The sequence below is a fragment of the Calypte anna genome, chromosome 11 (assembly GCF_003957555.1).
Source record: "Calypte anna isolate BGI_N300 chromosome 11, bCalAnn1_v1.p, whole genome shotgun sequence".
NCBI classification, from domain to species: Eukaryota; Metazoa; Chordata; class Aves; order Apodiformes; family Trochilidae; genus Calypte; species Calypte anna.
In genome coordinates this window covers 12752772-13041129 of record NC_044257.1, presented here as the reverse complement: position 1 = coordinate 13041129, position 288358 = coordinate 12752772, and the positions used below count along the sequence as shown (strand labels likewise).

Sequence of the window (288358 nt, the reverse complement as noted above, 5' to 3'; positions counted from 1 at the left end):
TCATTGCAGTATTGCATCTTAGATAAATAGAACTTAAAAAAAAAATCAAAACTGTTTCACAAGCTAGAATAGCTTTACTTTTTTTGTTTTGTAGAAGATTAACACTAACCTCATTCTACCCCTGTGCCATGCATGGCAAATGGTCACCCATGTCAAATCCCTTTGGTGCTAAGGTCTAGAATAATGTATAATAATTACTTTTGACATTTGCAGATTAAAATAGCAAACAACTCATGACAAAACCAAATTATACAGAATTAATGTAGTCCATGAACCTAAGTATAGTAATTCTGGCATTGGTTTTTTTTACAAGATTGAGACATTTCAGAATTGCTTCAGTGCTTCCCATCACATGGGCTGGAACCATAAATTGGTCCAGGATACTTAAAAGTATTCATCTCCCAGATGCAGAGAGAAACAAAACCAGTAAGTTCCAGAAAGGAAGGGCAAAGGATGGAAATGAAGTATCCCAGTAAAGGGTAGATCTAAAATATAATATTTTTCATTTTTAAATATTTAGGGATTTATTCCATAATAGATAAAACAATACATGATTAAACACAGAAATATCAGGAAACTCAGATGTTCAAAAAAGAAAAAAAAAAAAGTACACAAATTTTAAGCAGGTTGGACTACTTATGTTCACAAGCTCTCCTGTGAGCCTGGGAAGACTGCAAGATCTACACAGGCAACTGATTAATGCCTTCACAACCAGAGATGGACACAGCCTTTGAAGAAATAAAATTTAAATTCCACAGATTTCTAGGTAGAGTGCCTAAGGTGATGGTTTACTCAGCTCAAAGAAAGAAATCTACTGTTTACCATTCCACAATCACCAAGTAGCTAACCAGCTAGAATTTTCTAAACCTCTGTGTCTGAAAGGGAGATTTGCAACTGCAGTAGCTTCTTTAAGCTCTGTCTTGATTGTAGCAACAGAACAAGAAAAAAATGTTGCAAAGTTCACATGACTAACACAGCCAGCCAAAAATCTTACGTTATATAATAAATATATAAGTAACACTTGAGGTAAATGCCATATGGATATTGCAGGAATTAGATGCAAAAAGGAAAACTAAAAAATACATCAGTGAAGACTTAAGTCAAAGAGCACTTTGCTAAAGCAGGCAAACACTCACAGAACTTTTACTGTATCTGACACTGCATGTCAGATACAGTGAAGATCTGAAACACACATACCATGCACAATGAAAGTTAATCTACAATATCTGATGAGAACAGACTATTTTTAAATGGAGTTGGAAGACTTCCAAATGGCTATTAATGCAGATTTAATTCAAATTCCTGTATTACCCTCTCTTTCAAGATCATCTCTCCCTCAAGTTAAAGTATGCAGCCAAGTCATTAAGCTGAAACTTCCTGGTTGCTGAAATGCTGACTATCTGTATTTTCATCTGTTTTATAACTCCACATTCATCTGGACTCTCACTACTTCAGCTTTGAATCAACCCTAAGTGCAAAGAAATCTTTAACTAAACACTACTGAAACTGAAACCAAACATCCCTAAAACAGAATGAAATGCTTTGGAAACAGTATCCTCGACTCTACAGTAGAGTTGCATCCTGATTGGTTTTGAAGGATGGGACTCATTATAAACAAATTCAGAACAAACAAACTGTTACTTTAAACTCTACTTCTTAAAATTTGCAAATTTCAGATGAAAAATTTGCCTTAAAAGCATTCTCAGAATTGCCACAATTCATTAAAACGTATACTTTTAACTACTCTCACTTCAACATCTAGAACATGGGATTAGCAACATTTTCTTAGTCATCCCTTTTTACATGATGAAAATGCAAACAGGAATCATGTCCAATTGAAGCTGATGCAGGTCTCAGTTAATGTTTAAAAACACCAGCATAAAGTTTTCAAAAAAGAATAGAAATACTTTTAGTCACAGTTTACAGTTTCTGAAATCAACTTTTTCCAGGGCAAAGAAAGTTTTAACAAGTATCCTTAATTAAACAAATATGAAAGAAGAAGTTTGAAAACACTTGAAAATCCGTATTTTAACATTGATAAAATGAAGTTTTTGTTGTTGAGTGATAATTACTTCTGAGTTAAAAATGGGAATAAACATATACTTAAAACTTCATAGAAGGGAAGTCAAGTTTAAAAATATTAATTTAAAAATTAGCTAAATAAAGTACTTATTAAAAATAAATTTTACTTCACATATCCATTGGACCTTATATCGTTTCTGCTGGATTAATCTACTATCAGTAATTTCTTCACTCCCTTTCTTCATAAAAATGAATATTCCAATTTGACAAAATATAATAACAATAAATAATAATAATAAAACTAATAATAATAAAATAATTTTAAACCTTATTAGGTGGCTGTTACCGAAACACAAATCAGCAATCCATGCAGCAATCAAGAATGGTCTTTACAGTTCACCACTTCTGGTTGAACATTTTGTTTTTCTAGATGGGATCTTAAGACAAGTTTCTTGCTACTTTACTATGACAGCTGGGTAAATGTCCCAGATCATGTAGTAAAGTAAATATTGTCATTTATCTGTTTTGGGGTTCCTTTCCACATGTCTGAGGGGGAAAACATACATCACAATACTCTGCATAATAAAAAAAATACACAGCTATCAAAGAAAATAATAGCTGATCATACATTTATATCATACATCAATAGTTGCTAATAAGATGAGGCCAACTTTATCAATCTCTAAAGGATTCTCTCTCTCTAAAGGGTCCCTCAATTGCAAAAACCTAGTACATGATATATTTCTATAGTTTATTTGCTCCTCTGTCTACTACTTCTCCCAATATACAATGTACTAGTCTTTATTGAAAAACTTTTATGTCAAGCCATGTTCTGTGAAGTCCATGAGGTTGTAACTGATCCATTCATTTGCTTTCCTAGCAACAGAAAATTGGAGTTTTCTCTTGTGATTTTCCTTCACAATTTTAAAGATCCTGAGATAAAATGTGGCACAGACACCAATAGTTTTCCAAACTCATACAGTACGTTCTGTATCCCGACTGGTAGACACCTGATTCTAAAGTGCTAAAGTCATTCTATTACCCAATCCTTTCAGTAAGTTATGTGTGTCTCTTTCCGTATGGCAACACCATTCCTAATCCTGGGGTTTCCAGACAGCTATATGAATAATCTGTGTGACATTAGTACACACATTCAGAATTACTGTGCTTGCTTTGCCACATGAAGTTCATTCAGTTCAGTTCTCTGACACCTTGGGTTAATTTCACTGCACCAAGTGTCATTGCAAGGCAACCACATTATCAGCTTCTCTTTTGGATTTTACTGTTTTGTTTGAAGGGAGCTTCATGGAAGCAAGATGACAGGATACATTTTAAAGGTGAGGAGCACACTGTTTTCTCTCATATACACTGAGGTCTCAAGGGTACAAGAGCCACAGAACTGATCGCTGTGGTTGTACACATGAAATACACTGAGCCCCTTTTTTTTAAAATCTCAAAGGTAGCTTAATAGTTTGAGAACAGAGTCTTATTAATGTAAATGAAGCTCTAATAGCATATTGCATGAAATTCTTTTTATTAAGCATTTCTTTGGAAAACAGCCCACAAAACAGATTAATCCACTTGCACTGTATTTTCTGTAACCACCAAACCAAAGTCACTTTTAACAAAGATTGCTGAGTAAACTTTAAAGTAGCCAATAAAGACACTTCTGCTGTAAAAAAAAAAAAGTGTTTCAGATGTAGTTAATTTCACACTTATTTGCACTGGAAAATTAAATTTTTACTTATCAACATACCACAGAAATACTAAGAAAAAATCTGCTCTGATGTTCTACATAGCATATTTTGCTTTAAGCAAACTATAATAAAATTAATTGATAATTAGGAAACTGACATTATAATCCTGGCAATATTGTCTAATTCTCCAATGGCACTGTTCATACTGCCGGTTCATTTCATCAAAAAGAACAAAAACATTTTTTGTAATGCATGAAAATGGACCTAAAATCCTAAATTATTTTTTTTAAATAGAGTCAAGTAACATTAATCATTTATGTGCTTTTGCCAATAATAGTTAAGGCCTTCCATTCCTGAGCACTCATAATGCAAAATGAGAAAAAAGTAGGATTGAGTCTCTGTGACTAACAATAACATCTTAAATGGATTCATAATCCACTTAAAATGAAGAAAAAGTACAAACATTCTGTGGACAAAAACAAAAATTAATTAGCTGCCATTTAGAATAAAGTGCTCTGGACTTTTTCTAGACAGAGCTTAAGAGGCTTCCCTCAACAGAGTGAAAATCTGGTTTATTTTAAAATAGCTTTCAAACCAAGGGGCATTCTTAAATTGTTTTTAAATTTCAAATGTATTCTGAGTTGCAAATATTACTGAAACAGACATTTTTCTGCTTCTTGTTCTCAGGCCTTCCTCATAAAACAAGTGTAATATCTAATTCATTCTAAATTAACTCCCCCAGACAGAACTTGTGCTTTATCTTGTACATCAGTTAATACTTAAGGATAGCTGACAATAATGCAAATTTGATTATTTTTTAAGCCCATCAATAATTTCTTACACATTTTTCTTATTAAATATTGAATCAAACAGCAGCACCAAAGACTGTTATAATTTTGCCTCAGTGACTTCAAGATTGCATCCCTCTGAGCATTAGCAGCATATTTCCTTTAAAATCCCAGGAAATTGTGTATCAGTAACTACAGAAAAATTCTGTCCTAGGAAGTTGCATACAGCTACTAGCTGAATTTATTTAAACTCACAAGATAAGGAATGCAGAGTTAATTTGCCACACAACAGAGAGAAATCCTCAGATTTCCAGCAACCATTTCTTATCCTCACTCCTAAGATTCTTATACCTCTCTGAACACCTTTAAATTCTATTCTTATTCTTCATGCTCTGTAGTGCAAGAAAACAATAAGCAGCTATTTTTGTTGTATTTGTATTTGCTTTTGGCTTGGTATTTTTTTTCTGTAACACAAACTTGGCTAAAACTACCCTTATCTAGAGAGGAAGCTAAGGGTAGGTTCTTTATTGCAATGTTGATAGTAACACCAATTAAATAAATGATTTAGTGATCTACTATGGACACATATAATACATCCCTAAAACAGTAGTTGAAGTTTGAGACCCCTTTAAACCAGAATAAGCCAGTCTCACTAGTAAAGATATCCATTCTAGTCCCTGCTCTCCTGAATCCCTTCACCCCAGGTATTAATGAAAAGAAATCTATTCAGGAAAAGGAAAACAAAACGTGCAGATCAGAGGAGAGGAGGAGGTGAGTGGAATGCCAAAGGAGGGGAAGCAGGTGCCCAAGCACAGATTTCCCTGTAGCCCATGGTGAGATGGCAGCCTGTCCTTCTACAGCCTATGCAGGAGCAATGGGGAGCAGTTTCCTGTCCTCCTGAGGAGGAGGCAGGAGTGAAGGAATTTTAGGCCTGGGAAGAAGGGGGGCAAAGATATTAAGATACTAGGTTGAGTCTGTCTGGTTTTTACCAAAACTGGAGAGTGAAAATCTCCTCAGCCTTGTCTCAATTAACCGACCTCTAGGTGGGTTTTCTTCTCCCTGTCCCACAGACTTACAAGGATTTATTTCCTTGTTTCTCACAATTAACGTGTTTAAGTCCAATGGCTCTTAAAGTTTCAGGAAAGCAAGTTACAGAAAAAATTTTTCCCTATATTATCTACTTTTAATAAGTAAGTATTAAAAAGCAAGAGCTGAAAGATTTATCAAAAGGTTCACAGTATCCTATAAACAGTATGCAGCACTCCATATAAACAGGGAGTGAAAATATCATGAGTCACTGGCTGAGTCATTTTCCCTACTGCTTATCTTCAAGTTAAAAGCTTATTTCATATATAAGTAAACCTTCCCTCACTGGCTTTCACTGATGGCAAATGATAAAATAGAAATCCAGCCTGGAGGAGCCCTAACAATTTTAAAAGGCTTAGAAGATCTGAAAAATCCTGATGCAAGATGCTGAAGGCACATGGTTGCAGCAAACCAGTTTGTTTCCTCATTGAATAACACTTCGAAATTTATCTAATGCATTGCTTGAGGAATATACTTCTATATATTACTAATGGCTTTATTATTCACAAGCAGTAACTGTGGAAGAGGTATGAAAGGTAAGCAATCACAAGTAACTAACATATAATGTAGCGACTAAGTTGCTCAAACTTTCAATGGTAATTGATCAAATAATTAAATTGGGGTGTGGGTTTTTTTTTTTCTAACAGAGGTTATAGTTATTTTAGATCTTTTTACTTTGCTATTTGCTGAATTTTCAATGCTTTACATCAAAGATTTACATTGAAACAAGCTAGGAAATTCTCCTAAAAGAAGAATCATTAATGTCGAAGTTCAAATCTAAGTCAATCAGGAATGGGTTGTAATTTTAAATTATAGCAACTGTGCTACAAGTGAGGCTTAATAATTTATGATTGCAAAGAGTGAGAGATCTGTAGGTGGAAGACAGTCTAAATACAAATAATTACTGATATTAACCATGCAAATCAACACTGTCATGATTGTCATATTTACAATCATTCTTACAGATTTGGCTGTCATGAATGTAAACACCCATGTCTTACAAAAATTAATTTCTCAGTGTCATACACCACTTTTATTTTGATGTTTTTCTTTTCCTTTGAGAGAGCTTCTGCTTCGATTCCTTTCCTTGTAAAAATTATTCTTACTTTTAATACCATTAGAATTCCAGTGGAGTTAGAGATTAATTTATCTGTGTCTCTATCAATCTAACGGTTTTTATTCTCAGTTCAGCATTATTAACCTTTGTTTAATTTGTATAAATTTAATCTTACTTGTTTTTCCTCATTCCCTTCTTCTCTCTGCCTTGGTAGGTATAAATCATCAATGATACATAAATAAAGCCAGCCTTGTTACTGGTGAACACTGCATATATTGTCTTACACTCTCCATGCACAAGTACTCTTACCTCGCTTCTCTGTTGCAAGGTATCATTTATACACTGAGTTTTAAAAGCAAAGTCTTTACTGTCAGAATGCTCTATCCACTTGACAGCACTCCAACTGCCATTCTATCTATCAAGAAATCCTCTGACTCTAAATGCTCCATAGGAGAACTCTGCTTAGACTCTAGTTTTCCAAGTATTTATTATCACCTGTTTTTCAAGAAGCTCTTACAATCAATTCAGTTGGAAATTCATCAGTGTATCAGAAGCAAAAGGCAAACACTAATTGTAAAAGAATTTCACAAAGAATTTCAGCATGCTGAGATTTTTATCCCTTCTCCCCCACTCCTGTCTCCCCACAGTAGATGTGGGTGGTGAAGACAAGAGAGGATAGGAGGGGGAAGAGAACTACAGAAGTTGTGAGTAAGGAATATTTATGGCCTTCTCTTTCTCTTCCCCTGTTCTACTATTCTAAACAGACCTAGAGGAAGAAAACAAAGGACATGAGTAACCATAAATGCAAATTTGTCAGACTGCCACATATTGTTCTAACAGTCATCTGACTCTAGAGCAGAAAATGCTCTCAAGTTTTTAGATAAAGGCAGCTCAAAAATAACAATGATAGTTGTTTAGAAGTTTAACTTTTACTGGAAAACATCTTTGTCCTCTGAAGTGGAATAAGAGATCTGGAGTTCTTCTCAGTGCTGAAATTCCCTGCATAGACAGAGCAGTTGGCATTTATATAGGGTTCTATCATCCCACTAAGCAATATTGGTGGCTGCACTGGTGAACTGCCAATCACCACCTCAGGAATGTTGTTTTAAATTTTTATTTCTATATTTCTGTATCTCCAGAGTCAGATTGGTAGCATCAGTGCATTGTGTTTCACTGCTCTCACAGCGTATCTTTTCCTTTGAATTTTTAGGATTGTTTAACATCTGGTAGCTGATCCAGCTAAAGGATAGTAAGAGCACAATAGAAGTGGTGTGAATACTTACTGTTTGAACATACCCATATGGTCCAAACTCAATAAAACCTCTACTTTATACATCTGTGTGAATGTGTACTCACCCCGACTAGTTGGATGGGAAAACTGAACAAAGTACTATTTCAGGCCTAAAATAAATGACAAAGTCAAATAATGATATGTGAATGCTTTTTCCTTGTGCTAGGGAATTTGAGATTTCATGAAAGAATCCAAAGACCACAAATTCTGCTGCTTTTTCTCTTCAAGACTTTCATCCTTTAAATTTTTTTTCTTCTATCCATGTTTCACATAATTATAAATTACGTGCATTATGACAGTATCTGCAGGTCCCACTTGTGATCAGCCCTTCATGCTGCTAGACCCTGAACTTCAGTCATAGTTCTGAACTTTTAAATCCTCAAGTGCTTTTAAAAGAAATTCATGTTTTCCCATTTAGACTAAAATCAGTTGTTGGAGAATTGATAGCAAGATAAGAAAAATTCTAACAAACTCGAATCCCTGCTGTTTTACTGATTCCTAATCTCAGCTAAAATCTTTTTTTAATTTCAATCATTTGTTTTATGAAAATAGTAGCAAATTCCACAGTAGTTAAATAGATACATGGGAAGATCTCTGCCTCTAATTTAATTAAGAATGCAGAACCACACTAAACTGTGGTGTAGTGTCCATTAAGCACATAGGCTAACCTTGTTAGAATTTTAGTTGAATGATGCTTATGAGTAACACTAAGTACTTAAAGTAGTATAACCATTGTTCACAGAGCAGGCCAGAACAACAGGCACTTGAACATGTGATTTGAGTGTGGTTACATATTGCATCTGAGGTTCAGATACCCATCTAATGACTTTCATTTATTTGCACTAAGAAATATTCACTGTGTCTCAAAAATATCTTTCCTGTAATTGTATAAAAAAATCAAAGAAGCTACACATAATTTTCAGTAATAAACCAAACTACCAGTGTGTACTGCCTAGAAATGATATTAACAGTAACAGACATTTTGGAGAGTAGGACTATCGTGTCATAGAAATAAATGATTGCTTACATTCAGGGAAAAAATGCCTATGAAAACACAGAAATCCTTCAAATAGGTTTCATATTACTCTAACAAATGCAACTCTGATAAGAACATTAAATACCATTATGTATTTTTAAACACTTAGTATCATTAATGGCCTACACTGACTAGCAGACAAATGCCAAAGCTACAATTTTATTTTTTTTAATTTTAAAGCCATTTATTCTTATTACTGAAATTATTCTCATTACAGTAGCAGCTAAAAAACCTTGTTAAGGATCAAGAACAGGGTTGAAAACATTTAATACACATCATTGTACTTACAAAAGTGCCTACTGTGATATGAATATATTCTCTGTGTGTGTGCAAAGAAACATTAATTTTTGCTTCAAATCAGCATTTTTAAAGTATAATTCTCCATTTTCTACTTAAAACTTAAACAAAGGAATTCACAAAATTTTTTCTGCAGCCAGGGCGTGCTGTCTAGAGTGCTTAATATTGTCATCTTTCATCCCTAACAAGAAATATCACAGAATCTAATACTTAACCAGACTGTCACATTTTGAGACAGAATGTTGGTTTTTTTCTATAGGATAAATAAAATAAACCCCAATGAGATTAACAAGAAGTAAATTATATGTCTATTAAATTAATTGTAGTGATATTTTCAGTTAAACAATAATCCCAACAAAGGATATGACAGGAAAAAAAATAAAAATCAAACTCATATTCTATGGAGAGTGAAAGCTGAAATAAACTACAGTCAAAATGAAAGATGAGTTTCTCATGAATTAATAAAAGGAAAAATGCCTCTCAACAAAGAAGTTGTGCCTTCATAAACTCCTAAGTATCAGGACACTTAAATTTTATTTGATTCCTAAATCTACGTACTTCCAGAAATGTTTTCTGCAATTCAGTCATACTGCAAAATAAGATTATATTGCTACTGAGTTCATTTTCTCAGCATATAATACCACACTGAGCTGCAGCATATGACAGATTTATGTCTATATGTTTTGAAAAAACAGGAAACAGCAGGCATTTTAATCTATTCTTCATGGCAAGACCTCAAAAATAAACTCAACATGTTAAAATGGAGAGATGGGCTCACCTTATTTCAAGTCTTGTCTAACCACCATATGCATATTTTCAGAAACATGTTTTAAGATACAGTGTGCAGTCGACTGCATTTTCTTCTGCAAAGCAAATACCTCTGATGCAGGGCCTAACTGTGGCTCACAGACAAATTACAGCAAAACATTCAGAGACAGATTTACTGTGAAGACACTTGTGAAAACAGAAATTGCGAGTTTGTTACAATGAAAAGATGACATTTATAAAGGAATTACTGAATATTTCAATGTTTTACAGCCTATGGCTACCACACAGAGATGAAAAATGATCCAGAAAGAAATTAAAAAGAAAATTCTTCTCAAGAGTTCTCCCAGACATTACATTTTGACTTCAAAAGTAAGAAATATAACTATAGATTTCTGCATATTTATATTTTTTAAAAACCTGAAGCCTTAACACTGGAAGTACTTGATACCTAGTTTCACATCTATAGCAGTAGTTGAAGTATGTTGTGGTTAGTCATTACAGCCCTAGCAAATGAGTACTTATGTTTTCCCTACATTCTTCAAACAAAAAGCTTGTAAATGGTTTACTGTCAGCCTCAAAGGTCAAATAGTTCTGTTTTGTACTTTCAAAGTACAGTTGGACTGAAGTTCTATCTGGTTTAAGGATAAGGCACTGTTTCAAGAAAATATATGTGACAACAACAAGCGTTATTCCTCAAGATGATGTGCTTGACCCATGCATCTTCAGTTCTGAACTTCATCTTCTTAGTCCACTATCAGTATGCTCTACTTCCATACACTGTCATCAAAGTACCAAAAAAGGATATTTATATATATATTGAACAATCCTACTATAAAATACTATTTCTTATCGTGTTCCTGCAGTTCACTTGTTTCTTAGTGCCTTGCTTTTCTTCTCATTTCTCCTGTAGTGTAGTTTGTTTTTTTTTCTCTTCCTTTTAACATTTTGAAATAAATGAAAAGAAAATAACAATTCCACAAAGCTCACGCCAGTTGGCAGGGAAATTAAAAATCACAGATTCAAAAGTACTTTCCTAGTTCATGAAAACATCTCTAATGAGACAGATGAAAATATGAATTGCTCCTAATGAGCTCAAAATTGCACATATTTCCCTTAGTTTAATTTTCTAAGTCTTCACAGATACTTTGTGTTATGCTTTATTATAAAACAAGAAGTGGCCACAAGGCTGTGATAACCAATTTGTGAGATTAAAGTACTCAACTTGAATGGTTTCATTAACTTCTAAGTCATGAGTCAAAGTCTGCATAAAATGCAACTCTTCTGCTATTCATATTGCCTTACAGTCTCCAGTGACTTCCAACCTTTTGGAGTCATTTGCACTTAGGAAGAGTAGCATTGCTGTTCTTGACTTGTCAGCTCTATACTCTCTTACACAGGTATAAAAGGATCATGTACAGAAAAACTGAAGAATAAGGCCCTAACAAACATTGTATCTGTACCATGGGTTTCAGCTATGACACAGCAGAACCAATACAGCTCTCATGCTGTACATTCATGTCAATCTAAGCTGCAGTTACCATTAATAAATTCTAACTACGAGCAGGATGAGACAAAGCCAGCACAACCCCTTTAGCTGGCTTTTAGGACAGGATTTTGGGATGGTCAGGAGCACACCAGGTCACACCAAAAGTACATGCCATTACACTGCAGACAGAAAATGGAATGAAATTGTGACAGGATTGGCAAAAGTTCCAAGACAGTTCCAGCCTATATTCAGCTGTGACTAACTCTCACAATCAGTACATAATGAAGGCAACAGGGAGGAGGACAAGGTGATAAAAAAAGAAGAGCAGGGAGGAAAAGGAAAGAGCCCTTGTGAACAATGGCCAGCCACATGCTCATGAGATCAAGGAATGTGCTCAGATCTATAACTCAGCCAAGGCTAAGGCAGGAGTATAAATGTTAGGATAAGCCTGTGAACTTTATATGAGGATTTGCTGCAGAAGTGGACAAAAGAAGATCCATCATCTGCCCCAAACTATGGACTAGTTTTGTTATGCTCAAGAAAACAGATAAGCTATAAAAGCTGTCTGTTCATTGTAAAGAAGTGCAAACATGGTCAGAGGTGTCCTGAACAAGAACAAGGAGAGCATCATCTACAGCAGTTGTGAAGGTGACACCAGTATTTGAACAGACTAATGACCAATGACGTATTCCCTACACAATTCTATAGACTAAGGACACTTAGGGCAGCAAGAATAATAAAATTATGCAGGGGGCAGAGCAGGTAGAGAAGGGAGAAAACATCACCAGCCCATGACCCTGCACGGTGACTGCATTACATGGACAGAACCACCACTAGGAGCAGGGACCACCTCTTCAGTACCCCAGGTACCTGAACAATTCTGGTGAAGGAACCTCAAGACCCTGCAACAGGATCTGGTAACCACCTCTTCAATCTTTTGGGTACTTGAGAAGCAGAGAACTACCCAGAGGAGACCATCACTGAGCCAGGACTACACACAGAACAGCCAATTTCTCTCCTAGACCATATCATCTCTCTCCCAGAACAGGGAAATTGGATAAGCAACCGCTCTGCTAACATGCCTGACTTCTAGGTCAACTAAGCTATCTCTCCTACAGAAAAAGTGATGTCATTAGCAAAACTGCACATTACAGTGATTAAAGTGTTTTAGTATCCAAATCCATTGAGTTTCCACACACTAACCATAACATTGAAAGGATCACTGCTTTACCACATACCTAAGCCTTACCATTCGTTACAGTGAAGAACTTAATTTTCACAGCAGTTCTACTTTATAGTTAGGCCTTCTAAATGTATTACATCAAAAAGAACCAGCATAGCACACTAATCACAGAAGAGCAGCAATATGTATATAGCAATAGCATAGTGCAGTACAGAATCATATTCAGCTTGAAATATAACAGAAGATGTCACTACTGAATATCAGAATGTACTCATATTCATTTGTAAGCACCTAAGGGAACTGTGTGCGGTTTTGCAAGAGAAGAATGAAAAACTACATTTGCAATAAACTTCCTAAAACTTTGAAGAATTCTGTGTATTTGTTAAACATAATGTAGTAAACTGTCAATTGTAATTTACAATTAATATATGCAAATCTGAAAAATAAACTCAAAGTTAACATCTTTAACAGCAAAAAGACATTACTACTCAAATTACTCCACAGGTCATTCAGTCCACCTGGTTTATTTTGATTTATTTCTCTCCTCTTTCACAATTCTCTTTGGTTGCATTCCACCTGGCAAGCAACATGTTGTTGCCCAGCTCATTTTGTACTTTTCTCCAAAATGTTCCTGGACTTCTGCCTGAGATGCACTCAATCTTTCTCACACACTACATTTGCTGTTCAGCTTGCTGTATTTGTCTTCTGAGCTGGGCACACTGATGCAGAGCAGGGAGCACAGCACAATGCACAGCAGCATGGCAGAGATTTTCATTAGTAAATACACCTTAATGAAAAGGATTCACAATTCAGACTGTGTTGCTAACCAAATACTAACCCATTTCACAGATGCCCTTAGGATGTACACCAGCTGGGCCCAACATTCATATATGTGTGTATATATATATATATATATTAAAGAGAAATGTGTAACAAACTGCAATAGGAGAAAAGAATGTTCACTTCTTCTAATCACTGCTTTTTCCTCCCACTCCCTACTGGGAGGGAGGATTGGGAACTGAATTATGCATCCCTATAACCCTGAAATCTCATAGGATAATGTATGCACTGCATCAGGATCTTCCTTTTCTGTTTTGTAAAATCCACCACTGCTACACCTCACACACAGAATTTTTGTTTCCCTTTCTTCGCTACACCTGCAACATGCATCCACTTTTGACACTGACTTATAGTCTGTGACTTACAGAGAAGGGGAAGCAAAGTACCCCAGAGGCAACAACAGTTAGCAGTTAAAGAACCAGCATCAACTTTGGCATTCAGTTCTGATGAACTGGACTACATCTTCACTTTATAATCTTGGTTCCAGTGTCCAGCCAGTCAACTACTTATCCACTCCTTGCAAATATATGGAAACCTAAGTATAAGACATACTCTCACAAACTGAGGAGAGACTGCCCTCTGTCCTTTAATTTCTGGTTCCCTATTTGTTCTTTGCCTTATCAGTTTTCCTGGGAAAATACCTCCACTCCACGTACAGTTGTGCATTAATAACAAGAGTATGCTGTTGTCATTCAATAAATGAAAATATATTCTTAAATAATTTAGTGGTGATCCAATTGCTTTTTGCTGCAGGAATGGACTCACTAAAGTGGTCCTATTCTACTCTAAGTTTTTCTGTTACTATTTTAATGAGTGTATTCCCCAATATGCTATTTTTGAAGTTCTGTTTATGCCCTTTCTTAACAACAAAAAAGCACATACAGGAAACCTCAGTTGTGGTCCTGACAGCCATTTGTGGATTTCCACTGAGTATCAGGCAAAGAGGTATCACCTTTTTCATCCAAGGACATATAACCATATCCTTCATATTCACAGTCAGAAAAATGTTCATAGATAAACTCTGTTTCTGAAAACATCAAGGTAGTTCAAAATCCACTGTGTAAACTCCATTTTTATATATCTAATAAAAAATAAAGTAAAAATAAGAAAGAAAGATTTTATTACTTTGTACCTTTTCCAGTAAGAGAAAAAGGTAGGGAAGGGAAGAAAAAAGGAAACCACAGTTTCAGTGGTTTCTTCTGGTAAATAGAACTTTTTTAGGCAAAGAAAAAAAAGTATAAGCTTTAACAGATTCCAAGCCATCACAACTTCATTAAAATGGCTTTTAAATAAATCTGCTCACAGTATAAATGAGAACGGTTGGCAGAACAATTAGCATTTAAAACCTAGAATGACCTTAAGTCTGTGCAACATCGTGATCAGCTTAGACTTTAATATCAAGGGCAGAACCAAAAAATGCCTTAGTTGCCAACAAAAAGAGCTCCCAGTACCAACAAAAGGACACTGGTTAACAGGGTGAAGCATGTGCAATGAAACATAAGGATAGACTTGTATGGTTATATTTGATTTGTGTTGACTTAGCAACCAAGCAGAAGGGCCTTCCTGGGCACTAAGTGTAGAAAAGTAAGAGAACAAATATTCTGATACAACTTGGGTGCACTAAATGTAATGCATCCTAAATCTAGTAAATTCTAACCCAGCCTAAATTTTTTATCTCTATGGGAAATTTCCAGTAGCAGAAGATAATGAACTGTGTAAATTTTGTTCCCAAGGAATCACTGGACAGCTATAATTGCCTGACTGCATTGCAAATCAGAAATTATCTCAACAAAATGGATGGAATACTTCACTTATATATAATCACATAAATATAAGGACCACGATTAAATGTAGATGAGGTATCATTTCATTTCAAATTTGATTTGCATATTTTCCATGCAATTTTACTAATTAATGTAACATCATCCCATTCTGAAAACAACATTACTTCTATCTCTAGCAACGACAGCACTGGCTTGGGTTGAGAGTGGATGTGTGCTACAGCTCTGATCTTACTGAAAGGAATGGTTCCTGAGTCAAACATCTATATTGGCTGAGTATGCAAGTAAAACAGAATAATGAACTACAGATCCTCTGAAGGTGATTTTCTTTTTCTTAAACTAAAAGCACTTGGTTTAATTTTTGCTCTAGCTTTTATTTTCATATTCCAAGCTACAAAAAAATAATTATTACTAAAGTATAGATCTGTTTCTATATAGTAATATTGCTGTGATTTTCCTACATTGTACTAACACAGTAGATCTAGATCTTTAAAATGATACTGAATGTAGATGGTATTTTAAATAACACAATATTTACATGAATAATTTGTAAAGATTCCTTTTTCTCAAGAGAGTGTTACATAACCAAGTAGTCAATACATTAATTTCTACATCAGTAGTAGTAACTGGAAAACATACTGATGGTCAAAAATCAGTACCAAAAGGTACTCCATTCAATGCTATTGCTTGAGGTCAGTGAGATTCTGTCCTTCCAAGAAACAGGCCTATATTCAAAGTGTTTTACAAAGATTCCCTGGCATAGTTTTGCTAAACTTATGGCAAGTGCATTTTCTTGTCATTTTTGCAGTTTCTATGTGTATTAAGTTTGTGATGAGCAGATTGCTAGCGAGGAGACTATTTAAATCAGATGTTAAGTCACATTAAGTAATTTATGCACTCATGCCAGGTGCTCCATATAGATATTTCAGATGGTAATTTTCTTCATATAGCTTACGTAAATACTTAAAATATAAAGAACAGTAGGTACACAAGTACCATTCAAGTCTCATTCAAGAAATGACAGTTCTATATAAATAGATTACTGAGGAATGTCTGTGATTGTACACACATTCAGGATATTAAGGTATTCAACAATTCACAGGGACTCAAGGGTCAACCTAGACACCATTTGGACACACACACACACAAAATACTAATGTAAAGGCTTGACAGATGATTGTCACACATCCAGCAAACCCAGGCCTCCTACCAAATTGTTTCTGACCGGGCTTTGACTATGATTACTAGTTTCTGTTTAAAAAATCAATATCCTTTAAACTTCAGAATATGTAATATTTCATCCAGGCACTTTCTACTACAGACATTCTTCATGTTTGGATCTCAGAATGTTTCTGGTCCCATAAGTCTTGCTCAATTTTAGATGCTCATCTTTCAAAGAAAATCCCAAACTGCTGAAATACTCACCAAGCTACATATACTTATCAGTAAAATTGTATTCTATAAGTGTATACTCATACAAAAGTAATTAAACTGGTGTAGCATCTAGAGCGTCACACCTGACCTGCCTCAGTCTCTCCTGTAGTTTGAATTCAGTAAATGACTTAGAATTTCCTACCAATATTGTAGTACTATTGTAGATTTTACAATTAACTTCCTATGTTCACATAGGAAGCACTATTCACACAGAGCACCATTTATATATAAGAAAGGTAAATTCAAGTCACTGAAGTAACAAAAGTAGCATGGTAATTTCAGGTTTAATTCATGTGTAGAATAATTTGTTTTTTAGAATTATGATAATTATTTTCTTCTTCAGCTTTGTTTTACATATAGTTATAACAGCATTTAAAGACTAAAGAATATTACCACCCTGTTTATTATCTTACACTACATTTTCTCTGTCCCTTAGTTTTCCTTTTGAAGTCTTGCCATCTACTTTATTATGAATTCCTCTCACAATATACCATTTTACTACACAAAGTCACATTGAGGTGAAAAAATCTACGCACCATTGAGTTAAATATGACTCTCCATAATAAAAATCACACACAGTTACAGTATACTGTAATGAAATATCTTGTAAGGCTGGACAAACAGGCTTGAAAACATATAGTGTCATGTGGTGGAAAATCTGACATTCAAAGATCAAGGGCCTAGAGTCTATACTTCTGAAAATATAAATCTGTAATAATTTACCAGATTTTGGAAAACAGATTAATTTCTCCACTCTCCCCTAACTCTGGCACTCCTTAATTAAGCACCACTTTTTCCACACAGCTTGCAGCAAGGCCTTGTTCCTGGTTTGACAATCCAAATGCAGGATGCATTTCCCTATTTAAACGTAGCACAGCATAACAGAAACCAAACCCAGCCTGCCTAGATGTCAGCTCAGCCACAGAATGGCAGCTTCATTGTCTTTTAAAAGCAGGGAAAGAAGTTTTTTGGGATGAAGTTTCAGATGGTATTTTACAAATGAGTGATGAGAAAAAAAATGAGCATTTTCAATCATTTTTAACAAATCATTCCTTTATAAAGAAAAGCTAAATTATTTCCCCCTCAACCTTAGGTACGTATTCATGTGCATCATCTCACACTACATAATGTGCATATTTTGTTAAGAAAAGACCTAAGACTTTAACAACACTGTGTGTGATGTTTTTATGAATCTGCCAATTATTTGGACTTTACTGCATTTTCTCAGATGACTAATTATCACTAGAGTACCTCCCAGGGAGTTCAGCTAGCTGTTGTAAATTAAATTGTAAGGTCTTATTATATTAATTGAAGCAGAAGTAATAATAATAAAAAAGACCTTATAGTTCTTGTTCAAATAAACTACATGGCTTGAAAAATTCCTATAATATTAACGAAATTTTCTTAACTGTTTCTCCCTAAATTTTTTCTTTTTCTTCTCCCTCTTCCATAGTATTCTTATCCTTTTTGATATCTACTGAATGTGTGCTGGCACAACATTTTAAAGACTGAAAAGAATTAAATGTTTTGGTTTGGTCACATAAAAATGACCTTGTATAAACAGTCTGGTGCTTTGGAGACTTCCAAGGAAAAGCTTCTTCTGCCTAAAAAATAGTGACTTGAGGACAATTAGACACAAAATTTTTGAATTAAATTACAAACTTCTGTCAGACTGAAATCTAGTTAACAGGATTTCCTCAGAAATCTAATATTAATTTTGTAGCACTCACCCCAGGATTATTGGGTGATTTAGCTTCTTCATTACTACTTCTTCACAGTTGGATTGATCTTTGAAGACTTGATAGACATCAGTGCTTTTACAACTTCCCATTTATCAGCCTGTATTTGTTGTTGAAATGGTAATATGTGATGGGGTGGGGATGAGGAGCAACACATTCACGGGATACATTGGGTTTGGTGCTCTTTCCCTAGACTGATGTAAAAGTCTAAACAAAGCAACTCTCTTCTATCAGAAGTAAAAATTTCAAATCTGCTGTGGAAGAAAAGACTGTTTAATGTTTTATAAACTGCATGACGACAGTACTTTTACAGTAAGACTGATATGATTTTGCATAATTTCTTTATATCAAGAAATAATACATTTCTACAGTGAAATGTGAAACACGGAGCCAGGCTCTCCCCTTTACTAGTAATACAAAATGCACCTGAGTAACTTCCCTGAAATAAATCTTTCCAAAGATTTATATTGAGTGAATTTTTAATCTGTGATTGTATCCACTTTTAAAATTAATATTATTATTTTTAGTGTATTTAAATTAGGTCTGTTTGTATAACTACACAATCAAATCTCTTGGGAAAGAAATACTACCACACCTTATGAGCTTATTATGTGCATAGATTTCCCAAATACAAACACCTTAAGATCCACAGCACCATATGAAGTCAATGACTGTCACAGCTGATAGAATGGTTTGGGTTGGAAGGAACACTAAAGATCATGATAAATGGAATCACAAAGGTCTCCAGAAACTCTTAAAAAATTTCAGTGTTTTAAAGTCTGGAAATCCAGTCCTCAAGACCAAAAATCAGACATTTGTTAAAATGCAGGTTTTCCTTTAGTCCTTAGTTTGAACAATTTTCCTTCTTTCTCCTGTTAATTCCCTAAATTTCTCCAATGCCATTGGCAATGTTCCTCATGAGCAGACAGGCATAAATATATTATCTACATTCTTCATCAGAACTTCTGTAAAATGCTAGAGTCTCTCAAAAAAGATGTGGGGTTTTTTTGAGGTATGAAGAAGGGAAAACTGGCTGGATTTTGTCTGAATAAAATTCCACTGATTTTTTATTTTTTTTTTAACCAAGATCCAAAGCAAGTTTATTATTCATTACAGAACAGAATTCCTAAGAAGATTATAAGCTATAGGTTTTTCCATCTCATATTAGGACTGTTTGAGCCCATTCATCATACTCATAATCCCCATGATGTAGATGCTGCATCGTTTCCTGAAGCTTCAGATAAACTAATTCTTCACTGTTACATCTGATTTATTTAAGTGCTTAAGCATAGATCCTTTTTTACATCTTGTTAAAGTGTATGAAGAAAATAAGCATTATTACATTTTCATTATTACATTTCCCTGTAATTCATTACATTAGCCACTTCAGTTTTGACAAAATTAACTGGACTACAATCAACAAATATAAAATCTGTTATTATGAAATAACAGAAAAATTTCAGAGAGATAATCAGCACTGAGCATATACATTTAAATAGCTTCATACTTATATAATGATCTACATTACAAACTAGAATTATATATTGAAATTTAGGTACTGTCAGTATAAAATTAAGTCAAACTAAACCAAATGTGAAACACTACCACCACACACACACACACACACACACACACAGACATCCTCTACTACCTTTAAGGGATTTTCATAAAAATATCTGAGAGGCACCAACAGTTCCAAGTTCTGAAAATGCAGAATAAAATGTGTATAATAATAATAATATGTGCATCTTTTAACTAGTAGAAGGTTACTGTGGGACATTTAACTAGGAAATTACATTAATAATATGGCTAGAGGGGAAACAGTTTAGCTGTTGGTTGCGATGGTGATGAATAGAGGTGGCTGAAAACTTGAAAATATAATCTGAAATTACAATGCTGTATATCCAAGGTCAATGTTAACATCAGTAAAAAGCTAATTATATTTACATCATAAACCACAAGAGTTACCAAGCAATCAGAAAAATGGTTTTATAAATGAATTAACAAAATGGATTGATCAGCTGTCAATTCTATGGAACTACTTGATTTAGAAACATAATCCACAAAAATGCAAATGAAGGAAAACCGCTTACAAAACCTCTGGCTGCATCGAGGGTGCTGTAACAGTGTTCTCCCAGAAGTGAAATGAAAAGCTACAAGATTGAGGTAACCAAGGAGCCTACTGAAAGTGAGGAAAAGCTACTTGCTGTTGTTACCAAATTTGTATTCACACTTTATCTGCTGGGTCACTTGCTAACATTTACTTGATAACCTGCACTTCAATCAATTGCAGAGAACAGGCAGACAAACACAGCTGTACTAGACAGTGGTTCCCACCAACAGGAAGCTTGCACAAGGCTTGTACATTTAAAAAGCCATTCTGGAAGTTTTCCACAATTCCAGATCTAACATTACAATATGCATTATGTTTAAATAATTAGTTTTGTGTAAATGCCCATGTTGCGTTTTTGGCAAGACAAATTTGTTTTGGGGAAATGAGACAAAGGCAACCTAATAGAGAGCTTTAAAACAAACAGAAAAAGAAACAAAAAATCCCTCCCATACCTCACCAAAATACTCAACAACCACCACACTGCACAGTAAATATTTCCTGGAATACCCGAACCCATGAATAGCACAACAACACTTTGCCTCATGCAGAAAATGAGAACTTACTGTTACCACTATGAGGGCTTCACATATGCTGACAACAATTCCATCCACTATTATCAGAAACAAAAGTCTATATTATACCCTTTCACACTGAGGAAAGGCTGAGAAGACAAATAAAGCTGTCATGAAAGACAGCCCTGTAGTCAGCAATATTTTTTCAATTATTCTCAGTTTCCCCTTCTGTTTCTCTTTCTCATCACCCCTGTCTGAATATGCAATTCTGACACTGATAATATTATAGTGAATAGTATTTTCACCACAGTGACAATAAGAAAAATGCATCATTAGGATGCCCAAAACCAGTGTCAATGAACTGGCTGCAATGTTTGTTGAACTGTACTTATATTGTTTTGGGGGTATAATTTTGTTTGAACAGCTGATTGAGCTTTTCTCTGTTCTTTCTCAAATTGAAGTGTTAACATTTTTTGTGAGAAATTTCAACTAGGAGGAGAAACTTTTAAAAATACAACATCTACATTCACACTGTATATGGTAATAACATAGGAAAATAATATTTTTGTTATTATGACTTGTGACGATTTGAAAGTTACATGCTTCATATATTGCATTATTTTGCACTTAGCCAAAAAGACTTAACGAGGGAAAAAAACAAACCCTGAGTTTTTAGTGCTATTTATGGTGAAAAATTTCAAGTTTTAACCATTCTCTGAAAGAAAAGCATCATCTGGAAGGAGGTTAGCAATGATAAAGTTTCTGTCTTGGAACCAATCTTTTCAGTATTTTCTTTGTATTACCCTGGCACAAAAAATAGACAAACACTGCTAAAATAAAGTTACAACCACTGTCAATAATGAGTAGAAAGGACATATCATGCCAATTGAACTGGATTATTTCAATGACTGGAGTTACAGAAAGGGAATAAAAGTCAGAAGTATAAAAGTCAAGATGATTCAACTAGTAACTAAAAAGAAAAATGCAACAATGCACTAAAGATCTCATCAATCAGAAATGACTGCAGAGAACGGGGATTTGGATGCATTAGAAGCCACCACTGCAATACACCCTTACTGTTGCAGACTGTACAGGACCCCTCACAGCTCCTGTTCTCATCTCTGCTCTAGGCCAGCTGTGACAACTGGTTCAAAGAGACTCTCCCTGACCAGACAACTAGGTAAAGATGTCTGGTCCCCAGGGCTCCATGGATGAATCTGCAGAGGATGCTGCTGATGCTCTGGTGTGGAATTGATGCAAGCAGAAAGCTGATGTGTTATAAAGGAGAGAGAAAGGGAAGGAGAAAACAAACAGATTATAAGAACTGTTCACCTTAAAGACCAATGCAAATGAAGGTTCATAGACACTTCATAGATTTAATTTGGAAATTAGCAGGGTTTTCTCCCCTTATAGCTACCTAAGTCTTGAACAACTTTTGGAACAGTTTCAGATAAGAAATAGGAGGTGCCAAATAATCTAACTTTTGAAAATGAATCTCTGATTAAACTTAAGAAAGGAATATTTTATGTGGTGACTGATGGGACTAGACTCAGTGATTTTTCAGATGATTGCTTGAAATCTAATAATCACAGCACTCAACCAGCAATAACTGTTCGCTTACATACATCAATACAGAACTTCAACACATTATTAATTCTGTTAACTAAAACTACTTATGCTGGAATTATTTGGGAAATTCATAGTGTCAAAGTTTTGCCAACATTTGTATTCTAATGTGAAAGAACTGAGTATCAAACAAAATAATTTTATTGCTGTAGAAGGTGGGTCAAAATTATCTGCAGCCCACAGCTAGTCAATTATAAAAGGTAATTTATATCTAAATGATCTTGAATGCATAGCTAGACATTATAGATTTATTTGCAGTTGATTTGTACTTTACACAATTAAAAAGAGATAAACAGGTACTACCTTTATACTTAAGAAACTATTAGGAATTGTTACAACAGCTGTTGCAAATTAATCCACCATAATCCTTCTACATTCTGCCATTAGTTACACAATCAAATCAGAACTACCAAAAATAAGAGATGCATGAAATTTTTCTAATTACATTCTTAATTTATGAAAAATGAGACTATTCCATTTGTCCCACTTCAAATCTCATAGAAAATTAAAAGATAAATTAAAGCATTTTACCTTGAACCTGTTTATATTTCACTACAAGATTTTCACCCAGTAAGAACATACCTTAAATTAAGATACTCTGACTTAACATTCTTGTGACCAGATAATTTATTTCCTATTTATTTCCTAATATACTTCTTCACCTAATATACTGAGATTTCATCCACAACTGAAAAAAAAAAAGTACAGAAAAGTAACAGATTACATGCTAAAAGTCACAGTAAATTATTCAAGCACTTTATTTCCTTATATACTCAAAGATCCCATCCTTTTAATACACCTTTCCATCACGACAGTCTGTATGAAACTTGGCTGGGAAGACAGAGGTGTGAAACAAACCAGAGAGGATTTAGGAATACTGAAAAATAAAATAAAAAAGGTTACAAAGAACAATAAAAACCAGATTGGAACATCCGAAAATTACCTGTCACCAATTACATTCTGATATGAAATGATGGTATCTTAATATCTTAATCTAAAATCTTGATTTAAAATATTTATAAAACACATGAAAAAACAAGACCTCTGGTGACAAAGAGAACTGTCAAGTACTGAAAATACTGAATGTTGTACTGCAATTTTTTTCTGTCAAGCTTAAATCCTATATTTCAGAACTGGGGAAGAAGTACCACCTAGAATGTAAAGTTGTGGGTTTTTTTCCTTCCGAAGAATGACTTAAAATGCTATTAGTTCTAGCCATACCGTATGCCAAGTCATGTCACTCGCTATGTTCCTCTCTGCCAACTAGTTTAAAAGGGGGGTGGAAGGGCAGAGGGGATAAAAGGCAGGCATACTAAAAAAAATTCTTCATTTCTACACTGCCACAGGGAGGGCATTTCTTCTCTAAGAAAGCTTAGTCTGCATTGTTACTTTGGAGAAAGAGCCAAAGACAACCAAGCAAAATCTGTGCCATCCAGATTCTTCCTCTTCCTCATCAATACACACCATTAAACAACTCATTCCCAGTGTTTCTTCTCACCTATTAGACTGAAAAGAAGTGCCAAGTGATATACGAGTTCAGCCCAAAGCATTTTCTCAAAAAATACCACTGAAAAGACAGAAGACTTCAGCAATAATTTGTATGTTGGCAGAAGACCAATGTTTTGCCTAATTAAAACATGGAATATATTGAAGTGCAAAAGTTTGAAGTAAAATTGAGAATCACCAACAAGCTCAACTCATTCTGAGATGGAAATCAAAGAAGGAAGCAGTCCTGAGTATTCAAACTTTCAGGTGAGCTAGAGTTCCTTTTAGTAGATCTTATCGTGGTTATTAATGACTTCTGTTTTGAACTGGCTTACAAAACACTTCAGCTAGCAATAAAAAATACTGGATAAAAACTTCACTATTTCGGAGACTAATAAAGCTAGGCAAGTATATAGATATCTATATAATAATGTTTCATAAAACCTGTTTAGTTGTTCAATTAATAACTGCACTGTTACTTCTATCCAAGAAGGCTAAAAACATTTAATGATATTGACTATCACTGTTCTATGCCAGGTTAATAAAAACAAATCAGGAGAGGGATGCTTCACTAAACAGCATTAAGTATATATGCACTATATATTTACCATGAAATAGACATAAAGTAACTGTGAGAGGCTTGCCCAGCAGCACCAGCTGTATATAACTCCGGGTAATTCAACTCTAGAATGTTGTTAGGAAGCAACGAAGCCAAATACAGTTCAAACTTATTTAAAGAAGCATAAAAGATTGCAAACCCACTTTAAAAAACATTTATTTACAACAGAAAAGTTGTAAAAGCTTTTATTGTACCTGCTCTGGGAGATAAGGCTTCCTAGGTATGCCCAAGTAAAAATGTTTGAGCTGACATCTGGTGCTATTTGAGAAATGTATGAGACTGCTAACAACTGCAGAGTGAATTATGAAAACAGAAAACAAAATGCACAAAAAACTAAAAATCATATTTAGTATCAAGAGACAGACTTGAGAACAACAATCACACAGATATTTAATTCCATCAAACAGTGCCTAAGAAAGGTCTCATTAAAAAGACCTCAAAACACCCCACAAATTAACCACAAAAATCCATACTTTCAACACACCAAAGCTGATCAAACCAAGAAATAAAGAACCACTCCTTCATACATATATCTGCTGGTCACAGATGTTTAAAATAATGTTGGATCATTTTCAGTAACACAAAAGTTGCAGGAGCCCACACAGGAAAAAGGTTAAAGCTAGTTATATAAAAAATTTAGGATTAATTTTAAGAGGACACCTGACTCCACCACTTTGGTCAGTTTTAAATGTGGACCAGTAAAGAAAAAAATAGCAGAATGTCAAAGTCACTAAATAGAGGTAAAAATCCATCTTGCCCTGTAAGAACCAAACACAAAAGTTTCATATTGTCTCCATAAGCCTTGATTATCTTGTTGCAGTTGGTGTGATCACTTCTGTCAGCACTAGACAGAATATTAATTACTGCAGATAAATCTAATTTAAACAAGTTCACATCTTAAGAATCTTACGACTGCAAGAAAAATGGCAAAATAAGATCTGCTTCCTTTAAAAGGCATTTCATACTGAAATTAATCTTCCTGCACTGTCTTTTTCTTCTCCAATTTGATTTCAAACATTGAGACATGCAATCATTCAGTAACAAACACAACTGGTTGCCTTTATGATATTATATGAATTGTCATAAAGAATGCTTTCTAGTTGAATTAACGTGACAGGTATGTAACAGATTCTGTAAAAATAAAGTCACAATATGCCACAATATTTCACAATGCTCTAAACCTGACAAGCAGTACTCTAATTACTGCTTACACAGAAATTCTAAACACCATTTTCATATATTTACTTTGCTAAGCAATCTATTATTTCAGTGTATCCTATGCTGAAAATACAATTGGGTATAGAAAGCAAAAATGTGATAGAAGTATCTTTCTAACTTGTGAGAAAAATGTCAAGTTCTAACACAATATATTAAACATCTGGCAAATCATGGAAAACTCTGGGTTTACAAAGAGTTTCAAATGAACCAAGTATTTGGCTTTTTTTCTGTATTTTGTTCTTACTGGCTAGAAATATTTACCTGCAGTGGTTCTTCAAATTCTAGAACTTATTTACTCTTGTTACTTACCCAAACCAAATCTCAACACACTGTAAATTGAAAGCAAATCCTTTGCAGGAAGCTCTTGAGGACTAACACTTGTTTAAGTGCTGCAAGGTGCTGATTTTGTGAGGAGAACAAGTTCCCTCTGTAATAAAATCTTCAAGGAGATTCAAGTGATTTACAGGTCGTCTACCTACTTAAGGTACCAGCGGAATTCTGGTGACAAAAACATTCTTCAGAAGATACCAATTTATGAAAATAAGAATGGCTGCTATACAACCTGTGTGCCAACTGTTTGGCACTGCAGTGGTAAGGAAAAAGGAAGTGGACCAGGGATTCTAACCTCTCATACTTTTCTAAATTCCTTGAGATGGCAACCAGTATTACTCTTCTTCAAGACTTGCCTCCCCTATTTTGCCACAGACCCTTGTTTACATACTTCCAAGAACCCTGACCCATGATAGGTACATTGAAGAACACACTGGTAAACTACCTTCTTCCAGGAATAATGTATTACCCTACTCTTGAATGCCCTATCTATAATCATACTCTACCATGGGTTTTTAAGCTGAGGGGCAGCCTCATTAGTGTTTATAAATATATGTCAGGAGGATGGAGCCAGGCTCTTCTCAGTGATGTCCAATGGTTGGACTAGGGATAATGGGTACCAAGTTGGACCATGGGAGGTTCCACATAAATATAAGAAAAAGCTTTTTCACTGTGAGAGTGACAGAACACTGGAACAGGCTGCCCAGTGAGATTGTGGAGACTCCTTCTCTGGAGACATCCAAACCCACCTGGATGCATTCCTGTGTGACCTGCCTTAGGTGACCCTGCTCTGGCAGGGGGGTTGGACTCCATCTCTCAAGGTCCCTTCCAAGCCCTAACTTTCTGTGATTCTGTGAAGCTAAACAAGCGTGCACATACCTAGCAACACTAACAGCTTCAGTGTGTGAATTGCATCTTTTAATGCTGTCTTTAAATATTTCTCAATATACATGTTCCTCTCTGCTCTGCTTCTTCAAGGGACTCTTATTAGTCTTGGAAATTAGTCTTGGTATTATTATTGACATCTTGCTCTTACTTTGCCACCTAACATTTTGTCAATCATTTTATCCAGGTATCCACCTTCCTTTATTGCATTTATCATCATTACATTAATTCTTTCAGCTTTTCACAGCTTTGTTTCAGTCTACAATTCTGGTTCAGGACTGTGTTGACCATAAATTCAAAGTTCAGTTCTTAACAAAAACAGAAAAGTGTCTTATAATTTTGAATATTAAGAAAAGTACAAGAAATAAATAAATTGCACACTAGTAGAGCAGAAATACTTAATTATAATTCAGAGATCTTGTATGATCACAAATTTATGAATAAACAGCTATTTTCAGCTTTTGCATCACGTTTCTTTCTATTCCTTAAACCAAAGAAACATTAGTATGTTTTTTCCTGCTTTAAGAATATAGGCTTCTTTGTTGTTTTCATAAAAAAAATATTCAAACTGCAAGCTGTTCACAGTGCAAAGTATCACCTAGTGTGCATGCAGTTGTGCCTCTAGGCATTGCTATAAAATAGTCTCCAACTATCAGTTTACAGAAGTTGTAAGACAAGAGGGGTTTTTGAAATATTTCTTCTGAAAATTTTAGATATAGATGAAAACAGCATACAGTGTTAGTATAGTAAAAAACTTACTTAGTAAAATTGAACTTCAAGTGGTGAAAAACATGAAAAATGTATGAAAACAGATGAGACTTTTAAAAAAGCAAGAACCAACCAAAAAAAAAAATCACAAAATTTTGCACTTAAAATTTAACAACCTTTATCCTGAAACATTAGAAATGTCCACAGAAGAGGTTTCCTTTATAAAACTTTGCAACTTAGAGCTAAGCATTTACTGTAGGAGTAAACCTCCTTATTAATAAAAATAGTTATTGGTGAAGCTGGTAATAATAGCACTTCAAAACACAAACTGACGTCATTTTTTTTTGTTTAATTAAAGCAGTTACTTTTAGTACCCTCAAGAGCAAACACCAAACTCTCAAATGTTTTATTCTATGAAGCGAATAATAGCTAAATAAGCCTAACCACAGATTTAATTAAGATGGTGAAGTGGCTCCAAAGGAAACCTGTGGTCTACTGTGACAAACCACAGCCCAAGAAATTCCACAGGAGAGTTTAACCCCATGCAAATTAAACATCTAAAAAGAGTTAACCTAAGAATAACTTTTTGGAATGCACAATTAACAGCTAACCAAAGCCTTTTTTTTTTCCCCTCTCTTTTTATTTTTATTTTTTTAATGAAAATGAGCATGTTTAGCTGCTGCATAAAAACCATGAGATCCAGCTTCAGTTTATTGATCATGACAGACTGGAGAATACTCTATTTCCAGAATTCACTCCTGCAAACTACATAAAGATAGCAAGCTCTTGGTTTCCCTGGTTACCTTCAATTTACATGCCACTGAATTAGGAACAAAAAACTGATTTTCTAGTCAGCATCCTTATTGGTTCCATCTAGAAAGAGATTTTATAGACAATGTTAACCTCTGCATTTTTAAGGCTCACAAAAATAAACAAAGAAATGAATTGTTAATATGATAAACAGAAACTGAAAAAAGAATCAACGAAGCACAGGAAAACTCTGGATTTGATCCTAGGATCACATATACGAGGCAGAAATGAATATATTACATTGATGGCATTAGGCTTACCTGATGATCCTGACTCATGCATGCTTTAGAGGCAAAAGACCCACAAGATTGCTAAATTCCTTTTGGAGCTAGCTAGTAATCCTACACAAGCACAGCCCAAGATACAGAACTGATTATAAAGTACAGTACTTAGGCAAAAGCTCACTATTTCGTAGTGCAAGAGTAGGTTGCAGTCTTACAGGAAAGGACTGATAAATTTGTATACAAAGGAATGCTCTGTTTTTTACCATATACAGCATCAAGGTTTTGTCTATAAATAAATAGAACAAATAGACTTCTACCAAGTACCCTCGTCTTCTATTTCCAAAGGAATATTTACAATATAACCACTGAACCCAGGAAAAGCAGCACAACAAAGCTTGTATGCATGTTTCAAGTAGATGAAAGTTCTCTCTGACCGAAAGTAAGGTTTGAAACCAGTACTTATTTTACCATCAGCAATAAGTGACATCACACCGATTAAAACAGGAACTACTCTCAATTTTTGCAGCATTCATTGTTGCAATTTCATAAGCCCTTGTCTGGGATACACTAAATATTACATGTTTTGTTCCATCATGACCTCTATATTGCTTCACACCACTATGTAATGGTGTATTTAGGAGTCCACATGGTATTAAGAATACAGAAGCATTACTGTAGCTTTGGAGGTAGACAATGAGGAATACAGCTAACAAAGATGACGAGTGGAAAGCTAGGTAGAAAATAGGGCAAAAGAAAATTGGGAAAGGCACAACAAAATGAGGATTACAGAAGTCAGAGACCTTTTGGACTTTCAAGGGCAAGTAGAGAATAAAAGAAGCATCAAATTTAGACTGACACTACATTTAATGCAGGTCAAAATGATATGAGTTCTCTCTGTAGCTCAAAGTCAGAGCTAAACACACTGGTCTCTAAACATAAACCATCTTGGATTTCCTGCTGCTGGTTCATACCTTTCACCTCATTAGGAAAATCAGCTACAGACAACAGCAGAGTGCAACGTGTTGGTCAGTACATTGGTCCTTATTGGACTATATGCAAGGCTCAGGAATGTTAACGTACTTTTCATTCAGAATGTAATCTTTTTTCTCCCTTTTGAAACAGAGGCTGTACGTAAAAATCTAAGCCAAGAAGTTTGACAAAAACAGAGCTTCCTAGCAAAGAAAATTTACTGGCTTCTTAGGCCCCATTCATAGGTTAAGATCTTCTCCATCCTGCCCATAAATTGATGATACATGTCACATAACTCTAGCCTAGAAGGATCTTTATTTGTTGAGGCCTTATACAAATGCCTGCAGAAGAAAAAGTCACTGGATCTAGCATGATCATGATGCAGATTATGCTTTTCTTTCAGCCATAACTGTTAGGAGCACCTGTACCACCACCCAATTCAAAAAGTATATTGTTCCAGTGGGGGGCTTTCCCAGAGGTGTAATTTCTCAAAGGTTAACATGCAATTAAAGTAGAAAATTTATTATATTGGGTGGAATTTTTAAAAAGCAAACACAGAGTCTGTTTGAATTACTTTGGAACAGATATTTCTATCAAGTCTCCAGTAAAGTATATTCAATAAATCACAGCATTTGTAATTAGTTATTTCAATGAAGTATGCTCAGCATATCAAATATTCATGAAATGATGACACAAGGCAGAAATTTATGAAATATAGGAAATAATTGAGTTCCTATGTGATGAATCCATCACTGTTTAAGCAACAATAGTATTCTACATAGTCTGTCCAACTAGTAAGTAATGTGTATGTTTTAATAGACACAAAACAAGATTTAACAAGCTAGACATCAATTCAATGTTCGTTTGAGTGCCCAGTGGACAGAGTGTACTTAAATGTGCTCTGAATAACGTGTATTGTAAGAAAGTTTCTCTTGCAAACAACTGCCAATTTTTAAAATAAATTTCTGCAAGCTCATGGTTGGGGAACACCTGTATGTGTTTCTAAATAACCTCTGCTTTTCTGCATCAAAAGCTGCACATTAAAAAGTAAGAATGGGTCCTACACCAAAGCTGGTTAAAGTGCATTTGGATATCAGTAAAATATTTCCAGGGAGCAGAGTGATCTGGAGTGTCAAAATAATCAGACAGAGAAGTGCCTTAATTCTCATTCAGAACTGCCTTGAATCTCCCTGTGCCTCTACAGTCTCATGAAACTCCTAACAAAATAATGAAGACAAACTTTTGACACATTTTTCTGCAAAAGTGAACTAGAAGTATAAAAGCTTCCATAATATCCAAAGTAATTACTTAAATATCAATATGTTCAGACTACTTGTATATAGCTTAATGCCAAACAAACTACATCAGTGCTAAAATTAACACCATGCATTCAGCCTTGAACTCTCTGAATTTGCTAAGTCAATCTATAGCTATAACATTTTAAAGGGAACAGGTGAAAGAAATAACCATAAGAGAACAAAAACTTGAAAAGATCTACAGCTTTCTGAAAATCTTTGTCATGCAGCCACAATAGAAGTAACAGACAGAAGCAGCCTCCTGGCTGTCAGTTTTGGATTTCATCCCTCAGAAAGGCTTTCCAAGAGTTCATAAAAACTCAAAGCTGTATTTTCTGCTATTGTAAGAGTCTGGTTTTAACTGTCTCAAGTGACAAATCTTATACTATTTTCTTTGGAAGGCTATTCTGTAATCTAAAATTAGAACAGGAGAAATGAGCAGTTAACAGATAGCACTTACAGAACCTTTTATATGCTTAAGGAGCTCTGAAAATACAACATAGGTTTGAACTACAACTGTCAGCTGTGGCCATATTTAAACTTAAGACATTTTCTCATCTGCCCTTATCTCATCTATCCAATTAAATATTGAGTGTCTTTGGCATCAGGCACTCTCAGTTTTACCATCCATTTAAAGCTTGCCTCTAGTTTCATCATGGACACTAAGGCAAGTGAGCTGAAGCAAACAAGTAGAGCTATCCATTCAGACAAAAGTAAGATAAGTTGGTTATTATAACATCAAAGCTAAGAAGAGCAGAAATTTCATTCAAAAAAACAAAGTGAAGGCAATAGATGACAGCCCCTGCCTTGTCTAGAAAGTCCGAAGTAATGTTCATACAACAGAACATTCCAGTGACAGCTGGAAAGTTTGTAGGTATTTGGCTAGTTAAGACACACTTCATGGCTCTGAGCTGTGCCTAAAACCATAAGTGTCTTTATAAACTCTGCTTTTTCCCTGCTGCTAGCAACTCCCAGTAAAAGTCTTTGAGTCTTGGTCCCTCTTATCCCTTCCTCTCAAGAGACCTCCCAGGAGATACTCTGCTGGTCTATCAACCTAAGCATATGCTTTATACAATAGGATCTTTGAATTTAACACCTTTTCTTTATCAGATTTCCTAGGTTTTTTAATTAGAGTTTTTTTCTGAACTTTTCACTTGTAGTACTCCCCAAATCACCTCAGCACTTGAAAAAGAGTTGTCTCTCTCCTGTAGCAAGATTATTTAACTCTCCTAATTAGCTTCTACATTGCATCACTCTTCACGGTTGCTTGAAAACCTCTGAACATAAAATCAGCTCTGTAGTTTTGACTCAGAATCTTCAATTTCTGAATCTGTCATTGGTAGTTACTGTCAACATAATTAATAGAGCTTAATGTTTGAGAGCATGTCTTTTTAACAGCTGGCTCTATCCCAGTTTTATCACTTACTGTTGGTCATAAAGCTTTCCTCATTTGGATAGTTTTGCTGTTTGCTTTTCCCTGCCCAGTCTTACAACAATACTGCTTGACAACATAAGAAACATATGCTACTTTGTACAGATTTATAAAGCAAATTTCTGCCTATGGAGACTAACTTGTTTTTTATTATAGGTAGCATAACTGACTGCTCTTCATCACCAGCAGAAGCATTTATGTGGCTTGATACAGGCAGTGCTCTTAATGCCATGCAGGTTTTTTACTGCACAGTTATGCTTTTTAACAGTAACTGCAGCATCTTCCCTCTACATTGTTTCTGGGAAAATTGATTGTGTTGTCCTGTGTCAAACCACACATTCCAAAGTGTAATATCTAAACACATTTTAATGACTGTAACTTTCACCTTCTCACTTGGTTGCTATAAATATTCCCAAAAATGGGCTCTCCAGCATCCTTTTCAATACACTATTAATTTTGTTGACTTTCCTAGTTCTGAATTAGTATTCAGTTTTGAAGCACTTATGAAACTCTTTATACTTTTCAACTGCAAGTTACTTGCACAGGAATGGTCCCTGTTTTGTTTTTCAGATCCATCAAAGGAAGATTACACAACAAAACCACTGTCAGACCAGCTTCTGATTTTTTCTAAGTGTTTTTTAATATGACGTTTTTGATTTGTCCAAGCACCTTAAATCAAGTTTCCTCTCAACCACAAATTATTAATCTGGATAATTTTCTCTGGTCACATCCCTTCATGAAGTGATGTTTCAAAATAGATTTTAACTCCAAACCTATCATAAACAAATATTACAAAGTTCAAAATTCAGATGGTTGCTTAAAAAACTAATGAGAAAGGAATTTAAGATTACTATTTCAGAAATTAAGCAATCATTTATAAAGACAATAGAACATGATCTGCCTCTAGGTTTTCCATCTTTAGTAAACACTTAAGATAGACTTCCCTACCAAGAAAGGCTCATTTAAATTTCCTATTCCTTAAACACGATTCAAAAGTCCTTATAGACCCATTGCTGCATATGTAAATGCAAAGACCTTAATTCTAATATGTACAAATATATTCCAACTATCAGTACTGACAGGTCACTGAGCAAAGGAAGAAAAGAAAAGGTCAAATCTTGTAGTCTGACTGCTTCCTTCTAATAACTGGCCTCTGTCTGAGAGGCCAGACTCTTGACCATACTCCTTAACTGCTACCAAATGAGCCCGTTGGCTAAAGATGATGCACAGTTTCAAGTACAGTTTTGCCTGAAATTAAGTCTGGCCTCGTACACATCTAGGGAAAGCTTTATTTTGATGTTTGAAGCTTCTCAAAAAGTCAGCTCTTTCGCTTTGAAATGCAACTATCAGAGAGTGACTTTGCTGGCAGAAAGGTGAAAAAAAAAAAAGAATCTTGTGCTATGTTTTACATAATAAAATTGAACAATTCAAACCTGATGTGCATAATAGATGATGTTACATATCTCAAATTACACATGCCTGGGTAAATTTTTCAAAAGGGTGACCTTCTATAATTTCTTATGCATTCTAGAGCAGTTTTAAAAACACATTTAACATTTGAAATTCAGATGGTTACAGTTAAAAAGCTGCTGACTCATATCTGAAAATGTAATAACAAGTCAGACCTTAACTTCATTCATGACTTCTTGAACCTTTATAATTTCTATATTTCTATGCCATTCTTGAAATACCTAAATAAATACAGGTGTACCTCATATTCCATAAATAGGTACAATCACTTGCAAAATATATTCTGTGAGCAAGTTTTACACCATGTGATTGAGTATAATGCATGTTTTGATGATGCACTGTAGCCATGCCCTGCAGGCTTCCCAGACATACAGAGGGAACATTAAGGAATGAGCAAAAGCACCTGTAGCTATGATCCCTCTGTTCTTTTCTCCACAAGACAGCTTTCTGCAGTTGCTCTGTCCCTGACTGCAGGACAGTAGGCTTTTCTCTAACAGCTAAAATGAGGCAGGATCCTAAGTTGGTCTTGATTCAAATGTATTTTGCAGCAAAGCATTAACACACTGTAAAGTTTAACTTCTATTCTCCTAGTCCCTGGTACTTGGCTTCATTTGTAAGATGTCTCCTTCACTGAAGAGATGAACAAAATAGAGCCTCTCACATTTCTGCCTGGTGATCCATATTATCATTTACTATTTCTAAATCTGATTTGAGTTCCATAAATAATTCTAAAATTTTAACAAAAAAGGTGCCCTGAAACAAAAATGTAATGAAAGCAAACAACCAAGGAAAGGATAATTAGATTTTTCTCAGGCTATGCTAATCTGCAGACTATAAATGCTGTCTGGTTACACTTGAATACAGTTAATTTGCATGTAGCTGGGAGCACTGGCATGAACCACTAACATATTAGATCACGACACCTGACACTAAATGCTCTTTCAGACATCTAGCATTTCATACTGGAATTAGTTAATGTACCATATTTAGACACATAAAATTACATTTTTTCACAACTATAAATCAGAGGAGATTACTTCTAATACAGCTTAAAAAAAATCAAGTGTGCAAGTATTTGATGAAATATTTCTAGTAAACAGAAGCTAACTACAATCTATATATGCATTAGCTGTTTATGCCTTGCTTGGTGAAAGGAATCATTAAGACATTGGTATTCAGACAGTAAAGCACTTGTCAAGATCAAAATGCTAATCATTGCTTTCTGAGAATTCAGTTGTTCCCAGCTGCAGTGAAAGTAACATGTAGCTAGAAGCAGCTGCAGCACATTATCACTATCTAGTATTAAATGAAGTAGGGTTCCTATAGAAGTGTATCAGCTAATGGTCACCAAGGAGGTCCAGAAAACTTATGGAGCATGGGACTATCATGCTTGTATTGAACATTAAAAAAAAAACCACAAAACCTAAATTGGTATCAGAAGGCTCAAAATTCCTAAGTCATAGTGTCACCTTTTCAAACAGAAGGAAAAAAAAAATCTACACACTCTCTAGGGTTTCCAGTGAAGCTTTTCACTGAAAGGATTTGCCCACTGAATCCAGAGCAAGTCATGTTACTCAATTATATTAGCACACTTTATTCATATACACATAAAATCTCACATCTGTTCTTCCTTATAATACCATTTCTATAAAAAAGTTAAAAACATTTAAAAATTGCTGAGTATTTTCATCTTGCTGAGGTATTTTGAAAAAGAGTGAAGCTTAAGGATTAAATGAAGAAGAGTTATGATAAAACACCCTGTACACAACTGTTGTTTCATATTTAGTTGGCAATCACATATGTGTGTCAGGACTCTAGTGCCAGGTTTCCTGGTTTTAATAGTTTCACACAAGCACCAGAATCTATTCACTGGGATTTCAGGATCAGAGCCTGCATCATCAGTGCATGCAACAAACAAAAACTGTTACACACACCCTCTGAGCTGCCCTACACACTGCAGTGAGACCTGGGGCTGTCTGTTATGCACTCACAGGTTGGCCTCTAACTATCCTGCATTGTTCCATCCTAATCCTGGCAACTCATCAGAAACTAACTGCATGCTATGAAACCATAATAAAGGCATTTTCAGAAAAGCCTTTATAAGATGCATATTTTATTGAGCATTGAAAAATGATAACTAAATACTCCATCTCATAATATAGCTAACTAGACCTAAAAAGGCTACTGCTTTCAGCAGGCTTTCCTTCTTTGAGGAGTCATCAACTAGCTGTGAGAATTGCAAGGGCTATGCATGCTCATTCACTAACTACAGTGAAGAGCTTGCCCTTGTCTGAAAGTATGTAATAAACATTCTCCTCAAAATACATAATCCTGTATTGAGAACCAGTCTTAAGAGACAAAATATAGAGAAAAATCCTTGCCAACAAAATTCTGGCTTACTCTGCCTCAGCAACATAATAATGCTTAGTTTGGCCCTAGCTTCTCATTTACACAAGATGTTGTCTCCACTCTGGACACACTTGATCTTCATGTTTAATCCTCAAAAATCTTGCAGTATTTTGATCTACTTTCATCTTTCTATGTTATCCTCTTCTCTTGTAATACAGTCCATGGCTGTCCATCAAAGTCCCTTAGTCTGATGATTTAGCTCACTGAGCTTTCTATGATCCTGAAGTGAAAAAGTAATAACACTGGATATACTGCAAATGTTTCTAACTTCTCACAATCTGTATTCCTTCATATTTTGGGGGATTTTCACATTGTGCTATAACATACTGCAGTTAGGGCAATAATTGTGCACATGGAAGACAGACCACTGGTATCTAGAGTGGAAACCAAAACCTGAAAACAGAAACATTTCTATTCCTCCAAGATTAAAATACCAGTGACATCAGAATAACCAAACCAGCACCAGCACAGGACTTTAGAGTCCGAGGTTCAATTTCAGGCTCTACAGATCACCTCAATGACTTAGCCAAGTGACTCCTCTTTGTTTATTACAGTTCTTTGTGAAATGAGGGTAATCACAGCACCCAAAAACCTATGGGGTGCTATTGTAATTTAAGAGTCAAGGGATAAAATGCTTATTATTACTGTAATAGCACAGAAACCAGTATCAGCCTCTATCCAACTTCTGCTAAAAAAAAAATAAAATATAAAGAGGATTGTTGATACGCATTTGCCAACATTAATTTCTTTTTTTTTTTTCTAGACAGCTATAACATTTACATAATTAGAATAACCAGGAACACACCTGATGACTGGTAGTACTGCAACAGTATTCTTAAATGCTTCTCCCCACACTTTCTCATCTGAAATATTAAGTGTAATGGCACTGTAGTACATGTAATTCCCTTAATTTCCAGATGCACTCTAAACACCTACTTATTTGCTTAATATCAAGAACTATTGTTTCAAACAGTGGAAAAGATTGCTTTAAGCTGCCTTGTTATTCTAGCTGACAGATTTTATAACATGCTTATCAATTCCAGACAACAAATAGCTTCTTTGGGACTGCTTTTTATCCAGAGATCCTAGAAGGATTGGAAATCCATTTAGATGAACACTGAAACCAGTTCCACCTTTCACCAAGAGAGAAAAGAAAAAACTCCAAATAAATCAGTTTTGTAATTGTAATATAACTTGTAATTGTATCCATACAGAATTTCAGAATTCTCAAATTGTACTGTACTGTGTGAAAAAAATCAAATTCATTTATTGTTATTAAAACCAGAAATTGCCAGACCTTTATATTGTGGTTGTAGTACTGTTTGTTCATTTGCCCATTACCTCTCCCTTTTCAAATGTTAAAAACAGGAGGAAATTTTGGGACTGAGCTGCAGCAACCTGCAGGGTCAGACTATTTATATTTCTTTCATGTGGCTCTTCAAGTATAGATACAAATAAAACCTATACTTCTGTACATCAGGGCCTCAAGAATTCAACCGTGTACCTTGAAGACTACCTGATGTACAAATTTCTGTGAATTCAGTTCACACTCCTCTGTCCCAACACTATACAGGTAATTACCATTTTATAGGTGTTGCAAAGATATTTAAAAGAAATGTGCATATGAAAGCTTCTAAAGATCAAGTTCTCAACTTCATTAAAACTTGAACAGAATTTGATTGCTTTAAATTCTATACACTGAAGTTATCTGCATTCCTGTCTTAGTACCAATCACTATTTTTTGAACTTAAGTTTCAAAACTTATTGCAAAGGAGAATATTTTGCACATCTCAAGCAATTTTACTAAGTTAATTTGAATTTAGCACTAGTTACAGACTAGTTAGATGCTTTGTATCTACCCCGATGGGTTTTACTGACCCTACAATTTCTTGAGGATTATATTTTTCAAATGGATCCTATAATGAAGCACGCCATAAGTTCCTTAGGGAAGTCCAAATAGTTTTCCACCTCCTGTTTACACAGAGGTGCATCTACCTTTTTCTGTAATTTTAGGTTACCACAGTCAAATCACTGGTTTAGAGCAGTGAAACACATGACAAAACTAATAAGCAATTCTAACAGGTTTTTAACTAAACATGAATGCAGCTTTTGACACTGCATAAGGTTTGAGATCATGCAAGCCACCAAAGTTACATGAACTTAGGGCAAAATCTGACTTTTGCACTGGATGTTTCCCAAATGCCACTGTAAACCATATGACAGTTTGTATATAGTCTTGATCCTGCCTGCAAATGAGCAACACTATCCACAAACTTGAGAACAGAGGTATCAGCTTGATGAACTCACCTTAAAAAAATCAAAGGTTGCTCTCTGTCCTGTAAGGCAATTAGTGTGTAACTCTTAATATACATCCAAGAAATAGCATGTGATTTGCAACTTTCATCTTGAAATTAAAGACAAGATCCTTCCCTGCATGCCAGCCTCTTGTGTATAGGACAAGCAAAGACAGCACTCAGGAAGATAAAACCCTCAGACTGCTGACACAGATGCTTCTTTCTCTTACAATTTTTTTTTGCTGATATGCCAGTAAAAAGTATTTGGTTGGTTGTAATAACTCTTTTTCTTTTTTTAATGTCCTTTATATATGATTGATTCATATAATGTAAATTCTCCTCCAAAACTGGTAAAGAAGACAGGACCCTGTTATGCAACATTAGGACTGGCAGAGAGAGGTGAGCTATAAGCAATCTTGCCCTTTGTAGTAAAAGAAAATTTTGGTTACATCTGTTTGCCAGAATGAAGCCTCAGTTTCTGAAAGTTTTAAGTGTACACAAACTATGTTTAAGTGTATGGAAAAAATAAGTGTAAGTCAGCTAGTGACCTTAAAAGACTGAAATACATCCACCAATGGGTAGATATTCTCCCCATATACTTAAAACTTCAAATATATGCCTTCACAGGTCACTCACGGGGAAGCACTTCCAGAAAGCTGTATCTATACAAAAAAAAGGCAATGGTAGCAATTTTCAGAGTTTGGGAATTCACAACTTAAACAGACTTGTCACAAAGGCAAGCACTACTTGCCTTTGTTGTAGGGTTAGAAAATCAATGAAAACTAAATGCGTTTCTGGAAACACATGACAAAGTGCCACCAGATAACTGAAATACTGGTTTATACTATTCACATGTTGACATCAAGATATGTTTGAAGTGTGGATGCTAAAAAAAGGCATCCAATGAAATAGTCAAATATCCGTTAAGAACTGCGGTAGCATTGCAAAGAAAGTCAAAGAAAAATAACCAGCAAATCATCCATATCGTTCAAAAACTTCTATCAGAATGCATTTTTCTCATTCACGAAGTTTTATAGCCAGAAGAAGCAGAGTAGCCACCCAAAATCAGGCAGGTGACAGTTAATAAAAAGAAACAGTGAGAACAAATAAAGAATGGTATTATTAAGAGCTATGATGAAACTGCTATATTGAAAGATACACTTAATCAGTCTAGGGTTCAGAATGTCACATGCATTTCTCCGGGCTACAAGCTTTATCTGTAATTTTTAGAGATAAACTGGCACCATGGTTTTTTAGCTTGCTGTTGCTTTAAGGCTTTTAATGCTTTCACATATGAACACACCGCAGGACACCATATAGCTCCATGCAACAGCCAAGCCAGTGATTACTCCATTCCAAATGGTGGAAACCTATTCTCCACCATTACCTGCATTCTACCGTCACATAGTGTGCCTCAGGACCAATACTCCTCTGACTTCATGGTGCAGCAGTTACAAGACAAGGGAAGCAAAATACCAAATCATATTTCTGCTGAGTTTACTCCCTATCATCTTAACTCTTTCATGTGGATCACCCCAAGGCCAGATGAGCGCAGAGGGTGGAACAAAGAAAACACTACAAACAGGCAGCCAATATCTTTTAGGCAGCAAATAGGGTACTAACCAAGTCAGCTATATTACGAAGTAGAACCTGAAGCATGTAGCTTTCACTGAAATTAATAGGGCTCAGTGGGCTTTCTAACCAGCAAATCATGTATCATGCCTACCTAAACTGGTTAGATACCTGATTGTCATTAAGATTCTAATGTTTGAATGCTACTTGTAAAATAGGGAAAATAGCATGTCTTTATGTATGGCACTCTGATATCAGTGTGCAAAAATACTTTGGTTAAGTATTTTGTACTTTGGTTAAGATTTTCACTAACTAAACATAAAAAAAATACAGGGCTATTATGTGTCTCTGTGTATGCATATATATTAATATTTGCTGTAAATGGAGCCAAACTGAGGAAAACATTTCATGGTTCAGGACTTTTAGCATAACCTCTCTGAAGAACCCTTCAGATTTGCATGAGCTTAAGACAAATGCTGCTTAAAGGACAAACTGGTCCTTAGGTAGCTAGATTCACTGCTCTTACTTATCTTAGTTATGAGGATGCAATCTAAAGCTACATAGAGCACAGTGAATTATCACCTTCAAGGAGCCCTCCACATTTAACACACAAGAAAGAAGCCATCCTGGAAAGCACAAATTGAAGATCTAATTTCAACATTTCTGTGCATTGGAATCCAGGTTTGCTTGTTACAAACACAGACACCACTGTTAAACCTGCTTGGATGCAACTCCAGTGGAACCCAGCTGGATATACTTGTCAATGATTCCCTTTAATACTTTTTAATTCAGAAAATGCACTGTCCCATAGTGTGATCTTCCATTTACATTACAGCATTGTGCATCCTGCATTCACCATTAAATCCTCCTTATCAGAAACTGTATCAAATGCCTCTCAGATGTAAGCCATACACTTCAACAAATTATAATGGCAAGTATATTTGCATAACCAGCAGACAGTGGTACTTTCTTTAAGCTCATCTTTATTTCAGTTCCTCAGCTTTTCTTAAAAGCCAGGCAGTAACCCTGCAAGAAGATGACCAAAAGCTCTTGCATCCAAACAACTGTTTACAGTGTTTTGGTTTCTAACATTCTTGCTGGTTTTGTAACACTAGCAAAAAGCAAAACTAAAAAACACACAAAAAAGCCCAACAGTGAATGAAGGAGAGTGAGTTCCTATTGCAGTACAATTATTAGATAAAGATAAGGAGGGATACTCAATTAAATTCAACATGAATTTCCAGAATGACTCCTCTCTTCTCCCACCTTAATACTCCAGGAATTAACTTACCTACAAATTATCTTACAATCATCATGCTTTGAAGTAGCAAATTATTTAGATACTTTACTTTCTGTACATAGAAAGTACAGTGAAAGTAAAAAGTAATAAACCCATCATATTTTGTATACCATGGCTCAGTTCCCCAAGTCTGTATTTTCTTTTTCTATTGTGCTTTTTGTCAGCTATTTTTACAATAATTTGTTGCTGCCATGTGATACCTGGAAAAGGTATTTTTAATATACATAGAGATGTACACAGGTTTTTATATATCTATACACACACACACGCTTCTGTGGGTGCATGCACATACACAAAGTTGGGAAAAATTACTTCCTTTCCTTTCGAGAAAATGAGTAGAGTTATGTTTTTCAATTGGCACTGAACTGAGAAGCAGAAAAAGAAAAAGAAAAACCCCCAAAAAACCCCAACACACTGGCAGGCAATCTGGTAGATCTATGCCAAACATGGGTTTGAGGAGGATGAATTCCATGTGCTTCTCACCTTATGACAATATTTATACATAGTTTTTTCATAAGCTTTGTTTTTGCCCCATCTATTCCATGTAAATTTAACATTTATTCATGTATTTGAACATACCACTGCAATGTAGAAAGGCTTTGAAAAATTTCTGCAGAGATACCTGTTCATGTTCAACAGTGCCAGTTTTATGGAACACTGAATATATTTACCGTGGCAAGTGATCTAGTCACAAAGCTAAGTCTCAAGGAAATTATGATTTTTCCCATCTGTCCAGGACTTGAGACTAGACTGCACATTTATGCCACAATATTTCATTTTCCATGTGTTAGTCTGAGCATGCTAAAGCTGAGTATCTATCACATGCCACAGAGAAAAAAACCTGCATGCTGTTCAGAGAATTTCCAAGTTGCAGAAAAAGCCAAGCAACATAGCTGCAATCGTGACACACAGCTCACATGCCAAAGTTGTTAAGCATAATGGTTACTGTAAGTGAAATGACTTAACAAGGATTCTGAACAGTAACTTCCAGTGTAAATGTTATTGTTGTACCATTCTGGAAAAAAAAAGATGTTTATGGCAATTAATATATATAGATTTGTAATATATCTCAGGTGGAACTAGGCTCAAACTAGTTTGAAGTCAATTCTGTTTATAAATAATCTGTTTATTTCCAGTTAGAACATTTGAGGTAAACTTTTTAAACTTTTTCTTGTTTAACTAACGAGCATCTAATAAGTCAAAACTTCAGTTTTCACTTTAGCTGACAAGTTACAGACCTTCCCTTAGCTTGATTAGGAAACCTTCAGGAAGGCAAAACTTTCTCCCACACCCTCTCTGAACCCAAATTCCAACAAATGATTCAATTATATGAGATACTACAAGCTAGGTTAAAACTTGACAGGATAATTTGCAGAGCACAAAAGAACATTCTTGAGATAAGAAATAAAAAAAAAAAAAAGGGATTCACCGCGAGTAACTGTTGTATGCTTTGCACTTAACACATGTAACCTTAAAATCACATGCACATGAATATTCAAACAATGAGGCCTGCAAAATATCTGAGGGCTTAAACATCCTTCAGTTTTTCTGAGGCCTCACTAGGGACCTACACCCTTGGTATCAAGGTTATGAACATACTGCTAATAGAACAAAACAGGATTATCTTGCTCATTTCTCTTCCCACAAGACAAATACACACACAGGCATACATTTAATCCTTGCAAAATTGTCTAGCTCCTGTAACAGCTGTTTTAACTTTCTCTAAATCTCAAACATTACCTATTAGCAAGGAAAGCAATAGATTTGTCTAGCATTGTTGTGTTATTCTCCATATTCCTAAGTAGGTTTTCATAATCCTAAACTAGAAAAAAAAATTATTTAACCAAATTCACGTCCATTAGTGTTATTTTTAGAAGATAAATACTGAATCCTCTGACCATCAAAAAAGTGCTTCATGTAATTCAATTTTGAAGATTGTCTTAATAATATATAGAGGAGCATTTTTTTCTGTAGTAGCAGTAATATTGATCTCACACCATTAAGGTCTCCAGCATTTTTAAAACCCATTACCTTCCTGCATATTAGCTCTCACTAGCAGAAAGGACATCACTTTTGCTGTTAACTCCTGGCAGACATCAACACAAAAAGGTAATTCTACCTGCTAGAGTGTCTGCCTGGCTGCTAGATAATGTCAATCAATAAGCAAAATCACTTTCTTACAGTTATCATAAAACAAAACGTCTGTTACAAATTCAAAAGTTGTATTTCTGCATTCAAAATATTAATGAACTGTAAAATACTAATACACTTACAAACACATACTTCATGAATATCAGTAGATACACTAATCCATTTATTTTCATACTTTATAAAGTGACAGTGGTTGGATGACACCAGAATGGATTTACAATGCTGACGGCCAGTGTGTACAGCAGGTCATCACAGACACTACTAAATCATAAAAGAAAGACCTGTCAAGTTTCAGATAAAGCTGGCACTTGATGATGATAAATTATTTACTAAGTGCTCTTGTTGAATCATTAGGGAAATCCTTTCTTCTTCTTTCACCATCCATTCAACTCAAGAGAACACTATGTGCTTATTTTAAAATAATATATAGCAAAAGAAAGCACATTTTCAGAACAACAATAATGGAGGTCAATATAAGTATACCAGCTAGGGATAATCCTGTGTTACAAATATAAAAAGTGTTGGGCATTTCATCAGTATTATCAAAATAGTACAAGATATGTCTTGTGAAAGGTTATCATGAGTTTAGCAAGGGGCTGGTGTGTGTGTAAAAATATTAAGAATGCACATGTTAAAAAATAAGCATCCAAGTTCTTCAAAGACATGAAAAACCACAGGAAGACCAGCTATTTTTAAATGTCAGTAATAACTGAGTTCCCTATTAAGGGAACAGACATACAATAAGTACAAGTTCTTAGTTTTCATCCGTCATCTTCATAGGAAAAAATACATGTTATTTCTGGTGCTTACTCTAAATAGAAGGAAAATCCTCATGGAAAATCTGTTCTTTCATAAGATCAGGAGGTGTAAGTGCTCAGGCCTTACAGAAAGCTAATCTAAAGTCTTGTAACTGTTGATGAATCCTTTTATAAGCTTCAATGGGTTTTTCATCATGTTAGCTCATAATTAATATCACCTTCTATAAGAAATACTTAACTTACTAGACATGTTTAAGTATAAAAAAAAAAAATAAAAAAATCAAAGCTCACTTGCACCAAAGGGATTACTTGTTTCTACTTCTTCAGAGGTCAAAGACATTTTCAGTTTTACTAACAAGTACTCCAGTTCATTAAATGCATAGGGGATTATTTAAAAAAAAAAAAATTAACATACCTCAAGTTTGATACAATTTCTAGCATCTAATTTACGCGGTAAGATGTTTGTGTTTTGAATTTCTGAATTGCTTCTCTGTGAGGCAGACTTTGATAAGCTTTTAATTAAACTGATAATATCTCTTTAAAAGCTAAACCACCTAGAGTATAAAGGACACAAGTAATAACAGATTTTATAAGGCTTAGCAGCTTTATAAAGCTTGCTTGCTTTGTGGAAGAAACTGCTTTTGTGAGAAGGTGTATTTCCATCTGATAGCTTCTGAAGTACATTTAAGGAAGGTTAGACACCTCTGGCTTTAAGAAGTATTGTGTATTACCATCCCAAAAATACAGTTTTGATCCATATTGCAAAATGGGAGGGCTATGAACCTCTCCTGCTGAATTAAATAGCTCTGCATTTCATGCACTCTGCTCCTCTCAGAAAGTAAGCCTTGCCTGTGTGTTAGGTTCTGTGCTATAAAATGACACTTTTACTTAATTACATTGTACTTGCAGTTTAATTGCAGCAATTATTTAGAAAATATTTCTAACTTTAGTAAGAGGGGGCAGCTTTTAAATGGGTGGGTTCCAGGCTGGCTCATGAACACTGAAATTAGATAGTACATGATCTGTGGAATGTTTAACATGCAACTAAGGAAGGAAGCAAGTAAGCAACTTTCAAAGAAACAAAGAGTATGTAACTGGGGAGGAGCTGAGCATTCTGAGCTTTGAAACACTTCTGGCAAAATGATCAAATAACTGAAAAGGTTAAATACTGACAAGACTTTGGCACATCTACTTACATGGAAATTTACTGAATTGAACAGGAGAACTGTTTTCTATACAGGAACAGATATAAGCACAAATTATATATATTAATAATATAAATTAATAAAATCCCAAAATCAAGGTTTCAGCTGCTACACTAATGATTTTTGAAAATTCCACCCAATTCTCTTCACTGAAGAGAATATAGAAAACTTCAATAGCAGATCTATCAAAAGACATGTTCATGAACAGTTTGTCCAGAGTCTCCACATGTTGAACTGACTGACAGAAAAGGTGATTCATATCAGATACGCTGTAAGGTAGGTAACTATTACATCTGACAAGATGTCTTCAAAACAAACATACAACAGCAAAAGTAGGAACCACAGGATGAAGGTCAAACGCTGTTTGAATCGGAGCCAGATACCAGTTCTTTAATACAGTCTCAAATCTGCATGTATTACCTCAGAGTCCACTGACATCACTTCTATGCAGGGACAAAGTGCAAAATTTTTAAGTGAGCCACAGCAAAGAAAATAGGAATATTGCAGTTCTGTCCTTCTTTGAATGAAATATTCAAGGAACTCTTCTCAATGTTCTTTTAAACCATGATTTAAACAATTAAGAAGCACAAGTTTGACCAGTACTGTATATTCAATACAATAAGACTCTGAAATACAGAAGGGCAAGACCATACTTTTTTGGATGCACCTAGAAAGCAAATCCATAATGCTTTTTGTATTTTTTCCTGGATCTCTATTTTCATGGCAGATTTCAATGACCTTTTGGAATTCATAAGTATCCTGTGATTAAACAACAAATTGCTTGATTTTATAAGTAAATAAGAAACACATAGAAACACAGCACATAGAAACACATAGCACATAGAAACTCTGGAGCAAATACTCCTGCTCTGTATCAAAGATACCATACAACTGGAATCCTACTTAAGTTCATCCTACAAATGAGAAATTTTCTGTAAAGCAAAGGTAACCTCACCAATGGCTCTCCATTTGGATTTAGCTTTGAAACCCACTATTTCAATTTCAGACAGTAAGAAGGGCTGATGTGCTTTAAAACTCATCTTGCTTTTCCAACTCTACATCTGATCCAATAAAGGTTATTAGAAGCTTTTCTTTCTTCAGCTTTCTTAGACCATCATGCCGATAGCGATTTCCACCCTACACAGGCCTTCAAAAATTATTTTAAAATGTTCATTCTCTGAAAGATTTGACTTTAAATTCCACTCATCAGATCATGACTTAAAAGTGAAAGGTAAATCACTTCATAATATTCATCAGATGCTTGCCTTTGCCAAACTACAGTAAAAGTGATCTTAACCAAGGAGCAGCATTATTAATGCATGATATTTCAACTTGTTTAATTTTTAAAAAATCAGTTTGATGTACAGTGTATTCTTAGTGTTCAGTAAATTATTACCTGAATAATTTATTTATGGGCAACAAAAATTTGTATCTGCATGTATGTCTAAGAGCTGATTTTAAGGGTGTAGGGCTTTCTTCATCTTCCAGTGTAAATAATACGTAGCTCATTAGAGCAAGAACAACACATATTTAGGGAAACATATTTTAGCCAAATCTAAATAAGAACAATTTAAAAAATCCCAAACACATCCCCTCTTCTTTCAAATACTTTCCTAATCTATGAGCCAATTTGCCAATTTTTTTTCTTCCTTTTTTTTTTTTAATTTCTTTTTCTTGATATGGCAGTCTCAAATGACAGCCACACAAGTTTTGCAGAAAATAGTATAGGCTTGCAGACTATTAAAACCCCATACAACTCTTCCAAAATTAGTGCTTGCAGGATTATTTGCAAGTATTCTTACTTTCAGTACAAGAATCCAATAACACAAGTGCTGAGTATATTAAAAATATGGATAGATGTATTTTGATATGTAGCTTGACTTAGGGTTATAAAAATACAAATTTAGTAGTAAATATGGCGTGGAAAAAGGACTGATGTTTACACTGGTAATACTCCAGGAGTAAATTTTTGAGGCTTAGGATTTAGATTTCAATGTAATTCTCTTTTTATTGTCCTCCTCTGGGAAATTAAAAATGCTTTCATGCTTTAGAAGCATCAGTAGCAATCAGCTAATGCAAATAACTAAAGTTGGATCAACTATCACTGAAGCTCCAGAGCCTACCTACAACCTGTTACGTCTTCACTGACAGCCTTAGGGAGACATTAAATAGGCATGACTTTGTCTGAAGGTCAGGCAGTCTGTCTACACACCACAGGGACTGTGACTACCTAAATTACCTTGCCTCCTGTGCCATTCATCAGCTTACAAAGCTAAAACTAGATGTGGCAATAAAATTGCCCAGCAACGACATTTACCACTTATTTATGAAAATTTCATTTTGCAAACATAAAACTTATACAGATGGTAGATACCCAGTGCATCAATCACTTCTCATATAACAGATCTGAAGGATAGCCCTACTGGAAAGAAACCTCGACTTTCTTCCCCTGAATAAAAATAATAGGGGGAAAAAACTTCAAAGTGAAACAGAAGAGTTGCTCCATTCCAATCCTCCCAAAAATCTAGTGATTCCTTTGCAGAAAGTTCTCTAATAATTGTACTGAAATTTAATCATCTGTAAGACCAGACTTGTCAGAAAACTATTGAAAAGAAGTTGAAAGTAAGAACCTGCTTCCATAATCCAAGCTGCATTAGGTCTGTGCTGAGTCCCAAAGGGGATAATTAGGTTTGTGAGTCTAATCATCCACCATAATAGAACAGCCTTTGTTCTTACCAAGCAGGCCTTGTTTCAATTCACCCTCTGAGAAATGGAGAAATCTGATGTCAATAATCAATTGACCTAAAGAAAACATTTGGCACTTCAAGAACTTCAGTGGTTTTGAAGACAAAGAGTTCTCCTTCCCTTCTTCTCCACCAAATAGATATTTGTGAAGAACATTTAAGATTGGCTTTTTGAATCTTAATTATTCAAATGCATCACAAAACCAATTCCAGATATGAAGTGTCAGTCAAAAAACCTCTCTTTATATAATATGTAAACAGAATTTAATGTAGCTAGATCTGCTCTAAAATTTTACTTAAACTGACTGTAAATTCTACTCTGCAGTTGTCAGGTGTTAGTAATTCAAAAAGCCCAAATGCTAATGCTACCACCCTTGATATCTCTCGTTTTAACCAGGTTTAGCTAGAATGCCTTTGAAAAACAGGAAAATATTTTAATTAAACACAAAATTTCTCTCTTGGCACAGCCTTCCATGCTTCTACAGCAAAACATCTGCCGGACAGAAACAAGTATATATGCACTTTACTGGATGCAAATAACTTGCTACACAAATTATCTGTACATAAGCATTGTCCAACAGATCCCATGCATTTCCTTTTGTAATACATGCACAATAGAGCTCATGAATTCAGAAAGCACAGAATTCTTGTGCTCAGTCTAGAGATGTGAACTGGATTCCTGAACATCTGTCAGTTTAGCTAGAAATAACGCTCACTATAAAAATACCTGAAAACTCTAAATATCCCCTGAACAACAGACACGGAAGGAAAAAATCAGCTGCTTGGGGAATTCACTCACAGAATCGATGAGGACAAGAATTCTTAAGATGTTACATGGTGTGGGCAATTTTTTAGTCTTTATATTACTCTAATGTTAAGTCATAACTGCTGTTCCCTAAATGAAATAAATTCTTTTCTAACGAACCTTCTACACAAAATCTAAAGCAAAAAGCCTGAGCTAGAAATAACTGTTGCTCAAAATTTTTTTCTTTAAAAGGTTTCTCTAAGTTGTTTTCTGCTGTAAAAAACATCCTATGTAATGATTTTACAGGATTTCTTTGAAAACAATGCATTCTTAAAAGTATTATTTCCCCCACACTTCTACAAATACAACGATGTATAGCAACCTAAAAATTTTTCCTCTCATGGAAATTTAAAAACAAATAAAAAGAAATGTTTTAATGAACTACACCACTCCTAGGTTTTTGTACTTTCGCTACAACAATGAATTTTATACTAAATACCCATAACTGAGTATTTAGAACTCACACATAATGTGCAGAAGAGGCCTTCAATAAAGAGCAGGAAGCCAATGGCCTGAAGTTTTAGGTGGGCTTTTTCCCTTCAGAATTCTTAAAATTATCTTCTCTCCCAACACATCAGTTTTAATGCAGCTACTATACATCAATGGCACACATCACGTATCATACCATCAAGAGTCACTAGTAGATATTTTTGGCCAGCTCAGGTTTCACATTATGAAAGAGTGTGAAATGCTGTTGTGGTAATAGGCATTATTTATATAAAAGTCCTGTTTTAAGACACCAGATAATAACTATTTTTTTTTTATTTTTTTTTTTTTTACAGAACAACAGAAGTCCATGCCCTCCCTACTGATAACAAGACATATCACTGAGACAGATCTGGCTTCATGTATGAAGTCTCTGCATTCTACACCTTTTTTCCTTAGAAACACCATGTTTCACAAAATTATTTTCTTTCAACAAGGGGTGTAATTCACAAAACAGAAATCCCAGCCTCAGTCTAAAACCATGACAATACTAAGCTGAATTTGGAAAGAAAATGTGGTTCATGCTGCAAATTCTAGATCTGATGCTGAATTCAGCATCATTCAGGCATCTGGCTCTGATAAGTTTTTTTAATTGTATCATCTTGCTCAGTCTGGGTACAAGGTTCAATTTTCTTAATCAATTCAGGAAAATCTGTCGCAATAAATAGAATACATCTTCTATTAAAATAAAGGTAAACCGAGAAATACATTTTAGTGCTTGTCACTACTGATTATAGACAACATTATCTACTTTTTCACCAAGATGTCACTACACTAAGATATCCCTACACTACATCATTCATCAAGGGGGCTATTGGTAGGGACGGAGGGACTCATACCTGTCAGGAGACCTACCAGAAAAAGCCACTCTTGACTCTGGAGTCTGTCTCAGATAGCTTTCCAAGATAAGCTTAGAAACTAAAAAAAAAGCAATTTGGATGCCTAAACCACTGACTCAACAGAAAGAAGAGTGAAACTGCAATCAGTTTCATAAAACTGTAAAACAACTGTACCCAATTCTATCTAGTAAATAAGTATTATGAATATTTTCTTACCAACTGTATTGCTCCAGGTAGGTCTCCACTGCCTGCATTGGTGATGCTGATTCAACAACTTCCATAACTGCAACAAGCTTTGCTTGTTAACTTCTCCTCTGGGTCCAGAGGCAGTTCCTCTTTAGCTGTCCTTGGCCTGTCTGTCTGGGTCCCTCTGTCTGCACAGCAAGCTCCAGTAGTGCCATTCCTACCATGCCCTGAAGCCTGTTGAAGCTTCCATTCCTTTAGAGTGCCTGCTTAGCAGCTCCCTTGGCAGACAATATCTCCTTTCTTCCAGGAGGTTTCTGTCAGCAGTCTCTGCAGAAGAACAGAGCAAAAGAAAAATTAAGCAAAACCCAAATACTGCTGTCACAATCTTTCACTTTTTAAAGCAATTTTTCTTAAACCTTTGAAAAAGCAAAATTGTTCCCTTGCTTACATCTTATAAAAATTTTGTTGTGAAGAAAACAATAAAAATAGGAGAGCACAAAGAATTAGCTCCAACCCAGTAAAAAGTAAAATCAAACAATCAATCTGTTCCAAAAATATTTCTTCAGAAAAATGTCTTTTTAAAAAAAAATCTTTATCCAGCTCAAACATATATGATTAAGGCTTTGTAGCATATCATCTGGATTCCTACGAAAGAATACCATGTAAGAGCGAATCCTCTAACATGTATGAGCTCATTCCAGCCACTGCCTGACTGGTAGAAGGGGGAAATGTATAAAACAAAAGCATTTTATTTTTAATTTTCTCAATACACATGTTCTGCATCATCTGTTTGACCCCCACATCAATCCCTTCCCTTCAGGAAAAAAAAACAGTGTAGCTCATAAAAGGTCAGTCTTTAGAATGCAGTCATCCACTTCATCAGGTTCTAAGCTGACGTCATTTGCATTTTTCCACAGATAGAGCAGTGCAAGCGTGAACATTGTCTTTAGATTCACCCTTCATGGAAAATGTGGCAAGGCTGATGAAAATTAAACCTCTGAGGCCACCCTGAAGAATGTTCAGCAGTAACACTTGTAAGCTTCCAGCAGCTTTGTTAGCCTGAGCACCCTGCTGCAGCACATCCCTTCACGTTGCTCCAGGTTATTTGCAATTCACACACACACCACTCCAAATGATTCGTAGTAATAATAAACTACAATGAACATTGTCCTTTCCATCTCCTTTTCTTTTAAAATTTCATGAAAATCTATTCTTACTTGAAAGGCATTACTATGATTAATTCAGTGATTGTGTTCTTGAGCTGCCGTGAAAAAGAACCTTGCTTGGCACTTGTATGTAACATAGCCTTTGATTTATTTTTCTAATACATAATAATTCTTCTCTCTACCCTCAAAAGGGGAAAAAAAAAAAAAAAGAAAGATGTAAGAAGGTCCTTTCCTTCAATAAAATAAATGCCAGGGCTGAGCTGCTATATAAGTTTCACCTGTTAAATATGAAGAAGGTATTTACAGAGCAATTAATATCTGGGACATGTATCTCAGGGGGAAAAAAAAGCAGGATTTTATCAGAAGTCAGAAATGAACCAAAATTCACAACTGATTCTCTACAAAGGAACAGGCCTCACTTCCCGAACATAAAAAATAAATATGCTGAGACTTACACAGCATTGAAATATTTAATGCTGTTGAATTGAAACTAGAAAGATACTGCTTTAAAGTCTTTTCTATAATATTTTTCTTTTTACCCCGTTTTAAAGAGCTAGTCCAATGTTTTAAGAAGCCTGAAGTATTTTTAATAGAAAACAGTCTATTTTTCAGTATTTTTTGCAAATGGTGAAAGAGTAATAAATTGTCTTTTTAAAGAGCAATTGAAAAAAAACAACAGTAACAACAAAACAGGAGTTGCCATAAATCTAAGCAAAAATATATTCCTCCCTACTTCCTGCAGCTAAAACAAGGTTTTTAACCACATTTGAAAGTGGTCTAGAACAAAATTCAAAACAGATACTATGTGCATTAACAATGTAATGTTACAATGTGACAATTACTCTGCAAATGTTTACTAACAAGAGGCTAAAGTCCAAGTGTTTGTGTTCTACCACTCAATGGTTATTTGAATTAACATCCCCAATGAAGTGGACAGGCTACTTTTTTACCAGCCAGGGACCCTCTTTCTCCACTATTGACGGATCTGAACTCCAAAATGGTCAGTTTTGGCGGAACTCTGCATTCCTGAAAGTGCCATCTGTAATACTCACTAAAATGAGAAATGATCCTTCAGAAGGAAGAGGGAGGAAACAGAGGATGTACAGAGTTCAGAAAAACTATCTGAATGGAGTTCAGAAAAATTATTTGAATATTGAAGCTATAGATTTTTTTTGTTGTTGTTTTATCTAATTCTATTGTTATATCAGTTTACCGTTTTAAATTAAACTGACAGTACAGAATTGAAAACAAGTCATTGAAATTGGCAGAACTTTGATATCTTAAGTCTCCAATGAAGAAAACAGGCTACATGCTTGGAGAATCAAGTACAGAGATTTTGATATGGGCAGCATTTTAATTGCAAAATCATTGGACAAAGCATCTCAATATGTAAAAGCTTGTTTAATCTTTAAGGAATCGATCAAACCATGGTCTATCCATGCATTCTGGTAGCTGAAGATGGAGCTTAGTCCAGACCACAGCAAGGCGCACAGATGCCTCTGTAAGTAATTCCAACAGAGTGCTCTATTTCATCCTACATTAAATCCATCCATAAACATAATTTCAATAGAGACAGATTTGAAGTCCAGTACATAGCTGCCAAGCAGCTCCATACTATCTAATACTCTGTGCAACAGGGATTGATACCACTGAACCCTCTACACATAGCTTATAGATTTGTACAAAAACAAACATTTTCAGTATCTTGGAGCTTTACTGAAAATTTGATTAAATGTTCTTAAAACTGGAAGGTCAAACACCAGCTAGGGAAAAAAAAAAAAAAAAAAAAAAAAAAAGGAATAAGCCAAACCCCATGAGTTTCTTGACAGCTTCACCTTTCTGTGACAGCCCCGGGGATCAGCAACCAAGATGGCGGAGGTGAAGCTACAACACAGGCACCTGCCCTTTGTCCCAACCAACACAAGCTGGAGGTTGCCACTAGTGCATGACCACTTTTAGAAATGGAAGCAACAGGCACTGAGAACAGCAGAGAACAGCCACACCAAGGGACTAAAACTGTGGGAACAGCAATTCTCACTTTTTTTCCAGGTAAACTTCCTAGCAGCAGCCATCTCCCCACAGTGCTTGTGGGGTCAACTCCACAGCTACCGAAGGAGGCGAACTGTGCAGGATTCACAAGGCAGAGAGAAAACAAACAGAACACGCGAGCACCATCACACCTCCGCTGACTGGCCAGGGCATTTACCACCCGCACAGACAAAACCACCGCGGGCCGCCCCGCTCCCTGCCGCGGTTTCCAGAACACTCCGCGGTTGCCAGGCAGACTTCGCCTCAGAGCCGCCCGCCATGGGTGCACTCGGAACTCTCCTCCGGGCCTCGCGACCGCGCCTCCCCCCTCCCCGTCGTGTGGGGAAGCGCGAGCCGTTCCCGCCTTTCCGCCTCGGCGTGTGAGGGGAGAGGCGGCTGGGAGGGAGAAAGGGAGAGAGGGCGGCAGTGGATGTGCCCCCGAGACTGCCTCTCCGCTCCTCCACGTCTCCTGAGGCGGTACCGAAGGAAGGAAAAAGCTATAGACGTTCGGGGGACGGAGGAATGTAAGAGCCCTGGCAAGGTTGTTCTGCAGGAAAAGCGGAGCAGGGACAGCCTCTGTCTCTCGGTCCTCTCCCTTTCCCGCCTGCCCGTTATCCCGGTGTGTGGGAATGCGGTTCTAAGGGAACGTGCACATCCCTGACTGCCTTTCACCGCTTTTCTTTTTGTTCCCCTGGCTTTTTATTTACGGTGGTTTTACGGTGAAGAATTTGTAATGTAGGAAAAATCGTACAAATATTAAGATTCTAATGGTATGTCCTAGAAAAGAACGGAGAAAATATCAAGTCCATATCCAGGAAAGTACATTCAAAGTAAACGATTGCTTTTTGTCCCTCAACACAAGGAAAAGCAAGGCTGGGCTTTAGGTGCTGCTTGATAAACCTTTTGTCCTGTCTTGTCTCACACTATTCTCTCATCCCCAAAATCAGAGAGGACCATCCAAGCTGGAAACACTCTTAACTTAAATACTGGAAACTTGCTGAAGTCAAAACAAAATAGAAGTAGTTCCTTGTAGAGAACAATGTCAGAAAACTTTACTGACAGGTGATTCAGTCATTCCCTCAAGTAGATTTTGTCCTGCTGAAAGATCTAGCAGCAATGACAAATTAAGAGTTCTCTTAAAGACTTAAACCTAATACTTGACTCCATGAGGAAAAACAAGGAATATTCGGGATAATCATGGTGCCATCATCTTTTCATAGAAAAACAAATGGTTTCACTGGACAACAGCTTCAGTCTCTGGGCTGTGAATCGTATTCACCCCATGGTGTGAAAGATGGAGCAAAGGCAATAGATGAGAAAACAAGCAAAAAAAAGTAATTTATTCAGGCAGGTCACTCATCTATATGAAATGCTGTGGGTTTTATGAACCACACTGTCATGCATTTTGTTATGCAAAAAATATGGAATATGATTTTTTTCATCACTGGTATGATGGCAAAAGGGAGTGCTCTCTGTTTTAACCTGTGGAGCTTTTAGCTGCAAGAACAGTCTCTAGAAATAAAAAGATGAAATAATAATAATAATAATTAAAAAAAAAAAAAAAGTAGAAAAGTAGTGGAGGCAGAAGGTATAGGGATATATTGAAGAAATACTGGAAATCCATTTTCTCAGCCTTTTTAAAGGTAGCCAGAAAGGCCATTAGCAAAACTAATGTAAAGCATACTCCTACAATAGCAAAAATTACTATATGACTTAATGCATCCTTTCCATTTCTCTGTCTCCCACAATTCTTTTGGTAATCTTGTCATTGTGTAACCATCACAAGTAGCATCTCCAGAAGTAATGGTTAGCTATTCTCAGACCACTTTTAAATTATTCACAGAAGCTAGGTTTCCATTTCTCTGACTCACTGTCTTAGAAATAACAGGAAGTAGAAAACATGGAAATTGAAGAGTTATGACATTACATTTTTAGAAGAACAGAAAGCTAAAAATTATCCAATCTATTGTTTCTTTTCCCAGCAATGCAGGAAACATTGTTATCTTTCTGAACATACTGAAGCATTATAAAAAAAATCCCAATACAAGAACCTGCTCAATGCTAGACACATCCATAGGTTCTATTCTGCTAATCTTCTACTGGAAAAGTAAACAAGTAAAGATGAAGCCTTACTAGGAAAGAAAATTATTTTATTATTTTATTTATTATTTTAAGATGTTAATCAACTTCTATGATAAGAGTAGCCCCCAAAAGATAATATTAGCAGGCTCCTTTTAGTGCATCTTGCACAGGAAGAATGCCTATGCTTTTAGATGTCACACATTTCCTTTCCAAATACTCCAGTAGTACTTTCTTCTTTAAAGGGAAAAAAAAAAGTTATTAAAAATGGATAATAATTTCAATTTATGTTTTTTATAAGAGATCCTCAAGGAACTTAGGCAGATCAGTTTCAGTATCCCTATTTACGGACGATTGGGACTTGAGGAGAAAAGCCTTGACAAAGAGTTCCAGGAAATGAACAGTATCAAGGTCTGAACCCCCAAAGCCTGCACACCAGCTTTCACTACCATCTAGAAACTGGGCAGGTTTAAAAAGGAGAACGATTTCTCCACAATGTATTTCACTGTCCTCATCGGTTTTAATCCTTTTTCAGTGTTACAAAACAAGAAGTAAATAGCATTTCTAGCAGGTGTAAGACAGGGAGAAGACAACAGACATGGCAAGGGGGTGGGAATTCTACAGCCCCTGTCTGCCTCAAGAGTGTTCCTTCTGTTGGAAGAACTCCATAAAGGTTTTGAAACTTGGCTTCAGGGCTGCTCCCCCTTACAGAATTATAGAAAAATACAGGGGGGAAAAAGCTTCTAAAGGATGATCTGGCTCAAGATCCGTATAATAATAAACTATTGGACAAACTGTCTTACACAATCTTCCAAAAGCAATTCAAAAGTACTTGGAAACAAGCCAGCTGGAGCAGAAGAACTGCAAACAAATGGTGATGTTACACAGCAATGTATCAAGGTGTCCCCTCAGACACCAGAAAGAACAGTGTTCTGTCAGGTCTTATTTAAAGCATTCCTCTGCTCTAGAAAGTGACAAGATAAAATGGCACCTACTTTCTCAACAAATCTGGATTATGTATGTATCCAGTCATACCTAATCAGTGACAAAAGTTTATTCCTATTATTAATGCAGAGCTAAACCAGTTGAGAGTTAACTAACAGGTATTGCTGACAGTACATCACTGGAATAGTTTGGTAGATTCCAGTGACTTACAGCTGTACAACAGGGGTTAGAGAGGTTCTGCCAGGGGCTTAATTCAACACATGGAAACTTTATTACTAGTTCTAATTCTTGAAACTGGGGGGGGGGGCAAGGACCAAAACCCAGCACCTCTCTGAACACAGGTGGAATTTTCCAGACTGGAAGCCAGATTCATCTTCTTAAGGAGTAAGGGCATTCAGTAAAGACTTGACAGGGTCAACAGACATGGATCTTTGTAACACAATATTTACCAAGAAACTTTTCACAGTGAATTGTAATAGAGAACTTGTTTGCGATTTAGAAGTGGCAAGCTATGGGAGTTCATTGCCAGGGCTAATGAACAAATACAAAATGATTACCTAAAAAAAAAATAAAATAAAAAAATCCTGTGGCATGGAGAACAACTTGGTTGTGTTGCTAAGTTTTCATTTGATTGAGTTGGGGATGTTTGGGTTTGAATGTTTTATTATTTTGGTGTTTTAGTCTTTGGTTGCTGTAGTAACATTTTTTTTCACATTTGGGGAGTGTAAGGCTAAATTAAGGATGGATGGAACTCTCAATTTTGACTATAGGACAGAAGGTCTCTGTAAGGCCTCCTCCTAAATGTTCATGTCAAAATACAAACATTAAGCCCTTATACCTGGTGTATTTGCAAAGGACCTGCAGTAATAAGTACGGCAGCATGAGGGAAAAGATAACCTCAGCCTCTTGTTTCCTGAGAATATGCTAGAAACAGTATTCTCATACAAAAGAAACTGTGCAAACTTCATTTTTCTCACAGAAACACACCCATGGTAGCTTTCACCATGTTTTGGACATTTCAGCACATTCATACTACACGAAACATTGGAATTCATTCCATTTTTCATTGTGACCTGCAAAACGAGACAGTGAGACCTAAAGGCTACTTCTATGTTGGCTTATAAAAGAGGATCAATAGCAGTACCATCAGATATTATAGCTCACAGTAGACCTTGATATTTTCACATTCTTACACCAACTCTGACAACTGCACGCTTCTAAAATGTTATATTTCTGCTTAGAATAGACATATGGCTGAAATTTGCACTTTAAGTAAATCAATATGCTTACTTCTATTACTTCAAAGTTAGTCCTAAAATCAAGATTTTCTTTCAGGAAGCCAAAATACACTGCCAACTTACTCTAAAGAACACACTTTCTTGATTATAACCAAACCCCAGTAAGCTCTTTAAATTAGAGTAGATTTAGATTGGATGTTAAGAAAAATTTCTTTACCATGAGGGTAGTGGAAAAATAGAACAGGTTGTCCAGGGAGGTAGTTGAGGCCTCATCCCTGGAGATGTTCAAGGTGAGCCTTGGCAAGGCTCTGAGCAACCTGGCCTAGTTGGGGGTGTCTCTGCTTACTGCAGGAGGGTTAGACCCTTACAACCCAAATTATACCACAATTGTGTGACTCTATAAGCTTCAATCTATTCTCTTACTTTGTTACTTGTCAGTGCCCATGACAAGAACTGCAGGGTATAAAAACAAGTAGTTGTCACTAAAAATCACTCAATGTGACTAAATGAACAGATAAAATGGGTAAAGAAACTGCAATTTGTATAACTACTTGTCAAATCACACTTTGAAACACCTCATAGTGATTTTTTTAATATCTCTCTATAAGTAGGTACGTCCATTACCTATTTTTTCTCATCATTAAGAATTTTTTCCCGAATGTCTGATATAAATGTTTCCTTTATGCATTAATTTCATGCTATTGCTCCTTATTATGCTATTTTAAGTCACTGTCAATAGCACAACAGGGATTCTTGCTGCTCAATTATTTGTAGACATTTATGTCCCTATCATAGTTCCCCTTTGACTCCTTTTCTCCTGGTTGTGCATATTAAAATAGGGTTCTGCCTGCAAAGTTTAAAGTGTATATAATGAGATATGGTATTTATCATCCATCATTTGCTTTTGTACCAAAATGATACAAAATTTGCATGTCAAAAGCCTTTCTCCCACTTTTCTAACTGCTAGAGCAGCAAACTCAGTCTGGGATCTGAAATTCAAGCTGTGTTTCTTCTGTTTCATACATCATCTTTCTAATAAAAGTTTCACAGTGAGACACAGCTGCAATTTCGCTGATGACGCATGCAACAAAATATACACCAGCTTGTAGCACCATTGGCTCGACAGACATAACAGAAGTAAAAACTAGATGCCACTCAAATAAATGATTGTGAGTGACTCGAATTAATTACCTGAGACAGTCATATCAGTAGCTTACGCCCAACATCTCACAGAAATCTTTCATTTAGATATAATTCCTGGAGCTTTGCCTTGTGTACAAAATATTCTCACTCTAAAACGTGCAGTACTTATTCTTAAAGCATTTTGACAGGTGTAAAGTAGTCATTCACATTTTACTATTTTCTATTGTTTTCAAAAAGTCCTAAACTGCCATTAAATGTACTTTGACACAAACTCTCTCTGCAGGATTTAGACAATGGTTTTCTGACATGTCAATGAAAAAAAAAAAAGTGAAAAACTAATAATGAGTTTAGCTGAGTAACAGCTTGTTGAATTTGGTCCATCCAAGAGCTATCCAGAATTAAATCCCACAGTACAGGATACAGGTCCTTGTCTAATCTTTCTATCATGTTGAGTTACCAGCAGACATCCACAGCTTGTGTTCAGTGATTGGGAACATTGTAATTTAGTTCATATGAAAAGTGGGCGTTGTTTCACTTGAATTTAGAGTATCAGGGTTGGCTCTCCCCTACCCACCAATGTCCAGCAATATAGACTAAGTATTAAAGTGTGAAAAAGTCTGTACGGTTTTTTCCTTTTTGAGTAAGCGTCTGATTCTGGATTGTGGTTTTTTATTTCATTTCTAAATTCAGATGACTATAAGGAGTTCAGAAGCCCTGAAAGCAGCTTTCCATTTCTCTCCCTATCCATACGCTGTGTAAAGAGAGGCCAGAAGGAGCATGAGGCAGAGTGAGTAACAGAAGAAGCTTTTATTTGGAGGCGTTTTGATACAAATGTTTACCATACCAGGCAAAAATGAGGTGCTGAAACAAGTGAAAATGATAAATCAGGACTGGCCTATGTTTCTTTTGTGAAGGATAATACTTTAAAAGGGCACAAAAGTGAGGTAAGCTGAAGCACGCAAGGGAAGAATGATTCAGACTTCTGAAAGTAGTAATTTGATTCAGTACAGAACAAAGTAGACTTTGTATGAGAAATCTAAAACATAAGATTGAAATACTTGGAAAAATAAGCAAGAAAAAATACTAAAATTAAGAGTTCCTGTGATATTAAAGTACTTGTACACTTATATTAGTGCAAAACATCATTAGGAATGATAGAAAGCTGGTCTACCTATTCCTTAAGAAGGTTGCAAATATATCATGATGGATGTTTTTTATTACATCACATCATGCTCAAGCTGACAGCTTGAGTCAGTAGTATTATTTAGAACAATACTATATTCAAAACACAGAGATGGAAACCTTTCCAAAAGCCATCTTTTCAGATTATTGCTTTTTAAATATATTTAATAAAAACCCTTAGATAATGGAGACTTTAAATGCACTACTGAGCTACTCTCTATTTGTGGTATTTTAAATTTGATTGAAAACAATTAGCAGATGAGAGAGATGCCTGTGAGCATTCATTAAAATGAGGCTTGTGGATTGTGACTGCTGAATTTCACTGTGCATCTGGAACTGTTTACACTGATGGCACAGTTTTCCATCATAATAAAAAAGGGACTGTTCCCTATAAAGGTTATGCTGGCAAAAAATAAAATGTATTAATTTTTTCCAAAACTTCCCATTGAAAAAGCATCAACTTGTTACCCCATGGGAATTTCTATATTGGATGATGATGGCTCATGGACAATTTAATTTGTTGTTTAGTTTAACAGCTTGTAAATCTCTCTCCTATAAATAACATGAAACTGTAAAAGCTGATTGCTAATGAGATGATTGACCCTAAAGGTCATACTGGTAGAATCCCCCATTGTTTGCTTAAGGATATAATTTTCATTTCATCTAACTGTAAACTGACATTCAAGCATTATGCAATGAGAAATTAAACAAAAAGTATTGCATTACTATACAGTTGTTTTTACTTTTGAGAAAAAAAATGGTTAGCTTGGATTGAAATGCTAAGGCAATCAGCTGATAAATATATGGCTCTCAAATGGACTGTAGGAAGAAATCAATAAACTGAAAAATATCTAGTGAACAAATACAGTATCAAAAGTGAACATGTTCTGAACTTGAACATTCGATTTTATTTTTCATTAAAACTGAGTTCAGATCCAAAACTCATCTCAAAGTAAGGTGAGTGAGGTAAGGAGGTGGCTATATGAAAGTTCTGCTTGTTTTATATTAGAATTTTTTTGCTGTCTGCTTTTTAATATTGAACGGATAGAACCAATTGTTCTCACACAGCTTACTTACCATTTACACAGCAGAAACATTTTGGGCTTTTGCATCAGTGTGCATCTTGAATCATGAAGTACCTGGTTAATGTCTAACAGAATAGCCAAAAGTGACATATTTAACAAATACAGGAGAGAACATGCATTAGTCATCTGAGTTAATCCAGTAAGACTAAATAATGTAAATGAAATGTGCAATACATTATAATTTTCAAGACATTAATTTGGGGTAATCATGGTGATTACATAACCAGCTATCTGATAAGGACTCACACGAACAGATCTGTAACATTACCTTAGTTACATCAAATATATTGACAGACAGCTCAGTACCTTTTTAAACTTCTGGAATGTACTAAGGGAAGCAGTTCCAGTACTAGTATTCATATATTGGTCTCATTAAAACATTAGTTCTATAAAAAGCTCACAATAATGGACCACTTGGCAAAAGTGCATTAACTGCACACAAGATAACCTTGTGCATTATTCCAGCTTCTGGGTATAAAATTGAAAATTCAAGGTACCTTATAAGGGCAATCTCCGCCATTTACTGCATAGCAAACGTAACGTATACTAACAAAATTATTAAAATTAGCATTAATACTCAAATCAATCTGAAGAAAATTATAGGCTGTATGTAGGAAGATGATACCTCATTTTTGTATTTATGCATATTCAGAACTTAATAAGAGCTACATGCTCTGCACGTCCCATTTACATCTCTAAAGGTTCAACAACAAGGTATGCAGTAATTGCAAGGTCTCCATGGTAATGATGTGGGTTGAGCATCTGTTCCTTCTGAATGAAAAGTGATGACCATATTTTAATTCTACTTGGCATTGGTTATCTTTGAGTAGAACTCAGAGATCAGCTCTTTATGAAAGCTTCACATTCCATCATATTTTCCCCTGTTCTTAAAGGAGTTGAGAGGTCTTATTAATTGATAGGCAGAAAAAGTTTACTTGCTGGACAGAAGAAAGAGTGAAAATTACAAGAGTTTTTTAGGAAATATCTGGCTTTACACTCGAGTTTCTAGTAAAAAAAAATCAAGTGTCTTTGGGGTTTTTTGTTGGTTTTTGTTTGGTTGTTTGTTTTCATTTTGGTATTCTACACTCTCTTAGGCAGTACCAACAAGAATGACAGACATAAACCTTGTATTCAAGAATTAATTTTTTAGGGTATATCAGGACACTTCTAGCATCACCTGGTTTTACTCTCCCACAAGATCATCTTCTTCCCACAAGATTTTCTTCCTAGCCCATATCAAAGACTGGTACCATCTCAGTTAACACAGATTCAAAGAATACAATTTTCTGGTGTAGAAAAGCTGTCAAGGAATAATGAGGTAAACCTCATTACATAAACATCCATTATATAGACCCTACTGCTTGTTAGTTTAATTAAATGGTGACTTTTTCAAAGAAAGAAAAGGTAAGCTTTGTGATTTAAAAAAATCTCAATAAGTTATATGTTAAGCATCAAATGCAGTCCCACAAAAAGTGATAAAGCATTGCAATCCTAATTTGGAATACAGATGCTTCAGAGTTTGCCAGATTTCTGTATATAAACAAAGTGTTTAGAGATTACCCACCTACAATGACTCCATGTTTTTGTCTCTGAAGCAGCAGAAGGGCTGCTGATTTTCACTGGTGCATTCTCCACATAAGCATTTTGTTTAGAAAAGGCACCTGTAGAGTGCCTTGAATAGTCATAAGGCTATTAGGTTAAATAAAATTCCCAGACCCTGTTATCAATTTGCTTCTTGGCTTACTGGTGTCATACACAGTTCCCTCTCAGAAGTCTGCTGCTTATGATTAGCTATCTAGCTCTGGAACATCCATTGGTGTTCTCTACACCTAACGCTGCATTTCAACTACCCCTCTCAGTCACCAAAAAAAAGCCACAACCCAAAACCTACATCTTGGTCTTAGCAAGAACAAAGGCTTCACAGCAATATTTTCAACAGCCAGCCTCAATACACAAAAGATGTCATGTAGTCCACACAACAAAGCTGAAGCTAATGACAGGCTCCATTATCCAAGCAAAGGTTCACATTACTATTTGGTAAATTCACTCTTTATATACAATTACTTTGCTTATGCAAGAAGTAAAATAGTATCCCTCCATCCTCTTTTTCTTTCTTCTTTATAAAGTAAAAGCTTTCTTATTTAATAATTAAAAACAAGGAGTTGAGTAGGATAAGTAACATGAGCTTGTGTTTTGCAGGTGAAAAATGCTGAAAACAGACTTAAGTCATTATTACCCCTTAGAATTAGTCACAGTTGAAACTTGCACTGCAGCAGAAACATGAAATCAAGGTTTTCTGGACTTTTGAGGAGAAGGAGTAAAGAGCACCAAATGAAACAGAGGCACACATTCAGGTTTTCACAAAAGATTAAAATCTCTCACTTCCTCCTCACTGCAATTTGACTACCAGAAAGCATTGCAGTTTCTATCAAAAAACTAAAAGCTTCCAACTCTGAACTTCACTTGTTAATTTAAATTTAATTAAATTTTAATTTATGTGCACCATACCTGTGCAAATAATGTGAACTGTTCACAGAACTGTGCTTTGCAAGGAAAAAAGTGTCTACCAGTGAAATCATTCTGGCTGCATTCATTTGGGAGCAAAAGCTATCTAGCAGTTAGAACTTTTTAGAGTACAAACTGTAAACTGCATGTTACCTGCTAGGGAACACATGATCATTCTTAGGTCAAAGCTTGGATTTCTAGATCAGCATTGAATACTGAATAAAAAACTAAAAAAAAAACCAAAACAAAAAACTAAAAAAAAAAAAAAAAAAAAATTAAAAATTCAAACCAAACCAAAATAAAGGCCATTAAGGCTCGAGTATTGTGTATCAATGAGAAATAAGTGTCTCTAGCTAGAATAATTTTACTCTATTCATTAGCTGGCAATGCAGGGTACTTCTCTGAAAGAACTGCACAAAGGATTTTATTGGACTAATTGGAGTCCCTGGTGAACAGACCTAATTACTAAACTGCCACTAAAACATCAGCACAGTTCCTGGTGACTGATAACTTTTGTTATTTCCAAAACACAGTGAAGACGGAGAAGGAAATAGATAACAAATAATGCATAAATGCAAGGGGAAATGTCATGCCTTTAAAGTATGTTGCTCTTTTATGGAGCTACTGTTATCTCATCCTTTTATCCATAATCATCATAAAAAGCAACACAGAAATCATTTGCAGACATTCTCTTCAGGCCTACTGCTTTTTCTTAAAACACTGAAGGAAAAAATGCCTCAAACTTTTTATCATACGAGACAAATAAAATAGCAAACAAGATGAAAGCAAAATTACACAGATATTACTAGGAATCAATGCCCATATGTGGGTATGACTATTCTAGTACAAATCAAGGAGCAGGATATTAGGCAGAAATACTGTTGTCAGTTCTTTTCACTGGCTTAAGCTGGCTCTGTACTACAACTTCAATGATCACTGCAGATTCACAATGGTGTAAGAAAATGTTAGTTTATGGAATGTCATTACCTAAAGCATTCTGGATCATAACTGTTACAAAAAAACCTTGTCTGTCTAGAAAGCCACACTGTTATTTAGTTGACAGCCTGATACATTAAGTTGTAATAAAAAGGAAGAGCAACAAGGTTTTCAAGCATACTGCATTTCAAAGATTTGAATGAGAAACCTGTTAACTTTCTTCCAGTTTTACAGAGAACATCTTATTTCCTTTCACAAAATGCACCCTTCCATTTTTCCCCAAGATAAGGCCCCTTGTATTTCCTCCTTGCAACCCAGCTGAGAACAGACAATAATCACCATTTGTCCAAGATCTCCACATGTAGAAGCTGCTCATTCAGAAGGGGAGCACCTTGCTGTGTATGCCAATCAACTTCAGAGCATTTGCTCAGCAGGGCCAAACTATCCAAGGAAACACCACACTCACAGTGCATATAGTGCAGGGCTAAGCTAAATATCACCTACGTTTAGAATCCTCTCCCCTCGTTCCAAATTCCTTAGGAACATGAACAACAACTAACCCATAATAAGTACATTTATTCCCCATCTCACAGACAGCACATTCCAGATTCAGGGCATGCTCAGAAACCTACTTAGATCACTACCTGCTAAGATCTAGGAATATGAACATACCATTGAAATGTAAAATATCTGAGCATGGGAATATCATCCTGTGCCACATGACCTCCACTGAGCTTGCTGTAGTGTGAATAAAAGCCAAATTTAAACAATATCAGACAAATAATTTTAAACAGATCAACCTTCATTTCATCTCACTGATGTGATGCAGAAAAGGCCTTTTACTGGGAGACGGATGATTCTAAAATATTTGAAGGTTCATTTTAAGAGATTTTAAATTAATATCCAAAGCATATTTTTGATATAAAAAGCAGGCCAGAGAAACTTTTTCATCTCTTGAGATTCCCATCCCTATTTGGACTACTCAGGAAATGCCTTTCCCACACAGTACTTCCATCCTACTCATAGGTAGTAGCCCCACAGAGCCATGCAAATTATCAACTAACAGACAAAAAAGATCACGCCTTTAAAACAAGTAAGAAAATCTGGATTAATTTAAAAACATTACTAAAAATGAGGCAGTTCACTCATCTGAATGTTGAAAAAATCACTAATCAGTTGGTCACACTGACACTTGACTCAATGGAAAACTTGTTCACTTCAGTAGAAGCTGAACAACTTCACAAGTATTTTAAGAGATGGTAACCAAATGACAAAGATTAAACCTGATATTTTCTATTGCACTTTCTTCATTTTTAGTCTATACTGTTAACTTGTTCAAGCTATGTATAATCTGCTTTAATAAAAACAGGAAAGAAGGCTGTTTTACAGGACACAGGCATAGGCTTTAGGTTTAGGTTTCTGCTTTATTACATTTGGTGACATAAGTCCTTTAACATCTCAGTTTCAGTTCCTTAATTTGTGCAAGGTGGTTAACAGCACATTGTTACAACACAGAGGTGTTACTTGGGTAACTCAGACAAAAATTAAAGCATTCAGCTACTACAGTAATGGAAAGTAGCAATGTAAATTAAAGAGACAGAAGTATAGGCCTCCAATTCTCTCACGCTCTTGATGGAACCAATCTCTTTAGAAAAAATTCACACAGTGTCTTGAAATCCTGGAGTCTCTAAAGTCTCACTATTAATTAAAATTATTAATATATTCTTTCTCTGCTCCACTGTGGAGGCAAATAGCCAGGGTAATACTTTAGGAACCTCCTGTGAATAAAAGAAATTTTATTTTAACCTCCATTATAATTTTTTTCTCTTACCAGTACAATATCTTTCACTCCTTATTTCCTTCTTTTTTACCTTTCCACTAACCTCAAGCAATATAAGGGCAAATTGTTAACTTTCTTTCTTTATTGATGAGACAGACTTCAGAAATTATCTAACTTGAATGTCACATTTTCACTTTTTTCTATCATTTAAAACAAGTTCATCTTCTGTCCTTTTCATACAGATACCCACGAACACAGTAGCAGCTCCTGAAAAGGATGCTATACAGGCAGCTCACATTTGAATGACCTAAGTTATTAAAAATCACTTATTACCCAGAATTCCAACATACCTCAAAATGTGAAATATGATGAATATGTAAATCATATATATGGCTAATAAAAATTATTAAATGCTATTCAGCTTAGTAAAATAAGTCTACCTTTTCCCCAGAAAACAGAGTGAGGTGGGAGATGAGAATTAGCAAGAGGGTTGGGTTTTTTTTGTTTGTTGTTTTTTTTTTAAAATTTTTATTATTTCTAGCAATCCAGCATTAAATAAAAAGATTGGCATGCAACACATTCTGCAGGAACAAAACTCTCAAAAAAATCCACAGCAAAGCACACACACGTAAATCAGAAACACTTCTAAGAGAATAGCACATAAAATAAAACAGGTACACAGTAAAGAGTAATAAGAAATTGTCCATTATTTTGAAGTATCTGCTTGGGAACTGCATAAATCCTCTATTGATCTCTGTATTACAATGATAATTGCTACTCAAAAATTCAAGTTATTTATGGTATGCTACAACTTCTTTAAACCTATTGCATATTTTTATGAAACAAGTATTTTTTTCTTAACCCTCAAGAGGAATTATTCGTTTAGAGGCCTAGATATTTTATTTTTCGTCTTTGCCTTTTGTGGTTTTGATTCTAAGGCCTGTTTACTCACATTTAGCAGTAAGTTCAGTATTACTGTGAAAGAGTAAAAAATACCCTGGTCCCCTGATGAAAGGGCATAACACTTTCTGGGAAACCTGAACTCATCTATGCTGTATCTACATATAGCCCCAGTAATGCATCCAAGGCTCAGTATCCTACCTCCATACACAGTAATTTCTTTCCATGGTTTCCATGGAAAGACATTCAAGACGCAGCAGGAAGGAAGCTATACAAATTTTGGAACTATAAATCTTGGACTTATTTAAAACTTGTACCAGCAGGGAAATAGATCTCTAGATTTTTATCAGCCTTTCATTTCCTCTCCCCACATTTATTTGTGATGTGATCTTAAATTCTTAGTGAATTGATTCTTACTTTGCTTTTTAAATACCTGGCTAATAACAGTCAGATGTAGCCAGTGATCCAGCCATGTTGGAGGGATGGGGGGCTGGTGATTTCTTGTGTCAGGCCTTTTGTAATGGATTTTTTTTTACATTCAGTTTACAAAAACTTATGTTAAATGCTGAAGTCATGTCATGGCTTAAATTGCTGAAGCTTTCAAGGACTTCAGCTTCACATATTGGTTTAAGCCAGCATCTACCCCAGAGTCTTAATGACTTCTGTTGTGAAGGTTCTTTCCTTTTAGCTTCTCAAAATTATGTTGGTTGAAAGTTATGGTTTTTGACTCTTGTCCTTTCCCCCCCCCCCAGGTGCTCTGGGGAGAGATTGATTCTGTCTTCTATTATCACCTTTTAGATATTTGAAGACTGCCACTAGGTTCACCATTACTCTTCTCTTTCACAGGCTAAACAAACCAGCCTTATTATCCAGCATGGTTTAGGCTTATTAGTTTTCACAGACAGGCATAACACATTTTCAGATATATCAAACTAAAAGGATATGGAGATGCTTGATGTGCAGAGGCTATGGAATCTGCACACTTGGATACTTTCTAAATTTAATTTACTAAGACCTGAACAACACTGCCTAATTTTGAAGACAGGGCTTCAAGAAGAAGGTTGGACTAGAGGCCTCAAGAGGTCTCCCAGCTGTTTTTAATATGATTTTGTGAAAAACATGAGAACACTCTCCAGCATCCTGCTTCTGTGATATTCACTGCCTGCTAGACAGCTGTGCAGTGTGGATGCTCATTCACAGCTCAGTCAGTATTGTCCACAGTGTGTGTTTCACACTGAAGGATTCATTGGAAATCAAATTCAGGCTTAAGCCTGGGACTTTGAGACAATCTGACTTACCTAGCTCTTTTTTTAGCATCAGTGTTAAAATCATCTCCCTAATATATGTACAAACTAGTGACAATGGGAAAATACATCTGTTCTGGAAAATGATCTCTAAGGAAAAATACATTGCTATGTTCCTTTGTTGCTGTGAAGTTCTACAGAATTAGAAAAAGAGAATTTCTTCATCCAGTGCTGTTTCTCTGAAACTGACCAGTAGGACAGTTCTTTTTCTAAAAAAAAATGATCTTGCATATCTTTCCTTCAGTTTGCAATAGATAAAGAAGCTGTATAAATATCATCAAATCAAACAGATGAAATGCTGGAACATCAGAAAACTGTAAGATGTTTGATTGTTTTTCACCTTTGGGTGAAAGGCAATCTAAAATATGAAATTCTCTTTAGAGCATAGTGAGATGATGAGACACACATTATTGCTCAGATCATGTGACTCTGCTGATTATTCCTTTTTCAAAAAGAAATAATGAAGTTGCTGCTGTTACAGGTAAGAGCAGTGAAGAAAATAACCTGAGTAGATGGATAGGTTTTCTAATAGTTATCTCACTGGAACAGAAATGCTCGAGAACTGTACAAGCCAGACCATTAATCCTGTTTATAAAGACTGAATGTCAGGGTGTTAAACATCCATGTTTACAAGATCTTTTTCAAACTTTTGATAATTACTTTGTCTTTCTCTCCCAGAATCCACACACATACTCTCTTATTTATAATGTATTTAGGAGAATGAAATTACAATTTTTAAAATTCTCACTTATACAGCTTTCTGCTTTGTTACTCATCCCAGAAATCCCTACATTCCCACTCTGATTTGGGGTTTATTGTATACATCCTAAAAACAATTATACTCAGACTTACATTGCAACACAGTGATTTGATCATAAGTGACACCTTATGTTTTAGCTGCTCATTCACTTTCAACTCTTGTACATTATTTGAATTCTCACCAGCTGACTGGTACAGTTTTGAACATTTTCAGCTTACACTGCACTACAGAATTGTAAAGCCATTGGGTACAGGCATGAAAGTTACAATGATGTATGAGACTGCCAACATAATGGCAATAGCCTGCAAGTTTGAAGCTTATTCTCTATGTTTGTATCCTCAGAGAAAATCACTGTGGTGCTGAGGGCCATATTTTGTGGGTTTAAGTGTTAATTAAGTAGTATACAGTTCTCACTCTGGTTCCCTGCACATGGGAAGCTTTTACCCTTTGAGCTGGACCACCTATTCACAGCAGTAATTTTTTTCCTTTTATTTTTTTTTCATCTGTACTTTTTCATCATTATCCCTTCACAACTTCTAGAACTTATTTGAATGTTTTATGTAAAGCATCAAGCACTATGAATAAAAACAACACTTTCAAGTATCCATAATTTGAATTTAAGCTTTCAAAGGAAAATGTTTGCGTTTCTAAGACAAATATAAAAATGATTGCTACACACTTACCTCCTCAGCTATTAGATATATTAGAATGTGTTGCTGACTTAGTCCTTCAGTTTGCTTCTGATATTTTGTAGTTCATCTTCCACCTGAAAACAATCAGAGAGAAATACCAAAAAAGAAGTTGGCAAATTAGCTCTCCTCAGACTAGAACATTCAAACCTGATGCAGCAGGTAGTTGCCAGGTCTAAGCAGTTCATTACCCTTTTACTCAGGAGTGCATTCCTTACTCTAAAGTAACATCAAGACTGTAAGGAGCCCTACAATGGCCACCTCTACCTTAGGCTACTATAGAACAAAATGGTTGCTTGCTTCCTACAGTGTCTGTATGGCTCAGTCCTCTCTCTGAAATGCTTAATCAGGCTGCTGCTTTCTAGTTTCATACAAAAACAAAAACTGGGATGAGGAAGCATTTAACATCATCATACTAAAACCTGGAGGAAAATCTGTGTCTTTCAACAACTTACATCCTATAACACTGGGAAGGAAAAGAAAATTAAAAGTAGACTGGATAGTTCTGAAAATTTAGAAGATATCTGTTTTAATTTCAAATGTTCTGATTCTCAGCTAGACGTCAGTTTGTGATCACAAAACTCTTCACATGATTTTGTGTTCATTTGCCAATCACCATGACATAAGAAGTAAATTCTCAAAATTAATAGCTCCTGTTTGTGTCACATTATAGTTGCAAAAAACCCCACTCACCTAATTTTTTCATGCATCTTTAAGTGACAGAATGTTCAGAAACAGAAACTGTGGAAAAACTTGAAAAGCAGTTATAAAGGCAATCACAGGTTTATACAATAAATTTTTTCTTCCCCCCCTGGTGTTATCACACTGCCTGAGAGGAAAGGGTTTTGACTAGATTCCGAGTCAAAAAGCTCTCAAGCTGCCACATGGACAAGAGCAGATGCGAAGCTAAATTAAATTAATCAATTAATTAGACAATCCAAAAGCACTCATGACAATGGGACAGAAAGAAGGGATTAACGTAGTCTTCTGCTCTGGTCGGGTATTAGGCCTGGTCTATACAATAATGGGCTGAAAATTTCCTGTTTGTTTTGTAATTATATAAAAGAATGAGCAGATATTACGGCAGTCTAAATAAAGCCCCCTTTTAATCAACTGTTAATTTCATTTAAGGAAAAAACATTACATAACGTAAAATAACGGCAACTGTTTCATATGAAAAAAAAAGGCTGGAAAATATCCATTAAAAAACTACAGCATTTGATGATTCATGCTTGACCTTTTTCTGCAAGGATTAATTGTATCTCCTGCTCTGTTGCAATGACATTTTACCCAACACTATCCTGTCTTTATTCAGTATAGCAGGTTATACTGGATTGCTACAGCTTGAAACAGGCAACACCTGAAACTGCAGAAATCGAAAGGAAAGCAGTGCCTACTGGAAGATTGTTGCAAGACAAACCTCTTGTAGGGCACGGAGCTCTGAGGTCCAACAGGTGTTCCAGCAGAAGTGCACAAAAAGTGTTCTTAGTCTGTTGCCCTCAGGACTGGTTTGCCTGGCTCGGTGCTACTGCTCCAAATTCAACTGACCTCTCTGCTGGCTTGCTCTGGAGTGAGCTGAGCCTGTGTTTGGAAGCTCACCTTTTATTGGCCCCTTAATCCTGCTCATGCGCAGTTGGGGCCCGCCCTAATCAGGCACAGGTGGGCTTAACACAAGCTCACGCCCATTACCTGGTAATTAGTGGCACCTGGTTGCCTCATTTCACTACAGAAGATTGTATTAAGACACTTTTTACAAAGACCATAAAGCTACATCTACCTCTCTATAAGATTACCATCTTGGCCACCTTCCCCACTTTGCCATGGAACTTGGCTGGTAGGAGGCTGGGATAACCTCCTGCCCTGGGTAACCTACAGATTTTGATAGCTGCTACAAAAACCCTTAGCTGTGTGAAGGAGGGAGGTCATATGTATTGCCAAAATAATCTGCTACTGAGCTACAGAATCATCTGTCCTCTTACCTGTTATCTACTGTTGAGACCCTGAACCAAGACTGGATTCTCATTCTGCATGTCTTTTTTAGTACCTATATTTTCTTTCATTATATAATTGTTTGATAAAATATAGGAAACTTATTAAGAATGTCTAAAGAGACTGAAGAATTCCCAGGTTTTATTTTGACAATGGTATTACTGCCCTTGTAGCATAAAGGCTTTTGCCATTCATGTACAGGTAACCTCTACTCATTCCTTCTACCTGCCTCTCATCCTCACAGAGACTTCATTCAAGCGAGTGTCTGAGATAGTTGAAGAAGAAAGGGAATTTCATAAATTATTACATATTCCCTCTGAAGAGAAGGCTGAAATTTTAATTTTATTAATTTCCATGGTTTAAATTTTGCAGTGGGGAGAGGTGAGAGGGGTGGGTAGCTAAAAAAGAGAAATAACAGTTGTGTTGTAATGCTAATGAGCACATTTACAAGACTGTCAGAAGCTCTGTGCTTCAGCTTGCTTTTATTAGCCATTTTGGAAGATGTCTTAGTTGCAGTTGCACAAAAAGCATTGTCAGGGCTTTTATATTTTCTCATTTAGAATACTATGACATTATTTGAAGAGGCACTGGTTCTGCAGCATACAGTCCAGTATCAGTATTGTATAATACTGCAGCTAGACTCATTTTCCTGTGTGATTACAAAACCCATCACAGTGAATTATACAGCAATTTAAATTGGTTTCCACCTTCTGCAAAGCCAGAATATTATCTTGCACAAATAGTCTACAAATGTAGAAATAATACAACTCGAACTTACCTAAATGACAGACTACAGAAAGCTTCCACTCCTTGCTCCATCTTTACTCTCTGCTGCTAATGACACCTGCTACATGCTGAAAGCAAACACTAAAAAAGGTGAATACTTCCACATTGGGGTTTTTTTTTGTTTGTTTGTTTTTCTTCTTCTTCCTTTTACTAAGTTTTAATTTAGGAGGACATCCTACCACTGCTAAAAATTTCTCAAACCTGAAAAATATTTTTTGAGTAACCTTACTTCACTTTTCTTGATCAGCAATACTCATTCATGAGTGTTGGTACTGAACATGCTTTCTGTTATCTAAAAAGCAAAGTCATTTGCTTTAGATTTTTCTGTGTAATTTGAAATACAGAAACAGTCCTTTGGTATAAGTAACCCAGCATCTTCATTCTAAGTCTTCCTATGATAGGTTTTTGTATTGCTTCTAATCATGCTTTTTTTATTATGCAGCACTTGAACTTGTTCTGTCTGAGCTCTGACTACATCTGAAAAGTAAGCACATGCATAGGCTTTTTTGGCTTTTGTTTTCTTCTGTCTTGCTTTTAAAAACACAAATAGGATAATGAGAGAGAAGGAGGAGAGCTTGGTAAATTTAACTATCCTGGCCAACTTGCTTGTTTCCAGTTACTGAATGCACCAGCTCCAACCAGCTGAGTGGTCTTAATGATCTCCCAACATTGTTCACAGTATAGTACTCAGGATAGGGGAAGCAGTGGAGAGAAGGGCAGGATAAAGGAGACCAAGAGTCAAGTAGCTCAATTAAGACTAAAAGTTTCTGCCAAGAAAATCAGATACAGAAACAGGTTACCTGCCAAGGTCTCCAACAGCTGGACAGACATTGAAGAAGCTTTCTGAACCTGTTTATTCACCTCTGGAATTCAATGACCACACAACCTGTTAAACTGCCACACACATATGTAGGTAGCTACAACTGCACGGATGTATTATAGTTGATTTATTTTTCTCTTTATATTAAAATAAGCACATCCATCTCTAGCAGAGCTGTAGGAACATACTGTTTTGCAGCCATTCTGTCTGTACTCCAGATTGAGAATTGTTACTGCTGTGCTGAACATAGTTGATAGTATTTGGAGTTGCTACAGTGTTAAATGTTTCTCCTGTGATCAGCAACTGCTGATTTAAATGAAAATCTTTGGCTATTTTCCCTCCTGCATACTTCTCAGTCATTTCAAATTCATCATAGATAAAAAGGTAGAAATGATACCAGATGAAAAATGTATTGTGTCTAAATGAGCTTTCCATGATTTGATTTCAAGGTCACAGCATACAAATAGCACATACTTCCAGTTACTGCAAAGGACAGATCATGTTGTAGACCTTTGGTAATTTGAGTTATTAGTACACATGTACACACATTCACCTCACAGCACTTGCACTTTGGAATGACTGAGCCGATTTTTTTGTCCCTGGACAATGTCCAGGCCAAAAATTTAGAATTCCAACTTTGATGTGTGGGACAATTTGCTTTAGCAGTGCTGACAAATGAGTGAGGCATAGCTAGGTGAGGCAAGCCAGAATCAATGGGATTCAATGGGCATTTGGCACTAAGGAGTTGAGAATTTAATTCTCAAATGTATCAGTATTAATAATTCTAATTTAATGCATTTCCTTGTCAATTACAATGAGTCAATTGTTAATTAAGTGTTGTTGAAAAAGACGAATTACCATTTTACATGCTAAAAAGAATGTAATTGATATGTCTAAATCTAGATGTCAAATGTAGAACTATAAGATTCGAATCCTCCCAAGCAGCGCTGTTACCCAATACAATGTTATACTGAATTAATTTCACTGCCCAAAAAGAAGCAATATTGGAAAGCCAGATTTAACCCTTTAACAGGTATTGACATAAATTTTATATTCAAAGTACATGGAATTAGTTTGCAGAATGAGTAATTTCCCTTCGGTGTGGTAACAATGAGTTCAAGAAACAGCAGGTCCCTATTGGCAAGATCACACATCCATTAATTTTTTTCTCCCCTTTGCTTTGTAGATATTCATGTTTGAAACCTGTATAAATGCACAATTTACAACTATGCCAACCAGTAGTAGCTACCATCTCTTTTTAACTGACAATGATGAGATTTCTGTCATGCTTTGCATCTCCTACAGTGCCAGTGATGGGATTTTTTTTTCCTGGAAATCTTATTACTGGCTACGCTGTCGTGGTCTCAGATGGAACTTTCAATCAAAAAGGCAATCAGAAGGTTATCCATTTGTGAGTTTTCCTACAAAAGAGCTTTGCAAAACTCTACAGTATATATTACAACTCATAGTCAGAGCTACTTGCCCTAAATGCTTATGTGACTATAGACAATAATGTGATCCATATCTCACAGCTCCTTCCTTTGCTCCCAGGAGTGGGATGTAGACTAGAAATTGGCTCAGTCTAAGTTTTAAATTGGACTTTTCCATTCACACTACCATTGGATTTGGCACAGCAATTCAGAACTCCAGGGCACTTTGTGCAAGTGATTATTAAGAATGTGTTTCTGTTACAGCCTGTTACATAAATATGTTTGATTTCATTTAAAACTTGATGACTGCTTCTTTTCTATCTTTAGATGACTTAAGTGTTTATAGTAAAATTGCTAGATAAAGTTATTCAGAGGCATTTTCTTTTAACACTGAGTAAACTAAATGTATTGGATACTTCCTTAATTTCAATAAAATCTTTGCAATAATTATAGAATTTGTGTTAGCATAGTACTTATCAGAAAACTGTAGTCATTAGAACCAGCCATTTCACAGCTAACATGAAGTAAACGTTTCAGTTTTGAAATAAAGCAAAATTGGGGGTCATTTATTACACTGTTTTTGTTTTCAGAAGAAATATTACTGAGGAGCTTCAAGAGAGGGGATTGTTTTTACTAGCAATACTTCAGCAAAAATGCTTGAGTTTCTTTTTCAGCATGGCACAGTGAATTAGACACACATAACTCCTGTGGTCACAGGCTGCTGCATATCTAATTCTGGAAACACTGTCAAAATTGCTTCAAATATTATCCTTTCTTATTTTGAGTGTATTCAAATAATAAATAAATTATGTTGAAGGAACTACATCCCTCAACAAACTATTAAGTTATTCAGTCAGATTCCTTTCAGCAGTGTACAGATAAAACTGAAAGAAAAGCAGTAACACCAAAAATATTTATAAAAATATATTTCACAAAGTAGGAAACAATACAGGAGTTTCTCTGAATACAATACATGGAGTAAATAAACAAACAATAATATAGCTTCAAAACAAAGTAGAAAATTAAAATGATTTGCATGTAATACGTAGTTTTATTATACAATTGCTACTTCTAAATGGCAAGTTTGCATTACAAATTGAGTATGTTTGCAGCTTCTAGTGTTGTTCTTTCTCTGTGTGCAAGAGCCCTGGTGCATCACTATGAATATTATAGAAAAGAAATGCTAATAACGTAAGCAATAAAATTATGTACACACTGGTTCCTGCTCTAATACAGTGGAGAACTATAAGCATGTTTTTTAACTGTACTGTGTTATGTGTGGATTTCTAAAAGTCTATAGTTTAAATATTCACATGAACCAGTTTACTTCCAGCTGTTTGTGCTTGTATTAAAAACACCAGGTACTAGATTTATGAGGAAGATATAAAACGGTCAAAAGTTTTCTCTGGGAAAGTTTTATTCTTGCCAGCATTCTCTTAAAATTTAGCTACTGTAAATGGATAGCTTACTGCTTTAACCTGCAACAATTTTTCATTTTCCTTTTCAAAATGTACATGTATTAAACATTCATTATATATAGAAAAAAATTAATGGATATAATTTAGTTTTCGTCATAATCTTACGCTATAGAGTATCAGTCTTAATAAATAAAAGCAGTAATGGACATCAATAAAATATTTATTTCAAAGATTAAACAAATAAATTCAATCTTTAGCAATAAAATCAGCAATTCTTTCATATACGTAAGTCCATACCCCTTCACAGTTTTTTCTTTCCTTTCAGAAGACGAAGCACAGGATTGATTCTTCTTCTAGAAAAAGAAACTTTTGTAAAGCAAGTTTTTGTAGCCCTGACTCTGAATCTCTGCACAATAGTAGGATTTATTACCCATCACTGGAATGGATTAAGAACATGTGAATATTTTAAGGCTTGACACAATTTTAAAAGATGATATTCAGTCTGTGGTTACGTGGCCAACAATTACTGTATGTACAATGTATGGTCACTACACAGCAGAAGCCAGTAGGAATTTACAATGCTATTTCTATTCAGCATTGCTAAGAAGACCAAGATATTGCTTTTAACATTTCTGTGGCAGGATCTTTGTTGGCAATGCAGAAACAAACCATTAGCTTTACGCATACTAGCAGGACCTACTGTTCAACAGCAAAATCCCTGCAAGTCCATTTTCTAAGAAAGCACCAATTTCTTTTTGTTCTTTTCAATTCACTGAAGATAATCAAAGATCCAAATCTCCATCTTCAGAGTGGTCAAGTGAATATCAAATATCCAAAGACTTCTAGACACTCCACATACTTTACTTCACACTCCACAAGACTTAACCTCCTAACATATACTTTTTTTTTTTTTTTTGGTTCAACATTACAATGTAGTTGTTTTTATAGATGACTGGCGCTAAACTTGCCTCTAAAACAAAAAGCCACATTAGTTTTAACTAACAGCAGTGGCCCTAGAATATTACATGACCATGAAGTCAACAGTGAAAAAGTTTGTAATCCGCTGTCAAGTTTCTTTGTCGCTTTCTCCTACGGAGTAAAGGTCTCCAAGTCTTTTAAAGCGAGGACCCCATTCACTGAGGTAGTCAAAATTCTGATCTGAGTCTGATGTAGAGGACTCCAATGAGCTAAGGGAACCAGCTGCTGACCCTCTTCCTTCATAGCCATAAATCTGGATAGAGTCATATGGAGGAGCTGTGGGATCGTTATCGGCTTCATGGAGCCTTACATTAATAAATTCATCAACATCAACACCATTAGGAACAGGTGCAAGACCCTGCCTGGGCATAAATTGAAGATCAGGTTTAATATCCTTACGAGGCAAAAATCCATTAATTCCATCTGGATTTTGCAGAGTTGCAATGTCAAAAGCTTCTGTATCTTCTTCTCCACCTCCTTCATCATCATAGCGTATTATATTTTCCCTCACATCTTCATCATCTTTGATGATTAGAGGTTCATTCTTGTGTCTTCTTAGTGTTACAAACAACACAACAATGACTGCAAAGAAAGCATCACAGGCCAATTAGGTAAAAACATTCCAATCAAAGCACCACATGTTAAGCATAGTTGTGGACTGTGATAAGTTGCTTTTTGTTAAAATAAGAGTGGTATCACTACTGAAAAGTTGAAATACCTGTAACTTCCACTCCATACAGTTAATGAAGATTTGTTCTGAAGCTCTGGTTAGTTCCCTATATTGCAATTATCAGCTCCTATTTGCAACTGAAGCTTAATTTTATATAACCAATAAGATTTTGCATACTTTCATTTTTGAGTGGCAAATTCAGAGGAAAAGTTACAAACATCGGTGAAGTCAATGTACCATCATTCAATGAACATTAGTCTATAATGATCTAGATTATAGATGTGGAGTTTTACAAAATTAGAGTTTTGAGGCTTTTTTACATGTTGCAAAAGACACTATACAATAGAAGTAAGGGGGGGAAAAAAGAGCTTATATATACTGGTTTCAGAATCATGGAGAGATGTGTAAAAAGTTCTGACTTGGTTACACGTGTTTTTTAGAACTAATGCTTAAATATGATTTACTGATGTAAATCCCTTACAAAGTGAGCTGCAAAGAGCAGGAATAGGCCTCTCTCTTGCTCTTCTCTCCCTTTCTTGATGCTGTATACAGTTTTTAAGTGTTTTATTACAATATACAGTGCTTCTTATCTTGTAAACTATAATGCCTCTTATGCCTTTAACATCTAGAACAAACTTATGTAAGTTGTAGAACATGCAACCAATCTATTTTGCATCATGTGGAACTTGGTGCTATACTTCCTACTTAGCACACCTGATCTGATTTTAGGTTTCACATTCCATACCTTGCATGGGAGACTACTTCAGGCTGGGAATTTGCTTTACATTATCCAATTCTTAGTAAGCTGGGTCCTGACAGGTCTCTCAGTACTACTGCACATTGTGCTCAGTAAGACTGTATATTCTTATGTGTGACTTCTCCACTTACTTACAGCCACCAAGGAATCAGGAAAGTTTTTACCACCAGGCTGTGAAATGAATACATACCTAGCAGCAAAATGATGCAGGCTAATATTGCAATCAGGGCTCCCATGCTGAGTCCAATGGGCAGGACGTATGCTTCAACGTTACAGGACTGGACAATCCCATCACTGCTGCAGCCACAGACCCGAATGGTGAGAGTGCTGGTGCTGCTCATGGGAGGATTCCCACTGTCACTAATGATGATTGGCAGTAGATAAACTTCTTGCTTCTGCCGGCTGAATCCACTGTGCTTTGCCAATATGCTGAGAGTATTATCTGGAAAAGGGAAAATTTGCATAGTTTCACCACACAGAGTAACTGGTAAAGCCCCAGCTTTTTCCTATTGTGTTCAGAAAACCTCTGCACGAGCACAGAAACACCTTAATACACTCATTATAGCTGCAGCATGCGACACAGAAATCCTTCCCACTTCTGCCTGGCTGCCCACAGCCCAACATACACGTTTTCTTGCACCACGTGCTATGCTCTTACTGACAATCACTCATTTTCACCTCTGCATACATCCCTAAAGACATATTTCCAGCATGAATCATCACTGGTTAGCAAGTCACACAGTCATAAAAATTCAACCAGTACAACAGTGAAATGAAATGTTAAAGTAACCCAAACTTAATAACGCACATTTATCAATTAAAACAAATGTTCCGTGCATTAGAAGCAGAAATTACACAATATTTTGCCCTGCTAGAAAGGATACCTCTTTTTTTATTAAAAGACAAAGGAAAAGCTGAATGTATTAAAAAATGCAGGCCTAGCTTTTGGTGCTCTGAACATTTAGTAGACGTAAATGATGAAAAGAGAACAAACCAAAACAGAATTTATCCCCTATGAAGGCAGATAGAAGTAATTCTATGATGTTCTTTCCTCTGTACACATATACAGATAATTAATTTGAGAAATATAAAGGCATGCTGGCTGCACAGCACCTGACCTTGACATAAAGTTACTTCTTATCAGCTCTCATAATACATGTGCTGCTATCCACTTGACTGGTGACAGTGGTCAGAAAAATAAAGGTAGTACAAAAGCAAAGATGGGGAAATGAGGGATTAGCAAAAACTAAATTAGAATTCTTTGCTCTTTGTAATGTTTCAACACGATTTCAGAAAGGTGCCACTTCTCAGAAAGGTGAACTTCTCACAGGCTGCCAACAGAGGCTCCTTTATCCTTAAACATAACACTGAATACGGCTGTGCCAGTATTAGGACTCATGCCATTTCCTGGCAAATACAGACATTTGCTTTCCTATGTATATAAAGCTGAACACTTAACTCATGAATTATACATGCGTTTTTGTCCTCTTTTGCATGCACAGTTAAACCTCTCATAGTCAGTTCACCATCACTGTAACTCTGAATACTTGCACATATCATGTAGTGCATGTGATACTTTAAATATTATTAATTGTAATTAATCTTTGTAACCAATTAAGAAATAAGTTCATTTTACTTAATCATATTGATTCTCTTGTGCAGCAGTGAGAATTGCAGATTCTAGCCATTTAGCAACATGCTATCGAACTTCAATGATCTTGTATGTGCCAGAATGCTCATGTATAGACCCTGATTAGCCTGATTAGCACGTCAAATATTCAAAACACTTTTATTTATTTACTAACTTAAATATTCACTTAGTGTTTAACTGCTTTATTCTGTGAAAACCCCAAACAACTGACTCAGTATTCTGAGTTATATATACTGAGTGCGTGTTGACTTGTACTAGTTTGACTTTTGCATTCTTTCATCAAAAATAACACCAGAAATTAATAAAAAGATTCTGACAGGCATATAGAGTAGGAATGAGTGTGTCCTACTGAGAAATCCAATGACAATTTAAAAATAAAGCTGCACATCGCATTTGGGAAAAGGAGATTGTAGCTCCTTTTGTTAACCTCCCTTCCCCTGTGCTACCAAAGCTAATTTTGCTGAAGTATCATGAATAAAAGTAAGCCTCCTGGTATTTGGTGCTGTAAAATGGGCACGTGCAATCACTAAATGCCATTCTATGGAAGGAAAGAAATTACTGAGAGTTCTGTGGCAGGCATAAGGAAGAGAAGACTTGAAAGACAGGCAGCGTTCACATGACAGATGCAACAAAGACCTGGTTCCTGACTTTAAACAAAAAAAAGGTACCTGAACTACATGACAACGTGTGTATGCATATACATAGAGAGCTGTAAGAAAGATTTGTATTGACTTTGATCTTGGTACTGGTGAGGTACTCACTTGAAAACATGCAATAGTTTAGAAATGTTTAATTTGTACTGTGATCACCAGGAACATTTCTGACAGCCCATGATACCTGTGCAGCATATATCACTGCCCCAGTATAAAAGACACGTGTCTGCTTGAAATAGCTGGCAGCCTACAATGTACAAAAAACAGAAGAAGCAGCAGAGGAGGATGAAGGGGAAAACAGTCATAAAGCCAATACTGTAAAGACATTTTTCACACACACACACACACAAAAAAAAAAAAAAAAAAAAAAAGAGCAAAAGAGCAATCTTTTATTCTTGAAGTCTTTCTTAGTGAGGAGGCATATTAATAAAGCATAAAGGTAACTACAGAATATAATGATCACAGAATGAAACATTACTAAACTTTAAAATGTCCTGAACCTATATCAGGATACCAATCACTATAGAAGTCATAAGGTTAATTCATTACTGCCATAAAACAAAAGATGAAGAAAGATTCGTTGATATTTAAGCTCATGGAATAATTATCTTATACAAGAGGAAAAGAAGAAGGCTTATTTTCCCTTTTAGTGACTAAGAAACTGAAATTCAAGTAGTGTCCATCTCAAGTTGGACCAGATGATCCTGAGGTCTCTTTCAGACTTGTATTCTATGATTCGGCGATTCTATTATTTTAATTAGCAGACGTTTAGAATTAAGCAGAAACTGCTCTCTTCCTTCTTTGTTGAATGTGTCGGAGATTTAAACACACACATGTGCAAATTAACCCACTTCCAGCGTGAGACTTGCTCTCCTGGAGAAGGGCAAGGAGCTGTTATCATAGAATCATAGAATCATAGAATAGGCTGGGTTGGAAGGGACCTCAGAGATCATCGAGTCCAACCCTTGATCAACTACCGCCACAGTCACTAGACTATGGCACTGAGTGCCATATCGAGTTGCTTTTTAAATGTCTCCAGGGACGAAGAGTCCACCACCTCCCCAGGCAGCCCGTTTCAATGTCTGATCACCCTTTCCGTGAAAAAATTCTTTCTAATATCCAATCTGAACTTCCCCCGGCACAATTTAAGACCATGCCCTCTTGTCTTACTGAGAGTTGCCTGGGAAAAGAGACCAACCCCCGCCTGGCTCCAACCTCCTTTCAGGTAGTTGTAGAGAGCGATGAGGTCTCCCCTGAGCCTCCTCTTCTTCAGGCTGAACAGCCCCAGCTCCCTCAGCCTCTCCTCATAGGATCTGTGTTCGAGTCCCTTCACCAGCTTGGTTGCCCTCCTTTGGACCTGTTCGAGGACCTCAATATCCTTCTTGAACTGAGGGGCCCAGAACTGAACACAGTACTCAAGGTGTGGCCTTACCAGGGCTGAGTATAGGGGCAGAATCACCTCCTTGGACCTGCTGGTGACGCTGTTTCTGATCCAGGCCAGGATGCCATTGGCCTTCTTGGCCACCTGGGCACACTGCTGGCTCATGTTCAACTTCCTGTCAATCCAGACTCCCAGGTCCCTTTCTGCCTGGCTGTTCTCCAACCACTCTGTCCCCAGTCTGTAGTGCTGCATGGGGTTGTTGTGGCCAAAGTGCAGGACCTAGCACTATGCTAGTAGCAGTTATGTTAATTAGTAACTGTTACGTTAAATAACACTGTAGTTAAGTTTTCCTGCATATGACTGTGTACAGCTTTAGCAGAGTCACTGCCGCACCTATTCTGCTGTGTATAAGGCTCATTTTTTACCTGTTAGCACTCTTTTCCTCCTCTCCACTCCCTCATTTTCAAACACTGAAAAATAACTTTGTCCATTTGGCTTTCTCCTGCAAAATGAAAAATATTGCAGTGTATGTTTCATCCGTAATCCATTTGCTTACAAATGAGAAAAAGCCTTTCAAATGAGAAAAAAAGCTACGTGAGGCTCAATTCCAGCTCTTTCTGTCCTCGAGACAGAATCCACTAAGATGTGTCACATCTGTAGTCCTTTATTCAGAACTCCAGAGATTTTTACCGTTATACTATAGTGACTTCTTGTGCCCTAGAAATGTGTTCTGACACAGTCTGTTCCTTCATACAAGCCTGCACAGTCCTTCTCTGCCCAAGCCAGAGCTTCCAGCATCCCTGCCCTTTACAGATATGCAAAAGAGGTAAAGGCACTTGTTTTAGGAAGAAATAGGAAAAAAGCAGCTCCTCCTGTTGGTGACAGCTTCAGATCCCTTCCATCTTTTGTACACACTCACTGCTACTCTGCCAGGTTCAAAGAAATTCTAATAAGTCAGAATCAGAGAGTAAAACAATCTAAAAAAGGAAGAGTACTATAAAGAGACAAATAGAAGAGGACAGAAAAAACAAGAGAAAAGAGGAGAGATGGAAAAAGTAAAACGTTCTTTTCTGCCAAGGACTGAAGCTATGCTGACTATAAGAAACTGCCTGGTACCAGTAGTAGTTATCAATTCAAGTTAAAAAAAAAAAATCAAACAAAACATAAACAAGATACTTGGAACACTAGCTGAACTATTTCTGTGTAAATTAAGGTGTAAAGGTTGAATAGTCAGTACTAGGTAAGAAAAGATGAAAGACAAGGAGAGAATAATTTTTTTTTTTAATGCTGCTTTAGATTTAAATTCAGTTTGTTGTGCCTGTGAAAAAAACTGCAAACAGAAGTAGTCACTAGAAAAAGGAAAATGGCAAGCACTCTGTTTTGCCTTGGGACTTTTGCTCATCATCAAATTCCTTCCTCTTCTTTGCTATGTCATAAAATAGATACACCTTGGAGTTGCTGGAGACAAGGCTCTTGAATGAAGAACAATGACTCTCTAATTGACATTTTAGTTGATTCCTAGAAACTGAAAATAAATCCTAGCAGTTGTTTAGCAATAAACTCAATTTGTCTGATTTGCTTTCTCCACTCATGGACATTGTTCTTACCCATCACTGATAGAACTGCAGGAATCTCCTCCAGGAACAACCTCCAGCACTGCTGCAGGAATTAACTTGGCAGCAGGTGCTCAGCTGGAGAGGGGACAATCACTTTGCACTCATCTTTCCAATTAACCTGCTGATCCTTCATTATAGTGCTGTTCAGGTTATTTATTTATTCATGTTACTTTTGCCAAAACAAGGAAAACTACATGAGGTAAAAAAGACCCCTTCTCTGTTAGTAAAGTTCTAAGGTTACCAGCCAGAGGCCAAGAGAGACACCAAGTCTTCACCGAGTCAGTGGGGTAAATTATTTGTGAGGCCCTTTGACACTGTTAAGCAAAATAAATGCCCCGAATACTACACCCTCTCACGTGGGGAAGGGATTGCAGAAGCTCATTGAAATGCCAGTGTCCTATTAACTGCCTTTTCACTGCTGATGTGCCAGCTACTAGGGATGGACCAGGGGCTATGTTCTGTCCTGTACGGTTAAGGAAAAGAGTAAAGTAAGTGATCTTAGTAATTGTCTTAACTCATAAAAAAAATATAAAATTTTCATCAGTGTTAGGTCAAAGAGCTCCAGGAGTACATAACTACAATTCCGACCTGGAGCTTATTTTTACCTTATTATAAACAAAAAAACAAATCAGTCATTTAAATTACTGGATGACACTCAGCTTCTGAAGTTTAGAAGCAGATCTGCAAAACAACCATGAAAGAGACTGTTACAGGAATATCTCCCTCACAGATGGAACAAGGAATGAGGATGCAGAAGGTCTTTGCAAGATCTTCAGTGTGATTTCTAGATAAAAGTAGTTCAAGTAACCCCAACTGAGGACATGCTTTTTGAGAAAAAGTTCATGTAATGATTATAATACAAAGCGACTTTTGTATTTGCTGGACATGAGTGACTTGAATGGGCATTGACATCAATCTAGCAGTGAAATTAGCAGGCAGCAGTCAACTTCATCTTGCACTTTGTACAAAAATGCACGTTGCAATTTCAGTCAGCCAATAACATGACACAGCAAAAGTAAAAAACAAAAGCAGTTTACATTCAAGTGTCATTTTTCTCTGCACACATTAATGCAGTTCTTTACTTTTCTCATGGTCTCTTTAATATTTTAAGATCAGTGGACTCCCCTGCTGTGTGACCTTACACCTACATCGCTCTTTTTCTGTCTTCATTTCTATCGCTTTTATAATCTTCTCAAAAAGATCAAATCATTAATGGTATTAATTTCATGGTACATCTTCCTGGTAGAAATTGTTATCTATGCTGGGTATGTTACTTATACAAAGAAAGAATTTTAGATGGAAACTTTACAGTTAGAAACACTAGAATGACAGAAATATGTATTTCTTCAGGTTTATTAGGGCTATCTTTTTTGTACATTTTTTAGTCTAAAACAGATTCTCTGTAATAAGAGTTCTTTAGCGCAAGTAGAAGAGCAGCAAGAATATCCTTACTCTGACAATCCCTGATTCTTATGATAATAAAAAGAGGAGGATAGCTCATTCATTTCCTTTCCCAGTTCATAAATGGCAGCTACTCTCACATAAAAACTTGAAATAACTGAGTAATTAAGTTGTTACCATAAAGTTTTTGGTGGAAACTGACGAAGTACAGGAAGAAAAAATAGCACATGCAACATTCTGAGAGATGTTAACTATTTAATATTTAGCAGTTACCTGCAAATGCACCAGAAGAGAACATTTAAGAGAATACCAAGCATTTCAGCTCATTGCATAACTATTAAATCATGTATGCACTGCCTCTAATACTTACTATTCAGTACTGGAGACCTTGCAGTGTTAAACACAGATTTTCAAAAGATCTGTATAAATACTGATAGTTTTGTTTTTCTTCAAAATTCAAACATAATGACACAGAAATAGAGGAATATATATTCCTATTTTAGAAACTGGGAACTAATAAAATACTCAGAACGCACAGAAGTCTCAAAAAGTCTCAGTATATATTCCACAAGCTGTAAGCCCTACCTTAATCATTATTCTTTTGCATATTTTACAAATTTTATCTAGGTACACACCATTCTATGAAAAGATTTCCAAATAACACATACTTAGGCTGTATTATCAAGTGCAGAAAAAAGACCAATGACTGTAGCCCCAACAATTTTCTAATCACATTTGATATCTGTCAACTCAACTATTTTGAAATTATTTTGTTTTTATTCCCCTAATCACAAAAGCAGTGGGAAGGAATATTTATGACGTGCTTTCTGATCTAGCACAAAATGCAGAGGCTGCAACTCAGAGCATAAAGTCAGTGTTCACCTGGTAGAAGAATGTTCACAGATGGGCCCGAAGATGAAGAACCAATTTCTATAATTCAGACTACACTGAAGTACAAGTTGGAAGCATCAATTTCTTGCTTCCAAAGGAATGCAATTAAAATGCTTTGAGAGATACACCAGTGTTCATGTAAGGCAGTTGTACTTATTTCTGCCTTAGGCTGTAACATTTTCTAGAGGAATACCTGATTAAAAGGGAACAGTTTTGAGTTTACATGCCATAAACTTGCCAGTTGTTACTAGATGAAAAATAATCTACTCATAGAATTATAGAAAGGCTCGGGCTGGAAGTTTCCTTAAAGATCATCTCATTGCACTCTCCTGCATAGGCAGGGACACCTCCCACTGGACCAGATTGCTCCAGCCTGGCCTTCAACACTCCCAGGGAGGACACAGCCACATCTTCCCTGGGTGACCTGGGCCAGTGTCTCATCTCACATAGTGAAGAATTTCTTCCTAAAGTTTAACCTGAATCTACCCCCTTCCAGTTTAAACCCCCTCACCCCATCACTACAAGTCCCTCCCCAGCTTTCCTGTAGGTCCCCTTCAGGAACTGGAAGGCTGCCTGAAGTCTCCCTGGAGTCTTCTCCAGGCTAAACAGTGCCAACTCTCTCATCCTGTCTTCACAGGACAGGTGCCCCAGCCCTCTGATCATCTTTTAGGTATAGCAATTTTTTTTCATGATTAAACTTAGTATTTTCAACATGGGTGTATTTATGCACACTGAATACATTTTTCTGAGATCTAATATATATGTAAATATATATACATGATGGTGTTATGTGTAATATTTTACACATGTACTAGGAAAATCTTCCCTGGTGAGTGTCCCAAACAAAATCCTGTTGAACAGCAGTTTACAAGGAAGATCACTCTTTGCCTAATCTGCATGGTTGAGGCATAAATGTTCTATTGAAGTAGAAGGCTTATAAAATATTCTGAAAATAAAAAGATGCCATTTTTGTAGTATATTTTGTCTGATTTATGATAGCCAAACCATATGGGCACTGAAGCATTCACAGGTATTTCAAACTGACCTGCTTTTCATGAATGTCAAAAATCTGTGATATCTTCAGAAAAGCAGATTGATGACAGTTATCAAATTTGATGGCAGACAGCAGGTTGAAAATAAAAAAGTTTTGTGCTATAAAAATTCAGCTGACTGATCAAACTGTCTTTCCTGCACCACAGTAAGTCATATGCCATACTGACATATATAATGGCAATTCACTAAACATTCTAAACAATGAATTTTTATTTTTCTAGAGACCTGAACTTTCCAGAATCCCTTAAAGCACCAACAAGAACACAGGAAAAAAAAGGGGTTTCATGGGAGAAAATAGATTGACATGGAGAACTGGAAAATGTCACATATTTTGTATCTTGATTAATTTTTCTTTACCAGTTGGCCTAAGTAATAATAACATGCCAAAACAGAGCTGACACAACAATTGAATTCAAACAAGGAATAAAAACCTAAACACATTTCCAGGTCATATATTCCTTTGCAGAAATAAAAAATGCTGCTGGGAATTTTGAATCACAAGCAAAGTAATATTTAATCATGTATAATAAATACATCACTTTCATATGTTAACATTTCTTGGAGAGGAGAATAATCATGTTAATACCACTCTGATGCAGAACATGCAGTAAATAAATTCTTGACAGAATACAAAACCACAGACAAATAACCAGCAAACTGATGGAATAAGCATTTCCTCCTACCTTTTTCCTTTGAAAAGTGTGAACTTTAGATAATAGTCTGTATAATTTCTAGTTCTATTCCTTTGCAAAAGTCTGAACTTTAGATAATTGTCTCTTAAGTATTCTAAAACTTTCCTTTGACCTTTAGTCCAGCAGAGCTATAATCAAACATACCTATATGGTCACTTGCAGTCTAGCATCAACTCTAACATTTTGTACCTTGGTTTTTTAACCCGTTAAAGAAAAGAAAGATAATCTCTGCCAAGGAAATAATAATGTGGAAGCACACATTGAGTCTGAAACAATACTAGTTTTATTACAAATGAGGCAGAGGAATACTTAGGACTTAGTATCTTTCTCTGTCTTTTGTATACAGATACTCATGGCAGGTCCAGCCAGGAAACTTTGGGCTTTGGGTCTGTTTAAGACACAGAGTTACCACAGTTGTCTGAACTGACTTTAATCTTACCCGCTCTGACGTTACGCCCATTTATCTCTTCTGAATCCCCCGGTGCCAGTTATGATTGACACTCCCATAAGCTGAAGCAAATTCAGTGAAGATGTAAGATATGCTAAAACAGCACTGCCTTTTGCCTCTCATTTTTCTCCTCTGTATTCAACAAGCCAGCCACAAACTTGTTTACTAATAATCACATTGCTTTGACATGCTTTACTTTATTCGGATCACATCACTACATGGCGTGTGCATTGAATGTTACATCTGTAAAGTGTAAGAATTAATGCAGGTTGCCAAGCTCTAGTTTAGAAAGAGAGATGAAATGGCTGTCAAATGTGCTTAGCATTAAAAATACATTATTAAAACACCAATTTGCATAGAGTGATGGATCATTTTTGAAATCTACACATTCTAGTTAGTTCTATTATCTTGTTATTTTAACCAAAAAGTTTCAGAATGTAATACTGTGTGTTATAATGCTTTGATTAAAAATGGCTATATATTGCATTTGAACTAAGAACTTTCCACTACTGCGCTACCAGATTCCAACAAAATATGGCAAAAATAAGTAAAAAAGTCAAAATATCCCAAGTTTTTGCCATCTCTATTTCTTTTTAGGGATTACGGATTCTTATTCTTTGTATGAATGTGTACTTACAAGTGCAGCTTAGGAGGTGAAACCAATGAAAGATATTTATGAAAGGAATCTAAGCCCCTCAGGTCACTGTGAGACACAGTTTTACACATGACATCGATTTGAAGTTCTTGTATGTGCAAAGCTAAATCTCCAACAGAATCAAGGAAAAGCAAAGTACTTGTGGTAACTGATGGAAGTTCCAAAAATTCCATCCTATGTTCTTTACCTTCCTTACTCTGTTCTAGGGTATAGAAAAGTTCAAAGCCTTTGCAACTATGAAGACAATCACAGATGTGTGAATTGAATCTTTCTTTCTAGAATGTAAACTAGGAATGCCATGGTAAGAATAAGAAAACTTCAGAAGGAACATTTTGGTTTTTAAACGTGATGTGCTTTTGGCATTGAACTGAGCTTCACGCTAAGAAACTGAACATCCACTGCTCTGTTCCATGATGATTGTCTTCTCCAGTTCTATGTGGAACATATACATGCACACAGTAAGAATTAAAAAAAATAAATTACCAGTAGATCATATAACAGTCTTTTAAAACTGAATCTGAAATCAGATGTATCATCCATATAGAAGTTTTGTTACAACAATTAGAGCACCATATCATTGTATTTTTATTATACTATTATGTGTTTTTATAATGTTCATTTTAAAATACAGTGGTATATCAGAGTATAAAAAAACAACCATCGTTTATTGGCATGTTCCCTTTTTATACTGGAGTAATAATGATCATGTCAGCAGCTCCATTACAAAATGCCCGTTCTCCGGGGTTTATAACCTTGCCATAGCCACTTACAGTGAGAAGAAATTTAGAATGTATACTCACTGCCAAAGAGCATATGAAGTTAAATATGATTTAGCATGGCTGAGGCATTTTCAGTCAAAAAATAAATTAAAAAAAATTTAGACTTCACATTTTCTTGTGCTGGTACAGCTTAAGAAAAAACAGTGACTTTGATTTTAAAAAATGCCAGATCCTGCAGTTCTTATATATGCAGAACTCCCTTCAACTTCACTAATAATAATTTGTGTGAGAGAACTGAAAGGATTGCCATTGTACATTTTTGTAAATGTCATCAAGAGTTATATTAAATTCTTGCAATTTGAAAGAATGAAATGCTATGGTGTAAGATTGCCCCTGGGCACACAGGCAGCATGGTAATGACTTTTTGAAGACATTCTCATATGCAGATTACATATAACAATAACAATTTGTATCATCATGCCATTAATGGCAGTAATTTATACCTCTGTCTTACACCCAAAATATACACATTATGTCCTATTATGACCACCTCAACGAGTATATGTGTCCTATGGTGAAGACTAATGGTCACTTGAAATGCAGGGAACAGCAAAATGCATCTGGAAAAAGAATTTCAGTAAGTGAAAAAACCAATTACTTTTCTATAAAGTGGAATAGATTGTGTAAAGTTTCCAAATGATATATTCCATACACTCTTGGGAACATTACTGCACACCATGTAAACATTTTGTAGAGAAAACCTATCATAGCCAGGAGTTCCAAACTATCACACACCCTCAGGTTACTGAGAATCAAAGTAGGTCTAAAGGAAGTCATATGCATATACAGGTTCATTTCAAGATGGGCATGTACTGCAAGACCCTAACTTTGCTATATATGTTGTGAACACAGCACATTAATGGAAATAAAAAGGAGCCAAGGAAAGATTTGAATTCTGCCTCACCACTGATACTACAAAGTCAATTCTTGTGCCTGTAATTACCTGCAAACTATAGCATCAGTTCATAAATGTCCTAGAATTTTCATAGAATCACAGAATGGTTGAGGTTGGAAGGGACATCAGGAGGTCACCTGGCCTAACATTTGCTCAAGCACAGCCACGTAGAGCCCAGGACTATGTCCAGGCAGATTTTGTCTCTCTCCAAAGATGGAGATTCTGCAAATATTAAAATATTTGTTTGTTACAATTGGAATATATGTGCAACAAAACAGATTATATCTTATTGATTAATTCTCTTCATATTAACCTGCAAAGTTAATATTTCATTCTAGAAAAAGCTGTTCATTATAAAAAGTTTTGAACTAAGTGGTTCTGGTAGACAGACTGCATTAGAAGTCTATGAAGTTTTTAGCAAATACGTCTTTTTGTCTTTTATCTCAGCTGAAGACAAGCACAAAATATGAGAAAGTTGATTTGTTACAAAAAATCATTTGTCTGATTTAAAAATAGAGCATAGTAGTACAAAGACAGAAGTTGTAATGCTGTGAGACAGATAAAGATGTTATAGAAGGAGATTCATGGTCTAGAACTGAGTCTAAAGTACATTTCTCTGTATTTGGTATTCCAGCTTGTATCAAAGATCCAACACTGCTTTAGCCACAGTTGTCATTAGACTGGGCTTCCTCATTTCCTTCCCTGAGCCATGGAATAAATTGATATTTTGTAAAGGGGAGTGTCAGAAGAAGCCAAAGAGACACCGTAATGCACTCTTCAGAATCTTATTCTTTACCAGCCCATAGGGAGCTGCTAATATCTGCCATTAATGTCATACACAATCAATGTGTTAAAAAAATGTCTGCAGTGTGTGCGTGGCACAGTGACAGGCACAGTGATTATTTAGTTGTCCAAAATCATACAGGAAATTCATAATCAAGGTATAAAAACTATTCTGAACTCCAGAACTGTTCCTGAACCAAATAACCATCACTCTTGTAGAGTGCTCTTAGATCTCAATGGTTTAATTCTTACTGGGGCAAACACTGTACAGTTTACAGAAAGTTTATATATGATGGATGAAAATGTTATTGAAAGTGACATGAAAGAGTTAAGCAAGGTTAGGGACTGACAGGTTCAAAAAGGCTACATCAAACATTTTGATCATATTTCTTCTTATTCCCTATACCCTAGCTTTTAGCTTTAATTTCAGGTAAGATTGAAATAAAAAAAAAAAATTATATAGAAGAAAAGAGTCAGTGTTCACGTTTGAGACAGTCCAGCATTCTATAGAATAGAGCTGAATACTTTCATCACCATTCTGTGATTATTACTGATGCTCATTTTAGAGTTTATGACTGTGATACCTAACTCCATTTCAAACTCCACAAATCAGTCTTAATTTCTGACTTTCATTATAGAATCAGATGTATTAAAAAAAACCCAAGCATACAAACAAACAAACAAACAAACCCCAGAATGTACATAGCCTATAGCAAAAGTAAAGTTCACTTACTTGAGCTCACAATTAGTTTAGGAGAAGCTGGGGTGACCTGACATATCTTAATATGGGCAGACAGCTCAGCTGACTCCCTGTAGTCTGACTACACTTCCATCCCTGCTACTTTCGAAGGACCCCAGCAAGCTCTCTGTCTTCAGCACCATCAAGCAGACATCTGGTCCTCTTCTTGAAGTTCTTCTATTTATCTCTCCCTAACAAGCTGCCTTATTATCTCACTTCAAACAGGGGCCCATCTTCACTCCCTGTATAATCAGCACTGATTACCAAGTATGCACATCCTATCATTTTAGGATATGTAAACTCTCTCCCCAGACTAGACAGGTCAACTTATGTATTTAATTTATTTTCTGTATTTGGCTCAGATATCTTTACATTCAGTAAAATTGTTACTCTACATCTTTTCTAGCCTCTGAATGGATTGCATTCTAGGAATATTTAGTATATAAATATTAAATACTAATAACTACACAAATATCTCATTAATTACTGAATGCTCACCAAACAAAATACGTCCTAATTAGATAGAATTAAAGACCAACAAAATGACTCTTTTAGAGTATGGCCACCCATAAATAATAACAAAATCAGAAGTTGATGGGAAAATACCATCAGTGGTACGAAAAACCTCCAGCAACACAAAAAAAGCTTTATCTCCCTTATTCTTTAAAGCATTACATGCAAAGCTCTGGTTAAAGTGATTTTAAAAATCAGATTTCCTTCAGTTTGTCACTGCTATTCTTGCTGTTGCCAGAGAGATACAGCCCATACTTGAAAAGTCCCCTCCTTAAGAGGAGTAAGGAGGAAATGAAAGGGTATGGAATAAATGCAGCCACACCAGACAGGTTCTGGAGAACATACAGACACAGAGCTCACAGATCACCTCAATGAATGACTGTCATTCCAACAATAATTACTTCTTTCCTGTATACTACTCGCGTAATTCATTCAAACCAAGATGCAAACTGGAACATGGTCTTTGTCTTCTAAGTTCACATTATTATGTTAGCTGTGCAATAGGTTAGCAGACAAGCTTTGAGGCTAAGGGTGAAAAATTAATACCTTCTATTTTAATAGAGGAACTATGTGCAAATAGTCTCTATACTTTATATCCATTATAATGACAAAGGTAGACTGTGCTAATCAAAGGAAAACAATAGCTAATCTGTGATGGTTCCTTCTTACACTATTTTCACTTTAGCATGCTTGGATTCCTCCTCTAGCAGAAGCATGTTGGGATTCTTTGAATCTTTACTACAACTGAAACCTTAAAATAGGACTTATTGTCTCATTTATAGATAAAAGTACAATTAGTGCACCTAATAAATTAAGTGGCTTTCCTCCTCAACAAACTGTATTATAACATGATAAGAAACAAAGAAAAAATTCCATGATGAGAGAAACTAATACATTCACAAGGTGGGGAAAAAAAAAAAAAAAAAAAAAGAATTTTGTGCCATAAGTAGGTACTTAGAGAAAAAAAGCCAAATATTCAAACCAAAACCAAACAATGAGATGAAAACAGGGACTTGTTAAGATGCAATAGGTCTCTCTCAGGTAATATACTAAGGTGGTGAAGGCGTGGAGGCCCTACCAGAACCTTCAGGTCTAGGTCATCATTACTACTGCTCAGTGTATTAAACATATTACACAACAAATCAGACATAGTGCATTGTCCATGTACATTTCCACTACAGAAATTGTTTCTTGCAGAAAATATGGAGGAATCAGATCCATCTATGAAGTTCTACTTTGGCAGAAATGTCATAACGTATTTTCTGAAGATTAAAAATCTGGAAATTTATCTCCAAATTGAGAGATTATTTAGAAACATTAAAATGAAATACTTTTGAAGTCCTAGATTATAATGAAAATTAATGCTTGCAAGAAGTTCTGGTTTTATATTAATGAGGGAACCTTTGAAAGTTAAAGAGCTATTGGAACACAATTTCCAGAGAAATGGTATTGTAGATCTCATTGTTGTTCTGATAACATGTTGCTGAGAAATCTTCAAGTCATAAAGAACAATGTGCCTTTCTGTCAGTTACACAGTTGTTTTAAGAACCCTAATTAGTTTATTTTCCCCATTATGCGACTGAAATTAAGTTACACTGAAGATTCAATTTGTTGTTACCTCTGTTTTTTCTTTCCTCTACATTCCACATAATTACTAAAATAAACTTATTTTCATGCTTATTTGCTAACCAAATTATTCCCTCTTCAGTTTTGTTTTCATAATCTTTTACCCCTGACTTAGTCCTTAAAACTCATGGCAGTGTTACTCACTTTTCTTTAGTTTTATTATGAAACTAAAGAGAGAAACTGGAGTAAGAGAGATAAGTACATTAGAGTATCTGAGCAGGATGAAACTTCTACAGCAGGAAAATTCACAGCTGTCCAATCCATCTCCTCATCACGAGTAAGCGCTGTCATACATATGGTGCACAACACTGACCTCAAATCTTTTTCAATCAGATTGCATCTGGTTCTTAATTAGTTTGATTTATAAAATGAAACATAATTGGTGCCTTGGCAACACTATGTTGCTAGCAGCACAAATAATAAATTAAGAATGACTGAAGTAAAAGACTCTTTGGTCACGTATGCACCAAGGCATACTGCATATATACAATTTAACCCTGTATTTCTTCACTCATGTTTCCTGTTGTTTTGGGATGGGTCACCTTTACATAAATGTCCTGAATTCATATAAAAAAAAAAAAAAAAAAACAAACAAAAAACCAAACAAGCCCTCTCTGCAAGGATTTGATGCTGTGGGAATCAGTTGTATTTTCCAATGTGCAATACAACTCTTTCATAGTTGTCTGAGAGCTTGTTTCTGAGAGGCTTGGAAAGAAGTCATCACAGAATTTAAGTAAAACAGGACTGAAAGGTTAAAGAGCATTTGGAAGAGAAGTGCTTCTAGAGAAACACTTTGCCAGCTACAAAACTATAAAAAAAGTACAGACGTGCTGGGGAACACAGCACTGCTGAAGAAGAGCCAAAAGATGCCTGAAAGAGGACAATTGGCTTACCAGATGGCCCCTTCCTTGCTGGTTCATTCATCAGGTTGGCCTGTCCAGTCGAATGAAGACTTGATGGATCACATCTGGCTTAGGGCGGAGGAGAGAGGGGATCTGTCTGGAGCCCTGCATCCTGAATACAGGAGAGGAGTGAATAAGGTTTCAGATGGACAGAACAGACAGAAAGGTCAAAGTCTGGAGGAGCTTGGTAGCCGAGTTAGCATCTGAAGGGTTGATTCTATTTTTCTGACATTCAATTTCAGCAAGAGCAGCTATGTGCACCAAGAAGGATTCATCTCTTTAACCTATTGAAGTGGTAAAATGCCCATAACCATTGTAAGAAGGGTAAATCATCCAGAGAGGGCTATAAAGTATGTTTGCAGAGGAACTGCACTTAGTCTTCACTTGTTCTGTGGTTCTAATTAGAAGGGAGTCCAGAAAGAGCAGTGATCTGCATGCAAGAAGAAAGATGGGAAAGACAGCAGAAGCAGGTGTCAGTGAAGGAAGTGGCACACAAAGGTCTGGAGTGGAAAAATGCTGTATTAATTTAGTCTTCACTTCAGAAAATATCATCACATCCTTCTATGCCAGGGACGTTGTTTCAAATTGCACTCAATTGATATTCAGCATCAAGGAAAAACAGAACATCAAGGAATAACAGAACAGTCAATAGTAATGATAGTAAAGAAAGAAGAGGGAAAGGAAGCAGAAGACTACCAGGTATGAAAGATATATACTGAGAATATTTGCACCGACATTCTCAGAGTAGATGGGACTAGCACTGCTGTGCCATGGAAAATGCAACCTTGCTAGGACCACAAAATGGTAGAGGAGAAAGGAGCTGAATATATTACTTCAACTGCAGTGTGAAATCATACAATGGAAATGGAAATGCATTCAGTGCCAGGTAAGAGAACTTCTGAGCATTACTGGAATGTATTGAGGTCCCTTGCTAATAGTATTATTAACTTGAAATACTACCAGTCTTTTAAATTTTAAGAATAGTCTACAGATCTATATTACTGATTTCCACCTCACGTTGCTTAGCACTTTATCACTAGCAGAAAGGACTCATCTTTTTGAGTCTTTAGATATAGCTTTTTTACTTCACAGGATAACATTATATCTTAGAATTCTGTCAGATATGTAAATAAGAAAATCGATTACATTTCCTATGAAGAATGATCTAACACAGTTTCTGATCCAAAGCAGTTTCAATCAGTTAAATTGTCTAAGGACTAAGAATGAAGGAACCTGAGTATAACAAATAAGGAACAGCGTTTGCTTTCATTTCCTCTATTATTAAAATACATTATCTCAGGGTCTCGACACTCACCACTTAATGCACAACCACTCGCTCCATGAGAAGTATTTGCAGTAGCTGAATACCAGTTTTGCATATTAATTGAGTGGAAGCTGGAATCTGTCCTTTCCTTTTGCAGGAAATCCATGTTGTCCCTGCCTGCCTGCTCCAACAGCGCTAAGGCAGCTCAGTTTTCTCTCATCACCACACAGCTGGATGAGAATTCTCACACGGTTTTCAGCACAGAGACCAAGACACACCTGAGATGTCATTCTCAGAAAGGGACTTGGACCCAGCAGGAGTATAACTTGTAGATCATAAGTAGGATGTGGTAATTCAGGCCTGTAAATCACATTTTGATTTTAACTGAGAAAGGTAAGTATGCATCCAGGATATAATTAAGTTTTCTGAAATATGTTTTAATGCCAGAAGAGTCTAAATCCATAGAACTACAATAAGTCCTGGAACTTAGCACCTTAAATATCACTTGATTTGTTTTGATAAAATTCAGACCTTTCTACTCAGCAGAATGTCTACATAATCTTCATGTTTTCTTGCTTTAATTTCTATAACTTATAATTTACAATACAAGCAAAAAGAAATTATTGAGCAGAATCTTTCGACCACACTAAAAAGGAAATATTTCAATATTTTTACAATAACAATTTCATTCTGAACTATATAATTCATTTAAAAAATCAATATTCAGAGGTTCTTCTGGTATCCACAGCTTATAAAAATGTTGAACTTAGCTATTTAAACAGCTCCTTTTTCAAAGGCATGCTGAGGGAAAGACTGATAGTGTGATATTTATAATAGATCTCTTCACATTATGGACAACTCCTGCAGAAGCATGACCTCTACCTGTGGATGGCAGATTCTGGAACAGAAGTGCCAGATTATAGGTTAGTTTGTGCTCATTGTTTTTTAAAACAGTGGAATAATTCATCTTCAATTCTACTACTTTTGCACTGAATGCACCTTGCTACGCAATTATTTCTTGAAATTTCTGGTGACAAAACTGTGCCTATTAAAAGAGATGCTGATCAATGCTGGTTCCTCAATTATGCAGCAGATTGTCTTACAATTTTAGATGTAGTCTTCTAGAAATTATTCCATACCACTAATATTGATGGGCATGGTAGAAAGTATTTCCTTATAGGAAATTCTCTTCTTATATGATGCAAGGCACATTTTTGGTCATATCAATTTACTTTAATTTTAAAGAAAATCAGTAACAAGGATGTGATTTGGTATGTTTTAGAGTTGTACTTGTGAAGTCTAAGTATTGATTCAGAAAAGGAATTAAGACGGTAAATAAGCATATTAGAAAGATATAATTATATGAAATGAGCTTTCATTTCAGTATTGCCACTGTGAAACACTCTGTGGAGAAAATGGCAGCTGGGCCACAAAGTTTCCCAAGGCTCCTGAAAAATTGCGTGCAACTGCAAACATGTATGGGGATTTACTGCTCATATCCAAGAGACCATATGGATCTGCTGTTATTCTAGGTGCTCATTTTATATACATCAAGAAATGATGAGTTTAATGATGTCCTTGCAAAGGCAGTAGATACCTGAGGTCAGTGAAGGAGGGCAGCGAAATGGCAGTACCAGAACTGGTACCAGTGATACCTGTTGGCTCTCTAAGGTATAGATTTGGAAAGAAAAGTCAATTTAAAACACAAGAGGAGCTTTAAGTGGCAGCTGAGACAATGGCAGAGAGATTTACCAAGAAATGCCAAGAGAAACTGATTCAGAGAAACTCATTTTAACAAGAGTTACTCCTGTGGGAACAAAAGTCTCACCCCCCCAGGCATGCATCTGACAGATGCTACTAAAAATATTTTCAGGAAAAAGATGTGGAAAAAACTTACAACACAGCCACACAGAAGTACTTCAAAAATGAAGTAGTGCTATTAATTTGGTTAAATTGCTTGGGATATCTAAAGGAGAGGTTGCCTTTTATTTTTATATTCCACTATTTCTAAATAGTTTAGAAATGTTTATTAATGGTGAAAATGTGATGAGAACAGAAAATATTTTAAAATAAGATTTGCAATAGTATATAAAGGCATGGAAGCTACCAGGTATTTCCTTTTAAACACGAGACATTGCTTGTACTTTCAAGGCAGCACAATGAGGAAAAGTTAAATAAGTGACAGGTTAAACTTGGTAGATGGAAAAAGCAGAAGAAACGGACATTTAAACATAAGGTATCATAAGTATAATATACTAAGCATGGTTCAGAATAAGTATTAAGTTCATTATAGAGAACCAACAGAACAGTTTGTTAGTGAAGTGTATATACTGCTTCAACTGAAAAAGAAAAAAACCCACAAACCTCTTTACTATGCAGTCAATAAAATCAGTCTGGTCCAAATTCAGAGCTCAAGTCACCAGATGGACAGTAAATATTTTCGGGAGAGGGGAGGCTACTCTGCAGGAATATGAATGCTTGCCATTGAGATGGCTCTCTGAACCCAAAGATAAGGCCTGCCCATCTTCCAAGTAACCCTCTGATTGCTGCTACTAAACAAGCCCTTGTAGGAAGTTTGAAACACGACATTTATCCAGTAGATGTGCACCATTTCTTCTGTCAGAAGAGCTACTGCATCCAAAGGCACTGTAGAATATTTGTTTTGGGATTTATTCCATTAGGAAACAGAATTTGGAACAAGAAAAATGAAATAGCAATGGAAAAGTAACTTTGGAAAAACTTGAAGTCTCTTTATGGCAAAGATGTATTTGCTAGTTTTTGAAAATAGAAATTACATTGGCAGCATATCAAAATGTTTACATCCATTAAAATGATTTAATACAAATCTTCTGTTCTCACTTGAATAACCCAAGGAAACCATAAGGACATTAGGAATTCAATGCTGAAAATCAGTTATTGCTGAGGGTGCAGCATTTGGGATGTTGGGGATGATCCACGTTCTGGCTTTCGATTTTAGGTAATGCTTTATGAAGACCACTCACCTGAAAAAAGACTGCCAACAGATACTAATCCCATTCCCAGAGGACTCATTTCAATTTTCTGATGACAGTACCGAATCCTTATCAGTTGTATAAATTCTTGTCAGGTTTTTGTCATTTATTGTGATCATGTCTCTTTTTGGAGGGGTTAATTCCATTCAGCTAAGGCACCTACAACACATTGCTAGAGGATATCAGCACCTGTCTAAGCACCAAATATTTTCATCTGAGGTTTTAAGTTTTTTCTGGTTTGACGTTTGCCAAGCACACTACATAAAACATTCAGTTTCACTTTTCCCATTTCTGCCCCTGTGCAGAAACCCAGTGCAAAGACATGAAAAGAAAGTGACCGGTCAGTCTGTATGAGTTTATGCAGTCAAGGATTTGTTATGTCAAAGAGTCACAGGTTTTGTCACCAGGACTAACACAGAAAACATTACATGATTTTCATGTTGCATTAATTTCTTATATTTTTATGACTTAATTTTATTATTTCTCTTGAGAAGGGATAAAAATTTACGCATCTGGCAATCTAGATGATGAGTGTTCCTTGCATTACAGTAGCTGCTTTTTTAGACAAGGCACCAAATCTAAGAAAAACTACTCAATAACAGGACACTAGAATTGAGAAAAGAACAGAAAGAACAAATCAGGAGCTAAGAGAAAGAAAGATTTCTAAGAGGCGATCTAGAGATATTCAGTAAAGATGTATGAGGACATTTACATTCACATTTTTATGTTACATCAGAGAGGCACTACAGCCTCTTCAGTTTTGGGCGTCTAGAGAGGGATTGTAAATATGCAAATTTAGCAGAGCAGACAAATAAAGGATACAGGTATATATGTTTTCAAGGAACAGATTCTACTGTAAGCACAGGATAATTTCTAAAATGCATAATACAAACTCAGGAGAAGTGATGTTTTTCTGTGGTTTCTGATGAAGATTCACTGTTGTGTGGCTCAGTTAAACACATTTGGCAGTAACAACACAGCTGATCATAATATTTGTAGTACATTTAGGCAGCACAGTTAATTACTGAAGGATCATGTGAACTTGCCTTAGGGCATTCTGGAAAGTTGAAACAATGGAATAAGCCTATAGGCTAAAAACTAAATTAATTAATGGTTATGCTTGTGTTCTATATAGAAGAGAATATTCCAAAATACAATCATCTGATATATTCTTTACTATGACAGAGCTTTCTTCACATGGACACTTATTAGTTGAACTAAGGAGAAATTTGATTCATGAGTTAAGGTTTTCTTAGGAATACTGTAATTTTTTTTTAAAATAATCACTAATGTTTATCTAGTCAATCTATGAAAAAAAAAGTCATGGTTAACTTCACTGTTTAAGTGGCATAACTACATACAGATTTACTGAAGATTTATGATGTTTCAATTACATGAACCCTCAACCAAATTACATCCTGATTTTGACTTTGACAGGAATATTTGTTTCCTGTGGGAAGTTCTAGCATCAGCCATGGTCTACAACCCTACAAGAATGGCATACAGAGCTGGAATTTTATTTCTGGATACTGAAAGATTAAATTACAAATGTCTCTTCGAGTGGATTTTTAATTTTTAAGATATTTCAGTTAAATGTTTTAAGAGGATTTAAACATTTAACTGATTCAGCTGCTCTAAAAACTGTGTAAAAGGGAGTGTCAATGCTGTTACAAAATAGGATTTATTCTAAACTGTGTTATATAGACAAGTTCCTCCCTCCCACTCAGATCAGGAATCATTTTGCCATTGGCTGTGGCTAGGAGGGGTCTTTAGTGGTAACAAATTGGAAGGACAATGTTTGTGACATCAGCTGACTATTTAAGCATGAAGAGAAATACTAAGACCTTTCTTACTTTGTCATGCTGTGCAAAGCAAACCACCTCACATTTAGGGAGCTTAAGAAAATTTCTGGTGCACTACTGACGATTGTGAAATGCATTTGCAAGAGCTTTGTTTCATCTTCTCCTTTAAGTGCAGAAGACATACAGAGATTTATTTCCTATGTGGAAGTACACATATAGGTAGAGACACACTTTGTGAATGCTATAAAATAAAAACATATCTAATGAAAAGAAAATTTCAGATATCTAAAGCAGATACAAGAATTTAGGTTTTTGAAGCACTATTTAACAAAATGGTACCAACATTCTTCTTAGTTGAAATAGCTAGAATAAAAATTGAAAACAGCATTTTCTCTTTATTTGATATTTTATTACTTCTGCACTCATGCACATACATCTCACACATACATCTTCCTTACAGTAATGGACTAAATATGGGTCTCCTTCATTATCATTTCAAACCAGAAATAATAGACAACCTTGACTAAAATTCCTGACAGGGACATATTTTTACTTTGGAGGAGAAAAAAAAAAAAAAAAAAAAAAGCAAGCACCAAGATGGAAAAACTTTGCTGAATATTCAAGGTACTAATACACAAGGTACTATTTATAGCATTCCTGTGATCGTTCCTAGCTCTTTCTCACGACCTTCAAATTTATCTGTGTGCCAAAGTAAAGGATCACTGTAAATTTATTGCTCAACAATATTAAATGGGTCTTTTTTCCATCATGCATGAAATTCCACTTCTATAGTACTACTAAATGGCATTATGCCCTTCCTGAAGTGCTCTAAAGCAGAGTGATACAAAGTGCCCTTCTGGGCTTTGCTGATCCAGCAGATTTCTTTCTAGTAAAAGTGCATAACTGAAACACTTTGGAACCTTTATATATACAACAAACAGGCTTAAAAGCTGTTTTGTTTGGGGGATTTAGTAGACACTGAATTTTATGCTCCCATCTGTATTCAGTCAACATAGGATAAACATTTATTTATCAACACAGTTTTAGATTTTCATCTTACAGCATATTTCTGAAATTTACATTAATAGAAATGTAGCAGACAGCAAACCCTTCTGGACCTCAATTCAGTATCCATTTTACTTTCTTATTATCTACTGTAAGATGTTGAAAATAGTTTAAGAGATATAATGAAGGTGCCCTTAAACTGATTATCTACGTTGCAGTTGCCCAAGGGATGAACTGGTAAAGTATCCGCACATCAGCAAAGCAATTCGAGACTAAGTTGTTCAGATACACATTATATATGTCTCATATTTACCTTCATTTTTCTTGATGGTGAAATTTGGATTGTTGACCATTTCAGGAAGAAGACTGTACAGGAAATAATGCCCATTTTTAGGATCATCTTTGTCAACAGCACTGACAATCTGAATTATCTACAACAAGAAAATGCTCTCAGTAAGTATTCACACTCCTGAAAAACACACAGTATTGAAAAAACCACATTCCATTCTATTGGACAAATTCTTATTTTTCTACATGCCAGATTAAAAACAGTAATTTATATTTTTGCAAGGCTTTTCCAGCCCATAGACTGAAAGTCTGGGGGACAGGGATTGTATCAGGCCCATTCAAACTGTTTCTAGAACAAGGAAGCAAAGAATAAGGATTAGATGCAAAGGAGAGGTCAGTAGAAGCTGCTGTTGATTCAGGTAAGTAACAAATTCTTATTCAGCAATAAAGAAGGAGGAAAACTGTGTTTCAGAAACACTTATGATGCCTCTATTTGTATTTTTTAACTTCATTTCAGTGAAATCTTGCTATTCCTGTATAAGTACAATAGGTTTGTTTTAAAACACCATTGTTACCAAATGATTCCAAGAATAATGCAGGTTACTAAGGTTGACAGGAGAAGAGAGTGTTTGGATAGTCTGAGCAGCCCAGAAATATGAAGGAGGAAATATTATTTTAAAATAAACAAGGGGGTTGAAATTTTTTTTTTTTGGTATTTGATGTGACTGTTTTGGATTCAAAGTTATTTTCAGAGAAGTAGAAACAAAGGCAACTGGATCCAGATCCTGCATGCACAGCTGAATTTCAGTGGTAGTTAGAGCTCATGCTAGATGAGGTTTATAAGAAATTTAATGAGAATTATTGACCTTTCCCACGTTCACTGACTTTAATAACCTTTATGTCTTATGTAGCTATTTTTGTAATACTTAAAGCAAATGACCAATAATTTCTTGGACAATTAAATTCAAATCACTACAATTTTCATTTTTAAAAAGTATAGAAAAATATGGAAACAGGGTCTGATACTAAATCCATACAATTATACTTCAAATTTTTAAAGCTTCACAAACAAAATGCTAAAAACTAATGTACTGATTTTGCTGCAAGAGGAAGTACTATCACTCTGGATATGTTACATTTATGATAACAATCAATATCTCAATATATGTTCATCAAGAGCTAAAGAAAGGATAAAATCTTACTAGATAACCAAAAGGAGCAACATAAAATAGAAATACATATATACATAACGGTGTTTGAGAAGGTACTGATAAAGGCATAGATAATTTGTAAGACAGCTTAGGAAGGAATGTGAGGAAATTAATTTGTTCCCTAATCATATTCTGGGTAGGTCAGGTTTATTATCAAAAATCTAGTGGAAAATGTTTTTGATTGTTTGAATATCAAATCAATAGATTCTTTCATTGATAACTGCACCTGCCAAGGTGAAACCTGGACTGATATGATTTCAAACATATGTATGAAAGAAGAAACCTAACACAGCTTCTGCTTATAGAAATAGGTCTCCAATGTAACATCTGCATAATAGATCCTCAAGAGCTACAGAGAGAAAAAATATAAGCAGCTCAAAAATACATAAGCAGGTGCTGTTTGATCCACTGCAGAGATGGACCCATTTACAGATGTGGAACATCTTCAGCTATCTCCTCACAGAGGTAGAAGGTACTAAACTATCCACATGCATCAGGCTCAGGGCTGGACTAGGTAGTAGTAACACTACACCACAGGTAAGTGCAGTGTAGAATGAAAAGATGAACAAGCATTTTAATACAGATATATATTTATGATTATTATTTTCTAACACTGCTAGCATGGGAAAGCGATAGGGGGAAAAGGATAATGGCACAGTGAATTCTTGAAGGTCAAGTGCACATAAGAGATGCAGTTTATCAGATGGTTATGCAAGTTTATCTCTGCTGGCTACATATGTGTTAATTCTTCCAGCATTATGTAAGAGTTGACTGTGAAGATTCACTTCACTGTGTCCAGGTTTTCAATTAATATACCTGACAGCCAGTGGCCAAGAGCATTAGCAACAAGGGCTTTCAGCTCACAGAAAGGTTATAAAAGAACTTAGAACATAATCTACATTAGAAATGTTAATGAAATCAAAACTGGGCTTATTCTTTGTCCTTGTGGGTTTTTTGTTTGGGTGTTTTGTTTTGGTTTTGTTGGGTTTTTTTCCCCTCCCCAGGAACTACAGATATCTCTTTATGTCCTATAGAATTCTTATATTGCAGTTATTTCTCTCCATTCCCTTCCTTGTTTACAAAATCATTCTTTCTCTGAAAATGCACCAAAAATTATATACAAAAGACAGGCTTTGTGGAATATTACATTTGTTGTGTTACATGCACACATCAAGGAATTAAGCTTTAGTGTTTCCATAGAAACCTTATTTCTTTGTGTGTTTGCATTAAAATAAGCTCTAAAAAAATATATAAAAAATAAAGCATAACATATATACAGTGCCACAAAGCTGCTGTATCTTTTACTCCATAGGGGTGAGAAAAGTCCTGTAATTCTCATCACACATTTTTATTAGTATGCTGATGAGCATTCTTTATTGCTCGGTGTTGTGTGATCATGTAACAGAACACTACTGGAGTAATTCTCCAACTCTTAATTTGTGGTTCAGAACATGGCAGAGAATCTTCCAAGGCTGACCTACCTTACCTATCGTTACAGGAATTTCTTTCCTAATAACAACGTGCATAACAAAATCAGTCAACACCAATAATAAAGAAAACAAGAACAGATTTTTTTTTCTCTACATAAGCATAAACACGAGTGAAAGTTAGTAATCCATTAATAATGCAGTTCAGTCTTGAAATTTCTGAAATTTTCCATCTGAAATTTCAGCTTTGATGCTGATTTACATTCATGCATATATTTGATTCTGTACTTACTCTGAGTAGAAACATAGTAAATCGTCAAATTTTGCTTAACAAGCAGCTCTGAATTTAAATGAATAGCTAAATGAATCCTAGGACAACTTGGAATTATAGTCTGCACGTTTGTATTGCATTTCTACAAAGCCACATAGGCCTGAAGTATTTATAAAGATTACCAGTATAATCATAAAGAGTGATGTAGAGGGATAAATAGAAGGAAAAAATTCTTATCAACGTATCATAGAATCTTTTTGGTTGGAAAAGACCTTTAAGATGACCATGTCCAACCATCAACCTAACTCTGCCGACTACTGCCAAACCATGTCCTCAAGCACCACTTCTACACACCTTTGAACACCTCAAAGGATAGATGTGTGATTTTAATACATAATACTGTTCAGACGTCTTTCCCTGCAATGCAACTTGTTAACCTTGCTTAAAATGGTTCCTTATCATTAGTAAGCTATTCCCTGTTTTTACTAAAACTGCTCTTCCAACTCCAAACAAATTTATGCAGTTCGGTGTTCTTGGTTATTTCTGAATTATTTTGAAAACTCGTAATACCATAAGCAGTAGACTCATCACAGTACAATTATAACTCTGCCTTTTCAGCTAAAGACAGTCCTTTTCTGCTAGAACCTGCATTTTGTCATTTGAATGAGCTCTGCCTCTTCAGATAGAGAAAGATCTTCCTGAAGATTTCTTCTGTCAGAAAGAGGCAATTCCATTACAACTGAATAGAACAGAGACAAATTGCAAGAGACTGGAGGAACATTGTATTGTTGTACAGTTTTATATTGTTCTAGTTTAAACACTGGCTTGAGCACTGAGGCATCATTGTCTGCACTACTTAAGCATTTGAAAATTTTGTAGCTTTGTTTTGAGCAGATTTCACTTCACTGGAAAAGGTCTGGGTATGGAATGAGGAACAGTAAGGGAGGCACTTTTCTTACCCAATGATGCAGATGTTGTGTTCTAGGAGCATAGGATAAGAACTTAGCTGGGCTGGAAAGCAATCAACTGTATAGCTACAGCCAGCAAAACTATGAATATTCTGGTTTTAGTAAATGAAATTACACAAAATAATAAGAATTTTGAAAAAGGGATAACAGGAAATGGCAGGAGCTGGGTCTAGCTTAGTGGTACTGTAACGGGACATTCAAATCTTTCTCTTTTTTCCCCCCCTAAAGCTGATGGAAAATGTTTCAAGCAACTTTGTATTGTATATAAAAAGGAGCACATAAATGTGTGCATGAACAAATACATTTCTTTGTCCTCTCTCTTTCCTCTCTGACTAGCTGCAGTACCTCCACTGCAAGAGGTAGGTTAAAGCTAAGAAAATGCATCTGGTAATGTCATACATCAAGAGGGTTTGATAGATTCTGTCACATCACCAGCAGCTGCACTTGTCGTTTGCAATTATATCAGAACCCAAAATAGAACAATCAGAAACTGGACTGGAATTTATGGTTCAATCTATCTAGTGGCTGCAAATCAGGTTTTATAAATAGTTCAAACGTATTCTCCCTTAAAGGTAATTCAAATTTTATTTAAACCTGGATTTAAGTTGAACTGCAAATACAAATAGATTGGAATATCATAACACAATTGTACCTTTCCTGCATATGTAACATTCAATCAAAATTAGAGCAATCAAAAGTAGGCTTTTGCTACTATGTAAAAGAGCAATGTCTTTCTCATATTAGCTATTTCATAGGTGAGGCATTTAATTTTTTCATTCTACATCATGACTAAAGAATATGATGTCTTATAAAGTCTGAATATAGAATTATAAGAATTATGAAAAAAAAGTAATGGAGATTCTTAAATCTTCACAGGAGCAGATCGTTTTTTATTGGTGACTTAAATTTAGAAGCTAACCTTGGTGATAATTCTGGACTGGTTACTGTTTCAGTGATGTTATTTGTTTAAAACACAGAATAAATTGCAGGATCAGTGCCATCTCATCCATGCTGGCAGCCAAATATTTAATAACCATCTGCAAAGTTCACACAAGGATTCATGCTCAAGAGTGACATCTGCCATCAGATCAAGAATGAAAGATGAAGAATATCATGGGTAAATGGAAGTTCTCCTTAAGTGCTTAAACAGAAGCCTCCTTTACCAGCTGACTCTTAATAATCTTGCTTATCATTTTATTCTAAAAATGAAAAGTGAACATTTTTCACCACCTCTTAAACCTGAAATTTGATAGGAACACCTAGATTAATATATTCAGAAAACACTGTGCAACACAGCTTTCTGATTTCAGCTTACTGAGCCCTGGATAATACTAGAATTTATTATATCCTAGAAATCATAATTACTCAGCATCTGAAATCCATCCTTAGCTAAACAGAAATCCACTGGAAGCTAGAACGTAAATACCAAAATTAATATAACTGCCTGCCCATAAGGGCATCTTTCAATAGTCTGCTTTTCTGTGGTTAGAGAGAATTCTCATTTCTTAAATGACATTTTTGGCACCTTTTTAATAAACAAAAAGGGGTGCTGAAAGTCTAATCATCTTCTGTGACAATCCAGTCTTGGCAGAGGTAGATGGTCATATACTTCTACATAGGCAGTCATTTAAGATTACTAAAAGAAAATAATTTCTAACTCTATTGCCAGGTAGCCTTCTTTGGAGAGCAGTGAATTTAATGCCTAACATCCACGACACATAGGAATAGTTGGATTAACAAGCCTTGTGTCATGTTGACAGCTGCCGTTTATTTAAATAAAATGTCACAACCCAGACATAAATTAGAAAGTTCTAAAACAGTGAATTTTTGTAACATAAAATATTTCTCAAGGTGGATAAAAGTTAAATCTCATTTACACTTCATTACTCTCTAGAAGTCTGCAAATCTTTTCAAAGCTTTATCTTGTCATTTATGTGTCATAAGAAATATATTTTATTTATGTACATTTGGCCTTCAAAATGAATACCTTTAAGCAATCATTTTACTTTTCTTTTAAAAAGGCTATACAGGTTAAATCTTGCTTCTGATACACTGCTATGTTCATTTCACCTTGTAATGTGTTGCATAAATTCCTTTGCTAACCAATTTACTTCATCAAATCAAGAAGGCAATAACATGTTTGTTTTATGCTGTGAAGGGTAATGAAAACTGGAACTCCACTTCTCCAACACCCCATCCTTCTTTGGATACCTTAAATACAGTTCCAATTTACTTGACTATCCATTAAGTTCTGGTTTGCTTTCTGATTTATTCCCAACTGTCACAGAAAAGTAAGCACTAAACAGTTAAGAGATTATAACTGATATGGGGGAGGTGAAATGGTTTTAGTGTTTTAATTATTTCTTCTAAACTATACGTGGGATCAGCAACAATTTAGTTCAATAAAGGAATTGGAATTCTGGTTGGATTATAATTTTAACTGTTCACAAACATGAACCTATGAAGTGATGAGCTATATCAGAAAGGGAAAAGTGGGAGCTTGACAACACTCCGCACTTTTTTCTGAATATTGTCCCAAGATACCTTTATTTAAGACCTGTACTTTAAAAACAATGATGTCCATCTAGAGTGAGATGTGCCACAGAATGCAATAATAGGTTAATCTTAATAAAATCTTAGGAATTGTTAGCATGTAGGCATAAGCACATATTTTGGAAATAAAGATAAGATGAGAGGGAGAAACTGAACTCAATTCTCACATATCAAAGCACGGAGATACTTACTTGGCCAGGCTTCCCATTCTCACATAAAAAGGCTTCGTGCTCTGATGCAAACTCAGGAGCGTTGTCATTTACATCAAGAACTTTGATAGCAACAGGCAGCCGGGACACTTGACTGTGGTTCCCTAAATCAAAGAAATCAAAGCATAAAAGGTAAGCATACTTAATTTGGGACTGATACATAAAGGCTTACATAGTAGCCATACTCTCCCTTTCTTCTGTCCTTGCTTAATTGGGTTGTCTCATCTGTAATGGATCGTAGAGTTGCAGCATGAGATAAAGAAGGATGGCCAGTAATTTATGGTTGAAAAGAATAAATAGATCCCTATTGCAAATGGCATTTGTTGGAGATTAGCTCAATGAAGACCTTCCTTGGACTAAATCGGTAAGATTTTTCTTTGATGAAGTTTGTATTGTTTTATTGATAAAGTCCATTATACATGGAAAAGGGAAAGCTGTAAACAGCATAGATTTATTTCTTTGTTTATCTTTGGCAGGGCACAGAGCATTTTACTCTATTAGTTGTTCTGACTGCACATCTATTATTTCTTCATTACAAATACGAGGAATGTGGAGACCCACATTGTGAGAAAGATAAATGGTAGATTGACATCGGCAAAGCTCGATAGTACTTTGGACTGTTAAAGCACTTTGATTCATTTGCACTGACCAAACATATGACCTGTGAAATTATCCCTTCACCAAAATAAAGCCTCATTATTTATAATACAGATCTATTTTGCATAAAAGTTTATCATTGTAATGAGCAGAATAACCTTGTTAAGATGTAAGGAAAATCTAAACCAACAGTTCACACTCTATTTTGAAAAGATTTCACGCTCAGTTCCTTCTACATTTCCTTCAGTTCAGTATAGCTAATTTATTTTAAGATACTGTTTATAAATATTTTAGATTATTTTTCCTCAAAGAGCAAAACCATGGCTTCAGTTTAAACTGAAGTGTCCAGCTGAGCTGAAGATTTAAAGAAGTGGTTCTACAGTACATGAATACCTTTACAAGTCACTCAGTACTAGATTCAAAATCCACCTCCTAGTGAGTATTATTTTACAATCATAGCATTTTACCTTTTTATATCATCAACAATGTGAAGAAATGCACACTGTGTGAGTCTGGGTCTGACCTGTAATTGAACCAGGTGCTTTTGCCTAAATTATGACTGCAGGCAAGAAAGCTGCTATCCTAAGTTATGGTATCAAATTACTCACATTTGTTGTGACAGTTTAGCAGCTGTCCAAATCTGCCATCAGTCCATGGGGGTTCTGCTCTCTGGCAATACAGAAGTGGTGTAGGGGAAGGCAGGACAGAAGTTCCTGTTGCCTGGCATTCAGTGTATCTCTCATAATACATATAAGTACTTACAAGTGGTGAAGATGACTAAGGGAAGAATTACTAAAAAAGCAGTATTTCTTGTGGTTTCCATCAAATTCAATTGTGCTGTGACCAAATCAAAGTCCACCTCTCTTGCATCCTTTTTTTTTTCTTTTTTTATTGGCTTGTATACTTAAGACAGCCATAATTTTTGAGGCTCTCCCAATAAATCAAAAAAATGTAAATTTCAATTGCTCTATTAACATTAGTTTGAAATAGCATAAGAATTACTATTTCAAAGACAGGAAGCCAGGCTATCATCATATGTGCTACTACTGCAAAAAAGGCTTTATGTTGGCTGGGTAGCCTGAAATATTAAAATTCCACCTGTACAGGATGTGGAAGAGTACAAGACATCAGTCGTTAGATGCTTCCCATCTGAAGTTGTTCAGAGTTTTAGTTGAGAAAGATTCATGTTACAGAAGAAAAAGAAACCCTACTAAAATAATATCTATTGTCTATTTTGCATCACAAAAATCTTACTTATTAACAACTGCTGTGACACTTATGCCATGAAATAATGCATTTGAAATAAAATAAAAGTTAATATGCAAATCATGAATCCCAAACATTTTAAGACACTTTTTTTAATCTGAACTTGATAAAAATACAGAGAATGAATCTTGAGCTTATCAGAATTCTCAGCACTAGTGTCATATTTAAACACTAAAGATTTACTTTTATCTAAATTAATGAAATTATGGCAGTTCAAATTTTAAAGACATTACAGAGAAATATAATTAATTAGATAAGCTTCTAAAGAAATTATTCATGTCCCTTGTGACTGCCCTCCAAATGTTTGTCTTTCATCAGAAATACAAACATTAAATTTAAAGATATTATAATTAGAGACTTGATGAGAATTCATTTAAAAAATTAATTTACTAAACACAAGAGAGACCCAACTGGTTTGGAAATCTCCAAACAAGGGGATATCCACTGACTCTTAGGGTTCTTTTGACTGTGGTGATATTTCTTGTTGAGAAAGAGAGATGGAGAGAACTTTATCTACTGCTTGTACTGCCCACCATAGGAATACAATGCAAACTTTCAGTGGAATTTCACTTTGTCCTAGGTGTTTTCCCTGTAAATAAAAATCATCCTAAGCATACCTATTAATACAATGAATTTTGCATTAAGGCAATCCAAATTTCACTCATGGATTGAAAATAGTATCAGTTTCATCTGCCCATTTTCTTACTCTTAATGCCTGCAGATTTCTCACTGGTAAAAAAAAAAGGCAGAGGATATCCCTCTCAAGTGTCAATCCATCTCTGTTAGCAATGCCCAACAAACTAAAAGTAGGAAATGTTTGAAACGGATCCACTCTGAGCCACAGAGCACAGGAACTGTTTCTTTTGCTCGGGCAACTGTCTGTCCTTCATGCACTTGGCCTTCACTGATTAGTATTCAGTGTTCAGAACTCTTCCTCATTTGTATGAATGGAGAGTCAGTTCTTTCTAAACTAGTGACAAAACTGAGTATTAAAAGTGGGTTTTTTTCTGTTCAGTTTGGATTTTTTTCCCAATGAACCACCCAGTCAAGAGAATTAAAAGAGACTGAGTCTTCTTGCATGAACCAGACAGATAGTAAGACTGCTTAAGTTCCAAACAATTATTTTTTTAAAAATCATAAGAGTGTAAACCTGGAGACTCTCTCTCTGAGTAACTAATCGAATTTGCAAGAGCTTCATCACTTGTTTTTATTGTGATTCCCAGTTTAAAAAGACCTTCCTTGAATCTTGCAATACAAGTATATCATTAGGACTATCACTTGAGAAGCAACGGCTTGGCTTGAAAATTTAGCACACTGACTTGCAAGATTTAAAAACATTGAGAAAATTTCCACTCTTGTAGCTGACTGAAACTCTTTTTGTAGTAAGGCTGCACAGAAAGACTTAGTTTTCAATTTCAGATACATTCCAGTGGTCATCTGTGGACAGCACTGCCACAGCACAGCAGGAAGCTGTAAGAAACACAAATGCAAATGTTGCTCATAATTTCCTAGAAGTACAGCTCTTTTCTGTCTCTCCTGAAGTCTCAATTACTGCCCACACTTCCAAGACCCAGCAGGCTGCTGCTGCCTCCAATGAGCACAGATCACATACAAAGAAAGGAATGTCAAGGCAGACACAAGGATGACTCAATAAAAAATAACTAGTGGAACTTAAAAGTGGTAATAAATAAATTTCAAAAAAATAATGGAAAGTTCAGCTTAGTTTAGAAATCCATATTGAAAGGTTTACAAGAATTACAAGGAGCTAGAAAGATCTTCTGCTTTTTGTCTCAGTTCAAGATTCTACTGGAACATTGAATAATGAAATACAGACCTTGCTGGTTCACACCTTTGAGTAACACACCTACTGAAATTTACTCAGGATTAAAAAAGGCTACAGAATTTATTACTTAAATTAAAAGGCAGATGAATAGTAAAAGTTAAATTAAAAAAATTAAAATCCATTATCTAGCCATTTAGTGTCTCCAAATCTGGACTTTGGAGGCTGCAGAGCCACACAAGTTCTTCCTGTGATCAACACATTTCTTCCTCCCTAGAAAAACATCTGCGTGCAACATTGGAAATTTGTAATGCAAAGCACTAAGCATTGTTACTGTTACTGCATGCAGCAATTAATACTAGAAGTAACCAGAGCTAATAAATAACATTTTTGGTCTTGTGCCTTTACAAACAGAAGAGAATGCAGCTATTCAGTTCCCATAAACACTTAAACACTTCATAAACACACTTAGAACACTTCTCCACTGTCTTTTCTTGACAGAGACATGCAAGTTGTCTCAAAGAACAGCAATCTTTAAAGAAAAGTATTCTTGTCTGCACAAAATGAAGTTCATTATTTGTTTAATCCAAAGAAAACCAGTTTAATCCAGTTTTCCTTTAATTAAATAATGCAAAGTCACTGCAGGGCTCCCTTTAATGTCATAAACTGTCTTGCATTTTAACTAAAATTAAGCAACTGAATAGAAAGCAGACTCCTAAAAAAATAACACATCTTTTATTATCATCATCACTACATAGCTTGGAAATGGCTATTTCATGCTTCTCTGATTCAGTGAAATTTCTGCTTTAATCATATATTAAATTAGAACTACAAGAAGTCCTAGTTCTAACAATCTAAACAAAATCTGAATCGTAGACTTAATAAAAACAATAGCACTTGTTTCACATATTATTACATATTACAGTCCAAACTTATTAAGTTGTATTTTAACAGATCTCTCCCCCACTTTTTAACAAGGTTTTGTCAGATGACTTTACTAGGATAATTTACATGCTGGACAAGTTTACCTCTCCTGTTAGGGTTTATGTTGTTGCTTTCTTTGTGCAATCTTTCACCTATGTAATAGCACAGTTTATAAGAATCATTTTGCAATATAAAACCGATAAATCTAACTTTAAAAATCCTGAGAAACAGATGATATTGTGAAACTGAATTTTTATTTATGTTGAAGTTTAACTATAGAAACCACACACTGCAGCATTCATTTGCAGCATACTTCATTTGTCTGGAAGTATTAAGTAATGATGTTATTCAAGAGACTGTGTGGCTGAAATTGCTTCTGAAGTTGTCAGGAAAAGACATCAGTAATTGGCAATATGTCTGTTAAAAATAACAGAACATAAGGTATTTCTGAATTAGGATGAAATTCAAGCAACCAAACAAGAAGCCCAAACAGGATTGATCATCATGAGGTTTTAGATCTTCACCAAAATTCTTGTATCGTGAAAGGATGAGAAAATACTAAGAGTTGTGGAATGACTTTAAAGTAATATAAATACAGCAGTGCCTGGCAGAAAGGCTCCTGTAAAAGTTGCTAAGACAAGAAACAAACACTGCATCAAAATTAATGTTCCATTTGTATTTATTTCAGCACACACAAACATATTGGAGGAGCACAGATTTTGGCGAGTCTCTACATGTACATGAATGTGGGAGGAAGGCAGGAAGAAAAAGATGTGAAACGTATTTCTTCTGTTTGTTGCTTAAGTCATTCTTTGGAAGAAAAATAATAACAGAGTTGAAAAGTTTTGGTGTCTTTTAGGAGATCACTCCATTTATTTTATTATGGTCTCCATTTTTGTCCCGGTTCCTACCTCCCATTGCCATGAAAAAGATGTCAGACTTTTTAAAACAGCTTCCCAAGTGTGGGGAAATGCAGGAGAACCACACATCCCTGATAACCAGGTAGAGAGTGAGGAGCATCTTTTGACTGCATGTTCCAGAAAGCAGGACAAGGAGGGACTGAGGGCAGACTACATTTTCAACTTGACTTTGAAACTGAATTTGTAGTTAGGAGATTTACAAGGTTCATCAGTTCCATGTATAAAGAGGTGACTTAGATAGCCCACATACACCCTATATTTAATCAACAAATAAGATGTACATCTTGGGCCAAAGGGCAGATTATACTTTTAGGTTGCTGATAATACAAAAAAAATCCATGGGATTTTTTTTTTTTCCATTGGTGCACCTAAGTCATAAAAATTGTCAAATATAGCTCAGAACAAGTAAGATTTTTTAATTAATAACCTAAAAATTGCAGAGAAATGAAACGTTCCACCTAGCTCTGCACCGAGTTCTTTGCTCGCTGATGTAGTAGCCAAGTAACACAAGCAGACTCTGTCACTCTGCATTTTTCCCTTCCAATTCAAGGCCTGATGCAACTTCTACTGAAGTCAGTCAGATCTCTTCTGCTCTGGAAGCTTAATCTAGTCCCTGTCCTTAATATTACATCACAAATTTCCTACATGTAAAATAATTTAAGATTTAAAATATGAATTTATATTAAAACAGGGAATTCAGCTGGATACTTTGCAAACTTCAAAGTATCAACACAGATTTATACATCTTGATAACCAAACCACATTTAAAGAAAGTCTATTCATTTCATACAGATACAATATATACTGATAGAATCAGCCCTCATTTCACTTATCAGAGGGCAAGCTATAATTTGACATTCAAATTCAACTTCTTTGTTATTTTTCAAAGCATTAATCTTTGCAGTTTTCCAGCAGTCTAACAAATTGCTACTCTGTAATTACATCTGGTACTCTGTGAAATGAACGATTCATTTGCAAAACTAAGAAACATTTGTAATTTTTTTCCAGAAGTATCATATTTTTTGGGTGTTTCTTCATGATACTGCCTTGTTTGGATGCGTAGACAGAACAAAAGGGCTTGGAAATAAGAAACTAGATTGGAAAAACAAAACATCCCCTCAAATGCAGTTTACAGCTGTGAAGAGGGTCTCCTTTACCATATCCCTGGGTATAAGAGAAAAATCAAAAGGCACTTTTCTGTTTAAACTTAGCCATGACAGTAGAGAGGAAGAGCTATCTGCTGCTGCAGTGGGATTTGGAGCTGAGCTGTAAGTTTTTCCTTTAGGGAGCAGAGAATGCTGAAATTTATTCATCTCCACCTTAGAGATGGGGGAGTATGGGAAGCATAGGCAGCCCCCACCTCTAACAATAAAAACAACAACCCAGAAACTCAAGGGCTTGTGGTTATTACAAATCACTTTAAATGGCAGTCTCCCTTTAATCACAGTGTTTAGGTTTTGAAAAATCCACCCTGGTGTCACTTCTTTCTATTCATTTTCATGGACTCTAAAAAGAAAATGCTGGAAGATACAGCAGATAATAGACACAGTAGGTAACACAAATGCTCATTACATGCAACCTACATACTGTATAAGAGAGTGATCAGACTGCATGGCATATGCACTAGGAGAGATGAGGGGGGATACTGAAGCAGTGGGAACAAAGGGATGGGATAAGGCTTGAAAAGAGTTAAAAGGGGCATCCTAATCAGAAACTGTAGCACCTTCTCGATATTTGAGTAGCAATTAGGGGTGCTTGTCTCTTATCAGAAGCTCTGGATGCAAACAGCAAGTCCTTAGAGAATGTTCTTCTGCATATCTGATTTTGACCACAGTGAGCTTTATATTCATAGTGACACATAATCAAGATATATGTGACACATCAATACAAGTAAACAAATACATAATTCAAAATAAATTATTAGGATAGCTGCTTGAGTGGGTTGTATTGGAAGCTGCTTTAGTCATGTCAGGTTTATGACAATGAAAGCAATTCTGTTTTATTCACAGGTTCTAAGTGAATTCTTAAGGAAAAGAAAGAAAAAAAAAGTAAAAAGTACATTGCCAACACCTTTCCACCCACATGTCTATCTGGGAACCAAACTGAAACAAATGCTGGTGGAAAACAATCTGTATTACAGATAGAGGACTGTGTAATTGAGCCTTATTTGTCTCTAACGAGGATGCAAGACAGGCTGAAGCTCACAGTTAATGTCACTTGCTGTAAATGAACTGTGCTACGTATTTTAGTGGTGAGTTGTGATGAGTGCAAAAATTTAAAAAATGGAGAAATGATAGCAACTATTAGCAGTGTACTAGTGATGAAAGGCAAGTGAGAAATATTTGACATTATGCAGTTAAATATCACCCCCCAAAAATAAACAAACAAACCAACCTAATTTCAAGAATAAACAGTAGCAAAACAGCATCTCTGGAAGCATCTGCAACTAGCAAGCACTATTCCACAGACCCTCTTAGAAAAACTCAGAGTCTACCAAAAGTTTCTGAAAAAAGTTTTTTTCACTTCCTTGAGGCAGCTGCCAATGGGAAGGAAAAAGGAGGAAAATCACCACCAAAAAAAAACCCAAACCAAAAAAAATAACCCAACCAGGGGGAACCACATCTTTCTGTCACCTTTGTTATACACAATAGCAATAATAACAGTGTGGTGAAAAGCTACTAGAGCTTTACTAATTGAGGGTCACAGCACCACAAACCTAACCAGGATTCCAGATGTTCTGAGGCAGTGTACTGCCTTAATCATTGCGAGGAAGTAACAGGTTTTCATTTCTAAATGGAATAAGACGAAAATTCCAGAAAAAAAACCCCATTGTGCCATTAAGTGACAGAAAAGGATTTGCCTTACACAATAGAGCAGTGTACAAGCAGAAAGAAAACTTAACAAAGAAAAGTTTTAAGACTCAGCAAATGTACCAGGGCATGATTTGCTGCTGTGTTGCTCACAATTCCAGCCTAATCAAGGGCGCTGCAGCACTAGCATAAAACAGTCAGAAATCTGTCCCACACTTCAGAGCAATTATATTGTTAATATGCCAATACATCACGCATATTAAAATGTTATAAAATATTGACTTAGATATTGTCAATTACAACAAGCTATGAAATGTTATAATGGCTAGCAGCAATAATAATAGCAACAGGCAGACTGATTGAGGACAAGCTGTCTGGAATATTATTATTCTTTTATTTAAAATTATTTCACGATTGAAATAAAATAATTAATAGTTCAAATGAAAACTCTCCCTTACTGAGACAAAATGTCAAAATGCTTTAATATTTTTATAATAAGAATTAAGAATTTTTAGAGAAGTATTTATGACAATCTTTTTAGAGCTCATGTTCTTTTCTGAGGCTGATTTTTTTAATAGTGAAATTTTATTACTCTTATGTTTCCTTCATAGATTAAATGTTGGTAAATATCCTGGATTTGAACCAGGTTTTAGGAGTTTGGCATCAAAACCTTCTTACTTGCATACTTTCAGCAATAAGCAGTAAGAACTCCCTCGCACATAATTACATACCTTTAAAAAATCCACTCTGATTTCCAGCCAGAAAATACTGTCATTTTTGCTACCCAGCAACTTCACTAGAAGCTCAAAGCATGCTACTCTGAGTCTTTGTTCTGGAAAGACAGATGCTTAAAGATTGACTAAACCAATACTCAGTTAAAAACCTCTACTCTGACCTTTTCTCATGCTTCAGCCTTACAGAAAAAAACAGTGGAGATTTTAGATAGTCATGTTCTGTTTAGAAGCAGAAGAATTCCACTTATCAAAGTAGATGAATGCTTCACAGTATTCTTAAGATCAATTGTATTTTCCTCAGAAGTTCTAAATCAAATGTGCAAAGTGCAGATGGCAAATTGTTAGTTGTTGAGTTAAACAATGCACTCATTTTCCTAATATAATGTGTATATTTTCGGTTTAATTATTTACTCATTAATAAACACTACTTCACGTGAATTAGTCAAATACCTGCTCACTAATGACTCCTCAGTTCCTTACTCCCATGAAAGCCACCACCTAGAAACCTAACCTTTTGTATTGTAAGCTTTAAACAGTGTTCCCAGTTCAAGTATGTTTTGGTAAAGTGAACATTTGCAAATACAGAACTGAGATGATTAGCCTAGCTTTACAATGCCTTGAAACCAGAGATAAAACAACTTAGGCTGTTCGTGCTGATCTCTCTCCCTCTCCTTCCCATGGTTATTACCTCCTCTGACTTTTCTTTTTTTGCACTGGAGGACTTGGATGCTCTATTCCCAGGTACCTTGTGTGCTTTCCTCTGAAATCAGAGGCTGCAAACTTCTATTCAGAATCCCACACCTGAATTTTAATGCTTGTTCCTGAACTACTGAGACCATTTTACATATAGATTCTTTCCTAAGTATGGTCCATTGCTATTCATATGGTCACTCCCATGCCATTATCCATATGGATCACCTCTCTGACTATGCTTGGGCTGTGAAAAACACTGATGGGAAAGTCTGTGATACATCTGAATGTTCTCTCATAGCTCAGAGCTGAAAACCAGCTTCAGTTTTCATCCCAGCCCTCCAATGTCCACTGGCAAATGCCCTGTGACCCATTAGAATCCATGGAGTTCTGTGTGACCCTCTATTTCTGTGCAGATGAATAAAAACTACCTTGCTAAATTCAGTTTTTCTGTACAAAAATGATGTATTATCTAGTTTGAGTTCGACTAAGCCAGAGCACAAAGGGTCAAGCAAAAAAGGTTAATATTCCTGAGCTTCTCCTGTTTAAACCTTCATAAAGGCTTACTTCCTTCTCTTTGTAAAACTTACTGAAATTTACTGAGCCCTAAATTAGAGATAACTATATGATGCACCAAAGTAACTTCATAAAATGTTAGAATTACTGCTAATAACGTCTGCAGTAATTTTTACAATAAAAGGCTAAATAAAGTTAAATAAATGAAAGCAAAAGCAAAGGTATTCATGGCATTAAAAAGCACATTTTAGCTGACGGCTTATTCTGAGAGTAATTATGGCTCTCTTCTGCTTTAATAAGTGTCCTTGTATATTTTAAAGGAATATACTATATAGATAACTTGAGTAGACCATGTGCTGGGTGATGATTCAATTATTGTATTTATATTCTTTGTAAACCATAAAGAGGCTTTCTGGCTTTATGCCCTTTCCCATTAGGTGATAAAATTGCCTCATACTTCTTCATTTCTAAAGAATGCCATTGGTATGGGTAATTACCTGTGTCAGATAAAGCCCACAGCTTTGTCCTTGAGATTCTTGCACTCTGCCTGGAAAATATTTATTGTGGTCAAATCACCACTTCCATTTCAAGATCTTGTTTATATTTTCATCTATTGCTTTGACTAATAATTCATGAGAATTTGTACTAGCTGAGGTGGTTCTGGTAGTTTGCCAAGTCCTTGGGCAGGGGTCTTCACTGGCCACTGCCATGGTTTTTGTTTGGCAAGTAAAGCTGAATATCAAGAATAAGTTGATAAAGCTGTCAATCAAAATGGAAATAGTAGCTCCATGACTGCAGTGTCTGGAGAATAAGGAAAACAGAAATTCCATTAAAACCCTTCATTGAGAGATTTAAAGCTTGTCTTAAAGCATTGCTCTAGGCTAAGAGAAATAGCCTCTCCCAGGCAGTCCTGCACTGGCTCTGGAATTCCTCAGTGGCTGATTTGCTGCATGTCTGTGCATGTGATGCACAGAGTGTGAGAAGAGGGAGAAGTTTTAGAAGAGCCTTCTTGTAATCTGATGCCTCAGAGCAAATGGATGAACATTTCACCTCTTGTTTTTCTCAGGATGTCTGAAAGGGCTTGAGTCTGTACTCATTACAGAAGAACCTGCCTATGCTTGAATATGCTCACAGTAGTACCTCACTAACCCTAACTGCTTCAACTCAAATGCAGTCTGAGGAATCCAGTGCTGCATATGGTCATGAGAAGGCTAGGAAGAAAATATAAATCTTGAGTAGCCCACTCAGTGTTATATCAGGTGAAAGAAAGCATGAGGGCTTTAAAGACATCATCATTTAATTGGCTTTAAAGTTTATGAGCTGTGGTTTCTGCTATTTCTTGATGTGTTTATCACAGATCTCAGAGGCTGCCAACTGAAATATGTTAAGAAGTTCTTGTTGAAATCTACAGTATCATTAAATGAGTTTCTACTATGGAACAGACACAGACTTGAGAAAATAATTAACTTTTTAGAAAAAGAATTCCAGTAAGGACTGCGAATAGTGAACACATTATAGTGTACTCTTAATTTCAAAGGAATTGACCAGAGCACTGTACCTCAAGCACATCTCACCTACAGTTTGGGAGGGATGAGCATGTAAACATCAGGATATTCACATATCAATTGGAGGAAGTAAGTGGAGTTAAATTATATTACTAATACACTTCTTCCTTGCCTAAGTTAAAACTGTGTCTCTGAGAGCAGTCTGCTTTGTTTTCAAACTACATTAGCTCATCATTTATTGCTACTTTTGCTGTACCAATGAACCAGTAAGTATAGAGTATTTCTTTAGTATTAATGAGACACACAGTGAGGATGCTGGGAAAGTATCTGCAATGTGGTGCTACAGCCATTAGAGGATGGAAATTAAAATCCATGAATCTGGAGGCAGAAAAAGACTTTAATTCTTGTATCCTTTATACATATATGACATTCCTATAGCTTGAACGACCAGTGATTCTGAACTCCATTCAGATTCTGTGCAAACTGTAGCAAAAATGTTCTGATAAATAAATAATGGCTATTAGATTTTCTTTTAGCAGCTGAGTAGCATTGACAACACATCACGTAACTCAGTAAGTACTGCAAAACCTGTACAAGAAACTGAGAGAATACTGAGGAGCTTAGCCTGGCCTGAACTCTGCTCTGCTTCACTGCCCAGCAGAATCTGCTAACCAGTTAATGGAAGCAACACAAAGATGGCAACATGAACAGAGGTTATAGCTATAATTGTAACTTACACAAATTTAAAAACATATCTGTGTGTTCAGATGAATGGGATCACATGTGACTGTAAGGATCCTGACTTTACTAGATTTTACTGAATAGCAGAAATTCTATTTCAAAAAGAACCAAAGACGTGATGAGCCTTTGTACATACAAAAAAAGATGCACCAAAAGAAACATCTATAAGTTAATCATTCATTCTTATGGCATTGCAATTCAGGCTCTCAGAGAATACTTGCATGTGCCCCCAGATTCCCTCCATGTTCAGGGCAGAGCTCCAGAGAGCTCAAAACACATTAGCAGGCAATGAGCCCCAACTTACAAAGGAAGCCCATAGCCATCCCTGTTTCCTCAAGCATCTAGCTAAAATACACCTTCCAACCTTGGCATACAATTTTAAGCTCACATAAGCTTCAGCTACACACCCCAACACAATGAGAAATCTCATTAGTCCAGTAAATCCAGATTCAGCAACATAAAACAAAGTTCACATTTTATATCCACAGACCAAAAGGCACATTCTCAGGTAAAGGTCATTTTACCAGTGAGCCTGCTTCCCCTCGCCTGTAATAACCTACATGGTCCTGCTCCTGACTCATTCAGCAGAGAAAACTTGGATGTATGGTAACTTAGAAAGAAAATGAAAGAATCAATTTTCAACTTTCAGTATTCCTCTTGCTATAAGGGTTAATACATATATTTCTTCAGTGAATCCTAAGCCTGTATTTGTGTGGTATATGAAGTCAAAGTTCTTTGTGCTATTCTGTTCTCTTAAAAATCCAAGTGACAGAATTCACCAGCACAGAAGAGTCCCCACATGACCAGAGAAGAAAAAAGCTGAACAACAAAGCAGCAAATATTCATTTGACAAAGAAGCAGCATAAGAAATCATACAATAGAAGAAAATATGCAAAAGGAATATAAAATTTCAGAGTCAACAGATTTAAGGGTAGAAGTTGAGAGGACCAAATCTTCAGAAGGAAGTTATTGAAGTTTTTTATTAAATTAATGGAAAACGTGTAACTACATTTCAAATACTGAAACTGTCACCTGTACCAAGTAGGTCACCTTCAGTCCAGTATTTCTCATGGATTGCTCTTTGCATTGTTTCATTTTTAGTAACAACAACAACAAAAAATTCTGATGGATGAGATATTTGAATCATTATCTCTAGGGGGCATGCAACCAGTATGTTACAAAGTTGCTGTGATTTAAACAGCAGGCATAAAATGATATGCAGCTTGTCTGCATATACAAAACATATACATATACATTGTCAGCAATACAAAAGTTTGGGAAACTGTCTGAGGGACAGCCACTCATGGTAAGTGTTCTTTAGTCTGTCTGGCTAGTTTAGCCACCTGAAAAGAAAGGCTGCAAACAACTAGGAACTCCTTCACAGAGGCTGGAAGGCATCTTGTTAGCCGTATGAAAATGAAAGGAGAGAAATATCATCTTCACACATCTCAGAATGTGATGGTCATACTATTTGTCACTTATAGTTTGAATCTGTTCTGGATTAGAACTAGCTGGGCACTTGTCTATGAAATGGAAGAGAAAATGTCCTCCTAAAAAAACCTAAACCAACCAATCAAACCCGAACTGATCTTTTATCTGTTAAGTACTTACATAAAAGAGTCACAGTTCCCACTCGCTCATGATTTCGTGTTTCTTCTCCTAGTTTTGCTAGATAGGAAAGGGTTAAAATAACATTTTGGGGGCACTTAGATTACAAATTAGTACCATGTTTAAACTACCTGCACACATGCTAAATCTGAAAGCTTTTAAAAAGATCATCAAGTCTGAATCTAAACATCTTCATGCTCAAGCCAAGTGAAAATGCAGTAGTCATGCTCAATTCAGCCAGACCAACCTTGTCTTGGAAGATTCCCACCTGAGTCAGTGGCTGAGGGAATGATACAAAAGAATAACTTTGTCATGGTGACAGCTGCAAACTGCCCAAAAGCTCCTGTGCTTAAAGCACAAATGCAGCTGCAGGTAATTTATCAGCACAAAGTTCTGAAATAGCAGGAAATAAAGCAATTGGCAAAACTCGGAGTTCATTATTGAAAGTCTTGATAAATCAGAGTTTATTTAGAATTTACTGTGCTCAGAATTGAGATGTAAAATGCAATATCATGGCTTATGATTAGTAAGCAAGTGCAGTGGCAAAGAAATTATCTGATTATTGCCCTACATGAAGAGAGATGAGTCTTCAACTGAACCTGGAAAGCCTAGGAAGAGAAAATGCTTCTGTATGGATGATACTGACTTAATTACTATGAGAGATCAGAGGTCCAGTAATATTACTGTCAATGAGAGAACCATAATGACACATTTTCTATTTTCATTTGCTGCTTGTGTCTTCCTCCAACAGATTTGTTATTTTTATAACAGACATCTCACTTATTACTGTCTTGGGAAAAAAAAAATCTTAAAATGCCCATATTACCTTCCTTGACAGTTCTATGAACACATTTAGTTTCTAACTCAGGAGTTTAAAAATATTTTCTCTTAAATAAGCAAAGATATTAGCCTATGAATTAAGCTCTTGTTTTATGTAAATGTCAAATAAATATATTAAGAATGTGAAAAAACCTGCTATCACCAGGAATGCAAATGCTTAGAAGAACATTTGTGTTATTATTTTCATAGCCAGTCTGATAAGAGACAATTTTCCAATAGTGATAGATGTTGAGGTTCCCATGAAGTCTAATGAGAAGGCTGACTTATTACAAAATGCTTGAGTATAATTATGTTTTAAAAATCTAAAGATGCAACAGGTACCCTGGATTCTGATGTGGCTAGTGAAGTTCCTTGCTGTTAACTATACTGAAACACACACAGGTAAGGGAGATTTTAAAAACTGAGAGTTTCTTGAAAACCTCTACATTTATTTTGTTCTTTTTTTACTATTTGGAGGAAATGAAATGTAAAATTACTTCAATTTGGATCACAAACTAGTAATTCTTCTTTCCATTCCATTGGTAAATCTCATGGTCTGACACTTCTCATGTCTTGAGAAAATTGGTATGGAAATTTGTTATCTTTCTCCTTTGAAAACATCAAAATTATTAACTGGTTTGCTATTAACCTGGGTAAAATGTGCCCTATGAACCCTGAGCTTTGTTTCTTTCCTTATGTAGTTTGATTCCTTGTGTAAGGCAAAAAAACCCCCACTGTTCTTGCTAATTTACCAAAGTAGCTTTTTGCCTGCAAGATTAAACAGTAATTAACAGGGCACTGTAGGCACTACTGCACTCCTAGCAATGAAGCACACATTATTAAGGTAGGTCATGGGAATACAGTTTACAGGCGTTGTAAACCAAGAGCTTAGTTTATACTAAGACTTATCTTTCTCTTTTATGTATGCCATTTAGTTACCTGTTACAGATTCCTTATAAGTTGATTTCTGAAAACAAATACCACAGAAAAGTATTTGACAAAAAAAAATGTGTCATACAAGTGTATCTGATTTCATTCATTGTGTTCGTAGATGCAGTATTATGAAAGTGAGCATTAAATGTTCTGTATCATAACACTGCATCCTTAAAAAAAAAAGTACTCTGGGAAAAAGCAAGCATTACCATCATCCTGTTTTCTACATGCAAGAATTAGCAGCACTGATGAGTTTCTGAAGAGAAATGTTCTTCCGACAATGTGTCAAGTGTGTTTGCATGCACTGGAATTATGTATGTATGCTGACTGCAGGATGGATACATCAGCAGAAATATTTTCATAATTTGTTTCAGCTAACACGCCCACAATGGTTGAGGGACCTACACTCTGAATCTGTTCTTTTGCCTCAGTATGTTCATGTCAAGTGTGTCTAAAATACAGTGCTGTTATTCAAAACAAATTATACTGTCTTATGCAATCCTGCCAGCAGTGCTTACTGTGTCAAAATTCCAAATTAATCAAGAAATGTTCTGAATGAAAATCTGGGACTCGAATTCCCAGACATGGTGACACTCCTGGCTCCCTGTGACATAGATGTACAGATCAGTCACAATTCCCTTGTAGATCTGAGCAATCCATGTTCCTGTCTATAGCTGCCTATGAGTAAATTTATTCATATTTATCAAATAGCATTACTTTCATGCAACATTACCCATGTGCTTAATAATTTATGGTACTGAAACATAATATCACTCAGCATTAAGAACTTTTGATTTGAGTCTACAATAGCAAAGCTTTATCTTTTTTCTGCCTTCATACAGCTACTAAATATAAGGGTTTAGTTTGGAGTTTTGTAAAACCTTATCTAAAAATCATCATATATCCTGTACAAATCTACTCACATATCTCTTCAAAACCTATACTAAGGTTATACACTGAAAGCTGGTTTTAAAGAAATAATATTGTAATTTAAAGATTCAAAGCATTCAAATCTTTGAACTTTTTACTGAATTACATAGTTTCCACTGCATACACTGTTAAAATTAATAATAATCCCAACAGAACAAAGTCTGTATAAACAAATACTTACTCGTTTCAGTAGCCACAATAGTTATGTTGTGCCACATATTTGTTTCTCTGTCCAGTGGTGTTGCCAAAGTTATTTTCCCATCATCTGCATTGATGTTGAACTGTCTGTCAAGGTCAGTGTGCCGATCAATGGAAAACCTACAAAACAGACATCCCTGTAATCTACTTAATGAAGTTGGTGTAATCCATATAATCAAAAGACAACTTAGGGAGCCCTCTGAGAGCTGCAGTTTTGTAGCCAAATGGATTGAGAAGCTCAATAGCATAATAATTTATAAGACAAAATGACAAACTGAGACTAAAAAAAGTTAATAATTATTGCCCAAGGAGTAATTAGCTGTATACCCAGTGTGAAGGTCATAAAATGCCCTCAGGTTCACTGGGTAGCATCCTTGAAAAACGGTGCTGATCAAGAGTTAATTACACAATCCATCACATTTATGAGACAGTTTCTATGGCATTTCACAGCTACTGATGATTATTTCAACAGTAATGTGTTAAGCACACAAAAATGGTGGGCTTCATGCTTATTTTAAAACTGGCTGAATAATATTATTTTACCAATAAATTTCAGATTGATGAAGCATGAACTATTTACCAAGCATATTATTTGGTTATGGTCCTAGCAGCTCCAGGGGCAAAATGCAGTCAGTGAATCCCTATTTTCTTCTAAAACACTGAAGGAGTGGTAGTTTCTGGATTGACATCACTAATTAATAACACAACAAGTTTCATGTCATAGGTAGTCAGTTTGCAAGTGTGAATGCCCAGGTAAATTATGCAGCCTGAACAGAGCCAGCCTGACAACAAGAAAGAGCTGCAGTATGTTGCTCCAATAGTGCAATAAGCAGGATGATGATTTAAAGCTCAGAACAGGATCTTCAGGAAAGCTTTCATGTTTGTCCATTTTCACAGTTATTTTTTAATGTATTGTTTCCAAAAAGACACTAAAGCACAAGATTAAGCCTTCCAATTTTTTGACAGGAAAGGTAAGAAAAGAGAGAGTTTGGTGATAAACTATTGATATGGTTCAATAAAAATTGACTTCAAGGGGTTTTACTGAATCCTAATTGTGGATTTATATAAAAGCCTTTTAAGCCTTTGTGTCTATGTATTACAGAACCTAACAGCATGCACTGAAAATTTTACATCTGTTCTGCATTATATCTATGCATAATAGGGTGAGTTATGATACAGCATCAGAATGGATTACATTATATAGTGGTCAGAAAACCAACTGTCAGTTTCTGAACTCATTTCTATTTTTTGCAAATACACTGATAAAAGAGCAAGAGTATATTTTGCTACAGCCACAATAGCACAGTTATCTGAAAATCAGTTATTCCATTCTGGTTTATGCTTTATCATAAGCAATTTCCAAAAAAAGTTCTGATTCAAAAGTTCCCTTACATGCTACAATAAACATATTCTGATGAACTCAAGCTCTTTCCAGAATGCCACAATTGATTTTGATAGACACAGCATTAGGATCTCATTTCAAAGCTTAGGATTACAGCATTCATCTTTTTTCATTTCAGTGTCAGATATTTTCATATTTAGAATGAAAGATACATTGCAATTAGATTGCTTGTGCAATGCATTCAGCATGGTACAATTCACTTGCAGAAAATTAGGTCTAAATTATGAAAATTTATCAAAATCTTAGTTTAACTGTTTCAAGTTTAAATATTTAAAGACTTTACTACTAAAAATCAAAATCACACTGGTAAGGTACTTAACTAATGGACTCAAGAGTGAAAAGCCCTGATTAACTAAGATATGGGATTTGTTAGAGATTTAAGTTTCCTTTACTCTCTAAGAGGAACTAGTTTTACCCACCTCAAAAAGGAGAAGTTTGGTTAAAGGAGAGCTAACATTAAAAAAATGAAGTAAAATTCCAAATATACATGTCTAAAGGTAAGCACATGCATCTATATTTGGACATTTAAGTAAAGTGATTTTCCAGTTAGCTCCAGATACTCACTTCTCAATGGTTTAATGGGAATTGTACTATACTCAGCATTTCTGAAAATCAGGTCACTTGTGTAGAAGAGTGAGGCTGTAGTTGCCTAACTTCAGGCAATCATTTTGAAAATGTATAAACCTTATTTTGATGTTCCTCCAGTTCCAATTAAAGTATGAGAAGTAAAATTCCAGTACTAGTGAAATGAGTAAAAAACATCTTACAGACTTTCACAGGTTTAAGATTTCATTTGAGAAAATATGAGAAAGACAGTAATTAAGGTAACTTTTTAAAAATGTCATCAGTCATTGCTGTTGTATAATTCTTGATATTTATGTAATGATGCAGAAAGAATTCTTCTGATATCAAACAGCCATGCAATTTTTACAGTCCATAAACAAAATAAAATGTGGAATGGTTATATGCTATTTAATGTTTTGTTGGCCTGGGCTTGACATAAATTCCATTGAGACGAGGCACAATTCTTCTCTAAGGAGGAATACATTTTAGCTTCCATTCACGGTCTTTCTGCAGTACATTTTTTGAAGTTACAAAATAACATCTGTGAATTTACTAGATTGCATTTCATCTCATCCCAAAAGTATTTATTCACAAAGCAGAAACAGCATCCAAAATGAAACATTTTTAAACTCAGCTACATGGGTTTTCAGGACTGCAGAGAGGTAAAATCCTTTCCTGATTTTCATTTGATAAATATTTGGTACAAAATAAAAAATAAAATCCATAGTGTCATAAACTTAGGAAAACTAATGGTACATTTGCAGTTTCCTTTTCACGAGAATGGTATTGTAACTCTTTTTAATGGGAATGCATTGTCAGATCCATAAGCTATACATAAAACATTCATTTCTCTGAAAATGAGAAAAGAATATCTTGGGAAATAATGCTTTTTGAAATTGCCATAAACCCAGTACAGGTTATTGGGAAGTTTTGGTTAGTTTATGGGTCTGCTATGGCAATCATAAGAACAACCCCACAGTGGTTTAACAGAAGACTCGAAATTATTCTTTGTCCTGCTCCTGCACTATTGATATTGGTGTTATGACTTAATTTGATCTGTTCTTTATTTGCACCAATGTAAATAAGAGCAGAAATCCTTTTTTTGTTGCAGCTGCTCAGATATGAATCACAGAGCTGATACCTCATCAGTGGTAAACCACCATTGTTTATTAATGCCAGGCAAATTGGACATGCTACTTAGTGACAGATAAGTAGCTGTACCATTAGGGAGGCAGAAAACATCGTATCTAGGTTTCTAAGGCCTGCTGTGAATTAAGAAACTGATCAACTGCTGCCAAAGATGAAATCTCTGTCAATGAGAATGGGGAAAACCTGCCACAGTGAAGCTTATCTCTCCACAGAGAAAGGCACTCGAGGGCAGTGATTTATAGGAGGGCAGAGGAAGTATAGGAAGAAAGATTATTACTCATGCTTTTTCCTATGCACTTGGATCATGCTTTATCCAAGATAACTTACTACTGATAAATTGACCATGGTTCTAAAATAACAACAGAAACATGAAGTAAGTACCACTGGAACTGACAGATAGTATGTTAATAGATAATAATCTTTCAAGCCTAATTGTTCTATAAGACAGAAGGCACCACCCTTAGTAAATAAACTACAGTGAAGCTTTACAACCAGCATAGCTGAATTCACTGCATCCCTTTCCCAAGAGGGATGCACAGGGTCCAGGTGTGATAAGATGTGAGCCACTGAGGCAGGCTTCTGACAGGACTAGGCTCAAATAACATGAACTGCTGACCATGCTTATCAGTGTTAGCCAAATTTGTAAATCCTCTTCACTAGCAGGCTTCAAAGTGGGCCAGGCCCTTAAACAGCATGCACAGCAGAAGAGCTAGTAAAGGTAGAAAAGAAATGTTGCTGTTTATTTTAAAAATATTCTTATCAAAGATATGATATAGTTAGACTAACCTAACAATCAATGTTAAGAGAGAGTTCAGAGAAATAGATAATGAAAGCATAATTCATCTAAACATCACCTTATCGCTGAGCTATTCAAAGATGCCTCTGTTCATCCAGAATTATGGAATAACAACAACGAGAAAAATCCCATAAAACATTTGCATCCTTTAGTTAAATCCACCTCTAGGTGTCTAAAGTTTTTTGGCAGATACAGAGATTTTAGACCAATAACCACTGCCAAAATTCTGTGTTTGTCACAAGCCATTGCTAATTAGTCCCTTCCCATGTTTCTGTAAGGTGGACATGTTCTGAACCAGATATAGTCACAGAATAAACACTTAAAATTCACAATCAGAATGAAACATTCTAATCCAAAGCAACAATATTTCCACTTTTTTGTTAGACCCTGTTGTATACCAATTTTCTTGAATGGGAAATAAAAATGTAACTCCATTCATGCTCTATACTTGTCCGTGGTGAATATTTTTGCTCCTGTAATGGTAGAATTGTTAACTTAAAATTATTTTACTTTGCCTTAAAATATTTTACATTCAAAACATGAAATTGGACTTCACTGAACTATCCCAGATAATGCCAAATTAATCATATGAAACAAGAAGAAAAAAAGTTGCGTAGCAAGTTGGACTCTGTATATTCCTTAAACTAGCTATCAGGCCAATACCTTAAAAAAAATCTTTTAAATTATGGCATATATTTTTAAAAGAAGCTATAAAACACGCTGATTAATTACCTCTTTGTTTAAATTTAATTAATTTTGGACAATTTCATTTCATAAGTAATGATAGTAATATTGGTATTAAAGTATTAAATTAATATTCTGATTCAGGTCACACATAGACAGTATTTTGGTTTTTATTTGAAAATAAATGAAGTAAGTATTTTACCTCCATTTTTTGGATTTGGAAATACTACAGAGGCTCAATTTCAGGACATAGGTAGAGTTGTAGCATTCTGTATTGCTTTTTTTCTGTTCACGTGACAGTTTTCTAACCTCATTTTTTCCCATTTCTATGATGTGATTACCATCTTTGATCATTCTGAGGGCTTCTCTGGTAAGAAAATTTGGTGTCTATTAACTCTTTTTGGGTTGTGTGCTGCAGTAGAATGTGTATTAATCAGTTAATTTGTATGGAGATCTGTAGCAGGTAAAACTACATTTAGCTAGTTTGGACAGGATGATTTAGAAATGAGGGACACTCAGTCTCCAACATCTTCATACACAAATTCTAATACATTAAAACATGTTGGAAATTCTCAATTTCTAATTTTGAAAATCTAAAATATGATATGTAACATGTAGGCCCCTAAATAAAGGTTTAGAATTTGGCTCTGTGAAAAAGCTGATGTAAATGACAAAAATTAGGAAATAGTTGTAACAATCATCATCACTCTCACAATGCTGAAGATGTCTTGTGCAGGTTGAATTCCCTAAGGTAGTAATGTAATTAAATTATAGTATTAAATAATAAATGTATAAATTATTAGATTATTATTCCTATTGTTTCAGAAGACCAGCAAGGGAATTTTTGTGATTTTGAAAATGATCTGAAATGATAAATCTCACATCATATACCAAATCCTCTATAAATATTTTCATAGAAATAAACCAGCATGAGAACAGTGTCATTCAAGGTATGGAGAAATATACTCAGTATTCTGTCAGTAGGTTTTTCAAAGAGAACTTTAAAACAGCAGTACCTGATGGGACTGGAAGACACGTCAGGGTCATGGGCAGTCACCTGACCAATCACAGAGTTAATAGCAGCATTTTCATGCACTTCCAGTAGGTAAGTAGGTGATGAAAAGACTGGTGGCTCATCAGCATCCTCTACCACAATTTTTACTGTTGCTGTATCCTTGAATGGTCCTCCACTGATGAAGCGAGGATCAATATGAATATTGGCTGCTTCTACCTTTAGTGTATAGGATTTTTTGGTCTCAAAGTCCAGTGGCTGTTCAGAATGACAAAGATAAATGTCTTTTATTAATGGCTGCAGAGAAAGAACACATTAATATAATGCTGATGGATGAAAGATATATACATTCAAGCACACTCAGTGAGTTTCAGTGTAATCACTTTCCACTCCCAGAAATCCAACCTGCAATTTTTTAGGCATATATTGATATATGTGTATTACCAGCCCCAGAAAAAACAGGAATCTTTGTCTTCTTGCTTTTCACAGAAAATTTGCCAAAATATTCTCTCTCGTGAATTATACCATTACAATCACAGATCAGATAAATACTACAAATTATTTGGTGATGACTTGACTTGCATACTAATCATCCATTTAATCAGTGTTTTTGGAGATAAGAAAAAAAATATACTAGCTCCACAAAGAATAAATATTTTATTACTTCCAGAACAATGTGAGAAATGTAAAGAACTAGCAATTATTATTTATTGGACATGAGAGGCATTATGTGGAAAAATGTAGAGCTAATCATACAAGAAAGTACTTCAAAATTCTTTAATTTCAGGTAACTGCATTTCTGTTGCAGTTAATGAAGCAGACATCTTTCAGGAATTTCTTAAAACTGAAGCAATTCCTATTTCTGGTTTTGTTTTTTTTTTTTTTTCCAGAGAGAGAAACACAAAACAGATTACTCTATGAATATACCTACTATGTCACCATTGTTTTTACTATTTCACAGATCCATATTAAAACATAAAAGATGAAAACACAGTGGATTTAAAGGAATTAAATAGCAAGTAAAACCAAATCTGTGACACTCGGAATATTAGACTTTTTCATTATAGAAGATTCAAATTTGTGTCTTGAAGCACATCAGTATACTCACTATATAATTCTCTTGTGTCTCACAATGATTCAAATCTCAAAGATGAAAATTGCCAAGCTTTGGAAAGATATTAAGATTTGCATTACAATGTCCCTGGGATAAAAAGCAAAGGACATAGAAACTCTGAATCTGCAATGCAAATAGCAGCAAGAGCACAAATAAGGACCTTCAGGAAGTCTGTCAAAGCCCTCAATGTGTATAGTTTCAAATTTTGTTGATTTTTTTCAGGTAAGAATCAAGCTCTAATGGGATTTCGTCTTTCTTACAAATTCTAGTAAACATGAGAAAACTTGGTTCTTTAGCAGCTCTTAAATTAGTAATCTTTTGTAATTATGGTGATATATAGAACATACTCACAACTTGCCAATCATAGCTCCTATGTAATTTTTTCAATTGCATTTTGTATTATTCTACAAATGCTTTGTAGAAATGAGAGCACCCCAATACATTTAGTTACATTTAATCAGGATATCATATTGAAAATTTACTCTGTATTGTCTAAAGCACATGAATTTATGCTGGAGAAAATCTGTTGGTGAACAGTACCCTCCATACATCATCTACTGTAGTAGAACCAAAATTATTATCCCTGTCAAAATGAATATATGAAACAACATTATATGAGAGACTCAGTTATGAAATAAAGCCAAGGGGACTGGGGCAAAAGGCTAATTGCTTTAGTTTACAAGAGGCCACAGCATACAATAAATAACAGTAAGAAAGATCAGTGATCTATGTAATAATTTTCTCTTTAGGAAAACAGATCTAAATCTAGATAAATCTACATCATTGTATTGTGCATCTACAGCGCTGAGGTACTCACTGAGAAACAGAAAATAAAGACTTTTGACAGGTACTCTGTCTGATCTCTTTAATTACAGGTACAAGAAGAATATTAATTACTTTTACTTCTTGAAACTGGAATGTCAGGATTTAGGTTTTTGGTTTGTTTTGATTTTTAAAAGAACAAAGATTCCTTTAGAGTGCTCTATGCTACATACTTTAAGCCCTCTGTTACCTCTATTTAGTGCTATAAATTATATCCATATTCTTATTCAGAACACAGCATGAGGATCAACTCTCTTCTTCCCCAGAAAATAATGAAAATGAAGTCTGCTATTGATGTTTCTTTGACTTAAGCTAAGTTTTGCTCTAGATGTGATGTTTCTTCCATTATTTCTGTGGTTGGTCTTTTTGCTGTGTACATGCAAATGCCTCATCCTGAATATATGAGTGCATGTATATAAAAGGTAACAGGGTTGGAGCCTTATTTAGGGCCCAAATTTGGCACTTTCAATGTGAAACAGCACTGATATCCTTCATAAGGTTCAGTAAAATCATTACTCATTGAGCAAATAGAGTTCAGCTTGAGAAAAGGTAGAAGATTAAGCCTCTCAAACACCAGGTAATTTAAATAATATGATCTGATTTTTATTTTTTTTTCTCTGAAAGGTATTTGACCAGCAAGTCAAATAAGAGAGAAAAGGTATTTGATGAATACTCATCCAAGATTTTATGGAAGTTTACACTATCAAAAAAGCAAATTTTAATCTACTCTTTTCCTTAGGAACCAGGGAGGCAAAGTCTGTATGATTTGACTGTGTGGAAACCCAGGTAAGATTAACACATGGTTAGCACACAAAATACTTCCATGGGTGTCATCTAAATAGCAATTTTGAGGGATATGACTTATACTTCCCTTTTTTACTTCACTGGTTTGACATCTTATCCATAGATAAAAGAACCCTTGGATGTTCAGCACTTTGTCATAGAATACAGTCTGGCTGTGTAGCTGTACGTACAATAAACAACTTTTTTAACAGAGATATCATTTACCTTTCTCACTCTAATGATGCCGTCCTGAGTTTGGGCATCTGTAGTAATTTCAAATATATCCATTCCATCTCCTTCAATAATTTCATAGGATGATTTAGCATTTTCTCCAATATCGAGGTCATTTGCCTTCACCCTTCCTATTGGTTCACCAAGAGCAACATCTTCCATTACTGAGAAGTGATAAAGACCTTACAAATAAGAGGAAAAGACTAAACATTACACCTGATTCCAGTATCTCCTGTGTGCTCTTCATTTGTTTATACTTCTCCAATGCAAAATCTTTAGATGTGCAACAGACATAAACTACGTTGACACAAGTTATTTATTAAAAAAGCAGCAAAAGGTGTTCCGTACATAGGAATATTTAGTTTACTGTATGGGAATATTCTTTTCAATCCAGCAGTATTAGCCTGCTTCTTCCTTGCAGGCATGCTTAGTGTTGGCAAACAAATTTTAAGCTACTTTCAACACTGAAAGTATACAATATTCTCTACTGCAGACACTCCTGAACTTACCTTTTCATTTACAGACATGTGCTTATATTTTTTATAGAATTCAACTATGAAATGTTGGCTTCTAGGCTGCAGAAAATTAGGCTAATGCTTTAAATATGCCTTATACAATTTTAGATCTTTACTACTTTTTTAACCCTTTTGAATTTGATTTTTTTTAAAATCCCTTTCACATCACTTTTGTGCTAAGAAACTAATTAAGAAGCGTTCAACAAAACTCATAAAATGCATGTTTTAAAGGTGCATTTATATCATTGGTGTATTTACTGTTTGGTCATAGAGTTAAACTAAAATCCACTAGAAAGTGCTGTTCAAATTGTCAGCATTTTTATTTTTTGTAATACTTGCTTCAAACCTTATGACCCAAGAAGTGTCAAAATGGTAGTTAGAAATTTTAACATATTATTCTAGGGAAGCATTTTACTAAGAGAAAAATCAAAATATTCATTTTACTAATATATCTCTGGGTTCCTAACAGTACTCTGAAAAACAGAAGACACATTCATGCATTACATAAAAAATTCTTCATGGAGTGCCTAATTTTTTACCTCTTGGTAATTTACGTTTATTGAAGCTATGGTTAGGGCATGATCTAATCAACTGCAGTGCTACTTAGTAATTAAAATAGTCAAAAGGAATTCAAGGGTGGCAGATGAGACAATAAAAATAGTTTCTTGACAAAGAGTTCTGGACTTGTTCTTTTCTCTTGTCAGTTGTTCTAAGAGAATGTGTGATTTTTACAGTTATGTGCAGCTGGTAGTTTGCTAAAAACAAAATGTTCTGGAGTTGTTGTTTTAACTGTTTGTAAGCTGATTGAAGTAACAACAGTTAAAAGTAGGAAAGAAACTGAAAAATATGTTAGCTATAAACCTAGTCTGTCCCAACACGGAATTTATTTTTTTTAAAATGTTTCTAGGCTACATTATTAGAGATAATTTGGAGATCATCAAGATTCCTTTAGTATATTCATAATGGCCCACAAACAATGAGCAGCTAAAGCAATCAGGTAACGCAGGAAACTAAATTATGTGTTGATAATTTATACTGCTGTCCTCACTTCATGATTTGAAACTCCAAACACAGCTGATTACACAGAATCACAGAATGTTAGGGTTTGGAGGGGACCTCTGGAGATCCTCTCATCCAACACCCTCTGCTAGAGCAGGATCCCCTAGAGAAGATTACATAGGAACACATTCAGGAAGGTTTTGAATGACTCCAGGGATGGAGACTCCTCAACATCTCTGGGAAACTTGTTCCAGTGCTCTGTTACCCTCAGAGTTAAGAAGAATTTTCTCATGTTCAAGTTAAATATCCTGTGAGCTACTTGGTGACCACTACTCCTTGTTCTGTCCCTGGCAGAACTGGGCATCTTTGAAAACCCTTGGTTTACACAGCAGCACACAGTTCTCAGTGCAGTCCTGTGGCAAACTGGCAGGTTAAAAACTTCTGTGACTTACAAAATGCCTCCAAAATTATTTCAAAGAGATCACAGAAGCAGTGAAAGTTCCTCTTTTTCATTTCTAAAACTCAGGAGGCTAGCACACTCTGAAATCAAACCATAAATATACATTTCTGTCCTGCCTGGAAACAATAAACCGATAAAACACACTGCTTTCTGAGTTCATTACAATTTATTGTGAAAGCAGCATGTATTACATCTTATGAATTTCTATTTCATTCTGGTTAGTCTCTATTGTAAGTTTGATCCTTTCTTATTTTCTTTTCCAGACAAATGCAAACTGTGTTTCATCAGTGTGAAAAAATGTTGGAGACTTGATCACCTCTTGTATAAGGCCAGAGTCATGACTAATCTGTAATGCTAGGCAGCATGCTATGAATGTTTAATTTTAAAAGGCAGACTTTGTAATAACATCCATTACAATATTTACTATGGCTCATTCTCATTACAGGCAATATATACACAACATGAAGTTATAGGACATGCAGTTTTTTTCTAATGAAGCTGCATAATGGTCAGTGTTCTAACAGGGTGGTTAGTTCCAGATGGTAGCTTGAATTCTGCACTGAAATGCACTGGCTGTAACAGTTACACAGACAGTCAGTGACTCTCTTTGTTGAAGAAAAACTAATCTACATTTTTCATATAGAAAATAGATTTCAGGGGTCTGCAATGAAGCTTTCCTCATGCTATCCAGTTGATGTATCACTCTATCAAACTGCAGAACAGATATGAGTAAACTGCAGAGGAAAAGGACAGTTTCATCTCTGTAAGCATTCAGTCCTGTGCTTCCCGCTGAGATCTCCAGCAAGTGTACCAAGTAGCAACAGTTGTGTTGCTGATTTTCTGAGCAGCTTTTTTCATACTGCCAGGCAAAGGCTTTTTGAGACAGAAAGTGCTGATACTGTACAAAAGCCATGTAAGCTAGTGAAAGTGCATCTGTAGCAAACAGTCAGAGCTACAGCACATGGCACATATAAAAGAAATGTCCTTCTGCATTCCGGTGATACAGTTCAGCCAGGAATCTCATCTATAGATGTTTACATTATTAGGGGAATTGTCATCACATGCTGGAAAACGTTGCTATACAATGTGATATGAAGGAAAAATTTGAGGATTTTGTATTTATAACGAGAGAAAACCTTTTATTGTGCACAGTGATTATCTGTTAAAAAATACTAAAATGTGGTGGTGAAGTATGTGTTTTGCAAAAAAGATTTTACCTCTGCTTATTAATTTTATGTTTTAGCTCTTATTTGTACATTCATTTTCTAGATAATAAGAGAGTAACGCATGCTCAATCATAGGACAAACTCATTTCACTCTTTGTGTCTTCAGAATAGGGCAAAAGTGGACTTCAAGTCACACATATGTGGAAAATAATGAATTTTACATTAGGTGCATAAGTTAGAAAAACATGACTCTAATGAAGTAAAAATAATACTAAGACTACATGTGAACATTCTACACCCCCAAACCTGGCTCCTAATACCTTGTAAGTTTTGAGATCAAGCTGTATAAAACAAGATAAGTTTCCAATAATACATTAGATTTCACCAGTTCCAAAATAAAATTAATCCACTTGTTATGCTCCTTTTCTTCTTTCTGTCTTCATCTTTGAAATTTACTACAAAGCTTGTAGAGAATCTCAGCAGGATTCCAAATCATTTTAACCTAGCCCAGTGAGATATCCATTGGAACTACTGTAGTAAATATGGATTTTGAATTAAATATCAACAACAATCTAAGACTGATTTTCTTTGCTTTTTTCACTGTTACCTAATTAGTCAAACCTTTCTTTTCTTTAATCAGTTATATATTTCTTTTATTGGGGGTGTCACTTGTCTGCATGATATGGAAGCACAGTAACTAAAACCAGCACTTAGAAATAACTGCATTGAAAGTAGAGAAATACATGAAAAAACTCCCCGAGCACTTCTGTGTGGATTTGAGGGGAACAACAGGGAAGACAGAAAGTTGTGTACGTTGCTGTGGGCACAAGTCCCTCTTTCTCTGTAGTAACAGCTACAGCTGTAGTAACAGCTACATATCTTGACATTACAGACCCAGGCAATATGATGATTTAAAAAAAATAAATCTTGATAAAATGCTAAAACCCCCCCATTATATTACTTTCTTATATAGAACAAATACACATAGTGGCACTTACTCTGTGCAAACTTAGGAGGATTGTCGTTAACATCAGTGAGTGTAATTGTCACTGTTGTAGTTCCAGAGAGTCCACCCATATGTCCTCCCATGTCCTTTGCTTGGATGACCACAAAGTATTCTTCTTTGGCTTCTCTGTCCATGTTGGGAAGAGCTGTTTTAATTATAGCTACAATAATGGGGGAAAATAGTCAGGTACAGTCCCAAATTCAAATTTGCAGCTATTTTAATGTATATATTTGTTCACTGTACAGTTACTTTGCCTGTTAGTACCAAGGATAAAAGAAGAATTAGAGATTTTCAAAAAAGTATGTTATAGACCAACTACCTTGATTAAAAAAAAGTGCAATGAATTAATGGTCTACACCCCAAGAATAAATCATACCTGTGATATATACTAATTTTTACTTTTTTTTTTCCTGGTAAACTTTTTTGTTTCTGCTCTACCTCTTACTGAGAGCCATCATTTCCCTACACGATTCATAAACAGAAGACAACCAAGTAATAAACTTAACCTGTAAACTCTGTTAACCATATCCATCAGATTGTTCAGAACATTTTAAAGCCAAACCCATTATTTAATCTGTTGCTCTATAGAACACAACTTCTACTGGACAATGGCAGCATGTCTTTCAGTATTTCTTTAGCATGGTCACCAGAACTGCAAACTCCTGAAGTCTCTCTGTTGCCTCTGCTCTATAAGGATCACTTGTCAGACAATGACCTCACTAAGCTGCTTTCACCTCCTTTATTAGATTAGAAGTTGTTTAAAACAGAGAAGAAAATGATTTGTAGTATGTCCAACTATAAAACATCAGTGGGTTGGCAGTATGGTGTCTGCAAGTACAGGAAACTGCTATTGATTTCATGGACATCTAACAGAAGAAATACTAAAATCTTTTTTTCTTGCTAAAAATTGTCCTTCTGTACTGTGCTATTATGTTTACAAAATTCAGTATGAAAAGTTCTATTCTTAATTTTTAACGGTAAATTTAAATTGCATTCATCAGTCTAGTGATGTCCACCATAATAAAAAATATAAATCAATTATCCCACAAAACCTAGGGAAAACCACTCTAAATTTTAAATTGAAATACAGCGATTTACTGCGGTGCTTGAAGTTTAAGAGGGCTAAGTGTCTCTTGTCATGATCCTGTACTTATGAAATCTGAAGGACATAGCTTATGGGCAGACAGTGACAGTGATTCACCAAGTATTTGGAATTAATTAAAAAAGAGGGCAAGAATTCCATATTGTACTGCATATTTGTTAAGATTTGCATGTTGAATAGATTGGATAAGTTGATCCCACACACTTGTTACTGGGCTTGATCAGACATTTCCTTAGCTCTCATTCTGTCTTTTACTTTTTTAAACCTGTTCTTTGTTAGGTATTGTCAGGAGTTTCTAGTTGTTAATCAATACTTATTACAAATGTGTTAGCTTTGATTTCTCTTTTGGGAGTAGCATAGCTGTGGAGGCTTCAGGTAGCTCTTTTTCTTTCACCTGGGATAGTTTCTATTAAATAAGCTTTCTAGAAATGACACTCTGGGTGAAATACTGCCATTATCTCTTCATGTTTTTATGGGGAATAAAGAAATGTTCCTGGTTTTATCATTAATAAAGATGTATTTTAGCAGATTTTAGAATCAAATTCCCTTTAATATTGTAATACTAAGAATCTGATAAGACCTTCTTTTCATGGCTGAATATAGGACCAAGCTAAAGAGCATGATGATATTTAGCATTTAGAATAAATCCTTGCTACACAAACCACCAAACGTAGCATATTAGCAGCCTTGTAACCTACAATCCTGCAAAAGATTTCCATAAAACACTGGGTTGTTGTCTTACATATTTCATAAATAGAAAATGAAACCCCTATCTTACATCTGCAACTGCCAAGCCAGATTAATCTCTTGTTCCTAAGGAAATCAATAAGCAGTGATTTTTCATGCCAAGAGATGGGGAGTGGAGCTGGGAGCAGTTACAGGTGAGTTGGGAGCAGTGTGGAAACAAGGCAGGCAGGAGCAGTGACCAAGGAGCCAGGCTGCAGTCAGACCCAGCCTAAGCCACAGTCTGATGATCACTCACAAGCAAGATCACAGTAACAAGGCAGGTCTGAGGCCAGGCCAGGCAATCCTGCTGGAGGGTCTGGATCAGAGTCAGAACCAAGAAGATGAGTGACTGGGTGCAGCTGAAGCACAGCTTGGGGAGAGCAGTGGAACCTCAGCCCAAAATCAGCTCCCAAGGAAAAGGAGCAGTCCTGCAAAATTTTTCTTTCTGACCTTGGATAAAGCCAGCTACACCTGAACTTAACCAACTAAACCTGACTGAGGTTGTGCTCAGGACCCTAACAAACATATTGTATCCACTGCTTGTAAAACCAATCAAGCAGCCTTGAAGTCAAATACATGGACATTTTAACTGTTCTGTACCAACTGTACGAGGGCACCTAAGTTATTCTGGAAAATCTTGACAAGTAAAGCCTCTGTGGAATTTATTAATGAAAACTGGGGGACAGTAAGGTCCAGAATATAATAATAAACATTTATGCAAAATACTTTGGGTAAAAGAATACGGCCATTTCTTCCACAGCAGCCTTGGTAAGGAGAGTAAATTGGATTTATTTCTAAAAGTATATGATAGTTGTGACTGCTTTGACTCATTGGTTTATTATTTAAGAATAATAATTATGCATTGAAAAATTATGTTATAAATGAGATAGCCTATAAAAAGGATTCTAGTGCAGAATTAGGGTATCAGAATTTGGTCTACATTGATTTTTTTTTCACAAATAAAGCCGATCAAATGATCTGTGGCCCTTGTATTAACCCTACCAAAATTTTCTCCATTATTATTGTTTATGCAGTTTCAATTACTTGGGGTTTTTATACCTAATTTACATAGTTAAGTCTAACCTACAGATTACTTGTATAAAATGCCACATTTCGTATTCTGCAGTTTCCTCTGAGACAAGTTAAATACTTCATACAGTGATGTTTTTTTCTAGACATATTTTTTTCTCATACTGTATGAAATGGTCTATCCCTTGTATTAAGTTTGAAATATATCTACAAGACTGAATAACTTAAAAAGTGCCTAAATCAGAATTAAATTTTCTAACTTTCAAGACATAAAAATAATTTGGTTTTTTTTCTCTGCATAAAGATACTGACACAACCTATTCTTTCAGTAGTTTTATACATATTTCTATCTGCTGTATCAGGCCATAAACCATTTGCCAGAAGCTAAGAGTCAAAAAGTCAAGTTTCCATTTCAAATGTAATAAAGAGCTAAAAAGAAATTTACTGATTTAATTACTGCAAGAGCTGAAGTTTTTAAACATCAGATAGAGTCAAATTGCACAGACCGACTGTTAGCACCAGTATTTCTACATTCAGAATCCATAGAATGAAGGTCAGCAAGAGGTAAGTGTTGGTGTCTCTTATGAGGCAAATAAATAAACACAAAAAGGCTACATACTTACATAAGTAATGTGACAGAGACAGACTAAGAGAGTTATGCATAGAGGATTTCAAGGATATTTATTTCTTCTTTTGCGCTATTCACCAGTTCTCAATCTATTTTTAGAAAAAAATTCAGGCTCCCCAAATAGTATATACCCATATAGCACACAGAACATTAACTCATTGAGCATTCAGCCTGCTGTACTTCAGTTCAGCCCAGGAACAAACCAAGAATAAAAACACAATCACTTTCAGCATGTTATGATGGATGAAAATGATACATGCCAGGGAGTTTAAATGTGTGGGGTGATTAGTACCATAAACTGATGTAAGGCAGGTAGCTGCTTGTTGGATTGCTGTCTTCAGAACAGTTATCAACAGCTTACTGCCAAAGTGGATAGATGGATGATGTGGTTCATAGGGTTTGTTCTGCTTTTAGCATCATTTGGTAATCATGGACAAGAAGAATTTATCGAGGCTTTGGATGACACAAAGTTGGAAGAACTTTCTTAGAGTTCAAACCAGTTTTGACAAATTGGACAGTCTAAAAAGGCAGGATGCAACTCAATCTGGGGAGTAAAAAGTATTTTGTGTGGGTGAAACAATTAACTTCACAATTACAATAGAGCAGATGACTCACAAGACAGAAAAGAACATGGAGTCAAAATCAGCTGAACATGAGTCATCAGTTTTGATGATAAAAATGCTCAAACATTTCCGGGTATATTAGCCAGTGTGGTATCTGGAAGAACTGAGGAATAATACTTCCAGTTCACTCACACTAGGAAGACTGCAGCTGGAACAATGTGTCCAGTTTTTAAAAAAATGGTTTATATAGTTAGGGGAACATGATAAAGGCTTTACAGTCAAATATGTAAAAAAAAAAGCTACTCTCCTTTTCTGTTGGGGAAAAGAGAAAAAATGATGACCCTAAAATGTAAACCACAGTTTAACATTATGGGAATATTTCCAAACAGAGAAGGTAAATACAGAGAGAGAAGGTTGCCTGGAGATTTTGTAGTATTTCTATTACTGAAAGTTTTTAAGAGCCTATCATAAAAATGTCAGTCAAGAATGAGAAGGGATAACCTGATCCTTTTTTTGGGGGCAAGGGTGCTCACTGCACTCCCATTTCCCACCATACTGTCTAAGAGAAGGCTTTATCTCTATGTCCTCTATTTCACAAACTTTAGCCCTGGGAAAACATTCAATGGACACACAATACAACCACTGAAGAGATACCTGCATCATCATTTGGCTATAGCTCCTCTGAACGAAACTGAAAAGTGAGTTGGAAAGTAAAGAAATCAAGAAGCAATCTATTTTTTTATGGAATCAAAACACCCCCGATATTGGAAGTATCTTTTTTTTTTTTTTCCTTATTTTTTGTCTGAGTTGCTTTTCCTAAACAGCTATTGGTGTCACACTGCTCAATAGCAAATAAAACAGCTGCAGAGTGGGATTTACTTTTACAGTGGTCCTAAATGCACACACTGAGCAATTTGCACAATCTGCCTCACAACTTGAGTCGGTTAAAATGCACCCCTGTGGACTACTTTCAAAAACCTATTTGGAAGAATATACACTGTCTCACACTGAAAAGGATCAGGGGAAAAGAAGCAATGTGTCAGAGGCTACAACCGATGAAGAGAAGCAAAAAGAACAATAGAAACAAGGATTTGTTTTTCACTTTCTTCTAGAATTTTTTATGGATCTCTTTATGGTAATGCTATAAAAGTACACATACTAACAATTGAGAACGTGGAATATAACCAAGCAAGCACTATGAAAAATTGGAATCTGGTTCTGAAAATCCTTTGTCATAAATCTCAAAAAATTTGATGAAAACTGCCTGCTTTTTCACCTTGGATACTTTAGAACTTTCCCTTCTGCCACCTGGAAGAGCTAAGTAATTGCTTTGATCTTCCTTCTGTGCTAAAATCTTGGTGGAAATTCTTATTAAATCTAACAGTAATTTAGGACCAAAACTCCTGAAAAATCAATCTTGTCATTTCTTCAGAGTCACGAGAGGCATTCTTTGTATTCCCATGGAGCACACTGACTTCAGTGATGGTCTAGCAGTTTGTAAAAAATGTTCATTTGGAGATCTGTGGAAAACTCATATAATAATTTCTAAAAATTAATAGGTCATAACTAAGTTTCTTAAAAATTAAAAAATTCCAGTACTATGATGAGATACAGACATACAAATCCATTATTTTTTATTCAACTTAACCTTCATAAATTTTATTGAAAAGATTGATTTTTATCATAAAATATTCTAATTTCTGCCTTAGTTCTAAAGCCTTAAGATTTTTATTTTAACAAGACAAGAAAAATACCTGTAGTCTTCAGCAAAGTTGGTTAACTTTCTAGAAAATTGATCGATTACAGAAGTCATCTGAACTACAACCAGAAGTAAATGTATTTCAGATCAAAGACATTAGCCATAGAAAAATAATCACTAGGCAAGAAACGGAATACTATTTTATCCAATTTCATGTGGAGTGATTCTGCTCCACCAGAGCTAACAGTGGACATATTTTATGGCCATGCTTCTTTTCTTAAATTCTGTGGGGAAAATGGCACTGCCTTTCTGTTAAGCACAAAGGTGGAGATCAAACATAATATTATTAATTGTCCTGTCTATTGTGAAAATAGAATAATAGAAGTGCTTAGGCTGGAAAACACACCTTCAAGATCATAAAGTCCAACCTCATCCTAACCCTATTACCCCATTCCTGATAACCCACCACTAAACCATGTCCCCAAGCACCACAACTAGACTATTTTTAAACACATTCAGGGATGGAGACTCAACCACCTCTCTGGGGAGCTTATGCCAGTGCTTAAAAACCCTTTCTGTAAAGAAGTTTCTCCTGATATTGAATCTAAATCTCCCCTGACTCAACTTGAAGCCATTTCCCCATGTCCTGTCACCTGCTACCAGTGAGAAGAGACCAACCCCACTCTCACTACAACCTCCTTTCACGTATTTATTTGTGAAGAGTGGTAATTGTGTAACCTTCAATCTGTTGTACTTTCTTTTTCAGCCCATATTACTGTCTTTTTTGGTGTTTTCTAATCTTGCTTTCATTCTGGAGCAGACTTGAAAGTTTCCATTGTGTGTAACACTATCTACTATTTACTAGATACATTCTGCTTTAAGAGTTATCATATAGGATATGACTGGAAAACACCTATTATAATACAGCCTTTTAAACTCAGATGCATTTGTATTTGGGTATTATAGTATGGATAAAAAGGTTTTATCTCTAACTTACCAACCACTCCCTTTTCCCTGGGACCACATTTCACTGGCATAGTGAAATGATGGCCCTCTCGCTAACTGAGAATGAACATGGTAAATAAACACTCTGCACTGCATTTCTGACCTAGTTTCCTGAGGGTTTTATTTGTAATGATCCTCTAATACCTGTAATTTTAATAGACGTTTTACAGAAAGTAGCTCAAGATTCTTTTTCAGCTTTCCAAACCCAGCTGTGTAGTTCAAATTCTTTTCTATAATTCATTCTTTTGAAGCACAACACTACTTAGATATGGAGCCTGTTTTCCTACTCAGCATGAGGAAGTTGGTTAAGTTCATTAACTGTCTTTCTAGAATGATAGAGATACTGCTCTAAAATGTAAGAAATGTGTGGTATCAGCCTTTTTGTTACTACTCTTATTAGATAAACTCTAGAAGCAGAAATCACATTTTTTAAAATGCCAATTTGTTTTGATGTTAAGCCACTTATCTTTACCAACTACAGACCATTACAACTGTTTTCAAATGTCTCTGCAGTCATTTTATACTTCCTTTATTAATCAGAAAAGACAGCTCTTGCTGCTACCCAATCCTACGTACCTTATCTATAATAGTTGTACTTTATTCTTCTAAGTAAAAAGCAAGAACTCTAGGACTGACCCTTGGGTCTGCTGCACTAGTAGTTTGTCAGTACAACTCTCTTTCCTAATGGGCTGTCACCAAGACAACTCAGAATCACCAAAGAATCTCCGCACAAACACCTTCACGCAACTCCTAAGGTTGCACAGTATGCTTAGTACACAGTGACAAGAAAAGGCTTATACCAGTTGGAAAATATACTCTATTTTAGCATTGCGCCCCAAATACATCAAATACTGTCAAGACAGAGATGAAAATGCTGTACAGGAGCTACCAAGTAAAAAAATCCAGAAATCCTTGCATGTGCTGGAGCTGATTCTGCTACCTTGGGATTATTGCTACCGGGGTCCTTATGGACCTACCTTCTGTGTGCTGCTGCACACACCTGTCTTCTCCTGTAGGAAGGGAGTTTCCACACCTCCCATGCAAAGACAGAACAAGAGCTAAGCATCCTCGTTCATGCCATTTAAAATTATTTCAGTGAAAAGTTTAGTTAACTTTGATAATTGGCAAGGATATCACATCAGCACTAGTTAATAAAATGAGCAAGAAAGCAGCAGCTCAAGCTGACTAATGGTGACAAAGTTCTTTCTCTACACTAATTCCATGAGGATTTCACTCTAAACTATTTAGGATCTGAACTATTTAGAGCAGCTCTGTTGAACACAAGTTAGTTCTGTTGCTACCAGCTCATTACTTTCCCCTTACAGTTGCAGATTATTTCTGGTATTAAAACTGTTTTGCATCTAGTTTTAAAATACTACCTTGTCATTTTATGAGTAACTACAGAAACAATCCCCATGCCTCTCTTTTATTAACACCTCTCAAATATTTGTTTGGTGATTTAATATCCTCCTTTAATCACCTCTTATCCAGCTTATACAAATTAAGTTCAATAAATCTTTCCTTATAACTCATATATTTCTCCCCTTAGCTACCCTGCTTTGAACTTTCCTCAGTATTTCAGTTGTCTTTTTTATAATGACAGGTCTCATCAGTACTGCATGCAATATTCTGAGGGCAGCTTGTGCTATTGTTTACACCTAACATTAGTAATAAACCGGACATTAACAACCAGATAGAAGAAACAGCCTGTAACATCAAAAAAAGTCTGTAACTTGAAAGCTGCTTTCACTTATCCTCTTGCTACCTTACTTGCTTTTGTTCTGCTGAACTGTATTTCAAAGTCTAGATGAAGGAAGATAACAAAGACTATAAATTAAAATAGAAAATTCTAACCTGACTTCTGCTGAATGCCATTTTCATTTCTCCTAGGCCTACTCATTCATGTTCTGATTTCAGAACCGCAGGGTTCAACACCTTGGTCCAGAGAAGGACATATACTAAATCATTATGAGCCCTCTTCATTAAAGCATGTGAACTTTCACCCAAAGTTAAAGCTGGGTATATAAAAAAAAATCAATGATTCACTCTCCAAAGAAATACCCACATTCTATTAGGAGAGTCTTTAGTTTTCTAGGTCTCCTGACTCCTCTGGTCATCACAGCTTTGCTAACCCTGGCTTCATATCAAATGGCCATATCCAAGATAGCAGTGTTTAAAATCTGTTCATAAATTTATATAAGTGAAGAGTTGACACAATGAACTTCCCAGTGCTGTAAGTTGTTTGGTGTAATTTGCCTTTTTCATGTAGCTATATTTCAGGTATGTGTAGGAGTGATATTATTTATGTTCATGTGAAATGTAAATAAGTGAGACATAGACAAAAATGTATTTTCTCTGCAATTCCTGTATTGCAGAACACAGTGCCACTTCATATTAGGATCCATTATGATACTCTCATTTTAAAGCTGACAGTCATGATTTAATAAAAAGATTAAAAATGAGAAGTTTACTTCAGCTGCTTCTAGCAGACTTAAGGAACCCCCCTCTCCAGCATTTTGTCATTAGTTGGATTCTGAGAGAATATATACAACTTCTGCACCTTTACACATAATACACACCACTCAGGAAACATGATGCTGGTTACTCAACTGTAACAACAATGATTTATGGAATATATTTTAATCTACCCCGAGTTTCATTATTAATCTGATGTCATCACAAAGTAAGTTTAGCCTCTCATAGAAAATCTGAATCTGTACCTTTGTAATGTATTATTAATGTTTATTCTCTATCCAACAAACCAGTGGTCATATTAAAATTCACCTGTGGAAAGTGGAAAATATTCAGAACAAGCCATCAAAATAGCATTTACCCTAAGTCATATTCAGAATGAAAAATAACTTCTGAATTACCTTCTTTCATGTGTCTATAACTCATATGGAAGAACTTGCAAACTAGAACTACAGAGGTATATGCATTTTTCATGTAAGGTAATGGAAAACTATTTTTTTATGGGTCACTTACAAGTACTTATTTCTGTGCACCCAGCATTATACAATTGTTTCAGCAAGGAGGATGGGAGTATTGTCAGAGTTTCAACCAAGAGTGTGATTCAGATAAGGACTACATGTAGTTAATGTCAAGTTAGTAGGAATAAAAAACCAGAAGAATAAGCAACTGCTTTCCTCTTTTTCACCCTCAGGTGAAGCAACCCTTTATACTCTAGGCATTAAGCCCTATCCTATGCCTTTGCTCCCTCTTTTTGTTCACAGTACAATAGAAGGCAGAGGACTCAGGAGGCATGATTTGGATTATTTTTGATGAGCAGCTCCCAGCACACTTTTAAAACAAAGCAGCAAGGTCAGACAGTCATTAGTCTGAGCCAAGCAAAGAAAAAAATTCCAGGCAGTACAGACCTGATGCTGGTAGCTGCACAGATCCAAATCTAGAATTAATTTCTAAAAAACCAAAGCTAATAAAAGGTCATTTATTTAGAAAAATAGTAAGTGTATCACCTTTAAGTAGCTATACTTTTGCTAACATTTAATGCACTTCCATGAATGACAGACAATATTTAGATTCTGAAGTGGACTGCTTTAACATAGTCCATTTGCTGACTGAAAAATGGGAAACAGAACCCCTGTTTTCAAAAATGGAAAAAAAGATGCTTCAGGGAACTACAGGCCAGTCTCCACTCTGTGCCTGCCAAGATCATGGAGCACATCCTCCACAAGGCTCTGCTAAGGCATGGGGACAACAAAAAGGCAACAGTTTAAAATTTGAAGAGAGGAGATTTAGGCTAGATATTAGGAGGAAATTATTTCGTGTGAAATAGGAAACAGACTGCATGTAATACAACCCATACAACTCTCTCTAGTAAACATTATACCCTTGCTCTGAAATTCTGGTATTACCAAGAAAATTTGCTGTCTAGTTCTTTGTTTTCTTAAATCACCACTTCTTTTCAGAAGAACCACAACTAAAAGGCTGCTTGGTTTTTTAAACAATCTTTTTCAGTCTTTATAATATGTGGCTGCACTTTCTACATCACTACTTGCACCTTGTCTTCTTAGTGATTTGAATTTCTGTATATTTATCGTTGACATATCCTTAACAAATGCTGGAGAGCTCTACGGAAATTAACATTTAGTATGGCTAAGATTTTTCTAGGTAATTCAGACAAATCTCAGACACAAGAACACAATCTGCAAATTTTAAAACATTACAAGACAGGTCCACCTAGTATCACACAAACAATGCTTACTCTCTGCATTTGACAAACTATTTGGTGGGCAGCTGCAGGAGTAGTATGGGAGTTAAACTACAGATGAAGGCCATTACAGAGAAGAAACAAAGAACCAGAGGATGGCCTCTGTAAATAAACTCATTCAGTTGTAATGGTTTAGAGAGGAACATAATTGTTGTCCATAGATCTAGAAAAAAATGGGGAATTTGAAACAAATTATTCATTCAGAAGCAGCTCTATAATATGAAGCCACTTACTCAGGGACTGCAGCAAAGCCACAGTTGAATTCTTTATGACTAAATTCTTTTTAGAAACTAACATGTCATTTTCATGGTAACTGAACAGCTACTCAAAAGAATGTTTGTATCTGGAAATGAAGGTAGGAGGGGGAGTTTAATGCTAGTGGAACAGGAGAAAAATCATGATTTTCAGGTTCACTAAAAGGCTTTGGAATTTTCTCTAGCTTTCATGATAATGGAAATCACTTTCCTAGGTGATGAGTTGTTACTTCATTGGATTAAACATAAGGTTTTAATGCAATACATATAATAAAGCTGAGTAAAAATCAACAATTTTTTACATTTGGATATATTCATTGTAGGCTATTTCTGTGTGAAAGAATTGAAAAATCTTCTCTGTAAGTGGAGAATACACTTCTCAGCTCCTCTGTGAAAACTGCAGTGTTCTTATGCTGAAGCATGTTTCCTACTACAAACTGAGAAAGGGTCTACAGCTTATCCCCCTCTAAATAGGGCAGCCAACTCAAGTCACTACTACATGCAATAATTTGTAATATTAAAGAGAAACAGATAATCATATATTTTGATACCTGATGGCCAGGGGTCTCTTCAGAACTGTGTATGACTTGTTACAAATTAGACAGCACGAACAAAAGGGCTTCACTGATATCACTACCTTGACATACTGATTCTTAAAACAAGCCTACTGCATTGTGCTGTGCTGCACTTATTCTTTGTAAAACTCTATTTTTCGTGTAACATAAACAGAATTCTGAACCACATTCCAGATATCATTTTCACATTTAGGATAACTGTCCTTCAGCCAGAAGAGAATATTTTAATGTGTTAATCAATTAATCTATTAATGTTCATCAACCAATACTATTACCTGAAGTCTCTGCAAGCTAGAGCAGTTCTAGAAAAGGGAGATAATTTATCCTTTGCAACCTCACAAGTTAAGCATAAGGAACTTCTGAACTGTAAAGGGCCTAAGAGTACTCTGCTTAATGCTGGTGAGCAAACTTAGCACACTTGATCTATCAAAAGCATCCTTTAAAAGCATCCTTTTTTCCTAGCACTTATTTAATATTTTTTTTAATCTGCATGAGAAAAAGAATTTTTAACTCTTGCTTTACTCCTTTATGGTTATGTAAATTCAGGTGGGTTTTTGTATCTTTTAAAATGAATTATACTTTTCTTCTACTGAAGAGATCACAGCCTCTAGAAACTAGTGAAAGAATATTAGAAATGCTATCTAATCACTTAAAAAGAAACCCCAGACGTAACAAAATAAATTTGCTCTAAGTACAACATATATACAGAAAACAAGAGGGAATGGATTTATTGGCAGTTCTGTCAGATTACTTTCAAGACAGGAGAGAAATAAGTCATCTTAAATGCATGCTAATAAAACTTCATAGCAACACTCATGTCATGGTCTTTCTTTCCCCCAGAATGCCCTATCCAGAAAGAATAATAATTTCTAATGAAAACCCACAATATAGTCACTAAAACATTCCAGCTAAACTGTACTTTCTCTAACTGGATATACTGTAGTCTCATATTGAAAATTACATTATGCTCATTAAATTCCTCAGGCCAAGTCTTTCAGTGCCTCATCAGTTACAAGTCACACATGCACTACCTTCACTTTTGCTTCAGTAACTTCTTCAATATTAGCATCACATTACTGACATTATCATTCATAAAGATCTTTGTCTTTTCACATGATCAGGCTGACAGAATACAAGTGAGAAGTGCTACAGCCTTGTAATACTGACAGGTATCTACTTGCACTCCCAGTTTAAGTATATAATATGAAAGTAGAGAAGCATGGTCACTTGTGTAAACACAACCTAGGGATTCATATTCAGAGTCACCTACCTGTATGTGGCTCAATGGAGAAGTAAGGTTGTCCTTCCAGAATGCTATAAACCAACTTGGCACTATTTCCATAAACTGGATCATCTGCATCTGTAGCTGTTACCTTAGTAACAAAGGTGCCTAAATAAAAAGAATACAAACAATCAACGGTTACACTCCTACTAGAAATTTGCATAACTTATTAAAAATGTAATTTGAGAAAGTAAATAATCTCCTTGTGAGTTCTAGAACAACAATAAAGAAAATAAAACATGAGTAAAAACTTTAAATATTACTTGTGGAACATAAACAAAACACTTTCCTTCACGATGATGTATGCCAGCAGACTGAATTTCTGTGTAAAAGAAAAATCTTTTTAGTAGCTGTATTATTTAAGGTTTCTTTGTAGAATGCATTTAAAGCAACCTGATAGATCTGTGTAGACTTCAAGCACTTGCAAAGGAATCATATCAAAGGGATATGAAATATGAGGTTAATAATACAATATAATATGTTGCATTTAAGATTTGCAAAATCACATTTCAAAGAACCTTGCCATGTTACAGAGACTGCATAGAAAAACAATATTAAAAAGGCTTCTTTCTTCTTCTCCTGGGTTGCATCCATAATAATGGTTTGATGAGGCCACAGTGACAGCTGTACATCTCCTCAGACAGAATTCAGGCTACAGCCCCACCATCCCAGCAGGATATTTCCTGCAGTTCACAGCTGCTGTCCCATATGGGATTCCAAATATGAACACTGAGGTCAGTGCCTTCTTCAGCTGCATTCAAACTGAAATAGCAGGTCATGTGCTAAGTGTCTATGGCTGCTGTCATACAACTTGTGTCTTGTAATCTCCTAAAACAGAGGAAGATTGTGCAGAACATCATACAATGGGACAGGGCTTCAATAAGATAAAGCTGATTACAGAACAGTGACATTTTTTGTAGGAATATTTTATCTAGGCTGTTACATTTTGTTACCATGATATACTTTATGCAACAGGGAAAATAAAGAAGTCTAACTGTGGACTTATTTGAGACTGTTTGATTTGAAGAGCTGGCTCTCATTTCAAAGGACTTCAGAAATAATTCAATTGCCTGTTTAGAAAGATTTGATATTTAGTGTCTATTCTTTTTTCACTCAAGAATTTTTGACAACTTCTATAGATATTTATTTCAGAATTTCAAATTAATGAGTATGCTGATTCTTTGATAAACTCATCCTTTATCCCAAATGTTCATTAAAGTTGAATACTACTTAACAAAAAGAGACAATCACTGTCTAACATTACTTCTAATCCTGATGCTTGGCTCTCAAGATATTTTTTGTGATATAAAACTATTTAATCACTTAGTGAGGCCCCAAGTTTATATGAACTTTATGCGTACATTAAAAATAAATATAAAATAGTCAGTATTCCCATTCATTGTTTAGATATACAAAAGCAAGGGTTGGAATGGCATAATCTTCTTTTTCTTTCTCTGACAGTTCACTTGAAGTGTGACTATACTATCACATAATAAAACTAATGAAGGGAAAGGAAAAATAAAATACTCTTCCAGCTCCTAGAAATCAATTTCTTACGCTGCCAGCCTCTGACACTCAGCACTTCATTTCCGACAATCATACACAGTTCTGAGGTCTGTAAAATTCAGTAATTTTTTTCTCAGCAGTCTTATTGATGAAAATTGTTTATGAAAGATGTAAGCAATCATGAAACAGAAATTAAAGAAATTGCTTTCACTATTAAAATGAGTTAAGCTTTTACATAGTTTAAATTTTATCACCTTTAATTTGATTTTTTTTTTCTGTTTTATGCTTCAAATCAAATCTTCTGCAGGTGTGAAACATGCAACATTAATATGTTCATACTGGCAATAAGAAGTATATGCAGGAGCAAAACCTGTCCCCTCTGCAGCTGCAGATGATGTTGCCACATCAGTGCTGTTCTAGGGCTTCACTGCAAGGTACGAAGGGTCCAGTAGCAGCAATGTATCCTACTCCCAACAACTGATAGAACCCTTTCCAACTAACCATGAACAAAAGATTTGGAGAACTCACTTGGAGACTCCTGAAAAAGCACTAAGAATGCAGGGGAAAGCGTTAATTGAGTGCATGCTCTTTAAAAACCCCCAACATTCTGGGTTATATCCAGCAAATAAACAGCTAAGGGTTCTGTTTGTGTTTAGTTTTTACTGCGTTTGGCTTTTGTTTGTTTCCTTGTCAATACTACAACAAACTCATTTAGCTAGAGATTATAAATTTGAAATGGTGCCATTTCTACAAGAAAGCCACTATTAGAGTCGAAGTCACTGTTGTCCTAATTACAATAATACAACAGTTTCATAAAATCTGGCCCAACAACATAATCACCGTTTCTCTTTCCTTTATGTACCTAATATTGTCTTATGTAAAAGAAAACAATTTCTTTGATAGATGATGCAAATTTTAAGATGTTCTGTTAAAAAATTTTCTGCATTTTTTTCCCGGGATACACTTCTGCAATGCTAATGACCCTGTGATTGAATATGGACTGCAAAGAGATTCAACAGATTTTAATTAATGAACACCTCTAATGTGATGTAGTCATTAACCATTGCTGATGGTTTTACTCTGTTAGTGCCAGGCTTCATAGTTTCTCTTTGCAACAGGCTAGCAATCAGAGACACAATTAACAATAAAGTACTTTTATATGGCTAGGTAAGGAGGCCCATGTTTGCTGGCAAACTAAGATTAAAAACCTTCATAAAAATAAGATGTGTGTGCTCAACTAGTGCTCCTCTGTTGTTCTGTCTCCGCTTTTATGTGCAAGTCAGGGCACCCATTCTGCACATTAATCAGAAAGAAAAATGCATACGCTGCCACAGGGAGTAGGAAAGCAAATTTTTTGGTGTGGCAGTGAAATGTGAGTACTGAAAAAAACCAAAAAAAACAACCCAAAAAAACTTGTATGTTCTAGAGGAAGTAATGCATAGTCGTTGCCAGAAATTTACATGAATCCATATTCAATGAAGCAACCATTTTGTTGAAAGATTGTAGTGGCTGGTAAAAATAAAAAATGTGACCATAATGCAACATAGTAGAACTATCTTTTAGCATTTTCAGATGGCCTTCTGGTTCTGTTTTTTGTTTTCCTTTTTTTTTCTGATGCCCTTATATGGTCTTCCTTACTCCTTTTCTCCTACTTTTCCAAAATCTTGACAAGCTGAAATCTCCCTTTTATTCAGAAAATCTGATTACCAATCTGACAGGGCATTAAGAGTATATTTGCATGAAAAAGACATACCATTATTTACCAACTGTTCTGTTTTCTAAGAGTATCACAGTGCTTCAAAATTTCTAGATAGATTTTCAGTTTGGCTGATAGTAGCCATGCAGTCAGTAGTGGTCAAAGCAAAGCTTGTATTCAGCAGGTCAGATAAGCATTCTTTCCACAGATGAAGCCTTTTCTTCCCTGTCCTTCTTTTCTATAATCTCACAGGTAGCATGACAGCTGTTGTCATGGTAACATTTTTTTATTGAATAAAACTGCAATAATCTCATAAAAACCTGCATAACTTCTTGACATGTAAATTATTACTCCCTCAAAGCTGAAGAAACTTATTCTTATTTGTTTCTTGTTGTTGATGATTTTTTAAATACAAAACCATAGTTTTAAGCCTCATCATACTGTATTATTATTATTATATATGAGACCATTTCTAAACACAAAATCTATGATTTACAGATTTTACTAACCAAATAAAGAACATGTATATGGAATAGAAACCTGTGTGATGCACTTCAGAAATTAGCATATGCAAAATATATAAAATGTTGGTATTTTAAATGGCATAGCTTGGTGTCTATGCAAATACATGAGGGTATGTTGGATGAGTGCTTTGGATTTTCTTTGTAGATCATATGCTATTTCAATCCTACCTGCTACATCAGCAGTTGTTTACATTTTTATTATTATTATTAATAGCTAATTTATTGTCAAAGACCAATATGTAGATCAGGTCTTACAGTGCAACCAAGTTCTCTTCCCAGAGATTTCTAGAGTGAGCACTGGGAAAAAAAAATGCAGACAGATAACTTAAGAGGGACAAGGAGGTGACAAGAGGATGTACATCATCCTGGGAAACAATGCTGTCAGCACACAGTGGCACTGACCTACATGCTGCCAGGTTAGAACACCTGTCCCCAGGGTCTATGGTACCCAAGCATCATGGAAGAGTTTTAAGGACTGCTTTAGAGCAGATGGCAGAGGTCACGTGTGGGTTTTTTAGATCTTCCCACACTTAAAGGAAGCCACGTGAAAAATAAAAATCATTCACTTTTTAAGTGTCCAGTGGACACTTTTCCATGATGAAAAACTAATGGGGGTGGAATATGACATCCTAAGCAGTGGCAAGGGGTAGAGATATGGAAGAATGATCCACTAAAGGTATGATGGACAACTTATGCTTGGCATGCTACAGAGGCAGGAAGGCCAGAATGTGTCCTACAATACCTATAGCAGAATAACACAAACAGCCACTCCTAGAGGGAGAAATAAGACAGAAATTTGTGTACTTTACAGGTGTAATACTGATACGTGGGTGACAAGAACCACATAAATACATAGATTGATAAAAGACTTCACTTAATTTTCTGCATGGAGAAAAAACGACAAAAGCTTCCTTAAAATGAGAAATTGTACAAGGAGGAATAGCTCCCCAAGGGAACTAACAATCCTCCTCACTGAAGAGCTCACTCTATTGCACAGGATGCTAGATAATGTATTCTAAGGGAAAACCCTAGAAAGACAGGAAGATTAACTAATAGGGTAATTTGTCTTTCCCAGCTGTAATTTATTTGACTCTAAGCAGTGAAATACCGTGATGCTGTCATGATCTTGTTTATGATGATTAAGGTAAGGAAAAAGGAAAAGAGGGTTATTCATACAACTCTGTTTTAGGATCAGCTGGGTAAATTAGATAGCTACTTGCACAAGCTGCTCTACACATAGCAGGAAGACAGAATCGTCCTCTCATGAGATCCTTTCCTCTTGGAATCCAGATTAAATTATCCAGCTAATACGAATGCCTAAATTATATTCATATGACTACTCCTTTATGTGTATGCACTCAAATGAGGCAATACCAGTCTATAATACTAACCCTCCAAGAATATCAAGCATGTAAGCTGGCACACCAACATATAGGACAAGTAAAAACCTTGCAAGACTTTTGTTTTAATTGACATTATTTTCCAAATCTATTGAAACACCAATGTGCCCTGTTTTCTGTTTCCACTAGAAAAAAACCCCTTTCATACACCACTGACACCCTAGTCAGGTCTAGCTCCACAAGCAGAAGAGGAGGGAATCCAACTTTTTTCTACATGATACATATTTTGCAATATTTTGATACATATGATGCAATACATATGATGCAATATTTTGAGTAGATAGTTAACAAAACCTTTTAAAAATGTTAATATCATGCAGTATACATATGAGTCAAAATCTCTGAACAATTGAATATCATACCACGTGTAACAGAACAATGTTTTTAGATTGTTCATGTGTCATTTTAAAAACTATTACCATATGAGGGAAATGGGAAAAATATATTGTATGCAAATGTGTAACTGCAGGTGTGCAAGGTGCTTGCCATGCATAGGAGAAAAATGCCTTCTGCACAGCCCATAGACAATAGAGCAATCTGGCAGCCTTCAGCATTTTACAGCTGTATAATGAGGACTGTTGGAAGCATGGCTGTGACATAAAATAAGCTGCATATTTTACATATTTCTGTGCATAAACTAATTGTTTTGGAATTCTGATGCTGTCTTTTTAATGTGATTTCTTTGGATCTGAATGTTTACTCCAGAAACACATACTCAGATCTAGTGATACAGATAAATCTTTGGTAATTATCCTTACTGACATTACCTACTCCTTGGATGTACCTTGTGTGAATCTAACAAGAAAGGACATTGCATTTTCAGTTATAAGGCTGGCAGATCTTCCTTGCAACAACTTATAAGATGGTGCCACCGCAGAGCCTGCAGATATTCCTTCATAAATTCCCTGGAGTGGCTGTTTGTTAGGATTAGAATACAGTCTGTAACATCACAGACAACAGTAGAAGGGTAAAATATATTTTTTTTTGTTTGGCTTAAAGAATTATGTTTCCTTTTCATGTTATTTTTTTATTCTTCCCTTCAGATATCACCCTCACTATGGAATATTAATTGCTATTTGTAAGAGATGTGGGAAATAGCTTTTCTTTTGCTTAGGACTTTTTTTGAAAGACTGCTTGTCTCTAATCAACTGACTATTTCATCAGCATTCACTGCAAGGTCCCCAGGCAAAGACAGTAAAATTGGATGATCACTGTTCACTACATTTCCAAGCAGGTAAAAAAAGTACTGTAAGGCTTGATGAATTCGATGGAGGTTTCAGGTTATGCTCAGGTGTATTGTGTAAAAATACAAATAAATAATAAAGTAGCCCTGGCTGTTTACTGCAGACATTCTTTAATTTACAACTTTCATTTGTGAAGACAAAAAAAGGCTGTTATAATCTTGCAGCTTTGATGCTCTGCTTGCTTTGTTTTTCAGAGTGAAGCCTATAATGCCAGCAACTGTAATTCAGGTTGTGAAAGCAGACTCTGAAATATTGCCCCCTCAGGCCACTGCAGAGCAAGCATATGGCAGCAGAGACCATTTGGGCTCCAGGGAAAGGGGAGAGTTGAATCAGCTGCCCAGCAGTACTCTGCTGGTTGATTCATGAGAAACCCACATTGACATCAGCTCCACAGGCAACTGCTTATCCTTATTCATGAAGAAACAGTAAGTGTTGCAGATTCAGTAACTAAACAAAGACAGCATTACCAGTTCAGGGTAGGGTGGGGAATGACCAGTGCCAGAAAAAAAAATGGATTCTGAGTTGGATCTGAATCTCATTTTCCAAATGTCAAGAGTGTCCACTGAAAAGAAATCTAACACAGGCCATCTGAACTAACAGAGTTTGGAGAGTATTGTTTCCTAGCATCCTAAAGCTAAGCCTTTTGTGTTACAGATAAACATAGAGGTTATATGAAGAAAAGCTTCCATCAAAACATTACCACACTGGATTTAATTTTCTGACCTAGAACTTTCTCCCTTCTGGTTAGAACTTGTATATGTTTCTCACAATTGAAAAAAGAGAGAATATGTTCCAGTCCAGTTCTGTGACATTTCACAGAACCTCAGTTTGGCAAAAATCTATGCTTATCTACTGCCCTTCATCTGTTTTCCATTTAAGCAGCACCCACTGGCCAGCACACGGGTCCATGTCACAAACATACCTGGTCTGGAAAAACAAAATGGCAGACTTTCAAAGCCAACAAAACAAAACCCCTACCACTGCCTTAAGCACTTTTTGCTTCAAAGTTTGAGATTTGGAAGAATTGTGACATATCCTGGCTAAGAGTAGATTTAAGCTGGTAACCAAAAGCAAATGTATCAGAAACCGGAGTCAAAGTTGTATTTTCATATAGTCACAGAACAGAAACATGACAATGTGTTTGACAGGTACAAATGAAAGAAACCTAAAAGAATTTAAGCAGCAGAATATCAGCAAAAAGAACAAGATGTTTGTAACTAAGAGACAAGAATCAACTGGAAAAAAGACAGTAGGCAGTCTCATATAGATTACATAGGACTGCAGCAGCATATACCTTAGACTGCCAGAATTTTCTCTGCTCTGCCCTCACATGATTAACATACAGCAATGTCTGTCTGTCTGTCATCCTGTGAAACAGGCACAAAATGGGAAGACACATTCCTCTATATGAAACTATAAGGAACTTCAACTGTGACCCAGAAAGCTTTTTTTCCTGAGGAGTTTGTCTTTCCTATGTGTCACTTGTAAGACATTCCTTTGTACAAAGGGAATCAATACGTGCAAAAAATGGAAAATTCGTGACTAATTGGGGATAGTTAATGGGGAGGAAAAAAGGCACGTTTTTCCTAAGATGCCACCACAGATTAATAGCTCCATATTTTACACAGGTAATTTAGGGCTTACTTCTATGAAACGTTCAGAGTCCCCAGAATCTAAACATTCAAGTACTTGTTTCCATTGGTATGAAGTATTTCGAGCAATCCCACTGATTGTAGCATATTTTGTATAAAGTCAATGAACATTCAGGACAATATAGGTCAGTGTGACTAAAGGGTCACATTATAAGCACCTAAAAACAATATCAGGACTTCAAAAATAGTCCTTGAATTCATAATGGTCATTTAAGAACAACTATAAAAACAGAATGACATCTTCAGTCTGACCTCATGAGAAATGGAAAGTACAAAAATAAGAGCACATACCCAGATATGTGGCCTTCTGAGGTTCAATAGCAAGACAAATTAAGAAGACTGCCTTGTCTTTGAATATATACTAACCTAATACTTAAAGATACTTGTGACTTTGCTTTTGGAACAATATCTCAGTCACACAGAGTGCACTGAAGATTTTAAACACATACATACTCAATAAATCTCTCACGTAACACGTTCTTCAGCAGCACAGCTAGTGAATTTGATTATGCACAAGATGAACAATTAGAGGAACAAGAAAACATGAAGACATACATTTTCTAACAGCTGTTACATTGTTGCTGTACTTCACATCTGCTGGTGTTTTCCTTAGCTTTTGCACTCCCTTTGCATTTACCCTTTGGGCTAATTTGTAGTTGACCCCAGTAATGTAGTCCTTTTACTCTACAATTTTGTGACAAACTATCATTGATTTAACAGTCATGCTCAGTGCCTTAAAAATCAATGAATACATAGGAAAAAAACCCACAGCAAGACAGTGCGGTTGATCTTGATAACATTTCAGTTCAGGTTTTTATCACAAGTTTCTAATTTGTCAAGTTATTTTATCACTTTCCATATCAGACATTGCACGTTGATTTCATATTCAATAGATTTTTTCCCTTCTGTATACAGTTTCTTAGAGGAAGAGGACTAATACCTTTGTGAGAACTGGAAAGAAAAACTACAATATGTGTAGGGTTCTTCTACTATACCTGGCTACACTAAATAACTGTTCTACTTAAAAAAAAAAAAAAAAAAAGAAAAAGAAAAAGAAAAATTATTGAATGATTTCTTATTTACAGTGGTGTAATCAAGGGCGAACTTTGATCCAATAGAAAACCTTGCCAAGTAGTAGTACTGCTGCCCAAGTGGGAAACTGATATTCTGACTCAACTGAAAGCCTGATACCTTTCCAATAAAGACCCTTTTCTCCTAAAACTAGTTTTTATGGAAGCATTTAAGGACAAAAATTTTATTCTAAGCATTTTCACATTGTTGATATCTTTAAGTGTCAAAAGGCAAAAGCATTTCTAAAGCAATAGCAGACTTAATTCCACTGTATGTATTTTAAGACAGGGTTTCTGATGACAGGGAAAGTCTTACTATTTGGAGATTATTAAAGTTTGTCTGTTTACCTTAGTTCAGGCAAATTATGAGAGAATTCTCAAATCTTGTGTCTTTTTTTCTTTTTCCATCTGCGTCCTTTCTATTTCACCAATACATTTGTCACTCTACTTCCACCATCTTTTATCTTTCAACATGACAGTAGCTGTCTAAACACTCTTGGCTTCATTAAGAATGAAGCAAAAAAAAAATTCACTCCTTATCCCTCTCCTGAAACTACACCGTTAGGAGACAATATCCACTTTTGCTCTCATCACCTCTGCAGCACGTTCTCAAGGAAATCATCAATCTGTGTGTAGCTGCGAAGGCAACAGAAACAGAACAGGGGTGGGAGAGGGTGTGGTGTGGAATTTTTTTTCTTTTCATTTTTTTTTCCCCCCCTCTCACTTTTCTTTAAATAAGTTACAGGACCAGTTCCAATTACCCTCGCGGATCTTCTAAGATTGGTCATCATTTACAGAATATACTATCTTCATTGCAGGCTATCTTCATAGAGAGCTCATCGACAAATAGGAAGCTTAGCTGAATCTCTTTTAAAGGTTTTAGCAAGGTTTCATTCCCAGAGTGTCCCTTTACCTCTAAAAGTGATTAGACAAGATTTGCAGACAAATTAAATGATTTCCTATTTGTGAAATGCAGTACTGTTACAATGAAGTGATTTAACAGATTTCACTTTTTGATCTTTAATGCCTTAAGAAAATTAATATCAGAATTAAAAGATTAAAGTGCTCAGTTTCAGCAAAGAGCACATTCCCAATATACACTATTAGCTTTCACAAGCAAACTCATCATTTTGGAGTTGTAGAACAGGGCTTAGTATGGTAGCTTATATAGAAATTACTAAAAAAAAAAAATAAAAATGCAAGGGTGTAGTGAGCAAAAATTTCATTTAGTTCTCCAAATTTTTTTTGAAATGTGTTCCTCTTGTTTCTCAAAGAGAAATAAATTATTTCAAAATAACTCTGAACACAGTGATGACATAAACCATTCAGTACACGTGTGGGTGTATTTTCTTTGAAGACAGCTGAAAAGTGAGCATCATTCCTACTGGAGGTAATGCAGCGTAATACTAAGTGTCTTTGCACCAAGCAGTGGGAGGAAAGCCTTGCAAATCCTTTTGTTTTCATAGGGAAGCAGGATTTTCTGGATATCACTGATATAAACTATAAAAATCGAAAAGGCTGGATTGTGGCCATGTATATGTGGTAATCTATACTGTCAAACACACATGCTCACCCATATCACATAGAGAAGGCTTGCATGTACATTGCAGTAGAGCGAATCATTTATGTTCTAAATACTCATGTAAAAATACCACTGATATTCACAGAATACATCTTGTCTAGCAAGGAACATAAGACCAGTATCTAATGTACTTACTAAAAAAACTGCATTGTGATAGAACCTCAACATTACATTACAGAATATTGAAAGGTTAATGTGTTCATCTGTATTCTATGCGTTTCTTTCTACAGAGGTCCAAAAATAAAATGCCTTGTACTGCATCCTCATTACATAAGTACCATATATATATATAGCATTAGTTCTTCTGCTTCAGAGCAGTCAGAATAGAAATAAACTTTGAGGAAAGGAGACGTTTAGTGGAACTTTGTTTTATCCTGAATAAGAATATTGCCTATACTGACTATGTGGTAGAAATATCAAGGCTGAAATTAGCAGTGGGTGGAGATCTCTCTAAGGGGAACTGGGTAAATGGATAATGAAATTGAAATACTCTTAGTGTGGCAAAAAAACCCCACAACAAACACAAGGAAAAAAACCCAACCAAATGTCTCAAAATCATAGAGTTTTCTTATAAATATTACAGAGTAGTTAAAGTAATTTTAAAGAAAGCTAAAATGATTTATGCAGAACCTTTAGTAGAGTTCTTCATGTTGCTATGTTGCTACCTGTGTGTTAAAAGGAGGAAGGCAGAAAAAAATAGTAAACATGACATTAGTGAAGGGGCAGTGTTCTCACCTTCAATCTGCCAGCACTGAAATTCAGTTCTCTCAGAGATTAAGACACAGACTTGATTGCTGCACAGATTTTACAGTCATTCATGACCCATGCAATGCAATGGCAAACATACTATGAGTTTTGAAGAGGCAGCTGAGAATTAGGTTTTTGTTTTGCAACATAAGAATAGGAGTGTATGGCTGTGCTTCTTTACAGAAAGAAGCTTGGAAACACCCCCCCTAGGAATGTTACATACAAAGACACACAAGGTTCAGAGGTGATACGGGATAAATGTGCAAAATGTTCATAGATTCAGTTATAAGGGTAATAAATGGTAGGTCTCCAATACAATTTATAACAAATATCTACTTATATTTGTGTTGTTAGAATAAACTTGTTTTGGGCCAAACTCAAGCAGTCTAAGATTATGTAAAAATGTGGAACTACATCATTTCAGACATGGTTCAGTGAAGAATAGTTTCTCTTTCCCTCACCATGCTAGGGGAAACAGATGAAATAATACCCTCCAAAAGCCAGTCCTTTTCATTGTTCACTAACCTGACATCTATGCCCAGGCACTGGACATTGGTCTGTAACCTTCTACTGTAAAGCTTTCCCAGATAAGAGAAATTAATTCTTTAATTAATCTCTCGTGACCTTCCTTTACATTTTCCCTCCTTTTTCACCCTTTCACTTTTCTCAAATGTTTTGCTTTCCCTCTCTACCTTTTTCTTCTTTGCTCTCACTGCACTTTCACCACCTGTTAAACTTCATGTTAACTGATTCACTAGATCTCTTGATTCACTTAATTAATCTGATCCTTTGACTAATTTCCTGTTTAAGTCTTTGGGCTTCTTTTCCCCTCATCATCTTTACAGTGAATATTCCTTGGATCTGGGCCGTATCTTGAAAAAGGCTTGCTAATACTGCTCATATGCAGATACAAATTATTTTTGTAGCAGCATTTATTATCAGAAACTATCTTCTCATGTCTGTATGTACCTTCATTTTCTTTTTTTCCTAGAATAAAACAAGTCCCATTCATACAAAAATTTTCTGCCTTCAACTTCCTTTTAAAAAAATTATTTTAAATGTATTTCATTTAATTAAGACCTTTTCTTTGCCTAGAGCTTGGCAAAAGTATATTCCAAAAGCAGGCCCATAAAGAGATTGTGCTGCTCTATAATTAAAAGCAACTTAAGAAACCAAACCTATCTTTGGTGAAACAACTGACACAAAGGCTTGAAAATTCACATATCAGTTTCAGCACAAGTAATTCAGTATATGAAAATCTGTTGAAAAATTATTGATTAGAAAAATGAAGCCTCAGGTATCACCACTAGTACAGCTCACTGTACTGAAAGGATGTGAGAAGATGGTTCTGGCTCCCCATATTCCTCCTCTTTTTAAATAAAAAATAAAGAATGATGGGTTTTGAAACTTTCTGATAGGGTGCTGCTTTATTTTAATGAAGTGTCTTGGCACTCACTCCTTCAATTATCTTGTTTTGACAGATGTAGACAAACTGCTGAAAAGCACATTATCCTCAGCCTAATCCTATAAAACATTAGAATTTACTCCACATTTTGTGGCCAGATTTTGATGTCTTTGCTTACTCTGAATTCTTACATTACCCTGAAACTGACTCATAGTTTGATGGGCTTCCTTCCCTTTTGCTTTAGTGGCAGCTTAAGATCACCTGTACTAGCTATGTATATATCAGTAGGGACTGATAGCTTTCTCTGTCTTTCTCTTCTGTCTTCTGCAGAAATCCTACAGCTGAATGGTTGAGTCCACCCTAGAGTCCAACCATCAATGCCCAGACACAGCATCTTTCATTCTATTTTGGCTGATTACAGCTGCAGTTAGAGGAAAACAAGTAAGTATATATCAACATACTGCAAGTGCTACATCTGCATATGAAAATACACAAACAGATAATTAAGCATCAACAAAACATCAACAGGATTAGGCTGTCATGTTGGAACAAATCTTTGATAAATTCTTCTCAACAACAATACTCTCCAGCATCATAAGGGGAATATAAATTTAGCCCATTAAAGTGCTGTTGGACAAAGACAGACACATTAATACATCTGTTACTCATTTTCTTACTACTAAGGGACTCTACTATTGTGCTACAGTTGAAAGCTTTGGCCAAGAAGAGATTTGAAAATATGCAAATTAATGCTAACAACATAATAAATATCATATTATTCATCAACAACTCAATGGCATATTGGCAGAGTTTAAACTGTGTCCATGTTTGCCCATTTTCAGACATACATACCTACAACAGACATTTCTGGAACTGTAGCATGATATGGACCATCAACAAACTCTGGGGCATTGTCATTGATGTCTTGAACCTTAATAATGAATTCTGAAGGAGGCTCCAGAGGTTTGTTTGTGTCCCTGTCAACTGCTTGAGCTGTTAGAGTGTATTCAGCTTTTTCCTCACGGTCAAGCCTTTTCATTGCATGAATGTCTCCAGTCTTGTCATTGATCACAAAGATTGTTCCAGCTCCGTCTCCTGACAGAATATACTTGATTTTGCTACTGCCAGGATCCAGATCTGTGTGTAACTGAAAGGAAAAAAAAAACACTTTAGAAATAAAAATTACACCCAAAACTTTTTTTGCATAGTTCTAACAGTACATTTTGTCAAGCTATTCTTTTGTACTTTTAGCACCAGTGATCCATATCTCAGCTTGAATACACAAGGAGAGTAGGGATTTGTATGCATACTAATCAAAAGTGAATGTAATCACAGGCATAATTAGACTTTCTATTTAAAAAGCAGTTGTTATATATATTTTAAATCCCTGTTCTAAAATGTAAATGCCTTCAGAACAATTATCAGCCAAAATGAACAAGCACAAAACATCCTTAACCTACTAGATCAAAGTGTGAACGAAGGATTAACAACATTAATCTAATTTATTATTTAGTGTTATTATTACAGTTTATTTTCAGGTGACTGAAAATGGCTGAACACTATCATCTGTGTAAATGTTGTAAGGGACAGCATTCACAGAAATTTAGAAACATACCATAACTCAGCTATTAGCAGAACTTAAAAGGTTCTAAGACCTTTATTCTAAAAGTAGTTCCCATGAAAAAAAAACTTTTTTTAAAGCAAGTTTCCATAAATGTAAAAGAAACCCTTACACACATCTTCCTGTTCTCCTAAATGCCACATTAGAAGAAATGATATGTAGGCTGTGCTTGGCTTTTCAAAAAAAGATATTTATAATAATCTGAAACAGTATGAAAAAACAGGTTTTCTTCTTTACTTTGAATCTTTTCCTTAAGTAAAAGCCTAAAATGAAGAACACTGGAGCCAAACACTGGAGCCAAGTACTAAATATCATATTATCTCCTGTAAATTTTAACTTGCTAAGGCGAGAGCAGCAATTGCTGGAGCATATGTATTAGTGTAAATACATTCTAAAAACAGGATAATAATTTAAATATGCATTAATATTTGCTATTTAAAATTTACTACTAAATTCAACACATTTCATAAGAAGAATGGGAAGCAGTGTATAACTTATGAGTAAAAATGTGACTTGCATTTATTATTGTTTATCTCTACTTCACAAAAGACAGTCTGATGAAAATTTGTATAACTTGTTTAAGAAAGCTTCAACATGAGTTGCAACAACTACTACTAGTCCTTTCAGTTTACTCATCATTGTGCAGACAGCTCAAAATAAATTATTGCTGGTTATGTATTTTACTCTTCAATTGATAGTAGTGGTTGCTAGGGCTGGAATCTGTAATACAATGTTAAAATAACTGTAGGAAAAAGCCTTTTAATATTGGCTACAGCCAAACTGTAAGTAGATTTTTATGTCAAACCACGAGTAGGCTCCGCAAATTCTTCAGTATATAATTGGTCACACAGTTATCTGCAATTTGCTACTCAGGAATAGGAGCTTAGAAAACTTGTTAGCAGCACCTGACCAAAAGGAATCTCAAATTGTTGCAATGAGCACAGCAGACAATAGCAGTCAGGTCTGATTTTCCAGTTGATCTGATTTATTATACATACAGAATTCTAGGCCACCCGTGTGTTCTCTGCACTGCAATAACAGCAGAACTCCCACAGACTACAAAAGGTGTCACTTCATCTTCAGCTTTTTGCCTGGCAACACGGTATTACCACACCCTTGTTTTAACAACTTTTTAAAAGCAATGTAACAATCCAAGGATATGCATTGCTTCATCCAGTTCACTCTTCCTACCCATTCCACAAGAGCATACACACAGACATCAAGTGACAGCTGAGTCATTTTTCCAAAAATTCTCTTTTTCTTCTTGTACTTGCAATCAGCTTCTACTTGAGAACAATCATCATAATTTCCCTTATTTCAGTTTAGGTTGCACACTCTCTTGTTGGTTGGGCTGCAGTTTGATCTGCTCAGTAAGACATGACAAATTTTTATCTCAAAAATTATTTCTCTTATAAGCAGGATGATACTCAGTTTAGGTGTCAGCACCATAAAAAAAATATTTTCAAGGTACCACAACCTGTCAAGATCAATCCAGAATCTGTGTTTTAAACATATTGTTTATATTTTAAGCATCTGAATAAAATCTATACAGTTTGAACATTGCAAATGAAGTTTTGGGCACAACATTGAAAGCTGAGTTACTATCGTGTCATATAACAACATTGTCTAGATACAGAACTCTGAAAAGCAATTGAGAATATCTCAATTCACCCAAATATGAAGAACCTTACAGTGAAAAACTATAATCTGAATTTCTAAAAATATACTGTCTGGATAAACTAGATATACCACACAGGTATTTGAAAGTGCTCAAGCATTCTCCAATTTGCTAATAAGTAGGAGAGACTGTTAGTATAATTTCCTGTGTAAGTTTATCCTTATTACCCAACAGAAGTTATGGTTCATAAATCAGCTCTGGTATAAAGTAGACTATAAAACCTTTGGAGCCCTAGGAAATTAAAATGAAAAAAAAAAATTCGGACTATTCTGAATTGTTTCTTCTAATATGTTAAAGTCCTTTCTTTCAAAAGGAAGACATGGATATTGCTATTTTAAATACTATAAAATGAAGGGCTAAACTTTAAACAAAAAATGGAAGAGCTAGAAGGATCTTTCAGTCTTAAGAGCTGAAACTGAGTCTGATTAGCAGAAGACCAGGGGTTCTTTAGTCAAAGATTATCAGTGGGAAAAATTATAGTGAAATTATTTTACTTCTTAATTAAAAAAGAAGCTATAAACACAGCACTTACAGAAATTTTATTTTCTTTTCATGTTGATGATGCAAGGTGAGAGATAAAAGCACTTTTCTAGGTTTTCAAGTTCTTACACTCTAATATCCAAATAATACACTAAAAGTCCTATGGAAAAGCCATTTTTCCAGATAACTCCACTGTTTGCATTTAGATTTAAAACATCATAATCCACTCACAAGTTAAATCACAGCACTGAAGTGAAATTCTAAGCCAGAAAACATAGCATTTTTTCCAGGTAACATTTTCTCTCTTCTAACAGATGTGAACAATAATTTGCAGGAATGGTCAAGCTTCAGCAAGCTGTGTTCATGTGAAGGTTAAAGATCATTAAACACATAATTACATAGGGTCTAGGTGAATGATAGAGAGGCATAATGAATATGATGAGTATTGGTTTCTGGTGAAAAAGCCTCAGAGACGTCATAAATGCAAGATAGCTTTCCAACCTGTAGCTTGATTTGTTGCACCTCTGCTTGAAAGCTGACCTCACATTTTTCAGAGCAATATAGAGAAATGTAACAATTATTTTCTTTTTTAAAAAGGAGATATCTATTGCCCATGTCCCACTGCTAGACAGAATCCCAGAACAAAGAGAAAAGTATGTTTACTGGAAAAATTAGTCTTGTTAAGAGTGATTCAAACTCACTTTTTTTCATGTGAGACTCAGTTAATGACTTCAAAGGAAGTGAAATCTTCCTCCATCAATTCCCTGCCTGTGGGACTTTAAATTCAAACATTTCTCTCCCTTAAACTAGCAAATGTGATTCCATCACCAGATTTGTGCCCAGATTTATGGCAATAGGAGAGGTTTTGGATCCTCTCCTAGTTTTAATGGTGGTCCAGATGCCCTGTATGAATACCCTACTAATGGCTCCCATATAGCCTCAGCACAGGACCATTCCTAAAAAATGAACTTAATTCAAAATGAACCCTCTGAACACTGCAGTTCCTAATAATTATGAATTCCTTTGCTGTTCTCTGTTACAATACAAATGATAATCCATGAAGTCAGTATTAATTGCAACAGCACATACAGTGTACTGCCACAAAACTAACATTATTTTCACTAATAATGAAAGCATATCTAGAAGTATTGCCAACACACTATTCAAATGTAACATATATTTATAGTCTCCCACATACATAGATTACAAACATGTATAATTACAATCAATGCAAGAGAAATTGCAGAGACTGACTTGCTCAGAGTGTCTACATTCTGTAGATATAAAAGTACTACTCTGCAGTAAAAAAAAAAACCAACATGAATATGTTACTGATATTTTAAAAGGCTGCAGAAGCTTCAAGTTAAGTTAGTGAAGTTCTTTTGCAGTTCTGAGTACAGAGAGAAATTTAACAGTCTCTTCTGTAAATGGAAACTCTCACCTGCTCTCAGTCTGATTTCCCAGCTACCTGGCAAACCAAAGGTAGTCAGAACAGCTTGCTCAGCACAATGAATTTCACATTCAAGCCACATGCCTCACCCTCAGGAAGTATATAATGCACTTGGGGCTGCTCAATGCCCAGAATGGGGAGAAGCTGTTGACTGGACTTAGAAGCAGGACTGAGCACTTCAAGAACTCTCCAAGTATGTGGGTGATGCACAATTTGCTACAGAGGAGCCTGTCATGAGATGCATTAACAAAAGGATGATTTGTAACCCCAGTTTCCTCATATTAGTAAAAAAGCATAAATATATCAATAACTCACAAGAGGGGGAAATCTACATATTATGAAATGCTTTGGACATTTTTAATTAAGGAAAGAGAAGAAGGCATTATGTAATCAAGTTTTTATTTGAGTTTGTTATAAAGTAATTAATTCATCCTCATGTAATTACAAGGGAATTACCACTTACTTATTTCAAGGGAAAAGGTATAATCTGCCCTTAGAACTTCATTTTAAAATTTGCATCATTCTACTCCTTCATAGCTCTGGCATCTTTTTAAGGAATTTACTACTGCATCTCTGATTTTTACCTCATGTTACATGGGTACACACATAACACACCAGCCATATGCTAATTTTTGAGGTTTATCTAATTTTTACCTATTCCTTGCAATTAAAATCCTCATTTATGACGCAGACCCCATTTAAGGAGCTTAAAGATGGAATTCTCAGCTTTTACAACTCTTCTGCAAAACTGCTGAGTTCTAAGAAGCTCAAGATTGTTCTGTGAAATTATGGAAGGATTTTAGTGACTTTTACAATCATTTATATATATCAATGCTTTCAAAACCCATAATGCATCTTACTCATTACGTGTTTCTTTTTGTATGTGACTTTGTACATTGTTGTGGGGCTTTTTTTGCTAAAAATAGGAACATCATTAGGTGTTAGAGAAGGCTTTTGTGAGCATTGTTGATGTGCTCTGACACACAATGAGCACGTTTACTGATGACCCAGAGTTTAAAAAAAGTAATTCATAATTAAACTACTGTAGATAGATTCAATTCATTTGCACACAATGAAGGATTAATAAAGTGAATGTAATTTCAATTTAATAAAATCTTTCATTTTCTCCATGGATAGGCTGATCCCATCTTCAGTAATGGTGCACTATGGGGAAGTAGAAAACCAAATATTCTGCATTATTATTCAGGGTAATGACAAACTGGGGCACAGACTTGATGTGCCTGACATAATGTCAGTACTTGGAATGCTTTAAGAAAGGAAACAGACATGTCTGTGGATGACAAAGGTTTCATTTAAGATATGAGAACCATGTAACTTGAAGCCTCTGGAGTAACTGTCAAAAGACATTACTGCTCACACTTCTCAGCTGCAGTTTCATAACCATATTCAAAGAGAATTAAAGCAATAATATCACTCTAACACTTTCATTTAAGATTGTAATCATTGCTTTTGTCTGCCTCAGTTTCCTACCATGTCATTTGAGTATCTTTGATTCCAGATGGCTTCTTTTATGTTTCTGTTTATTCTTTGCTACTGCTTTTTTATTCTATTTGATTTGCTAATTTTGTCTCTGTTTATATTCGTGCACAAACTGCTTTTCATTGCTTACCTTTTGGCATCATCTTACAATACACTAGAGTGAACTGTTGTTTAGAAACTAGAGACAAGATTGGGATCTAACAATCTGTTTTTCTAATTCACTGTTTATGACCAACTGATGCAAGAAAAGAGCTCAGGAATTTGACTGTGTCTTCAACAAAACATCTAGACTGTAGGACTACCCAAGCCATTCCTAAACAGCTCTATAGACACATTTACCTCCAGTTAATCACAAAATAAATTTTGAATCGGAATTGTTATGTATTGCTGGTGTTGTATCACAGAAGCTGTTTCCCTGCCAGGGGAACTCCTTAAGAGAGAGGAAACTACGCCCTCAGATGCAAAGTTTTCCCCAAATCCACAATCACATGTTCATCTTCAGTGGTTGTGATGGCAACAATGGTACTTTGTTTCTACTCCTTTCTATCTTCATTCGAAGCATGGCCTCAGGTTGATTTTTCTGTATGCATTCCTTACATTCCTTACTTCTTCTGAATCCTTATATTAAGCCAGATGATAGCTGAAGCTTTCTGTTGCCCTAGTTCTGGCTTCAGCCCTTCCCATTTGGGAATACCATCTGTCTTCCCTTCTGTCCAGAGAACACCACCACCACACATGACCTGTGTCCCACCACAGCTTGGACTGCTGCCTTTACTCACTGCTTTCTGCAGCTCTTTAGCACCCAAGTGTCCTGTGTCAAGTGGCCTCAGATGGCTGGCACCTTTTTGTAGCTGGCTTCCTGCCTAGCTTGGAGTTCACGTAAGTATTTCTGAACCCAGACTGCTGCTCCTTTCCCATCTTACAGCAGACATTGCTGCTGTAAAAAGGTCTTATTTTTTTTAACCAAACTTTTTTTGATATTTGGAAACATGCAATAAAATTCCGTCATGTTGTCAGAGGAATCCATTTCCATGTCATTTATCTCTGTTATTTAATCTGTAGTGTACTGCAGTTCACCACAGGAGATCCAAAAGCTAGGTACAGAGAGCCTCAAAAACTACATGTAGTTTTAGTCTTGTAAAATATATTTCTTCTGTGTCTTCAGGGAAAACAAAGTAATTGTCTGTGATCTACTGTTTGTTTATACTAACAATTCTAGTGCTCCAGGCATCATAATTAAGAGTGTCTCCTGCACTTGTCACTTTTTCCAACTAAGTGAAATAGCACTAGAGTCACTCACTCTCTCCTCCATCTTGTCAGTCTTGAACACTAGCTAAGCTGGAGTTTCTACTGCCTCTAAGATTGTGTGAAGTCTCCAAACATCATGCTGGAAGACTGCTCCCTCTTGGCTGTCAACTTCCCCTGCCAGCAGAGCCTGTCTTGCCACTCCATCTTCTATATTGACCAGAAATGGGGAAGGCTGTAAAACGCTTTAAGAAATGGTAATTTCCAGTTCAACGTGCTAGCCAGAAGTCTGGCACTTCCCATATGCCAAAATCCGCTTTCTTGTTCCTTTAATCATCATCTTATTCACACTGTTCTGAGCTGTTTTCTTTGCTGTTTGAGCCACATTCTTTCTTTCCTCTTTAAAAACTTACTCTATAACTTGCTAGGCCTCAGTCTCAGGCACAGAGTACATTGCTCTTCAGCACTAAGACCTGTTTCTGTGTTTCAAATTATTTTCTCAAGTGAATGTCAGAGCAATACCTCTTAATACATACTCTTAGGATTGCAGAAGAGGAATAAAAAGGTTAATCACTACATTACCTATAGCAGTTATTTAAAGGCTGCTTATAAAATCTGTAAAAGTAGACAAAATACAAGATCTAGCCTGGACAACCAAGGGCAGAAAAAAGCACAATAGACCAGAGTGGTCATAGATGACAGGATATTTCTATTTATTTAAGCATATTTAAGTTGTCATAATTTACAATCCTTCAAGGCTCTGGCTTTGAGCTGCTTCCACCACCCTGGCTTCAGATCATACTTCACTCAATGATTAGGAGGATTACAGAGATAATATATTTAACCTGTCTGCCTTCCTAAGAAAGAAATTTCACATCCATTTAGAACGCAATCTGTTATTTAGTAACATTTAATGAAAAAACCTGAAAGCATTAGAAATACTTTTTTAAACGTAATTTTTCAAACTTGAGATGCCTGCTTAGCACACTTCAGTGCCTGAGCATTAGGAAGTAAGCATTGCCTAAAATCACATAATGTGTAAAGCTGGCAGTGCAAATAGAAAGCTCTTTTCTAGCAATTGGCTGTCAAACATCCACAGTGCAGAAATATAAACATCAGCTATGCAGCCAGCTTTGAGCTAAAATTGAAAACTGTTGAGAAGGTAACTGAGTGAAATAAAGAGAACTGAAAAAATAAATTGTGAGTACTTACATGTTGAGCATCTTGTAAACTATTTGCTTACATCTGATAATATAACTTGTCCTATTGTACTTACACTAACCTGTGAACTGTGCAATACAGTATGAATTTTTCGTATTAAAATATTTTCCAAGTTACTCGGAATGTGAAAATAAACAGAGCTAGGAAATGCTACAGAGTAAATTCCTGATTTGATTGATGTCAAACAAAACAATGGTTTTTCAGAGCTTCCATGTTTGCAGTTACATAGTAACATCAGTGTCAGACATCAGAATGAAGAGATGCAACATAGGGATAATTTGATTATTTCCCTCATTTTCTTGCAGTTAGATGTTTATTAGGGATAATTTTAAGTTATTCAGAAGAACCTAGTTGAAACTGGTTACTGTTATTTCCTGCAGTTTCATGAGAAATAATTTGCCACATCACTTGTGTGGTTTTCAAAGCTGCCTAATGTAATTTCCCATGCATTTCCACTAAGTCATGCATTCCTGTGAATTTCTTACAAACTGACTCACAAAGGTTATGTCTCTCATAATGTGATCAATTTGCAGTACCATTAAGCTTCAAATATTTTTCAGCCACTAGACATAGATCATAGCTTCTGCCTTTGTTAATGCTTTTCTGGAAGAATTGACAGAGGAGAGGAGAACACAAACCATTACACATAGACAGTATTAAATACGCAGAAATAAAAAACTGTGCCCACTCCAGTAGAGTCTGATATTTCGTGATGTATTACCTCTGATTTTCTAGCAACTTTATTGAATCCTGCAGTCCCCTTGTCACTTCCTATGGAGACTAAAGTCTAAGTGACAATTATCACTTTGGCACATCAGATAACTTGACCTGTTTCCAAGGAGGAAAAACCAGCAGTGTTGTGATTAAAAGTGTGGGCACTGTTAGGACTATTTATGTCATTTGCTGTAAACACCTATTCTACCTGTGATTCAACACATCCAAAATTTGGGGTCAATGTCCCATCAAAAAAAAGAAACTGGCTCAGCATGAACATAGGCAAAGTGTATACAAATCAGTGCCACAGAAGCTGTAAGTGTGTAACATATGTCAATCTCAAACCAGCCAGAATCCATACAGACTTTGCAGTGATTTAGTCTAGACCTTTATCCAAATTGTATGAGTGCATGGTGAAGACTACTGTGGGAGTCTGCAGGAGACATCTGTACTAATTTAATGATGGTTGAATCACTGTCAGATTTCTCTCCCCACACAAGCCTGGTAGTGCTTATATCACTCTGTGAGCAGAGAGCAGCCAACCCACAGAATGGTCCTCACCCCATTCAGCTGTTCTTTGCATTCAGGATATTCTTAGAAAGGATGGGTGACCTGCTCTGCTGCACTGGTATATTTTGAGGTTATCAGTACCAGAGAAGATGCACAGCATCCACTAGATTGGAGTTGGGAGGCAAAGAAACACTGTGATTTCTCAGATCATCTTTTTAAATGGCACACACTTTCAAATTACTGATTGTTAGGTTGCCCACTAGATACTGTAGTGGCCATATGTAGTTTCAAGGGCTGGACTTGATGATCTCTGAGGTCCCTTCCAACCCAGCCAATTCTATGATTCTACGATAAAAGGAACAGCAAAGGAGGGAAACAACTGCGTAATGGAAATCCCTTAAGATCTCCGAGGACTCTGCTATTTTATGTACGGAAATGAGTTCAGGTATCTATTAGAATGCCTCAAAGAAAAAAAAAAAAAAGAAAGAAAAAAAAAGAAAAATTCCACAGACTTAAAAAACATAAGAAAGAGGCAGGATATTTAGAACTGAAGTTTTTAAATTATCCAAATGACACCCTATATATAGAAAGACATAAAATCCAAATATCTTATGTACATTGCTGCTATTATCTGGAGAACTCTACTGAGAGAAGCAAATGACAGCTGGTTAGCTGGGCAGCTGACAACTGCAGAGTCAGTACTCATCTATAAATAATGATTATTAATTACTTGCTTTACAATAACAGATAGAGGTCCTTGTTGACACAAGTGCTCCGTTATATTGTGTGCTGCAGGCTTCAGTGAGCTTAATTCACTGTCCTCTGCTTATGGTGAAATATCAAACAAGTTTTTCCCCCTTCCCTTTTACTGAAGAGATAAGGAAGAATGAACCCAGAATACATAATTTTAGAAATGAGTTTCTAAGACATTGGCTAATTTCTACAATCACCACCTAGGTGTTCAGTTGGCTCAAACTCATGGAAATAACAAGGCCAAATTCTTGCATAAATTTATAGTCCTAAGATGATAATTTTTTAATTTTCTATTTTTAGTGTGAATGGTTTTAGCATCTGCTGTATCTGATATTGGACTTGATGATCTCAGAGGTCCTTTAAAGCCTCAATGATTCAGTGATAAGACCAAGGAACTCAGCAGGAGTCTTTGCCTCAAGTTTCAAGGGACACTGTACAAAACTCCTTATTGGAAACTATATAGAGAGTTACAAAGATACACAACCAAGGACACACCCCTAAAAAGAAAAAAACAAATCATCACAATTAATGTTTAGTTAGTAATTCATAGTGACTCCATAATTTATAGTTCAATTAAATGCAGAATTTAACACTAGCCTACAATTTTTTTTATACTTTTCTGACACCTAACAGATCAGGTGTAACTGACTTTCATACAAACTATATGATGAGATTAACAATTATCTGACTGTGAGATAATACAGTGCCAAAAATACCAAGACCCTGAAGTAATGTAAAATATTTGAGATTATTTATCAAGTCAGTAAAGCTGCCTTTTCACATTTACTCAGAATATAGGAGATGGAATATTTTGTTTGCCTATGGAGATGGGATCATTGGGCATGTAAATGGACATTGACGGCAAAGTTAACTGAAAAGATTCTGCTGTATGAAATTCTTCAACAAAACCTTAACAGTATAAATGCAGTGTTTCTCAGTTCTGTTAATGATATTCTGACACAGAACCAGATACCTAACAAATGTATGTTGGCTATCAGATGTTAATTAATTTTTGACATAAATTGGGATCACGGCCAGTCAAAAATTACAGTCACAGCACAACTAAACTAGATTTTTTTCCCCCATCCTGAAAATTAAAAATAAATAAATAAAGTATCTCAGTACTGACCACAATTGGCTTTCTGAGTTTGTAAATTCTTATCAACTGGACCATAGTTCTGTGTCTCAGCTCTGCCAATTCCACTAATACGCAGCTTTTCTCAGAGAAAGACAAGTTCACAGGACAAGAATGCTTGGAGCCATAATTTTCTCCAGTCTGGTGCATAACTCCTTCTGATTATACAGCATCAGTTTCAGCAATGCAGCTAAAACAGGGAACCTGATGGGCTCCCTTCTTTTTCTGATCATGCTATAAGAACATATGCCATAGTGGTAGGACAGGCTCAAACATCATTTTCAAGAAAAAATAATAAGCCCGAATACAGCCTGCTTCCCAGCCAGCACAAACTCCAAGGAATCTCAACGTGACAAAGAGAAAACATAGAGCAATTTTGGGGAACTGCAACACAAACAGCTCATATAATAGGATTCATAAGAAAAGCAGAGTCCCTGAGCAAGCTATATATTCTGCTTTAGTTTCATGTATTATGGATACGCAGGCTTAACAAACACTTCCATATCTGTGAAAGAATACAGAAAGACATAAAAATTCCTGTTTGTTAAATAGTTCATGAACTGTCCCTTACAGATGAGTCAAATTCATGGAGACTGTAGCATGCATCAGGACTGCAAGAAATCTCTGTTTAAAGATTCAATTGTTCCTGATACATGAATACCATGGATTTCTACACAGTTCACCTGTAACTTCAAATCCCTGCTGTTTGCCAGTATTTTCAATCTCTGCTCAGTCCAATTCTAACAATTTAGATGAATACTACATTGATTCCAACCATTCTCTAGACCTGAACAAAATATATTTGTAGGACAATGTATGACATAATATATATACTGTAGGACAGATGTGTATTTCCTTAAGGAAATAACTTTAATACAAGACTCTAATAATTAGAAGTCTGCCATCTGTCCTTCACCAACGAAAAAGAACAAGGCTATGCAGATTAGGTGATGGTTAATAAGAAAAGACTGTAAAAGGAAATGGTTAATAGGAAAAGACTGTAAAAATCTTCCATCTAAGATATGTTATGTTGTCACAAGAAAATAAAATAATCCTCATATTTCAATTTCTTCTGTCTGCTGAGCTGTAGTTTCAAAGAGCTAGTCACAATGAAAGTCAAAAAATCAAACATCAGTCAGTTTGGAGGATGGAAACAATCAAGAAATAGAAATATCCATTGGATACAAATGGGAAAGCATGAAGAACAAAAAGAAAGTAAATATGAAGCATATGGCTTCTAAAAGCACCTAGAAAACAGTTATGTGTATGTTAGGCAATTCAAATCTTGCTACAGAAAATGAAACAGAGAATTTTTAACTTCCAGATGCCAGTTTATTGATTACAAGACGGTTGGGGTTTGGTTTCTCTGGTTACATAAGGCTGTGGTTTGCTTGTCTTTCAAATACCTACAATAAGAGGAAAAACTGCCAACAATCTAAGTACAATTGTGTATTCACTTTAAGAACTACCTTGAGAGTTTTACATTTGATAAATACTGTTTCTTTCTTTTTCCTTTTCTTGACTGCAAGAGGTTTGACACTAACTGAATTTCTAAGCCTCTGTGGAGAAACACTGGAGAAGGAGTCCCTCACCATCAAAGGGATGGGGGAATTGCTTAATGGGAAGAAGCTCTTCCAAGAAATCTGCATGAGAAAAAATTAGAATAGCAGCTTGTTAAAAATTGAGAAGAATACAAGGAATTACATTCCTGAAGGTTGGGCTCCAAGTTGTTTGCAAAGATAACATAAATTTCAATAGCTTCTTTGACTGCAGATCATAGCTCAGTGAATGGCTACAGACTATAAGATCAATAGAAAGCCTCTGAGTTTATTTTTTCCCCCAGAAGTAATACCTGATTTGGATCTCATTATATTCAATAGTGAGTGTATTTCTTTACTAAGAATACTCCCAAACCTTATTTATGCTGCCTGGAATCTCACTGCCAAGCTCATTTCCTCTCACTCCCTGTGGCTAAAGCTCTCTTCTGGCCTGAATCTCTTCTAGAAATGACACTTTATATTGATAGCCTAGGCTAAGAGAGTCATCATCAAACTGGCCGTGTCATACAGCCCTGGGGTGCAATGCTGAGAGTGATCACACATCCTGAATACCAGGAATTCTCTCAAGGCTTTGCACAAACCCGAGATAACCTTTTAGTTGCCTTCATGCAATCAAGGTCATGTTATCAACATCTAAACACAATGCACAGACATCACGTACATTACTCCAGAATCTGAATATATCACCACAGTAATTGAATAAGCATCAGGATACCAGTGCAAAGCAACAATTAATTTTGATTCCCATCCTACTGACAGGGAAACAAAGTCGCAGAAATATTGATATTCAGTATAAATGGTGCAGTTGAAGTTCCTAAAGAGAGCTGCTCACGCCCACAAAGAAGCCACACCCCAAACACCAGCCTTACTCTTGCAGCACTGTATATATTTCAAGTGTTTTGTGGTTTGGTTTTTTTTTTAAATATAACAATGTAGTGACACTCACTTCATTTTATGCCTATATATGCATTAGTTTCTCACTTTTAAAGTGCTTAACTTCCTAATATGTTGAAAATGTAAATAAAACATTTCTCTTTAAATTAATTTCATTTGTTATCATATTAAAAGTTTCTTTCTCAAAAAGTAAAAATACTATGCCTAGGCCAAAACATTTTTTGATATTCCGAGAATTTGTATTTGGAATCTATTTGGACACAAAACAATCTTTTCTACCCAACTTTTCAAAACTGCACATTAAAGGAAAATTTGTCACTTATCTCAGAATAAGGACTCAAATTGTAGGAGAATTAAATTCTTATTTGCTTTAAAAGCAAACCCATTTCTGCTTCCTACACAAATCCTCCAATTAAACCTTTACTTCCAACAAAAACAAAGCAATTTCATTCCCTTTGTTTGTAATAATTTAATTATTTTCCTTATTAGAGCCAGCTTTAGTTTAATGTTTTAGTGTTTTTATGCTATGACTCATTCTGTAGATATTAGAACAGCTTTCTGCCGTGCCTTTACTTCTGCAGCATAGCAAACATAATTAAAACATATTTGCTGTGATTATATTTCAGCATACACAGAACAACATACATTTTGCTCTTAGGTATAGAATCCCCATTGTTCCTGTAATTACTATGAAAAAATAATGCAAATGAGCCTGCTGGAAACAATTACTGGACTTTTTTTTTTTTTTTTTTAAGTTTATAATGTTATAAACAAGAATTGACATTCTGCTCAGGGATGGACAGCAAACATTCATTTATTGAATGCTTTAAAGACTTCAAATTATCAGAAGATAAGTGGCCATTGTAAACAGTCATTTAATACATATCAGCATCAGATGTGATAAAATCAGATCTCAGATTGTGCTCTAGAATTATGCAGATGAAGATATCTCCCATCAGTGTATCTTCAGGAATAAAAAAAATTAAATATTGTGTTTCTGTGATAAAGGACATCACATCTATGATTTAGGAGCTTCCTGCACCATTTGAGTAAAATATCACAGCAAGATGAGTAAAGACTGGAGTAAAACACATATATAATACCTGCTGAGAGCACTTCTGGACTTGTATACGATTTAAAAACACCTTGAAATTTTTTTAACTTTTAAAGTTTGCAATAAAAGTCATTGAACTATATCACAGGATAACAAGCAGTCACCTCTATCTTCTCCTAAATTAGTTTCTTCTCATTTCCAGCAACAGAATTCCCTTCCAGTTACTCAGAAACCCACAATCAAGACAGAAAAATCCTGCCTGTGAAGACAATTGTTTTTCCCCAGTAAGCAATCTCTATTAATCACATACACGTTGTCATGGTCCAGAGGGACACAGAGGCACAAGGCACTGCAGAAGGCTGCCTCTCAAAAGGACAGGCACAATTGACTCCTGCCAACCAGCACAACTGGCAGTACTCAGAGACAGGGAAGTGACAGGGTCACCCCACAGCATCAAAGCCTCAGATGTTCTGTAAAACCAGTCTCTCAATTTTTGCCTTCTCCCATCCTTTTTTTTTGTATTTTCTCTATATTATTTGAAAATAATATCCTGCTGCTTTATGTAATATCCATCTAAACTTTTCACTGAACACTCTGCTGACCAGCATGTGCAAAGCATTTGTACCAAAGGAAAAGATGACAGGAGCCATTCTAGATGAATGATCCCTTAGACAGGGTCACCACTGGTGCTATCTGATTGATCTATAAGGCACTACAGGCACTTTGCTGGACTAAGGCTCCTCTTTTGCTCAGCCCTGGCTGAGTTGACAAATACTACAGAAGATCCAATTGCTTACTTTTTCCAAGACCAGAGAATTATATTTTCAATATATAGGACATTATTATGAGGAACTCAGGTTTTCATAAACTGCAAATACCATATAGCAGCCAGAGAGAAAACCCAAGACTTCAGTGTGTAAGCATGACTGAAGGCTGATGGACTGAGTTTTGGGAAAGGAAAAGACATGACCAGACCTTGTATCTTCTTAGTTTTTCAACAGTTTATTCCTAATGATTTCTTCCTCCTTACCTGTCATGGGTCCTAACGTGGCCAAAGGATTTTGGAATGCAAGTTCTGATGCACAAACCCAGTCATTTCTGTGCTCAGCTTTGTTACTGCTTTGAATATATTTTACTATTACATGAAATAGGCTGAGTTTGCTCTGGCTTTTGAAAATCTCCAGTCTTAATTTTTAAGTCTCTTTTTGAAACTATGTATTAGTGATGTGATCCATATTTTTGCTCTTTCAAAAAGGGCAATTGAAAGGATACCAACTCTCTTCTCAATGTGCCATGATTGCAAACTATCAAAAATGGACATAAACCCTAAACAACAAAATCCAAGTTAAAAAAAAAAAAAAGCATTTTTAAGCCATTCTGAACTAGTATGCTCTCCCACCATTTCAAATGTGCTTGGATACGTCACTATGCTGTGTAGTAGCAATTTTTGCCTATCCCTAAACTGAGCAGAAAATCCAATATTATAATTATTCCACCATTCTAAGATTTTCCCAAAATGCTTGTATTGACAAAGTTGCTCTTTGATGGTAAATTTTTATTTATATTTTAGTGATTTCTTTATTCAAAGCAAGGGAGTGGAGAAAGAACTCAAATTATATTTGTACTCCCTGGAAAGGAAAATGTATTTTTGAGAAAACTAAAATTAAACTTCAAGAGCCTTGATATGTTTCTTCTTTTTTTGATGTCTCTGTATTTTAAAAATTGAAAGAAATTTTTACTTGATGCATATCTAAACTCCTTCAAGTTCTGTAGTACATGAGTTTGAATTAAGCTAGCATTATTTTTGAAAGGCTAAGGAGTGCAACCATAGCTGAGCTTTGTTCAACCAAGCAGTGACTGTGCTTTGAACTGACAGAAGCCTTTAAGTGCAAAAGCTTAGATAAGCTGATAAAGATGTAACCAGCCACATCTGCAGTTACTTAGATCCAATTCAATTCAACCCTATCACACCATAAAACTCAGATACTCTTGCACATTTTAAAACAGTATTACTGTGGGGTAATAAATAATAGGCTTTCACGGATAATGAACTCACAGACAAAAAGCTGAAAGAAACAAAATATAATTTCTTGGTTCCTGTTCCCCCAGAATACAAGTTATTACCACCACAATAAATTAATTACTATAAATTTAAAACCCCAAACAATTTTACTTGGTTATTTATTATGAATTCCCCTTTAACATGTACAGAGTTTCCCATTCCCAATGTAAAATTAATTGTTACAGAAGAGCAACATGTTTTGTACACGACTCTGTTGTTACATTTACATTTGGATAAGATCAAGAAGTTTGACTGACTTTCACTGTATGTACAGGAAACAGAACAACAGTGGTGTTACCCTGCATTCAGTCCTCTCTAAACCTGTAGCTCGGATGTTAAAATGAATGTGGACTACTACACATTACAGTTTATCTCCCAAGAAAAAAGGTTGCTGGGTCCCATTGGCTCACCCCTTTATTTCTGGCATAAGTCACTGGAATGAACTACATTGGTCAGATACTTCCTTTTTAGAGAGCTAAGAAGCTCCATATCCACAGTACCAGAAAATAAATAGAACAGGAAATGCAACATCTGCACCACCTGAGGATTCTCAAATACCAGGGCAATCAGAACAGAAATTAATCCACACTGGCCCACGGTGGCCAAATCAGTTGAGTAAATGTCTTTTAGCAATCTGTCTGGCATAACATAGTCCATCTGCATTTCATTCTCCTTCTGGACACAAATGAACAATATAAACTCCAGATGTAATTTGCCCTGCCGTGTCCTTACCAAAGTCAATGCAAACAGGCGGTGACAAGTTTCGTGATGACTTTTAATTAAAACAAATAAACAAAGAGGTTAAAATGTAAAAAATAATAAATTAATGTAATTCCAGGTTGGTTATATTTTTTTTTATTGTGTGGCTACCAAAAGCACACAGGTAATTTAGTATTTCAAAATGATTTTGCAAATAAATTATGTGTTGATGCAAAATTGTTAAGTAAATTATTTCAGTAGAAAACCATTCTGGGATACAGTTATTGGAAGAGGTCACATATGCAAAATTCAGCTTTGCCCAATTGATTTCTAATTATAAAACCAGAGGCTCTAGAGTTTGTGGTTAATAGTCCTTCCCTTTAGTCTGAAAAAATAAACTTAGAACGTGCACTCCCACACAAATACACACAAAATGCTTCCCATTGTTTCAGTAAGCAAGTCCATTTGCTGGCACTGTTCAGCTAGGAATGCCTCACTGAAGGCCATCTATGGAATTAAGTCTACAATGGCTCACTGATGGCCAGCTGTGATGCTGCAAATTGTTCCATATAATACAGCTACAATCATGTCCGTTTGGGGAAAAAAAAAACCAACAAAACATGCAGATTCTACAAGGGCTGAATAAATTTAAATGCCAATATAGTATAATTACATAATATTATGTTTCTCTTTATGAAAAGACAGTGGGCAAAAATTTCATATATTTAATTCATTCATTCTTCAGCACCAAGTGTAGACTGCCAGGACATTCGAGTCTCTTGTCTCATTTATCTTTGCATGAAATCAGACAATTCTTGGTATGAAAGAGAAGCAAATAGTACATTTCTACTTATTAAGTATGTTCAACATAAGGCTGCTTTCTGAGTACATTCTGCACTTTCATAACAGATAGAAGTGGCATGAAGGTGAGTATACTTTGTCTATAACAGAAACAAATTAGGAAAATCTTGAATATATGATGTGCAAGAGCATTGATTCTCAGGTCTACCTTTCTCTTTTGTACAACAGCTGTATTCAGTGTACATGTATTGCATTTTAGAAATTGATGATTTCTTCTGAGTTTATAATTTATAAGGAGAAAATGCTAGCACATTAATAAACATTGCAAATCTTTTTGTTGGGGAGTAAAAATTCTGTGCTGCATAATTACTCAAATAATAAATTGCTACTCCTCATAACAAGAAAAGAATTGTCTTCCATATAACTTGTCACCTCCAACACTGATATTTACAAATGAATGCATTGAATTATGTTGCTAGAAATTTCATCCTGTGATATTTGCTAAAACTTAGTCATTTTTCTGAAAAGAAAAATATTTTCTTAATAAATTATTACTTTCCATTCTGGGCTTGATTTTCTGCAGCATTATTCCACTTGCATGTCTACAAGAGTCAGCAGAGCAGAGATGATATTTCTTGAACAAACAGACCTTTCCTTGCTCTGCTCCAGTCCCCTTATTACCCATTCAAAGTTACACAAAGTGATCTAGAAAACAGTGCCACAAATTCAGCTCTATATATCTGAGTAACAAGTTTTTAATCATGTATTGCTAGTAGACCAGCTTGCAAGCCAGCAGTCAGATTTTGTGGTGGCATCACCCACAGATGTTTCACAGAAAGTGAGACATGGGGAGTTGTCAACCTACTGTGAATCAATTTATTCATTCTCACCAACTCTCCAGTCAATTTCATCCTTCAAGGTGCAAATTAGAAATACAGATGTATTCTCTGAAAAGCTTTCCAGATTTGTTTTTTTAAAAGCAAGTTAAGAGCCTGTTGGCTCTCATCCAGCACAGTAGCTGTTTAACACTGGAGGAATACTTTCACAGAGCCACATTCCCAACTCTGAAGTGAACTTTATAAACGTGTATTTATATCAGTTATTATGTCTCTGAAGAACTAAAATCCTAAGATTTCATACCCACACTGAAGACAGGGCAAAATACCTCCTGACTTCCAGTCACTTCTACCACAAGTGGATGTGCAAAGTTCTAAGCCTATACTATTTTCTTAAACTCCACGTTTGACACTGTTAATACTGGTGGCCAGAATTTGGAGGACAGGAGCTACCCACAACTCCTGCACAAATGAGCAGGAAACTTAGTAGTTTTAAGCTATGTAGAACAGTGAGATATCTTACACTAATTTCAGATAGATTCCATGGGTAAGGACCTGGGATAGAAGGCAAAAAGAAGCTGGCAACTGAGTCATTAAACGATATAATAGAAGTCATTAAAAGTCTGTGATGCAATGAGATGAAAAGCAGCAACAGTTTGTGACATCTGTTGCATATGCTCTAAGCACTGCTGAGTGGAACTGTGTTCTTGTAATTTGTTTTTATTTGCTGCGAGAACTTGTACAATTCAACAGATTAAATAAAACAAGTCTGTCAGGTCTCCTACTACCCTAATATCAAAAGATTTCTTTTCTAGAATTGCAGTGATATTATGAACGGTGCAATGTGAGCTTGATAGACATAGAATAGATCAAATTCACTTGCCTAACTATGCCTCACTTTGGCTGAACCATAAGCACTATAAAGAACAGGCAAGGAACCCCAGGAGGCTGCTCTGATTTTCTGGGGTATCAGTTGCAACATTGGTTTCTCTTGGTAACACATTCCACAGGACTGAAGAAGCACAATGAACATGTTTCATTCACAATACACTTGCTACCCTCTGTTATTTAACTAACACTGCTTGAAGCAAAATACCTCACTCTAGTCAGAGATATTGCTAAAACTTTCATTAATATACACTTTCCTCTCTTTTTAAAGCTGAAAAAATCGAATCTAAAATAATACTATTCTGAATTTGGAAACATTTGTAGCTGAGAAAGTGTGATTTTCTACCAGTCACACTGGCACACTATCTCCTTATTTTCATATTCACCTTTTTATTTTAAAATGCCTATAGTAATGAGCCATAGCTATATAAATGTAAACATCAGATAACCCACTTAAGTCAGGATACATGAAAAAAATGTATAGAAGCCTAGCCAAAGCAGTACTGCCGAGAAGAAAGAAGTCATAAACATGTACAGTTTATGTGTTTATTATTGTCAGAGAATTCTTAATGTGCTCTTGCAAATAGCTGTAGGATAGTGATTCAGCCAGGGTGAGCATCAGGCAAACCCTAAAAAGGAGGAAAAACAAAGCATACATTTTTCATTTTGTTGAATGAACAGTTTGCTCTGACCAAAACTATTTTAAGAATATGTATTCTACAAAAGCTTCAGGGAGCTCCATGAATGACTGTTTCCTTTTAAGGTACAGAAAAAGCTTGTAATGGACACTCCTGTCTCCAGGGAAGCTTTGAAGACTAAAAAGTATTTCAGTATTTTGCAGATAATATGAAATCGTTGCTATACATTCTAACTGCAGATGCACAGATTATATTTAAACCATATTTTTAGAACAAAGAAGTCAAAAAATGAGTTTTGAAGGGGTAAGCTTTTATCCAAATTAACAGGGCAGTGCATGCAGCTGGCTGACTTACAGCTAATGTACTTTTCAGAGCTTTCAACACACTTTGCTGATTGTTTGCTCAAGGCATATGGTTTAAATGAGCTGGGCAGTGCACAGTACAGCTGGCAGACTAGATATCAAAATCTGGCAATAATCCTTGGAGTTATGTGTCACTAAAATATCAAATTTGCCTGAATTTTATGTTATGATTGCTACCATATCAGTGTAAATTTGAAGTTATTTCAGATTCTACTTCAGTAGATCCTATTGCTTCCCATCTTCCAACAATTAGGTGTAGCTAACCCATGTTGTGGAGGAATTGTCTTAAAAGGGCAAAAGATATTTTGTAGCCAAAATAATTATGAAAAGCTGTTATTAAACAAACCCAGTATTTTCAAAATGGGCAAGTATAATTTTCTCTAGTGCACAGATTGGAAAACTGTGACAGGTGCTGTTCCAAATACACATTCATTTCAATCAAGCAAAGAATGGGAAATATTTGGCAGCTAGTCCCATTTTTCCTATTACCTCCCATAACCTAAGTCAGTGGTTTCAGCCTCAGCTCTGACATTCAGCAACATCTAACAAAAACTCTTTGGCAATATCTGAATACAATTTTTGTATTAATTTAATAAATGAAGCATTATTTTTAGACTCTCAGCATAATAAACTCTCATTTGCAATGACTAGATTCATAAATTCATGCTGTTAAAAACTGTTTCCATCAGATATGGGCCAGCCTCCCATGGTGTCCATTCATATTCAAGTCCTGAACTGCAGGAGGGTGTTTGCCAGTCACAAGTGTTCAGTTGTTATGACAGAGTTTCCTTATTGCTTCTTGAAAAGCCAATATAGATACTAAGAGTGACTCATCTCAGAGTACATACAACTGCATATTTCTGAGCCTATATTCACAGTTTTTCAGTGAAATGCATCACATTTTTATGTCACATGAGCTCAATGTAATGAATTAAGATGAAAACTACGGGAAACACAAGTGACAATTTCCCTGGTACAGATATGCATGGCTATGTAAAAATACTTTGGAATAAAATGTGTGTTGTAATGCAAATGCTTCACTGAACTCAAAGAGCATCTCAAGAACAATGGACTTTTTCAAGCAAAATAAATAAAGCAGGACATAGCCTCTATTAATCTCAGATACTCTTCCTTTAAGTTTAGAAAGAAACTAATTTTCAGCAAATCCTATTTCCAACAGTAGAAGTTTCAATAAACGTGTAATGTTGACTAGTATGTTACATAACAATGATCAGATGGATAATTTTGTGAAAGTATTTTTCAGTAAAAATAAATTCCTTTGAAATCTTCCTTTTTGCTATTCTCACAATCCTTTCTTCCTACTCCCCTAATCAGTCCTAATGATAGTAATATTGACCATAGGGGTCAGCACAGATATACTTCACTTGGACAAATGGAAAGTCAATAGTAAAGTATTTTTTTTCTTTTTTTTTTTTTTTTTCCCCTCTCTCAAACTTCAGTTTCGTTATCAACAAAAAGGAATACAGAGAAGGAGAAAAATAAGTCTGAGGAAAAAAAACCTTACACATCCTTATAGTACTGCCACTAAATTCTGGAACCTTGTGAAGATTACCCAAAACACACACAAAAAAATGAAATATGCTGAAGTTTGTGGAAGTTCAATTCAGTGGTAGTGAAGCAGAACACAACTGGAAAAGATGAATAGCATTGTTGCCCTTAAAGCAGGGCCTGTTACCCAGTGTGCAATGAGCTTTAATTTGTTTCTGCACAGAAGTGGGTGCTAGGTGGTAAATTTACAAAACTAGCACACCTTCCAGAACTAAGAGGCTTCTTCTATACACAGAAATATGTAAAACTGCTTTATGTCTAATTATCACTTGTATACATAATTAACTAGTTCTACTTCTAGTGACAGTACTTGAAAATGTCACCACAGGCTCAAAGGGTAAGGGGCTTTTTGTTCGTAGGGGTACTTCTACCCTATGGGAGGGTATTTTAGTATGTTAATAGTGTGTTAATAAATTAAGTCTCATTAGTCAGTGTTTTATACTTAACACTCAAGCCTATAAGCATTCTTATACAACGTTGTGGGAGTACTTTCATCTGTCATGTAGGCCTGTTTCTTAAGGATGGGTTGTTAAATCCCAGGGTTGCATTCTCTCCATTCTCTCGTGTGATTTCCCCAAAATTTTACTTATTCTAATTAGTAGCCCACACCAGTACCACTTTTAGATCAACAAATACTATAATTTGCTTGTACAAGTTCATGGAGATGCTCTCTAGAAAGATGGTGTGGCTTATATTCTGATACTTGGAGATGAACATACCACACCTCTGATTTTACAGCTGGGGCCTTCAGAGTATCTGTACTCTATAGTTGATTTAAATTTTTTTTATATTGCAGTGAACAAATATTAATTCCTTTACCTGCAGGGCCTGATCTACACACAGAATCAAAGTACACGTAGGCTTCACAAGAGCAACTGACACTGAATGCTACTGAAAGCAGCTTTAGAGGAAACAGACTGAAGTATACTTCATAAGGCATTGAAAGGAAAGGAAGGAATTTTAGAGGTCACCTCACCTGTGAAGAAGTGTTACCAGAAGATCACAAAATTTTATTTTCTGTGCAACTCTCAATTAGCCACCAGGTTCATTTCAGGTCATTATGGACATGTTCGGATGGCTTCTTAGATTCAAAGAGACTTCGAAATCTACCAACTGTATCTAAAATGCTTCTCTAGCCCTGAAACAACTATACTCCTTTTTCCAGGCTTGTCAGTTTGCATATACTGCAGCCTTCCACGTCACTTGTATGTAAAAATAGACACACCCTCTCACAGAGGGCCCAGTTTATAGAATCACAGAGCTAACTGTCAGAGAACACGAGAAATGTGCTGACAATTTCCTCATTCCATGTGTTCCTCATATAATTAGGCAGGTATTTGAAGATCATCTCCCCCAAGACCAGAACACAAGCAGTAACTTTCACCCCTCTTACACCCCTTCCCCTATGTTACACTGTTTCTCTTTATCCCCATTGCTCTATTTTGCTCACTGATGTTTTAATTTTTGAGGCAAAAGGAATAACTTTAAGAATAGACTCAATTTAGACTATCAAGACACCTTGCATGAAGGACCTCTTTTCTGGCCTAAACTATAACTCTAATGCAGGAAAGGATCCATTCTGACTCTGATCCATACTCTGAGGTACTTTGTGTTTAAGCTGAAAATCCAAGCAGAGACAGGGGATTGGAGTTTGCTCTATCAGCAAATGAACTCAACAGATTTGCAAAACTATTAGCCAAGTTACCTCATCTCCACTGCTGTTTTAACTTAGGTTAAGAATGCATCTCTTACATTGAGGGCTTCTATTCTTTATTCTTTTATTTACACTTACACTTGCACTGGATTAAAAAAAAGTCTATTACTAAATATCTCATTTTAAATAATGTTTTCACAGTAAATTAAGACAATGATTAACAAACAGCTCACTGAGCTTATTATCTTAGAAATCAACTGTTATAATTAGAAAAATTCTGTGGATATTTTTGTGGTAATGCAAGACAGAAAAATATTGGCCTGAGAACATAAAAAATAGCCATGGATTAATCTGACCAACTGAAAACAGAATTTAAAATAATCTAAATCTTGGTCTTGGAGAATGGGTATATTCACACTACAAAATTGTTAGTTACCAATGTAAGCCTACAATAGCATTTAAACATGTAACTAACCTGAAGTCAAACTTCTCAGGTAGAACAGAAAAAAAATTAAAATTTCTTCACTGAGAGATCAAGTGTCTCCTTTAACACAAGCACTGTGCAAATGGCAGCTAGTTTCTGGGTTACACACTCCTAGAATCCTGATCAACTGTTTACAGCTAGAGAGTCATATCATCTTTCTTTGGGTTCTGTACTAGCAAGAGCTCTTGATACCAAAATGAGAACATTCAATTGCACCACAAACATAGAGACTGAGAGGTTTCATTGTAGGTCTACCATACACTGGCCTTAAAAGTGTCTGCTCTGCCTGACTGAAACTAGTCCTTAGCATTGTTTCTGTGATTCTTCGTGGTTTTTGTTGTCTCCCACTTAAGCATGATTTATGTCAGAAGGTTTGGAATAACGAAACTGTTCTACAGTGTATTGCAACCAAGATGATTCTAAAGACATGCTGATTTCATGATTTACAACCACAACCCCACCCCCAGTTATTTTTCTCAACTTGATGAGACCCGTATCAAGATTTAGTTTTGTATCCTGAGTGTGAAAAAAAAAATAGAATTATTTAGAAAGGCACTAAACAGCTATAGGCCAGTGTTTAAATTATGTTAGACATACACACACAGAGACATATAGGCATACCCTTAGACTAATATATACATATTCCCCTGCAGTTCTGTATTAATCAAATGGAATGCCCTGTAGTAGAAATACAGTACTAACAACTCAAAATAGCCCTTTTGTTCAAGTTGCCTTACACAAGCTTATTTGAGTTCTAATTGTGTGCTGAAATTCTCCTTTAATGCCTAGGTCTATTTGAAGGTAAGCTTTTGGTCCCACAGAGACATAGGAAAATGTGCCAACATTTGAGAGACTTGATTACCTTTAGAAAATTATGCCTGCTCATTTTTCCTAGGCAAGATACTCTTGGGTAAAGTTATATTAAAGAGGGAATAGAAATAGTGTACATCCAAAGAAAATATTTTCCAATTATGCTTCACAAGATGCCGAAAATATTACTTGTGATAGAGGATTATGAATGAGATAATTACTGAGAGCCTAATGTACCTAAAGCTACAATAAAGGAGAGAGAAAAACATTAATAAGTGGTTATTGACTGTTCTTCCTCCTCTTTGTAATAAAAGGCCAGAACAGAAGCAAGGACAAACCCTTCCACAGTTCTGCTGTGATACATTCTATACAAGAATACCCTTTCAACTTACATGGCCTATCATTCATTCCTATAAATGGAAGCACATCAGCTTTTATTTAACACCCAGAACACTTTATGCCCCTCAAAAAACAGCTTAATAGGGAATTTTTCATATTAAGAGTCAATTGAAAATAGAGATTTAGAAATATATAGGATAAATATTTCCTCAATTAAATTATTTCATTTCAAACATTTCTAATGAGCAAGCTGCACTCCTGAAAGAATTGAGACTGATGTTAGATTGGTAAGGTACAGAATAACAAAAGCCTCTTTTACAAATTTAAGTATGGCTCATTATCACTCTTTGATTCTCCAGTGAAATAAATGATAACTGAATGATTTCTAAGAAGCCCTTTAAAAGAATATTTGATCTTGGGCATGCAGTATCTCAATACAGGTGTGATCAATTGGGAAGATGATAAAAAAACGATTTAAAGTAGCTGCAGTTCTCCTGCTTCAAAGCAGAACTTGCTACACCATGCAAAATTACCTTTGTTGAATTTTTTTTTAAATTTCAGCTCACAATACTGCTGCATCAAGTGTGAAGGTACAGGCACTACAGAAAAGGTTAACAGTGTTCCTAAAAGAATGACAAAGGACATGAACATTACAAGGGTCAATCTACATGGAGAGGAAGCTGTGTGACTGCTATGATTTTCTTTTGCTCCTACACTTGCTTAGCTCCAGAAAGAGCAACAGTTTCCCTAATGAGATACATGCCCTACTGATTATTGTGGTCCACTCTTCTTAACAGGAAACCTTTTAATATTCTTTTTGGTACAGAGGTTGTCAGTGCTAAATACAAAGAGGACTAGCAGATGAGTCAGTATTTGTATTCTTAGAGGCTGACAACCTGCCTTCCTGAAGTTACATCAGAGCTTTCCTCTCACAAAGAAACTGCCCTTGGAAGCTGAACCTTAAGACAAAATGGAGCCACCTTATCCTGCTTCAGAGTGGAGAAAGTATTCTCTCATGTTTTCAAGTCTTCATGCCTTTTTTTTTTTTTTTTTTTTTTTCTAGAATGTACAAATGTATTCCTGGTTCTGCATAGAAGAATAAATACTGACTCAGTCCAACAATGTGTTTTTTCACTTTACAAGCATGAAACATGCATCTCATGACACATTCAAACACTGCAGTGAACCTGTTGTCTCAGAGCAGGCCTCTGAGTCTGACTAATAGAGCAAAATTTTGCTTTATTTTCCATCAGACTTTGTTCCATGGAGAACTGTTTATTAGAGTATTTGTGCAGAATGCATTTTATTTAGATAGAAACATTTAGATAGAAACACAAAAATCCCTTCAAAATCCCAGTATTTGTTTACACATATATGCAGCTCAATACTTAGCTTTTCTTTGCTTATTGGTAATTTGCAGTAACTAGCAGGTGGTCTTCTGGAGTGACAGAATTTAGGTCAACTACAAAATGAGGACTTAATGGGATGATCAGTGCAGCTGGTTTCCATATAGGATGAGAAGTGTAATCCTGCCTAAAAAATTAGTGTTTGTCATTTTCTCTTGCTATTTTTGAGGTACAGGAACTCCTCAGTAAACCTTATGTTCAAAATATATTTAAGTGTACAAGTCTGTTACTATATCACTTCTAAGTTACTTATAATACTGTTATTTGCTGGACCACTCCTCAGTTGCTAAAGAGCTCATAAAACTGCACTCCAGGAGTGCTCTGAGGCCATGTAAAACATTCTAAAAAATTGCACAAGAAACAGAACCACAAGTTTCCTTTAAAGAAAGCTATGGCTTAAGTCTCAATACTGTCTATAAACCTTTTAATGCCAAGTAAAATTTGAGTAAGTGTTCTAAATTATTTAACTAACTTCTGTTTATTCATATGAAAATGAAAAGTAAAGGTCCTGGTATATTTAGATCAGCACTTGATCTCATTTAATCAAATATTCTAACAAATCTCTGGTTTATGTAAAAATTACTCAAGATTCATTAGTTAGCAGAAATAAGCTAACAAATTTCAAATATAGTGTTGGCATTAAGCATTATTTCAGATGATTTTGCATGAAGGAAGAAACAAACATTTTGCCTCTGGATATTGTATTTTCTTCTCCATATGACAAAACAACAATTGCCAGTTGTGCCAGTGGTCTACATTAAGTCCTTTAGAGAGTATAATAAATAAAGAACAGGTTGACCATAAAACAGATGATATAAGAAAAAATTTTAAAAAGAACTGAAAAGGAAATAGCAAGTAATTGTATTCAGAAAACTTAAAAAAAACTTAGTAAATTTCCATTAAACTATTTGAGCTAAGTAATATCCAGTTCTGAGAACTGTGCATTATGCTTTAATATACAGGGTCATGTTGCATTATGTTGCAGATAATTCCAAATGAATTTATTAAAAATAAGGTGTGGTTCTTAGTCTGGGTGTATAACATGCCATAGCTCTTAAAGCATTTAGCTTGATAACCTTTGAAAATAAGAGTGAAAGAAGAGCTATGGTTTGGTTCAATTCCTCCATCTTCTGTGTACTTCATGTCTGGATGCCCACCACGAGTTCTAAATATACTAAAATCCACTTTTTTTTTTTCACTTGGGAACAGTACTCCTACTGTAGGTAAGCAGTTTTCTGAGCAAGGGAAAGAAAATATGACAATATCATTTATGGATTTAAACCAGCAGATGACTAGGGCACTCTGAACTGCTGAGAAGTATCTTTTGCTGATTCTACCCACAACTGGGCTCCTTGCCTCCAGTGATGTGCTGCCAGTCTTTTATTTCACTCCATTCCTCCTCATTGAGGCAATTGAACAGCAAGAGGCAGCACACCAAGTTGAAACACAAACCCTCAGCTTTGCTGCTTTTCACCAGGGACTGGGTGAGTAACAGTTACTGGGCTCAGACCCTGAAACAAGAAAAGGGATTTCTTGCTGCTCCTAATGATTCCTCCAGTTAATTCAGGAATGGCACTGATAGTCTCCAGGGAGAGCTACACTTACTTTTTCTTAGCTGCTGGCATGACTGCAAGAAAATAAAGGCTTTGAAAGAAATTACGGAAGGGGAATTTTTACACTAACAGAGAGTCCTCAGGAAAAAGGAAAGTTACATATCACTGCAGGCATTCCTCAGGGATCGCCAAGAGGCTACCCAGATACATAAATATTTCTTTAGGTATCTTCAGTAAAAATTTTCTACATTTATTTTCAATGTCACATACCATACACATTGCTTTCAAATAATAACTACCTTTAAAGGCTGAGATACTAATTGCACCAAAATACTTCCATACTGAAGCTAGACTGCTTCACATCCAGATTAAATTGCACAGCATTGGCATCACTGGCTTTGTCAAGAAAAGAAACCCTCTAAAGACCAAAAGACCCTCAGCTATGAAGTCTGTGGTTGGTTCCACAACATATTATGCCTTCCTCTTTCTTCTTTCACTTTACTATAACAGAAAAAAAAAACAACTCGACTCTAAAAACGTGACTCAAAAACCCCTCAAATTCATGCAAATTTTCCCCCATTATTTTCACATGCAAACTAATTACTGTGAATGCCTATTTATTACTTTCTAAAAGTACAGAGCTGTCCACCAGCTAAAAAGCCAACCTTTCTCAGATGTAATTCAGTTCATGACATGTGCCCCACTTCAGCTCCAGAGGTCTTACTGGAATCTTAAGGACCCTAAAGGAATTAGTCCCAGAGCATTTTGCATTTTAATGCAAAATTACTTTTAAGGTTTTCATTACAAGAATCCTTGGCAAACTGAGGAACAACATATCAGGACCTGAAAACAATAAACACATTTCCACTTCACTTGTCAAAGAGCAACACATTGTCATTTTTGGGAAGTCACAAACATCTGAAAGCTTTTCAGTTGGCCTATGGGAAATATGTTTGTCAAGTTCAGAAAGGACAAACTTTTAGCAAAAAAACACCATCACAATTGGCACTAATTGGTAGTTAAATTGACAGCTGGAACAGAAGCATCCTGACAGCACCAGAGGTGGGCCCTACAGGTAGAAACTAAAAACCATTTACTAAAGCAATGTTGAAAAGACTAAACTATCATAGGACATCTGCAGAATATCATGTAGGAAACTCTAATCTTTCATACTGTCACTTCAGCATTTTCCATTAAACATTTCAATTCTCTGTGAGAAAGATAAAGTGTTTAGATCAATATATTGAACAAGAGTACCAAGCTTCCAATTCTTCATAAACAAAAAAATGCCCAGTATTAGCTATTCTTTTCAGAAGATTAGAAATCTTTGCAGCTTTAGAAAAATATGACAAGGAAATTCAAGCAAATAATGCTAAGTAACATCAGGAGTGCCCATAGTGTAATCATGTCCACCATATATACCTTTCTTTAAAAAAGCAACCTCAAAAAACAAAAAAATCTGAACAAAAAGCCCCACTCAACTCTTTGAAGTTATGACACATTTCAGCTTCTGGGAGTTTATTAAACATAAGTAGGAAAATTAGTGTACTATTACAGTTGCAAAACAACAACAAAAATCTAGGGCTCAGCAAGCACTGGTGACTTTGCAACATTTCAGGCAACAGAAATGTTATGGCTTGCATTTAAATCATAGATATAGCAAAACATTCAAATGCATATTAGAAGGAAAGGAGGGGAACATATACAATATGGTGTTCTGATTTTTTTGTTTTCTAGCTGTGAAAACTTCAACAATGCATTAATGTTGGCCCATGTTATACCCTATGGAAACTACACCAGGGGTATACCACACCTTTTTCTTGCCTTCAGGCAAGATATAATTCATCCCTAAAGTAATCAGAGCTTTAGTTACATCCTCTTCAGGTTCATATCACTTCAGCACAACAGTATTTGCAGGCAGCCGTTATAATTACAAGCTCAATGTAGGAATAAAAACATACAGAAAGAACTTGTTTAATTAAAACCTTGTTTACTTTGTATATATGTAGCACTTGTAGTTCAACAGAACTATTTATAATTTTAAACAAGTAAGATTTTACCATTTTTTACTTGTTAAGAGAGAAAATGTATGTTAGCAATGAAATCAAAGATCACATAAAGCATGTGGTATGTAGGACATACAGCTTGAAGCTATTTATAAGTGCTCTCTGCATTTCCAGGTTTGGTTTTTAGAGTAGCAAAGCCTGAAGTACTTCAATGTGAAAACAAGTCCCTGTCTGCCTTCAGCAGAGGGCTATGAGGATGATGAGGGGACTGGAGCATCTGTCCTGTGAAGCAAGGTGAGAGATCTGGGTCTGGTTAGGTTGGAGAAGCCTGAGAGGGGATCTTATCAATTCTTATAAATGCCTGAAGGGCAGGTGTCAAGAGGGTGGGGCAGACTCTTCAGCGGTGGTCAGCAACAGGGCAAGGGGCAATGGGTGCAAAGTGGAACACGGGAAATTCCACCTGAACACGAGGAAAAACTTCTTTACTGTGAGGGTGAGAAAGTACTAGAACAGGCTGCCGAGAGAGGTTGAGGAGGCTCCTTTTCTTGAAGCATTCAAAACCTGCCTGGGCACCATTCTGTGCAACCTGCTGTAGGTGAACCTGCAGTTTAGCAATGGGGAACTGGACTGGATGACCTCCAGAGGTCCCTCCTAATCCCTACAATTCTATGATAGTTATTGCTAAGTACCTTTCTTGAATATGAGACTGTCCTCATCCCTAAGTATCTCCCCTTGATGCTTGCATAGATCTACCCTTCTGTGATTTTTGTACTCCTCCTGCAAGAAAATTACTTCTCATCTAAAGGTCTGAACCTAAGCCCCATACATCAAGGCAAAAATTGTTATCACTCTAAAAAGTAAATTTTACCAAGCTCCCTCATCCTATAAGCCACAGAAAAAATTATCTACATTTAACAGAGTGAAAAGACATGTCATGTAAGTCAGAAGCAAGGAAGAAAAAATCCACGGACATAGGTAAGACATGTTTACCTGAAGCTCCCCCAAACTAAAGAGTTGACCTAGTTGCCTTCTTTCTGAGCCTCAGTAACTCAGTTTGGTTTCTTTCCTCCTCTGTCTGGGACTTTCAGAGCAACTTCAGAAGCTAGCACAGCTTTTCTGCCAACCATATGTCACAGATGTGACAGAGCAGCTGTGCAGGTGACATAGGTTCTGGTCCTCCCTGGCTGTACAAATCCCTCGTCATAGAGACTGTGTGCAAAATACACACTATGTTGTTTTAGGACTGGAAATAGGTGAACTCAAGTAAGTCTGTGGAACGTTCTGGGAGAAGCAGGGGAATACTGCCAGAGGAGTGATATCTCAGAAAAAGCCCTGATCTGACAGACCATTGGTGGCTTTTTATTTCTGCACCTAAATGCTGATCCAATTTTCTTAAAAGTCAGGGAATATTAAAAAAAAAACAACAAAACCTAAAATACTTCTGTCACTTGATTTCTCTCTGTTGTTCCCCTTGTTCATTTTACTTAAAAATGACAGCTGCTAACAAACTAACTATCCGAGATTTTTGCTTAAAAACATCCATTAAAACAGGTCCTATCCAATTGAAAACATCACAACACGTGTTCCATAAAACAGGAGCTACAAGTACATACCCCAAGCCTGGTTTCCTAATGCTTTTTAGCTCTATGTATTTCACTGTGAATTTGGTGGCTGTCTTCTGTAAAAGAACAGTGGCTACACCACAGATTTCAAAACACATCTGCCATGGTGCTGTAAATGCATGCAGAGGAGACTGAGAAAATGCAACAGTGTATATCAAGTAAAAGTTCTGTCTAATTAATCAAGTCCATGGGGACATGTTAAAGAAAACTCCCAAGTTTAGAAATCACCCTAAGAGATTATTATTCTTACAGATGTGTGAACTCAACTAGAGATGCTTATTTTGTTTGAGATTGATCCTACTGAATATGGTGGCAAAAACTGATGTTAAAAGTACATATCGCTCAAACTCATTGCAAGAAGTTCTAGAATGAAAGCAAAACATATTCTCCTATCCTTTGAGTCATTGAAGAAAACCACACTTAAAGTAAGTTAAATTAAATACTGCCATTAATCTCACCCCACATTCTGTCATTTATTAGAGCAAATACTTGGAAATTCATTTGTTAATATATATTAATGCAGAACAGCAATGATTAAGTACCTTTGAAGAGTGTGGAGTTCTATTGCAATGCTTAAAATTCTGAAGAAGTGTCATTATACCTAGAACCTCTTTATCTGAGAAAGACTGAACACCCTAATAAAATATATTATTTATTTCTGTAAATCCTATATTGCTAAACCTTCTCTGTACCTCAGAAACTATGTATTATGTTTTTAATTAACAGAATGAATGCATATACTGAAAATTAAGAAAATATTTAGAAAGTAATTTTTTTATTTAATATATTTATTTATTATTTAATATCATTTCAGTTTTCAGTTTTACTTTCTGATATCTGTTCAGTTCCATTAGAATCAAAGGCTCCTGCTCAGTGCCTTTCCACCCACTGACCTAAAAACCTAAAAAAGTATCAATATTACTCTGAGCAGTTCTTAAGAGCTTCATTTTCAGTGGGCTTTAAAGGTATGAGAACATACATTTCTGCTTTTGGGTATATTATTTGTTTGTGCAAAAACTTGTTTTTTGTACTTACTGCCTAAAGCACATAATTACATATTTGCAAAAACCATAAATGACTATGAAGCTATGAATGACTATGACCATGTAAACTCTACAGTACTTTAGAAGGCTAAAAGAAATTGTAAAGAAAGCCTGCATTAAGTTTGCTCTAAGAATGTTCCCTTTGAAACAATTAGATGTCAAATAATAAATTTGGTTTAGATTTTACTAGCACTTTGAACAGGTAAAAAGCACATATAAATAACAATGCCTCTGTAATGGCACATATATGACCAGAAAAATCCGCGAATTGGTGGCATACACCTTTAGCAACCCTCTCTCCGTGACATGAAGTTAATTCCCTGAGTTAACTCACTATACCATATTTTACAGTGTGCACTTCAAAGTCTGGCAAAAGAGAAAAAAGGGAAAATCAAGTTCCTAAATCATAGGGCAGAAGAATAGTTGAAAAAGAGCCAGAGGATGAAGGAGATACCCCAGGTATGCAAATCCTTTGTCAAGGGGCAAAACTGAAAGGTTGGAGGAAGAGTATAAGGAGAAGAGGTGAGAAGGCACTAGGTATGTGCAAATCTGCTGTGAGTTCTGAAAAAAGGTTATTTTTAAATTGCTAAATTGCAAAGAATAAAAAACCTGTGAGGGTGACAGAGGACAAACCATAGTCCAACTTCATGGAGGAGAACATTTTGCATGTGACATGCTGTACACCTTTAAAGTTTTGGAAAGAAGGATTGCCAAGAACTCTAATTGAGGGCATTTCTGCTTTATAGTCAGGAAGGATTAAGGGCAGCTCTGAAAGATGTAGAGTACTTCTGTTCCCACTGACTACAGCAGTTTGAAAGCACTCATAGTACTCGTAAACCTTAGAAAAGTAAAAAATACAGATGGTTATTTTGGGGAGAGTGAAAAAAAAAAAACCCACACAAAACAGGCAAGAATTACAAGAACATTTTGAGTCTTTTTCATGGAAAAAAACCAAGGATTTCTCCCTATGGGAGCAAATTTCACTTTTTGCTCATTTCAATCTATATCATGCAGTGTTTTAGTTATTCAGCAGTCTGAACAAATAGATTTTCACAGCATTTTAGAGCAACTAATTCTATTCAAAATGTCAGCAGGTGGGATAATGTCTTTATCGGTTTGGCTTGGTTTAGCTCACCCATTTTTATTCACTAATGACTTGAACAATTCAGGATATTATACCCAACAAAAAAAGTTAATACTGTAGAAAAATAAAGACTTTGATACATCCTGAAAATCAAAGTACTATAAAGTGTCAAGTCAGGATTCTCCCCAGCTACTTGGAAGAAACACAAAGTAATTTTTAAAGCCTGACCAAAATATTCTGAAGAGAATGGTTTGGATAAAATAATTTTACATCTGGCATAAGCAAAATGCTATATGAAATTAAGATATTTTACTAGCTACAGGAAAAAAAAAAAAAAAGATATATAATACCCAATATAAAAGTACTTTAATGCAGTCCTCAAAAGTAACTGGATATAAAGCTTGTTACATCTTCTGATCCTAAATTTTGCCCACTGGAAAGTGGCTACATTAGGGAAAACTTAGGAATGCACTTGATCCGTGTTCTCTTCAGTAACATGTAGAGCTATTGATAATGCCTGCATTATACTACATCCTATTCATTTACCCAGAAAATTTCCAACATTATAATGAAATTAACTGATATCCGTGTTTTCTGTTCGCCAGATGTTTTTGCTCAATACCAGTAGCCAGATAGCATGACAATAATTTACCTGGTTATTCAAAGGGAACTGAACTACTGAGATAAACAATCAAGGTATTCATATCTACTTGCTATAGGTCAAATGTGTTTAGGAACAGACAATTCTTTTCAAAGAATAATTTTCAAGATAATTCATTCCTAATGAATGCAGATAGCCCATGATCTCTTTTTAGAGAAAGTGCAAGGCTGATTCACTGACTAGGGGTAATACACTGACCTACAGAATAAGCTAATGCACAGTAACAGTCAAAGGTTTAAGGCAACAGGCAAGCTATGACACACAGAAAAGCATGATAATTTCCCTTGTGCTATCTGCCTAACTTTGAAAGCAAATTACAAAATCTGTGGCAATAATGTTATTTCACAAGCATGCATATCAGGACCTCCCTATAAACCAATATCTTGTAATTTGCTGCATGTACCACACGCCCCTTTTTGGTTTTGTTTTTAAAAACTCTCAGAGCATAAATAACTTCTGTCTAATCAGACTGGAGACAGAAAATAACCTGTGGGTGTAACAATCTTTTGAATGAATGAATAGGAACATATTACAAAAAAGCTGATTTTGTGAAAATCTTCAGCTAACAGTGGTGAAGAGTGGTGACTAATGATATTGAAGAAAGGACATGTAAGTATTTGTGTATTTTATCAAACTGAATATGTATAATTTTGCTGTAAATAGTAGGTTAGCTAACTAGGAAACCATATCCTTAAAATGAGGTACATTCAAAGCACTAAGTATGGATATAAGAGATAAATCTCAGAATAACAGACCACCTTAAGTCTGAATTTCATAGAAAAGTCCATGACTGAAGACCTTTACATGCTGTACATTTACATACTCAGAGGAAAAAAAGAACAAATCTTGCCTTACCCGGCCAACTAGTATTGGTTCAGGTCCAGAAAATTCTTCTAATACAAACATTTGATTCCAAACCCAGCCTCTCTTGGAACGGTTCAAAACTCTTTGCTCTTCAGTTAGCCTTTTTAGTCCTGAACTGGATCCAGTTGGTAGTACTTGAGACTGATTCATTGGAGCCATATAAATGGAAGGAAGGACAGTAATCCATAATATTACTAATGGAGTCCATGTATCCATAAGCATTTCCGTTAGTCTTTCTGGCATTGTACCACAAGCTACGCAAATCACCACAGAAATGAAATTATTATTTTGCTTTCCTCCAGACTGAAGCAATCCAATTCATCATGCAGTACAGAACATTTACTTACAGCTCCTCCATGTGTTTACAGCACAGTCAACGTAAAAATAGCTTAGATTATAAAAACGTGATCCTTTGAGTTTTCCAATCATTAAAGGTTCCTGGTAGAGGAAAAAGAAAAAAGGTCAAGTCAGAGACTAAAGAGCTTAGGAAAGCATTCTGAAAGATCTTATTCACTTTCATGTCATAAACAAGCCATATGAGGTTTTAAACTTGTAGTACATAATATTAGTGCTTGTTAAATAGATTTTTAAGAAATAATTTAGGGATTCTGTGAATTCATTCATCACCTGAAACAGTGAGGGAAGACCCGGGCAAATGACTACACACACTCAGAGAAACATCTTACTTGCAGTTTGCTTTGGTGTCTGATGAAGTGCCCGGCCTTCTTGCTAGTTTGTATGTTTTATGTACTCAACTATAAACACTTAGCATATCAACTAATAAAAGTCAAATAAAATAATGTTCTTGCATACATACTTATTCTCCTTTCCTCCACAAATTAAAAAAGAAAATTATTTCTCCTAAGCATACAATGCTCCAGCAGTACATTCTCATTTCAGTCATTATCTAGCTGCAGCAGCACACAGCTCAGCAAAACAGAGTTTAGGCCATTAGGTCCACTGTAAAACCCATGATCCACAAACCAGACCACTATCAGAAACTTAGTAAGCTCACTTTTATTTACATCCACACCACAGGGCTCTCAGTGTGTGTCTTTCAGAGAACACACACTGTCAGATTTTACTTCTAAGATAGTTTACTTGATGGACACTTGAGAGCATTTTCCCTTTCTTTCCCCACCCATCATTTCATGTATTAGAAGGCCACATCAGATTTCATCTCAGTGTAGAGATTCCTTGAAAAGGGACAACAGAAGGGTTTGCTAATGCCACTGTGACTGGCAAAACCTGGAATACAGCCATGGATCACTTAGAAAGGTAGATGGGACATGGTTCAAGCAGAACAACTGCATTACAGTTACTCTAATCAGGCTGGAGTTAGAAAAAAAAAAAAAAATTCCTGATACATTGGACTGATTCATATCGAAACAATCTCTTAAGAAGCCACTGTATACCAAATAGGTAGAAATAACTACTCTTAAACCTACTTTGTGTCTTAGGCTGTTGAGGTTTTTTTGTTTTGTTCTCTTTTTTTTTTTTTTTTTTTTTTTACACTTTAAAATTAATTCCTACTACTGCATATCTATAGAAACCTTAGTGGGGTCGGGATTTTTTGGGAGGTGTTTTGTGCTAGGTTTTTTTTTCCTAGCTTCATATACACTCATGGAGGAAATATCTGAAATACCTGAAACCATCACACCAGTGAAAATCAGCTAGTTTTTTAAAAGCAAACATTGTAAAATATATTTTTTTTAAACTTCAGTAATTACCAAAGCTACTGTGAAATCTGTTGCATGAAAATCTGAAAATGTGAGAAACTTGTCAAAATGGGAGAAGAGCTGCTATCAAACTGAAACTCAATATCTCACGCAGCATGGAAGAATGGTAAACTAATAGTGCAGTGCCCTGACAATGCATCAAGAACGATGTGAATATCCATTACAGAAGTAACTGCATGGCTTAGAATCATTGCTCAGCCCTCACTGACAACTGAGATGGCAAGCAAGAAATCAGAAAATACAGCATGCTCTTGCAATAAGATTTTGAAAAAAATCCTAGGGAAGCAAGAAAGGTCTTCAGTCTCTCAGCATTCACCTAGTCCCAGAAGAGGGAAAAGGACAAGGAGCAAAGACTAATTCCTTGATGGGAAGGGCTTGCCAAGTCACCCTCTGAAAATCCTCTTCAGCCTAGTGAATTAAACAGATTACTACAGCTGCTTTCTGGCACATTTTAAAAAGATTGATTTCCTGAGGCATGTTTGGTGGTAGAAGGTATCAAAAGAGAGAAAAAGTCAAACTGTCCATGAAAGTGGTTTAGATGCTTTGTATGGGATCCTTATGCATATACGAGTGGATTTGTGGGTGTGTGGTCTGTCAGGACAATAATTTTTCTCAGTTCTTCAATGGTGCAAGGATTGAAACACAGTAAGAATGAAGCCACTGTAAAACACAGGAACAGACATCATCTTCAAACAATATCCAGAATTAAATTAAAAACTGGGGTCATAAACTGAAGACCCACCTTGAAAGTCCTTTTCTGTAGCTGAGTTTTCAGATTTTATATATAAAGTGATTTTTAACCCAGAAACAGAGGTCCACTAGAAACAGAATAGTATGTTACACCTTTGCCCAAGAAAGCCTTAAAAAGAACTCAAATGTGCTGTGACTCACTTTCTTACTCTTCCAGTGGAAAGGGGTATCATTCTTTTGACTCAAAGGACCAAATGATAATAAAGTACTTCTTTTCATACTGAAGAAGCTTTTTGAAAGCATTTCCTAATTACACAGGCTGCCTTCTAAAAGAGATGAAATGAATGACATTAAAACAATCCAGTGCTCACAGAAACATTTTTGTTTGAAGAACAAACAGGATATTTTTTTTTTCAGACTCTGAGTCCTTGGCAAGCATTAAGTTCATTTCAACTCATCACTCCTCAGTTCCTCCCCCAGATTTCCTGCCTGTTATTTTTCACTTACTCCAATCAAATTTAGATCCTATCCACTAGCATGAATGCAAAAGATTAATTGTGACTGGATCATCCTCACAGCATTCAGAAATATTTAAGGCAAACAAGAGTAAAAAAGTACACAGAAATTATTAGTAATGGACATACCATACTATATATGGTATATGTACCAGTTAAACCTAATTCAGTGAAATAACCCTGTGAATAGTACAGTTATGCAAGCTCAGGGAACACAAAACTGTGGTACACTCAAGTATGAACAGGAAGATCAGGCAAGTGTTAAGCAGTGAAGGATAAATCAAAATCTGGTGGGGCTTTCGCATGTGTAATGCAAAGGGAATATGATCAGCATGTAATGGTGCAGCCAGATAAATTTCCCTGCAGTTCAAACCAGACTGCTGGAGCGTTTTGAGATTTATTTGAGAACCAGATTCTCATTTGGGATTCACTGCTCCACCAGTGAATCGTGGCATTTACTTTGTGCAATGGAGGTTGTATTGTCCCCAAATTTCTTTACCAAATTTGGAAATTAATTTTCTTTACTGTTCCCAGCAGTAGAACATCATCTATGTGTTGCTATCTGATGGAAGGCGATATTTAATACCTGGCCCTGCAAATTTTGTGTTGGCTAATAGGAATATGAAGAACTGGCTGATAATTAGAGTACAATCCCCATGGATCAGATATGTAGGAGAAACTGATATGGCTACAGCACCAGGCTACTATAATGATGTTAAAAATTCACAGGTAAAGGGAGATAAGGTAATCAGGGAAGACTAGCAGGTGAGGCACAGTAGCATTTCCCTTCTCATATTTTGCCAGGATCTAAAGAAGTGGCAACTATGGAATGACAGCAAAATTACTGCATTACAGCCAGAGCTACCTTTTGCTAAGCAACCAAAAGAGGATAAGCACACAGCCCTTAAAGAGTGTGCCTTCAAAAATTTTGTTGGCGTTCATAGAAGCACAACTTTTGCTTTAGATTTTCATGTAGTCAAAAGGCCCTGGGCTGTTCCCTGAAACAAAACTGCACTATTCTTCTAAGTGGTTTCCCTGTATAATGTATGATATCCACAACTCTAATCCAGCAGAGCTGTTTACAGAACACCAATAGTTCTTCATTTGGCCCTGAGAGGGGAAAATGATATTTAAAACAAAGAATTTATGTAATGTAGCAAATAGATGAAAGAAAATGTGATGCTATGTCAGGTGGCAGAGATTCAGGTAACTTTTTAAAACAGAGAAACAGAAAGACTATTCATAAATTTGGTTCTCCATGCACAACCTACAGTGAAATTCAGATAGCACTTTGTTTTCCACTTATTGTGTGTGCTGATATACCTTTAGAAAAATATTACTTTATTAACAAAAGCATGCATCTTGGAGCTGTATTTCTATAGTTCTAGGCCACAGAGTGCATAAGTTTTATACAAGTACAACACAAAAAGTTACTACAATGAAGCAGAAGTTTATAACCTAATGCCAGAACATACCTTGCATACCAGTATCAGAAATTAACATAATATACATTGCAACCTCTTTTGGAACTAAAACTGTGTAGGTTACTTGCATGAGTTGAATGGTAGTATAAAGCTAGAGACAGGCATAACAGTAAATAGTAATAGTAGATTCACTAATGAATGATGGTTCTCATTTTGTACATGAGTGATGGAAAGCTTTATGATAGCTAGCATCTCTGATGTAACTAATTTATTTACAAATATTTTCAAACCCTTTAGCTTTAAAAGGTGAGCACTAGAATGCAACAGATTTGTTAAAAAGATGACTAAAATTAATAAAAATAGTTTTATATGTAACCTTCTTATTGAAAAGGAAGTTAAGTCATAAAAGGTTTTAAAATACTCTATTTTAAGGTTTCAAACCACAGAATATCTATTTGGTAAACTACTTTATTACAATGCTAATGCATTGATTTACACCATGATTTAAGTTTAAAAGACTGTAGAGCCACTCAAGTGTCTCTTCACAAGAGAAACAGGAGATTCTCTTCAGAACTGCAATGATTTCTTTGTTTCATTCTGCATTTACCTTATAATTCATAGGGACAATATGTAGCAGGTAAGCCCTTTGGCCTCTTTATTTTATTAGGGTAGATTTTGTCAATTCCTAAACATCTGTTAAGGTTAAAAAAATATTACTAGCTTATTTAAATAAGTTATGCTAAAGATGCCAGACAAAAGTTGGTGATCTTTGCCTAAAGCAGTTTTTGGACAGAATTTTAAGAATTCTTCACATTTTGTATATCAAATGGCTGTGCCATCATGCAGTCAGAAGAGTGATATCAAACTGCCACAACATGAGGAGGTAAACAATGCATAAAGGCAAGTGGAGTTCTATTAAACATGTTTTAGCCACCTTTGATACTCATTCAATATAAGCAAATCCAGGTTGCAATACAAGCAGCTTCAAATATTTGATGAGAGGCATTCACTTGATGATGGAGAATTCCAGCTAGCACTGTGTGACACCAGGCAGATAGTCTGTGCCCTATACAGCTTCCTTTAGAGCATCAAAATTCCATCCAGCCCAAATGGGCATTTGTTTCCAGAAGAAGGAATTTATTTTCATTTCTGCCAGACATAAGAATCCTTATTTCTACAAAACTGGGTTGCAGGTAATAGTTTTAATACAGATTAGGACAATAAAACTGGAAGGTTAATCAGGTGTCCTTGACAAAAATCGACATCTTGGGACTTCCTTTATTTTAAATTCATCAGGCAACAACACGTTTCTTTTTACACCATCACAGGTTTCCTACAGCTGATGGTCAGGTGCAGTATTACCCCTGTCTACAGCTCTGCACACTTGGGATCCATTTTGACTGCCTGAACACAGATGTAGGTATTTTGTATCATTTAGTGTTTCTCTTCAACATCTAAGCAAAATTCTGTGTTATTGCTCAATTTTTATTTTTTTTTTTAAACCTATGGCCATTTCTCTCCTTCCTGTTTTTTTGTCCTCACAATAGTTAGAGTATTTGTCAGGGTATTTTTTTTGGCTTCCCATGGTTATTTCTGCTCCGTAAGCTCTTTAGGTTTACTTTTACTACTGCAGGTATTGGCTACACTACCACTGAGGCTTCCTAGTCCCATTTCTCAAAGATTCAGACAGGGTCCTTTTCCATCAACCGCAGCACCATGGGAAGCACAATTATCTTTCCTTTATTGATCCTCTCCTGGCAGCACAATAGAGCCTTAAGTTTTCAATAGCAAAAATATAAGGCCTTAGCACTCCAGTCTCACATGTAGGAATAATTTTTTCGCATAAGAGATCTGTGGTAAGAATTTTAATTTGCCAGTAAAGCAGGACAAAACCGAAGTTCAGATCAGAACAATCAAGGCATCTTAACCAACAAATGACAATGTTATCCTTGTCTGCATAACTTTGCTACATACTATTTCCAATAAATATCCATTATATTGTACATGAACTAATTTCAAATAACCTTGGATAAGGTTATTTGGATCTCATGTTTCTGATGGAAAGGAACAAGGAATTCTTGCCATAACTACTATTATTCTTCAGTGGATTAATAATTTCTGTAAGGTTACTCTATACACACAAAACATTAAAATTAAAAAGCAGTTCTTCACCTCACTGAGAGATGAAGAGGGACTGAGGCTGTAACCAGACACACTACTGTGGCAGTAGTTAAGATCACGCTTGCAGAGCACACAGCAAAGTGCCACTTGCCTGCCCTGGCTGGACTCCACTGCCTCTCTTATCTACCAACATAACTGTGTGTAGTCACTCCCTAACCCAGTTCTGTCAAAATGATCTTGTTAACTTAAACGCTTTTAATAGTAAGGTGTTTTTTAAACCAAATCAATCTGACAGAGCTGGGTTAGGCCATTGTTCATGCTATTCTTTCACCACGAATAATTTTAAGAGTTTTCCCCGCCCCTCACCCCACAACATACAAGCTGCATATTCCCAATAATTCCTTCTCCTTTCCCATTTGCTATTCGCAAGGCAACACTGTAAGTACAGATCAGCGGAATGGGGCTTTAAAAGAAACTGCAACAAAACCCTTCCGGAGGAAATCTTTTCCTTCAAGTTTATAACCCAGATCTTTGCACTGATGTAGTTTACAGAACTGCTGCACAAGCTGTCGTATCAGCACAACTAAGGAGCCCATGAAGTTCAGGACAACACCAGAAACTTTTGCAAACAGCTGTGCTGCCCAAGAGCATATGCAGCCTGACTCTATGCTTTAGAGAGCATTTAAATAGTTGAATCAACAAAATAGTGAAGGATAACTTCTGGAAAAAAGAACAAACAATTAGGGACAGTAAAACTACTTAAATGAAACCAACAGACTCCTAGTGTATATAATCTTGGCAGTCTGATGCAGCTCCATTCATTGATGCTGGCAGATTTTAGGGATGGAAACCTCTGTTATTGTCTTAGCTGCAGCCAGGCTGCAGTCAGGTGTGTTCTGAAAGCTGTGCTGACAGGAGGGGAACTCCCAGTGATCCTGACCACGAGAAGCACAGCAGAGGGGCTGAAAAAAACCAGCAAGCCACCAGCATGACTTCAGGCCATGGATGTTCTAGGCACAGGGCCAAATCATAATTGTACTTTGTAGCTGTTCTAAATTTCACTGACTAACAATGATTTTAAGGGACTGCTATGTCACCTGGACTTAACGGGAATGTGGAAAAGCATTATCAACACAATCTTTCCTTTGTCCAAGCACCTGAAATTTCAGAGGAAAATGAGCTGGGAAATGTTATACTAACTCTGCTGTAGCAGCAGGGTGACATATACTTGAAGTACACTTTGTGCTGTCGGAGATGTGCAGGAAAGGATCCTGCCAAAACAAGTGCAAATCAATTGCCTAAGTCTGGTTTGATATATTACGTGTGTGACACTTTTCTTAAGGCTGCTTGGAAAATCAAAAGGCAGCTACCTAAATAATTACTTATTTCAGCAACAACGGTAGCAGACATAACCTCTCTCTTTCTTTCTGGTCTCAGATGTTCATCCCACACGCACAGAGTGTGTTAAGATATGACACCTTATTTTTTACATCTAGTCATACATTTCTGCTCTTTATAGCTAAAGACATCTCAAAAGATCTTTAGATTATCAAGTTATTGTGTCAGATGCTAAGGGACTGTTCTAAGCACAGTGTTTGTGGGCCTCTGCACTGGGCATATAGCTGATGGAAACCATATCCTTTCATTGAGGCAATATAAATATGCAAAAATATACATGCCAGTACAGAAATGCAAGAGTTTCTTCAGTATTTAGATGTTTGATATTTATTAGAGGATTTATAACACTATTGTTAGCAAAAACACGTTACTTCATTTTTAGGGGTCTCTTTGTGAAGGACAGGGAAGAAGGGATTAGATAAGCTTTTCTAAGATAAATTCTTCTTCCTTACTTTCCTTTCTCCTTTGCTCTAACTAGGAAACACGCTGACTGGTGGTATTTTAATATATCAGCCATGTCTATTTTATGTTAATAACCACCTAAATGCAAATACGTATTTTTAAATATTAAAAAAGAAAAACACTTTTGTTGCTCTTAAATAGTGAAATCAACACAAGACAACTTTAAAGCTGCCAAGGCCACAGCACTCAGTAAGTAAAGTTGTCAGATTTTCTAGAAGAGTTTGCTACTTTAGAGAACCAGAAGGCATGTAAAAAAACCCCACCAAGTGTGTTGTTAGCACTTCCAAAGTATTTTTCTGCTTTCTTTTATTATTACTTGTACTTGTAATGCTCAGGAATTGCAGTCACGAATCCAGCTGTGCTAGACATTATACAGATACTTGACTAAGAGGCAGTATCTGCTCCACAGTTTTCAGATGAACATAACTTGCTTGACTGCATTTCCTCTCCAGTGAAATTAATATCTAAAACATTTTAGTGATGTGAGGGTTTTTTTGTTGCTGTTTTTGTGTTGTTTTATTTTTGGAGTTTTTTTCATGACACCTGATACCAAAAGAATGGGGATTAAAATGACAATACAGCTATTTTAGATCTACATTAGAACAAAAGGTGTTTTCAAACTTCACTTTCAATCTCCTATACTTAGGAAAAAAAGTTTTGTTTACAGGAGCCAGATGCTCCACTGATGTGTGTCAAAATACCGGCTCCCACTGTTCTGCTGAGATCTCATGATGCAGGCTCAAAACAGAGAAGGAAGAAAGTCCAAATCTGTTTGAGCAACCGAGGTGTTCCAGAAACTTAAACATGGCATAAATAGGTACATATGCATTGTTTTCATTCTACAGAAAGAACAAATGAACAAAAGTAATTTTTATTCTTTACAGACCACTGATTAAAGCGATTCTCCTTTCATTAAAATAGAACTACACTACATATAGATTTAATAGCTGTAGCTCATGCCAACCGCATCTCTCAAACCCATGCTCATTTTTACAAGGGTGTATTACATAATTTGAAGACCTATGTCACTTGTAAAAGAGAGAGAGGAAAAAACCAAGTTGTGCACAACACAAAGAGAGCTCATAAAAAGGCAAACAGATTGGCCTGCAACTGAGAATTAGGTGTTAACCATGCTCTGCCTAGGGCATCGTTTATCATGAGAGTTTCAGCAGCTGGGATGTGCTTATGCTGTACTTGCTGAAAAATGTTTTAAATATTAATGGACAACATAAATATCTTGCTTCCTGGGCTGCTTTTCCAGTAGGTTGGGGTTTTTTTTTGGTTTTTTTGATATACAGAGCTTTCATTTTCATTGGTTTTCTTTAAAGATTATTAGGTATTTTCTACATTATTAAACCAAACAATGATTATAGAAAATATCAAGTTTTCCTGACATGTATTCTGATTAAGCATATAAAATTATGACTAGTAGTGATGAGTTAGTGAAAGTTACATAAACTTCTCAGCCTTATGCATATGTTTATTTTTTTTCTTTATAAAGGAAAAATTTGACCTTAACTAGACTTTTCTAACTACATGCAGTACTGCTGCAGTAAACCAGCTCAAATTTATTTCGCTGAAACTTACTAAATTAGAGGTGTGGGTCTTAAATTTTGTATCACTGAATGTGATACCAGTTTTGCCATCAACTTAAACAAGTTTGGAAAGAATTGTGGCTGCCAGGATGAGATTTTCATTATGGCAGGTTATTTTTTTGCTTGTTTTAGTTAGACCAGAATACAGAACTCGGTCCAAATTTCAGCAACACTAAGAACTTGGTTCTGATGATCTGTTACTAAAAAGGCAATCATAGCAGTTACATTTACTCCATAAGAGATTCACATCCAAAGTATTCTCAATTGCAAAACTCAACTAATGAATTGCACTACCTCTGAATACAGCTCATTTGCATTAGTATTCAGGGGCTTCAATATGATTTTTATATATATATAAATCCTATAAAAATATACACATGTATATGATTACGATAATCAGTGACTGCAAAGGAAATGGATTTAAATGGTTATTCAAATCCCTCAATTAGGCTGAGCATTGCTTCCCAGAAGTAAGCTATTTCAACTGAATGTACACCAAATTAGAAAGTAAAAACTGTGGACTAATGAGTGCCAAGACTGACTGCTTTCATAATGTTTTGAACTCCCATGTCCACATTCAATGTGAGTGAGACACATTGATAAACACCTTTCTGAGCTTGCCTATGACTTATGCACTGCAGGGTACAGTAGACACTTCTCATGGAAGGTTCTACTTATTCATTAAGGGCTGGTTAATGTTACTAGTTTCAAATCCAAGCCAAGGTGCTGATCATTCTCAATTTCCAATTATTTTCACAAGACACATCATGCTCAACACCTTGGAAAATCAATTCTGAGTATGACCCTTGCAAGTCACAGATAAAGACAACTTTCATGACTAAGGCAGGTAGAAATCAGTCTCTTGCCTGGAGTCAGATACTTCAAACTTCACGTGTTGGTAACTGAACAGGTTCAGAACTCATCTTTTCTTTCCACTTACCACTTCAGACACCATCAGTACACGTTTTTGGAAACACAATTTGATTAACAAAGTCGAAATGTCACTGTGTTGATGTTATTTACTTGGTCAACAAAACGAGGAACAGAATGAACAGATTTGAGAACAAATGGGTCTATCTAATGGGGGAGAATAAAAATATAAACACATCTGAAATCTCAGATTGATCTATTTCTATCATCTATTGCTCAAACAGTTACGTTCAGAAAGCTATAAAGTGAGCCACCTTTTCTATGGCAACAACACTAAGAAAAATGTTGAGTTTCCATCATCTAATTTAATTTTATTGATGTGATCTTATGGTAGCAATGATGCTTAAAATACTTCAAGTTCAAAATGCCTTAACGTTTCTCTCCTCCTGTAAGAATTCAGTTTGTATTATTTTAAACTCATAGTTGAAAAACTCTTGTGATACAGCTATAGTGTATACTGTAAGCATGCAATTGTCAGTATTAAGAGTACATCAAAAAGATTGGGTTCTAATAATATAGAAATGGAAAGCAGAGAAGAACCAGAACACTGCTAGGATATACGGTATCCTATGGTTATTGGAAATGCTATAAAAGTACCTGTTTATACTATGCAGCACGAGCAGTAGCTTTCTGTTACAGAGCATACATAATCACAGAGATTTGCAGCACCAAGAGCTTAAAATACACATTGGTATTTCATTTTTGTTCATAAACTTAGAGGTCAGTGCTTTTTTCCCCTGAAAGTCTCTCAAGTTCTGCAAATGAAATTGTCTATATGTATCAAGGGTCAAGTGGGTGGGTTCCAGGCCCCTAATTTCACTAAGTGGCTGAAAAAGCCCAGGATAAAGCTGGCAGGGCACTTAGGTCTTCTAAGATTTTAAAAGATGAAATCTACAACTGTGAGAAGAAATAGAAAGAAAACTCAAAGTTCCTCAAGGGGTAGTAAATATAAATCTATATCCATGGCTGATTGGCTGTTCTTACTTGTAATAGTTCTGCACCCTAAATTAGGGAGTAAATTTTTTTTTTTTTTTTCTGGAGAAGATGGTGTAGCATATGCTAACAGCAATGCAAAAAAAAAAAAAATGTCCGAGGACCAACCAATTTTTTGATAAAGATGCAATATTATTGGGAAAATTCTGAAGATTACAAATGACAAAGTTAATTGACACCTGATTGTGGGACTACTTCCCCCTTTACGACTCTGTTTTGGACTTCAGTAGCAGGACCTGATTGGAATGAGTGAAGCATAGTGAAAAAGCAGTGAGCAGCTTCATCTAAGGTGGATTCTCTCTTGTCTCACAGAGATGAAAACTCTTTTTCCTTTTCCTAAATGAAAGGTTTAAAAAGAGTCGACTTCCTGTAGAGGGGTACTTCTTAAAACCAGCTACATTTGTTAAGTAGCCACATATACTTTCTATTGATTTTTAAAATATTGATGGAAACGCCCAAAGTTAGTCTCCTGGATAGCAGCCTGCACAGTTAACAAACTGCTCACCCTGTATAACTAAGAACAAACTTTCATTAAATACTTCAACCTCTGAAGATACTGAAGGCCCTCAGCTTACAACTATGCAAACTCTTTACAGGCAGAATGCAACTTTTTTAAAAAAAAGAATGGAGAATTAGTAAGTATCAGCTCTCGGAGGAAGCTAGCAGAAAGCTGTGCTCATTCCGTATGCAATAAGGTAGAACTCCAAGGCTGAACGGATGAATATCTCCTAATAGATAGGAGATCTATTCCTTTCCTAGGGTTTTTCTGTTACAAACTGTCATACAATTAGGCTGGGAGGTAACACTACAGAGAGCATTTGGTTTCTGATCTTACATCTTATCACATTTTACGGGTGTGAAACTTGGTAATTTCATATGTACGCAAAATAGCAACTTGTAATTGCTTTATCATTTAAGACAGGTAAAATGCACACTACAGTAATCTTTCAGTCTTCTGAATGTATATATTAGTTACTTATATTTATTGAGAAGACTTTTGTGAAGTCTCTTGTTATTCATAATAGACTGAATGTAAAGGAATAATATCATCCATACAAAAGTACTGCATATTTCTCTTTATCCTTATTGCAGAGAAACTCTTGAAGACTTTCCAAGAGAGGATGAGTGAAGTTAAGAGGATTCTTTATCTATAGCTTTAGTAGTTACCATCTCAATTCTTTAATTGAAACAGGAGTAGCTGTTAGCTTCTCTTCTACATGGTAGATTTGAAACAATAAACAGTTATTGCATATTGCTATTTTAAAATCAGCATTCCTGAAAAAACATCTGACTGTGATACCCGGAGACACAAATAGAACCATTCGTGCAGTTGAGGTGGCTCTTTAGAAGCATCGTCCTTTAGGAAAGTTTACAAGTATTTAATCTTACTTTCAGAGGAAAGAAAAATAGAATCATTTGCATGAAACAGAGCCTGTGTGTTTGTGCCTGTCTGAAAGAGAAGAAGAGGGAGGGAGAAGCATGGGTATGGAGTTTGATACCTGTTGGCAACACAAGCAGGTTTGTGTAACACTGTTATGTGCCAGGTTGGATTGATTCCACTCTATTTAGTCTGGTACTGAACGCGAACTGTTTGAATTGAGACAGATTCAGGACATGACCGAACATCAATGAGCTACAAAGGAATTCCTGACAATGTTAAGTGGTGTCACCTTCATGGCGGTAGGCAGTGTCTAAATAAGGATTTGGATTAATCTCTCCCATAATATCCACATAGAAACTGCCATAGGCTTTCTGTGCTTAAGCTTTGCAATGCCTCCCAGGCTCCCCAGCCAAGCACCATACACAGGTCTGATGCTGTCTAGCAGGGATGCTGTCTCACAGCTCAGGGCTCCCAATTGGGATGCTGCTATCCAGCAGATATTGTAGCCAAGCAAAATCTAAGGACGTGTTGCTCCTCTCTCCAAGAGGAGATGATGCCTTTAGTGCAATAACCAGCTTCATGGGTGAACAGACACCTGCATTTCTTCCCTGGGAGCCTTAGCAGTGATGCATCTAATGAAGAACTGGAGCTATGGGGCTTTCTCCCTGTCCGAAGTTTTAGCTGGATGCATTATCTATTTAGTCAATCAAAGAAAGGGAAAGAAAACAACTTGTGGGATGGGGATGGCTTCTGGCTAGTTAGAGCTAAAGATTCACTCCCATTTCTGCTTTTAAGAAGAGCAGCAGTATTTCTGGGATGCTTTCTCCTCTAAAAGTACAAGAGGAAGCTATCATACCATTCCTAAATCTTTATCTAGGGGGTGCAAAGCTTTCGGGGGAGAGGTGGTGGTGGTAAATCGGGAGGATTTTCCCCCCCCCCCCCATGGTTATTCAAGTCTCCTCCTCCCTCATTTACATATCTGGCTGGTGGGTGATTTTTATTCTCAGCACGAAAACTGCCATCTATTTCAATGCATGAACGCAGCCCTGCATCTATTCAACACAGAGAAATAGCCCAGAGATTTATTGTACTAAAGAAGAAAACAAGGAGAAGAAATGGGTTTTGATGGAAGCAACCTTCTGTGATTCAAAGTCCTCCTGATTCTTTAAAGGGGGAGGGGGAGAGAGGGGGGTGAAAGGAAGGAAGAAATAACAAAACCCTAAAAAACATCACAGGAGGAGAAATAGCTACAAACACTCCTCCTCTGGAGGGAATAAAAATAATCCTAACTAGAATCCCATGACATTTCGATTAGCAGGAATTTCAAAATATCTGACTTAATGAGCCACTACAGTTCAGCGTAATACTGTACCTATTAACGAGGAAGGCACTCGCACAGTGCACCTTGCACGGACAGACACTAAGTCAAAAAGAAATCTACAGAGAGACAGCCCTCTGCCAGCAAGACATAAATAACATTAATAAAATGAATACTCACTCTTTAAAGGACCAGGGAAACCGCTTGCTGACAGCCACTTCACACACGGTTTGAAAGGGTGAGGTAAAAAACCATTACCCAGTCCCTCTGAACAGGCAGGATTCTCCAGATTTTCTTTTCATGCTTTTTGAGGCTACCGATGCTGGAGGAGATGCTGGTTACTTGGCTTCTCGGGTTTCTGTGCCTGCATGCTAAAGTGCAGTTATTAATTTCTCCCTTTGCACAAGCCAGCGGCAGCAGCACGTCTCCAGGAAAGCAGGGATATTCCAAATAAATCCACTAATTCCGGGTCTGAGCGCTCCAACGTGCCTGACTGCCAAATGTAACTGTGAAGTGATGTGGAAAAGTGAGCTGGGAGCCTCCCCTGACAGCTCTTATTGGGCTGATCTCGGAGGCAGGTCTAGCGCTTGGAAATTCATGTAAGCAGTTTTGGGTGGTGGTTTTCCTCCCTCCCTCTCTTTCGCACCCCCTCCTCACCGCGCCTTTAACCCGGTAAGCACACAACTTTTCCACAAAGCGTGGAGCCAGCCCTTTCCCGGAGCCGCCGCAGGCGCCCGCACCGCCAACTCCGAGCCCGGGCATTTCCCTCAGGCCGGGCGGGAAGGGCGCGCGGGGTGGGCGCTGAGGCGGCACCCGCCAGGGGGGGAGACAGGGAAGAAGGAGGGGTGTGGGTGGGTGGGCTCTGAGGCTCTGGGCCACCGGGGAGGCGCCGGCCGGGGCCGGGGTCGGCGGAGCGGTACGGCTGAGCTGGACGTGCCCGGAGCGGCGGGAGGAAGGAAGGGAGGGAGGGAAGTAAAGCAGCCGTCAAGCGCCGTGGAGGCAGAGGGCGCAGGAGGAGGAGGCGGCGGAGCCCCCCGTACCCTGAGGCGATGCCCGGGAAGGAGAGGAGATCGGGGCCGCCGGGAGACGGGCACTGAGGGGCGAGATCGGGGGTGCGGCGCGTGCGGGCGGCGGGAAGAGGCAAAGCCCGGAGAGGGCGGCGGGGCGGGAGGCAGCGGCTCCGCTCCCTGACGGAGCCTGCGGAGAGACAGGTGGGCGAACCGGGGACAGGAAGGGCAGCCTTTAAAAACCCTCGATCTAAACGAAACCCGAAGAACTGCAGACATTTACATTTTATCCTGCACTGTTTTAAAGCTAAGAGCGGTAAGCCAACCATAAGCAGTAACCTGAACCAGCCCGAACCCAGAACAGAGCCAAGACCTTCACACAGCAAGGGATGGCTGAAGGGCAGCCGCGGTACAGTAAGTTGCTGACCATCGCCCAGTTCCCAAATCCTCTTTGTGACTGACAGTGGTGTCCTGACTGGCACCCTTCACAGCCCCAGCTTGTGAAGAGCTGAAAAGAGGCTGAAGGACCCCAAGCGCTGAGTATCCTCAGCTGTCTTTGACTTTAAAGAGCTGAAGGTTGCTCATCCCTTCCGAGGGCTCAGCACGGGCTGACAGCAAAGTGCCGATGCCGAGGAACACCTCAGCCAGCCCCATGCGAGAGGTCAAAGCAACCCCTTTGACCACCTTCTTCATCAGTTCAGTGCATTAGGCTTTCTTCCCTTTTATTATCTATTAGGAGATTAAAGGTATTAAATATAATACATACATACATCATAGCTCTGTTACCACCGCCTACATTTCTCCCCCAAGTTTAATGTTTACCAGTAGAGAAGGAATAAGTATTGTTATTGGAGGACAAGGTATAGGCATGGTCAGGTGCATATGAAGACTCCTTAAATGGAGGACTGATACAACACTGAGCTAGTACTGCTGTGGAAGCTTAAGTGCACTCAGTTCCACCCTCTTAATCCAACCTTCCTTGACCGGTATTATGTTGTTTAAGATGAGCACACAGTGAGCTTCTGTATTATTAAAGCTGGTTTGTTGCTCAACTTTATTTTTAACGGGCTGGTCTTCTTAAACTCATTGATAAAATCTAGAAACCTTTTAACCTTAAGCAAAAATTGATTGTGCTGTTGAAGATTTATCCAGGACTACAGAAAGTGGACTGTAATACTCCTCTATATAATAAAAAAGCCAAGTAATTTAGTTTCATGATTGTTAATCTTTTTTCAGGCTGCTATGATATGTACGTGCATGCATGTAAGACAGTGAACAAGAGAAAGGGAGAGACCTGCATTTGGAGCTCATAGCTGCTTCACTTTATTTTCACTAAATGCAAATCACTGCACAAAACATGTGCACTTCTTGCAGAAACACTCATTCTGAAAAGTCTCCAAGTCATCACAATGTAGCAAAATGTAACAAAATGTAACCGACATTACATTTTTCAACCACAATGAAGAAAAACGTATCTATTTCTTTGCTTTCCTCAGCCCAAACATTTACTTTACAAGCTGTGAACCTAACCCTAGCCCAATAGATAACATCAGAAATGTGGCTTCCCATTACCTGGTGTTCCACTAAGGCAAAGGGTATTTTTTTCTCACCTATGCTTCCATCAACTGTACAACATATTGAGAATACAGATGCTGTCACAAGGAAACATGATGCTGTAATGCCTGCTTTTATTCCTGGTAATTAATGACGGTTTTCAAACTTCTTTTTAATGTTTCAATAAAAGCAGCTGCACACCATGTGTGCAGCTAACAAAAAACCCCCTAATTTCTACTAACAACACTAAAACTGATTTCTACTAATAATACCTGATGGAAGCAGTCAAGAACAAAAATTCTCACCATTAAGAATGGTTTAGATTCCTTGTGTCTGTGCTTTAAACAGACAGTACAGTTGTGTGTGAGGAGAAAGTTGATGATAGAGGTTGTACCTCTAAGTATAGCTCAAAAGTTTTCGGTTTTATTTCAACCTTTGACTTTTGCCATTTGTTCTATGTGACCTCTGTTGCAGCTGGAAATTACTGGGGCAAATGCTATGCTCTTTCATCCTCAAGTTGTAGGAGCTGGTGGTGTCTTGTTAAAATGGATGTCATCCATGGATTCCCCTGCCAGAAAGCCTTTCAGATGATGGAGTAAGTCTTGACAGAAGTGTATAGATTCACATTTGATTTAAAAATGATCTTGGAATAGCAAAGGAACAATTACAACTTTTTGCATCCTATCCAAAATAGATGATTTAAAAATATTTATCGTGGTGACATAGATATGCACATAACACAAAGGACTGATGAGTATGCTGTCTAAAAATTCTTTCTTAATATTGTAAACACAATAGTAAGAGAAAGTTACTTCCTCTGTCTCCTAAAGAGTAATTTCAATTTTTAAGCTATGAATACAATTGAAACAGCTTCAAGATTTTTAGTTTAAATATCTGTAGTACAGAAAAAGCCATGAACCTTCAAAATGAATGAATGCATACTGGAATTTTTAATATTAAACCTTTGTATCATAAAAAACTAGTAATTCAGAAGCTTCAAAAAGTACATAGGTTTGGAGCATATTTGGGGTTTCCCCCCATTTTTTGGCATCTTTTTATTATGTTTTTTTTTGTTGTTGTTCCTTTTTATGGTGTGGCTTTTGTTTGGTGTTTTGTGGTTTTTTGTCGTTTTGTTTCTTTTTTAAAAATGTAGTTTGTTGTTTTTGTTTTCTTTTGTTAGTTTGGGGGGGTTTTTTTGTTTGTTGGTGTTTTTTTTTTGACTGACTGTGATTGATGGGGAAGGGGATTAAGCTCTGCTTGTTAGAGAACCTGGAAATTTTCTTCCGTATTACTTTGCTTTTATGACTAAGAAAGATTAAAACCCCAATTTGACTTCACATTCATATACAGGAAGGAAATATCTGTCATCTGAAAAAGAAAGGCATAATGGAATACATGCATCTTTTCACTTTTTTTTTTAAATAGCTGTTGATCATCATATAATTCTTTGTTTTCCAGCACAGCAGAGCAGTGCAATAAGCTGTCTCTGAAGACTTAGAACTTAGACCTTCCTGCTTAAAAATATTCAATAGAAGTTACTTTAAATGAGCTCTTTAGGGGAAACTCGTTCACAGCACAGCTTTACAAGGGCTGCTGCTGATGTAAGTATTCAGCGTCATCTCATTTAAATAACAATCCAAAAGTCAGGAACTTGAAAGGGGTGGGGAGGAGAGTGAAGGGAAGTAAAGTCTGTGTTAATTCCTCATCAGCAGTTTTTATTCCATTAGATCACGTAGTTATGATATATTTCTCTCAAAGTATCAGGAGGTGATTTCAGTTTTTAAAACACAATGCAGGGCCTGATCTACAATTAACTGGGATTACTGAGTGTGAATTACTTGACTGAGATAAATTACTTCAAGCAACTTCTGCTTACAGCGATTGCCACTAGACATACTACTTCAAAGTAATATTAATATAAAATTATTAACTGATCTGAAAGTTACTAGAGCAGGTTTACAGAATAGTGGTGCATCCTACTGTTATTCTGTGAAAGCTTTAAACAAGTTTAATGGTATTTTCTCAGGCAATATCCAAATTCTCTTACTAGTTTGTAACTTTTGCTCAAGTTACACAAGGGATTATTCCTAAATTTAATTTGCTTTGAAAGACTAGAATTCACATTCCATAAACCAAGAAACAACGTAAGACCAGAACATTTTAAAATAAAATATCTGCTTTCATCAGTTCACTATGCCAGTGCAGAGACATAACTACCTTTAGAACATAGGTTCTTTTCATGCAACTTTTAAAATATGTTTGCATCTAGTTATAGTTATAATGAAAAATCATGATCCTCGTGTTTGGGAAGTCACTGCAGACATCTGTAACTTTAAAAAGTTTTACATAATGCTTACACAATTGATACTACAGAGTAAAGCAAAGGAATTATACAAATGGGCCATGAGATAGAACAATATGGTTTGGGATAGGTATATTTTTTTACACTAACAAATTCATCATCTTATTTTAACAGGGAGAGTAAGGAACACAAAAGAACTTATGTAAGGAATTTGCAAGGGAATGTCAGATCTCTTTAGAGAGATCAGAACTAGTTAAAATTCATTATCCAACACTGGAATAAAAGCTTGGAAAACTGCACTGAAGAGAGAACAGACCATAAAGCAGCAGCATCCATAAGTGACAAAAATTATTTTCAAATCACAAAAAATATTTGCTTTCCAGTCTGGCTAATCAAAGTCCATTCCCTTGTTACTTGATAGATGAGAAGAAATAAATGCATTGATTTTGACTAGGTCACTTTTGCTTTGATTGGACAGAAACATTCTGTAACGATACAAATGCCATGTCAAGCCCATGGACTATCAAACAGAAACAAAGGCTTTACCCAAGAGCAGTCCTGGGCTTTTGGGCCCTTGACAAATCCTTTTCCTGCCCCAAAATTACTCCATTTAGTGAAATAAAACATAACTAGTTCCCAGCCTCATCACTCTCTAGATATTTTAAAATATAAGCCACCCAGCTACTAATTTCTGTACTGTATGCACCAATGATGTTATGGAGTGCATAAAACCAACAACACATCATCAGCTTTTATTATTCCTTAGGTACTGTTTGCAATTTTGATTAGTTGCTGTCAGGGTGACTATTAGAAAAACAAATATTTCTTCTGTACATCACACAAAGACAAAAGAATTATATCAAGCAAGGCAATTAACCTTTTTTTCTACATTTCTGTTCTGGATATAGTTTGAAAAGTTAGTCTTTTGCTTTTAGTTTGCTGTATGCCTTGTGAATATAGGTAACTGAAGTGGTTTCAGTAGCCCGTTCAAATAGTGTTTGCTCTACCTCAAGTGCCCTCTAGTGTGCAGTAATTAAGCAGGTTAAAATGACTCTTTTTCCCTTTTCCTAACAGCCACTCTTCTGAATCCCAAAGTAACAAATAGGACTGCTTTTCTTCTTTTCTCAGAGGAAAGAGAAATTCAATGTTCACTGCATTAACTGTGTGGATATAAATGAATCATCTCCTCTATGTAAAATCAAATCACGCCCTTTGCTTTTAAGATTTTACTCTCAGAAGTATTAGTGTTAAATAAGCCAAATAATTCTTCTGGACATTGTGCAAATGCTGCTGAGATACAAACAATCTTCAATGTTATCAGAATCAAAACAGCAGTTTTCTCTACCTGCAAAAGGAATCAACATTATCGGCAAAACACGTGTACACCCTATAACAAGATTTAAGAACAAAACCCCTAATTATGCTTCCAGTCTTGTTTAAATGTGGGCTGTTTAGCTTTTAATATATTTATAAAATTGCTTGGCAACATCAATAATCCTAGACTCAAAAATTATTTTTAGCTATTCTAGAAAAAAAAATAATCTCTAAAATACACACTAATTTGTGAAAAAATGGAAGTACTCTCATAGACACCTGTAACTGTAATGAAAGTACTTTTTTTCACCAGTTTAGAAAATAATTCTGCATTAATAGAAATTAAAAAAAAAATTACTGAGACACACATGTAACAAGTTCTGCGTGTTCTCATCTATCTTTAACAGCAGGATTAATTTGTCCTCCTGCTACCAAGATGTGCTGGGTCATAATTCTGATGTTACTTGGCTGGAAAAGTTGTCACGTCTGTCAGTGACAGGAAGTTCTGTACAGCGCTGCTTTTTGGCTGCAGGAGGCAACGCGAGCAGCCAAGTACTTGAAGGTGTTCGACTGCCGCATCAGCGGGACAAAAGGGCTGCCTGACAACAGATAAAGAAGAAAGGGGGAGCCGAAGAGAGGATGGTGGGAGGTAATAGTTTGAAGAGGTAAAATAACCAGGTGCAGCTCCGAGAACAAAGAACGAAAAACACCAGGTAACATACCTGCAAGAGGTACTTGTTTCAGTTATTTAATCATATTTCTAAGGGGCTTCCCAGTATTTAAAAAGAAGACTTTAACACACAAGTTACCCACCTGACTTTCTCTGCTGCACAAAGGAGTTAATTTGGGGGGGGGGGGAGCCATTGAAGACTTTTCCCCATTCCTCATTTCATTGCAGTTTGACTTCAGAGCCAAGTATTCACTTCAAAGCTGATCTTCCCATAAAATTCCATGGTAATAGCAAGCTTAAGCATACTCTAAACAAAACCGATTTTTTTTAATGGACTTCTGAGAGCTGAGGTAAGAAAGACAGGGGAATCCCAGGAGAGATGAAATGCTTGAATATACCAAGGAAATGCTACAAGGTGAGAGAGTTGAATCTTTTATGAGTTGTAAACGTAGTAGGACTTCCTATAAGTGCTAAGAATCCTCATTGCTGCACCTGAGCTAGGGCTGTGGTTGTAGGGTTGTGGTTTCCAAGTGAGGTGTCGAGCAAATGAAGCACGATTGCTTCCTTTTTGCTTCCCTGCATAAAACACTGGCACTTTTGAATGTTATTTTTTGTAACTTAACTATTCCTCATGCACTCCTTAGAGAACCTAGATTTCTAACCAATTTTGGCATCTGTACAAGGCCAACAGAACAGAAACTAAAGCACCACAGTACAGCAATGCACCACTTTCTAACATTTAATGGCCTGTTTTGATTTATTTTAATAGCCACAATGCATCTAGGAAAAATGATGGCATAAATTAAAACATTTTTTGCCTCTATTATGAACACGAAATCTCGTCATGAGATTTCAAGAAAGCTCTTCATGAAAGAAGAGCCTTCCCTAACTAGAGTACAAAGTCCTTCCAAAGGTGGCAATGATAGTTGGCAGACAAACCAAAGGTAGCTTTGCTTACTAATAGAAGCAAAAGGAAAAGTAGAACAAGTCTCAGTTTTCAGCCTATACCATTGGAAGAAACTCCAAGAAAGGTAGTCTTGCATACCCCATAATCCAAATCTAATAGCAACACAAGCAGAAATTTGACAGCTAGTCCAAATGGTATTTATTTTTCCAGTCTGAATGTAGTGACAGATTAAAGGTTAGATACTTATTTCAAAGTACTTTCCTCCAGAGACTTTTGTTTATTTAATTAAGAAGCTAAGTCAACATATTGCCCATAAAGTGATTTTTTTTTTTTTTTCAGCAACTGCTGACATGGTAATTTGGCAGACTGATCTTAAAAAAAAAAAAAAAAAAAAGTAAAAAAAAAAGTAATGCTGTAGTAAAATAAAACATCCATTTCCTTAAAAAATATGCTAATGTAGGAGAGTATAAATTATTTAAGTCCTCACAACTTAATGCTGAAGTACTTCTGTTTTACAACAAGTAGCTAAGAAAAGCTTAATATGTAGAGGAAGACTTACTTTATTGAAAAAAATTAGTTTTAATGCTAGTAACATAGTGAATCAAGTAAATAGGTCCTGCAATACATATATTCTACATTCATTTAACAATTTTGAAAGGTAGTATTTATTACTAAATAGTAGTAAAACGAAGCATTTGAGACTGAGATGCTGGAAATAATGTCCCTGAAAGGAAACTGTGTGAAAATGATGTTGCTAAACTGTTACTTCTTAAGTAACTTCTGCTACTTTCTAATCCCCAGCTTCTTTGAGAAGATGAGACAGTACTACAAGGCAGTGTTCTCCAGGAACCACTTGAGTCAAATAAGCCAGTTGTGGCATAACCTGAGGAACTGTAGGCCCTGATTCACTACTGTGCTAATTTTTCTAATTCAGCTTAGCACTAGATAACAGTGTGGTAAAAGACGACCCATATTTTTATTTAAATTAAAATATCTAATATTAATCAAATATTTATAAGAATATATAAAAAATAATTGTGGCAAACATTGCATAATATAGATGAAAGGGAAATTAACCTTGTGAATTTTTAAGATGAAGAATAAAGACCATTACATTAATAAGACTTAATTATATCATTAAATATTTAAAATTATGTCACATAATAAATGTTTGTATTTAACATACTTCTTTTTAATCTATTACTTCAGTAAAATGCCTTTAAGATATGAACAAAAAACCCAGCAGAGCTGTTTTTTTCTGATAGCCATACAGTTACAGAAAAGGTGAGAAGGGAGCCATACGTTACCTCCTCGACTCAAGGTCACCTTTGAGGACAGAATGCTCTGTGCTTCAACAAGCCTCAACTCCCTGCCTGGGGGGGCTGGTGAGGGGCTGCATCTCTGCTAAACATTTTCCTTCAATTGTTCTTTTCATTTTCTAGGACTAGTGTGGCTCTCTCTGTGATAGTGAACCAAGTTTATCTATCCAAAATAAAACTTACTGCCATTCATGTTTCATTTAGCATCCAGGCCTATTAAAGAGCATAAAAAGGACAATGTTTTCAAGGATGAGCTTCTGTCCTGCACTGGTGAGTCCTCCCTTGCTACTACAACAGAACACAGGTGCAAAGGCAACATCTGGAAACTATAAAGAAATCTTTAGGAAATCAGCACCTCGCAAGCAAGAGAAAAGTTCCATTTGCTTCTAAAGGATTGGTGGGTTCTAGCTTTGCAAGGAAGACAACCCACCCCATCATCCCTCCTTCAATCTTACCAATTCTTTTCCTTACACTGATTTATCTCAGCTTATTCTCTATTGTTATGGTAAGAGAGATCCAAGAGTTACAGCAAAATGGTTCTGAATCAACCCAAATGCCAGGAAGCAGTTTAACCAACAAGATCTACCTGAAAGAAATGCTTCCTTCAGCACGCTTAAGCCTTTAACATCTCCCTATAATTGTGGTTCTTCATATTAACATTTGTCTCCTCAGTGCACTCCCATTGTTCTTTCTGCCTTGGCTGTACATATAAGAACATATACTCAGGTAGCCTCATGTCTCAGCTTCTCACTAAAAATGATTCTTTATATCCACTTGCAGAAGCACTGATTAAAATCAAATGGCAAACACTAACAAATAAAATCTAACTCCTCAGCATTTCAGTTTGATCAGAGGCTACAGTTTAATGATACTTTAGATGAAATGCTCTACATTTACAAGCACACAAATATGAGGCCCTGTTTAGCTACTGTGCTTTTTCCAGGTAAGCCATTCTTTGTTTACCAGAGTAATACTTATTCTGATTTAATCCCCACAAATTCTTGTTTATTTTGGTAATATTATTTTGACTTGTCTTCTGCAGATTGTGTATTCTATTGCTGTGATTGTTTTCCCACTATCCCTCACCATTTCCCACTCATCTATCCGTCATCACCCATACTGTAATTACAGAAATGTTATTTGCTGGTAGACAGATGCACAGGGTTGCTGGCAGGAGTACTACCATTATGCAGTGCAAATACTGTGCAGAATATTAAAGAATCATATTAATCAAAACTTAGTGAAGGAGTATTCTTGAGACTTATCAAAAGATTGAGCTAAGCCTGGTTTGCTTGTATACATATTGGACAACTCATCTAAAACTGGGTAACATTTATTTACATTTGGTAGCTAAGAGCACACAGGAGATACAGTCTTCTAATTAACATACATGATGATGCAAATGTGAGCACGTACTCTATTATGTATAGCTGCCAGTCACTGTTACAGTATGCTTTTCAGTGCACAAGCAAAGCAATACTACAAAGCAAACAAGCACTGAGCTTTCACTTCAGTACCTGCTTAATAAACAATCTCTAGCAAGTCAGGTAAAAACAAAACAGAAAACCCCAAACAAAAAAACACCAAACCAAAACCAAACCTTAAGGCCCACAACACAAAAAAGTATGGGTTTCTGACTTAAAAGGTTCAGAAGACTGAAGATACTATGCTTAAAAAAAAAGTTAATCTGTAGAATAAATAAGAAATAAAACATACTATGGGTCAAAATGGATCACCACTGAAACACAGGGTAAAGTAGTCTTCTGAGGCACATTCACAAACCAGGACCTTTAAATGAATATTAAAACTGCCCTGAAACTGCTTATCAGTTTTGTCAGCAAGGAAGTTGCACCTGGGTGTGCGTTTCAGTCACACACAGTAGCATGTATGGTCTAAAAGCGTCCACTGCTGTATCCTCCTCTTGTGTTGGTTAGGTTGACATGAAAATAAGATGCTACCAGCAGAGACAGCTCTGCTGGATCCACTGAATTGAAGATGCTTTCCCATAGTGATTTTACCTTTCCTTTTCACTTCAGTGACAGTGGATGGTTCTCAGAAGCTCATCCCAAAGGCTTTTCCTGCCCAAGCATCAGCCTCCTAACTAATATACATGTGTGCACGTAGAGGGAGCAGTGAGCTCATGTAGACTGCCTGGATCACAGAGGTTTACAAATGCTCAGGGCTTTATAAGATCTCTTCTGAAAAGTCAGCCACTTCTGTCATTGGTAGCAAGCCAGGTTTTAATATTTGCTTTATGGCTCAGCCCAGACATGTTAGGACAGGTGTATGGTCTTCACACAGAGCTCTGTTGAAGTGCCTTCAGACAGACTTTTAGTCTCCACACCACACAGTTCACCACACACACTTACCCTGAGTTCTCTCATATATAATTTAAATGTTTAATGCAAAGTAAAGCTAATGTTAACAATACATATTTTTTAAGACTGATAGTATAATGCTTTAATTCCTAAAGGAATAACTGGAGTGATCCATGAATAAATATAAACTCAAGTAATACGGTCTGAACAGATATAAATTGTGCTTGTGCTTGAGAAATCTTAAGAGTGTATGCATCCCTTCCTCCTCAGCTAGGCAAAGTGCAATTTACTGTGTGGTTTTCTTTCAGAAGAAGTGTTAAAAGCTGCAGTGCACTCTGTTCTTTATTGGTATTAATGATACCTTTGGAACTGTGATGTCTTTGATACATATTGTGTGCTGCTGACTGATGGCTCTTTCTAGCCTAGAAAGGTAACTTGGTCTTAGCAGGATTGTGTGGGCTGAGAGCAGCAGCCACAGGAGTATCCTGAAGTTGAGAATTTTAAATTAATATAAAGTATCATATCATTAAAGTTGAGATACTAACACCCTCTAAACTCACACTAAACTTTCTTTGTCCATGCAGGAAATTATTAGATATTATCATATCTTGGTTCTGGATATTCTTTATTGCTATTGATTCTCACAGTTAGTGGATGAAAATCCATACAACCAAGAGCAGGGACAACAGAATCATTCTCTTGGTGCACATTTGCTTGCATACTTGCTGCCTGGGCTCCCAAATTCTTTTCTAAATGCTCAGAAGCAACAGTTCTGGTAACTCTACGAGTAATTATCATTAAATGGTGTCTTTCACAACAAATGGAGATAGTACTAACATCAACACTGAAAAATAATTTAGAAAAGGGGAATTATTTATCAAAGGGCAAAATTTAAACCTAGATTACTTTGGGGAACAGCTTTTTCTTAACCTGTATTATAACCACTGTCTACAGTAAACATAGATCACAAACAACTTGCAAACTGCTTTCACATTTTCTCTATTTCTTTTACCATACCAGCAATATGTAAAATAATTCTGCATCAGAGAAGACTCATGTTCCTCTATATGGTTTTAGTGTTGCCATCTGAATCATGAGCAGCGGTTAAGAGCACAAAAGGTTGGAGACAGAAGGAAAAATTTGGCTGGGGTAGGAAATCAGATTGTTGCTAGGAACCAAAAGCTATGAACAACTCAGCTTGTTAGTGAGCAGTGTGATTTCTAGTAGAGAGCTCTTTACTCTGCAGAACCACTTCTGCACTACCATGGAGCATCAGTCATCTCAGCAGTCTTGGAGAGCAATAGGACTTTGGACTCCTGGCTGAACTCCTTGGTCTCAGGAGCAGCCTCTTGAGGTTTCAGAAATAACAGTGAGGCAACAATTGGTACTGCTGCCCATGCTGAACCTGTCCTATAATGGACATCATTCTCCAGGCTTGTCAGTCTGCCCCCAAGTTAGAAATAGAAGGGAAAATTAAAAGGTTATGATGCTATCTTCTCCAAAAATATTCTCCCAGTTATCCTGGAGAAGTGCTGCCCTTGGACTTTACACTCAGGCTCTGCTGTCTGCTGACATCTCCCTAGTGTCACCAGTAGCTTCCCTTTAGTACTGGTCAGTCACACAACATCAGGGAAGTGGAGGAATACATTTTTAGTCATTTAAGTGGAGGTCTTCCAAAATTATGTGAAGTAGAGAGAACTGAAAGTCTTTGTTTCTCTTTGCTGTTGCTGACAACACTAAACCTAGTGCCTTCTTTTATTCAGCATTGTCTCAAGTCTGTCAAAGACCAAAAGTTAGTTTCAAAAAGAGGATGCTGCTGACTGTACCAGTCCATCTAGCCCGGTTTCTTATATTTCTAATCTAACATGGAAAATAAAGGATCACAAATTGCAAAAAGCAGAAAAGACTGGTGGAAAACCATCTAAGAACAAGAAAAACAACTGGAAAATCTCAAATATTACCTTGGAGAATTAAGAGAAATTAGTGCCACTATCCACTTTACTTGGAAAGACAGAGCTCAATAGTGTCAATATAAATTGGAAGAAAATCCTCTGGTATGACAGCAAAGGAAGAGACTAATTCAGTTCTCAAGGCAAAGTAGAGGATAGCAGTAGTAAGCATGACCCTGTAAGGTGTCAAATGCCACATGGTAACATACAAGCATAGAGTGCTCAGCACTTCTGAGGGTCAATCCTTTGGCACTCTGGCATTTGAGATTCAGTCTCTTTATAGATTAGGATTGATCTACCCTGTCTCCGGATAAAAAAAATAAACTGTAACCTTGAAATTGTCATCCAAACCTGGAGTCCAGCCAAAATAGCAGAGACAGAATTCCCTTGAGAGGCAGAATAGCAACCCCAGAGGTCACTATTGATGCATCAAATAGAAACAGTGAATTTTGATATAGCAAGGACTTACGTAATTTCATTTTTTAAAAAAACTGAGTGTAATCATTTTTTATACTCCTGAAGTGCAGAGTTACATCTGTCTCCATTTAAACACACAGTTAGAAGGTATCTTAATATCCTTTTGGAACTGAAAATGCAAAAAGGCTTGTCTGAAAACAGTGCAGTTATGGACTTCCTCCAAGGAAATAGGGCAGTGTTTGATGGCTTGGGGAATAGAATGAGTTACCAGCAGCTTCAAAGCTGTGCAAGTAAAATAAGCCATGTTAAAGCTGTTAAAGCTAAGAATGGCACCTGTGAACTCTCCAGAAGGAAGGATACCCAGTATTTTTTTGATTCATTGCAAAACAAATGCATCTGGATTCTGGGATGATTTTTTTTGCTTTATGTGAGGCAATATTATGAGTTCAAATCAATAAAGAACTCAAGCAAGCTGTACACTGTTTCCTCAAAGGCCTAGAACTCTAGTTCAGATTCACTGAAACAGGCATAGACTACAGAGAACAATATTTCAAATAAAGTATTAAAAAAAAAAGTAAATTAAGAAGCCCTCAGATTCAGGAAGAAGTGCTATATAAACAGCAATAAACAGAGAGAAGGATGTTTTTTCAAAACAAAGTGCAAGGCATTTGATGACTCTATTGGTGGCTATGTTGGTTATACAGCACACCTACCAGAAATGCCTTTTATTATCTAATATTTATCACTTTTGACGGTCACAGGTGTTCCTACTTCAAAAAGATTTTGGCAAATGCCCCTAACTGTGTGACATCTGGATATTGTCATCACACTAACAAGAGGTAACTTTTGCCACTAGGCTCTCTGTTCTGGCAGATGTGTTTTCACTGCCACTGTTCATTTCCTTCCCTGTTAAAATGCAAAACCTTATCTTCTACAAATAACCATTACATGTTCTTTTCTACACCACACAGTCAGTCCTACAGACTGTACAACAAAAGCAAAAAAATGTTTTATATGCTAGAATACTGGAACATATTCTCAAATAATACAAATTAAAAGACCAATGAACTGCTATGATTGACACTTTTAAAAGTATACTTAGCATTTAGTTGTTAAAAGAGCATTTAATGAAAAAACAACAAAACCTCAGGAACAAAATGGAAAGTTTTCTGTCAGCCTGCAGAGAAGAAGCTGCTTTCAGGTAAAGCCGAGTCAAGCTTAAAATATTTTGCAGGAAATATTTTTCAAAAACCTCAAAAGTGTCTTTGAAAACTTGTTGCTTCTGGAGCCCTACATGTAGCTGAGTAAAATTAACATATTGTTAATTCCTGGAGGATAAGAGTTTCATTTGGTTGCTCTCTAACGGAGAAGTAACATCTCTGTGAAGAGGTGCCCTGGGGACCTTATGTCTTCTTTTGGCCAGGAAGGACCCTTTGCCAGTTGACTTTTTTTGATGCCTAATTGATCACTGTGCCAGTGACTTCATCATTTCATTAGGATTTCATCTTCACAACATAACACTGAACAAGATCCCTGACCTCAGATGCAAGCTGCCTCCTGGCTAGCTGTCTGCAGAACACAGATCAAAGGGAGGTTACTGAGCCAACAGCGAGGAAATCGGATGCTTGCTCTGGTTCAGTGAGTCCCATCCAATGCTGTATGGTTTTGCAACATTGCCTGTTTGCTGGGAAGCTTTTTCCTGGTTAAGTCAGCTTTGTTGGGATGAGAATACGTCAGAAGACACCTCAACATCTTTTGGGGGGAGGGTTTTTACTAACTTGTACTTTATTGTTATCCCTTGCAAAATAAAAATAAAAAATACAAAAATAGATCCTAAGAAGCTATACTAAAATATGTTTATCACAACAATTACTTGTATCAGATGGCTATCACATTTCTGAGATGTTCTGTTTTACTATTAACTGGCAGAAAAGGACAAAAGAATCAACAAGTTTGTTACTTATGCACAACCCAGAGAGATCTAAATGATCCAGAGTGAATAAAGAGCAAGCATATTATGAACTCAGAATTGCATGATAGTGTTTCATTAAACAAAATACTGTAGTTTCCTGTTACTGTGGATGGATATAAAATTGCATCTGCAGATTTTTACAAGTGTGAACATCAAGGATTCCACAAAATGCCACAGGGTCTATAAATCAAATTTTATGTAAGGTATTATTATCAATGTCAGATTAGGCAACTTATACTCATATGGACAGAAATTCTATTCTCAGGTCTAGGGGTTTTTTCTGTATTAAATTACATAGATCAATGTAAATTTATGCCCATTTTTTTTTTTTTTTTTTAGGAAGTTAAAACCTATGATTATCAGTTGCCTAATAGCATCAATACTAGAAGTTAAAGGCTTTGAATAGCCAGCATACATATCAGCCATATTTAAAACTTTTAGAAAATAAACCATTTTTGGCAGACCATCTGACAAGTTCATGAGGCTTCCATTATGTGGCATCAGTATTCTGTTGTTCATCTCATAGTTATCAGTTTTGTTCATCAAAACCTAGGGCTGTTGAAAATGCATAAGTTTTGCATGTGATGTGGGTCATTTATGGAAATCAAGACCGTGATTAAACATTAATATAAAAAAAAAAGCCTCAATTATGCACCACAAATCTACATCCATTTGTGTCTTTTTAAACTCCACTGTATTATACAAAGCATTTTCTCAGCAAGGGACAGAAAAATTCAGGTGGAAAAAATACAATTACAAAATGGAAATCTAGCTTAGTTGAAGCTATGTGGTATATTAATATTATTCACATCATAGCAGGATATTAAATAAGACTTAAATCTATGAATTCTAATTTTTAAAGAAAAAAAAAAAGAATCACACCTGTAGTTCAAATGCCAACTGACTTCTACATATTTCAGAGTTACTGTAGAACTACAGCACATATGGGATCATTCTTTATAAAGTCTGAAGCAAAATGTAGTCACTACATTAACTGAAAATAAATGCAAACACTATAGGAAGTTCATTTCCTTATTGGAAGCAGCTGAAAAAGACATTTGGGAAGCAAGTGTCTGCCAGTGTAATCAGGACTGGCACTGTCTCTATTAGGAAGTGGATGTTTGCAGAAAAGTGACTGTTCTGAGACACCAACCAGCACTGTAACATAGGAGAACCAAGCAGTGTTCTCTGTGGTTGCTTTCAGCTTCGCAGGGAGATCATCCCTTGAACATTCAATACATTAAGGACAGAAGTTCATCTCTGTTAGAAAAACCAAAATCCATACTTTGAGGCAGGGGGAGGGGGCTGTGTTTGCTTTTTATAGCACATGCATATCTTTAACATTGAAACCTGCTACCTGTAGTTGCATAGCTGAAATGCAGAACTATCCTAAACTTTAGTACAAAATCTGCTACTGTCACTACCAGAGTTTCCACTTTTTGTGATCCAGTTGGCTCTAGACTGAAGCCAGAACAGAACCTGACATATTAAAAGAATGTATCACCAGAGCACAGGCTCAGTGTGTAACATGATGGTGTTATTCCAAGATATTCTCAATTACTAGGTTTTATTTTAGCCAAGATATTCCTAATTATTAGGGGTTTGTGCTGTGCTGCCACCACTGATTTATCATAACTATTTTTATAGAACATTTTGCAGATATTTTATTCCATGACTAAAATGCAAAGGCTTAAGTGCAACAATGAACATAAATTAGAAACTCTTCCCATCCCAAAGTTAGCTGAGAATTCTGAATTTAAGATTTTTCTAAAGGTGAGTTGGACATAAGACAGCACAGCATATATCATAGTAGGAATAGTCTAGCAGTCTTTCTGTTGTCTCATTTTATCCTTTCAAAATCACAGCTAAGTGATTTTTTATTTTATTCCCATTTCTGCTTTTGCATTTAGCTTTCTGTAACACTAAAAACCTTGCAATAGAAGTAAGGTGGTGACACAAACCAAAAAAAACCCATTAACTCACAGAATGGTCATGGTGAGAAAGCCCTCTAAGATCACTGTGTTGGACTGTCAGCTCAGTCCATTTAGGAAGGTCTTCTGGTCCTGTATTATTGTGCCTTCCAGGCTTCCACGGGGCATCAATATCCTACAGCTATTTATTTCCTCATGTATAACCTGCATTAGCTTTACTGTGCCTTCTGCATCCTCATCAAAGGCAGCCTCCATAGCAGCAAAAATAATGCTTTATAAAGGCACCATGAAATAGGTTAACAACTCCGCACTGTGTGAAATACACCAAGGAAGCTGCAGACCACTCTGCACTGCAGTGCAGGACGGCTGCCGCAGATAAGTCACCTGCCTTAGTGACCTCAGTTACCTGACTGCTCACTGCACAGCAAAGCACAACTTTGCATTCCCTGCCTTCTACCTGGTGGATATTACATTTCAGACATGGCTCTTCTCTAGAGAGATCTCTTGCTCAAATATGCACCAGCAATATGTACCTGAGGTTTTCCAGAACCTCAGGCCATCTGTACTGCTTGGCCTGGATCACCTACCTGCTCAGCATGAGCAACACACAGTGCCATGTTCCCAGGTGTATGAACATCTGACTACACCTCACTGTCTCAAACTGGGGGCCAACAGTCAGTAGCATGGTGGAAAAAAAAAAAAAAAAAAAAAAAAGAATAGCTGAGGTGCTGCACTTGGATTACAGCCAAATGGTGCTGCAGCTCAGCCTGCTGGCACTTACACACTGTCTGCTTAAATAAAACACCTCTCACTTACTTTCCAGCTTTGCATTAGAAGTTTAGCTCAAACATTATTCTTATCCAAAAAGGCTCTCTGATGCAGTGAAGCTTTGGGTTGAAATGAGATTGTGAGGGAATTGCAGGCAGTCTTGTGCAATACTGCTGTTACCTAAGTGCTGCCAAAGCGACTCCCCGCCTTGTCAGAGGTTCACAAACACACTTGAAACTAAAGGTGACATGCAGTGTTTTAGCAACAGCTGCAAGCAGTACCAACCTCAGGACTGCTAGGGTTGCTGTGATTAATTTAACCTGAACTTGTGCTGAAGCAGGATGACAAACAGATTTTGGAATGAAACTGTGCTCCTTCCACTTTACTTATTATGCTGACCACACAGGTCAGATAAGGGTGGGAGCCCTGCAAGCTGGGACACTTTGCTGAACCCCCACTTTCCACCAGTCGGGGGTCCCTGATTTATCACTGTGCAAAGGGGGTTCCCTGTGACCAAAGCATTGTGCAAAGTTAGAGCAGCTCAGTCAGAAATGCTTGTGCTTTTTTAAAAAATGAGCATCTTAACTGCTGTGTTGGACAGGTATATCTCATGTGCTTCTTTGGCATCAGAGCTCGCCTACAAACACATGCCTGAATTCAGATAAAACTAAAGAAGTTTGTAATCCTGTTAATGACAAAATCAATAGCTTTGCCATGAACATCACTGTGAATGAAGTCAGCACACTGAAGTGACTTTTACTGAGATTACTGCCCTGTGTAAGAGACCAAAAGAAAGAACATGACAAAACTCTTTCAGAGGACAGTGTAAAGAGATTCTAGCAATGCATTTCCTGCTCCTTACTTGATTTAATTTTTATTTTCCTGTTTTTTAACACACAAAGCTGACTTTCTAAGGCTCAGAAGACTAAGTTCAGAACTGATAAGTAGAAGATGAGTTAAATATCAATAAATAGGTATTGAAGTTAGTTTTATCTTTATAACCAAGTATATATCATTTAGTACCAAAGTAAACACATTGTACTGTGTTCTTGTGGGTTAGGTACTGATGAAGTTCTTTTTGATAAAGAAGGTTTCACATTGTTGAACAGATTATTCCTAAAGAAGCAAGGAAGATATAAATCCCACTATAAATGCTGGACAAAACTTACAAATACTTAGGTAATGTTACAAAAAGCCTACAGCAAATAGCTGTACACTACCTTCTTGGACATAACTACTGTGAATATTGGAAAAAATGCTTTTGTTTTATTAATATACTAAATTACATTAAAAACCAATTTTCCTTAAATGACAAGTATTGCTGGAATTTTCCTTAAATGGTGGGTATATAGGGGGAAAGAGAAAAGAAGAATAAACACCACAAATGCTCACCATCTCCAAATCTGATATATCAAAATTTATAGATTCATGAATGAGACAATACCAATCTTTTTTTTTTTTTTTTTCCAAAAACTATGGAATTTTATTCTAAATTATCTACTGCTCATAAAAGTTCTGACTTGAGCTATGTAATATTTAAAATCCACTTATGTACCACATAGAAGGTGGATAAAAATAATAAAACTAGCTATGTTTTCCATCTTCTTTTGTTGCTCCAAAATGCCTAAGCAAGAAATAATTCTGCTATACTGCCTCTCTTTTATCTATTTTTGTTTAGCTATTGTTGAAATCAACACCTTCTATCAAGATAAAAATTTGTTTCATTTGTTTGCTCATTAAGAACAAGAAAGTGCAAAATCCAGAATGGCTTGATGTACAGATGAAGCTGTCAAGAGGAATACAAATTCTAACAGTGTAGTTTCTCAAATGTGATAATTACTATTTATTTTACAGGCTTACACATGACATTCCATTATTATAGTAACTCCCACTTCAGCTTTTATTATTAAGCACACTTTTCAATCTCTAATCGACCCCAAGCAAAACTGTACTTTTCTGCACAGCAACAATAAAAAGGTAATGCTTGACGTTTACTATAGCAGGAATTTTCCTCAAAGCTATTTCTACATTTTAAAATATGTCTCATTTGAAAATACTGATGGCATCCATTAGAGATTGAAATTGCCCTTTAGAATAGACTGGATAAATCATCAAAGTGTAGGGAAAACCAGTAGGACTTTCAAAAGCATTTGGAGCTAGTCCAGCTGAGTGGATGGATCAATGGGGATTTAAACACCACTCAAGGACAAAGGCAGTAGGAAGGGAAGAGCCATGGAGCTGCTTCATGCAGAATTTTGTGTCATTACATTGGATAGCTATGAGGGCCTCACAGACCTCCTAAAAAATCTGCATCTGGCACAGCTGGGCCAACCTATATTTCAGTTCAGAAACACAGCAAATCTCAGTGCTTCATACAAGCAGACTGCAGTCTGTGATAGGCCCCTTCTCAGTAGGTTTAACCTGCAGATCTTCCCCTCCAGCCACTGATCATTACTCCCCCCTTTATTATTTATTACTCCAGGAGTATGAAGCTATGATCTGTCACAATTCTGGTTTAAGCCAATGTTCGCATGAACAGTTTCCTACAGCCAATGGTGGCAACACAAACATACCACCACCTACAAGCTGGACATGTACAGAGACCAAAATTACTTCAAACCACCTGGAGTACGTTTTACTCTCCCCTATGCCTGTGCAAAGGAATCAGAGAATCATTCAGGTTGGAAAGGACCCCTAGTATCATCAAGCCCAAGTAATACTATGCAAGGGTGGGAAGTGGTGAAGAACTGAACCCAGAACATGAAACAGGCAAATTTGGAACCAATTAAAAACCCAATAGCCACAAGAGTAGGAAGAATCTCTTTCAGGAAAGAAGGAAGAAGAAAGGGAAATACCTTGGAGTAGGTGAAAGAAGAATAATCCTAAAAGGGGACCAGCAGCAGTTCATAGTGGGAGCAGAAGAGGACATGCTTTGGATTGTGTCCACTGAAAAGTGAGAAAAAAAAAAAAAAAAGTTCTAAAAGAGCAGGAAAGCCAAAGAAACTAGTCCAGAGACCAGACTTGAGCTTTGTAAAAAGCAAGGGAGATGAGATCACAGAATCTTAGAGACTGAGATATACCTTGACCTGTGAAATAAGTGTTCTTCCTCAGTGGTTTTATGTGTATTTTTGTTACATGGATGGTAGATTTTTCATCATATATGCTTTCAGAGATGCAGTGCTGTGGCAAAGCACTCTAGCAGACACCATGGCATGGTAAGTTTAGCAGAAAGCATAGGATTTGGGAGGATTTTCACTGAACTTCTTCAAAAAAAAAGCACAGCTGACTGAAAACACTATTGAGATTCACTGGAGATTCTAACAATAAAGACAGCACACATACATCCCACAATTAACCCTAAAATTATGATAGGCTGCTTTCTCCTGACAAATACTTAGTTTTTCATTAATGAGATAACATCAGCCTTAAGAATCCCACTTCTGTTCCCTCCCCTCCATCAGCCTGTACAGACACAAAATCACACATTGCTGTTGTGATCCTTCCTGCCTACCATTTCAATACATGCACCAGTATTTTGTGTCTGCTCAGATATTCCTACAATGGTAAAGTTTCCAAACAAAGGACTAGTAATGAATATAAAAAGATTTTAAAATTCTGCAAATTTTTGCTACAAAAACATGGACAGTAATATGTTCCCTTACTGCCATTAAAAGGGGAGGGGTAGCCAGCATTCAACCGCTCATGTTGATAAGATTTCTTCATTAATTTCTGTCCTTTCTTTCAGGGATATCTCAGATGCACTTGTTTTGATATGCTTTTAGTCTAGTCAATTATGGTGGGCTTTTTTAGTTGTTTTTCTTTTTTTCTTCAGTAATTGAAAGTCATACTAGAATTTTTAACGTTAATTTTTGGTGAAATAACACTTTTTTTGTCTGAATTGCTATAATTATATTCAATACACTCCTTATTGCAGCCTATTGTCCAGATGGCTCTACTGAAGAAATGGAAAAGCTAATATAATGTACAAAGATGAAAATTACCAGTAGATCTGATACTGTTTAAGTGACTGAAGACTTTTTTTCCCCAAGAGATAAAATGCAGTATACTCAGAACTAGCAAACATATTCTGTGATGCAGAAGAAAGCAGAGATTTGTAAACCCTTAAGAAGCACCTTTGATGTTTAGGTTTTTATATTCCTTTGATCAGAGATTAGTTGCTAAAATGCAGAAAAAGGATTGCTTACTGTTACACAATGAGCTTTAAGAACTAACATGGAAAAAAGCCCCCAAAATATCAGATCCATTTGCCATCATAGCTGAAACAGAACTCAATTTTAAGCATTAATAAGTAGAAAACTAATCTATAATTTCACTCAAAACACTTCCTAAGTCATCTTTTTTATTTAACCAAAGGGAATATGATAAACAGGTTTCAAATGAGCATTGGCATGTTCTACTATGCATTTCATTACACAATAAAATTCTAATGTTTCAGGAGAGGTGTCACATAGGACTTAATTAATATTCACCAAAAATGGCAACTGTAACAACATTCAGAACAGGATAACACACAACTCTTATTCAGATTGCATTGTCAGACATTTTGTAGTCTGAAAAGTAACACAGAAATGACAAGGTATCACTTTTAGTCTTAATTCTTCATTTTTTACTTGATTTAAGAAGTTTGTTGTTTTGTTCTTTTTTTAAGCAAGACATCCTAACATAAAATCACAGTATTAAGAAAAAGGGTAGACACTACAGGACAGAAAAAAGGGATGTAACTTTCTAAGATTTAGTTTAAAAGGAATGTTGAAATGACACTTTACTCTGTGCAAGACTAAAACTATCTCCACATACGAAGTCATGAATACAACATTTATACTGCATAGCTCATATTTGAACATAACCTATCAAGGAATTGTCCACTGCTTGAAGGTTGGATATATTGATTTTTCAACATTACTTCTACCTTATTTTATACTGTTATCCTATACATTTATTAAGGATACATATGGATCTCACTAAGGCATTTTATGTAATCATTCAGAGCTACAGCATAAGGTGAATGAACAGAGTGAAAAAATTGAAAACATACATAGAGGAAAAAATGTGCTTTGTCTTTCCTCAAAAGATTTGACTTGGCAATTTTATCTACGTCATCTTTCTGACAGCACAAAGAAATTAGTTATACCCCTTTCTTATTTCACAGCTATGTTGTGGCCTGCTTCATTACAGCGGGCAAAGCACTTTTACTTTTTGGATGAAAGCTGCTAAGGAAGTGCAGATAATTTTGCTTTTTAAATTATCTCAGCCTCAGTTATACTTCAGTAATCTCAATCTTGCTGTATATGAAAGACAAAAATCTGGGATTTACATATGCTAAAGGAAAATCTGGGGTTGCCTTAATTACTGCTGAGTGTGTCAAAAACAACAGACTTTATTCAGTTAGGCAATTGCCTTAATACAAAATCCTTAACCACACTGATACCATCAAGAACAGCACTGTAAGACAACCCAGTGACATCTATCCAAGCTCTCCTGCAACACACTGTACCACTTTCAATTTTCTCCCCATTCTTTTACTGCCATAAAAAAAAAAAAAATAGACTAGCTTGAGGATGACTGGAAGGGGAAGCAAACAAACAAACAGATAACCTGACAATTCTAAAATCCAGCTCTCCCCCAGCCTCTATCCTTCGTTCAGGTATGAAGAGATGGAAACTGAATTTTAAGTCTTTAGCTCTCCAGATCCAGCTCTGGCAGAGGGAATAACAGAAGCTGAGACAGTAATAGGGGCTGCTATTCTTTTTTCCCTCCTGTCTCTCCAGATTCACTGTGAACTACGTGAGCATACTAGCAGCTTCAGCTGTATTTCCAGTACATGTAGACAACAGTTACAGATTATTATTCAATCTGGTAAATCTACCAGCAAAATAGTCAAGGAGCATGTGGACTCTAAAATCCCTTTTCACTTCAAATGATTTGCTTCTTTCTCTAAGTTAATACAGGAGGTAACAGGCAGCAATGGGGAGCCATGGAGAAGTACAGAACTAGTATGCAAGAGTCCAAAATGATACTCAGAGAAGTGTTAAAAAAAAATAAATGTAGTCATTTCACTCATCTTTGAATATGGGTCCATAAAGCAGATTAGCTACAATGCTTACATTTCACTAATTATGTTATTTTGTCAAGTGAATCTCATCCAGTCTGAACTGAGCAATGTTGCCCCCCACATTATCATCTTGCTAGCTTGATAACCAACTTCATACAGCATGACAAGGCAACATTTTTATGAACAAGCCTAGTGTCTGTGATCTGCCTTCATATTAAATTATTTTCTTCCCAAATGCCTGTTATTCCAGTTGTTAAATTACTTTAAGTCATGCTCCAAGGCATGTATAGTATACTACAATCAAACAGGAACAACACTTTGCTTATCATTAAATGCCAAATCCTTTCTGCCACTCCAGAAGCAGAGCTGCAGCCAGAAATGTGCTTTCTATGCTCCTTTGCAATTCCAATTGCCAAGTGAACATAGGCTGGGGAAGCAGTTCTGCCAAGTGTCAGTGCTGCGTTAATATTGTTATTATTCTCTGGGAGTGAAGTATATAATGCTATTTTCTCCAAAGGCATTATTGATACCAAGGATTAGCATTACAATTTGTATAATTATTGCAGTGCCCACAGGACCTCATGTCATCAAATATTTATACAACTCCAAATAGTTGAGTGCAAATGGTTTTAGATGCCGTGCTGAACTGCTGGAAGAAAAGTGATCAAATCAGGAGAAAGGAAAAGCATAAAGTATTGTCACAGGATGCCTGAGAGATAGTAACTCTCGGGATACCCTTGACATCTTTTCACACTACTTTTCTTAATCAAGGGCCCTCAGCTTCTGTTTTGTTTATTTTTTAGAATCTATGTAATTGTAAGCATCCAGTGTCCCCTTGTCACTTCACAAAACCTCTCCCCCCAGTATCCAGTGTCTATTTTTCCCCCTTTAGGTCTCCACCCTACAAATACATGCTGCAGAACACAGGACATGGTGCTTGATTTTCCAGCTGATTACTCTCAAGTATCAACTTGGCCTTCAGTGACAATATTATGTTTTTTTAAAAAAAATTAAATGGCAACAGTAGGATTGCTTATGAAGAAATATATATTTATGTTGTAGAATAATTCTAAGTTAAGAAGACATTATTAAACTGTTAAAAAAACATACATAAATGGAAGTCAAAGGAAAACATCCCAAACTCTTCATTATATATTTATTAGTACTCTGAACTGATTCACCTTTTTGCTTTTCTCTATATTTATCAGTTTTAAAGGAACAAAGGTACACTGCTTCTGAGTAGCAAGTATTACTATTGTTTTAAACAAGTATTTAAAAAAAAATAAATACTTCTTTTTCAACTAAAAAGTATGAAACTCTTCCAGTATTTTTATATGCAAATATAATTTTTCTATCCTGGAAAACCCCAGTGAATGTTAAAGAGGCACTGATCTTTCCTTTGCTACATTCCTTTCTCTGAAGAGGTCATCAACTCCACAGCTTGGGGTGGTCAGGTGCCCTTTCAGCAGTAGGAAAAGTAAAGCAGAGCCAAAGCTGACACCATACTGTTGTAGTCCTGCATGGCTTAACTTGGCTCATAAAAGGAAAATTACCCCTTAGATTTCTGAAGCAACTAATGACTTTTCAGCTAACTCTGATGTAATAACTCCTATCATGTGTCTGATATTTATAAAGCAAAAAACTCTAGAAATGATGACAACCCTTTTTCTTTAAACTGAAAAGCAAGATCACTATCACAGAATAGGATAACAGAAACATCCAAAAATACTACAAAAACAGCATGACCCTTTTCTCCTTTTACACCAACATCATTGCTTATTTTACCATCTCCCCTGACTAAAAAAAAGAAAAAATATCCCCCAAATTAAAAAAAAATGTCTCCTGATGCTAAGAATTGCATTTGAAAGGGTTTGAATGTATAATATTGAACAGATTAAGAGCAGGACCTAAAGTAACACTCCATTGGAGATAAGGCAATTAGCAAGTTAGCAAGATATAATTTTAATATCACCATTGTAGAAGCAACAGTATAATAATAGGTAGGGATGTCAGCAACACCTTGCATTAAGATTGTCAAAACCTCTATTTTCTTTCTTTACTGGCTTTTATTTGGTCTACTATCACAATAAGTATAGGCAAGGTTACTTTTCCAAGTATCTACAGTGTTCTGAAAACCATCTTTTCATTTTGCAAGTAGGAAAAGGTACACTCATCAAAAAAACCCTAATATGGTCTATGCTGCCTTGTATTTTCAACTTTTTTCATTTCTTACTCATAACAAAAAATCTGGAACTGGAAACATTGTAATAGAAGCAGTACTGCATTCTTGCAAAAAACAAAGATAAAAATCAGGAGGGAGTAGGTGGTACAGCATTTCCTTTTTGCTAAGTGGGTTTCTATTCAAAATAGATCAGAGCTTCGAGAGTATTTCCATGGAAAATAATGGGATCTAAAACTCTTTAGAAACAACGTAACTAACACATTTCCCAAGTCCAGTGAGGTCAAGTCAACTGAAGCAGATAACCTGGCCCACAGTTTCACCACACAGAAATGTTGCCTATGTCAGAAAATTCAGACAACTGATTTAATTAAGTAAACATCTGAACTTACTACCCCAAGGCATCTCAGATACCCTTCAACTAAATTACATTTAATAAAAGCAACTACTAAATGAGGAGAAGATCACCAGTTTCTAGCACAATTCTCCTTTAGCTTGTCTTAAACAAAGTTGTATCACAGTAATTGCAAATGACTTTACTATCATTAGGATTACTAAACTTCATGGAGAAAGCATTCCACAGGGACATTAAAATAAAATCAACTTTACAAAATTAAAAGACTCAACAACTCTTCTTGAAGGCACTGTGATACTAATTAACAACAATTACTTTCTGGTTGAGGATTTCTCTTGGTTGTTTATGTCAGGGAAGATGCTTTGTTTTGACTTACAGCAGATGAATCAGCCAGCTGTGGCTTTTGGGGAAAAGGGGGAAAAATACAACCAACCAAAACAACACCCTAACAACAACTGTCAAGCAACTCAGTTCAATGAAAATGTATTGAAATGCACACTCTTTTCAACCAAGAGAAAATGTTTAGACATAATCACACCATAGTAATTAGGGAACAAAACAAAATGTAATAATAGCCTTCTGAGTAAACATCAGCAGTTGTCATTCTAGCTTTGTACTAAGTCTTTGCTCACTGACACACACAAGAAGCAGAAAAAATTGTGATCAAGATCTCTGCCCTTTCCATAAATGATTCTGCACCACGCACAGAACAAAAACAGAGAGTTTGAGAACAATATAACTGTGTGGAAAATAATATATGCTGCACTTTCATTATGAAAATTTTCAGTTGTTCTCTTGGGACAGAAGAAATAAGTTTTACATTTTTATGTGAGAAAGCACATCACCATTATTTGAAAGTTCTTTTTGACTAAGTCTGAAATCATGTTTTAAACTTGTTTTTCCTAATGGCAAACCACACTCCTATCCTGCTTTAGAAACAGTTACAATATCCAGGCTTCCCTATCAAGAAAGAATGACAGCTATACAAAAAGAAAAGGAATACCTCTGGAAACACACACTATCAGACAGCATACCTAGCAGGCAGGCTGATCAATTAGAAATCAACCCAGAATTCAGAGTGTAAAGGAGTTTCACATTCTAAATGAACAAGAGCTCAGGAACAAGGCTCAGAATTAATATTAGCTAAACCAATTTTAAGACAAGTTATGATTATAATGATCTAATCTTTATTTAAATTGTTTCCTTAGATAAAGAAAAAGATACAGGACTTCTCCAAAAGTAAAGAGCTACATTTATTTGTAGGGTATTTCTAATAACTGATTGAGTAGATACAGTAGGGTTCTTCAACTAACAACAAAGCACTGATTCTTTGGATTTCACTATCATAAGATGCATTACTTTCAGACTAATCTGCTTTGACTTTAGCAGGTGGGCTTTCTTTGTTTTAGTTCTTAATGTAGATAAAGAGCAATTAAGATAAGGAAGATATAAAGAGAGCAATTTTAATAAGTACTTACAGCTATGTAGCTGTGTTATGGAGATTCTTTAAATTCAGTGCAGACAGCATTTAAATCTCACTTGCATTAAAAAGAGAGAGCTGTGGGGAAAATATTTACGTAACAGTGCAGTTGTCAAAGAACAAATATTTGACTCTTTCCAGTTCTCAACAACTGTAGTTAATATTAACAATAGCACATTATTTAAAAGAAAAAATATTTATTGGAAAGACGGCAAAGTAACAGAAATGTTTAACTGGCTGAGGCTGTGTAATCTCTAGGAGGCTGACCCAGGTACAATTCTGATGCCCTTTACTATCTTCTTGACAATAATACCAGTTTCAATAGGATGCTGAAGCAAGTGTTAGAGCATACATAGTCCAGGTCTGGACCGCGGTCTTCTACTTCTTTCAGAGCACATGTCACAACCTCATCTTTTAGAGAATTATCTTTCATTGCTGCCATTAAACACCTGAGAAGATAACTAAAGCCTAACAGACACCAACTAAAACAAATACAAACTTTAAGAGGTTTCAACTACCATAGCCAATACTTTACGATTTGATAATTGGGCAGAGCCAACTACATAGAACATTGGTCCATTGTGCAGTGTCACAGTACTCTTACATGGTGTTGCAAGATTTAAAATTATGCTGAAAAAAAGATAGATTCAGTTAATGAAATTAATGAGTTGAACGCTCCCTGGAAGTACAGGTATTCAGCAAAAATTTGCTTCATTATCACAGCTCTGTAAGCCTTGCAACGGTCACTGATCCTACGCAAAACACAGTGAAAGATGGCAGAAGTTTAACTGTACATATACATACATTTTAAAGGAAATAAGGCAGTCTCCAAGGCTATTAGTATAGCCAACACCTTCTATAATTAAAGGGATAAGGCCTCAAGATTAGCTGGAAAGTATTTTAACTAAAGTGAGTAAATTACTGAAGTCATCATTACATGGAATTTCAATAAAAATAACATGCTTGATTTTGCAATAGTACAGCAAAACCAGTGTGTTTTCCAACACGTGTTGCATACCAGACACTGAACCCCCAGCTCACATGCCAAAGTACTTGATTTGATAAAAGTTTCTCATTTGCCTAACATATACTATACTGCAAGGAAAAGAATCCAGCCTGGTGCACTGTGATTTGGACTTTATGGACTTCCTCATGTTCTCAAGTAGATGACTTTTTAAAATCTCATCCAAGAAGAGTAACATTCAGATAAAAAAGTTATTTTAAAGCATTTATAAAAAATGCATATAAAATACAGAATTAGCACTGGAAAACATTTTCTAAGGAGACCTTTTTAAGACATGGGTTAAGAGACGTAGAAGGCTTCAATAACTTCCCTTGAACACATTGGCAGCACAAATGCAAATCTATTGCATTAATCCATTAAATCTAAAAGCGTATTTCAATAGCTCAATATAGAAAAGGTTTACAAAGTCTTTAGATGGTACAAAGTGATGCTAGAACTAATTGTAAGAACACCTCTTCTCATACAGACAACGAGCTAGGATCTATGGTTTTTCTAATTTGTAGTTAAGAGCAAACACTTTTTGTCCAGCAGTAATACAGGATATCAGATTGCATTTCTACAGTTTGCTCTCTGTATTGCTAACATATCTATTCTTTACTCTCCAAGCAACTCTCAGATTGAAAAAGGTCAGTCAAGAACAAAGTTTAAGAAAACTGTTCCATGGATATAGCCCTTAGGGAACTACAGTGAAATTCCTGAATGAACAGCAGCAGTTTTAATGCCCATTGTTGACCAGAAGTCTGAAATTTGTAGGTGGTACCCCTCAGGAAACAGTAAATGGTTTTGTGCTATTAGTCAGAATAAATGACAAGAAAACATTTACAGACATAATTATATGTGTGTGCAGTTGTGGTAGAAGAGCTATGGAATGTAGAGATGATATTTTAATTTGCTGACTGGAGACCCCTAAGGTAAGAAAAATTTAAAAGGAGGCAAAAGATATCAAAGTCGCACAGAAGATACCTGGATCCAAGACTGAGCTAGAGCAAAGAGAAGGGGAAAAAGCTACATTGTTGAGCATCCCCTACCAAAAAATGCTGCTGAGAGCAAGAGTTCAAGAATTACCTTGTCCAGCCCTGAACTTCATAAGATCTGCTCCACCCAGGTTTCACCATATCCTACTTGTGCACTGGCTGTCCCCTCTCTCTCCAGCATAAGAAGGTCTCTTATTTCAAGTATTAATATGTCAAATAATATATAGCTGGTTGCAAACAACTCCTGTACTTACTCACTGATACAAGAAACAATATCTTTTGTATGGAACTTTCAAAAAGAGCAAAAGCCATTTGTGGAAACTATGGTTTATTTATTACTGCAGTAACATTGTACCACATACTGCAGGTTTAGCCTAGTTGGTCTGGTACCTGAAGACATTCTGAGCACTTTGACTCTACCCCAACTGGACAAGTGAGAGAGTACTTGTCAACATTTCCCTTTTACTAACACAGTTGCCATTACACTTGCAGTAGATACATTGCCCTGAATTAGAGGTAAGGATGCTCAACCCAGAGTGATCCTGTTGGAAAGGACCTCTATGATGTCTTTCATGACATGTGGATGCTGCACTGTTCCCAGGTGTCCTCCCTTTATAGATTCATTCAACATGTCTCTCTCACCAGGCTCATTTCATTTGAGCAATTGTAACACAGATTGTACAAGGCAGACATCTTTTGAACTCCAGTGACAGCCAGAAGTACTTTATTACTTGCCCTGTTTATTCACCATGAGTCAGCAGATGAAGTTTAATTCTGTCAACTCAGCAGGACAAACATTCTGACCTGAGTCAGGCAAATGATGTTCTCCCTATCTGCTCCCAATTGCTATCATGTGGATAGCTATTCAAAACGTGTATTTTAAGAAAATTTATGTAATAGTGATCACATTATCTTTCTCAATTAAAATTACTCTTTCTGAAGTGATGGACAAAGCAAAGGTTAGACATAAAGTTCCTTTCAAGACAGCAGTTTACTGCAGGACTTGCACCTCCACAGCACAAATACCTCCTGTCGAACCACAAGCTGTGATGCACCACAGAGATGAGCATATACCTAAATGCAGTGTCTGAAGTGTTATTGATTTTTAAAGCTGGTCAGAATATGTTCAAGAGAATTGCTGGTTTTGACCAGCTCTGTTGACTCCATTTACAAGAGTGTTTTTGCATTACCAAAAAGTGTTTAGTGGAGAGACAGGGAGAAATCCATCAGAAAACAGCATACATTAGAACTGCAATCAAGAAAACAGTGTTAATAGCACTGACAATGCTGAAACTGCTTTTCTAGTTTGCTTGCTCCAGTCTTAAATATAAATATATGTGTGTATATATATATGTATATACATATATATATATTTTGAAAACTTAAAGCTTCCCCTCTTCACCAACTCAGCACTGTATATAATTTTTGTAATGAGACTTGCATGGAAAATTCTTTCAGGCTTTTTTTAACCTTTCTGCTACTGAGACTTCTGCCCATACCTTAGTTATACCATTCTCAATTACACAATAACTTCAGAATTTCTACCTCTTTGAACTCATCTTGTGTGCAGCACTTAGTCCTTTTTCAGTAGCAGGATACTAATTAGCACTTAATATTTACTTAATACATTCTATTATAGCAAAATGAATTAGGATTTTTATTAACCTGAACTGAAAAATTATTATATTGTCTATTCAATCACTAAGTATATTCATTGCATTTGTATTGTGTTGGCTTTCTTAAGATTCTGCTGTATTTTCTTCACGCTGGGATAATGAGTCTCCTAAATTGCTATCTGCAATAAATTTCTTGTGAAACAGTTCAGTTTCCCTTTTCCACTCCATCATTTTCTGTGCTGAATAGAGAACCCTATAGTGAGATAGAAATTGCAAAGAAAAACAATTCAGAGAACACAAATCACTACGAGTTTGAAAGAGGATAAAACCAACAGGGATTACAAATGTACCAACTGGTCATTTCAGTTGCATTCACACCAAGTCTTATTCCAAAATACATTTGATAAACTTGTCAATAATGTCATTAACTTTCACAATTTTTTTTTTTTTTTTTTTCTTCTGTCCTGATCCAACTCTTGCAGCTATGTCCTATTGATGCCTTCTGTCAGAAGCACATCCCCCATTCTACAACAATGACCCAACCATCCTGTATCAAGACTCTTGTTTACCCCCCCCTGCCCCTTTTTTAAAAAGGAAGGAAGCACTAACCTCCTCAGTGCTTTTATTCTCTTCCTTCAAAGTAGGACATTTTCTTACATCTTTGGCAGTTAACTCCTCCTCAAAGCCACAAAGCTAATGAATAAGTTTGACTTCAAAATGGTTGGGTTTGCCCTGTGTCACATCAAGTGCTACAAGATACTGTGCATGACCCTTTGGAGGAAGAAGTTAGAAGCCTCTATTTAAAGATATAGAAGGTTCATGCTCTGAATTCAGACAGCTCATGAAAGCCATAATCTGCATTAGCTGACTGCAACCAATTTGACTTGCTACTCTTCTATCTGATGGCTCATCCACACCCCCTTTTCCATTTTTAATGCAGTACTTTACTTTTTTTCTTCCACATGGTAAAGGTTTTAAAGCAGATGCATGACATTGCTAAATAATTGCACCAGCAGCACAGCACAAGAACAAGACTCCCAGAAAGATGCACTTCCTTTAGAATGATTCACATTATGTGGCAAGGTTAAAATACTGTTTACATAGCATTTGTGTAGTGTTTTCTTTCAACTTTCTAATAGAAAGAGTTAAAAACAAAAAAGGGGGCAAATATATGCCAATTATTTATAAAATCAAATATAAACCTTGGAGACTCTAGTCACAATACTATTCTGAAGGGTTCTGATCCTTTGAGAGAGAGAGCCATATGTCACCAGTAATACCCCTAAAATATGTTCCATTGTCTCCACCATGAAGGAAGAAGAAACCACCTACATCTCTCTCCTCCAGTAACAGGTCAGTTTCTAAGTTCTTTAAGGATTCTGTTTCTGTACTTGTAGACCATATTAACAACGTTTACCCTCTACTTAATGATACCTTTGTAGATGACACTATTTATGCTCCACAAAGATTGCTGATATGGAAAACAAGTTATCCCAAAGTATGAAATCAATTGTTGGGTTGTGGCATTTTTCAGGCTGAGCTAGGAAATGGTGTATAGTTTTGTTCACCTAATCAGACAGAGTTAAATATAAAATCATTTGTGAAAAAAGGCAAAAAAAAAATTTTTATCCCTTATCACCTTTCTCACCCTTTTCTTTCCCTGCCCCTATATAATTTATAACGTGTAAGTAAATTTAGGCTTTAAAACTCAAATTGTGACTGAACTTCCCTTTCCTGAACTTTCCTCTCAAGTCACTACACAGAGGCAACAAGCAACTGATTGACTTAACGCAGTATCAAGGTATATTTGATACAGATTAATTTAAGCAACTCCTCCTTCCCTACCTTTCCCATTAGTCTCCAGGCTTACAAAAAGATATTGCTAAAAGGACAAGAGCTGTGAGAACACACTAAGAAACACTCATATAGAAGTCATTTATAGAATTTTTCCAATTTAAAATATTGCATTAATAAATAAGGTTATTTGAAACATTAAGTTTCAATGAAGTTTACTTACAAAATAAAATGACTAAAATTGATCTTGTCTTCCTTTCTTAAAGGATGAGCAGAACTACATTGGATATTTAACTGCATTTCTAGTGCTAGGGGAATTTCCCTCCTCCTTCAAACAAAGAATTAAAAGTCTGTACAGTCTGAGTCAGCATTCTAGACAAATAGAAGAGTCACACATTAGGCCACGTTTCTTATTTCATATTACTTTTTGCTTGCTTGATTTAAAGTGTTTTTCTATATTTCTTTTCCCTAAGACTCATCATCATTTGGCTCTTTGCCTTGTTTTTGTTCTTACTTTTACTGAGCTAAAGAAACAATATCTGTATAAGCCAATTTTTAATTAAACAACCCGATCCTATACACACACTTTCTTGGTTTTAGTATCTTTATATATATATATATATAAAAAAAAAAATGCTTAATTATTCCCTATAAATCATATTCAAATACTTCTGAAGTAAATGGAAAGACTTTGATTTCCTTAAACTTTTGAATTAGGTCCTAGAAGCAAACATTGCCAGAGATCTTACTCAGCCAAGTGGAAGAGATAGATCAATGTTGTTCTTTTTTCCTTGGTTGGTCCTGCCCTGACTGTAACTGCAAGAAAAATCAAATGCTAACAAAACAGATGCTCCCATTTATTCATTGAGTGCTGTGAAAAATTAGCTGTCCAAAATTAGATTATAAAATACTTAAGAACACAGATTAAGAAAAATATAGTCTTACAGCAGATTTTTTAAAGTATCACAGAGATTTAATATACTAGAACTCAAAATGTGGTCTGCAATAGAAGACAGAAGACAGAGTGCTGTGGAAGTGAAACAGGACTGCCAAATCACATGAAACAAATATACCTTCACCCCCTCAGCTCATAATATGACACTGAAGAAGTTGTTCTGAGTTTGGGGTGCAATAAGACAATTCTGTACAAGTATGCAAGATCACTTGTGACTCAATGGACTCTGCTTTAAAGGATGCCTGCAAGAGCATTGCTTGGAGAATTGCATTTTCAAACTGTAAATGGCCAGGTCCTTCTATGGTATGAAACACAGGAACAGATTTAGAAATAATCACATAGAACAGTAACACCAAACTGGACAATCAGATGGAGGAAGAACCAGTAGAAGAACAAAAGGGGCAAGTGTTACAGTTTTCAAGATGAATCTATGCTTTAAGCACTGCTATCATACCACTTGCCAGAAAATGTATAGAAAGAGGAATGACAGCTGAAGGAACCGCAGCCTCAATGAGGATATTGGGGTGGGTAAGAAGCCCATGAAAAGAGCTTTCATCAGCATCTTCTCTGCAGACTGTCGTATGGGTTCAAAGGCAGAAAACCAGTTCCAAAGCATTCGGCAAGAAAATTAGCAGTTCCATAGGAAAAGGAAACTAATATAATCTCCTTTGTCTACTGTATCACTGGACTCAGTAGCCAGATCCTTACCTCACATCTCTTCTTTGCCAGAAGGAGCTTTCACTCACCTGCTTTGGTCTTATTCTCAGTCAACCAGCTGATCTCTCAGGCCACAGAGACTGAAACACTGAGAACAAACATCTATAATCCCACCTCTGCATAAAGGTTTAAGGTCAGGATCTGAGCTACGTATGGGACTTCAGTGCCTGCAAGGGTGATTCTTCAGCATTACAAGTTTTGTAAAACACAAAACCACAGCTTCTGTTTTCAGATGGTGCATCATGTTTGATTTAGTGGTTAAGGTGGTGTAGGACTGACAGTTGGACCTGGTGATCTTGAAGGTCCTTTCCAACCATGATGATTCTAGGACTCCGTAATTCTGTTTCTGTAGAGAAACCCAACAGCAGGGCCCAGCTCTGCAGGACATTCTGCAAAGGTGCTCAAAGAAAGGGATATTGTGTGGTTTTTAAAATTGTCTTTTTATCAAATTTTCTCTTAAGGACATACTGTGCAACGGAAGGGAACTGGTTTTTTGTCAATTTACACAGGATTCAATAAAAGCAAATTTAAAAGTTGCTTCCTATTAAAATTTACACCCATTTTCTATTATCAGGAGTACTATTAACTGGAGATATATATGCCAGATCTTTTAATTACAGGCATACAACTTATACAAAAAGAAGTCCTATCTTCCAAGTAATTACAGGCAGCTCTAAAGTATATTATTGTATTATTAAATTAAAAATCTGCTAGTAGAAAGATCAGAAATTAAATACAGAATCATCCATCATTCACAGGAATAGTAGACATGGGCAGAAATAAGCTAAATTATTCAGACTTAAAATACAGTTTTCACACAGAAAGGAATTCTGTGCTGCAGCTTTCTAAATCAGATGTATCTACCAGCCAACTATTCAGCTCATTAAAACAAGCAAGAAGTAAACCCAGTTTATCCTGAGGAGAATCTGAAGAGTATTTTTCCTCCAGTGAAATAATTTCCAGAAAGATACTCCATGCCTGGTAAGATGAGGAAAATAAACAGCAGCATCATACATTCAGAGCATAGTGTGTTCAGCAATACTATCTAGCCTCAGTTCTTCAGACTTAGATATATGTATTTATGTCCTATTTTCAAGCTAGGAACTCAATCTCTTACCCAGTCCAACAGTAGCAAGACAAAATTTTGCAGAAAGAGGCACAGGCCCTACTCTAGATGGATTAAATAGGCCTGAAAATGTCTTTTTATTAAAATACCAGCAATTCAAGTCTGAATATTTTATCTACATTAGAAACATGTGACAAGTTCTGAACTTCTGGATGCTCATCTAGCCTGAACTCACAGCAGCCCCTTTTGAAGTCTGCCCTGCAATTCTTGCATTCCAGGAAGCTCACAATTTGGCTGCTGTTTAAGAGTCAAAGTCCAGCTACAAATGCAAAATGCTAAAGATTTGCCTTAAGGTTCTGCAGCTTGCATGTAAACTTCAGCTTGGCCTTTTTATGAATGACTGTCACTGGTGGGTTTTGTCATAATATTGTGATTATTTCCTTTTGCTTAGATTTGTTGTATTTATATTAACAAGGAAACTATAGAATAAAGCTGGACATTTTCTCTCCATACATGTCAACAGCACAGAATTGCTTTTTTTGTGGATTTCCACACCACATCCCCCCTGATCCTTACACAATGGAGCACAGATTCACAAGTAAAGTGACCAAGAGGTTTTTTAGTCTTAAACTACATGAGAAGCTTCACAATTTTAAGTAAGTGTCAACTCTATTCATAGCAAGATTGAAAGTAAGTTTTATTAGTAAGCTTAGCAAGTCCTCTGCAAATACAGAGGTTATTAAATTTTATAAAGAAGACCCCAGAAATTGCTTGAAATGGTGATCCACCCTCACAAGGAGTAGCTGCCTTTGGCTGCACCTCAGAAGGGAAAGACACAACATGGATTTATTTGTACTATAGAAGACAGAGTGTGCTGGTTTCAAACTCTTACTGCACAAGCGTTTTTATTCTGGCTATTTTAAAGTGTCATCAGAGTGGATTAAAAAGAGAAGGAAAGAGAAAGAGCAAGGGAGAGAAGGTAAATTAATTCCTCCATACCAGAAAGCCAACTTTCAGTCAGCTTTTCCCTAGATGTTTGTATCTGCAAGCCTACTGAGGATTCCAGCAGAAGAAAGTCTATTAATTTTCCATGTACTTGTTGACGAAAAAGCTATCAGGATTATGGGTTGAATATTTCTAGAGTAGGGAAAGTAAAGGATGCAATTAATCTCTGTGAACTAAAATATACCTCTTTTCATTAATCTTTTATTGTAAATGAGCAAAGTAATTGAACCAGTACCACACTGTCAGAATAAATGCAATGCCAGTGGGATATGCATGAGAGAGCACATACTGATTGAGTATTAAATATCTAACGGCAATAATTTATGGTTCATTACCTCTTTTTGGAGTTCCTTAGTTGCAGAGTGCTTGAATTTTAAGTAGACAGACTTTCAGCAGAAATTGCTTTCAAATGCTGAACATAGCAAATGCAAAAAACTCTAAATCTACTTAAAATTAAGAGTTTAGTACTTAGTTGAGCCAACCTCTGCACTGTCAGAAACATGCAAGCTATTTGCAACTTGGATTAATGCAATTACAGATGCAGTGATGAATACTTCAAGGACCACATGCAAAATGAAAATTAAACATTATGAACTGAATACTGTATATAAGCACATTTCATGTAAAAATGGTAAAATAACTTGTTTCATATAAAACTTCAAAAAGGCAAAATTCTAAAACCAGGAGCAAAGCATGGCCACTTGAATTACTATGTTACATGGCATAATTCAGTTACCAAATAAGAGCAATTCCTCACACTGTTCAAGGGGAAAGAGTCAGACATCCATTTGCAAAACTTTATGTATAAATAACTCTATTATGATATGAGTATTCTTGACAGCATCTGTTTTACAGAGCACTGTGGCAATGGTAAGAGAGAGTAAGAATTTGGCCTCTTACCTTTCTACCCCTTTCTCAGACTCCTAACAGAATCACTTGCAGGGGGAGATGTCACTTTTGCTAATTTGACAAACCACAGCCTTCTTTACCAACATGCCTCCTGACAGATACAAACACTCCTGCTTTGACAGGACCTTCCAAGGATCAAAGAAAAGATCAAGCTGGAAGTGGAAACAAAAGTTTTAGTGTTTTTATACCCTCTTCCTTTTGATTTCATCTGAATGATTAAATCTGAGGCAAACCAGACAGGAGTCAGTCTGAACACAGATTTTAATCCTCTTAATTTTGCTCTGTTGCCTACTGGAATGAGTCCTGGAAGGCATGCAGGGCTTTGTGGGCTCCTGAGCCTATCTGTTCCTGGCAAATTCCGCTCATCTTTTGAAAACTGAAATGTCCTGTTCAGACATTGCTTACTTGGCAACAGACCGCTCTATGTTTACCATTTATTGATTTTTGTTCACTGGAACTATAGAGAAGATACATTTCAGTTTCAAAGTCGTCCCAGAGGACACTGGCAGGTTACAATCACTTATACTGTAAAAAAGCTTCATGTTAATTGACTCTATATTTACATATTTTGAATGCATATTTTAATCTGTTTTACATGAATAAGTCCTCCACAATGAAGATTTCATTTCCTTTTTTAAAACAACATAACTACTTGCCTTATTTGAAGAGACAAATCTCTTCTAAATTGTTCTGACCTTTCCTATCATCCTTTCTTAAAGTGGAAGCTGTTTCTGCCTTCTCTGTTCAGGAATTTCTTATCTTAAAAGCAAATGGATGAACTCAACTTCAAACTGAAACCATTCCATTGTGCTCTTTCTAGTTGGGCAAGTCACCCTATCTGTCTGCATTTGAAACAGCCAAATTCTTGACTTGCTCAACTATATTATTTTTAGTCTAAACAGACAAAAGGCTGAGAATAGATCAGCTTCAGCAATAAACTGAAAAAGGTCTCTGGTCAAACCCAGAAAGACATCAAGATATTCTAGACTTAAAAAATAGGAAGGTCAGGACACTAATCTTGCAGAGAGCAGAACCGACTGAACATGGCACACCTATATTTTAGCAGAAATACTCTTGGCTTCTGAGCTTCCTATTGCTGTTCAATATTTGTCCTCAACTTTGCTAAAGTTTCAGCTGTACAAATCCCTTGTTTGAAACTTTCAAAGACAATCAGCATTAAGATAAGTTCTTAGCCAGCTCCAATTTCATCATCATCAGTTCAGGTCTCAGTCAAGACAAAACTGAGACTTGAACAAAATAACAGCATAGTCTTTAGCCTCAGTGATTCAGTTTTAGGTAAAGAAAGTTTTCATTAGTAATCATCTCTACCTACATCTCCCAATGCTCTGGTGTTTTCCAAGACCACTACAAACATTAAAAGCCAGCTGTGTTAGATTCTGAAAATAAGACAACGCTTTCCTCAAACTACTTTACTTCCTTTGCATAGTACCCGTGCATTTCTATTCAATGTTAACCCATACAGAACATGGCTTCTAGCAAAGAAAAATGCCTCCATCCTAAGGTGAAATCCTAATGTGAAAGCAGCATCTTAGAGATTTCAATTTGCCAAACACCACATTTAAAGCACTGCAATAAAGCAATTAAGTATATTAATAGATGTGAAGGCGGCAGCCGTGTGTATTATCATTCCATTTCTTCCTTTTCAAATCACTCTGATATTCCTCTAGCAAATATATGTACTCTGGGGGCTTATCTGTTACTGTTCTATAACTTTCCAGCACCTTTGTAACAATGTTCTTTTGTGTTCTGAATTACACTCTGCAGAAATTGCATCCTGCAACTGAGACAGATCAATTAATTTCATTATTGTGAATCTATATTCATGTATTTTCTATAGCATTTAATGATGTAAGCCTTTCCAATTGTTACTTTTAAGCATAACAAGGCCCTGTATTTCTGGTCATTAGTATGTGCAATATTCATAGCAGTTTTTATTACAATTAGGAACTACTTGATATTCCCATGACCAGTTCAGTAAAAACATAGGTGCATCAAAATAAAAAGCTAAATCTAGGCAAACACTCAAAAACTGGTGACAAGGAAATGCAATGGAACAGTTACAAAGAGATAGTTATAGTTTGTATTTTTTTTTTCAAAAGTGATTCTAAGATCATAGCAAATCAGAACAGAATATAGTAGCAGAGTGCATATGGAATTTAATTTTGAATGATACTGAAAGGTCATAACAGAATTGCTCAGCTCATATTTTTCTGAAGATAACATGTGTGAACTAGTTATTGCCTCCTTTTAACACATAATGACCTTGTCCATTGATTTAATGAGAAAATTATACATGCAGCACTCAGATTCAAACTCTTCAGAATTAAAGATATACAAAAAGAAAGAAAAAAAAATGCATGAGTTTGAGACCTCTCACTTGCAACCCAAGCATCTAGCAGAAGAAAGCCCTGAAATACCAACTCAGTGACCTGTGGAGCCTTCATTATGACACATGCCAGAGCAGAGGGAGGGGGAAAGAAAAAAAGCTGTGCAAGAACTCATTCTACCCCAGGTGCACTGACCTTATTAATGTGATGTAATGTGAACAATGCATAGGGTTAAAGTGACAAATGGCATATGTACTGCTGATAGCAAGAAATGGAAAAAAGATGAGTCTAAAACACTGAACTGTAACTTGAGAAGATTTTTTGTCACCTTAACTACACTTAAGATGCTCAACCTGTGTAACAGACATGTCTCCCAAAGAAACATTAATTTGTTCATTGTCTTATTTCAATTTTCTATTAATTTTAGAATTTTAGTTGATCTCCTCCATTCCTATAACAAATATTGAAACCTGACTCCAATAAATAATCTCTTCTGATGCTTAAAATTGGAGAAATGAATAAGAACTCCTGATGCTTTTTCTAGCTCTTTATAGCCATTGAATAACTAATTGTGTTTCCTTTATTCTTTATGCCTTTAGGCATCTAAAAATTGCTAGCCTTCAGAAGATTTGAAACTTGTGTTAATAGGCCCTGTAAGACAAAGCTAAATATAACAATGTAATGATACACATTTGCTTTCCCCTGCTTCCTACATAAAGTTGAAGAAATAAAGTTTGACATACAGATTTTAGATAGATTGATAACTGCTCAAGTATTACTCTTCTTGCTTAAGAGAGAAATCAACAGTAAGGACATGTGAGAGAACTGCTGCCAGATTTAAACAGGCAGAAAACTAGTTACAAGTAGAAACATAGACTAAAGAGTATGCTTCAAAAGCTTTGTCATTTTATTTTGTATCTGATGTGATCAATCTTCCTCATCTACTAGCCATGTATAAAAAATAAAACCAACAGTGTTGTGGCAAACAAAAAAGTCCTGGCTTGAGTGACATCTGCATTGAAGTGACAGAGGTCATGGTCCCCATGGCTGATGCCACCGTGCCAAGGTAGAACCAACCACAGGCTCTTTGATGCCATGGGGTGACTACTCTTCGGATTTGGCCAGACACTTGAAAAAGAAGCTTTAAAACAGTGATTTACCACCCCACCCCCAACCCCCTTTTCCTTTATTTCTTTGATTATGTTTTGTTTTTTAATTCCAAAAAGATTGAGACAGTGATGAGATCAGAGACTTCTGAAGAGGAACATTTCCACAGGGACACAGCCCACTCCCCCCAAGGGAATCCACTGGAGGCCCTCGTGGCAGATACATTTTTTAACAATCAACTTTAAGAATTGCTTTATGAATATTAGATTATACTAAATATACAAATTAAATCTGAAGCTTGACTAAAACAACCGGATACTGAATTATTTTCTTGCTTTGGAAAAAACTGCGAAGATGAAGAAACTGAACGCTACTGAATTTATGTTGGTGCTTGTGATATTCCCCTCTGCTTACTTCAGATAAATTTGCTCATAAGAATATGGAAATCTTCCCTGGTGCTGGTATTCGATATAACACAGAAGAAAAACAGGAGATAAACAGTCATGCTGATATTCTTCACAGGCATTAGATCCATGCAAACCTGTCCTGCCCGAGTAGAAGAAACAGCAACCAAAGCTTTGTACTAACGTTTTAGGGGTCCACAAATGAGTTTCTATCTTCCAAACAACCACAGTGTGGCACTGTGGCATTCTAACTGCAAATATATATCTATTTCCCTAGAGCTAGACAACAGCCAACGAAAAAATAAAACAGAAAAGCACACATGGTGGATGACAGGTCCTCTAAAACACCTGTTTTGTTCTACAGCTCACTTTCCATCAGTCTACTTTAGTTGCAATCACAGACACAGCCAGGCTCCCATTCTACCATCTCCTGGGGTCCCATTTCACATGAATGCTTGTGAAAGCAAGGGTGCAGTAGAGTGCTGGGTTACCCACAGGAGCTACTGAGGTTTGTGTTTTGGGATTGTGGAAAAGCTGGAAAGGGAATACAGAAGGCTTTATCTATTTAGTTCTGGAAAAAAAAAAATCTATCCTATCGGTACAATTTTATATTCAGTAAAATCTTCTGACAAACTGATATTTTCTATCAGGAAAAAACCCAAGTAAAATACAAAAAAGCTCCACCCTCAACATCCACATGTGACAAAAATGCCCTGACCTGCTCCAATAAATATTTTTTAACATTACACAACGTTTCACAAAGGGCTCTTTGACTCTGAAGGAAATTGGCACGTGAAGACCATAGGATGAAACAAAGCAATTGTTTAACATTCTAAAAGCAGTTTTTTTTAAAAAAAAAAAAAATCATCCAGTGAGACTGCAAGAAACTCTTTAGTGACAGAAAAAGTTATATGTTTTATTGACTGGTATGTAACCAAACCTTCCCAAGTTTGCTTGGTGGGTTTTTTTCTATCTTAAAATAAAAGATTATGAAAGGCTGCAGCAGTTCAGCCCTCTCTCTAAAGGCAGTGTGAATTATCATTAGGCTATCTTGGGGCCTGCCACACTCATCTCATGGCTTTCAATTGAAACAGTGATCAAGCCATGCCCTACTGAATTTTTACAATTAAAGTTTCAAGGTGACATGCTATGGCATAACATTAAGCATAGATTTCATTTGTCCTTCATTAATAATCAACCTTACAGTCAAATATCCATTAACATGAACTGCATAATAAAATCAACAACAATTTCAAATTAATTCCCATATGAACAAAACATTTCAAATGCTTAATATTTCACACTCCTCTCTCACCAGACAGTTCAGTAGCACTCCAGGTCTTTGAAATCTTTATAATGCTTTTTATCTTTTGAAATGAAACATTTTTCCTAAACTTTGATATCATCTTTATTACTTTAAATCTGTGCCAAGTCAATTCCCTTTCTGGATTACATCTGTCCTCTCTCTCCTTTACCATTTAGCAAAAAAAATCCTCGTTTTGGATCTCAAAAACCCAACACTTGTCTAAATTAAGCTAGTAGAACCAGGTACTAAGGGCAGCCCTCCTCTGCTCATAGGCTGGCGTGTACAATAAGCAAAGATTCAGAAAAAATGCAGAAACCAAGCAAAATCAGCAGTTGGTTTCTATACATATAGCTTGAAGTGGCAAAGTATGGTCTTTAGAATCATGCACTGGTGTATTGAATAATTATGAAAATAACCCTTCAACAAGGTAAATTTATCCTTTTCACTGGCATTTAGATGTGGCATCTTTTCCGAACAAAAGGAATACAGTCTGGTAACCTAGTGCTATTCTATTCAGAAACATTAATATGTTCATCTCCAAAGAACAAAAATCTCAGTCATTATTATTAATAATGAAATTTTTACCAGTTGTGACTAGAGCCTCAAGATTTCAGAATTTAACTACTTTTCATGGATGTAGGAAGTGTGATTGCTTATATTTTGCAGAGGTGACTTTGTCATACTTTAAATCTGTGCTTTTTGATGTTAACTAACTTCCTATAAAACCCTGTGACTGCCAGATAAGCAGGCTTTTACCTGAGAGCAGCTAAGTCTGATAAGTGAGGTGTTTGATTAAGCTCAACTAAGATTAGGAGAAAGTTATTGATGCCTTATCTCAAAAAGACTATGCAGTTAGACAGCTATCTCAATAAGAAGCTGTCCTTTTTCTCAGCTTCAGACAAAGCCAGAATCTAGCCATTTTTAATCCAATCCACTTACAGAATTCAGACAATACTATTCATTTACTATAGTTCAAGTTGCAACACTCCTATAGCAGATTAAAGTCAGTATTTATGATGACATCCAGAACAGTACATATGGGATTCTCAGGCATTAAACATTTTAGACAAAAAAGATTTCCTAGCACTCCTCCACCCTGAGAGGAAAGCAGATGATTTCTGAAGTACTGCTTCCATCACACAGTACTCCTCTGAACATGATGCAGAAATAACTTCCCAGTACTTGCTGAAACCTATTGCTTTAGGCTGTCATTCATGTTCTAGGAATTACAGTGCCATATTAAGCATTTGCATTAAGATCATTAATATTTTGAAGAGGGACAGAGAACCTGAGCAAATGGAAAAGCTGCAATTATAAAACACATACATAGCCTTTGTATGCACCATTTTGCAGTGGAAGTAGCCATGCATGCCCTCTCTGCACTACTGGTTTTTGGGGGTGTTATTTTTTAAGTATGAAAGTCTCCCGTTGCCCAGATAGCACATGCAACACTTGGAGAGAGGAATCCTGGATCCTAGAACTGTTTCATGAAAAAATTTACAGTGTTGGGAGCGAAGAATGGAACAGAGTAAAAGGCCCTTATCTGCTATGTTGCATGACCACAATGTTTCCTCTCTACAGCCCACAGTGTCCTAAAAATGAATCCCCAAAAGTGGTCTGCACACCTGCACTATCAGCACTCCTTCCACGTCACATCCCTGCCCTTCCAGCAGCCTGTTCAGGGTATCTTCTTGTTGCATCTCATATCAAGGTGCCTAGGTCTCAAAATGGTGTTCATCTAATGAGCAGTTCTTGACTGCAGACTTTAGTATGCGTTCCAGTGGCCCCTGGCCTCTAGGGAACTTACTTTATTATTGCTGGAATGATGTGAGACCGGTTTCAGAATTTTATTGAACTTGACCTTCTCTCTCTATTTCTCTAAATTGCCTGACACACTGCTGCAAGTATACAGACTTACTCAAGAAATTGTAATTATCAACATGCATGAAACTGGAGACATAATTTGCACTTGTTCATCACAGCATTTCATTTCCATGCTGTTGTACTTTTTCTCAATTTAATTGAGTTACTATACTGCAAATTGGAGTTCCATAACATTCCTGCTTTGTTGTTCTAGCTGAAAGCAATCATCTATGAGGTATCCCACTGAAACAGCTCCATTCTTGCTGTAAGGGATATTTAACTTTTCCTGCTAATCCTGACTGCATTAGCTAATTTAACAAAAGTTTAGCACTAGTTCTGAATTATTTCCCAGGTTATACCTACTTTCAACATACAAAAATGAATGTTAAAAATTATCACAACCCTAATGTTATAGCTATCTGTTCTGAACAGACTTTTGAGATCATAATGACTGGTAAAAAAAAATACAGATAAGATCTCTGGAAGTTGTGCAGGTAAGCAAAGTAAATAAAGCCGGGTAGCACTGAATTATCTAGCACAAATATGCATGTTCCTCAAATATAAAGTATTGATTTGCTACTGTTACAATATCTTTCCTTCAAGCGCTACTGGCTTAAAGCCCTTTCTACAGTAACACTGATCAAATACAGCACATTCCCACACAGTGAATAAAATTATTCCTCTAAAAATTACAGTACTCCAGAGGCAAGTCATAAAATCATCACAAAACAGACAAATTACACGTAAAATTAAAATAATACGCCTGAGGCTTCTGCACCTACAAATGCCTTTCTGTTTTTTATTCCCCAAACTTCTCTTCTACTGGATCAGGCAGAACTGTGTTTTGCTTCCATGAATTTTTAATTTGACTATCAAGTTTGTGGCAAATTCTTTCTACATCTTCCCGATGCATACTTAAAAACATCTTGCTGAATTTGTACAGCTGTACTGACTAAAGGAGACTCAGAACTCCAGATAAAAGCATCTATCTAATTTCACCTTTCAGTAAATACACATGCTTTCCTTGGAGGTTTTGTTTCGGCAAATCAGGATATTCACTTTTCAAATTTCTTTCACTTGCTTCATTCAGTAAATAACAGGCTGTAAGGCTCACATGCCAGCACCATTATGCCTTGAAGTTAAAAAAAAAAAGTCATCCATGAACCACTTTACCATTAGTAAGAAATGCACTACACGCAGGTTATCAACTTCACATGTAGTATTAAGAGTTGTACATCTAGGTATTCTACAAGAAATAGTTCTTCTGAATAGAATATCATTAATTTTACAGCACCAAGCTGGTTTGTTTCCTGGTAAGACTTTTCTAGAAAGCAGCCATTCTTTTGGTAGAATCACTGTGGTGGTAATTTTTAGAACTACCAGGGACTGACTTTCTACACAGCCTGGGGTAGTGCTGAAGTACTGTAAAGAACACAAGAGATATCTGTACTGCTTATCTGATGAACACAGTTTAGGCTTATTTTTTCCATTTTTTTTTTTCCCCATACCTAATAGAAAGAAGTTAACTTCTTTTGAATCAACCAGTAACCATTTTGTTTGGTGTGAAGAAACTATTTTGGACGGTCAACATGTATCTAGGGGAGCCTTGAGATACAGTGGAAGACAAATTGACCAAACATTGATTTATAACAACAGTCAGCCAAAGAAGGCAGGCACATGAAAACGGGGCAAGCAGAGTGTGAAACAAAAACCTGAACTGTCAGGAAACTGAAAGAACAACCAGATGCTTTCTGCAGTGACATAAATTGAAGTAGAAGTCACCAGGCAGACATAAACAATGCTGCCACAACAACACGTAAATAATCTGACATACTCTAAAAGAGTTGTTCTGCTGAGCTGAAACCAACTGCCGGTTGCACAAATCACATCCACTCTCAGGTACTACCAGGCCAAAACATGCATTCTGCAGAGACTGAAAACTGTGTAGCAGAGCTGGAGCATTCTCTCCTGCTACAAATGTCATCTAGAACAACTAAAATGTCGTATTTAGGGCCTGAAATGTTGCTGGTACTTCTCTTTCAATTTATCCCCAAGAGTCATCACCCCAGCATTACTGTTAATGCTTTCTGCATCCAGATGAAGAAACTGGTCATATAATAACTAGAAACGACACAAATAAATGAGCAGGTTAAAGCTACAGAAGCAATGCTCTTTAGGGTACGTACCAAAGCATTACATGATGGATGAGTTTGTATTACACTCTACAGGTAACTGTAATTTTATTGTTCCTGTAAGTCAACAGGAAACTATCACTTCGTAATAAGTTAAAATAACCTGTCCTCCATCTTTCAAAGCATGGAAGTGATATATTTTGGGAATTTACCACATTGCCATTTAATCTAACTTCTGAAATAATGGTATCATTAGTATCACTCAAGATCAATGCTCTCAAGGACAGAAACACTGATTTTGAAAAGCATATCTCCCAAATCCAAGATCTACGTGAAACACTACCACTGGCTGCCATGCTCTAATTAAGTCTATTTAACCTGACCTACAGCATTTTAATATTTTAAATTATTATTTTTATTAAATTTTATAAAGATTTATATTATGGGAATTTGAACATCTCTGATTTGCCTAAAACATAATCTTAAAGCTCTCTACAAAAGGATAACATTAATCAACTAAATGAAGTAGCTGTTAGCTGTGTGCTTGTTTAACAAGGCAAAGTGAAAAAATCCACTTATTTTTCTCAAATACTACAAACCCAGAGAAAGGCATTGGACTCTGCAGGGAAACATCTTTTCTCAGAGAACTTCAGCTCAGTCAACAATAGAAAAGAGTAACATAATACTTGGATATAGCTCAGCTTCTTTTTCACTTGTTTACTTTGTCCATGTTTTAATATCAGAAAGAAATTATAGTTTTTCTTTATGACTTTTTCATGTAAAAATATAAATATATGCAAAGGATTCTTGGAAAAAAGAACGTACAGCAACGTTATCGCATTTTAGTATTACAGAACCTTTTTCACCTTGCCAAAATATATCCACTCCATGGAGACATGAAGCAAGAAAAGGTAAAAAAAGGATACTGTATTGAGGTGTGAAATAAAGGTCAGTAAATCACATGAGCATTCCTATGTCAAGACTGAGTCACAGGGTAAATTACTCTGAGTGCCACATAGTACCTACAGAAAGTCGTTTAGAGACTCAAAACCTTTACAAAGTGGTCTGCTGGAAAAGGGTGGAAATCAAAACTATGAACTCAACAACTTCTAAAGAGATAACAATTAAAAAGATACCAATATAAAGCTTGAAAATATTTACAAACAGAAAAGAAGCAGCATGTACTAATTTTGTCAACTTTCTATAGGAATCCATTTAGCACAGAGTCTTTAATGGAATGTTTTCCCCTGGATGGAAACTTCTCAGAACACCCAGGAGAGAAAACAAAGGCTCTCTTTACCCCACCACCCCAAACTAAAAATAATTCCACTTTCTACTGAGACAGCCTTATGACATCTTGCATTCCTTGTTGTATGCTTGACTACTTCCATTTTGTCATCAGGTTTTTTCAGGCAAGCAAAATGTACAGTTTTAACAAGAGTTTGTATTTTTCTCTTCCACTTTATAAAATGTATTGAAAGATTTGCCTTTACAAAAGGTTTTATAACAGCATAAAATGATGATCTTACTTTTGCACTCAAAAGAGATGAAAGGCTAGTACAACGTGCCCCAACCTGAAACTCAGCACAGAAAAAACAATCAGCAGAAAATCAGGCTTTTTGTCACTTAATCTTCATCACCATTTTGCCTTCCATGTTTATATAAACATAAGGATATTTTGAAACAATGCAAAGAATAGATTTTCACCTTCTGTTACTCTTAGATGCACAAGACAGACTTCATTTTGTAGTATTAACCTGAAAGAATAACTCCCAGTAGGTATTTCTAGTTATCAATTATTAATATATTTGTTTTATCAAAATGTAATACTCGCCTTAAAAAAGAAAAGGTAAAGGGAAACACAGAGGGCTCATTCTGGGGGTAGATCTAACACTGCTCTGCTTTCTGAAATACTACCCTCTTGTAGCAGCCTTTTTTTTTTTTTTTTTTTTTTTCTTCTGCATGGCATCCAGAACAAAATTCCACAATGGCAAATCTCAAGTTTATACTTTCATCTGGCTTTTCTGTTGTCAGCACCAATTTGTATTCCCATTGGGCATAGCTTGTTTTCCTTCACTCTCTTGACTTTAAAACAGGTTATTCATGCAGAACAGTATGGACAAGATTATAGACTTCACTTAAAACACTTAAAATCTTAATCCACAGCCATCCATTCAAAAAGGAATTTTACTACTCAAAGTAGTTATGTCTGTGCTTACCAAATGTGATGTTACTCAAAAAGGATACTGTATTTTCCCAAGTAACATTAAATACTACGAGTTCTAATGTCTCTAAAGCAATTTCCTTGCTTTCTATTAAAAATATTTTAATGATCTAGATTTTGACACATTGACAGAATCTCTGCCAAGCAAATTCAGATAGTTCAAATTACATCTCTTCATGCTGGAAATCTTACACAGCCTTTTTATTTTATTTCTACTACTGAAATAAAGTCTGAAATGCTTCCACTAATGCTGCTTTCTCATTTATCCTGATGTTTATTATTCCCCACTTTTCTTCAGCAAATATTAATTAAAAAAATAACTAATAATTTTGTGAGTACTAAAAATTGCAAATTCACAAGTGTTTGGGTTTTTTTCCTGATCTTTAGATTATTCCTAGGAGGACTTGGAATTGTTGAGGTAAATCTTAAATAAAAAAAAAAAATTCAAATTTTCTAAGTTTTAGCATTGTCCCTGTTTGTTTAAAAGGAGGAGATTAGAAATGCAGTACATGTTCACAAGCAAAGGTTCTGGATGCTTATTTTGTAACCACTTCATTATTTTAAATGAAAGAAAGCACCTGGATGAGTGCTAACAATGGAAAAATAATTTTTATCTCAGTTACTCAAACACTAAAAATAAACAGTTTGCCTGAAGTCAATCAGGCAAAGATTTGTAAGATTACAAATAGATACACATACAGAACCTTCTAACTGCAGCTAATCAAGGAAATTGGAAAGGCATGATTCTTGACTAGTGAAATCAAACCCCATAAAAAAAAACAAACAAAAAACCCCACAAATGGAAGCATAAAATCTCATAATACAACAGCCTTCAACATATTCCAAACAACAGAAAGAAAAGAGGGTCTTAATTTTTTCCTGAATCAGCACACAGTTAATTCTAACAAAGGATAAAATTTCTCAAGAGGACAAAATCTTTTAACAAGTATGATACAACATTAAAAACTCAACAGTCCCAAACCTAGTTTCAAACAGAGGAATATAAAGTAACTCAGATAAAGTAAATTGGATAGAAATAAAAGTACATTTAAAGTCTTCCAAATCTCCGTTACTAAGATTAGCATGCTGGTGTAACAGATCCATCATTTCTTCATTACATGACTTTCTAAAAAAGATACATCATATTCTTACTAACCTTATTTAAAATTCAAAACAAATATTAAATTAAGATCAAGACATTACCAGAAGGCAGATATCATTTCAGTTTGGATTTTTAGAGGATAGTTATTGAGCTACCTTCTCCCCTTAGTCTTCCTGTGGAGTCCAAAGGTGTATTTTGAGCAATCAGAAGGACTCAAGGAATTGTTCTGTATCTGAAACATACTTTAGACACAGGTGTAGAGGAAGAAAAGCTACTTTAGAGAGCTCCTCTTATTAGTTACTTCTTTTAAGTGAAAAAACATTTCTAAGTCAATAGATATCACCAACAGATTTTAAACTCAATAAACTAATTCTAATGAAGATTTATTTAGTTTTCAGCTTTATGGGCTTTTTAGATGCATGTCTTGCTGTCAGTGGAGCCAGTTGCCAAGACTGTCACAAATTCGTCGACTGAGTAAGCAGCAAGTTTGTTAATTACTGGGATTAATTTAATGAACCTACTCTCATTAAGCTTTATGAGCCATGCTGTCAATAGGAGTGTGTGGAACTGCAACAGTAACAGTCATGTCATGAGGCAATTACAGACACTGATGAGAGATTTTGTAAGGAGGGGAATAGCAAAGCAAAAGCTTTGTGGAAAACAGCATTATTACAAAACTTAAAAACAGCTAATGGAAAGAATCAAAGATCATTTCAGTCCCAAAATCTTAGCACCACAGCATTATCTCCTCTGCTAATAGACAAGCACACGCTTCAAGCACGATGTTACACAGCAGTCCAGGCCACTCCTTCAGGGAGAAACCACACAACACCTCCATCTACTCCTGACTGAAACCTACCTGTCTTTCCATGTGGTATCCAAGTGAAATCAACTGCCATGTCAGGGAATATAACTTAGTGAGACATTACAATACAATATTGCTTTTGAGCAATTGCTAGTTTAGATATACATTAATGTGTAAAATCATGAAGTGCACCTTACAAAGCAAACCCTGCTTCTCCCCACTGATTCAATTTACACTAGAGGAGACCAGGAAGGACACAGATCACAGCAATTACATAAAGCTGAAGAGCAATTTTTTTTGTCCTCTTAAATCCACAAGTTATAACCCCTAAAATGCAATAAGCTTAAGACTTCAACTAGATTTGACCAGAGAAACTTCCAGCTCCCTGCAAAACTTCCAAAAGCCCTAACATTTCCAGCAGGAATGACACTACCCTACCTCCTTGAGAGAAAGCACCTTGAACATATCGCTGTCTTGAAAACAAAAAAAAATTATTTTCAACATACCTATGCACTGAGGACAGCAGCAAGGTTTCCCAGCACACTCCCAATCCCTGCCCAGGGCTGAAGACCACCATCCTTTGCATCCTTCACCAGCCACAGCAGCAAAGACTCTAAAGGCCTCCCCTAGCACAGCTTTATGGCTGTGAGTGCAGCTGCCTTAATCTGGTTCAGCTGCAACATACAACCTGCTAAAACATGTATGCATGGAGCTTTGCCAGGAGGTTTGGGTCACAGGGAGCTGTGGGGTGGTCTCTGTGAGGAGAGGTCAGAGCCATTTCCAGCTGGTTCTGTAATGGACTTGTCTGTCATGGCTGAGTCAACCAGCAAAGCCAGTGGTGCTGCTAGGAAAAGGTACTGGAGAGAGGTAAAATGGCGCCCAGGCCGTGAGGGAACAGTTCTGCAGGTGCTGAGGTTTAGGGGAAAAGGCGGGAAAGCGCCCAGTGCCGGAGCAGAGATCCTCTGCAGCCTGCGGAGAGAGCCAGCGGGGTTCAGTGCTTCCCTGCATCCCATGGAGAGGCTTGGTCATGGACAGATCCTGTGCCAGAGAAAATGGATGTTTCCTGAGGGAAGTGCAGCCCTTGGAGAGGCTGTGCTGGAGCAGGGGAAAGTGTGAGGAGGAAGGAGCTGTTCCGAGGGGACTGCAGACCTTGTTCCAGCCCGGGAAAAAGAGAGGCAAAGGTGGTTTTGGTTTTGCCTCTGCTTCTCTCTGTCCAAATCTAGTCTGATTAGTGATAAATAAAGGGAGTTATCCTGGAGGCTGTTTTCCCTGTGAAGGGAATAGTAAGTGATCCTCCTGTCTTTACCCTGGCCTGCAAGGTTTTTGTTTTCCTCCCATCTGGCTGAGGCTGGGGGGCAGCTGGCAGCACGCCAAGGTCAACTCACCACAATATTAATGAATTATGTACTGAGACACAAGTGCAATGGTCTTCCCTGAATTGTATGTGATAGGCGACCAGTCTAATAATATGACTAATTAGCATTTGCAGTAGCAATTACTATGTAGAAATTATGCATGAAAAATATGTATTCTGTTTCCTTGAAAAGCTGTTTATTATAAAGCTTTCATAATCTTTCTTTTCTTCCAGAGAAAGTACTTAGATGAAAGTAAAAAAGGTACTTTTTCTAACTTCTCCCTCTAAATAATTAAGCCTTGATATTAATGTTTGGATGGTTAAGGTCTGCTATTTTCTTAACTAAGACATAACATATTCTATCTAATACTGTTTTTTTGAGAGTTTGTTATGAGTGTATTGATACTGATTAGGTTGAACACAGTGGGAAGAAAAAGAAAATAAGTGGGTTTTAGTTTGCATATGAGAATATGAGTGGGTGGTGGAGAATCAATCTTTAAAATGGCTACCCTTCGGGAAGAAATAGATATACAGCAACATTTTTCTATTTGTCTAAATCATGTTATAGATAAGCATCTGATGCTATTAGTGAAACTGCACTAATTCCCTGCAGAAGACTGTTATCTGTGGCTTTGATCAGTACACAAATATTCAGATATTAAATACTGACAAGAAAAAAATGGACAAGTGCTACTTTTGATGTTATTTACATACATAACTTTATGAAGTTAAATAATTTCAAATAAAAATGTTTTCCAGTTTTACCGCTAACTAATAATTAGCTAGTCAAATACATTTGAAGATGGTATATACATTTGATGGTATCTTCTCCCTTCTCCATAAATTATTCTGCAGTTGTGCTCTAGTAGGGGTTTTAAAGTATTTTTTAAAATGAAAATCTAATTTGTTTGCTGTTTTGAGCTTCTACTGGATGTGTGGGTGGAATTGAGGTGGACATATTCCAAGGAGTATTATTTATTTTTTTTTTAGTATTAAAAGTAAGTATGGAGAAAAAGCCCTGGAACATAGAGGTCTGTCTCAGAGTGTTTGCACTCTGAGTTTGGATTCTGCTGCAATACAAAACACCCTCTTAGATGATTATACAGGTTGAAATGGTATATTCATTTGAAAGGTTTAATTCATTATTACTGTGATAATCACATTTTCTCTGGTAAAAATAAAAATTAAAAAAAAAAAAAGAAGAAAAGAAAAGAAAAAAAAGATGGATATAGCACTTGAAGATAAAGCTAAGAGCATATATTTCAACCAAGTAAGTAAAAGCAGTAAGTCTCTTTTAAACTGAAATTCTTCATGCTCACCTTGAGAAGCATGGATAGGCTCACAGGTATTCTGTATGCTCATTCTGAGAAATGGGAGGATATTAAATTTGTGTTGCTCTTTGTTACACTGTTGAACAAAATGTCTGGGTCTCTGATGTCAGAGAAAAAGGTGCTTTCCACTGTTTCATCTTTGTTACAATGTGTTTGTATATTAACTAACAAGGTAAACCGTGCAATAAAAATAAGACACAGATAAGAATTTATTTCCAGGGTAAAATCCTGTAGCTTCTCATAGCTGATAGGAAAGTGAAGCCATAAACCCTGATTTTCAATCCACATGTATCTTTTAATGTGTGTGCATGTGTGTGCGCATTATATATATTAAAAAATGTAAGATGAAGAAATACTATAGACAGTTTCCTTCTGTCGGTGCTCCTCAGATGGATGTTAGACATTTGAATATACACACCAACATGAAGAAGACAGAGGGATGTGGGGTCAAAACTCTGACAGGAATAGTTCAAAACAATTCTTGGCACAGTGGAAATATGATGATAACTATATCTTACTTCTCTACTAATGTTGGAAGGCCAATACTAGAGGAGATCTGGGAACTTTGTTTTCATTACATCCTGCAATTAACAAATAATGGCAGAAACCTGCCATCTGTAACTTGAGATGAATTAGAAAATGACATTTTTCCCAATCTGTAGTGAAAGAACAGGGCTGGAACACAAAAGGCTATCAGTAGATGTGTGTACAAATTTCCTTATAAACATAGTTTTAAAAAATGTTTATTAAGAATCACTACATGCCCTAGAACTTCTGTGCTAGTGACGGGTAAACTGAGATTATTCTTGCTTTGTATGAAAATTCTCTGCCTCTAATCAAAAATAATTATCTAGCATTATTTAATGAGTCATGCCAATCCTGCTGATTGTCTCAGCAAAAGGTTAGCATGGTAATTTATTTCTGCTCTTTCACTGCTACCTTAAAGCTCAGATGTGTTTCAAGTATTTGAGGTCACAAATGCTTCTTTCTGAAAAGAACTTATGCAGAAGGGGGACTGTCCTAGTACAGAAAGAAAAAAAAGTTAATTTGAGAACAATGACAGATCAATATTAACCTTCCACTGTTCTCTTTGTGTTTGAATTTACTCAGAAAGTGGGACTGAAATTATTAACTCTCAGTAGATACTTGAACGCCGTTTTTACTTTTTGTTGTTCGCAGGTAATGATTAGAACCTCAAAAACACTACAACAAAGGAGGTTGGTGCTACCACATTTTGTCTTCATTTTGAGAAAAAAATTGTTATTTTTCACTTCGTGTTTTTTATCTGTTTATTACTTTTAGCTCTCTTTTTACAAGAACATAAATAGTACTTCTCACAGAAGTGTTATGATGTTTATGATATTTAAGTGATATGATGTTATGATATTTAACATGATAAAATGTTAATAGTCTAACTGAAGATTAACAGTAGAAAAAAGTCTATACTCAGATGAGATCCATTTTTCTTCTCTGAAATTGTTTTGTTACTTACTTGTAAGGAACAAATATTGTAGTATAACAAAAATAACTTTGACAGGGGGTGTAAAGAATTTATCATCAGTGGTTTTGAATCACATCTTTCAAAGCTTTCCTCATTTTAGATGGATGTAACAATTCAAAATGAAATGTTAGTTTCTGGTTATGGCCTAATTTAGCCATTATGCCAGAGAATTAAAAATACATGTTAAATTCACAGAACCACAGAATCAGCCATATTGGAAAGGACCTCTGAGATCATCAAGTCCAGCCCTTGATCCACTACCATTACTAGACCATGGTACTGAGTGCCACATCCAGTCTCATCTTAAAAACCTCCAGAGATGGAAAATTCACAACCTCCCTGGGCAGAAAGATAAAAAGAAACTTTCGTAACAAAGTTTGTCTTTTTACATGTCCAAAGTATTTTTAGAGGCTTTTCTATTTAGGTTACTTTTTTCACTGTCACTGAGCTTTTCCAAGCTTCTCTCAACTAAAGCATCAAATCTGTCAACATTAATAACTTGTATGCCTGTGACATAACCTCCTTCCTACTATGTTGCTGTTACTGTCTTGCCCTTTGTATTGACCATCCTGCCTTGGATATGTTTCCTCAGCATAATTCTTTACCTTACTATGCATTTCTTCTTCCAAATTATTTATAATGTAAATCAGCCAATACATCTAAAGACAGGTTAAGAACCTAATCTTTTGCTCACCTGCATTTATATCTCTAATTCCCCAAGTCTTGTCATTCATTTTTGCCCTCTGTCACTGAGATCCAATCAAGTTCTGCATCTTTAGAGCTGCTGGTAATTTGTAACTTACTGATCTTGCTGATTAGTCATCTGTATTTTTAGATTGATTTAGACAGATGAGTCTTCTGAATATTTTCACACTATATATAAAGTGATGTCTTAAATGCCCTAGTAAATTGCAGCTAGGGATTTCCCACTCAATGCTTTTCAAAAGAAGAATTTATAAAATGTTTTCCAGTGATTTCTGTTTGCTAAATTTATCCAGATGACTCATAATCAAATAATAACCCTTCATAGGTTCTCTTACCATGGTATGTGTTAAAACTTTCTACTCCTTATTGTACCCAAACTCAAACTTCATTATCTGGTCCATCTATGTACAAAAAAGGAACATTCTTCTAATTTTTCCTCTCAGTTTCTGAAGTGGGATTTACAGCGACTCTTACTCTTATCTGGACCTAGGAACATTTTTTTGATCATTGACTTTCATACCAATGCAAACTTTCATTGATTCTTGAAAGGGCAAAGTGATTAGGCTAGGAGAAGCAGATTAAATAGACAATGTTATTCTGACATCTTAGTTTATTTATAATAGCATACACATTTTCTTTAGGTAATGCAAAGTCTGTACCTTGTTCTGAGACACTATTAGAAATGACAGCTACTTCCCATTCACAGTTACACCTATAAGAATGGCCTTTTGTTACAGCTGTTCCAGTTGCTTAAAGCCTTGTTACTGTCAGCCTTCCTCAGTCTTCTGAGGGGTAGACTGTTAAACACTTTTTAAAAGACTATGTTTTTAGCTCTTTGCTGCTTGTTCATCATCATCATCCAAAATGCATGACCTCAGACAGAAAGATCTGACTTCTACTGAACTACAAGAACACAGGAGTGTTCCATCTTTTCTCAAGTCAATACTGACTTTGTGCCATCAACTATAATGAACAATTTATGACAGGTAACATGGCAGTCATAATAATCTGCCAACCCACTAGTAAAAGTAATCTTGACTCAGTGGACCACTGAAAAATGGACTGTAAACTTTATAATCTTGTGTAACAATCAATGACTGTGACTAGACTGGGGCTGCTTTCATTAGATCTATAGATAGTGTAGATATGCTCTGCACATAATGTAAACATGAAACGTGAAAAGATAAAATTCATAAAAAATTAAGATAAAGGAAAGGGCAGCTAAAATTTACTGTAACAGGAATCCAACTATGTACTGTGTTGTCTATTGGTTACCTAAGTTCACTTGCTTCGTGAATACAGAAAACTTGCAGAGGTTCCTTCCAAACTAAATTGCTTTATAAGCTGTCTGGAAAGTCATAACCATGACTCTGAAGACGGCAGAAAACACTCACTAAAAAATTAGAGAAAGCTTACAGACAATACTTCTGACTGCATTGTCCCTTTTTCCCATTTTATTAAAATGAACTAATATTAGTATTATAAACTCATCCCAAGTGAAGAGGAAGAAAAGCACACAGATTTAGCTAAATTTACCTAAATTATTTTAAAATAACACAGGATTCCCTAAAGGACATTTGAAACAATTTTTATCATGCTCAAATGTTCTACACCAACAACTCTCATTTTAACCCTGGAAAAAAGAACTTGGCTTTCCTTTGTTTTTAGCAGTCTATTAGAAATTAAAACTCAAAACCTAAAAAAACCACCAACCAAACAAAAAATCCCACAACCTGAAACTTCATTTAAAAAAAACAAACACAGACAAATACAGGCAAAAAAATGAATGTATTCTGTGGCAATCAGAATTTCAAACAATCTCTCTGTTCAAACTGGTTTTTTACTAATTTTGTAACTTTTTTTTTTTCTTACAAGACAGCTATTTACAAGAACTCTTCTGCCTGTCAAGTAGAAAGGCAAGCTTTTTTACTCATGTACATAGCAGTCTTGCTAATGGGTGTATGCACAGATGCAGATGTTATTCTGCAATACTTATCACAGCTGGAAGCACTGCATATTAATCTCATTTTTAATAATAACTTTCTAATTACTTAATTGATGTATCCTACCCTGCTAAATGTGAGGGCATGGAACATCATCTGAAATGTGAGAGAATACATGTGTACACATGTTCAAATTTGCCCAATATTTGCAAAGCTAAAGTCACATTATAACTGTCCAGAAAGAAATTTATTCAATTCAGAGAGTGCAATTATAATGCCAGTAACACTCGATAATTATAATCATAACATAAAGTTTTAAATCAAACTTGCAATATTGCTTCCTCAAGAACATGCCATTTGGAAATAAAAAGGAAAAGATGGAAACTGGAACTGAAAGAATCAACACACAAAACCCCTGAAAGACTTGTTAGAAGAACAGGAAACTTCTGCTTTCACTTAGCATAAGCTACATACGTACTCCACCAGGTCTGCTTCTTCTCCAATATTTCTACCAAATTTAATATCCTTAAAAAAAATGTATTTCCAATCAAAGAAGACAATCACTTAAAAAAAGCCCTGATTTATTATCAGTATCACTACCTGTTCACACTTTCTAATCAGTATGACTTTTCTCACAGTGCAAACCATTCACTTGACCATCACTGCTGCCCAACCAAACTCATTGCTTTGATTTAGGTATCAGGTAGAAAAACAGGGTAAATCTCTCTATGATTCCTATGCCCTTTTGTCTTTATAAAATATCTGAGAATGTATAAATAACCACAATTTTTCTTCTACCTAGTTTTTCCAGTACATTTATTTTCACTGAGGTAGCACCAATGTCCATTTCCATTGCAATTTCAGCCACTATTACATGCCTGTTTTCAAGTACCAAATATTCAAATTGAGTTTTGATGACACTGTCCTATGCAGTCTTTGTCCTCCTGGAATCCTCTACATACAATTATGTGCTTTTTCCTTTTCCTGGACAGTGTGACAATGCTTAATTCATGTCCACCAATTCAATTCCCAAACAGTAAGCTTGAGTTAAATAACTTTCTTTGATATTGAATTTCTTAAGCCAAATTCTCCTGAGAAACAACTCTTTCTGCTTTTGGAGTCTATTTCTCTTCCATCCTAGAAAAAGGATAAGCCTATTCTTAAACCAGTGCTCAGATAAGTTCTGACATATTTTACCCGTCACTGATCAAGCACTTCATCTAATTAGCTCTCTAATGAACTACTCAATTGCAAAGCTACAGGAATGCTGCATCTTTTTTCTAAACTCAATGGGAAACCTTTTAAAAATCTACCACACAAGTAAGAGAATTTCTCTCTTTTTTTTTTTTTTCTTTTACTACCTATATGGATGGGGTATACTCCAGGTTTAGTTGCTCTTCTGTCATCTCACACAAACCTGGGTTATGGGTAGGAATGGTTCCCAAGTATCTACCTGTATGTCTCACCAGGCTCTGTCTACAAAAAAGGGGCAGAGGTAGATTAGGAGGTATTAATTGGATTAAAGTAGGTAAAATAAACAGTAGGATTCTGTGTTTGCTGTGGAGTTGGAGCAATTAAATGTTATGTTTGATCATTCAATGTTGGTATTTTAAGTGCTTTGTGAATAGCCCTGCAAAGAGCTTGATTCCTGTCCTTCTTCAGTAACCACTTCTTTATGTTGTGACTTTATACCAATCCACTAGACCAGTGAGAATAAAGACCAGAGATAAAATGTCTTAAATGGAAACCCATTAGCAGTAACATTAAACAGTAGCACATTGGTAGACTTCACCATTGCATGCAAATCATGTCTTGCAAACTACATCTGGCTTGCCCAATCATCAGCTTACCAGTGAGTTCATATGGGCTGGCAGCTGGCCTGGAAGGACCCAGCTAAGCTGTCCTCTGCATATCTGACTTGGTCTCTCTGCCAAGCTACACTATCCACCTGGCTGTGCAGGCCTCTCTGTGTGTTCAGGTTTGACACACAAAGGCAATAGCTCTTCCACAGAGCAGCTACAAACAACTTTTTTAGTACAAACAGAACAAAAGGAAACAAAAAAAACAACACCAAAACAAAAAACTATGAGCATCAAGACCTGCTATGAAAGTTGAAGAGTATGCACAATTTCTGAGGAGCAGGATATGCTTGAGAGTATGGCTTCTGAGCCTTTTAAAATACCTTTTTTTTCTTTTTTTTTTGACTACTAACAGAAAAAAAACTGTCCAAAACACCAGAATGGAGGAATATTGTTTAGGTGATTAATACCATGGAATTGTGCAAAAAGCCAGTCAAAGGCAGCTATAAAGCACACGACATGCTTAACAAGAAGCCATAGGCAAGCTTTGAGCACAAATCCCCTAATCCTATTGATCCTGCTTTGGAAAAAAAGGGAAGCTCTTCTGTGAGTCAGAAGAGAGACAATAGATAGCAGGAGCACACAGCTGGCAATGTGTGCTTCAGGAAACTTAATCACGTAACCTTCTTCATTACTTGAAAAATCACTTCTGCCAATACCCAAGCCACATCCTCACTGACTGCTGCTGTTTAAGATGCTGTCAATCTTCCCATATGATTTTGTGAACCAAAGAAATTCCAAGTAATTTAAAGGTGTTGTTATAACTGTTGATAACATTACCAGAAATAGGAAATGCAGAAACAGGAAAATAAAACTTATTTCAGTCCTTTTGTTCTTGCAGTTTCTCAGTCTCCCAACATTAAATTATAAGGTTTTAATCTAGAATTGGAGTCTGACTATTTGAAATATAGTTTCATAGATATAAATCTGCTCATAGCATTCACCCAGGTATATATTTCTGTTATAAATCTAGCAAAAGTGTCTTTTTTTTTTCTTTATAGCTGCAATTATCTTTTAAAGCAGGCATTTAATTCATACAGATTATCTGGCATGTTAGAACAACTTGTTTATTTAAGTTTTCTGTAGATTTTACCACTTGGGTTTATATACATTTCCCTGAAGAATGTAAATTCTCATCCCTGAAACAACTGTTATTACTCATGTCAGAGATTACTATTGTTTTATATAGTTTGATATATCACTTAAACCACAAAGTCATAAAAACATTTGTTGTTGATTCTGACTTGATTAAAAGTGTGTTCAAAAATTTCTCCCTTTGCGAGAAGGGTTTTATCAAAAGCCTTTTTCCCACCTGTACAGTGCTGTTTTTATTTCACAGAACTTGAGTAATACAAAATGCTTATCAAAATGGAGGCTGAAATAACTGTCTTAATGGCAATTTCTATTTTTATTATGGTTGAACTGGCAAGTTATCATCAATAATCTAGATTCCTAAGTGGTGATTTCAGAAGAGGAGATTTTTAGTTCATGGAGGAAATGTAGGGAAGAGATTGTAAATACATTCTGGCCCTTGAATAAGAAGCAAAAATTATCTTGTGTTGTTATACCAGCAAGGAAGCAATGAAATGTGGTTTTGATAATCATAAAATATCCTTAGCTCCCTAACTCTCAGAGTAAATAATTTGCCCTTGGGGTTCAAAATCTATGTTATTTGTGTCAAAGTCAAGATAGGTGTAAAAAATAAAATAATAATAAAAAAAATCTCAGTCCTTTCTCTCTATCTACAATGAACACATACACACTAAAGTAAAAACAAAAATGTAGTAATGATGAGATACTTGTTCTGCCAGGGGTACTGTGAGGAACTATTTAAATATCCAGCAAAGAAATTGGGCAATTAATTATTCCCACTTATTGTCCTGGAAGAACAGAGAATCATAAAAAATAAGGAGAGGAACAATTTGAGATGATGATTCATCTGTTTCTTGACTCTAGGCACAATCAGCGAGTGGCAAGCAACAATATAAAATATGCATAAAACAACACCACTAAAATTTGCCTTGTTCATCTTGTGGCTGCATGTTCTTTTTTATCTTGCATTAATTTTAACCATAAATAAGTATAAAAAGCAGAAAAAATATAAGCTTGATACAATGCAAAGACAAAAAGTTCAATTGCAGGAATGAAAACTCTGGTGCCTACAAGTGACAAGTAGTTTAACATCCTGCCAGAAAAACTACTCCTTCATTGCCCTCTAATGCCATGGTAAGACACCCTCTTCAGAAGTAAAAAGGCACTTATTGAATGACTATTTTCTATAGCCTTCTGAAGGACCACTCCCTGCACAGATTTCACTTCTGTTTGGCAATGATGGATCAAGTGCCTCAGTAATGCTCTCTGCTGATTTCTGCACCCCACAGAAACTCAGGGAGTAGTGGAGCTCCCATGAAGAAACAGGTTGGAACTAAGATGGACCAGGAAAAGTTGACTGGGTCAGATAAACCAAAGTTTATTGTATCTCCATCATCTCATTTTGTTGTTTTATTGGGTTTTGGTTTTGTTTGTTGGTGTGGTTTTTTTTTTTCCTCTTTATTTTGTTAACAGGCTGTCCCAAGGGTGTCAAGACATTTCTGTAACCATCTAAGAGTGCCTGGTAAAGCTGTTTATTGGAGCTGAGGCTGGATTCTAACTATACAGAAATCACATCAGCATCAGCTCTGAAATGGTTTTGAAAACTCCATTTGCTAAGTCCTTTATGCTAAAACTAAAGCAACCACACTAGGGTAAAGGAAACAAAATGGGAAAACAGCAGCTCACCAGAAAATGCATGGATTTAATGTTTCTTTTATTTGCCCCTTTATTTGTTTTTCAAAAAATCACAATAGGGTTTCAACGAGTAATGTCCCTGGGCAACATTCATTCATCCCCAAAAATATAACCACCTCTAGTATGGACAAAGCATCCTTTCTCCACCACCAATGTTGTAACCCTCCTCATGCTCAGTGAGGAGGAGGGAAACAGAAAACAGGTTCACAGCCGAACACAGAGCTTGACGTAGAATATATTCCTAAAATTAACTACCAAGTGGGAGGCACAACAGTTTTGCATCAAATGGTCTCCAGATACTTCCTATGGGCACATCAAGTAATTCTTTATAGTGAGCAAACTCCATATTTGTTTTTATTAGAAAACAGAATTCCTAGTGTTTATTCTATTATTCTCGTTATGGAGCAGCACTTACCATCACACAAGGCTTCTGTTCTAACTGTGCAGTTGCACTTGTAATTTTTTTGTGCTAGCAGGGGAAAAAGGCAGTGAAAGGCTGCAGGTATTATTTTGTAAAATTTAAAATGAGAAAATATATTTTACATGAACGTTTCCAAATTGTTTAAGTCACCTTTCTTCAGACTTATATTTTTTCAGTATTAAATTGGAGATTTTTGATTTAATCTTTATTTTCATGAATACTGTTTATAAGTGTGTTAGAGGGAGGGAGAATTTATGCACATAAACTGTTATTCCAAGGTCAGATTGTGAGATTCAATTGCTAGTAATGACAGTAAACAACAGAGGTGGATAAATATGGGTAGCTTTTAGCAGATGAGCAGCTTAGACCATTGCTTAATATTTTTTAGAACAGACAAAAGTTTTTGATATCCAGTAGAAAACAGTAGCAAAGACAGAGCAAAGTCAAAGCTATAATCAGAATGTACTGTGATTAAAAAAAGAATAAATCAGATGGATATAGGAGATTAGACCATCTGTATATTTTTGCCTAACACATCACTCTTACTCTTGCTTAAGGCCTGAAAAAATTTCATCTCTAACATGTCTGCATGGGGTAACTCATTGCCTCATGGGGTAACTTCCATTCAGCAAAACACAAGAGCTACAGAAAAGGTCAATCAGTATTAATAGCTAATTGAAAATAATTGCTAGAAGGAGATGGTAGGTGCCTTTTTTCCCACACTATTCCGACACTCACCTTGCAAATTCACCTTTTCCATGACGTGAAACTTTCTTAAATATGAATTGCCTGAAAGCAAATCTGTAACTCACTGGTCTGGCCTGGTAAAACATGTGACAATACTTGGTCAATACTCAGACACTCAGATCTGACACAAAACACAGCTACCTATACAATTCCAACACAGTGAGATGTCTCAACTCAACTCAACACAAAACATATTAATTATACATTCCCTCCAAGAAGCAATTTTTTGCCCATAGTAAAACAAACACATCTGCTGATTTTGTGTTAAAAAAAGGAGCTAAAAGCAGCTTAACTGCCTTTCCATCCACTTGATGGTGCTGTTTCCAAAATCCATATTACATAGTCTAAGTGAATAAATGAAATCCATAACTTATTTTACTCCAAGAAAATATGAATAATGAATCAATTTTCTTACAGTCTGCTTTAAATACAAAAGCTACAACTTTCTATTGTTTCAGTGTTTCCTGCATTTTCAATTAAATGCAGCAATTTTTTCACCTTCTCCCAATGGATGACCAAATCTTTTAATCTCTTCCTAAATTGCAGAGCTGTGTGACACAGTCACTAAGGTCACTTGCATAATTAAGATGACTCACCTAAAAAATTTTGGCAGATCAGCATTTTGAATGGAAGATTTGAATTTTTGCCAGAAAAGGGAACTACAAATTTTGACCCTCACCTCCAACGACTCAAATACTTGAAAACGTTCACCTGTACCCTCCCCTTACACAAGGGCTTGCACCACACACATTAAGGCTCCATCTACATTTGGGGCAATGTCAGTGGCCACCTAAAAGTGCTAAGGATATAAAACTATCTCAGGATATAAAACTATCTAATAGCAGCACGGGACATCAATGATGCAGTCAAATAGATTACCTAAGTAGGATGTACTATGCAGCAGGATCAGGATGTTTTCATTTGAAACTATGCTGTAATAAAACACATCTAATGAGCCAGAATTAATACAATGTCATGTAGGCATGCACAGTGCAATGGGATCTTGCAGAGATTAAAAATAAATAAATAAAAGAGCAATTTGTTCTGATTCCTCACAATAGAATTATTTACCACAGATTTTTCTAGAGCAAAAGCAAAAAACATGGGTACTTAAATTACCAGAAACTTGGTATGAAGTTCAACAAAGAATCTCTCAATGCATTACTCTTGCTCATATATTTCATCTTAATCTGAATTAAATTTTAATGCCTTTTTTAAAAAAAAACCTTAATCACTACATGGAAAGGGACAGTGTCAGAAGCAAATAGAAATCCTACAGATGGTAATTTTCTCTTTACATTAGGGTAAAGAGCCCTCTGCAGTGGCTTCAGTCCATTGAAGAGGGGCCTGTCTATAGCTGTCAGGCTGTGTACAACAGTTTCACAGAGAGTTTTTTGGGTCACTCAGCTTTGACCAGCTCAAGTCTTGTTGTTTTCTGTGAGAGCTGGGTAGTTGACAGGCTGACATGATTACTGCTGTGTTTTCTTCTGCTGTTTTAAAGCTTATCTGCAAGATACTCTGTCTCTGAGACCCTGCCCTGCTAACATCAGCCTGACAAAATCCATCCTGTTAGTGACTGATTACCCTCCCTGCCAGGCTGAAAGGATCAATGAGCGGATGGACTTGTCAGACAGTTCTTTAGAGATCTCTGTGGCAACGTCTGCAGCAGTGTAACACTGGAAAGGAAAACAGTCTAGAGACCTGCTCCTTCTCTTCTAACTTGCATGTGTCGTCTTTTACTACTTCATAGCCAGTGTTTCTTCAGCCTGGCAGCAGAGCTGGCTTTAGATCCTTCAGGTTTAGAATGCAAAGTTTATGCAGTTATTTTGTAGATGCACACAAAACAATACAAATCTGCCTGGCAACCAGAAAGTACAATCCCAACATTCCTTACTTTGTTCAACTCCATCAGTACTTCAGTTCTAATCATTACTGCACTTTTGAAGCCCATCTCTCATATGTATTCATTTACCACAGACCATGGGAGGAGTCACAGAGAGGACCAGATTTCTTTCAAACTTGTACTCCTGGACTGCATTAGATGCAGCCACATGAATACATAGTCCATGGGACCATACTAAAACTAGTCTAAAATAAACCTGTTTGAAATTCTCATAATGTGGATCAAGCTCTCAGCACCAACTATGTGCCTTCAGAGACATGGTTGTGTTTTGTCCCACTATTTGCTAACGTAGCTACAGATACTGTGTGGCTACTGCTGTGCGTGGAAAAAAGAAAGGAAATCTTAAAATGGGAATAAAAGGATGGAATAATGAAAATGGTTGCAATAAAAGATGTACAATTCCATTATGTCAAAGTAATTTTCAAGCACTGAACACAGAGGGAAATAAAGCAAGAAATATACCACTGAAGATTTTTTTAGTGCAACATCCAAGGTCTTTTAATAGTTTTGTTGATGTTCATAGATAATATCTAAAATCAGTATCATCTATGATGTTTAAAATGTACTGAATTTTATAAATATGCAAAGCATTTATTGTCCAGTGTCTGAGCAAGCATGTGATTGCTACACATATACTACAGATAAGTTTCCTGGTAGCTAACAAACTGGCAAAGTCATATTGCAGACTTAGAACTGTAACTATGTTGTTGTAGCTGTTTAGCTGTATTTTGGTAGGACGAGGAAACCATAAACAAATGCAGGTCTACAACTACTAGTCCAAAAGACAATTTAGGAAACACCACATAATCCCCATTCCACAGAGTACTTGAGGCAAAACAAAACCTATTGACATGTCTGAGCGTGCAGAGCTGGCTGCAAAGCAGGAATTGCAGAGAGTTCAAGGACAACTCACTGAAAAACCACGAATCTGCATTCAGACCAGGGCTCTGGTACTGATGTGACACAGAAATGTCCTAAAGGTAGAAAAACAATACACTTGCCAGTCTGTATCTCAACCAGTGCATTATCCTTCCCAGAGGCATGGCCCAGTTGTGGTTCCAATGTGACCAAATTTTAGTATTAAAGTTTGTCGAGAACCGTGCCATTGCTTCCTGCTACAGAACTGGAGGTAACCAGGTGGTAAAAATACTGGCTTTGTTATTTGACAAATACTACATTACAGAACTCATATAATCCATTTTCTTATTTACACTGTAAACCTCACAGCCCCCTTTAAAAGAGTACCAAGTAGAACTGTTGCAGAGAACACTGGATTTGTACTAGCACATGGTAAAGTAGGAGCTCCAATTGGAGATGCTGATGAGATTCAAGTGGTATGGATTCCTCAGCAGAAAGAACTGTGTTGAAGTCAAATAAGAACAAAAGGAAAGTGCTGCAGTAAAGAAAAATTACTCTATTTCTATATCCAGAATTGTCACCTAGATATGCTTAGAATACTTCACTGGAAATGTTTGCAGAACTTCAGCATCACAAAAGCTGCAGGCTTGCCAGATGTTAAAAAGAAGACATGTAAGAACAGGACTAAGGACATATTAATTGCAGTACTAGTGAAGAAATCAAGCAGAGAAAAAATTGTATTTGACTTTGTGATGAATAGTAAAGTCTTAAAAACTGGCAGGATTGCAAAAATAGTGCAGTAAATTGGGCATATTTTTACAAAACATAAGGCTTTTCCTGTAAGGATAACTGACGGCATGTGATTTTCTTTTATGAACAAAGTGCAAAAGCTATTAGAAAAAACCCAAGCATCTTGAAAACAGAAAAGAAAAAAAGGATATAACCTTGTGTCTGCAAGTAGTCCTCCTAGAAGCATCTTAAAACATTAATAATACACTGATACGAAAATACCATGTAATTTTCATGTGTTATTCTGCTGGAAGAGACTCATACCTTTGTTAACAACTTTCACAAAAACCTAGGCACCATTTAAGTCCTTCTTTAGCCCTGAAAATAGGACATAAGTACAATAGTCACATTGCTGGTCCTCTATACAAAATCATTTAAACCATTTTTTCCCTTAATCTTAAATAAATAGAAGAGAATTTGAACTTAATTGAACAAAGTCTGAAAAAATACTGTAATAAAAAAATTTTGCCTTGTTTTTCTCTCAGCAGGCCTGAATAGATCATAGATTTATTTATGCTTTAAAGCATCTTTATAACATATTTGAATTGTTTGTCACTATTTAGGCCTATGTTGTTTTATTGGTTTTGTTTCTTAAATGTCTAGTCTTTCAGTTTGTACTCCTGATGTTCCTAGAACTGTATTACATGTATTAATGTGGCAGCTGCACTAACTCAGAACAAGCAGCCCTGCAGTATAGTCAGTACCTGTATGCTCTGGGGCTCTCTACCCATAGCATCTCTGGGACATCCTGAGAATACCTCAGCTGAAATGCCAAGGATAAAAGCTCAGGAACTGGCAGAAAAGTCTGAAGAAGGCTTCAGTGAAGCAACCCTCCAGTACAACAAATTTTGTGTCACCGTAAGGGAAGATGGATCTTACCAGAAGGGGAAGCCATGAGAGGATCTGGCAGAACTTTCAAGGTATTGCACCCTCTCAGCACCAGAGTTTAAGTGGCATCTTACAGTAAGCTACAAAACCTTACCTGAGACCTATAAAGCAGAGGTCTTGAAAAGGAAGAAGATGTTTTTCCTTGGTTCTTTTCTTCTGGAATAATTCTGGGGCTCCAAACATCATACAATGAGCAGAAACAGAACATCAACTCATCTATTTCTAGATTATTCAGTACTTGAAACCAAGGGTACCTGTTCTACAGACCCATTTGTCCTCCAGGCATTTCTATTGTTACCATGGAGGATGAAGGCCAACCTAGTCAAGCTGTGAGTATCTAAGGGCCTCTGCTCCTTACACCACACCACTGAATACAGTCCGGGCTACTGGCAAAGGAGGAACTTCCAAAACATCCTGGCAGTCTATTTGGGCAGTACTCTGACAACATGGATAGCTCACCCATGGAAACTGGAGCCTAGAGAATAACAGAACAGTGTCCTACAGGATTATAAGGTTTCTTTTGAGAAATACTGGGTAAAAATGGGAGTCCTGTGAATGGGTCTGGCACAAGTGAAATGAATTAAATTCAGAATACTAATATATCTTTTTATATAATGAAGCAGATAATCTATAAACATACAACCTACCTAAATCAAAATAGCTGCAATGGGCATGTCCATGCCAGACTGCTTTTGCCACAGATTTATGGGAGTCTGGCAAGTTCATTGACTGCTGGATTAGGATGGTAGCCTGGAAACAAGAATCCAATATCTTCTAGTCCTGGGAATGGAGACTCTGAGATGAAACAACAGGATGGTACAGATCAATGTCTGGGTATTTTACTTTCTGTGGTTTGAAATAAAATAGCAGTTCCATAGTTGAATGCACTCAGTCTGTCAAGACTACTACAGCCCCACTTTTTTTTTTTCAAGACTATAAAAGATCCGATTTCCACTATGAAGTCTGGAAACCAGTATCAACTATCAGGGTAGAATTTGACCTGATAGAAGCTTGGTGATCTTAAAGAATAGAAGATATATCCATCTTTCTTTGTGAGAAGATTTTGGCTTTCCATTTGGCTAATTTTTGCACTGCTATTGTACTGCATTCTGTTTTTAATAAGTAATGCTAGTAAAAGACCTGCACTGCAAAGGCACGTATCGACATTTATTTCTTGATTCATCATTGCATTTTCTTTTTAGCTTCCTGATGAACTTGGCTTTTCTATAAAATGTGAATGAAAATATAGGACAAGAAAATCCACAGTATGCTGAGCAGAGGTAAAACAAAGAGTAAATACATTCATTGCTTTCCTAAAAAGAAATGTATTGTGCAGCTTCTGAGGAAAACAATATTAAGACGAAAATGAAGCTGCAGTGGAAATGGAATGAGAATTAGGTATTTTCTTCTGGGTGTATACAATAAACCTATCAGCTACATAGCTAAAAAGCAGCAGCCCCATCACACCAATTCCTGATGCCTAAATAAACTCCAGGTAAAAGGACAGGGGAATAAGACAGAAAGAAAGAACAGAAATGAAGCTGCCAAATGAAAGAGAAGTGTTCCTGCAAAGGTCAGTAAGGGGTTAGATTAGTGTGGAGTAAGCCAATACTACAGCGTAATTTGTAGTATTTTCAAACACTTCAGAATAAGCATTCCTTGCTATTTTTAATACAAGCTTTGAGCCATGACTATCTAAATAGACAGAACAGGCATTAAAAGTTCATAGGGCTTGATATTGCCTGTAAAGAGGGAGTCCCTACAGAATTTTATTTTATTACTAAGCTTTATTAGCCTTGTAGCCAATGCTGATTAAAGTGTTGTGG

At 36.0% G+C, this 288358-nt stretch overlaps 1 protein-coding gene across 4 annotated transcripts; it reads right to left on the bottom strand.

Annotated features, from left to right (window-relative positions):
* Nucleotides 1-77450: 77450 nt before the first annotated feature.
* CDH8 (cadherin 8) lies at nt 77451-218090 on the bottom strand. 4 transcript variants are annotated; one of them, XM_008491636.2, is made up of 12 exons: nt 217761-218090; nt 203006-203452; nt 166672-166966; nt 152982-153101; nt 139892-140059; nt 135748-135935; nt 132808-133061; nt 127180-127316; nt 110208-110329; nt 103612-103729; nt 79729-79980; nt 77451-78693 (listed from the first exon to the last, which is right to left on the bottom strand). In XM_008491636.2, the coding sequence occupies exons 2-12, from the start codon at nt 203255-203257 to the stop codon at nt 78200-78202; spliced, it is 2400 nt and encodes a 799-aa protein (XP_008489858.1). In that variant the 5' UTR covers nt 203258-203452; nt 217761-218090; the 3' UTR covers nt 77451-78199. The 4 variants fall into 4 exon arrangements, with proteins under 4 accessions (XP_008489858.1, XP_030313480.1, XP_030313479.1 ...); XM_030457620.1 differs by lacking the exon at nt 217761-218090 and adding an exon at nt 110368-110378 and having other exon boundaries at nt 78200-78693; nt 110208-110314; nt 127176-127316; nt 203006-203268; XM_030457619.1 differs by lacking the exon at nt 217761-218090 and having other exon boundaries at nt 78200-78693; nt 110208-110319; nt 127170-127316; nt 203006-203268.
* Between the last annotated feature and the right edge of the window lie 70268 nt (nt 218091-288358).

Coding starts and splice junctions, on each gene's coding strand:
- CDH8 (XM_008491636.2), bottom strand. CDS start 203,257: ATGCCAGAAAGACTAACGGAAATGCTTATGGATACATGGACTCCATTA. Junction 135,936..139,891: donor TCCTCCTAAGTTTGCACAGA/GTAAGTGCCACT, acceptor CTTATTTGTAAG/GTCTTTATCACTTCTCAGTA. Junction 79,981..103,611: donor CACCATCAAGAAAAATGAAG/GTAAATATGAGA, acceptor TCCCTTTTCCAG/ATAATACTCTCAGCATATTG.